Source organism: Stegostoma tigrinum, chromosome 17, assembly GCF_030684315.1.
Source record: "Stegostoma tigrinum isolate sSteTig4 chromosome 17, sSteTig4.hap1, whole genome shotgun sequence".
Taxonomy (NCBI): domain Eukaryota; kingdom Metazoa; phylum Chordata; class Chondrichthyes; order Orectolobiformes; family Stegostomatidae; genus Stegostoma; species Stegostoma tigrinum.
This window is the reverse complement of record NC_081370.1, coordinates 14,985,688-15,224,216: the sequence shown is the minus strand read 5'-3', so window position 1 is coordinate 15,224,216 and position 238,529 is coordinate 14,985,688. Positions and strand designations below refer to the sequence as shown.

The window sequence follows — 238,529 nt, the reverse complement described above, 5'->3', positions numbered from 1 at the left end:
GAAAAAGCACAAACTTCTAAAGGGACTACGCATTGCTTCTTCTTCCTCGCATTTTACAAACACCAATACTTTATAAATATCAAATTCTAACAATTTGCCTCCCAATCTACAAATACTCCATCCAATTTCGCAACAACATACATGTTCCCTCTGCAGTGAGCCTATCCTGAGGTAGGACAAAACCGTTACAACATGAGGACCTCCTAGGCCATGAGGAGGGAATTACCATTCCAGCGATTCTTTGCCTAGCTATCCTTTAGGTAGGCAGCAGGGGTTAGGATGTGCCAGCACTGGGTAGAGGGAAGCATTCTGTTATACAATGGTCAGGCACCTCTCATTTCGTCATGGAGCTGGTGACTACACACATCCTGGCATCAGTCTGTTTGAATCCTGTCAGGTGGCCTGTTTCGTTCTGGGCAGTGATTATTTTAGGAAGTCCGGAGGCTGTGGTCATCTCTTTGAAAACCATGTTTCCCACGCAGGTATTCCCAGTGACCGAGACAAGGCAAGGCCAGACAGTACAGTGAGAGTGTGAAACAGAAAATGTAGGGATGCTAGATTACGTGAGCAATCCACAGATATTCAATGGGGTGGGGTAAGGATTTGTTTGACATAAAGGGCTAATTAAAACTTTATTGTAGGAAAGACAACTTGGGCAAGTGTACAAAAGTATTGTGTCATCAGTACATGGAATGGGGGACTACAACAAAAGCCTGCAATTATATATCACCTTTCACAAAGGAAAGTGTCCCAAGGTGGTTTGCAGAACCTTTTCTCAGACAAAATTGGACCCCTGAGCCACAAATAGAGACATTTGGAAGGGAAAGAAAAGCTAGGTTAAAAAAAGAAGTCTTGAAGGAGAAGGAAAGGCAAGGGAGAAGAGAGGAAGGAAGTCTTCAGGTGTCAGTAGCTTGGAATAGTTCCTCTCTGCATGGCAGAGTGTCTACCACAGGATTGGCTATGGGCTGCAAACAGGCCATTAGGAAAGGCGATGAGAAAGAAAGGGACAAAACACAGGGAATAAAACAAACAAGAGCCTGCCCATTGTTTAAAACAAGGTGAGTGCTTAGAATTGTCGAAATGTAAAACATCACCTCTGGTGTGGTTTACTGAAAGACTGAGCAAAGACAGACTGGCTCCTTTCCAACAGGATCTCTCTTTCCATTGGCAGGGGACAAGGTTAATCAGTGATAAATAGTTCCATGCGGATTGGAAACTGTCAGCAAAGTAGTTAAAAAAACTGCAGCTTGGAGCAAAACTGGAACATTGGCATAGAGTATGGAAAAACACAGGCCTCTTTGTTTGAGGGAACTGGAGCCTGGAACAGGCCCGAGCACTGGATACATCTGGACATATTGGTTCCTGAAACACTATCACAGAATTGTTATGGTAGATGGTGGCTATTCAGACCAATGTGCCTACGCTGGTTTTTTAAATGAGCATCACTACCCAGTGATAATCTCCTGTCTTTTCCTGATACCCTCGTACATTATTTTCAACCAAATAATTATCTAAGCCCCTCTTGAAGGCCTCATTTGAACCTGCCTCAATCCCAGGAAGTACATTCCACACTCTAACTACTTACTGTGTGAAAGTTTTTACAACTCCTTTGATTTTTTTGCATATACTTTAAATTTAATCCCTCTCATTGTTTCTTTTTACATATGGGAACAGATTCACCCCTTCCTTGGATCTAATACTATCCCTAATTTCCTTTGTAAGTCACTTTTCCCATTTTACTGTTGCCCAAGACAAGAATGTGCAATTGTTGTAGTTTCACCCATGTATTCTATAAATGTTTGTCGTTTTCACCATCATCCCTTAATGTAATGTTGTCCAAATCTATCAGAGCCAATCTGTGTCTTCAACCATCATAGTTCCCTCCATATAGATTCAGGACTCTAGCCTCCAAAACAATTATGTCATTCACCATCTTAATGAAGAATTCCATCATAAGACCATAAGACATAGGAGTGGAAGTAAGGCCATTCGGCCCATCAAGTCCACTCCGCCATTTAAATCATGGCTGATGGGCATTTCAACACCACTTTCCTGCACTCTCCCCCTAGCCCTTGATTCCTTTTGAGATCAAGAATTTGTCGATCTCTGCCTTGAAGGCATCCAACGTCCCGGCCTCCACCGCACTCTGCAGCAATGAATTCCACAAGCCTCTCTGGCTGAAGAAATGTTGTCTCATTTCAGTTTTAAATTTATCCCCTCTAATTTTAAGGCTGTGCCCACGGGTCCTAGTCTCCCCACTTAATGGAAACAACTTCCTAGCGTCCACCCCTTCTAAACCATACATTATCTTGTAAGTTTCTATTAGATCTCCCCTCAACCTTCTAAACTCTAATGAGCATAATCCCAGGATCCTTAGCCGTTCATCATACGTTAAACCTACCATTCCAGAGATCATCCGTGTGAATCTCCGCTGGACACTCTCCAGGGCTAGTATGTCCTTCCTGAGGTGTGGTCCCAAAATTGGACACCGTATTTTAAATGGGGCCTAACTAGAGCCTTATAAAGCCTCAGAATCACATCGCTGCTTTTATATTCCAACCCTCTTGAGATAAATGACAACATTACATTCGCTTTCTTAATTACGGACTCTACCTGCAAGTTAACCTTTAGAGAATCCTGGACCAACACTCCCAGATCCCTTTGCACTTCTGACTGGCGAATTTTCTCACCGTTTAGAAAATAGTCCATGCCGGTATTCTTTTTTCCAAAGTGCAAAACCTCACATTTACTCACATTGAATTTCATCAGCCATTTCATGGACCACTCTCCTAAACTGTCTAAATCTTTCTGCAGCTTCCCTACCTCCTCAGTACTACCTGCCTGTCCACCTATCTTCGTATCATCGGCAAGAATGCCCCCAGTCCCTTCATCCAGATCATTAATATATAAGGTGAACAGCTGTGGCCCCAACACTGAACCCTGCGGGACACCACTCGTCACCGGGTGCCATTCTGAGAAAGAGCCTTTTATCCCAACTGTCAGACAGCCAATCCTCAATCCAAGCCAGTAGCTCACCTCAAACACCATGGGCCCTCACCTTGCTCAGCAGCCTCCTGTGAGGCACTGTATCAAAGGCCTTTTAGAAGTCTAGATAGATAACATCCACTGGGTTTCCCTAGTCTAACATACTTGTTACCTCTTCAAAGAATTCTAACAGGTTTGTCAGGCACGACCCCCCCCTTACTAAAACCATGTTGACTTGTTTTAATCTGACCCTGCACTTCCAGGAATTTAGAAATCTTGTCCTTGACAATGGATTCTAGAATTTTACCAACTACTGAGGTTAGGCTAATCGGCCTATAATTTTCCATCTTTTGCCGTCATCCTTTTTTAAACAAGGGAGTTACAACAGCAATTTTCCAATCATCTGGGACTTTCCCTGACTCCAGTGACTTTTGAAAGGTCACAACCAAAGCCTCTGCTATTTCCTCAGCCACCTCCCTCTGAACTCTAGGATGTAGTCCATCGGGGCTGGGAGATTTATCAATTTTTAGACCCTTTAGCTTTTCTAGCACTTTCTCTTTTGTAATGCCTGCCGTACTCAACTGCCCCCGGCTCTCCCTAATTGTTGGCATACTACTCATGTCTTCCACTGTGAAGACTGACGCAAAGTACTTATTAAGTTCTTCAGCTATTTCCTTATCTCCCATCACTAGCCTTCCAGCATCAGTTTGGAGCGGCCCAATATCTACTTGTGCCTCTCGTTTGTTTCTTATGTATTGAAAGAAGCTTTTACTATCATTTCTAATATTACTAGCTAGCCTACCTTCATATTTGATCTTCTCCTTCCTTCTTGCTCTCTTTGTTATCCTCTGTCTGTTTTTGAGGCCTTCCCAATCTTCTGATTTCCCAGTGCTCTTGGCCACTTCATAAGCTGTCTCTTTTTCTTTGATATATTTCCTGACTTCCTTTGTCAGCCATGGCAGTCTAATCCCACCCCGGAGAATCTTTCTTTTCTTTGGGATGAACCTCTGTACTGTGTCCTCAATTACACCCAGAAACTCCTGCCATTGTTGCTCTACTGTCTTCACCGCTAGGCTCTCCTTCCAGTCAATTTTCATCAATTCCTCTCTCATGCCCCTGTAATTACCTTTATTTAACTGTAACACCATTACATCCGATTTTGCCTTCTCTCTTTCAAACTGCAGACTGAACTCTACCATATTATGATCGCTGCATCCTAAGTGTTCCCTTACTTGAAGGTCTTTTATAAAGTCTGGCTCATTACGAGGGGAGAGGCCATTCTAGACTTGGTGCTCGGAAACGAGCCGGGGCAGGTATCAGATCTTGTGGTGGGAGAGCATTTTGGTGATAGTGACCATAACACTCTCTCATTCTACATAGCTATGGAGAAGGAGAGGATTAGGCAGAATGGGAGGATATTTAATTGGGGAAGAGGAAACTATGATGCGATTAGACACGAGTTAGGAAGCATGGACTGGGAGCAGTTGTTCCATGGTAAGGGAACTATAGACATGTGGAGATGGTTTAAGGAACAGTTGTTGGGAGTGATGAGTAAATATGTCCCTCTGAGACAGGCAAGACGGGGTAAGATAAAGGAACCTTGGATGACGAGAGCGGTGGAGCTTCTAGTGAAAAGGAAGAAGGTAGCTTACATAAGGTGGAGGAAGCTAGGGTCAAGTTCAGCTAGAGAGGATTACATGCAGGCAAGGAAGGAGCTCAAAAATGGTCTGAGGAGAGCCAGGAGGGGGCACGAGAAAGGCTTGGCAGAAGGAATCCGGGAAAACACAAAGGCATTTTACACTTACGTGAGGAATAAGAGAATGGTCAAAGAAAGAGTAGGGCCGATCAGGGATAGCATAGGGAACTTGTGTGTGGAGCCTGAGGAGGTAGGGGAAGCCCTAAATGAGTTTTTTGCTTCTGTCTTTACGAAAGAAACGACCTGTGTAGTGAATGAAACCTTTGAAGAGCAGGTGTGCATGCTGGAATGGATAGAGATAGAGGAAGCTGATGTACTGAAAATTTTGTCAAACATTAAGATTGACAAGTCGCCAGGCCCGGATCAGATTTGTCCTCGGCTGCTTTGGGAAGCGAGAAATGCAATTGCTTCGCCACTTGCGAAGATCTTTGCATCCTCGCTCTCCACTGGAGTCGTACCTGAGGACTGGAGAGAGGCAAATGTAATTCCTCTCTTCAAGAAAGGAAATAGGGAAATCCCCGGCAATTATAGACCGGTAAGTCTCACGTCTGTCGTCTGCAAGGTGTTAGAAAGGATTCTGAGGGATAAGATTTATGACCATCTGGAAGAGCATGGCTTGATCAAATACAGTCAACACGGCTTTGTGAGGGGTAGGTCATGCCTTACAAACCTTATCGAGTTTTTTGAGGATGTGACTAGTAAGGTTGATGAGGGTCAAGCTGTGGATGTGGTGTATATGGACTTCAGTAAGGCATTTGATAAGGTTCCCCATGGAAGGCTCATTCAGAAGGTCAGGAGGAATGGGATACAGGGGAACTTAGCTGCTTGGATACAGAATTGGCTGGCCAACAGAAGACAGCGAGTGGTAGTAGAAGGAAAATATTCTGCCTGGAAGTCAGTGGTGAGTGGGGTTCCACAGGGCTCTGTCCTTGGGCCTCTACTGTTTGTAATTTTTATTAATGACTTGGACGAGGGAATTGAAGGATGGGTCAGCAAGTTTGCAGACGACACAAAGGTCGGAGGTGTCGTTGACAGTGTAGAGGGCTGTTGTAGGCTGCAGCGGGACATTGACAGGATGCAGAGATGGGCTGAGAGGTGGCAGATGGAGTTCAACCTGGATAAATGCGAGGTGATGCATTTTGGAAGGTCGAATTTGAAAGCTGAGTACAGGATTAAGGATAGGATTCTTGGCAGCGTGGAGGAACAGAGGGATCTTGGTGTGCAGATACATAGATCCCTTAAAATGGCCACCCAAGTGGACAGGGTTGTTAAGAAAGCATATGGTGTTTTGGCTTTCATTAACAGGGGGATTGAGTTTAAGAGTCGTGAGATCTTGTTGCAGCTCTATAAAACTTTGGTTAGACCGCACTTGGAATACTGCGTCCAGTTCTGGGCGCCCTATTATAGGAAAGATGTGGATGCTTTGGAGAGGGTTCAGAGGAGGTTTACCAGGATGCTGCCTGGACTGGAGGGCTTATCTTATGAAGAGAGGTTGACTGAGCTCGGTCTCTTTTCATTGGAGAAAAGGAGGAGGAGAGGGGACCTAATTGAGGTATACAAGATAATGAGAGGCATAGATAGAGTCGATAGCCAGAGACTATTTCCCAGGGCAGAAATGGCTAGCACGAGGGGTCATAGTTTTAAGCTGGTTGGTGGAAAGTATAGAGGGGATGTCAGAGGCAGGTTCTTTACGCAGAGAGTTGTGAGAACATGGAATGCGTTGCCAGCAGCAGTTGTGGAAGCAAGGTCATTGGGGTCATTTAAGAGACTGCTGGACATGCATATGGTCACAGAAATTTGAGGGTGCATCCATGAGGATCAATGGTCGGCACAACATTGTGGGCTGAAGGGCCTGTTCTGTGCTGTACTGTTCTATGTTCTATGTTCTATTACATAGCATGAAGTCCAGAATAGCCTGCTCCCTTATGGGCTCCATCACAAGCTGTTCCAAAAAGCCATCCTGCAAACATTCCATGAATTCTTTTTCTTTGGATCCACCATCAACATTATTCACCCAATCCACCTGCATATTGAAGTCCCCCATGATCACCGTGACCTTGCCTTTCTGACATGCCCTATTTATTTCATGGTGCATCTTGCGCCCCTGGTCCTGATCACTGTTAGAAGGTCTGTACATAACTCCCATTATAGTTTTTTTGCCTTTGTGGTTCCTCAATTCCACCCACACAGACTCCACATCTTCTGACCCTATGTCATTTAGTGCCGTAGATTTAATTCCATTCTTAACTAACCCCACCCCCTCTGCCCACCTCCCTGTCTTTTCGATATGTTGTGAATCCTTGGATGTTTAACTGCTAGTCCTGAGCTCCCTGCAACCATGTCTCTGTGATGCCTACCACATCATAATCATTCAAGAGGATTTGTGTTGTTAATTCATCTACTTTGTTGCGACTACTACGAGCATTTAGATAAAGTGTCTTTATGCTAGCTTTCTTATCATTATTAGAGAGGTTGGAAATCCCAAGATGTCTTAAGCTATCCTTCCTTTTTGCTGTATTCCTAGTCTGCCTCGAGCTTAAATCCACCTGTACACAAGCAATCCTGTTGCTTATCTTTCCATTTAACTCCATATTCCCGGTCTCTTTCACTTTCCCTTCCCCCCAACTCACTAGTTTAAAGTCCTGCTGACCACCCTATTTATCCTTTTCGCTAGAACACTGGTTCCAGATTGGTTCAGGTGGAGGCCGTCCCAACGGTACAGATCCCCCCGGTTCCAAAACTGATGCCGATGCCCCATGAAATGGAATCCCTCTTTCCCACACCAATCCCTTAGCCACGTGTTTAATTCCCTAACTTTCTTTTCCCTATGCCAATTGGCACGTGGCTCGGGCAGTAATCCAGAGATTATGACCCTTGAGGACCTGTACTTCAATTTCTTTCCTTGTGCTTCATAATCTCTGAACAGGTCCTCTACCCTAGCTTTGCCTATGTTGTTAGTCCCCACATGGACCACAACAACTGGATCGTCCCCCTCCCGCTCCAATATCCTTTCAACCCGGTCGGAGATGTCCCGCACCCTGGCACCAGGCAGGCAACACACCATGCGGGACTCCCGATCCGGCTTGCATAGGATACTATCTGTCCCTCTAAATATAGAATCCCCTATAACAACTACCTGTCTTTTTGCTCCCCCTTCTTGAATGACCTTCTGCGCCACGGTGCCGTGGTCAGCTGGCTCATCCTGTCCACAGTCCTTTTCCTCAACCATACAGGGAGCAAGAATCTCATACCTGTTGCTCAAGGTCAAGGGCTGAGGCTCCTGCACTCCTGAACTCTGAATCCCCCTACCTGCCTCACTTACAGTCACCCCTTGTCCCTGAACACTTTCTGAATTTGAGTTATTTAATCTACCGGGTGTGACTGCCTCCTGAAACAAAGTGTCCAGGTAACACTCCCCCTCCCAGATGTGCCGCAGAGTTTGAAGCTCAGATTCCACATCATTTACTCTAATCCGGAGTTCTTCCAGCAACCAACACTTGCTGTAGATGTGGTTGCTGCCATTCACAATGGGATCAGCCAGCTCCCACATCATACAGCTACAGCACATCACCTGTCCAGCCATTACTACTTATTTAGTTAACTTTTACAACTTATGTATTAAATGCTTTCTAGTACTTCTCTGCTACACTCTTTTTCAATTAAGCAATTAAACTTTTCATAAAAAACACAATACACAAGGATATAAATTGAAAAGCCTTACCATAACAACACACGAGAGTCCTTCTCGGTTAGAGCTCCCGCTCTTTCTGCTGCTGGAACAGGAATGGAGGGCTCCGACGGTCAAGGTAGGTATTTGCTAATCTTTAAAGCAGAGACTCACCCACCTGTAGGCCTCTGATCGACGCTCCCGCTCTTCCTGCTGCGAGTCTGTGGACTTTTAATTAGATTAGAGGAGGAGGGAGGGAGGGAGGCCCTATTGTGTAGGACCTGGGGCTTCGAGGTAAGTGCTTTTATGGTCACTCATCCCCAGGTGGCTTCACAACTAGATAATCCTTAAGTTTTGTGGTCTATGTACAACTCCCCCACTAATGTCTTTTGTCCCAGATTCAACATTGTCAGAGCTAATATCCTTCCTCATTAGTGCAATAATTTCTTCTTTAACTAGCGATGCAACTCCACCACCTTTTCCTTTTTGTTTGTCCCTTCTCAATGCTGAATGTTCATTTCCTATTCCTGGTCACACTGCAGCCATATCTCTACGATCCTGACCCTATCATACCTGTTTTCGTCTATTTGTGTGATTAATTCATCCACTTTATTGTGAATGCTCCACGCGTGAAGGCACAAAGCCTTTATGCTTGTCTTTTTAACATTACTTGTCATGTTCCCATTAATTTTCACTGTAGCCCTGATTGATCCTGTCCCTTGATTTTTGTCTATCACTTTTCTCATTCTGCTTTCTGTGGTTTTACCAATGTGCACCACATCTCTGGCTGTTCACTCACCTCTTCTGTAACACCTGTGGCTGCTTTAAGACATCCTTGAACCCAGGACTAGAGACAGCCAGTCTGAAAATGTTAATAAAATGTGAGGCTGGATGAACACAGCAGGCCCAGCAGCATCTCGGGAGCACAAAAGCTGACATTTCGGGCCTACACCCTTCATCAGAGAGGGGGATGGGGTGAGGGTTCTGGAATAAATAGGGAGAGGGGGGAGGCGGACCGAAGATGGAGAGAAAAGAAGATAGGTGGAGAGGAGAGTATAGGTGGGGAGGTAGGGAGGGGATAGGTCAGTTCAGGGAAGACGGACAGGTCAAGGAGGTGGGATGAGGTTAGTAGGTAGGAGGTGGAGGTGCGGCTTGGGGTGGGAGGAAGGGATGGATGAGAGGAAGAACAGGTTAGGGAGGCAGAGACAGGTTGGACTGGTTTTGGGATGCAGTGGGTGGAGGGGAAGAGCTGGGCTGGTTGTGTGGTACAGTGGGGGGAGGGGATGAACTGGGCTGGTTTTGGGATGCGGATTTTGAAGCTGGTGAAGTCCACATTGATACCATTGGGCTGCAGGGTTCCCAAGTGGAATATGAGTTGCTGTTCCTGCAACCTTCGGGTGGCATCATTGTGGCACTGCAGGAGGCCCATGATGGACATGTCATCTAAAGAATGGGAGGGGGAGTGGAAATGGTTTGCGACTGGGAGGTGCAGTTGTTTATTGCGAACCAAGCGGAGGTGTTCTGCAAAGCGGTCCCCAAGCCTCCGCTTGGTTTCCCCAATGTAGAGGAAGCCACTCCCCCTCCCATTCTTTAGAAAAACATCACCAACCATGGTGCAACAAACATGGCATTTGCAGCTTTCTGTGAGAGTCTGTTCCCCTTGCCTGTATCCAAAACACTATACCAGTTTTGCAGGAGAACAGCCACAGAAGACTCCTGCATTGCCTGTCTATACCTCTCATTCTGCATGGTGATCACCAATGCTCTTCCTGTCTGTGGAATCTCACCCTGTAGAATAACCACCTCTCTTTTTGTGCTGTTCATGATATTCTCCACCTCACAGATGCTCTACAGCACCTCCCAGCTGCTGCTCCAGCTCCAAAATCTGGTCTTCCAAGAGCTCCAGCTGGAGACACTTGCTCCACAAACGCAGACCCTGGACTCTGGAAATCTTCCCTGCTTTCCACAGAGAACAGAAAGAGCACACCGTGGGTTTGAACTCTTCTGCAATGACTTATCTCTTTAAATTGAATCTTTTGGAAGAAGTGTAAGATCAAATTATCAGTTATTCTAGGGCCCTCATTCCCTGCACCTTGTTACAACACAAAATAGTCTTTACAAACTGTAAACTACAAAGTTGAACTATAAACCAAAACGTACCTCTTCCTGCCTGCACCAACTTCCCACTGCATTCCAAAATCCCAGATTCACATATTCTCAGTCTAACTGTCTCTCACTCAGCACCTACCTAGGCTACATTCAGCTGTCACCCAGTCATCTGAGTCAGCTATAGTATTACCCTTGGAACTAGGGTGCTGAACTTTTGGTTTCTTTTAAAAAATATACTTACCAGTTCATTTCCCATTGCCTTAAAATTTCCAGAAATGCTCACATACTGATTTTGTCTCACTCAGCTTCTGAGATTCAGGGCTCATCTAAAAGGACAAAACCAAAGCAGAAAACTTTAGCCAGGGAATTCCAAATTTTAGCTCCTTGGACAAATGAAGACAAAGTATCAGTGGTGAAACGATTAAAATTTGTGATGCTTTACAGGCCAGAATTGGAGGGACACAGATATATGATGCCTTTAAATGATGTTAATGAGTAGTCCTTCAGCTGGTTAGCACCACTTAATGCAAGTAAAACTCTGCGCCTAAACAGACATGTATTTGATTTGATATGCTCAACTAGAAAATGTGTCCTAGAACAGGCACAGGTCTATTAAGTTAAATTTATAATTTCAATATTTAGTTTAACCTTTTGGGCACTTCTTGTGCCGTGAAAGTTGCTTACATTTTCTGGCAGATAACCTACTTTTCAGCTTACAATGGGCATTCTCTTGCTATCTGCCATAGTTAAGACTTAGGAGGCTGATTAGTGCTGCCTGGTCTAATTTCTTGGCCAAAATGTGGTGAGATCACTAATTGGTTAAGGTTAAACAAATAGAGTAATGCTATTATGTCATCCCAATGCTAAATAATTACAAATTAAAATAATCAGAGGGTTAGATAGTTTGGATAGGGAGAGCCTTTTTCCTAGGATGATGACAGCGAGCACGAGGGGGCATAGCTTTAAATTGAGGGGTGAAAGATATAGGACAGATGTCAGAGGTAGTTTCTTTACTCAGAGAGTAGTAAGGGAATGGAACACTTTGCCTGCAACGGTAGTAGAATCGTCAACTTTAAGTACACTTAAGTCGTCATTGAACAAGCATATGGACGTACATGGAATAGTGTAGGTTAGATGGGCTTCAGATTGGTATGACAGGTCGGCACAGCATCGAGGGCCAAAGGGCCAGTACTGTGCTGTACTGTGCTCTGATGAAGGGTCTAGGCCCGAAATGTCAGCTTTTGTGCTCCTGAGATGCTGCTGGGCCTGCTGTGTTCATCCAGCCTCACATTTTATTATCTGTGCTGTAATGTTCTATGTTCTAAACCTTAAGCTTTGAGTTGTATCTTGAATGGTGTTACTGTATGTGTTGCTTACAGAGTCTCACCACAAGCTATCTGCATTATAACTATGGCTGACAGTTATAAAAGGCAGTAGGATGACAGGAAACGATAGAAGAATACAGTAAAACTAACAACTAGATTTTTTTAGGTGTTGGGGGGTGTTGCATAGGAGAAAGGATGTGACCGTTCAGTGAAATAATGTTAAAAACTGTATGAAGGGAAAGGAAAGTTATAGTAAGATGTATAGTATTATTCATAGTATCATAGTATCTTAGAATCCATACACTGTGGAACCAGGCCATTTGGCCCATTGAGTCCACACCGATCCTCCGAAGAGCATCCCATCCAGACCCACCCTCCTACCCTTTACCTCTAACTCTACATTGCCTATGGCTAACCCACCAAACTCGCACATCCCTGGACAGATTGGGCAATTTAGCATGGCCAATCCATCTAACCTGCACATCTTTGGATTACTGTTAAATAAACAGATTTGTGGTAGATCATTTCATGATAAAGATACATTAATAGAATGGTAATGATTGTTCTTAAAGCTGTTTTCAAAGTAGATGCAATGGCATGTGAATACATGGAGAAATAGAAGCCTTTCAAAAGTAAATGCAATCTTATTGGAGGCAAAGGGATACAGAAAATAGATGACAGATTTAGAGAGAGGATCTCGATCGGCGCAGGCTTGGAGGGCCGAAGGGCCTGTTCCTGTGCTGTAATTTTCTTTGTTCCTTGTTCTTTGAATGTGCTCTGTACCCCTTATAATAATATGACATCCTTGCTGCAGTGAATTGACCAGAACTGCACAGAGTACTCCTGCTGCAGCCTAACTATTGCGCTGTACAACTCCAACATTACCTCCTTGCACTTACTCTCTCTGCCACGAGTGATAAAAGCAAGTATCTCATGTCTTCTTAACTATCCTTTTCATGTGCTCTGCCGACTTTACGGATCTGTGAAGATCCCTATTTTCCTCTAAGCTACTCAGTATCCTGCCATTCATTAAATACTTCTTCAACTTGTTTCTTCTTCCAAAGTGCATCACGTCACACTTATCAGGCTTATGTAACATCTTACCACTGGTCTGTCCATCTGACCGATCCATCTATATCTTCCTGTAGCTTACTTCCATCTTCTTCATTATTAATCACTCTACCAATCTTGGTGTCATCTGGAAATTTACTTGACAGTCCTCCCCATATTTTCATCTGTACATTTATGCGTATAACAAACAACAAAGGTCCCAGTACTGATCCTTATGGGACACTGATGGGCACCAACCTCCAGTCACTCAAACAGTCTTCTACTTCTACCCTTTGTGTGTTTTAATGAAGCCAGTTTCTGATACAACTTGTCAAGCTTCCCTCCAGTCCATGTACCTTCTCAATCAATCTCTTATGTGGGACCTTAAAGCTTCGCTAAAATCCATGTACACTACAATAACCGAACTTTCCTCATTCACGCACATGTTCAAATTTTCAAAAAGTTCTAACATTTGTTAGGCACGATCACCAAAACCATTACCTACACCAATACCATCACCCACACCAAACTTTACCTAAACCAGCACCATACCCACACTAATACTGTATCCATACCAATAGTGTACCTATACAAATACCGTATCTACACCAATACCGTATCTAAATCAATGCCATAACTACACCAATACTGTATCCACACCAATACCATACCGGGACCAATACTGGCATCCACACCAATACCGTACTTACATCAATACCGTACCTACACCAATACTGTATCCACGCCAGTACCGTACCAACACCAATGCTGTATCCACACCAATACCATACCTACACTAATACTGTATCCACACCAATACCGCACCTACACCAATACTGTATCCACACCAATACCATACTGACACCAATACTGTATCCACACCAATACCGTACCTACACCAATACCATACACACACCAATACCATACCCATACCAATACTGTCACCCATATCAAATGAGACGAGATTGAGGACTCTGTTTCTGTTTGAAGTTTAGTAGGAGGGTATCATAGAATCCCATACTATAGAAGTGGACCATTCAGTCCATTGGGTCTGCATCAACCCTCTAAAGGGCATCCCATCCAAACCCCCACACCTACCCTATTCCTGTAGACCTGCATTTTCCTATGGCTAATACACCAAGTCTGCATATCCTTGGAAACTATGGGTTATTTAGCATGGCCAATCCACCTAACCTGCCATCTTTGGACAATGGAAGGAAACCTGAGCACCCACAGCAAACCCACGCAGACATGGGGAGAATGTATAAATGCCACATAAACAGTCAACCATGGAAGGAATTGAAACGCTCTGAGGCAGCAATGCTAACCACAAAGTCACTGTATTGCCATAGCTAATTAAAGCTTACAAAATACTAAGATGTCTGGGTAGAGTAGACATGAAGATGTTTCCACTAGTCGGAGAGACTAGGACCTGTGAGCACAAGTTCAGAGTGCAGTGATGGTCCTTTAGAACTGAGTTGAGGAGGAAATTCTTCAGCCAGAGGATGGCGAATTTGTGGAACTCTTTGCTGCAGAGGGCTGTGGAGACCATGTTATTGAGCGTAATTAAGACAGTGACAATTAGGTTATTGATTAGTAAAAGGGTCAAGTTTTACAGGGAGAAGACTGGAGAATGGGTTTAATTAATTGCTGAATTTTTCCAGCAACTTGTTTTTGTCCCTTTGGGGTGCTTCAATTGCCCCTGCCTCCAGCACACTCTTAGGCACTGCATTTCAGACTGGAACTATGTCTCTCCCTCACCCTCTCCGTACATTATTTCTGTTCTGTATTCCCCTTGCACTATCTCTCTGTTTACAGGCTCTGATAGGACTGACTGTGAATATGATCTTTCACCATCTCTTTAATTCTCTGTCCTTGTTACTTCCCCTTTTTGGTTAACTCCCATCTCCATCTTTCTCAATTCTCTCAGTCTGTTGGTTAGATCGGTTCCTGCCTTCTCTGTGTCTCTCAGACTCCAGATCTGCGTTTTTCTCACGTTTAGTTCACAGAGGTCTGCTCAATTTTTTACTTTTTCTGTCTGCTCATCTGAACACCATCGTCAATGCTTCATCTTGTCTTTCTGTCTTGCATACCTCTGGTTCGCTTCACTCTTTCTCTTTAAATATATATTTTCCTGTTTCGCTTTTCTCTCCCCCTGTTGGTTAGACCTTTTCAGGCCCTCCACCTCTTTCGTTCTCTCCTCCCTTTCTCCTCCCCCTATCAGTTTACTCCCCGTTGCTCTCCTCCCCCTATTAGCTCTCTCCCTCTCTCTTTGGAGGGTGTGAGTTTTCTTCCTCTGCTGCTAACTCGGTTCTCTCCTTCCGGCTTTGGAACATACATCGCTCCGCTCTTGGGACCGGGTAAGTGACTGAATGCGGGCTCCGGGCGCAGAGGGAGCGGGATTAGTTACGGAGTGAGCTGGGTTCGGTGTGGAACCTCTTCACGATTGCTCTCCGGCCCCAAGGAGGGACAACACTGTCTGGGATCAGTTTTGGATCTGTCTGGGGGATTAGCCTGAGATTAGACAGTACAGTGTCAGTGTGATAATCCCACACCGTGATTTGTGTATGGAGCTGTATAGACTTTATTCGCCACACATTGTGTACGTACCTTCATTGTAATCCTGGTTTTGCTTTCCTGATCCTCTGAATCCACTCTTTCAAGGCGGCGCTGCATCCTCTAGTCTATCGAGCAGGCTGCTGTTACCCAGTTTATTCCTCATTTTACTGGTGCACACCTTTCAGTTCCACACTGAATAACCCTCTGAAATCTCTGTCCCAGACCCAAACTTGTTGAGCTATAATCCATTCTGCTGCCTTTCCTTGATCCCTATGCTGTCCACTGATCACCACTGTCCCCCCACCCCCGAAAATCAGACCGTAGCTCCTGGATACCTGTCCTCTTTGTGCCGCTGGTGCTGAGGAGGACAAAGGGATTGCTGTAGAAAGGGAAAATAGAGTACGTCTAAACTAACTAATGTAAAGAGAAAAAGATTGATGAAGACATATGTAGGCTCCTTACTGTCAGAGACAGGAATTTATAATGGGAACATACAACTGGCTGACAAAATACATACTTTCATTCTATGTTCAGGAAGAAGGATGCAAAGATATAGCAGAAATGTTGGGGAGCACAAGGTTTAGGGAGAGCAGAGAACTGAAAGAAATTAGTATCAATAAGGAAATGACGTTGGTGAAATTGGTGGAATTAAAGACCAGTAAACCCCAAAAGTACCTCAGGAAGTGGCCTGAGAAACAGTGGATGCATTAGTAATCATCTTCCAAGATTCTACGGACTCTGTAGTGTTGGAGGGTAGCTGATGTAACCCCTTTATTTAGAAAGGGAGCTAGAAAGAAAACTGGAATTATATATCAGCTAGCTTGGTGTTGGTAGTGGGGAAGGTGCTAGAGTCCATTTTAGAAGAATCAATAGCTGAGCATTTGGAAAACAGCTACAGAATCTGACAGAGTCAAACGGATTTACACGTGGGAAACATACTTGATAAATCTACTGGAAATCTTCAAGGATGAAACTCTTAGAGTTGATGGGGGCAAGCTGTGGATGTGGTTTATTTGGAATTTCAGAAGACTTTTGACAAAGTCCTACATAAGGGGTGTAAAATTAAAGCACATGGGATTGAGGCTGAGCTATTGAGATCATAAAATCAGAATATGTAGGAGCAGAATTAGGCCATTTACTTCTGCTATTTGATCATGGCTGCTAAGTTTCTCAACCCCATTCTCCTGCCTCCTCCACATAACCCTTGATCTCCTTACCAATGAAGAATCTATCTATTTCTGTCTTAAAGACACACAATGACTTGACCTCCACAGCCTTCTGTGGCAATGAGTTCCACAGATTCATTATTGCCTGGTGAAGAAATTCCTCCTCATCTCAGTTCTAAAGGATCGTCCCTTCACTCTGAGGCCGTGTCCTTGTGTCCTGGTCTCTCCTATAAGTAGAAACATCTTCTCCATGTCCACTGTGTCCAGGCCTCGGAATATTCTGTAAGTTTCAATCAGATCCTCCCCCTCATCCTTCTAAATTCCATCAAATACAGATGCAGAGTCCTCAAATGCTCCTCACATGACAAGCCCTTCATCCCTTGGATCATTCTTGTGAACCTCCCCGGACCTCCTGCAACACCAGTACATCCTGATATGGGACCCAGAGTTGCTTACAATTTTCCAAGTGCAGTCTGATCAGTGCCTTATACAGCCTCAGTAGCACAACCCTGCTGTTCTATTCTAGCCATCTCCAAGTGAATGCTAACATTGTTTTTGCCTCCCTAACTTCCAACTGAACCTGTATGTTATCCTTAAGAGATAGATGGAAAACTGGAGGCAGACAAGAAACAAACAGTAGGAATAAACAGGCATTTTTCCAAATGGCAGGCATTGACTAGTGGGGTTTGGCAGGGCACAGTGCTAAGACCCCAGCCAGTCACAAAATATATTAAGGATTTTGGTGAGGGAACTAAATGTAATATCTCCACATTTGCAGATGACATAAAGCTGGGTGGGCAAGTAAACTGTGAGGAGGAGGAAGAGATGGTTCAGTGTGATTTGGACAAGTTGAGCAAGTGAGTAAATGTGCATAAATGTGAGGTTCTCTATTTTGATAACTAAAACAGGAAGGCAGATTCTTTTTCTGAACGGCTAAAAGTTCAGAGAAGGAATGTACAAAGAGACCAGACACTGAAGGAGAGGATGTAGGTGCATCAGGCAGTAAAGAAGGCAAATTGGCCTTCATTGCGAGAGGATTCGGGTACACTTATACAGTGCCTTGTGAGACCATACCTAGAAAACTGTGGGCAGCTTTAGTCTCCTTACCTGAGGAAGGATGTTCCTGCCATCAAAGGGAGCACAGTGCAGGTTTACCAGGTTGATTGCTGGCTCACTGACTGGACTGACGTATGAAGAGAGGTTGAATCAATCAGGATTATATTCACTGGGGTTCAGAAACATGTTGTGGGGGTATCTCATAGAAACTGATAAAAGTCTAACAGGGCTAGTCAGGATAGATGCAGGAGGGATGACAGGACCATCCAGAATTAGTGGTCGCAGTCTAACGATATGGGGTAAATAGTTGGACACAATTGAACAGAGACTTCTTCACCCAGAAAGTGCTGAGCCTGTGGAATTTACTACCACAGAAAGCAGGTGAGGCCAAAACTTGATATTTGTAGAAGGGAGTGGTTGTGGCACTCGGGGGCTAAAGTGATCAAAAAATATGGGGAGAAAGCAGGACCTGTTAAACAGGTTACTCAGTTGGATGAACAGCCACGATGAATGGGGAAGTAGGCTTGAAGGGGCTGAATGGCCTACTCCTGCTCCTACGTTCGATATTTTGATGTACTACACCCTCTGGCATTTGCTTTTCCTTGCTCTTGCTTCATGATGCCCTGTTCCTGGCACTAAGGAGGCAGTATGCCATTGCAGAATTCATGGTACTGGTTGTGTCCATCTTCCTGCCTACTGGAATCTCCTGGCACTGTGGGCCTGCAGTCCCACCGCTCCCACACTCCACCCTAGGGCCAGGGCCTCTGTGAGCCCTATTCAGCTTTAGGACAGTCAGGTTCCTCTGTGCCTGGTAATTGCTCTTTGGGCTACCACGTGCCTGGGTGACATGATCCTTCATCTGTCCGTCCAATTGCCTGTTGATTGTGACCCTCAGAATCCATCAGATCTGAGAAAGCTATGCATGTGAGTGCAGGACCAGTATTAGAACCAAAGCCCCCTGCAAAATGGAAAGAATTTTAAGATCAGAGGTTGGTTGAGTAGGTTTACGATTGACCAGAGGTGTGGTCCCTGAGAATTATTGCAAGTACTCAGTTGGTTGGAAGCAGTATTAAAGCTGAGCTGAGCTGTGAGATGAATGAAGGTTTGTTGTGCCCACACTGTGTTGGAGGAGGGTTGTATGACTGAGCTGCCTGGCCCAAGGCAGGCTCTCTCAACATCCGCCCTGTTCATGACAGATATGTTTTAGACACTGCTTATGGGAATTCCTCTCCACCCCTTTGTGATGTTCTTTCCAGCCCTGTGACAGGAGCAGCCTAGTGGAAGTTCCCGGAATCCCAAACCTTGGAAGGCCCATCCCAGATGTTTAAGTGGAGAAGAGAAACAGAGTGGGGAAATTCAGGGCAGGCACAAAGAGATCTGATAATTTGCAGGACGGGTGTGTTAATGGAGAAGCTACCAAACATTGCAACTGCCTTCCCAGACGGCTGTCCCTCAGCCCAGGTCAGCTCAGCCAAACTCATCCCTGCTCAATACAGTGTGGAGCTGGAAGAACACAGCAGGACTCCCCCAACCAAAACATCAAGTTTCCTGCTCCTCTGATGCTGCTTGGCCTATTCCTCAGCTCCACACTGTGTTATCTCTGACTCCAGCATCTGCAGTTGTTAATATCTCCTCAACCCAGCTTAGCTGAGTCCAGCCCAGCTCTGCTGGGTGAGGTTGAGCTGTTGGAACAGTGGTGTAATTTCTACAGCCTTGTTGTGCTGCAGCAGAATTGACCGAGATCAGTAAGAAGTGAGTCAGTGTCACTGAAGGTTGAGTTTTGATGAACCTCTGACTCGATGAGGAAGGAAAAGTGAACGGAGTGAGGTATTCCACTTTTCAGTGTGCCCTTGTTGAATTAATTCGATTGGGCTATTTTTAATTCAGAATCACTGAGAAAGTGACAATAAAATAGAAAATTTGCTGCAGCAAAAGTTAGAGATGACCTAAAGTTACTGAGCAGGAATGATGGGTTAGAGTGGGACCCTGTGTGAGAGTGGCACTGTGCAATGTTTCCAGATATCCAGTCTGTGATAGAGAGAAGATTTATTGAGTAAATGAATGACAGTTTTCGCTGTACCATATTGATCTGTCAGAACCCAATCCCACAAGGTATTTACATGAAACCCTGGACATCCTGAGCCCAGGGTCAGTGTTATTGGGAGAGCAGCTGTTCAGTGTGGTTAGCAGGTTCTGATTGGCAGATGTATGTGATTCTGTCAATTAAACCCTCTCACCAAAGTCAACAAACTTTTATCAAACACCTCTTCACCCACATTGATCTATCCTCTATTTGCAGTATCAGACAGACTCCACTCCTGTGTTTGAACTGACAGACAGAATACGCAGTATCTGAATGGACAAGCAGGCCACCCTGCAACTGAAATATCAGGCAGACCTTGCATGCTACTGATTCTGGATGTGAGTTTGCTTGCTGAGCAGGAAGGTTCGTTTTCAGACATTTCGCTACTTTTTTTTATTTGAAAAAATATACTTTATTCACAGAATGTACAAAAAAAAACATTTATACATCTACCCAGTCATGCAAGCTGCTCCGGGTTACCCAGGGGGTACGTACACCAACTAAAGGAAAAAAACAAAGCAAAGAAGCAAAAAAAACAAAGCAAACAAAATACCCCGGCAGTCGTCTCCCCGCACAGTCCCCGTTGGCCCCCTGACCAGTTGGGGAAGGCGCCAGCTGGACCCAGTTACCAGATAGGGCCCTTGTTTCTATTCTGGATGAGGGGTTTCATATGGTGGTCTTTCCCCACCATACCTTGGCAGTGGCTGCCCCAAGCTTTAGCGCGTCCCTCAGCACGTAGTCCTGGACCTTGGAGTGCGCCAGTCTGCAACACTCGGTCGGGGTCTGTTCTTTCAGCTGGCAGACCAGCAAGTTGCGGGAAGACCAAAGAGCATCTTTCACCGCATTGATGGTCCTCCAGGCGCAGTTGATGTTGGTCTCGGTGTGTGTACCGGGAAACAGCCCGTAGAGCACGGAGTCCCGTGTCACAGAGCTGCTCAGGACGAACCTCAACAAATACCACTGCATCCCCCTCCAGACCTCCTGCGCATAGGCACACTCCAGAAGGAGGTGATAGACAGTCTCGTCCCCCCGATGACCGCCTCGAGGGCAGCGTGCGGTGGCGCAGAGATTCTGGGCGTGCATAAAGGATCTCACTGGCAGATCCCCTCACACCGCCAGCCAAGCAATGTCCTTGTGCTTGTTTAAAAGTTCTGGCGATGAGGCATTCTGCCAAACGACTTTGGCAGTTTGCATGGGGAACCACACGATGGGATCCACCCTCTCCATTTCCCGAAGGGTCTCGAGGATACTACGTGCTGACCACTGCCTGACAGCCTTATTGTCAAAGCTGTTTCCTTTCAAAAATTTCTCCACGAAGGACAGGTGGTACGGGACAGTCCAACTACTCGGAGCGTTCTGCGACAACAAGGCCAGGCCCATCCTTCGCAACACCGGGGACAGGTAGAGCCTCAGTAAGTAGTGACAATTGGTGTTTGCATACTGAGGATCTACGCACAGCTTGATGCAGCCACACACAAAGGTAGCCATCAGCGCAAGGGTGGCGTTCGGTACGTCCTTTCCCCCATTTTCCAGGTCTTTGTACATGGTGTCCCTGCAGACCCGGTCCATCCTCGACCCCCAAATGAAGTGGAAGATGGCTCGGGTGACCACAGCAGCGCAGGTCCAGGGAACAGGCCAGGCCTGCGCCACATACAACAGTACCGAAAGCCGCTCGCATCTGACAACCAGGTTCTTACCCACGATGGAGGGGGACTGGAGCGTCCACCTGCCCAGCTTCTGCTTCAGTTTGGTGATACACTCCTCCCAAGTCTTAGTGCACGCCCCAGCTCCACCGAACCAAACACTCAGCACCTTCAGATAGTCTGTCCTGACGGTGAAGGGGATGAAGGAGCGGTCGCCACAGTTCCTGAAGAACATGGCCTCGCTCTTACCCCTATTGACTTTGGCACCCGAGGCCAGTTCAAACTGGCTGCAGATGTCCAACAGCCTACTCACTGACCGACGATCGGTGCAGAAGACGGCGACATCGTCCATGTACAGGGAGGTCTTGACCCGAAGGCCTCCGCTGCCTGGGATAGTCACGCCCTTCAGGCTCACATCCTTCCTGATGGATGCAGCGAAGGGCTCCATACAGCACATGAACAAGGCAGGAGAGAGCAGGCAGCCCTACCTGACTCCTGATTTGACGGGAAAACTGTCCGATTCCCACCCGTTGATCGAGACGACGCTAACGATGTTGGTGTACAGCAGCTGGATCCAATTGCGGAACCCCAATTTGGAGAGGACGTCCCTCATGAAAGCATGAGAGACCCTGTCGAAGGCCTTCCCCTGGTCCAGGCTGACGAGGCAGGTGTCCACCCTCCTGTCCTGCACGTAGGCGATCGTATCCTTGATGAGCGCGAAGCTTTCAGCAATCTTCCTGCCCGACACAGCACAGATTTGGTCACGGTGAATCACCAACTCCAGGACAAACCTGACCTGGTTGGCTATGACCTTGGCCAGGATTTTGTAGTCCACGTTCAATAATGAAATGAGACGCCAATTCTTAATTTCTTCCCTCTCCCCCTTCCTCTTGTAAATGAGGGTGATGATGCCCTTCCTCATGGACTTGAACATTTCCCCTGCCCGAAGCGCGCTATCGTACACCTCCAGCAGGTCCTGGCCGACCAGGTCCCACAGAGCGGAATACAGCTCGACCGGTAAGCCGTCGCTTCCGGGAGTCTTATTCCTCTCCAAGGACTTGAGGGCTCTGGTCAGCTCGTCCAGGGATATCGGCCAGTCCAGCCACTCCTTCGTGCCATCGTCCAAGACCTCCGTGATAGACGACAGGAACGACTTGGAGGCCGTGCTGTCCGTGGGCTTCGTGTCGTATAGTCCGGCATAGCAGGATCTTCTGATCCTCAAAATGTCGGGCCGAGACGACGTCACTGAGCCATCGTCCTCGTTCAGCCGCTAAGCACAGAGCTCTCTGTGCACCTTCTGAAAGAAGAAACTTGAGCACGTCTCATCCTGCTCCACAGAGCGGACCCTGGACTGGACGATTATCCTGGAGGCCTCCGCGGCGAAGAGCAAGGATTGCTGGCCCCTCACCTTGCAGAGGTCCTCCGTGACATCGACCCCCATCGACTGCAGACGGAACAGGTTCTGCATCCTTTTCTGGAGGCTCGACAGCTTTCCCCGACACTCTCTCGCCTTCCGAACACCCTTGGGGACAAAGAACCTCTTGATGTTCTCCTTCACTGTCTCCCACCAGATGCCCGGAGACTCAAAGAGGGGTTTCATGGTTCTCCAACTGGCGTATTCCCTCTTAAGCTCCTCGACGTTCTCTGGGGTCAACAGAGTCATGTTGAGCTTCCACGTCCCCTTGCCGGCCAGCTGGTCGTCCTGTAAGTGACAGTCAGCCAGCAGGAGGCAACGGTCAGAGAAGAACACTGGCTCGACGCCGGTGGACCTGACCGAGAACACCCGTGACACAAACAGGAAGTCTATCCTTGAGCGGATAGACCCGTCTGGCCGCGACCAGGTGTATCTCCGCTGCGCTCCGTCTGCAGGGGTGCTGCAGCTTGGCGTCCTTCACCATGCCCATCAGGAATCTGGACGTGATGTCCAGTTGACTCCCCCCACCGGCTGACCCCACGCCGGATCTTCCATCTGTATCGATGATGCAGTTGAAGTCTCCGCCTGGGATGACCAGCCTGGATGTAGCCAGCAGGGGCAGAAGCCGCTGCAGGACGGCCAACCGCTCACTCCGTACCGCTGGGTCATACACATTGATCAGCCTCAGGGGAGCATTCCTGTAGGTAACATCAGCCATTAGGAGGCACCCCCCCCACCTCCTCCTGAACTTGAGAGATGGTGAAGTTGCGCCCCCACAGCAGAATAGCCAGGCCCGAGGAGCAACAGTCATTACCCCTCGACCAGATCGAAGGCCCACAGGTCCAGGCGCCCGACCATTTCCCGTACCTGCAGAGGTGCGGTATCCTGCACTCCTGCAGAAACAGGAAGTCTGCCTTGACGGTGGTCAGGTAGGCCAACGTGGACTTGACACTGCGCACATTAATGCTCGCAACTCGTACCCCCATTGTAGGCAGTGACCGCAGTACCCTCCAAGTCCCAGGTCCAGCCTGTCCATCTGTCCCTTCATTCCCATTGCCCGGGCGAACTGCTGGATGCTCTCCAGGCTCAGGAAACCATCCGTGCTGCCTTCCGGGTGGCATCCCCCCGTCGGGGGTACGGAGGCAGGAGGGTCCGGCTCTGGGTCAGGCTGGGGACACGCTGTTTGCCCTCCTGCATGACCTGACCCTCCTGCACATTAGGGGGGTCCTTGCAGGGGCTTCGTGCCTTCCTCTCCTCCGGGAGGGGTGGGGTGGGGGGGGCTTGCCCCGCATTGCCCCTGCCGGCGACCTGAGCGTAGGTGGTCCCCCGCCATGTGCATGCCCTATAGAGGTGGCCCGCTTCCCCGCAAAGGTTGCAGCTTTTTTCCTTTGGGCAATCCTTTGCAAGGTGTCCCTCCTCCCTGCAGTTCCTGCAGATCGTGGCTTTGCAGTCGGCCGCCACGTGCTCTGACCTACCACAGACATGGCAGACTTTAGGTTGCCCTGCATAGGTCAGGTAGCCCTTGCTCCCGCCAATCGTGAAGCTGCACGTTGGGTGTACGATGTGACCGTCCGCGCCTGTCCTCAGCATCACCCTGACCTGCCTCTTACTGGTCCAGATCCTGAAGGGGCACTTTCACCTTCACGTACCATCCGAGGAAGGTTAGGACATCAGCTGCTGGCACATGCGGGTTGTACATGTGTACAGTCACCATATAGCTCCTCTGCACCAGCATCACGAACAGCGGGACGACGGTCAGTACAGAGAGGGGGCCCTCACCTCCTTTCTCCTTGAAAACCTCCAGGAAGCGCTTGCAAAGTTTCACACTCCTGAAGGTTACATGGTAGAAGCCTCCTCCAGGAAAATCCTGCAGGCAGTAAATATCCACAGCAGTGAACCCACAACAGTCCAATAGGACCCTCTTCACGAAGAAGGTGTGGTCCACAGGTGCACCTTCTTCACAGAAACGCAGATGGTGTTCCGGACCCCCTGACCCAGGGCACGAGCACTCGCCGCAGCCATCATTGCAGGTTGGCTGCTCCCCTGAACCAGCGTTAGGCCGAAGCCAGCATTAAGATCCACTGGTTGCAAGGGTGCACAGCCAACCCGACGTCTTCCTTCCACCTCCAACACAGTCGCGCTCTCCTCTTCTCGGTCCACAAAAGAATGGGTCTTTATTTTGTTCCGGATGTAAGCTGGTTCACTGAGCTGGAAGGTTAGTTTTCAGACAATCCGTCACCATTCTAGGTAACATCAACAGTGAGCCTCCGATGAAGCGCTAGTGTTATGTCCCGCTTTCTATTTGGATTGATTTGGAGCCTATCTACCATCCTCTGAGAAAAAGAACAGGAAATGATATCACCAACCCAAGGAAACCTAAACAGATAAATAGAAAGCGGGACATAACACCAGCGCTTCACTGGAGGCTCACTGTTGATGTTACCTAGAATTGGTGATGGATTGTCAGGGAACGAACTTTCCAACTCAGTGAACCAGCATTTACTGCCTGCAAGATTTCCCTGGAGGAGGTTTCTATGATGTAACCTTCAGGACCACTAAGCTTTGCGAGCACTTCCTGGAGGTTGTCAAGGAGAAAGGAGGTGAGGGCCCCTTCTCTGTACTGACTGCCATCCCACTGTTCGTGATGCCGGTGCAGAGGAGCCGCATGTTGACTGTACACATGTACAACCTGCATATGCCAGCAGCTGATGTCCTGACCTTCCTTGGAAGGTATGTGAAGGTGGAAGGGGACCTAACCAATGTAAAGGACCAGTAAGAGGCAGGTCAGGGTGACGCTGAGGACGGGCGCATACGGGAACATCATACACCCACCGTACAGCTTCATGATCGGCGGGAGCAAGGGCTACCTCATCTACGCAGGGAAACCCAAAGTCTGCCATGCCTGTGGTAGGCCAGGTCACGTGGTGGCCGACTGCAAAGTCACCATCTGCAGGAACTGCAGGGAGGAGGGACACCTTGCAAAGGATTGCCCAAAGGAAAAAAGCTGCAACCTTTGCAGGGAAGCAGGCCACATCTACAGGGCATGACCGAGGCGGGGGCAAGCCCCCCCCCCCGGAGGAGAGGAAGGCACGCAGCCCCTGCAAGGACTCCCCTAATGTGCTGGAGGGCCAGGTCATGCAGGAGGGACCAGCCCTGCAGGATGGACCCGAGGCCAGCAAAGCCCGAGCCCCTGCAGGCTCCGCTCCCTCCCGACAACCCAGAATCAATGGAGGAGGCAACAGGTGACCCATGGGAGTGGACGACGGCCCGGAAGGCGAGGAGGAAGGCACGCCGGAGGGCCCCAGCTCCGCAACCATCAGGCGGGAAGAGGCAGCTACAGGGGGGCTATAAGAGCTCCTCTGACGGTCCTCAGCATCACCCTGACCTGCCTCTTACTTGTCCAGATGAGGCCCGCCCAAAGCAGAAGCTGAAGACTTCCACTGAGAAGGAAAGCAGCACCCCACTTCCAGGGGACGGGAGGTGTCCTGAGGTTCCCTCCGACACCCAGCCACGCGCCGCTGGGGCCCCTGAAACCTGCAGGTGGAAAGCAAGAAACAATGTGCCCCAACCTGACCCAAAGCCGGAGTCTCCTGCCTCCATACCCCCGACGGGGGGATGCCACCCGGAAGGCAGCACGAACAGCTTCCTGAGCCTGGAGAGTGTCCAGCAGTTCGCCCGGGCAATGGGATTGAAGGGACAGATGGAAGGGCTGGACCTGGAACTTGGGGAGGGTACTGCGGTCACTGCCCACAATGGGGGTACGGGTTGCAAGCGTTAATGTGCGCAGCATCAAGTCCACCACAAGATGCTTGTCCACGTTGGCCTACCTGACCACCGTCAAGGCAGACCTCCTGTTTCTGCAGGAGTGCGGGATACCACACCTCTGCAGGTACGGGAAATGGTCGGGCGCCTGGACCTGGTGGGCCTTCGATCTGGTCGGGGGGGCAACGACTGTCGCTCCTCAGGCCTGGCTATTCTGCTGCGGGGGCACAACTTCACCATCTCTCAAGTTCAGGAGGAAGTGGGGGGGGGGGGGGCACCTCCTAGTGGCTGATGTCACCTACAGGAACGCTCCCCAGAGGCTGATCAGCATGTACGCCCCAGTGGTACAGAGTGAGCGGTTGGCCGTCCTGCAGCGGCTTCCACCCCTGCTGGCTATGTCCAGGCCGGTCATCCTAGGCGGAGACTTCAACTGCATCATTGATGCAGATGGAAGATCCGGCGTGGGGACAGTGGGTGGGGGGAGTCAACTGGACATTCTGGTGGATTCCTGATGGGCACGGTGTAAGATGCCAAGCTGCTCCCTGCAGAGGGAGCGCAGCGGAGATACACCTGGTTGCGGCCAGACGGGTCTATCCACTCAAGGACAGACTTCCTGTTTGTGTCACGGGCGTTCTCGGTCAGGTCCACCGGCGTTGAGCTGGTGTTCTTCTCTGACCACTGCCTCCTGCTGGCTTACTGTCACTTACAGGACTACCAGCAGGCCGGAAGGGGACCTGGAAGCTCAACACGACTCTGTTGACCCCAGGGAACGTCGAGGAGCTTAAGAGGGAGTCCACCGGTTGGAGAACCGTGAAACCCCTCTTTGAGTCTCCGTGTGACTGGTGGGAGATGGTGAAGGAGAACATCAAGAGGTTCTTTGTCCTCAAGGGTATTCGGAAGGCGAGAGAGAGGCTGGGAAAGCTGTCGTGACGCCAGAAAAGGATGCAGAACCTGCTCCTTCTGCAGTCGATGGGGGTTGATGTCACGAAGGACCCCTGCGAGGTGAGGGGCCAGCAAGCCTTGCTCTTCGCCGCGGAGGCCTCCAGGATAATCATCTGGTCCAGGGTCCGCTCTGTGGAGCAGGACGAGATGTGCTCGCGTTTCTTCTTTCAGAAGGCGCACAAAGAGAGCTCTGTGCTTAGCCAGCTGAAGGAGGACAATGGCATGGTGACGTCGTCTCAGCTCAACATTTTGAGGATCAGCAGATCCTGCTATGCCAGACTGTACGACACGAAGCCCACTGACAGCACGGCCTCTAAGTCATTCCTGTCATCTATCACGGAGGTCTTAGACGATGGCACGAGGGAGTGGCTGGACCGGCCGATATCCCTGGACGAGCTGACCAGAGCCCTCGAGTTCTTGGAGAGGAATAAGACTCCCGGGAGCGACAGCTTAGCGGTCAAGCTGTATTCCACTCTGTGGGACCTGGTCGGCCAGGACCTGCTGGAGGTGTACGATAGTGTGCTTCGGACAGGGGAATTGTGCAAGTCCATGAGGAAGGGCATCATCACCCTAATTTACAAGAGGAAGGGGGAGAGGGAAGAAATTAAGAATTGGCGTCCCATTTCACTGTTGAACGTGGACTACAAAATCCTGTCCAAGGTCATAGCCAACCGGGTCAGGTCTGTCCTGGAGTCGGTGATTCACCCTGACCAAACCTGTGCTGTGCCGGGCAGGAAGCCCACTGAGAGACTCGCGCTCATCAGGGATACGATTGCCTACGTGCAGGACAGGCGGGTGGACACCTGCCTTGTCAGCCTAAATCAGGAGAAGGCCTTCGACAGGGTCTCTCATGCTTACATGAGGGACGTCCTCTCCAAATTGGGGTTTGGGGAGGGCATCCGCAATTGGATCCGGCTGCTCTACACCAACATCGTTAGTGCAGGCTCGATCAACGGGTGGGAATCGGACAGTTTTCCCGTCAGATCAGGAGTCAGGCAGGGCTGCCCGCTCTGTCCTGCCTTGCTCGTGTGCTGTGTGGAGCCCTTCGCCGCATCCATCAGGAAGGACGTGAGCCAGAAGAGCGTGACTATCCCAGGCAGCGGAGGCCTTCGGGTCAAGACCTCCCTGTACATGGACAATGTCGCTGTCTTCTGCACCGATCGTCGGTCGGTGAGTAGGCTGTTGGACATCTGCGGCCAGTTTGCACTGGCCTTGGGTGCCAAAGTCAATAGGGATAAGAGCGAGGTCATGTTCTTCGGGAACTGGGACGACCGCTCCTTCATCCCCTTCACTGTCAGGACAGACTATCTGAAGGTGCTGAGTTTTGGTTCGGTGGAGCTGGGGCGTGCACTAAGACTTGGGAGGAGTGTATCACCAAACTGAAGCAGAAGCTGGGTAGGTGGACACTCCGGTCCCTCTCCGCAGGTAAGAACCTGGTTGTCAGGTGCAAGGGGCTTTCGGTACTGTTGTATGTGGCGCAGGCCTGACCTATTCCCTGGACCTGCGCTGCTGTGGTCACCCGGGCCATCTTCCACTTCATTTGAGGGTCGAGGATGGACCGGTTCCGCAGGGACACCATGTACAAAGACCTGGTAAATGGGAAAAAGGACGTACTGAACGCCACCCTCGCGCTGATGGCTACCTTTTTGTGTGGCTGCATCAAGCTGTGCGTAGATCCTTAGTACGCAAACACCATGTGTCACTACTTACTGACGTTCTACCTGTCCCCGGTGTTGCGAAGGATGGGCGTGGCCTCGTTGCCGCGGTACGCTCCGAGTATTTGGACTGTCCCGTACCACCTGTCCTTCGTGGAGAAATTTTTGAGAGAAATTTTTGAAAGGAAACACCTTTGACCACAAGGCCGTCAGGCCGTGGCCAGCACGTAGTATTCTCGAGAGCCTTCAGGAAAAGGAGAGGGTGGATCCCGTCGTGTGGTTCCCCATGCAGACTGCCAAAGTCGTTTGGCAGAATGCCTCATCGCCTGAACTTTCAAACGAGCACAAGGACATTGCTTGGCTGGTGGTGAGAGGGGCTCTGCCAGTGAGATCCTTTATGCACGCCCGGAATGTCTGCGCCACCGCACGCTGCCCTCGAGGCAGCTGCAGGGGTGACGAGACTGTCTATCACCTCTTTCTGGAGTGTGCCTATGCGCAGGAGGCCTGGAGGGGGATGCAGTGGTATTTGTTGAGGTTCGTCCTGAGCAGCTCCGTGACACGGAACTCCGTGCTCTACGGGCTGTTTCCCGGTACGCACACCGAGACCAACATCAACTGCGCCTGGAGGACCATCAATGTGGTGAAAGATGCTCTTTGGTCTGCCCGCAACTTGCCGGTCTGCCAGCTGAAAGAACTGATCCCAACCGAGTGTTGCAGACTGGCGCACTCCAAGGTCCAGGACTACGTGCTGAGGGATGCGCTAAAGCTTGGGGCAGCCGCCGCCAAGGCACGGTGGGGAAAGACCACCGTATGAAACCCCTCATCCAGAATAGAAACAAGGGCCCTATCTGGTAAATGGGTCCAGCTGGCGCCTTCCTCAACTGCTCAGGGGGCCAAAGGGGACTGTGCGGGGAGACAACTGCCGGTGTATTTTCTTTGCTTTGTTTTTTTTTCTTTGTTTTGTTTTTTCCTTTAGTTGGTGTACGTACCCCCTCGGTAACCCGGAGCAGCTTGCATGACTGGGTAGATGTATAAATGTTTTATTTTTTGTGCATTCTATGAATAAAGTATATTTTTTCAAATAAAAAAAAAGTGACGAAATGTCTGGGGATGAACCTTCCAGTTCAGCGAGTAAACTCACACCCAGAACCTCAACCTGAGCTACAAATCTTCTCAAAACTCGCTAGCATGCTCCTGATTATTGAATGGACCACATAATCTCCTGTGACTGATCAGAGATGAAACTGCAACGATGTTCTTTCTCTCAATGCGATTATGGTGTGTAGCGACTCTTTTTTCCAATGAGATAATTCCCTTTTATCATTTTCTCATGGATACACAGTGCAGCTAAACTGATAAATCAGCCTCAAACCTCATTGTTAGATTGTAGAGAATAGTCTTTCAACAATCTCAGTGTCTATCATCCCGCTTCCTATCTAATTGACATCAGCCACACTGCTATTTATGTCCAGTGAGAAGCAGCTTCATGACAACATCACAACCTTGCTCCAGGAAGCTGACAGCTTTACACAGCGTCTCCCAGTGTTTTAACCTCTACAGGACCTTGTCCTACTCATGCAACCACCACCAAAATTTCTCACTTTCTCTTCCTCGGAGCTCTTGCCTCCATCCCCAAGCTACCTCCCCCGCAACCTCCTGCTCCCCCCATCCCACCCCCGGCACAACCCAGGCCTATATTGCCAGTCCTTCCCAGTGCAGAGTATGTAGCAGACTAGGAAATTCCCTGCCTCACCCCATTTCTTTGACCAACCATTTGGTTTTGTGCCCAGTACTCCTGAGATGGCAGGAGAGAGATAGAATTGGTTAGAATTGTATTCACTGGCATTTAGAAGACTGAGGGGAGGCTCATAGAACCCTGTAAAAGTCTAGCAGGACTATTCAGGGTAAACACAGCAAGGATGTTCCTGATGACCGGATTAAAGCTAAGCTGAGCTGTGAGATGAGTGAAGGTTTGTTGTCGTGCCCACACTGGGATGGACGAAAGTTGTATTACCAAGTTGCCTGGCCCATGGCAGGTTCTCCTAATATCAGCCCTGCTCATCATAGGTATGTTTTAGACACTGCTTCTGGGGCGTCCAGAACAACTGGTCACAGTCTAATGATATGGAGGAAATATTTAGGACTGAGCTGGGGAGAAATGCCTTTAGTCAGAGGGGGCACCTGTGGAATCCATAGCCACAGAAAGCGGTTGAGGCCAAAACATTGAACATTTTCACAAATGAGTTAGATCTTTGGGCTAAAGGAATCAAAGGGAATGTGGAGAAAGTGGGCACAGGGAACAGAGTTGGATGATCAGTAATGATCATACTAAATGGAAGAGTAGGCTTAAGGGCTGAAAGGCCTACTCCTGATCCTATTCTCAATGCTTCTGTGTTTAACTTCACTCCACTGTCCATTTTTATCTTATTTCCTTAATGAGCAATTTGGAATGCTTTCTTGTGTCCAACGGTGCTATGCAAATACAGTGGTTATGAGGCCACCTTATTTGAATCCAAGCTGACTAGTCGGGGCTACATTGACATTTTGAGTTGTGTGCACAGGACCCTGAGATATTCCAGCCACACTGCACAGCAGCTTGTCCTGCCCATGGGAATCCCTGGAGGAACATTATCCAGGCCCACTACTCCCCTGACTCTGGGCACAGTCAGGCCTCACACTGTCCTGTCTGACAGGGCCTGAAATTGTAGGCGCCTTGTCCATAGCACTGTTCGTGGGACCACTGGCTGTCTTGGAGTGTGCAGAGACTGGTGAGAGAGTGGGTAACAGCAAAGGGGAAGGCTAGACGTCTCATCTGAGGAATGGGCATTGAGTGCTGCAGGATCCCATTTGAGGGTACATTAGGGGTATGGCTTGTACCTAGTGTTATCGCAAGGCTGCTAGTGTGACCAGGGCAGATCACTTCCCTTGCACTCAGTGACCACCGGTCGGTCCATGGCTTGTATCTGGAAAATGACTCCTATTAAGGTATTGGGAAGTAATAATGAAGGGTCTAGGCCCGAAACGTCAGCTTTTGTGCTCCTAAGATGCTGCTTGGCCTGCTGTGTTCATCCAGCCTCATACTTTGTTATCAAGGTATTGGGAAGTGGTGGCTTGCTGGCATATCTCGGCTTTAATGGCCCTGCTCAAATTGCTTTTGCTGACAATGGCTCAGCTGTTTAGACTGGAGAAGCATCCAGCCCTGACGCTAACCGAGCTCAGCAAGGCAACAGACCTGAGGTATTCCATTTTCATCTCTGTTAAACTCACTGACTTCAGAGCCACTCCTATTAGGACTCCACAGTTTGTGTGTCAATTGGAATAGCCTCTAAGGAGCAGTTATGTTATCGAGACTCTGGGACAATCCCAGTGAAAGGGCTGGAATGGAAATGTCCTCACTCAATCAGAGGTATAACTGCCTGACTCTCTGGGACATTGTTATCACAGGTCGCAGATATAAACCATCCAAATTGACTCAACAATGTGCTAACCATGGGGAAGTGATCAAGTCAGGGTGGCTTTTATAAAATAGGTGGCCTCTGGTATTTAGAGTCTGAGTATTATAAAGGAGGTCTGAGTTCAATACAGTGTGTCTCCTCCAGGTAATACTGAGGAGCATTGAGAGGGGTCATTGAAAGGGGGGATGTTGAAGAGGAACAAGGTGGTTAAGGCCCCAGGGACAGATCAATGTGTTTGCTGTGAGATGGGATGGTGAGAGACACCGAGTACGGTGATTGGTGGATTAATCAATGATAAAACTGTAAGACTGGCCTGGAGGGAATTTCCATTCCTGATGGCTCTGGTGATCTTCCATGCTCCTGGGCAGTCAGAGTGCTGAGGATCTTGTACTGTACTGACAGATCACACTCGATATTGATCCCTGGTGGAACAAGGCCACTAATACATAGATATCAGCTGTGAAGAGAGACTGGACAAACTTGGTTTTAGTAGAACATAGAACATAGAACACTACAGCGCAGTACAGGCCCTTCGGCCCTCGATGTTGTGCCGACCTGTCATACCGATCTCAAGCCCATCTAACCTACACTATTCCATGTACGTCCATATGCTTGTCCAATGACGACTTAAATGTACCTAAAGTTGGCGAATCTACTACCGTTGCAGGCAAAGCGTTCCATTCCCTTACTACTCTCCGAGTAGTAGTTTGTTTTCACTTGAACATTGAAGGATGAGAGGTGATCTGATAGAAGTTTATAAACTGATGAGGAGAGAATAGATAATTGGAGTCTTTCTCCCAGGGTAGAAATGTCACTGTCTTGGGGACATAGTTTTTAAGGTTAAAACAGCTAAGTTTAAAGAAGATGAGAGAGGCAGGTTTTGTACACAGAGGGTGCTCAGTGCCTGGTATGCACTGCCACAGTAGGCGCTGGAGGTGGATACAGTAATAATGTTTAAGAGGTATAACAGATATATGAATAAGCAGGGAATAGAGAGATATGGACTGCATAGAGAGAAGAGATTTTTAGTTTTGCAAGGCATCATTTGTCAGTGTAGTCTTCATGGGCCAAAGGGCCAGTTCCTGCACTGTACTGTCCTTTGTTCAGTTCTTCTTTGCTCTAGCATGCAACAGACTGATCCCCGCTCACTGTCTAGAGATCCCTGATAGAGCAAAGCCTGTCATAACCCCATATTGAACCTCAATCACTGAATATACACTGACCTGGAATGAGTCTCTGGTTATGTAGGTTTGGATACAAGAATTAATGGGGTGATAGATAGTGAGGAGGATAGCTTTAGATTAGAGGAGGATAGAGATAGGCAGGTCAGTTGGGCTGGTCAGTGATAGAAGGAATTCAATCTGGATAAGTGAGAGGTGAGACACCTGGTCAGGACTAACAAGGCAATGGAATACATAAACAGTAGGATCTTGGTGTGCTTGTTCACCAGTCCCTCAAGGTAGAGAGACAGTTAGATAAAATGTTTAAGAAGGCACATGGATACTTGCCTTTATTAGCCGAGGCACAGAGTTTAAGAGCAGGGATGTAATGCTGTGACTGTATAAAACATTGGTCAGGCCTTAGCTAGAGTATTATATGAAGTTCTGGAACTCACATTACGGGAGGGTTCTGATGACATGAGAGAAGGCGCAGAGATTTACCGGTAGTTACCTGGGCTGATGAGTTTCTGTTATTTGAGAGATTGGACATATAGGGGTTGTTTTCCTTAGAGCAGAGGAGATTGAGAAGGGGCATGACAAGGATGTAAATAATCATGAGGCACAAATACAGGATAGACGGGAAGAAACATTTCCCCATGATGAAGGGACCAATGACTGGGTTAGTCGGGGGGTGCAGGATTAAAGTGGGGCAGAAGGTGAGGGGAACTCACTGTATATAGATTCCTGATGGAACAAGGCCTATGATAACCCCAGGCATATTGCCAATCACTGTGTTTGGGTCCCTGATGGAACAAGACCTCTGGTAGCCCCAGGCATATCCCTGATCACTGTGTTTGGATCCCTAATGGATAAAGGGCTGTAGGGAGGGGAATGCTGGTTAAATAAGCAGCCGGGAAGTAAGGCAGTGTGTGTAATCAGGGTACTCGGTGTGGCACAGTGACAGGCAGTGGGCAGCACGGCAAGGTTCCCCTGAGAGCAGCAGGGGGAGAGTACCCCTCAGTTACACACTGTCACAGCAAAGGAGCAGGAAGCACACACCAGTGTATGGTCAAAGCTGAGAACTCTGTGAAGCACGTGCTGCTCCAGCTGAGGAACATTAAATCCTGGCACAGCTCTAATCAAACTTTGTCAAATCAGTCCAGAGTGATACACAGTCTGCGCAGTGCAAAAAGCCTGCCATCTCAAACTGTTGTCCACTGTGATGTCCTTTTTATTCAGCCTGGTTGACTGGGTCATTGAACGTGTCCTACAGGTTCACTTGCAGGCCGTCACCTCCCTCCCCAGAACCATCACATGAGCCCCTCCCCCCACCACCGTCTCAAAGACAGTCTGCTGTTGTAATAAAAACAGGAAGTGGTTAGCAACTACTGAGAATTAAAGCTGTGCTGCTACAAGAACCATCTGTGCCAGTGTATGTTAGAGTATGAGCGTGTGTCTGTGTGTGTGTGTTGGAGGCCTCTATGTAACACTCATCAAGGTCTTTTTCCCTTTGCAGTTCCCCAAATCTGCCCACGCTTCTTGCTATCTATTTAGTTTCATTTCTTACTAACAAGATAATCCCGTCCACTCTGCCCCTCTGCCTGTCCTTTCAAAAGTACGTGTATCCTTAGAGATTTACTTCCCAACCCTGATCCCCTTGCAGCCAGTTCTGTGATACCCACAACATTGTACCTGCCAATTTCAATCTGTGCTTCAAGCTGATTTCCCTTGATTTGTACACTGCCTGCAGTTCAGTACAACACCCTCAATCCTGCAATGACTGCACCCTTTTTGTCCCCTTATCTGCTTTGCCTGATAGTTGTATTCCTGACCCTTTCCATCTGTCTGTTGTCTTACTTGTTCTGAAGAATTTAATAGCCTCTGCTCAGGCTTCTCCAGCTGTAAATTCTTCCATAATTTTTCATGCAACTGAACACCCCTCTTCCCCACTATTTAGTTGAAAGCCCATTCCACAGTTCCAGTTATGTAATTCTCCAGGACTCTGGTCCCAGAATGTTCCAGGTGGAGCCCATCCTATTTGATCCTGGTCCATGTTCTGGTCTCACCTCAACCCTGATCCCGGTCCCAACTTGGGAAGTGTTGCTTGCTTATGGGAATGTTGGCCTATCCTGCTCTCAGTCAGTGTAGAAGAAGTCACTGGGAGAGTGTGATTCCCAGTCAGAATGATGCCTGTGTCTCAGTGAGACACCGAGTGGTTCCAGACCTCAGTCATATACACAGTGCTGTCTTATTAATGATTAAATCTCTCGGGTGAATTTATTGCAGAGATTACATTACACGCTCTATGGCTTTTGGCTGCTTGTCCTAGTCCTTGCTGTTTTGATGATTTGGTTGCTGGGTTTCATTGCAATAAACACGATGACAGTGAGGTCATGCCCCCATGAGAGTGTGGATCTCACTGTATAATTCTCTTCACGGCATGTGCCTTGCCTTGCGTTTGCCACAAGAACAGGCCTTGACTGGTCTCCTCAAAGAGGTGCCCTGTGATTAGCTGGTGCCATGTGATCTGTTTGCCCTGTGATGGGTAATGTGTCTGTTGTGTGTGGCCCACTGACTGTGGAGACTGTACCCTGGAGAATCTGTGTGTTTTACAACTCACCCGGCATTGACCCTGTCCAACAAATCAACCCATCCTCTATCATATACCCTAGGTTACAGCCCTGAGTGATTCCTATTTCATTGATCTCTATCAAATGAGAATCCATCATGCAGTGTTGCCTTCCTCGAGATGGTGAAGGTGACCTTGTGCATTTCAACAATCGGCTTTTATTTTCTGGAGTTGTGTTGGCTTATTGAGTCGATCAAGGCCTAGACAGCACCTTGTTTGTTTTGGTTGGGCAGCTTGCATGTAGTTGAAACTGGTTGTATTTTAAGAAGGTGGGATGATGGACCTATGTGACACATCATGTGAGTGTGATGCAGTATATCAGCTACAGATGCTCAGAGATGGAGAGCTCACTGACAAGGTGGGCTTTTTCTACTGCACAGAGTATTTTCATGCTGCGTTGGCCAAGGAGAAAAGGACAAATTGTTGCCCAGCAGGAATACACATTGCACCAATTACCCCGAGCCTCAAACTGCACAGCAAGTTCACTCATCAGATTGTCAGGGATATTCTTCGAGTTGGGAGGAAGGCTGGGTCTCTATTCTCCCCTTTCAAGAATTCCCCTAGCCTCGCAGTCCCTGAAAGGACTCCGTTATCACTGTGTCTTTCCACACTGTGTCCCTCCCACTCCTCTTATTTTAGTGGCGACAGGTCTCCTGATTTTGAGAGTGGGTGTATTTTAACAACTAGTCATAGACCACAGGTTTGAAGGCACACATGTGTATTTCCTGTCTGCTGCTGCTCTTTGAGTACAGTGGTCATGTTTGGAACTTTGATTAGATTTGGCTTTGACTTTCTGCATTTCCCTGGCACCAACAGTTCTCCTCCATTGGACTGCAGTGTTTCCCTTTGTTGCTGGAGCTCCAATCTGATTGTCTGTTGCATTCCATAGCATCCAGCCCATTCCCCCTCACACTGCTGCAACCAGTCATGGCTTAAAGTTTCATTTTGAGGGTCGCTGCTGTTGGTGTGTATGTCCTCACCACAAGCCAGCCACTGTCCCACTAATGTTCTCCACCTCACTGGTGTGTGTTTCCATGGCAATCAATCTCAACCTTTCAAAGACACAGATCCTGAGCATGCTCAGAACACTGGGTTTTCCAATTTTGTAAACTGACTCCTCCATCAATGGGATTTCTCTCTGCTGGATCTCTACTTCTGACTGTCTCCCCTCTTGTCTATGTCTGCTTGCCCTGTGTTTCCCCATTCATATGTAATTGATGTTTTACTCTGCCAATTCACACATTCCCCTCCTCCCACCACCACCCCACCCCACCCCATGGGCACATCCCTTCAATAATACCATGTTTTTTCCTTTCCCCGACCCCACCCTGACCCGTCGTGCTTTTTATCAGCACGGCCCCAGTTTAGTATGGATTGTGTATAGATGATTGCATCAATATCTTGCTGGAGCCTGGTTCTCTCTCACGTAGAGGTGACAAATTTGCTTTAGTGAATCCTCAGTACCTGACTTGACCTTACAGTATCCATTTTCCCCACCCATACTGTGGGTCACTGTGACTATTCCTAACAAATCCCACCTTGGTCCATCCACCCACTGCTCTGATAGCTCATCTTCAAAGCATCTCTCGGCTTTTTGCTGCTCTCAATTTTCCTTTCTCATCCTGATTCTCAACTGACAACTCAATGACACAGGCTGACGGTCAGGCCAGGACCCACGGATGAAGCCAAGCAGCTCTTGCACAGAAAATCCAAAGCTGTTTAATTGTGAAGTTAAAAAGCTTGTGCTCGATCTGGTTGCTTTATTTTTTAATGAGCTGCCTGCTGATTTTAAGAAACAGGTTGTTTTTCACACTGCCACAAGCTGCCTCTTTAATTGACTACCTGTTTGCTGTATTCTGGAATGTTTTAAAGGATGAAGATGAATATTAAACTCAGTTAAGTTTCTTTTTCTGTCCAATCTCACAGGCCATTGGAAAACCATGGGAAAAGGCTGCATTAAAGCCACCAAGTACTTTCTGTTCCTCTTCAATCTGCTGTTCTTTGTAAGTATAGGATTTCTTCATCTTGCTGAAGAGAATCAATAATCTCATTAACATTCATGGTGTGAAAAGCAAGGTTTTCAGTTTCTGCGTGTGTTGTGAGATTCCATCGGCATCTCTTCATAAATAACCTCTGCCTGGCTTGGATTTAGCCTCAGTTCCTCGGTACATTTGCTGAGGGGAAGGGGGTGAAGATGCTGGGTACCCATGTTTAATAAAGGAGGAGTTGACAATGATCTTCCCTATTAGTTCCTATTATCTATTCTGTTAACCTCCATATTCATTGCAGGAACATTTTGCGTTTACTTTTTGCCATTCCTAGTATATCTTTAATGCCTGTTTTTCATATTGTTCCAAGGCCATTGGGTTAATGTGTTCTTAGAACTTTTGATCCTATTTTTACAAGATGTTACAGCTCATGAACTAACCATCAATATTCCCCGATGATGGAAGAGCCCAGCACATCAGTTCAAAAGATAAAGCTGAAGCATTCACTGCAATCTTCAGTCAGAAGTGCTGAATGGTTGATTCATCTCAGTCTCCTCCAGTGTTCTCCAATATTACAGACATCAGTCTTCAGCCAAAATTCAACTCAATCCACATGATATCAATAACTGGTTGGAGACACTGGATACTGCAAAGGCTATGGGCCCTGGCAACATTCTGACAATAGTACTGAAAGCAAGAGGCAGTCATAACCATTAGATTAATTAACACTAATAGGATCAATGGTTAGGGACAGGTTGAGGGATGCAGGAGACAGTGCTGAAGGAACTTCAGTCCTTGAGCTTGTCCAACAGTTTTGAGAGTCTTGCTTACTGCATGGATGAGAGTGGGGGCCATAGGGAAGATGAGCAAACTGACCGTAGAGCTGTGGTGTAGGGAGCCATTCAAGATGGGGAGAAAAATGTACTTGTGATTGGGGATATTATTGTCAGGGCAATAAACAATGTTTTCTTTGGCCAAGGTTGAAAGCCCTGAAAGCTGTGTTGCCTGCCTGGTGTCCAGATTTAAGGTCTCTCATCTGGACTGTAGAGGAACTTGGAGTGGGAGGGGAAAGATCCAGTTGTCGTGGTCCATGTAGGTACCAAATATAGGTAGAAAGAGGAAAGAGGTTCTATTGAGAGAATATAAGCAGCTAGGGGATAAGTTAAAAAGCAGAACCACAAAGATAATAATCTCCAAATTTCTACCTGAGCCATGAGCAAATTGACACAGGGTCAATAAGATTAAAGAGGTAAACATGTGATTCAATGATTGGCATGGGAGAAATAGATTCAAATTCCTGGGACTTGGGCACCAGGACTGGGGAAGGAGGAAGCTATTTCGATGGGATGGGTTCAGCTTGACTCATGCGTGACCAGAGTTCTTATTTTTCACCAGAGCAGACACCCTCAAAATATTTTAAGAAGGTAGCCTAAGACCATAACTTTTTCTTGTTTTTTAAAGGCAAATATGAAGTGCCTGCTGCAGATGCAAAGCAATTGATTGAGCTACTCGACATTAAGCAAATCACAATTTGTTTAAGCACTGTAGTTTAAAAATAGAACCAAAGAAAGAAGAATTTAGAATAACTTGACTCTAGTGGAAAACTTAGTGTAATAGATGCAATGACCATTACTAATTAATTAACTGTTCCAGTGTAGGAACATCCCATGAACCCCTTGATTAAAAAGGAAAATTCAGATATAGATTCTCTCATGCAATTTTCCAATCCAGGAGGGGAAAAAATATCAAGAGAAAATTCAGAGAATACCAGCCAAGAGAAGTTCACTGAAGCTTCCAACTCTGTTGAGACCCTAATAGCTTTTGATGTTGCTGAAAAAAAACCCCACAAATCTGCATCTGTGAGAGCTGGCCAGATCCATTCAGGTTGTTAAACAAACCCAAGGTCTCCCAAGTCGTTTACTTTACTCCAGACTGCTTGTCTACTCTGCCTTACAACCACTCTTCAAAAAATAAACTGGCATATCATCACAGTCCTGAGAATCACACAGCTAGGGCTTTAAACCAAATACTGAGTGGACATGGGTTTAATTGCATGGAAAATTATGAGACCATTTAGAAGGAGAAAGGGCTCAGCAGGGACTATTAAAGTTTCCAGAACAAGTAATAGAACAGAGGGTATGAAATGGGTCAGGAACCCAACTTCAGGCACAGCAGATCAGGGGATTACTATGAGCAGGGAGCTAGTCAATGCAGGGCAGAGGGTGTTGTATTTAAATCCATGCCATAAACAAAGCAAGGTAAATGAGCCTAGAGCACAGATTGAAATTGGCAGATACGATTTTTGCATATCACAGAGACGTGGCTGCAGGTGGGTCAGGGCTGGGAACTAAATGTCCAAGGATACACGTCCAATTGAAAGAACAGGCAGATGGGCAGAGGGGGCGATGCTGCCTTGTTAGTAAACAATGAAATTAAATTGATAACAGGAAATGATATACAGTCAGAAGGTATAGAATATAGTGGGTGAAGTTGAAGAAACACAAAGAAAACAGTGGGAGTTAGGTACAGGCCTCCTAGCAGTAGTCAGGATGTGGGGAAGAACGTCAATCAGGAGATAGAAAATATATGTAAGAAATGCAATATTACAATAAACATAGAACATAGAATGTAGAACAGTACAGCACAGGACAGGCCCTTCAGCCCACGACGTTGTGCTGACCTATTATCCTACTAAGATCAAACTACCCTGCATACCCTACATTTTACTATCTTCCATGTGCCTACCCAAGAGTCAATTAAAAGCCTCTAAAGTATCTGACTCCACTACCACTGCTGCCAGCGCATTCCACATGCCCACCACCCTTCCTCCAATCACCTTAAAATTATGCCCCCTCGTAATAGTCATTTCTGCCCTTAGAAAAAGTCTCTGACTATCCACTCTATCTATGCCTCTCATCATGGGGGACTTCAGTTTACGGGTGGACTGGGAAGATCAGGGTGGAAGTGGATCTGAAGAAAAGGAATTTGTGGAGAATCTACAAGATGGGTTTTTGCTTGGAGCAGTTTGTATTAGAGCCTACTAGGGACGGGCAATTCTGGATTTGGTAATGTGTAATGAGGCAGACTTGATTAGGGAGCTTAAGGTTAAGGAACCCCTGGAGGGCAATGACCCTAATATGGTAGAATTCACCCTGCAGTTTGAGGGAGAAGCTGGAATCAGATGTGATGGTATTATAATTGAGTAAAGGTAACTACAAAGACATGAGGGTGGAGCTGGCCACAATTAATTGGAAAGAAAGATGGTGGAGCAGCAACAGTGAGAGTTTCTGGGTGTAATTCAGGAGGCACAGCAGAAATTCACCCCAAAGAAGAAACATGCCTAAGGGAGGATGAAGCAACCATTGCTGATGAACGAAGTGAGGGACATCATAAAAGCAAATGAAAAATCATGCAATGTAGGGAAGATCAGTGGGAAGCCAGAAGATTGGGAAGTCTTTCAAAACCAACAGGTGATAGCTAAGAAAACAGTAAGTGGGGGAGAAAATGAAATATGAGGACAAGCTTGCTAGTAATATGAAGGAAGATTGAAAGAGTTTTTCTAAGATATATAAAAGACACAAGAGAGGCAAAAATGGATTTTGGACCACTGGAAAATGAGATTGGAGAAATAGTAATGGGAACAAAGAAATGGTGGAGGAACTAAATCAGTACTTTGCATCAGTTTTCACAGTGGACGACATCAGCAGCGTATCAAAACTTCAAGAGAATCAGGGAGAGAGGTGAGTGTAATGGCCATCACTAAGGAGAAGGTGCTGGGGAAGCTGGAATGTCTGAAGGTGGATCAATCGCCCAGAAGGAGATTGGACCGCACCCCAGGAGGAAGTGAAGGAGATAACGGTGGAGATTATAAAGATTTTGGAGATCTTTCAGGAATCGCTGGAGTCAGGGAGTGTTCCAGACGGCTGGAAAATGGTGAATGTAATATCCCTGGTAGGGAGGCAGGCAGGATACAGGAGATTGGATCGGTCGCTTAGTCTGACCTTACCCAGGACAAAGCAGCTGGCTTAATTGCCACTACATCCATAAGCATCCACACGCTCCTCCACCGCTGCTCAGTAGCAACAGTGTTGTACTACCTACAAGATGCACTGCAGAAATTCACGAAACACCCTCAGACAGCACCTTCTAAACCTATGACCGTTTCCATCTAGAAGGATAAGAGCAGCAGATACTTGGAACACCACCCCCTGCAAATTCCCTCCACAGCATTATTATGGTCTACCCACGCTGATATGGACTGTGATGGTTCAAGAAGGCAGCTCACTACCACCTTCTCAAGGGCAACTAGTGATGGGCAAGAAATATTGGCCCAGCCAGCGACTCTCACATCCACAAGTGAATAAAGAAATCTCATCAAGCTATTGACTACCATTGACTAGGTATATAAAGCTTTTGACAAATTTAGAAAGACTGAGAATAATAGTATGGAAGAGTTCATAATGGAATTCAGTGGGTTGTACGAAGATTGCAGAAATGTGGCAAATCTCTGCTGGCATCTATATTCTTCAACTGTGCCAAAGTATCAAATATTGCCAAATATTTTGGCAGGAAAAGAATTGCAGCATCAGAAGCACTTAACAGAATGCTAAGAAAGCATTCCCCTCTGTTCCCTTTGTGCTACAAATGTTGCTATCAGCAAATGAAGGGAAACTGGAGAACAAGATGTTAACAAATTGGCAAGTCTGTGTGGATACATGTTGCAGGCAATGGTACAAAAGGAGAACAGCAACGAACAGAAATGAGAACATGAATGTCCTTGATAATTTCAGGAACCAAAGAGGATTTGGGACTTACAACAAGTGATTGAACCCTAGAATTGCTCAGTGTTTCAGTTGAGATTTAAGGTAACATTGTGTCATGAACTGTCCCAGAAACGGTTTGAAACTAAACATGTATTTGAGGATCTGAGGAACAGTGTGGAAATCCAAGAGAAGGTATTGTCGTGGTCACAGGAAGATTCAGCCCAGTGATGAATGCATTGGTGGCAGAATCATTCAGTTGTATGATATTGGACAGTGGATGCGTACCTACCATACATATTACTTCCTCCTGGGGTGCGGTCCAATCTCCTTCTGGGCGATTGATCCACCTTCAGACATTCCAGCTTCCCCAGCACCTTCTCCTTAGTGATGGCCATTACACTCACCTCTCTCCCTGATTCTCTTGAAGTTCTGATACGCTGCTGATGTCGTCCACTGCTTTGTCCTGGGTAAGGTCAGACTAAGCGACCGATCCAATCTCTTGTATCCTGCCTGCCTCCCTACCAGGGATATTACAGTCACCATTTTCCAGTTTGGAACAGTTTGGCTTAAATGCCATCAAGGTGCTCTGTATAGAAGATTTTTTTGAGTTCCACCAGTTTCAGATTGCAGATGGTCTTTTGAAAACAGTGATTATTCCAATTTAAGTAGTCAGTATTGACCAGTTTTTCAGCACAGATGTAGTGCCCAGTGAAATAGCTTTGTTACTAAGTAGACTGTTGATGTAAAAAAGCACAGATGAAACTGGATATAAAAATGCTGAAGTTATTGTATTTAGAAAATCCATGAATTTGCAACTTACACAATTGGGACACTGTGGTATTCATTGAATGGAACATAAAGTCTAAAGAAATTAAAAAAACTGCTATTCATGTCAGTGTAGAAGTTTAGAAGATATGGGGCAGCAAGGTAGCTCAGTGGTTAGCACTGCTGCCTCACAGCGCCAGGCACCCGGGCTCGATTCCCGCCTTGTGCAACGGTGTGGAGTTTGCACATTCTCCCCGTGACTGCATGGGTTTCCTCCGGGTGCTTGGTTTCCTCCCACTTTCCAAAGATGTGCAGGTGATTTGGATTGGCCATGCTAAATTGTCCATACTGTTCAGGGATGTGTAGATTAGGGGGGTGGAATGCTCTCAGGGTCAGTGTGCACTTGTTGGGCTGAAGGGCCTGTTTCCACACTGTCAGGATTCTATGACAGAAAGTCAACTGTGTTAAAATTGGATTAAAATGTGCTCACCTGCTTTCTAAACAATGAAAACTTTTACCGAAGAATGTAGGAATAAGGCATGAGGAGTACAGTAAGCTTATCGAAGAGATAAGTTGTTAAGATTTGTAAGAAATATTGAAGCATGCCGTAATGGCCTATATTAAGTCTGTCCTGAGCAAGAGATTTTAACAAGGTATTGGTGATGGATTTAAGGGAATGGACTGAGAAACAAAGATTTACTTTCTATATTTTGTAAATCTGGTGACCAAATTTTGTTAGTCAATGATTATGCCAAGTAAAGATATGAAAAAGATTGTGGATAAAGTATTGGGAAAGCGGATAGGAACTGGACTTGTGATCAACAGCAAGATTTCTCACTGATAATGGGGATAGGGGTTGAGGGGAGGGGAATGATATGTGAAACTGTGACCTTAATAGTTACACATAGGGCAGCAGAAGCCCTTATAGCAATGGGGCAAGTGAAAGGATGCATACTGTAAAAGATTAAATGGTTCATAAAATTTTGACAGTTCAGTCAAATTGCAAATAATGCTCTGCGCAATACTGTGCATACTTAGGATTTGGTGCACATGCTGGGAAGATACCATCCATATCAATTAGTTTTTTGATAGAAATCATAAAGTCCTATCAGGGCTAGGTGACCAGCACAGTCTTGGGAAGAGGCTGTAATTAGTTTCACCTTTATATTAGAACGTTTGAATGAACTGCATGTGGGCGGAAAGACATTCACTCAAACCCAAAGTGTCAGAATTTGGCGAACCTTAAGATACAAGGTAAGTTTGTTGGAAACTACTTTCAGTCTGGAAAAATAGAATTAAAAATAGAAGGTTATTGGTAAAGAGAGAAGATGTCTTTGTGATCATGAACAAACTGATAGACCGGCTCGTAAAAGATGCCAAACAACAAGGACTGTTGAGAATTTGACGGGTACGAAGAGGTGCCAGATATGGGATAAGACATCCCCTGAAGGAATTTATCAGGCTAAAACAAGGTTAATGGCATGAAGTTTTGGAGAAAAACTGCAAAGTCAGCCTCTAAGGGTAGATTCACAGAAGACAGCAGCAACTCTTAAGTTTTTTTTGTTTTGTAAACAGTAAAGCATGGGAGCATTGATCAATTGATATTAAAGCTGCATTTTCACGGCAAAAGCAATTTAAGAGGAGGTTGTTTCTTTGTCCTCCAGATGAGGCACCAAATTCATTGGAGCCACTCTGGACGGTCAATAAATGCATAGAAAGCTTAAATTAAGTATCTAGGTTTGGTACTTTTCAATAAGCTCTGTCTCTTATTTAAATTGGTTTGTCTTCATTTAAAATCCAACCCTGTCATGTTTTACTGGCATCATTAGCAGCAGCCTATACAATGCACGTAGAAATTTCTTGTGGAGTGAGAACAGTGAATTTGAAAACATTGTCACAAAGGCACTTAAAAGAGAATCAGAAATTGGAAGTCACACTTCTGGGGCTTTTACGTGCACTGGATTAGAAATGAGTCAGAATGGATCATGTGTCACTTTCTATTAGCAATCTAGGATGTCACAAAAAGACGCAACAACTTCCAAATCTGAAACGAGGGGATTGTGAAGCAGAATTAGATTGTGGAATTGGCTGGCAATTCACACAAGGCCAGATGTCTGTTCTAAAGTGTTAGAGTTGAGTGCTTCTGTAGCGTCATAGAAACAGACCCTTTGGTCCAACTTGTCCATGCTAACCAGATATTCAAAATTAATCTAGTCCCATTTGTCAGCATTTGGCTCTTATCCCTCTAAACCTTTCCTATTCTTGTACAGATCCAAATGCCTTTTACATATTGTAATTGTACCAGCCACCACCACTTCCTGTGGCAGCTCAGTCCATACACGCACCACCTTCTGCGTGGAAAAAGTTGCACCTTCGGTCTTTTTTCATATTTTTCTCTCTGACCTTAAATCTATGCCCTCGAATTTTGGACTCCCCTAACTCTGCGAAAAGACCTTGGCTGTTCATCCTAACCATGCCCCTCATGATTTTATAAACTTCTATAAGGTCACGCCTAGCCTTTGACACTCCAGGAAAAATAGCTCCAGCCCATTCAGCCTTTCCTCCGACTCAAACCCTCCAACCCTGGCAACTTCCTTATAAATCTTTTCTGTATCCTTTCAGTTTAGCAGCATCTTCCTTATAGCAGGGAGACCTGAATTGACCACAGTATTGCTAAAGTGGCCTCACCAATGTCCTGTACAGCCAAAAACATGACCTCCCAAATCCTATACTCAATGCACTGACCAATAAAGGCAAGCATACCAAATGCTGCCTTCATTATCCTGTTTACCTGTGACTTTCAAGGAGCTGTGAGCCTGCACTCCAAGGTCTCTTTGTGCAGCAACACTCCTCAGGACCTTATCATTAAGCGTACAAATTGTATCCTGATTTGCCTTTCTAAATTAAAGCTCCTCACATTTATCTAAATTAAACTCCATCTGTCACTCCTCTGCCCATCTGATCAAGGTCTTGTTGTATTCTGAGGTAACCTTCTCCACTGTCCTCTACACCACACCTACTAACCATTCCTTCTATTTTCATATCCAGATCCTTTATATAAATGACAAAAAGCAGTGGACTCAGCACCGATCCTTGCAGCACACCAATGGTCACAGGCCTCCAGTCCAGCAACCTTCCCCTACCACCCACTGCCTCCTACCTTCAAGGCAATTTTGTATCCAAATGGCTAGCTCTTCCTGGATCCAAGTGCTTTTACCTTGCTAACCAGTCTACTATGTAGAATGTTGTCAAACATCTTGCTGAAGTCCACACAGACAATGTTCACTGCTCTGCCTTCATCAACCTTCTTTGTTGCTTCTTCAAAAGACTCAATCAAGTAGTATGACACAATTTCCCATGTACAAATCTGGGTTGACTATTCCTAATCAATCCTTGCCTTTCCAAAAACATGTAAATCCTGTCCCTCAGAATCCTTAATGTGGAGGTGCTAGTATTGGACTGGGGTGGACAAAGTCAGAAGTCACACGACACCAGATTATGATCTAACAGGTTTATTTGAAATTACAAGCTTTCAAAGCACTGCTCCTTCACCTGATTAGGAACAATGCTCCGAAAGCTTGTAATTTCAAATAAAACTGTTAGATTATAATCTGGTGTCATGTGACTTCTGACTTTGTCCTCAGAATCCCCTTCCACAACATACCCACCACTGATGTCTGTCAGGCTCACCGGTCTGTAGTTCCCTGGCTTTTCCATACCTTTAGCCAACCTCAGTCTTCTGACGCCTCATCTGTGGCTATCGATGATACAAGCATCTCAGCAAAGGGCCCAGCAATCACTTCTGTAGCTTCCCACACAGTTCTGGGGTACACTGGATCAGGTCCTCGGGATTTATCCATCTTTTGTGTTTTAAGACATCCAGCACCACCTCCTCTGTAACATAGACACTTTTCAAGATGTCGCTATTTATTTCCCCATGTTCTCTATGCTCCAAATTCTTCTCCATAGTAAATACTCCATAGTACCACATGCATCTCCTGCAGTTCCACACATAGGCAACCTTGTTGATCTTTAAGGTGCTCTATTTGCTCCATAGTTACTGTTTTGCCCTTAATGTATTTATAGAATCCCTGTGGATTCTCCTTAACCCTGTTTACCAAAACTATCTTATATTCCTTTTTGCCATCAAGACATCCCTTTTGAGTATATTCCTACTGCTCTTATACTTCACAAGGAATTCACTCGATCCCAGCTCTCTGTACCTGCCATATGCCACCCATATCTTGACCATAGCCTCAATCGCTCTAATCATCCAGCATTCTCTACGTCTGCTAGACTTGCCCTTTATGCTAACAAAAAAACATCTCTGGACTCTCGGTATCTCATTTTTGAAGGCCTCCCACTTTCCAGCCATTCCTTTCCCTGCAAATAGCTGCCCCCAATCAACTTTCGAAAGTTCTTGCCTAATGCTGTCAAAATTGGACTTTCTCCCATTTCGGACTTTATCCTTTTCCATCACTATTTTAAAACCAATAGAATTATGATAACTGGCCACAAAGTGCTCCCCCACTGGCACCTCCATCACCTGCCCTGCCTTATTTCCCAAGAGTAGATCAAGCTTTGCACTTTCAGAAAAGTTTTGCGTGCACACTTAACAAATTCCTCTCCATCCAAGCCCTTAACCCTATGGCAGTTCCAGTCCATGTTTGGAAAGTTAAAATCCCCTACCATAACTACTCTGCCATTCTTACAGATAACTGAGATCACCTTACAAATTTGTTTCTCAATTTGCCACTGACTATTCAGGGGTGGGGTCTATAGTACAGTCCCAATAAGGTGATCATACCTTTCTTATTTTTCACTTCTACCCAACTAACTTCCCTGGATGTATTCCCAGGAGTATCTTCCCAAAGTACAGCTGTAATGTTATCCCTAACCAAAGACTCCACACCCTGTCCATCTTGCCCACGCTCCCTTCTATCTTTCCAATAACATCTGCACCCCAGAACATTAAGCTGCCAGTTGTGTTCATCCTTGAGCCATGTCTCTGTAATTGCTATGATACCCCAGTCCCATGTATCCAACATCCTGAGTTCATCAGCCTTATCTGTTGGGCCTCTTGTATTGAAATAAATGCAATTTAATTCACCTGTCTTACCTTGTTTTCTGCCTTGCTCTTGTCTGTGTTGACTATTTGACTTACTCCTCTTCCCAACTGCACCAGTCTCAGACTCTTTTCTCACTATCTCCTTGGGAACACCTCCACCCTGCTAGTTCAAATCCTCCCAAGCAGCCCTAGCAAATTGCCCCGCAAGTATTTTAGTCTCCTGCCAATGCGGGTACAATCCGTCCTTCTTATACAGGCCAGTTCTGCACCAGTAGAGATTCTAATGATCCAAAAAAGTGAATACTTCTCCCCTGCACCAGCTCCTCAGCCATGCATTCATCTGCTCTGTCCTCCTATTCCTACTCTCACTAGCTCATGGCTTGGGGAGTAATCCAGATATTATTACACTTGAGGACATACTTTTTGTCCTCCGGCCTAATTTTGTATATTCTCTCCTCGGAACCTTGTCCTTTTCTTTTCCTATGTCATTGGTACCAGTGTCTACTATGACCTCCTGCTGGTCCCTCTCCCTTTTGAGAAGATTCTGCACCTTCTCTGAGATATCCTTGAAACTGGCACCATTCTGATGTCTCGCTATTGGCCACAGAAACACCTGTTTGTGCCTCTGACTAGAAACAGACCACTAATCCAATCGATCACTTGGAACCTGACATACCCCTTGTTACATTAGAGCCAGTCTCAGTACCAGAAACCTAGCTGTCAGTGCTACATTTCCCTGAGAGTTCATCACTCCCTACATTTTCCAAAACAGCATTCTTGTTAGAGATGGGGATAGCCACAGGAGACTCCTGCACTACCTGCCTCCATCTCCTGCCTTTCCTGGTGGAAACCAATCTACCTGACTGTATCTTCAGGTAATCTCCTTCCCTGCCACTGCCATCGATCATACCCCCTAGCTCCTGTAAATTTCTCATTGCCTCCAACTGCTGCTTCAACCAATCCATGTGATCCAACAGGATTCACAACCAAGCACACTTCCTGTAGACATAATTATCAGTAACATGGAACCTCTCCCTAATCTCTCACATCAGACAGGAAGAGCACATCACTCTATTACAGGTCGTCTCAGCACCTTAATCTGCAGACCCAGAAATTAACAGTCTTACTGCTTTAAAAACACTACACTTGGATAACTTCATATCTGTGTTTTATTTTCTAAAAAGTTTAATCAAGATACAGATCTCAGTAAAACATAAAAGAACGCACTACTCTATAATAGATTTACAAAAAACATTTATGATTTTCATAAATCCTAAGAACAGCTACTTATTTGCTTCAGGCTCATGTACAAAACTCCACAGTGGAAGATATTATTCCAACAAATAAAACAGTGGAAACATTAAAAATGGAGCATTGTGTTTTGAAAATTGCATCACTGGGCGATGCCAGGAAAATGGCACTTGTTTTTACCAATACTTCTTCGTGATCAGTTCACTGACTCTCCCTGTAGATAAATATGGGAAACCCCTTGCTGACTGTTACTTTGGAAAGGTAAAGGAAACCCCTCGCTGGCTGTTCCTGTAGAAATGAGGATCAATGGTCGGCACAACATCGTGGGCTGAAGGGCCTGTTCTGTGCTGTACTGTTCTATGTTCTGTGTTCTATGTTCTAAAGGTATGGGAAACGCCTCACTGACCGTCCCGGTAGAGAGGTACGGGAAACCCCTCAGTTCAGTCTCCCTGGCTGCTCATATCAGGGGACTGTATGCATTTCTGAGCAGTTTGACTGGCCCAGCTTGGGCATGCTCCTGCATCTGTTACTCACATGGAGTTAGTTCAGCAAGACCTTCTCTATCCTCACCCTCCCTTTCCTGTGGATTGTGTGTGTTCTGTTTTTCTCTCTCTCCCTGATGTATGGATTGTTCTACAGATTCTCGGAGCTGTTATCCTCGGTTTCGGTCTATGGATTCTCCTGGATAAAACCAGCTTCATCGCTGTTGTACGTAAGTGTCTGCAGAGTACACTTCCTTCTCCTGCTTGACCTGTGCTGTGGTTTAATACATGAGCATACAAGAATTCTAGTATGCCATTCCAATTTCTCTTTGGAAAGATTATCCATCACAGATTTAAAACTAACAACTAATCCAGCATTCCATGCTGTTTGTGGAAGACAGTTCCAAATCTCTGCCACCCACTGTGTGTAGAAGTGCTTCCTAACATTTCTCCTGAATGGTCTGACCATAATTCTCAGACTACGCCCTCTAGTTCTGGAATCCCCAACCAGTGGAAAGAGTTTATCTTTATTTACCCTGCCTTTTCTTTGGACAGCCACCATATTTAACTTCATATCTTCTAAAAATTATCCTGATCTATCCTTTTGCGGTCTAAAGTGGATACTCTCACACTTGCTTATACTGAACTCCATCTACCACTGTTTTGCCCATTCACCTCGCCTGTCAATATCCCTTTGTAATTGTGTGCTATCATCTACACTGTCCACAATGTCACCTCATTTTGTATCATCAGCAAATTTAGATATATGAATTTCTATGCCATTATTCAAGTCATGAATAAATAATGTGATTAATTGAGGCCATAAAGCAGATCCTTGTGGGACACCACTGGTCAGATCCTGCCAATCTGAGTACCTAGCCATTATCCCCACTTTCTGTCACTTGTCACTCAAACAATTTCCCAGTTATTGGAGCTCTGCGTCTGTTGAAGTGGAGCTCTGTTCTCCTATTGCACTGCACTCCTGTTTAAATGGAGTATTATGGAGTCTTTTGAAGTATTTGTTTTTCAACTCACTGGAAGATGAAGATGAATAAAATTCAGGAAGAAGTAATCTTTGACATTTCATGCATGAAGGACTTGTTAAAATTGAGCAGTGACCTCATAGCTTCTCCCAGGTTTCCAGTTAGATGGAGCTGGGCTCAGTGCAATGTACATCACTGATTGATGTAAGTGAATATTGACTCAATATTGATTTGCTCTCTGCAGAGTCCTCATCGTCTGCTTTGAAAGTTGGATCATACATCTTGCTGGGAGTTGGCTCTGTGACCATGTTGATGGGATTCCTCGGGTGCCTTGGAGCAGTGAATGAAATCAAATGCCTTTTAGGATTGGTGAGTCGGAGCAGTGCAGCTGTTGCAGAGTAACAAGACACTGGTCCACATTGTTTCCATTGGAAATCTGGAGCACTGGGGTCTTTGGGTCAACTGACATCATGGAAGCTTGGGAGATACTTTCAAATTTCTCTGCTTTACAGATTCAGTATCACTGCACACTGCAAAAACAACAGGCGCTGAGCAAAACTGGGGAAAAGCCTAAGGGTGAACACAGACAGAAACATACACATCGAGTGCATGCAGATGTAAGCACACATTGTAATGTGCTCACACATACATACACATTCTCTTATACACTCACTCGCACACGCCCCCCCCAACTCACACACAAGCACACACAATCAATATCTCACACGCACACTCTGCCTCACACAGGCGGGCGCATACTGCACTTTCTCCCATACACACAGTCCCTCACACATGCACACACATGCTCTCTCTCTCATGCACGAAGTACGTACACACAGTGTCACATGTGCTGTCTCTCTCACGTGCAGACACACATCGTACATTTTATTTTTGCAATTTGGTTACACTGTTTTCCAATTCAAAGTTCTTGTGATTTCTCACAGAATCTGAGTTAATTCTAACAGTGACCTAACAATGTCAGGCTCCCTCCTTTTCACTCAATAAACTGAGTAACCACTTTACACACCTCGTCATTATAAGATCCTGCTTTTATTGGACTTTCAATGTAGCCAGTAACTCTCTCACTGTAGCCATAGTCAAAGATTTCATACTATCCATGGATACATTTTGTCCTACAACTGTTTCAGCCGCAATCCAGCCCATTTTGAGATTCCAGTTCGTGTCACGTACTTCCCGACAATTCTCCTGTTGTTATGACGAACACCTCCACATACTTATTCCTTTAAAGATCCCACAGATCCCTCATCTGTTTATCAGCTTGCCATTGATTCCAGCTGATGGTGATCCTGGACAAATCTGATTCCAGAGTGATTTCCCTTGGATACATCTCAAGCTTTATTTTTGTAGTTTGTTTCCATAGTAACAAGTTACTCAACAGATTCACATGAAGCTGCCAAAGTACTTTTAACAAAAGGACATCAACAGTTATTACACACCAGAAGACATGTAAAAAGAAGCTATATATGCACGAGATAATTTGGGAAAGACCTTACCATGAACAGAGAAATTAAAGATTCAACCCTTTTCCCCAGAAACAACCTTTACAGATTTTCAAGCCCACTTCTGTTTTCACTCTTTAATATCTTTCACAGCTGACAAGGTCAAAAGCATATTCATCAATGTGTGTACATTTACCAGATGTATTCTCTCGAACAGCCTCTCCTTGAGACACGGAGACACAGATTCACTGACTTTAGAACATAGAACATAGAACAGTACAGCACAGAACAGGCCCTTCAGCCCACGATGTTGTGCCGACCATTGATCGTCATAGAACATAGAACATAGAACATAGAACAGTACAGCACAGAACAGGCCCTTCAGCCCACAATGTTGTGCCGACCATTGATCCTCATGGATGCACCCTCAAATTTCTGTGACCATATGCATGTCCAGCAGTCTCTTAAATGACCCCAATGACCTTGCTTCCACAACTGCTGCTGGCAACGCATTCCATGCTCTCACAACTCTCTGCGTAAAGAACCTGCCTCTGACATCCCCTCTATACTTTCCACCAACCAGCTTAAAACTATGACCCCTCGTGCTAGCCATTTCTGCCCTGGGAAATAGTCTCTGGCTATCGACTCTATCTATGCCTCTCATTATCTTGTATACCTCAATTAGGTCCCCTCTCCTCCTCCTTTTCTCCAATGAAAAGAGACCGAGCTCAGTCAACCTCTCTTCATAAGATAAGCCCTCCAGTCCAGGCAGCATCCTGGTAAACCTCCTCTGAACCCTCTCCAAAGCATCCACATCTTTCCTATAATAGGGCGCCCAGAACTGGACGCAGTATTCCAAGTGCGGTCTAACCAAAGTTTTATAGAGCTGCAACAAGATCTCACGACTCTTAAACTCAATCCCCCTGTTAATGAAAGCCAAAACACCATATGCTTTCTTAACAACCCTGTCCACTTGGGTGGCCATTTTAAGGGATCTATGTATCTGCACACCAAGATCCCTCTGTTCCTCCACACTGCCAAGAATCCTATCCTTAATCCTGTACTCAGCTTTCAAATTTGACCTTCCAAAATGCATCACCTCGCATTTATCCAGGTTGAACTCCATCTGCCACCTCTCAGCCCAACTCTGCATCCTGTCAATGTCCCGCTGCAGCCTACAACAGCCCTCTATACTGTCAACGACACCTCCAACCTTTGTGTCGTCTGCAAACTTGCTGACCCATCCTTCAATCCCCTCATCCAAGTCATTAATAAAAATTACAAACAGTAGAGGCCCAAGAACAGAGCCCTGTGGAACACCACTCACCACTGACTTCCAGGCAGAATATTTTCCTTCTACTACCACTCGCTGTCTTCTGTTGGCCAGCCAATTCTGTATCCAGACAGCTAAGTTCCCCTGTATCCCATTCCTCCTGACCTTCTGAATGAGCCTACCATGGGGAACCTTATCAAATGCCTTGCTGAAGTCCATATACACCACATCCACAGCTCGACCCTCATCAACTTTTCTAGTCACATCCTCAAAGAACTTGATAAGGTTTGTGAGGCATGACCTGCCCCTCACAAAGCCGTGTTGACTGCATTTAATCAAGCCATGCTCTTCCAGATGGTCATAAATCCTATCCCTCAGAATCCTTTCTAACACCTTGCAGACGACAGACGTGAGACTTACTGGTCTGTAATTGCCGGGGATTTCCCTATTTCCTTTCTTGAAGAGAGGAATTACATTTGCCTCTCTCCAGTCCTCAGGTATGACTCCAGTGGAGAGCGAGGATGCAAAGATCTTCTCAAGTGGCGAAGCAATTGCATTTCTCGTTTCCCAAAGCAGCCGAGGACAAATCTGGTCCGGGCCTGGTGACTTGTCAATCTTAATGTTTGACAAAATTTTCAGCACATCAGCTTCCTCTATCTCTATCCATTCCAGCATGCACACCTGCTCTTCAAAGGTTTCATTCACTACAAAGTTGGTTTCTTTCGTAAAGACAGAAGCAAAAAACTCATTTAGGGCTTCCCCTACCTCCTCAGACTACACACACAAGTTCCCTATGCTATCCCTGATCGGCCCTACTCTTTCTTTGACCATTCTCTTATTCCTCACATAAGTGTAAAATGCCTTTGTGGTTCGCCCTAATCTGTTCTGCCCAAGCCTTTCTCGTGCCCCCTCTTGGCTCTCCTCAGACCATTTTTGAGCTCATTCCTCGCCTGCCTGTAATCCTCTAGAGCTGAGCTTGACCCTAGCTTCCTCCACCTTATGTAAGCTACCTTCTTCCTTTTGACGAGAAGCTCCACCGCTCTCGTCATTCAAGGTTCCTTTATCTTACCCCTTCTTGCCTATCTCAGAGTGACATATTTATTCATCACTCGCAACAACTGTTCCTTAAACATTCTCCACATGTCTATAGTGCCTTTACCATGGAACAATTGCTTCCAGTCCATGCTTCCTATCTCATGTCTAATCGCATCATACTTTCCTCTTCCCCAATTAAATATCCTCCCATTTTGCCTAATCCTCTCCTTCTCCACAGCTATGTAGAATGTGAGGCAGTTATGGTCACTATCACCAAAATGCTCTCCCACGACAAGATCTGATACCTGCCCCGGCTCGTTTCCGAGCACCAAGTCTAGAATGGCTTCTCCTCTCGTCGGCCTGTCAACGTACTGAGTTAGGAAACCCTGCTGAACACACCTTACAAAAACAACTCCATTCAAGTCTTCGGCTCAAAGGAGGTTCCAATCAATATTGGGAAATTTAAAGTCACCCATTAAACAACCCTACTACGTCCACACTTTTCCAAAATCTGCCGACCTATGCTTTCTTCAATCTCCCTGCTGCTATTGGGGGGGGGGGGGGGGGCCTGTAGTAAGCCCCTAACGAGGTGACTACTCCCTTGCTGTTCCTAATTTCCACCCATACTGACTAGGTAGGCAGATCTTCCTCGAGAATGGAAGCTTCTGTAGCTGTGATACCCTCTCTGATTAGTAGTGCTACACCCCCTCCTCTTTTTCCCCCCTCCCTGTTCTTTTTAAATGCTCTAAACCCTGGAACATCCAGCAACCATTCCTGCCCCTGAGAAACCCATGTCTCTGTTATGGCCACAACATCATAGCACCAGGTACTGATCCATGGTCTAAGTTCATCACTTTTATTCCTGATACTCCTTGCGTTAAAGCAAACACACTTTAACTGATCCCTTGGTTCCTTCCCAGGAAAATCCTTCCCACTAGCTGGTCTACCTCTTGCTATTGCCTCACCTGCATCAACTCTCACCTCCGGTATACAGCTCAGGTTCCCACCCCCCTGCCATACTAGTTTAAACCCTCTCGAACTACTCGAGCAAACCTTCCACCCAGGACATTGGTCCCCTTCCAGTTCAGATGCAACCCGTCCTTCTTGTACAGGTCCCACCTTCCCCAGAAGGCATCCCAATTATCTACATATCTGAAGCCCTCCCTCCTACACCAGCTGCGCAGCCACGTGTTAAGCTGTGCCTGCTCCCTGTTCCTCACCTCGCTATCTCGTGGCACCAGTAGTAAACTAGAGAACACTACTCTGTTCGTCCTGCTTTGCAGCTTCCATCCTAACTCCCTGAAATCACCTTTTATATCCTCAATCCTTTTTCTGGCTATATCATTAGTGCCAATATGTAACACGATTTCTGGCTGTTCGCCCTCCCCTTTTAGAACCTTATACACCTGATCGGAGACGTCTCGGACCCTGGCACCATGGAGGCAACATACATTCCGGGAATACCGATCCTGACCACAAAATCTCCTGTCGATTCCCCTAACTATCGAGTCCCTACCACGAGTACTTTTCTATTCTGCCCCCTTCCCTTCTTTGCCACAGTGCCAGGCTCAGTGCCAGAGAACTGACTACTATGGCTTTCCTCTGGTAGGTCATCCCCCCCAGCAGTATCCAAAACGGTATACTTATTGCTGAGGGGAATACCCACAGGGGATCTCTGCATTGTCTGTCTGTCCCCTTTCCTCCCGCTAACTGTAACCCATCTATCCTTGTCCTGAGCCTTAGGAGTGACCAACTCCTGGTAACTCCTCTCAGTTACCCCCTCTGCCTCCCGAATGATCTGTAGTTCATCCAGCTCCAGCTCCATTTCCCTAACACGGTTTTCAAGGAGCTGGAGTTGGGTGCACTTCCCGCAGATGTAGCCAGCGGAGACGTGTGCCATGTCTCCCACCTGCCACATTCTGCAGGAGGAGCAAGCAACCGCCCTAGCATCCATACCCCACTTATCTGAACACCCACTCAGTACTAAAGTAGAAAGCTTAATTCAAGTTGCTATAAAATTAACAACAAACTTATATTCAATAGAAAAAGTTTAGAATGAACCTTACCTTATTAACTAGGTTAGAGGAGGAGGGCGGCTGGGAGACACTACAGTTGTAGAGTCTCGGGTTTAGCTGCCTTGCTGATATATATGGTCACTGCTTTCCTTCCTGGCTGCCCCTCTGGTCCTCGTCACTTCCTCCGCTGCTCCCGCTCCTTCTGTGAAAGAGAAAACATCGCTGCCCGCTACCGGTAAGTAATTTTAAAAAACTGCCTTACCTTAGCTGCAGTCTTCCGGGTTCACCTTACCTCCGCTGCTGCTCGCACACCAGCGAGTTCTAAGATAAAGCATAGGATCTTTTCCAGTTACTTTGCTGCTAAGCAGAACATGTACTGGGGTGGATTGTTTAGCCTAAACTCAGCCTGCTCCTGGCTTCTGGCCATTCTGTCTATGGATCACAAAATCTCAACTTAATAAGTATCTCAGCAATCATTTCACCAACTCGATTCTCAGATCATATAGTTTACCTGCCATGATGAGCAAGAAATTTGTGATAATAATGAGTTTCTAAACCTTAAAAAGACAATTTCACACATTGAAAACCATAAACCCATTGAATTCAGCTTTACTTTTTGAGTTCTAAAATAATAACAATATTGTACACTTTCAGCAAAGAACATGCATACATGTACATTCATACTTTGTACGCACACAAGCAGGCACTCCTGCAGATACAAAGACATACATACACAATACACATATGTACGTGCACATATCCAAGCACACTTGCAAGTGCACACACCTCACACAAACACGCATGCATGTGCATACATGTATACATGTGCACTCACTGACACATACATGTGCCTGCGCCCACTCTCACGTATATGGAAACATACACACTCCAGTGGACACCGCCCACATGGACACATGCGCACGCATACTCCCATGTACACAGGCACACATGCACTCGTGCATGTGTTTGTCGGCACAACATTGTGGGCTGAAGGGCCTGCTCTGTGCTGTACTGTTCTATGTTCTATACACACCCAAATACATCTACATGGAGGCGCGCGCACTCTGACAGACATGTGCTCACGTGAATATGCTGACACACATACGCATGCACACGCCCACATATGCAGACGTGCACACCCGCAGGTATATATAGACTCAAACACGCGCACTCATGGACATGTGCTCACGCAGATACACACACACAAGAAAACCCCTCCTGACTAGCCCATAGGCCCATGAGTGTGTGGAGAAACTGCTCTTCCACAGTGTGCTGAGGGATTGGATTGGAATGAATGTGCTTTGTTTTTCAGTATTTCACCTGCTTACTGCTGATCCTGATCGCTCAGATTACGGCTGGGATTCTGATCTACTTCCAGAGGGACGCGGTGAGTCAGACTTTCAGCTGCACTTGCAGCTCTCTGCTGCTGGCAACAATGTGAATAACAATGTGAATAACAGGCTGATGGTGCAGAGAGGGAGGGAGTGCACAGCTGGGAACGAGAGTGTGTTTCAAAGAGAGAGAGAACCTCAAAAGTCATAGGGCTTTGATAGAGTGGGAGTGAATAAAGGCACTGTACAATGGGAGAGATATTGTGGCTGGGGTGATTGGGGGTATGTGGGGAATGGGTTCTATAGACCCCCCATACCCTTTAACTTCTTTACCTCTTCCTTAAAACCATTCAGTGGTTTTGCCTCGACTGCTCTGATCTCTGTCTTAAAGCGTCTGCCCGATATCCTTAGACTGACCCTTTATTCTAGACAGTCTGGCCATTAAGAATATCCTTCCTGCATCTCCTCTATCCAGTTCTGTGAGAATTTTAAAGGTTTCTCTGAGAATCCCCCCCCAGCATTTTTTTGAAGCCCAGCGAATATAATCCTGATCAATCAATCTGTCCTCATGGCCCTCTATAATTGTACCTGAATCCTCTTACTATGAAGGCCAGTGCACCATTTGCTGCCTTTACTGCCTACTGCACCTGCATGCTCTCCTTCAGCGACTGGTTTTGGTCCATTTTCATATCTATCACCATTTAGATATTAATCTACCTTCCTGTTTTTGGATAACTTCACATTTATCTACATTAAACTGCATCTGTCATGTATCTGCCCACTCACTCATCGTGCTGAAACCACACTATGTCATCTCTGCTTCCTCCTCACAAATCACCCTCCATCTGACTTTGTAGTGGGTCATCAACCAGTTTCTTAAACATCTGCCATGGTTCCTCAACTACCTTTGCAGCAAACTCTTTTCACAGGCCACTCCAGCCATTGGCTATTCTGCTGTCATTCTTTTGTGGCCTATATGCTCAGTGTATACCAAGAGGCCTGTACACCGCGAGAAGCCTGTGGTGAGAGTGGGGCCTCTCCCTGATCTGTACCTGCATGTTAACATTTTATGATTCATAGACCAAGAGACCCACATCCGTCTATATCACTGGGTTCTGTAATCTCTCTCCATCTTTGCCAACGCTTTTGTTGGATCCACCTGACAGATCTTTTGCCTATCCTTTAACCCGTCAGTATCCATTTACAGGCTGTTTACCCCCTCATGACTCTCTTACCCCCTAACTTGATATCATTGCTAAACAGAGCTCCCATATGCTCATTCCTGTCACTGAAATCATTAATAAAGATCGTAAATAGCTAAGGGCCGGGCGCTGATCCCTCTTGGTAGTGCACTAGTTACCAATCACAAACCTGAAACCAACACAGTTATCCCTGCTATGTGCTTCATGTGAACAAACCAGGCCTTTCTCAATATGGTTGGATCAGCCCCACGCCAGGAATACTTACCTTGTGTGGGAACCTTTGACCGGTTGCATTTTGAAAATCCAAATTCATCCCATCTCTAGGTTCCCCTGTATCCACAGTGAATGTTACTTTCTTAAAGAAATCTCAAATAAATAAGTTAACCATGATTTCCCTTTCATACAGCTTTGTTGACCTGACCCAATGACATTGTGGTTTTATAAATTTCTGGTAGAATTTCCACAACAGTGTACTCTAGGTTTTTCTATCAGACAACTCCTCTGCGACAGGCCTGTAGCTTTTTGCTTTTTGCTCACCCCCTCCTTGTCTTTTAAATAAAGGGGTTACATTTGCAATTTTCCAAGCTGCTGATGTACTGCAGAATGTAAGGAATTTTGGAAGCATCTAACCATTGCATCTAGTCTCTGTAATGCCATTTACCATGAGACTCTCAGTTGCAGTTCACCTGGTTCTGGGGATTGTCAACCTTTAGGCCCCATGTTTACCATGTGCCTTCACCCCAGTGATGATGACTGTTGTAAATTTGTCCTCCCTATCACCTCTTGACTGATAATTAAACGGAAGTTTCATAAGTTGTCCTCCGACTCCAAGTCACTCTTTTTCCATTCAGAAGCTTTTATGGCCTGATTTCATGTTGCTAGCTGACTTTCTGTCATGCTGTGCTCTGTGTCTTTATTATCTTTATAGTCATTCTTTACTGGTTCTCAAGTCGAGGACTGGACAGACTGTGTCACCAATCTTTGCAAATTTGTACAGTGTCTCTGTTAACTTGCTTATTTAGCTGCAGATGATGATGCTTCCTTTTCTAAAATCCCATCTTCTTCACCAAGATAAATTGTTGGTGCAAATTATTAACTATTTTGTTAAACGTCTTCCATTGTGACTCTATTGAACTGCCTCCAAATCTTGTTAAAAAACTACAATATCAAAACTCTACTATTATGGATACTATTTATTACTGCTATGAAACTCCACTGATACTATAAAAACTTAAATTATTAATCGCTCTTAAAGCCCAGGAACATTGTGAGCAAAATGCTCACCAATCAATCACTAAGGCTAGACCTTGAGCTGCCACCTTTTTCTTTCTCTCAGAATATATGCCGTGCGGGCTGTCTGTCCCCTCTCATGCTACTTGACGTGGAAGTGGAAAGGAGCATCTTCCTCTGCTATTCACGAGACTTCCTTACACCCAAACCCCAAGCAGTACACTGTGTCACAATCTGCGCTCCATCATGGGATTCAAAACTGTAACCAGCATGTGGACCGGGACCAGCGTATGGACTGATGTCTGAGGTGGAACTGATGCCTTTGTTGGAAATGATAGCTATGCAGGCAGTACAACCACTTCAGGTGTATCAGGCCTGGTAGGGACTGAGACTAAGCGATGGCAACAGAATGGTGTCCCTGCAGGCTCATATACAGAATGTGGGGCCTGTGAGGAACATGAGGCCTGTGTGGTATGTGAGACCTGCATAGGGAATGAGCAATCACAAATGGCCCATTTATGATGTTGTCCCTCCGAGTTGTGTCAGGTTTCAATGAAGTGTCATGTTTATTTTACAGCTAAAATCAGAGATATCTGACATCATCCATCATGTGATTGTTACCTATGACCCAAACATGGAGAATACAGAGGAATCCTCAAATGAGAATTTTGGGAAAACATGGGACTACATCCAGGAGAAAGTGAGTGTGCTGCGAGAAACCGGTGGGAGGGTGGCACATTGCAAACTGAGACTGAGAGCATCTTTGCAGGGAGGTGTGCAATTACTGTGTTCACCTCTGTGTGTTGTTACTCCGACTGGCTACCTGTTAGTTAACAAGGTGTAGAGCTGGATGAACACAGCAGGCCAAGCAGCATCAGAGGAGCAGGAAGGCCGATGTTTTGGGCCTAGACCATTCTTCAGAAAATCCTGTTAGTTACCTGCTAACTGTGATAATGGGAACTGCAGATGCTGGAGAATCCAAGATAATAAAATGTGAGGCTGGATGAACACAGCAGGCCCAGCAGCATCTCAGGAGCACAAAAGCTGACTTTTCGGGCCTAGACCCTTCATCAGAGAGGGGGATGGGGTGAGGGTTCTGGAATAAATAGGGAGAGAGGGGGAGGCGGACCGAAGATGGAGAGAAAAGAAGATAGGTGGAGAGGAGAGTATAGGTGGGGAGGTAGGGAGGGGATAGGTCAGTCCAGGGAAGACGGACAGGTCAAGGAGGTGGGATGAGGTTAGTAGGTAGGAGATGGAGGTGCGGCTTGGGGTGGGAGGAAGGGACGGGTGAGAGGAAGAACAGGTTAGGGAAGCAGAGACAGGTTGGACTGGTTTTGGGATGCAGTGGGTGGAGGGGAAGAGCTGGGCTGGTTGTGTGGTGCAGTGGGGGGAGGGGACGAACTGGGCTGGTTTTGGGATGCGGTGGGGGAAGGGGAGATTTTGAAGCTGGTGAAGTCCACATTGATACCATTGGGCTGCAGGGTTCCCAAGCGGAATATGACTTGCTGTTCCTGCAACCTTCGGGTGGCATCATTGTGGCACTGCAGGAGGCCCATGATGGACATGTCATCTAAAGAATGGGAGGGGGAGTTGAAATGGTTTGCGACTGGGAGGTGCAGTTGTTTATTGCGAACCGAACGGAGGTGTTCTGCAAAGTGGTCCCCAAGCCTCCGCTTGGTTTCCCCAATGTAGAGGAAGCCACACCGGGTACAGTGGATGCAGTATACCACATTGGCAGATGTGCAGGTGAACCTCTGCTTAATGTGGAAAGTCATCTTGGGGCCTGGGATAGGGGTGAGGGAGGAGGTGTGGGGGCAAGTGTAGCATTTCCTGCGGTTGCAGGGGAAGGTGCCGGGTGTGGTGGGGTTGGAGGGCAGTGTGGAGCGAACAAGGGAGTCACGGTGAGAGTGGTCTCTCCAGAAAGCAGACAGGGGTGGGGATGGAAAAATGTCTTGGGTGGTGGGGTCGGATTGTAGATGGTGGAAGTTTCGGAGGATGATGCGTTGTATCCGGAGGTTGGTGGGGTGGTGTGTGAGAACGAGGGGATCCTCTTTGGGCGGTTGTGGCGGGGCGGGGTGTGAAGGATGTGTTGCGGGAAATGCAGGAGACGTGGTCAAGGGCATTCTCGACCACTGTGGGGGGAAAGCTGCGGTCCTTGAAGAACTTGGACATGTGGGATGTGTGGGAGTGGAATGCCTCATCGTGGGAGCAGATGCGGCGGAGGCGGAGGAATTGGGAATAGGGGATGGAATTTTTGCAGGAGGGTGGGTGGGAGGAGGTGTATTCTAGGTAGCTGTGGGAGTCGGTGGGCTTGAAATGGACATCAGTTACAAGCTGGTTGCCCTAGATGGAGACTGAGAGATCCAGGAAGGTGAGGGATGTGCTGGAGATGGCCCAGGTGAACTGAAGGTTGGGGTAGAAGGTGTTGGTGAAGTGGATGAACTGTTCGAGCTCCTCTGGGGAGCAAGAGGCGGCGCCGATACAGTCATCAATGTAACGGAGGAAGAGGTGGGGTTTGGGGCCTGTGTAGGTGCGGAAGAGAGACTGTTCCACGTAACCTACAAAGAGGCAGGCATAGCTGGGGCCCATGCAGGTGCCCATGGCCACCCCCTTAGTCTGTAGGAAGTGGGAGGAATTGAAAGAGAAGTTGTTGAGGGTGAGGACGAGTTCGGCTAGGCGGATGAGGGTGTCGGTGGAGGGGGACTGGTCGGGCCTGCGGGACAGGAAGAAGCGGAGGGCCTTGAGGCCATCTGCATGCGGAATGCAGGTGTATAGGGTTACCTGTTAACTGTTAGTTTGCCTGTTGCCTATGCTTAGTGTAATGCTCGATTTGTCTGCGGAGTTTTCAGAATTTTCTGAGAAATATTTTCACTGTTCCAGCTGAATTGTTGTGGTTGGATGAGTCCTTCAAACTGGACGGAAAATAGAATCATCCGGAACATCTCAGTGACACTGTTTCCATGTTCCTGTTACCAAAACAGAACAAGACATGAGACCGGATTCTGTCAGGGAGACAACTTTCTGCACCAAAAGGTGAGTATGCTGACGGCTTCAATATCAGAATTCCACAAAAGCGCAGGCCTCTTGTGATTGGGGTTAATTACCTGGTTTGGTGGGGGGGGTGGGGGCAGTGATTTTTCTGTCCATGTGTGATCGAGATAATAATGGGGTGTATCTGTGGGAGAGCAGTGTGCTTTTTTAATTGCAAAATATGCTTTATTCATAAAAAATCTTCATGTACAAATGCATTTACTGAAGCAGTTCTGTACAGTCTTTACACAGGAAGAACAAACAAACATTGAAATTTGGCATTTCGTGCAGTTGTAAAACAAAACCAAAAACCTCTCTTACATATACAATACTAATATTAATGTATCTTTGAGGCACTGAGAGGGTCGATAACTGAATGGACCTCAATTTCCATTCAGCGGGAAGACCTCAGACAATGGTCTTTCCCTACTGTGTCTTGGCAGCAACTGCCCAAGCTTTAGTGCATCCCTCAGCATGTAGTCCTGGATCTTGGGTGTGCCAGTCTACACCACTCAGTTGGGGTCAACTCTTTGTTCTGGAAGACCAATAAGTTTCACACGGATCAAAGGATGTCTTTCACCGAGTTGATGTGTCTCCAGGCACAGCCGATGTTTATCTCGGTGTGCGTCCCAGGGAACAGATTGTACGACACAAAGCCATGCAAGGAGCTGCTTAGGATGAATCTTGACACAAATCACAGCATTTTCCTCCAGATTTCCTTTGCAAAGGCACATTCCAGAAGAAGATGTGTGACAGTCTCATCACCCCTACAAATGCTTTGAGGGCAATGTTCGGTGGTGCAGACTGACTAGGCATACATTAAGGATCTCACAGGTGGTGCCTTTCTCACCACCAGCAAAACAATGGTGCTAGTTAGAAAGTTCTGGTGATAAGGCGTTCTACCAAATGACTTTTGACAGTTTGCTCAGGGAACCATGTGACAAGATCTACCCTCCTCTTTCCTCAGGGTCTCGAGGATGGTGTGTGCTGACCATTTCCTGATGGACTAGTGGTCAATGGTGTTTTTCTTTGCAAAATTCTCGATGAACGACAGGTGATATGGAACAGGCCAACTACTTGGAGCATTCAGCGGCAGTGAGGGCAGTCCCATCCTTCACAACACCTGAGACAGTTAGAACCTCAGTACATAGTGACACTTAGCGTTTGTGTACCAAAGGTCGACGCGCAGCTTGATGCAGCTGCACACAAAGATGGCTAGCAGGTTGAGGATGGCGCTAGGTACATTCCTTCCTAATCCAGAGCTTTCCACATGGTTTCCCGTGGACACAGTCCGTCTTAGAGTTCCTGATAAAGTGGAAGATGTTTCGGGTCACTGCAACGGAGCAGGTTTGGGAAGTGGGCCAGATCTGTACCACATACAACAACAGAGAGAGTACCTCGTACAAGGTTTTTACAGCTAATGGAGATGGAGTGATGCTTCGAAAAGCCAAGTTTCCACCTCACCTTTGCAATATGCGCTTTCCAAGTTTTTGTGGACACCCTGGCCACTCCGAACCATATTCCTGGCACTATCATGTAATCTGTTCGTGTTATATTGTGTTGGAAATAGTGGATGTCATTGTGACAGAGTACTCACATCAGTGAGGTTTATGTACTGGGCAGTGAGAGGGTTTTGATAAATATTGTGTGACTATTTCTTGTTTTGTTTAATGAAGGGCTGCATGTCTAATGTTGAGGATTGGCTTCATCAGAATATTGGCATTATCCTAGGCGTGTGCATTGGAGTAGCTGTGACGGAGGTAGGTCCACATTCGGTACTGCTACTTGTAAACCTCTCCAAATAATCCCTCCCTTTTCCCCACCACCTACCCCTCCCTTCCTCCCACACCTTTTACCCTACCCCCATCCTCTCTGCCTCTCTCACACACACACACACACTCACTCTCTCTGTCTCTGTCTGTCTCTTCCCCCACCTCTCTCCCCTCTGTCCCACTCCATCTCTCCCTCCTTCAGCCCCATCCCATTCCCTCTTCCTCCTCACCACCTCCCCACTCCATCCTGCCCTTCCTTCCTTCCTTCTGTCTACACATCTGTTTGCCCGCTCCCTTCGGCCTTCCCCCCTCTCTTACTGCCCCACTTCTCTCTTCCCCCCTTAACTTGCCTCTCTCTTTGCCCCCACCCCCCGCCTCTCCCACATCTGGTTAAATGGATGTTAAGACAGAAGCTGCCGATTTTATTTTTTGTGATTGTAGTCAGCTCTTTCAGCAGAGAATTAATTCCTGATGCTTGTCCCCGGCCTCGCTCGTCCTGATTTACAGCCATCTGCTTTTTATAACTGTGTCACTTTGAAGTGCTGCCAATCACACAGCTTCCAGCTTTCAAACAGTGTCCTCGATTTTGTTTTACAATGATTCATGGAACAGGGACATTGCTGGCTGGGTCAGCATTTATTGCCCATCCTGAGCTAGCCATGAGAAGGTGGTGGTGAGCTGCCTTGTTGAACCTGCTGTCCATGTCACTGTAGGTAGACCCACGATGTTGCCAGGGAGGGAATGCCAGGATTTTGTTGATGGACGAAATGCAAGGAATGTTTTAACCATCCCTCAGGGCTTGTGCTGGTTAAGTCTGTAGTGAGTAATGTCTGTCTATGAGAGTAGTTCTGACACAGAGAGTCAGGCTCAACTTCCTGTTTCAGGATTTGTTTCCCTCATCCACTGGGAATGAAAGGCTCATCCTGCAGTAATTCCTGGTGAACTCCGGTATTATGGAACAGCTTTTCCACCTGGGATACAGTACAGCCACCTTCCTCCCTTGCCTGATACCTGTTTCAGTGTCACTGAGAGTACAGTCACTGTTCTGAGCCCCTAGTTTAGCCTGTTAGCTCCCTCCCCAACTCCCAATAAACTAGAGATGTTCCTCACTTTTATCCTGTGACTTTTTTTTTGTTCCCAGTAGTTGGTTTGCTTATGAATTTGTTTTAGTTTGTGCTGCGATTTTAATTTATAATGTACTGTCCAAGATCAGCCTGTTTGGCAGGATCTACAAGTTCATACATCCCAAATATACTGTATCTGCCTGCTGTCTTTTCCACTGCCAGTTTTTTCTGAACTATTCAACTCATCTTATTACCTCACCTTTCCAAATAGCCCTCCAGCAATTTGTCCTTTAGATAGTTGCCCAATTTTGTTCTATAATTGTCATTAATGCTGCCTTCACCACTCCCTCAGGCAGTAGTTTCAATCTAATCATTGTCATAGAGATATGTTTGCAAGATGATCAAGGTTGGGTTATACATATTCCAGGATACACAACTTTAAAACAAAGAGAACAGGAGACAAGGGGTAACCCTAATGGTAAAGGATTAGCTAGGAAACTAGAGAGGAAGGCTTCTGCCTCAGAAAATAGAATCAACTTGGGTAGAGATAAGGATTAGCAATTGTCAGAAAACATGGATGAGTTGTTTTGGAACCTGCCCTTGTAAAAGTTGGACACTCTCCAATAATTTCATGTTCAATCTCAATGGAGAAGAGGCAGGATTTTAAGCTTCATATCGGCTAGACCTATCAACAGTGACCTGGAGGAGAAGTTTGTAAAATTTTTTTGAGACTGTTTGGTTGAAGTGATATGTTCCAGAACCAAGTAGGGATAAAGGTATGTTAGATCTTGTATTGTGTAATGGGGTAGGATTCATGAGCAATCTCAAAATAAAAGTTCAGCTGGGAAATAGTGATCATAATACAGCTAAGATCCATGTTCAATGTGAATGTGACATACTTCAACCGTAGCTGAGAATCTTAAACTTAAACAAAGCCAATAGCATAGTACGAATTGAGAATTCGCTAAAATTTTTATACACTTGAATCTATAACCCAGATCAGGCACTCTAGATATCTTTTACTGGTCTCATTCATTCAAACATATGCAGGAGAGCCAAAAGACAGAATGCCATCTCTCCTCAGTAACTCCTTGGATACTGAAACAGTCAGTGTTCAAATACAAAAAGATCTGGGCAACATTCAGGCTTGGGCTAACATTAGGCAGTAACATTTGTGCCACACAAATGCCAAACAGTGATCATCTCCAATAAGAGACAATCTAACTACTGCCCCTTAACATTCAGTGAGGTTACCTTCATTCAATCCCCCACTATCAACATCCTGGGGGCTACCTTTTGACCATAAACTCAACTGGATTTGCCACATAAATGCAGTGGCTACAAGAGCAGGGTCTGAAGCTAGGAATACTGGAGTCTGTCCACCATCTACAAGGCACAAGTCAGGAGTGTGATGCAATACTCCCCACTTGCCTGGATGGGTGCAGCTTCAACAACACTCAAGAAGCTTGACACCATCCAGGATAAAATAGTGTGCTCGATTGGCACTACATCCACAAGCATCCACACCCTCCAACACTGACACTCAGTAGCAGCAGTGTGTACTATCTATAAGATACACTTCATAAATTCACCAAAGATCCTCAGACAGCACCTTCCAAACCCATGACTACTTCTACCTTGAAGAACGAGGGCAGCAGATATATGGTAACTCCATCACCTTCATGTCTCCCTCTAAGCCACTCACCATCCTCACTAGGAAATATATCACTGTTCCTTCACTGTCGCTGGGTCAAAATCCTGGAATTCCCTCGCTAACAGCATTATGGGTATTCTTAAACTCCAAGAACTTCAGTGGTTCAAGGCAGTAGCTCACCACCATCTTTTCTAGGACAGTTAAGAATGGGTAATAAATACTGGCCCAGCCAGTCACCTTCCCACCCCATAAAATAAGTTAAAATGTAGGAAACTTAATAATGTTGCAAAGAATAGTAGCAAGTCTGAACATTGGGAGGTTTTTTTTAGGAAACTAGCAATGGGCATTCAAAAAGTTGATGCAATGATATACGAAGAACAAATTAGCCAAGACTATAGAGCAGACTATGAGATCTTTAACCTGTATCCTAAAAAGAGGAGAGTAGCTAAAGTAAATATTGGTTTCATCGAAGCCAAGCCGCTTGGAGAAATTGTTTTGGTGAATGAGGGAATATTAAATGCACTGTTCAAACATTGTTTGTTCACCTTCACAATCAAAGGCACAAGTTTCATGCCAGGAATACAGGGCAATGAAAGTGACAGTACAAAGAACAGTACTACACAGGAACAGGCACTTTAGCCCACCAAGACTGCACTGACGCATGATGCCTTTCTAAACTTAAAAAGTTTTTGCTGTCTATATATCTGTGTTCCCTGTCTATTCATATATAGAACATAGAACATAGAACAGTACAGCACAGAACAGGCCCTTCAGCCCACAATGTTGTGCCGACCATTGATCCTCATGTATGCACCCTCAAATTTCTGTGACCATATACATGTCCAGCAGTCTCTTAAATGACCCCAATGACCTTGCTTCCACAACTGCTGCTGGCAACGCATTCCATGCTCTCACAACTCTCTGCGTAAAGAACCTGCCTCTGACATCCCCTCGATACTTTCCACCAACCAGCTTAAAACTATGACCCCTCGTGCTAGCCATTTCTGCCCTGGGAAATAGTCTCTGGCTATCAACTCTATCTATGCCTCTCATTATCTTGTATACCTCAATTAGGTCTCCTCTCCTCCTCCTTTTCTCCAATGAAAAGAGACCGAGCTCAGTCAACCTCTCTTCATAAGATAAGCCCTCCAGTCCAGGCAGCATCCTGGTAAACCTCCTCTGAACCCTCTCCAAAGCATCCACATCTTTCCTATAATAGGGCGCCCAGAACTGGACGCAGTATTCCAAGTGCGGTCTAACCAAAGTTTTATAGAGCTGCAACAAGATCTCACGACTCTTAAACTCAATCCCCCTGTTAATGAAAGCCAAAACACCATACGCTTTCTTAACAACCCTGTCCACTTGGGTGGCCATTTTAAGGGATCTATGTATCTGCACACCAAGATCCCTCTGTTCCTCCACGCTGCCAAGAATCCTATCCTTAATCCTTATGTCAAGATGCTTCTTAAACAATCAACAATCTCCCTGCACCTGGACCCTCCCTCTGGCCTTTTACGTGCACATGATTTCTTCATTGAGAATTCTCCCATGTGTAGTCTCTTACCCCATACACCATGCTTTGTTATCACATAGCCAGCCATTACCCACTACCTATTGTTAGCCACTGACAGTCGCCACTAACAGCTATTCACCCTCCTAACCAGATTGTTATCAACTCCTTTGTCCAACTGTTCTTCTTTGTCTTCGGATTCTATCCACACCTACCATTTACTCCTTACCGCCACACCCCTCCCTATATTCTGCATATAAACTGGCATTTTCCTAGCTGCCATCAGTTCTGAGGAAGAGTCACTGGACCTGAAATATTAACTCTGATTTCTCTTCACAGCTGCTGCCAGATCTGCTGAGCTTTTCCAGCAACTTCTGTTTTTGTTGCCTCTTAAACATTATGTTGTAGCTACCTCCACCACCTCATCTGGCAGCGTGTTCCATGTACTTTCCACCCTCTATGTAAAAAAAAACAAATGTCTCTCACATCTTTTAAACTTAGCCCATTTTACCGTCCATCCACGTCCCTTATAATTGACATTTTCACCCTGGGTAAAAAGACTGAATTATCCTTTCTATCCATGCCTGTCATAACTTTATAAAATTCCGTCAGGTCGCCCCTCATCCTTCAACATTCAAGTGAAAACAGAACAAGTTTGTTCAATCTCTCTTCATAGCTAATACCTTCTAAAACATGCAACATTTGGTAATCCTCCTCACTGTCCACACCTCTCCCAATATTTGTGTTTTCCACAAATTTAGTAATTAAATAGTAAACTATATTGTCCTCCAAATTACTTATACATATTACAGGCAACAAGGGTCCCAACACTGAACACTGTGAAACACTACTGATCATAGAACATCCTTCCATCACTACTCTCTGTATTTTTTGGCTAGAAAAGTTATGCATCCACTTTACTAGCTAATGGGTGTTCCCATATGACTTCTGCCTTTTGTATCAGCCTGCCATGTCAAAGGCCTTCCTAAAGTCCCTGTAGACAACATCTATTGCCCTGCCTTCATCAATCATCTTTGTCACTTCCTCAAGAAACTCAAACATGTTTGAGAGACTCAACCTTTCTTGCACAGAACGATGTGGCCTATCACTAATAAGCCCATACTTTTCCAACTGTAAGTATATCCTATCTCTGAGAATCTTGTCCAATAATTTCCAGCCACTGACATAGGGCTCACTGGGCTGTAATTTCCCAGATTATTCCCATTGCCCTTCCTAAACAAAGAAACAACATTAGCTACTTGGCAGTCCTCTGGGATCTTTCCTATAACTAAACAGGATACAAATATTTTGTACAAGGCCCAGCAATTTCCTCACCTACCTCCCTCAGCATTCTGGGATAGATCCCATCAGGTCTTGAAAACTTGGATAACAAAGTGCGGGGCTGGATGAACACAACAGGCCAAGCAGCATCTTAGGAGCACAAAAGCTGACATTTTGGGCCTAGACCCTTCATCAGAAAAGGGGGATGGGGAGCAGATTCTGAAATAAATAAGGGAGAGAGGGGGAGGCGGACTGAAGATAGAGGAGAAGATAGGTGCAGAGGAGAGTATGGGTGGGGAGGTAGGGACTGCGATAGGGCAGCCCAGGGAGGACAGACAGGTCAAGGGGGTAGGATGAGATTAGTAGGTAGAAGATAGAGGTGTGGCTTGAGATGGGAGGAGGGGATAGGTGAGAGGAAGAACAGGTTAGGCAGGCGGGGATGAGCTGGGCTGGTTTTGGGATGCAGTGGGGGTAAGGGAGATTTTGAAGCTGGTGAAATCCACATTGATTCCATTGGGCCGCAGGTTTCTCAAGCGGAATATGAGTTGCTGTTCCTGCAACCTACTTGTTGACCTTATGCTTTTTAAAACATCCCCTGTTTTTATGTTGACATGACTTAGAATATTAACATAGCCCATCTCAAGCCTCTCCATCCACCATGTCCTTTGCCTGTGTGCATATCGATGCAAAGTATTCATTAACCACCTCTCCCACTTCCTCTGGCTCCACTCATAAATTGCCTTCTTTGTCCTTGAGTGGACCTACCCTTACCCTGACTACCCTCTTGCTCATTATTTATGTATAAAATCTCTTGGATTTTCCTTAATACTGTTTGTCAAAAACATTCCATGGCCTCTCTTAGCCTCCTAATACCTTGTCTGAGTCCTTTTCTACTATCTTTGTAATCTTTGAGGGCTATTGTCTGTCTACAGTTTCCTAAACCATACGTATGTCTGCTTTCTCTTTTTGATTTAAGCTGTCAATTTCTCTTGTCATCTAAGGTTCCCAAATCTTGTCATCCTTGTCCTTTTCACAGGACCAAGCTGGTCCTGAAGTCTCATAAACTGGCCTTTAAAAGATGCCCACAATATCAAATATGGATTTACCCTTAACCAGCTGTCTCATCTACGTAGTCCAAATCCTGCCTAGAATTGTTGTAGTTAGCCTTCCCCAATTTAGTAGTTACACCTGACAACTACTCTTATCCTTAGCCATAAGAATTATGGTCACCGTTCCTGAACGGCACCCCTACTAAAACGGTGATCACATGGCCAGGCTTCTTCCCCAATACCTGCTCTAGTGCGGCCCTTCCTGGTTGAACTATTGTTTCAAATAACCATCCTGAACCCACTGCCCCGATTAAGCCTCTGGTACTAAACATGCCCCTATTAATATGGAGGAAGTTAAAATCTCCCACCATAACAAACTTTTTGTTTTCACATTTTTCCATAATCTATTCACATACCTGTTACTCTATCACCCGCTAGCTAATGGAAAGCCTCTAGTACAATCCCATCAAAATGATTGCACCTTTCCTGTTCCTGAGCTCTACCCATATGACCTCAGTGCATGTGCCCTCCGTGGTGTCCACCCTCAGTATAGCTGGGATATTCTCTCTAATCAGTGTATCCCTCTCTATCTCACCTGAAACATCCAAATCCTGGAATAAGAGTTAGAAAACTACAAACGTTCAAAATCAGCAGAGAAAAGAACTGGAGAAGCAACAGGCTATAAAAGCCAACAAACCCTCAGGACTTATGACCTCCATCCTCAGGCACATCTACTCTCTGTGCAGACACAGGTTTCAACATTGTCCAGAATCTGGAGCTGGCCCATCAGGTTACAAATGGGCAAAGTGATTGCACTATTCCTGAGCAGAGGGAAAGAGGGTCCCACAGGCCAGGGAATCTGACATTAGTCAGTGGACAATGCTGCAATCTGTTACTAGATACAAGATATTCCAAAAGGCACATATCATGTTTCACACAGACTGTGCAAGCTCCAATGTGGCCATCATCAAAGTGTGTGTCTGTGTGCGTCAGTGTGTGTTCACAGACAACTGTCTCAACTTGAATTGCCATTAATGAATTTTCATTGTAGCATTAAGGAGCCAATGACAAGATTTTCTAGAGTTTGGAAAAATATCAAGTTGTTACCATTTAACACTGAGAAAAATCCTCAAAGTGTGGTGTCCAGTTTGTAGCATTTAGGCTGCCCCATGTCTCACTGAGGATCAACCCTCTCGAATCCCAGAGTTACCACAAAAGTGACAGTTCAATAACTCTCCTGAAAACATGATTTTCCCCTGACTGGTTGATATCCAGGATAAAGTGCAAGCCCTCAATTTAAAATAAAAATCTGTTTATTGTAAACCCAGCTGAACTTTAACAAGAACAGGATTTTGTTCAGTTTCTGAGTGAAGTAAAAAGTGTGATGTTGGCCCAGCTGAAGGCAGCCAGTCAACCAGCTGAGACTGACCTTTAGAAATACTTGCTGTCCTGGCCCTCACTCTGAGCACAGGTCTCCCACAGTCACTTACAATCCTCTACTCCTCAGCAACCTGGCCTTCCTTCAGGGAATTGAACACTCTGACACTGGCCCTTGTTAGTTTCTGGATGCCATCACCATTCAGGTACATGAAGTATCTGTCATTTTGCCCTTGCCGTGGCTTCAGTATCAAACCCAATCCAGTAGAAACTGTATGCCTGTCTTTCCCTCCCTGCCTTATTGCCATTAAGCAGCCGCTCTCACTTGCAGTGAAAAACCACCTCCATCCATATTACAACTGCAGGTCAGGCTCAGTAAGTTGTAACCTTTGCTTATCTCTGTCCTCCCTCACCAAAACAGACACTGTGTTGCTGTGCTATACGCATCCTGGTGCCTGCGTGAGCTAGCAGACTGAACCGACACTGCATCAGATGTCACTTCATCTGTCTGACGATCCTGTCTCTGGCTTGGTGCAGTGTTCCTTGCTACATTTCTTGTTTCAGCTTTGATGCCAGAAGCCTGGAGCTGACAGCCCAGCTCATAAGAAAATACTTGGTCAGGTTTCCAAATCCCCGCAAGGTCAGTCATCTTTCTGAGAGACATCCTGGTGAGAGCACATATGCACTGGATGAGTCAACTTCTGCTTGACTCTAATAAACAAAGAAACAAAGAAACCTACAGCACAGGAACAGGCCCTTCGGCCCTCCAAGCCTGCGCCGATCAAGATCCTCTGTCTAATGTTGTACAACAGCTTGGTGTCAGGCTGAATGTTGCTGTATCCATTCTGGGGCACTGTTACTACCTGCAGACCTTGATTAGTCTAAGCCTATCCCTATTTCACTCAGATAATGGTAGGCAGTAAATCATATAGAGACAGTTTACAGTGCACTGGGATTGCATGAACAGCATATTGAGGTTGTCTCCACATTCAGGCTGTCCAGATCATTGAGACCATGCAGTGTTGTCATCAGTGCTATTGCCTGAAAGCCCCGTGTTTCTTTTCATATATTGACTGGTATAACCCACTCATCTTCAATGCTGTCATCTCCTCCATAGTTACTAGATTATCAGATTGCTTATCCCACGTCGGACTCTGGACAAGCTGAAATTGCCTCCAGGTAAACATTGGGAAGACTGAAGCCACTGTACACAGGTCCAGCTCCAAGCTCTGCTCCCTAACTACTGTACCCATCAGACTCCTTGGCAACTACCTGACATGCAACCAGTCTGTTCACCACCTCAGTTTCACATCTGAACTGTACAGCACCTCCTGACTTCACCCATAGTGCATCCACTAAATCCTGCTTCGCTAACACCATTCCACTTTTCCCCATCTCTGCTCACCTCTTGCTAAAAGTCTAATCTGTTTTTTTTATTTTAAGACTGGGTGATTTCACTGTCTTCCTTATTGGTTTTCCACACTGCAAACTGAGCTGTTGTATCTTAGCTTGGCAAGTCCCCATTCCCCGAAAACCTCATGGTTATTGCTGTCCATTAACTTCATTCATTATTTGTTTATGGGATGAGAGCATTACCAGCTGTGCTAGGTATTCCTTACCTAACCCTAGTTATCCTTGAGAAGGTGACAGTGAGTGGCCTTCTTCAAACACCACAGTTCTGGGCAGTAGAGACACCCACAACACCCTTAGGGAGGGAATTCCAAGATTTTGACATGGTGACAGTGAAGGAATGGGGATATATTTCTTGTCAGGATGGTGACTGGCTTGGAGGGGAACTAGCAAGTGGTGGTGTTCCCGTGTATCTGCTGCCGTTGTCCTTCCAGATGGAAGTGGTTGTGGGTTTGGAAGGTGCTGTCTGAGGATCTTTGGTGAATTTCTGCTGTGCACCTTGCAGATAGTACACACTGCCAATACTGAGGGTCTGTGCTAGAGGGAGTGGATGCTCATAGATATGGCACCAATCAAGTGGGCTGCTTTGTCCTGGATGGTGTGAAGCTTCTTGAGTGTTGCTGGGGGCTGCACTCATCCAGGCAAAGCGGGGGGGGGGGGGGGGTATTCCATCATATTCCTAATTTGTGCATTGTAGATGGTGGATAGGCTTTGGGGAGTCAGGAGGTGAATTATTTGTTGCAGTATTCCTAGCTTCTGACTAGCTCTTTTATAGCCACTGTGTTTATATGGGGTGAGTCCAGTTGAGTTTCTGGTCAATGGTAACCCCCAGAAGGTTGAGAGTGGGGGATTCAGTGATGATAATGCCATTGAATGTGCAAAGGGAGATGGTTAGAATCTCTCTTGTTGGAGATGTGTAGGGCAAATGTTACTTGTCACTTATCAACCCTGATTGTTGAACAGGTCTTGCTGCATACGGAAGGGGACTGTTTCAGTATCTGAAGGATCTATTTTCTATATTTACAGTTGCTTGGATTGATCCTGTCAATGTATCTGTGCAAGAATGTGGAGCAAGAAGATTATCGCAAAGTCCCTAGGTACTGACATATCTGAGCTGCTCTCTGTCCTCACGCCAATGGCACATCCTGATGTGTGTTGGATGCATCAGTGACCAGTCATAATCCAATGGATTTGCTGAACTCATGTATTTGCTTTACTGCTTGCCAACTTTGCCTTATAAACCTCAGCACTTTAGTTCTAAACTGTTGATCAGTATATATTCTGTCAAGATACATTTTCTATTTTGCAGAACTTTTTAGCATGGCATCTTCTTCAGGAGCTATTGTCATCATGATGTGAGCATGCAAATGATTATTATCCCAGGGTTTTGTTAAGAGTCTGTATGAGAAAGCTGGGGCTAGGTAATGGAACGTACGTTTGGAATATATCTAGTGTGATATAAAACTGCTTCAGTCTCCATTCAGAGAGAAAATGTGTTGAAAAAAAAGTATTTTGTATTGTTACGTTGAAACTATACCAAAACTGTAGGTCAGTTCTGATCTTCCAACCTTAGTAAATATTTTTCAAAAGTGAAAGTGCTATGTTTTGCTCTTTTTGATGAATAATGGATAAATTAGAATTCAATGTTGCTGCTTTATTGTCTAGGAGAATACTTATTTATTTTATAAACCAGTAATTCCTAACATGGTTGTGAACTTCATTATGTAGAGCAGAGTGTTCAAAATATTCAATGGCGACAATGAAAGGCAAGCTGCATGGAGCATTGGTAAGTCTCCAGCTCCAGGTAAGATGAACCAAGGAGGGAAGGGAAATTGGAAATTATGGCTGCATTTACCATAATCATACAACAGACAGGATCAATTTTAAACCCTTTTTCAAAAAGATGGGCAAAGATAAACCTAGAAATGATAGACCAGTCAGATTAATCTAGGTGGTAACTAATCTGCATTAATGCCTCTAAGAGATTTCTTAAGAGAAAACAACACAATTTTGTTAAGAACATTTACACTAACTAACTTGTTTGAGTATTTGAGTGAGGATTATTGAGGATAATATGCTTGATAAAATGTACATGGACTTCCAAAAGACATTTGGTTAGGTGTCATAGTCATTGATTAAAGTTGTTATGGAATAAGACGGACAGTGTGGATTTATAGCTGACTGAAGGACAAAAGCAGACCATTGTCGTCGAATAGTTGTTTATGAAACTGTAGAAAGATGTTCAATGGGGTTCTCCGGGGGCTGGACCACTGTTTTGCTTTAAATATATTCATAGAATAGACAAGGGTATGCATGACAAAATTTGCACATGATACAATAACTTGAAAATATTGTAAACTGTGAGGAAATAGTGATGGAAAAGTGGTCAATTTAAAGAGAAACATCCCCCAACTCCAGTTCCCCCCTCAGGAGAAACACCGTCTCAGTATTAACCCTATCCAGTCCTTCCAGGATCTTGGATGAGTCAACAAGATTGATTCTCATTCTCCAAGGTATTGGTAGGTATGTTGTCTGCCCTGTCAAATTTAAGGGACAGAATTCTGATGGGGGTGGGTTTGGAGCAGGTACAGGGGCAACGACCTACACAAATTGTTGAAGGTGGCAGAGAAAACTAAGAAAAGGGTTTTAAAAAAAAAGGATTCCGGACCTGGGGTTTATAAGTAGAGGCCTAGAGTAGAAAAGTAAGAAAGTCATAACATTCAGTTATGAAACACTAGTTTGGCCTCAAATAGAGAATTGTGTTCAGTTCTGGATCCCCACATAAGGAATATTACGAAGGCTTTGAGAGAGTGCAGATACGATTTGCGAGTATGGTTCCAGGGATGAAGGACTTCAGTTTTGAATAATTTGAGAAGGAAAAGGGTAAGTGATAGGAAGTAGAGTGCTCTTGTAGAGAGTTGCACCAAACACAAGATACAGTTTACAACATGCAATCAAACCAGTCTCTAAGAGTCTATGAAACCTACATTATATTGATTCCCTTTGCCAAACATGTCTTTGGTTTGCCTCCTGTTTCACTTGGATCCACACCTACAGTGGTTCAGTTATCTTGGACAGTCCAAGTTTCTAGGTTTCCATTCAAACACTAAGCTTCCATCCTAAGTTTCCATTCAAACACAAGATCATTGGCTCAGTTCCCAATTTCACATCAAATGTTCAGCTTGGTGCCAGTTTTTCAAATTTGCCCCTTTATATAGACCCATTTCTCCAACTGACTGCAGCTTTGGTGAATATCAAAATTGCCCAGCCTCTGTTGTGGTCTCCGATTCCATTCTCTCTCTACACAACAAACCCAGACAGTGATTGTAGGGGAAATCAGAAAATCTGACTCTCATCACTTGCTAATAACGATTGCTCATTTTTGGAATCTAGTACAAAGATGAGATGCATCTTCAGAAATATCACGGAGAGTAAACAAAAATGTTTTACTCTAGATGATTTACATCATCTTTTTATTCCAACTGTTGTGCATTAAAATCCTTCTGACTGCGATATTCTTGTTGGTTCTATAGGATTAAATTTTAAACCTAATTTCTGAATGGATCGTGAGTTTATTAACCAAGTAATGCCTGACTATTGCTCATGACATTACTCTCAAGACTCAAGCTGTTAGGGGTAAATTTTAGTCCATGTCTGATTTTAGTTCACTGCGCACAGCACAAAACAGTGACTCACCGGCTTCCCGACAGGCTCCTGCTCCAAGCTCCCGCTCATGCTGCTGCTCAACCAGAAATGGCTTTTTGTGGAATGTCTATGAAGTGACATTTTGGAGTAGCTTGTGGTGGAGCCCACAAGGGAACAGGCAATACCGGATTTAGTGTTATGCAATGAGGCAGTCTTGATAAGAGAGCTAAAGGCAAAGGAAACCTTAGGAGGCAGTGATCATAAGATGATAGAATTTACTCTGCGATTTGAGAGGGAGAAGATAGAATCAGAGGTAACGGTTTTACAGCTGAATAAAGGCAACCACAGAGGCATGAGGGAGAAGCCTAGCAGGAAAGACAGTGGAACAGCAATAACAGGAGTTACTATGAGTAATTCTGGAGCCAAAGGAAAAATTCATCCCTAGGAATAGAAAGCGTGCTACAGGGAGATAAAAGTTGTAGAGCTGGATGAACATAACAGGCCAAGCAGCATGAGAGGAGCAGGAAAGCTGACGTTTCGGGTCTAGACCCTTCTTCAGTAGACCTGTAATACTGCTGCCGAGCTACTCTTGGTGATGGACATTGAAGTCCCCTACCCAGAGCAACAGGAGTTGGGTGGGATGCTCTTCAGAGGGGCAATGTGAACCTGACGAGCTGAATGGCCTGCTTCCACACTGTAGGGATACTATGATTTTAAAAAGAAAGTCTTCAAACCTAAAGACTGATTGCTATTGGATAGGCTCTGTGCTGGGTGCAGTGAACTAAAATCAGACATGGACTAAAATTTACCCCTCACAGTCTTGAGTGTAATGTCATTTCTGAAGAAGGATCTAGACCCAAGACGTCAGCTTTCCTGTTCCTCTGATGCTGCTTGGCCTGCTTTGTTCATCCAGCTCCACACCTTGTTATCTCAGATTCTCCAGCATCTGCAGTTCCTACTATTTCATGCTACAGGGAAGAATAGGCAACCATGGCTGACGAGGGAAATCAGTGTTAGCATAAAATCAAAAGCGAAAGCATATGATGTGGTGAAGGGCAGTGGGAAACCAGAGGATTTGGAAGCCTACAATGATAAACAGGGCAACAAAAAAAGAAGATTAAATGTGAGGATAAACTAGCCAGTAATATAAAGGAGGATTGTAAGAGCTTGTTTACACATATAAAGGGCAAAAGTTGACATTGGAAAATGACGGTGGAGAGATAGTAGTGGGGAACAAGGAAATGATTGAGGAACTGAACTGTTACTTTGCTTCGTGGTGGAATACACAAGTAATATCCCAAAAATTCCAGAGAGTCAGGGGACAGTATGGTGGCCATCGCCAAGGAGAAGGTGCTAGAAAAACTGATTGGCCTGAAGGTGGACAAATAACCTGGACCAGATGGACGACATCCCAGAGTTCTAAAGGTGATTGCTGAAGAGATAATGGAGATGTCAGTGGTGATCTTTCAGGAATCGCCAGAGTCAGGGAGGGTCCCAGAGGAAAATCGCTAACGTGACACCCCTGTTTAAAAAGGGAGTAAGGCAAAAGAGGTAAGAAGAATAGAGGTATGGCCTCTTTTCTAAATGGGGAGAAAATTCAGAAATCTGATGTGCAAAGAGACTTGGGAGTTTTAGTCCAGATTTGCTCAAGGTAAACATGCAGGTTGTGTCAGTAGTTAGAAAGGCCAGGTCATTGAGTATACTTAAGACAGAGACATAAGGTTCTTGATTGTCAAAGTTACGGGGAGAAAGCTGGAGAATGGGGTTGAGAAACTTATCAGCCATGATTAAATGGTGGACTAAAATCGATGGGCTGAATGGCCTAACCACTGTTCCTATGTCTTATGGTCTTTCTGTTCTTAAAAGGGAAAAACATGCTTGACCTGATCCTTACCAATTTGCCAGCTGCAGATGCATCTGTCCATAACAATATTGGTAAGAACGATCACCGCACAGTCCCGCCTCCAGACTGTGACTAACTCCATTGTGTTATGTGGCACTACCACCGTTCTAACTGGGACAGACTTTGCACAGATCGAGCAACTCAAGACTGGACATTTATGAGGCACTGTGGGCCATCAACAGCAACAGAATTGTACTCCAGCACAGGACTGCCATCAAGCAAGGGGATCAACCTTAGTTCAATGGAGAGTGCAGGATGGCATGCCCGGAGCAGCACTAGGCATACCTGAAGATGAAATGTCAACCTGGTGAAGCCACCAAACAGGACTACTTGCACGCTAAACAGCATAGGCAGCAAGTGAAAGACAGAGCTAAGTGATCCCACAACTAATAGATCTGATCTAAGCTCTGTGTCCTGCCACATTCAGTTATGAATGGTGGTAGACAATTAAACAACTCATTGGAGGAGGAGCGTCCTCAAATATCCGGATCCTCAATGATGGAAGAGCCCAGCATATCAATGCAAAAGATAAGGCTGGACCATTTGCAGCAATCTTCAGCCAGAAGAACCAAGTGGATGATCCATCTTGGCCTCCTCCAGTAGTTCCCAGCATTACAGATACCAGTCTTCAGCCAATTCGATTCACTCCACGTGATATCAAGAAATTGTTGGCGGCACTGGACACTGCAAATGCTATGGGCCCCTTCAAAATTCTGGCAATAATACTTAAGACTTGTGCTCCAAAACTTGCTACTCCCTTAGCCAAGCTGTTCCAGGACAGTTACAACACTGGTATCTGCCCAAAAATGTGAAAAGTTTCCCTCAGATGTCTCATACATAAATGGCAGGACAAATCCAACCTCACCAGTTACTGCCCCATCAGTCTCCTCTCAATCATCAGTAAAGTGATGGAAGGTGTCATCAACAGTGCTATCAAACAGCACCTGCCTAGCAATAACCTGCTCAGTGATGGCCAGTTTGGGTTCCGCCAGGGCCACTCAGCTCCTGACCTCATTACAGCCTTGGTTCAAACATGGACAAAAGAGCTGAATTCCAGAGGGTAGGTGAGAATTAAAGCCCTTTACATCAAGGCAGCAATTGACTGAGTGTATCAAGGAGCACTGGCAAAACTGGAATCAATGGATATCAGTGGGAAAACTCTCCATTGGTTAGAGTAATACCTGACACTTAGGAAAATGGTTATGGCTGTTGGAGGTCAGTTATTTCAACTCTAGGACACCCCCACAGGAATTCCTCAGGGTAATGTCCAAGGCCCAACCATCTTCAGCAGCTTCATCAATGACCTTCCCTCCATCATAAGGACAGAAATGTGGATGTTCGCCAATGATTGTACAATATTCTGCACTATTCTTGACTCCTCAGACACTGAAACAGTCCATGGCTAAATGCAACAAGAGCTGGACAATATTCATGCTTGGGGCTGACAAGTGGCAAGTAACATTTGCACCACACAAATGTCAGCATATGACCACCACCAATAAAAGACAATCTAACCACTACCCCTTGGCATTCAATGGTGTTACCATCATGTAATTCCCCACTGTCAACATCCTAGGAGTTATTAATGATCAGAAACTCACCACATAAATGCAGTGGCTAATATATAGGATGGGTTGAAGGGCTAAAAGTTTAATGATGTTCGACAGCTGCATGAGAAAATAGAATGTATAGGATGGGAAAGTTAATGATGATTCCCAATAAGCTGCATGACCTTGAATGAGTCCTGAAAACATTTCTTTGTAGGCTGAAGACGATATCTGCAACTTCTTTTTTCATAGCTGTGTTTTCTGCAATAGCCAGCAGTTTGGTCTCTACATCTGCTCTTCTCTGTGCTGGCTGTTTGTTACACTGTATAAGAGAGAGACACTCATTCCAAGACACTGGACTTAACCTCGGACCTGGATCGCAAAACAGTGCCAGGAACAATCTCAGCCTCCGGGCCGTCAATCGAGGGGTCTCTGATGGGCAGAAGGGCGTGACCCTTATTTCATTTCCCTCAGCTTTTCATTATTTTTCATTTACTTAATAAATGTTCCTTTCTTTTCTTTGTCTTTTATTATTACTCAATAAATGTTCATATTCAAACAAATTGTTGTTGTTGAGCCTTCACTTAATTATATTTAACAAAATCCACAAAGAACTGTTTGGGTATAGTCTGTGATCCAAGATAGCTGTAACAGCAGCTCAGAGGCTGGGAAAACTGCAATGAGTAACTCACCTCCTGACTCCTCAAAACATGTCCACCATCTACAAGGCACAGGTCAGGAGTGTGATGGAACACTCCCCACTTCCTTGGTTGAGTGCAGCCCCAACAACACTCAAAAAGCTTGACGCCATCCAGAACAAAGCAGCCCACTTGATTGGCTCTACGTCCACAAGCATCCAATCCCTTCACCACCAATGCTCAGTAGCAGCACTATCTACAAGATGTGCTGCAGAAATTCATCAAAGATCCTCAGACAGCACCTTCCAAACCCACAACCACTTCCATCTAGAAGGACAAGGACAGCAGATACATGGGAATACCACCACCTTCAAGTTCCTCTCCAAGCCACTCACCATCCTGACTTGGAAATATATCATGTTCCTTCACTTTTGGTGAGTCCAAATGCTGGAATTCACTCCCTAATGACATTGTGGGTCAATCAATACCAGGTGGACTGCAGCATTTCAAGAAGGCAGCTCACCCCCATCTTCTTAAGTGCAACTGGAGATGGGCAATAAAAATGCTGGCCAGATGGCAATGCCCGCATCCCAGAAAATGAATTTAAAGAAAAACTGCATTTCCCATTGCTAACTTACCTCATCTGTCCACCCCTGGACACTATGGGCAATTTAACATAGTCAGTTCACCTAACCTGGACATCTTTGGACGGTGTAGGAAACTCACACAGACAGCTGCCCAAGGGTGAAACTGAACCTGCTAAAGCAATTACTGCAATGCACCTTACTGAAATTAAACACTTCAGTGGTGGTGCAATGCAGTGGAGGGATTTAGGTTTTAAGTTTATTATTGGGATGATCAAACTTTGTCCAGCGTCGAGCTTCCTGAGTGTTGCTGAAGACACACCTATTAAGTCAAATCAATTGATAGTGTTGCTTCACACTCCTGACTTACTACTTAAGATGCACAAGCTTGGAGAAGTTAAGACCTGAGCCGTCAGTAAATAACCTCCAGCTTCAGATCTGCTATAGCAGCTATGGAATTGATGAGGAGAGAATTGGGAGCTGGAGCAGTAAGAAATCAGGAAACCTGGGGAGAAATGAAATTGAAATCCAAGCCTAGGGCCCATCACTCATCCGAGAAAAAAAATGTTGGGAACTACAGTGTGCCTGGGTGGGTCAGGGTTTGAAAAAGTATAGTAGAAGTCAAACTGTGACTTCACAGAAAGACTGAGTTGGTTGACTAGTGAGCATCACTAATGTATTTCTTTACTCCACGGTTAGGGGTTAGTCTCAACTGGGGAATTAGAAATTCCAATTAAGTTAAAATAAGGAATGAGTAAAACTTTGTTTCCTGGCTTTAATGATGGTGTACAGAGTACAAAAGCAAGGAATTTATGTTAAATCTGTATAAAACTAAAGGATACAGATTTAAGTTAACTAGCAAACGAAGCAGTGGATACATGGAGCAAGCAGCAAGTGGTTAGGGGCTGGAATGCATTGACCAAGACTTTTAAAATGGAATTGGATTGTTGAATTGAAAAGGAAGAACATACAGGGTAACAGGGAGAAGCTTGGGTTGATGTGTGTGTGTTTATATGTTTGTGGAGGTGAATGGGGTGAGACGTAATCTGCTCCTTTAGAGAACCAGTACAAAAATTTTGATCAAATGTCCTCATTCTATCCTATAACCATTCTGAGATGTGCCTAGTTTGGTTATATTCCTGGTCAGTGGTCACCTTAAGACATTGACACGGCATTGGTCAGGCAGGCACAGACGGAAACTTTAATGACACCATTCCATGGAGGTCAGTGGTTGCTCCTGTTGGATAGTTATTTCCCTTCTCCTCCATTATGGAGGTAATGTTTATGGTTCTGTGCAGTGGGGAAACTTTCACTCCTGTCATTTGTTGTGACATCTATCTTTGCACATTAAGCACTGTCAGCTTGTCAACTTCGGTCTACCAGTGTGGTTCAAATGTGTGGTTTTATTACCTATCTCCCTAACTGTTCTCAAACTGAGTGGCTTGATCAAGCCATTTCAGAGGGCAGTTTAGAGTCATTACTGTGGGCCTGGAGTCAAATATAGGCCAAGTCGAGAAAGGATGGCAGATATTCTTTCCTGACAGACAGTAATGAACCAGACAGGTTTTTACAACAATCAATATTGTTTGACATGGCCATCATTACTGAGGCCAACTTTATATTCCAGATTTATTAATTAATTAGACCACCTACCAGCTATCAGGATGAGATTTGAACATATGTCGCCAACACATTCACCCTCCAGATTACAAGTGTTGCTACACCACCCTCTTATGGTGGTATGATTATGCCACTCGTTAGCCAACTGGTATGGAGACAATGTGAACCATCATCCCATAAAAGAATGTGATTCCTGATCCTGTGCTTATTATTCTTAGGTGTTATGACATCTGAAAAGAGAATTGAAGACATTCAAAGAATACCCGTATTTAAATAAACTTATTAATACACCATAAAAAGTTTATTTGTCACAAGAATAAAAAGAGAATACATGGGCACACGGCTGTCAATGAAATGGAACTAGTCCTAACTCAGTGAAATTTTTCTTTTATTCTGACATCACAGTTCCGTGTAAATCATAAAGATAACACACAAAGTGTCAAAAACAAATATTACAACACAACTAGAACACAGAAAAAGGCAAGCCAATAATTGTATAAATCAATTTTAAGTGTCATTTTGTAATCCCAGGAGGATTTCTAATCATCTATGCCAACCCTAATCCCTGACGGAGCAGCATAACCAGGAACTCTGTCTACTATGTCAGCGCAATGGAACAGCACAGTTGGCACAACTATCAATGATCCAGACTTCCTCAGGCATATCAAGAGACTTGAACATGCTTTATGGAAAACATTTTCATCTTGCCTTCAAATATATTTTTTGGCCGCAAGCTGCTGCTTTTAAGGTCAAAATATAACAAAAATAACAACTTAAAGCTTAACATTTTCACAAAAGTCCTTCATGACTTTAGCTGATTACTGTACAACAAATGTTGGATGCTAGCATTAGAAAAGTATTAATGGCAATGAAAAATAGTTTGGGTTGTCCTCTAGAAATTATAGTGCTCATGAGGTAATCAACATTAGGCACGATATCAACATACACATATTGCATTGGCTCCAGTGAAAAAAATCTTCACCTGTGAAAACACAAAACAAAATGAGGAAATTACTATTGAATATCACTGAACCAGAGTTGTCTTCATATCGAAGGTTTTTGGAAGAAGTCAATGAGCCCTCTGATGTAAGCTGCTACCACAGGCTGATTTCATATGATCCTATCTTTCAGCTGCTTTTTCTACAACATTCAAGTAATTATCTGGTACCTTTTTAAGTGCTTGGTCTGTACTTGTGTAAGTACATTGAACCATCTCTTGAAAAATCTAATCACATGATGTCATGATGACATCACTGGCCATTTTGGAAGGAAACAGTTTAGTTTAACTTTGCTGCCTTTGGAGTAAACATCACCTTAAAAAAGCTTCTTCATTTGTCAAACACCTTGGCCTCCTGGTGCTTCTTGAAATATAACACTAGTGGTAAAATTAGTTTTCCAGCTAACAACAGACAAGCCACAGTGGATCAGAAACCTCCTTTGATTCCTGCCTGAGCTGCTGATTCATTATCACCATATTTGTGCAGCTGCCTGGGAACAAGAACCACGCCATCCACATTTAACACAGATATATTCTAACATTTTCAATCATGCGAAACTTTCACAAGAAAATATTTCTATTAATCTGATGCCATCTAGTGCTTAGCTGCATTTCATGAGATAGAGTTTTAACCTGCCAGCCAAGAGTAATATTGACCTGACGGATGAAACACAAACTTCTCCATTTTCACTTCTACTTAATTCAGACCAGTGGGTGAAAAGCCAAAATCTTTAGAATTCAATTTAAATTGATAAACAATCTATCCAAGATAACCACGTTATTCTTTCCAGAAACACAGATGAATCCATCAAATCCTCTTATTAATTCAAATCTTTCTTTTATAACTCACAGAATTCCCTCCATGTAGAAAGAGGCCATTTGGCCCAGCGCATCTGCAGTGACCCTCCAAAGAGCATCCCACTTCACCTTTTACCATGGCTAATCCACCTAGCCTGCACATTCTGGACTGTGGGAGGAAACCAGAGCACACAAAGGAGACACGGGGAGAATGGGCAAACTCCACACAAAGAGCCACCTATTGGTGGAATCAAACCTGGGTTCTTGGTGCTGTGAGAGAGCAGTGCTAACCACTAAGCCACTGTGCCACCCATTGGGCTTATTCTTGGTGTTTACCTTTTGCTGGGTAATTATTTACCAAGACCCCTAAAACAACACATAGAACTTCAGCTGTAGAGTTATCATTACCATTGACTTTCTCAAACATTTTACTTTATCTTCCCAGTAATCATATTTACGTAGTGTGCGCATATACAGCAGACATTAACTTTAACAAATTAACTTAATACTGCACTCCCAATGAAAGAAGACACCAAAGCACTTCTCAGAGCCATCAGCCGAAAGAAGGTGACATTGGCTTAATTTTAGCCTGAAGACCAGTTCCGTGCAGTGTTGTAGGGGACAGTATGTCTGTTAGGAAAGACAGCAAAAAAGTTGGCCAGACATGTAGAGTTTAAAAAACATCTTCAAGAACAAGAGGGAGGTAGAGAGGATTTATCATTGGTGCCTCTTGTCTACATGCTATCTCAGGTGATTACCAATTTTCTAAAGGTAAATATTAGGAAGAGTAAAGTTATTGTAATTGGCTCACACCACCATCTCCATGTGCCTATTGTGAGACTGGGAAGAATGAGTTTCCTGAATATCCAACAGAGTTTGAATGCAGGGCTATCTTTACCTTTTCTGAGGTCCAAGGAAACGGCAGGTAACTATTAACATGAGAACAGCAAGAATCCATTAAACTGCTGTAGGGCAGTGGAAACAGTCCATTAAATAGGAAGAGGGCAATACAGAGATTCCATTCCATTGTCCATTACGCAGTGAGCAGGCTGTGGTGAGACCATTGAACAGTGTAAAGGTGACAACAGTCCACTAAACAGTGCAAGAATTTAATAAGCAGTATGAGACCATATTGAATAGCGTAAGAGTCTATTAAATGGTATGAGAGTCTATTAAACAGTGCAGGCATGGTGGAGTGGGGTTATGAAAAAGTGTACATAAGCCTCACTGGGTGAGCATGCTGGGAATCAAGCTCACTATTCCCAGACTCATCATAAAAGTTAAAGATATTTTAATAAATGCACAAAATTCCTCAGATACTTGTCTTTTTGACATAGGTTGACAGGTAACACGAACCAAGTTTCTGTACTTAACAGGGATTACTACATTAATAGATTTTCATTAAAGGTAAACAATTATAAACCATTGCCATTTACCTTGGCTGATTAAAACCCTCTCTTATAAAACACTCTCTACCCACACAGATAGACACAAGGCAGTCATAGGTGTTAAGGGTGGAGACAAAGGCTGAGAAGGTCATTCAATGGTCCTTGTCCACAGGGATCACTGAGATGATTCTTTTAGCTTGTCTGCTCCTTGATCTTCCTTCTCCACATTCCTTTATGCTGCAGAAGGCACAGGCTGGAACTAAAGGTAAGCCCTTCTGATTGTAAGCAATTTAAGACTATATGCATTTTGTAATCACGCTCTTCAACTGTTTCCCAACATATCAGGTAATTCTAGAGCTTATGTCTCTGTGAAGTCCTTGTCAAATATTGCACATATTCTGTGGCAAAATATTTGGGACCAAGGTATACAAGATGGTAATCTGTTGAAATAAAATCTCCCAGATGGAGTTATGAAGGTACTAATCCAATGGCAGCTGCCAGGATCCATTGAAAATTTGGCTTTTTGATAGGTTATCTAAATACTGGTTACTTGTGGGTATACAGTGGGTTTCTCTCACCACTGCCTTTTTGAATGATGTAATGTCAACAGAAATTGAAGCAGTGTGTTTATGGTTAGGTACCAACACCATGCCTGAGCACTATTTTGTTGGTTTCACAACTAGGGAAATTACTCAGCAAATTACTTTTCAATTGCTTCATTAAGAGGTTTAGAATCTTCCTGGGTGAATAGAACCCTTATGTCTTTGGATTAGATTTAATATCTTTCTTCAAGCTAATGCTGTATTCAATGTTACATTATTCAATGTAATTAAATAATTTAAGGTATTTCATTTTAAAACGGATCTTTAGCTTCTACTGTTCAACCTTGTGAATAAGATTGAGGCCAAGACATGTCTTCCTACTCAATTGTGAAGTACATATAGGTTATTTGCTATTTTGTTTTGGCCATGTTGGAGAGTTGCTTAAAACACACAGTTCTTGCCTATTAGACAAAGTGCTTGCCCTATTGTCAGCTGTAAACAGTGTTTTGTTAATCAGCTCACTATCTGATAATAAAGTGATGCCTGTCCTGGTGTCTAATGTGAAATTCATGGCATGACCGTTGATATAAAGCTCAGCTTTCCAAAATATAAGCCCTGGATCACTTGGTTCCTTGAGGAAAACTTTAGATTGATTCTTCTGTTGCAGGCTGTGTTCTGACTCAATTGGGAAAAGTACACCAAAAATCAAGCACTAGTATTCCACAAGCCATCATGAATGTGTAACTAACAAATTAAACACCACGTTGATGAATTTGCCTGACAGACTGCTATTCAGGACAAAAACAAAACAAAATACCAGGTTTCAGTATTAAGCAGTTAGCCCTGCTGCCTCACAGCACCAGGACTCAGGCTTGATTCCAGCTTGGGTGACTGTATGGAGTTTGCACATACGGCCCATATGTCAAAGGGTCAGTGCAGGTCTGATGGGCCAAATGGCCTCCTTCAGCACAGCAGGGATTCTATGATCTATCATTATGGATTGCATTGCTGTCCTGTCAGTCATATTTGGAGCAAATGGTAACTGCCCAAACATCTATTGTCAAGCACTTCACTGGGATCATGTTGTTTCTTTTTGGTTATTGATGCTTAGACTATGGCAATAAACCTCCTCAATGCTTACAGTCACAGAGGTCGCTTGCATCAACAAGGAACTAGAAGCTACCTCTGCCCTGGAAGCTCACCATCTTTGCAGTGTGGCAGTGATGGTAAAGGAGAAAGATGGCAAGCGTTGCTTAGCAGAATTAAAGAAGATATCATTAGTGTCTTCAACAACAGCCAGTCTTTCCATCTTGTTTAAATAAGGGTGAGAATTTCTGAATATAGAGATCATACAAGCATAAGCTACCAGGAAACAGTTATTTACCTGCACCACTTTATAGTGATGCTTGCCTACAATTTGTGTAGTTTAGCTTTTCTATTGAAAAAGATTAAAGTTCCAGATCGGTGTCACCCAGGATTCAGCAAACCCAATGGAACCTCACAAATCTATAGACAAGCATTAATACTGGTATCCAGAAACAAGACCATAAACTGGTTGGCATGTGTGAAGAATGTACCTGCTAGTTGATACTGACCTTGAAACCATTGTTTTTAAATACTGTGTAATCTTCACTAGCGTAGAGTAAAGAGCTGACTTCAAGTAGGTTGTAAACTGTCTTTTTGGAGTAATGCAGTTTCCTAGCACTTCTGGCTTTCACAAGTATGGGTTGTATGGAGGTTCAAGACAATCCACTCTGACAGTAAACCTTCATGGCTGGCTATCTCCTAGTTGTATCTATCATCCTCTGGTGCTGTTTAGCAGCCATTGGAGTGACTTAATAACAACTACTTATGTAGTATGTCAAACATAGCAAACCATTCTAATCGATGTTGTCAAGCAAAATATGATGGCAAACCATGAAGAGACATTAAGGAAGATTACTAATTCATGGCTGAATGTAGTTTTTAAAGTGCATTTTAGGGCGGAGTCGATGGTCTAGTGATATTATCACTGGGCTATTAATCCAGAGACCTAGGTAATATTCTGGGGACCCTGGTTTGAATCCTGCCACAGCAGATGGTGGAATTTGAATTCTATACAAAAAAAATTGAATTAAGTGTCTAATGAGTTCATTGTCAGCAAAACCCATCTGGTTCATTAATGTCTTCTAAGGAAGAAAACTGTCATTCTTACCTGATCTGGCCTACATGTGACTTCAGACCAACAGCAATGTGGCTGACTCGTAGTTGTCTTCTGGGCAATTAGGGATGGGCAATAAATCCCCTGCTAGCCAGTGACACCCTCATCCTGTGATGAATAAAAAATCTTGAAGACTGAGGCCTTAGCAGTACAAGTGACAGCAATCACTGATATAGTGATTACAATTGGGATGTTAAAACATGAATGTGTACTTCAAAATTAAGGCATTGCATAACTGGGGGCCCATTGCATGTTAACAAATACATGGGGTGATGGATTAATAGGACTTGATGCAATTTAGACCACAGGAAGCAAAACTCAAGGTTGCACAAGAGTTGTGCTGATCCAAATAGTATCTGCAGTAAACAGCTAAAATACTCTTATAGTTGCTTGGGAAGGTGCCATTAGGGTATGGAGAGGTGTTGACAGTGGAGGAAGAATGGACCAAGGTGTCCCAGAGTGAACAATCTCTGTGGAAAGCTAACTAGGAAGGGGAGGGGAATACATCTGGTGGTAGCATCTTGGTGGAGATGACAGAAGTGATGGTTGATAATCCTCTGAATGAGGATGCTGGTGGGATGATCGGTGAGGACCATGAGAACCCTATCGCTGTTGCGAGAGGGAGGACAGGGGGTGAGGGCTGAAGTGCAGGAGATGGGTCGGACCCAGTTGAGGGCCCTGTCAACAATGGATGCCAGGGAGTTCTTAGTTGAGGAAGAAGCAGGACACTTTGGAGGCTCCCTTGTCAAAGTTGGCATCATCAGAACATGTGCAATGGAGACATAGGAACTGGGAGAATGGTACAGAGTCTGCAGGAAGTAGGGTGTATAGTCAAGGTAACTGTAGGAATTAGTTGGTTTGTAGTGATATTAGTGGCCAGTGAATCCCCAGAAATCGAAACAGAGGAGTCAAGGAAGGGAAGGGAGGTGTCAGAGATGGACCAGGAGAAGGACAGAGTGGGGTGGAAATTGGAAACAAAAAATATATTAATTTTTCCAGTTCCGGATGAGAGCTCCGATGATGTCACCAATGTACCGGAGAAAGGGTTGTCAGTGGGGACCAGAGTAGGACTTGAACAAAGAATATTCCATGTACACCACAAAGAGACAAGCATAACTGGCCCATAGTTACCCCTCCGAACTGAAGGAAGTGGGAGTAGTTAAAGGAGAAGTTGTTCAAAGTAAGGACAAGATTGACCAGGCAGACGGAGGCTGGTGGTGGATGAGGTTCAGGCCTTTTTTGCAGGAATATGTGGAGAGCCCTGAGATGAACCAGATGGTGGAGAGGTAAGGTAAAGAGGAGGTGGCAGGAGCCTGCAAATATAAAGTGTCAGAAGAATTGCAGGTGTAAGTGAGAAGGGACTGAACAAGGGGAGGAAAAATATGACAAGGTAAGAAGAAATGAGTTCTGTGAGGCAGGAGCAGGCGGAAACAACAGGTCTTCCCAGGCAGTCCTGTTTGTGGATTTTGGGAAAGAGGTAAAAGTGGGCTCTGCAGAGTTGGGGGTCTGTGAGCTTAGTAGTAATGATGGATGGAGATTCCCAGATGAAACGAGATTAGCGATTTAATTGGTGACCTTGGTAACAAGTGGAAGTATGTTTAATTTATGCTAGAGAGTAGTGGGATGCGCACTTGTAGCACAGTGTTGCTGTCTTTACCTCTGAGTTGGAGGCATGGATTCAAGTCCTACCTGCTACAGAGATGTGGGATATAGGGTGATGGTTTATTCCTCTTGCCTTGTTTGTGTCAGATTGCACTCTTTAATTCTGCAGAAGAATCATGGTTGATCCAAAACATTAGTTCCACTTCTCTCTTCACAGATGGTGCCAGTTTCTCCAGCAATGCCTGCTGTTCTTTCACAAAATGTGACTGGTGTTGTGACAAGTGTGGTTGTTGTGACATGGAAACACAACAGAAGAGATGGTACTTATTCACTGACGTCAGTTGGTGGTGCTGTACCATGATGAAGACGTTCAGGAACTTTTGTCCACATTTCCAGTAAATGAACTTCACTGAAATGAGATAAATCAGCTCAAATATTGGAAACAGTTCATGACAGTTAGCATAGTGTTTTATTATAGGAATACAGGTAAATGTCCTACTACATTAATAGGGTAGAAGAATCACATAAAATGGAGTTTTGAAGGCCATCAAGAATTTTAAAGATGGTATTTTAAGAGGGTGTTATCAGCTCTGTTTGGGTGTCTCTGGATACCAAGGTTGTAAATCTGTAGTTGACCTCCTGACATAACCTTTAATGAAAAGCCATTGCCCTGAAACTTTAACTCTCTCTTTATAGTTGTTGCTTGATTTATATTTTTGAATTTTGTTTTCGCTTTATATTTTCAGCATTGACTTAATTTTGCCTTTTAGAAATCCATATTTGATCACTTGATTAAATCAGAGTTGTTCTCCATGTTTTCTACTTGTGACAACAATATGATCGTCTTGATATTCAAGTCAGTGTGTTTCTGAGAGCTTTATTTTACCTGTGCTATAAACAGCAGCATACTGAGCTGTAAATCCAGGACGGTCTGGTGTCCCAGGATGATAGAACTCAACCATAAGTGCCTTTCCATCTACTATAAATGCTGGTGTTGTTTTACAAATCTTTGCTTTGAAGATGGGAGGTCCTTCAGCAACATCACGAATAAGCAAATATGCTTTTGCACATTGGTCAGATTCTTCAAGGTTGTGAGCAGTAACTCTCAAAAGAATCTATTAAAGAACATCAACAATAGTAACATCTTTATATCTTTTCATAAAAATATGCAACTAAAATGACCTTCTAATTCTTAGTTCCTGATTTGCCAAGAATACAAAATACAATGGATTTCACACTGTCAGTTGTGACTGACTCAGTTGGTAGAACTTTTGCCTCTGAATTGAAAGAGTTTGTGTTCAAATCCCATTCATGATTTGAAAATGAAAAATCAAGATTGACATTGCAGTGCTGAGGGATTGCTACACCGCTGAAGGTGTCCTTTTGCAGATGTTACTTTAAACTGTATGGTCTCTCAGGTGGCTGGAACAAAAATACTGTGGCAATGTTTCAGAGAAAGTAGGGAAGTTATTCCCCAGCGTCCTGGCCAATACTTATCCATCAATCAATATCAAAAACTGATTATCTGACCATTATCCCATCGCTGTGGCAGTTTGCTGTGCACAATTGATGCCTATGTTTCCAATATTAGAACAACAGCTACACTTCAAAAGAAGTGAATTGGCTCTAAAGCACTCTGATACATCAGGGGTCTGTGAAATGCTCTAAATAAATCAATCTTTCCTTTTGTTTTAGTCCTTTGATGTTGGCCTGCATTGTCGAAGGACGATGGAAGATTGTGACCAGTGTCTGCAATTTCTACCAATACATATCTTAGCAACCTTGGCAGCATTTCATTCAAATCAGGCAATACACTGAATTTAAGTCATGCCAAGCTTTCTACTACTATCTCTACATTGCTTTTCTAAAACCATTGATCCAGCATCTCATACCTTGGGTAAAGTACTCCAAAACATGTACATGGAATAGTGTAGGTTAGATGGGTTTCAGATTGGTATGACAGGTCGGCACAACATCGAGGGCCGAAGGGCCTGTACTGTGCTGTAATGTTCTATGTATTCCTTTAGTGCATCAGTTATTTTAAAATCTCCATTTCTACCTTTAATTGTTCTCACCTTTCCTCTGACCATCCTTTTTCTGTTAATATAGAAACACAGCAGCAGCAAGATGCCATTTAGACCCTTGAGTCCGTTCCACTTTAATGTGATCATTGCTGATCTATGGCAAAACTTATAAACTATCCTCCACCCCAAATCATTCAGCACCATCTCAGAGTATAAATTAATAACTGACCTAACAATAACTGCTATTTAACAACAGTATTCCAATTTTCTACCAATTTTAAATACTGGAAATCTATCTATTTTAGTACAATACCTTTTCTTACCTTTTTCAGTTTTTTTCTCTTTTTTTTACAGTCTACGTTGTATTATCAAGCTGACATCTACCATACATATTTTTCCTGCTTCATCCCACTCTCTAACTTCTTTCTCGTCTAGGCTATAGCTTTTGTTGTCCCTTCCTTGCACCTTGGAATATTCCTAGAATCACCTCCTCCACAGCTCCATCTTATAACTGCCAACTTACTCATGCCAATTCCCTCAACTGACTGAAATGATCCTTTTTCTAGGTAAATATTTTTACTCTTGGTTGCTCCTTGTTCTTATTGTTATTTAACTTAAATCTTCTCAGTAACTTGCCTCAAATTTACTACTCTATCTTCTTCAAAAGATTTTCTAACCTAAAAGATACAACAAAGCATATGGTGTTTTGGCTTTCATTAACAGGGGGATCGAGTTTAAGAGCCGCTAGGTTATGCTGCAGCTCTACAAACCCTGGTGAGACCACACTTGGAATATTGTGTCCAGTTCTGGTCGCCCTATTATAGGAAAGATGCGGAGGCTTTGGAGAGTGTGCAAAGGAGGTTTACCAGGATGCTGCCTGGACTGGTGGGCTTGTCTTACGAGGAGAGGTTGACTGAGCTCAGACTTTTCTCTCTGGAGAGAAGCAGGAAGAGAGGTGACCTGATCGAGGTGTACAAGGTAATGAGAGGCATGGATAGAGTTGATACCCAGAGACTTTTCCCCAGGGCAGGATTGACTGCCACAAGGGGTCATAGTTTTAAGGTGTTGGGAGGAAGGTACAGAGGAGACGTCAGAGGGAGGTTCTTCACCCAGAGAGTTGTGAGCGCATGGAATAGTTTACCAGTGGTAGTCGTGGAAGCGGAGTCATTAGTGACATTTAAGCGACTGCTGGTCATGCACATGGACAGCAGGGAATGTAGGTTAGGTTATTTTATTTTTGGATTAGGAATATTCCACGGCACAACATCGTGGGCTGAAGGGCCTGTACTGTGCTGTACTTTTCTATGTTTTATGTTCTATATAAAGCTCCATAACATATCAATCATTTCACCTTCTCTGGTAGTCAAGGCATTTATACAGCCGGTCTAGTTGAGTTTCTGGTCAATTGGTGTTGCCCAGAATGTTGATGCTGCAGAAATTGTACTGATAATACCACTGAATGCTAAGGTGGTATGGTTAGATTTTCTCTTTTTGGAGAAAATCATTGCCTGCTAATTGTGTGGTACAAAGGCTCAGTGGTTAGTACCGTTGCCTCACAGTCTCAGGGACCCAGGTTTGATTCCAATATCAGGTGACTGTGTGGAGTTTTCAATCTCTCCTCATATCTCCATGGGTTTCCTCCAGGTGATTCATCGACTGCTCCAAGTGGTCCATTGTGCTTGTGCCGGCTCTCTGAAAGAGGCTTTATATTAGCTTTTTTTTGTTTTATTCTTTGGGGAGTGTGGGTGACTCTGTGTTTTGTAGATGGTGGACAGGCTTTGGAGTTATGTTTGATATCCACTGCCTCCACCAACAATTCACATTGTGGGCAGGGTGTACCATTAACAGGAGTACACAGAAAATCAGAAAAGCTTCTTTGTCAGCAGCTCCCAAACCCAAAACCAATTCCATCCAGAAGAACAAGACAGCAGATCCATGCCAACACTGCTTGCAAGATCTCCCCAAAGCAACCACCCTGATGTGGAACTGTAACACTCTCTCCTCACTAAACACTGGAATGCCCTAACAGCACTGTATAGATCATGAGATGAGTTGCTTACTGCAGAATTCATAGCCTCTGACCTGCTCTTGTAACTACAGTGTTCACATAGCTAGTTTAGTTCAATTTCAGTTTAGTCTTGTCAATGGTAACCTCCAGGATGTTGGTAAGATCCATCCACAATTTCCCGATATACCTGCAACTTTCTCCCCTTCACGTATTTATTCAGTAAGTATTCAAAAATTATTTATGAAATTATGTTGCTTCAGATAATGAATGATGGACTATAAATTATAGAAGAACAACAAATGACAAAATATGAACTTAATTTAAAATTTCTTGAAGAATACATTGCCTTTTTTCTTCAATATTATATATGTTTACCTTATGTCCCCAATGAGCTTGGATGAGCCAAATACAATTTGACTGTTCAAAACTGGAGTCAGAGCCTCGATAATCAATTTTACCTTTGTAATTTCCAGCTGATGTGGTCAACATTTCTGCACAATGAACTTGAAAATGAAAGTACAGAGAAATTAAGCAACTGACAAAAGAATGAATTTAAACATTTTTCCATGTAATTCAGAACAACTTGCAATAATATTTGGAACAAAATATTTACTAAATCGATACTTAGTACTGAATCCCTTTGCTTGTTTTGATTCATCAGTAAAAAGTGCAAGTAGCATTTTAAATTCAGAAGAGATTGCCGCTGGAGCTAGCTTGCCACAACTTCGCCTTCTTATGACTCTGATATCAGAATCAGAGCCTTCATAAACTGATAGGTGATCACGAAGGCAGGCTACAAATGGTCGAATATTAAAGTAATCAAATTCCAAGACAATCTGTTAAAAAAAATTGAGTTGTCAAATATTATTTTGTAATCAAAGACATTATAATTCATAATGACTGTATGATCGTAAAAGTAATCTCTTCACAATGTATGAAATAATGACAGCATCTTCACAGAACTAAGTTATCTTCTCCTAGAAAGTGTCTTGTCAGTGAAGTTTGATTTTGGGCGATCTAATGCTGTAAATCCATATGATTCCAAATGTTTGGGAAATTGGGAGCAGTTGAGCACTGTGTAGTAGGCCGTGAGCATTGTGAAGCAGAGAGGAGTGCAAAGCCATTCAGGATAAGTGTGAAGTAGATGAGGAGGAGTGTGTAGCAGCAGAGGACTACTGTGAAGTAGTCCAGGAGGGTATGGAGTAGATGGGAAAGAATGTGACGCAGTTATTTGATTTAAAATAAAAATATTGTCTTAGCCTACCATAGATTGCACTGATCTAGAAATTCAGGCAGCTGGTATAAATGTTCTTATTGGCAAATACTGCAAACAGTTTCATTTCTCTGAGGTATGCCATCACACCTTAGTATTACTGTTCAGCACCATTGAAATGGAGCCATATATTTAAAAGCAGAACTGAACAGCAGGATGGGGAAGAGTACAGAAAATAAGTGATGAGAAAACTTGTCAAAATGGTATCGGTGCATCAGTTATGACTGGCTCAATATTTCAGGCCAGTAGTGTACAAACTCACCAATCACTAATCTTATTGATTAATATAACTAGGTATTTGTGTGAATCTCTAACTATAGAATGCCTATCAGTGACAATAAAAACTTATGTTCTTATGTTCTTCTTCTCAGTGCCTGTAGAATCCAAGATAACAAAGTGTGGCCTGCTGTGTTCATCAAGCTCCACACTTTGTTATCTTCCTTCTGGAGACCAGTTGGCTTGATGTGTGATTTAGCCTGACAGAAATTTGCTGGGTTTTGCTGTGGTATTTCCTGACTTCATTCAAAGTTTCTTTCTTGAATACAATTTAAATGTTTTGTGCTATTGGACTCTGATTGATTTTGCACCAAATACAGTGTGTTGTTCTGCCTGCCATCTGTTCCACTATGTCATGAAAACAGCCTGTAGTAGATTGAAAGAGATGTGTCAGCATAGCACCTTCCAATAGAAGGAATGTGCCACAATTCAGTGCATACCAAAATTATTTTAGTCCTTTCACATAAATATCAGCTCTACGACATACACCCTGTGTTTTCATTCAGAACAAACGTAGGCCCTATATGTTAGCAACCACTGTGGATTCACACTTTACTGCATAAGACCATAAGATATAGGAGCAGATGTAGGCCATTTGGCCCACTGATCTTGCTGTGCCATTCGTTGAAATGATGGCTGATCTGATAACTCTCAATACTGTCCTGCTCATTCCTATAACCCATGATTCACTTATAAATTAAAAATCTATCTCAAACGTGACCATAGTTAATGACTCAGCCTTTGCAGACTTAGATTTAAATTTAGATTTAGATTTTATTGTCATGTGTATTCAAATACAAAAGTACAGGAGGACAGTGAAAAGTGTATCATGTTGCGACAAATGGCACCATATTAGGTACAAAGATACAAGGTACAAAAAAACTTAGGTATAAATAGTAAGAGACACAAGAGTGAAAAAGTTATTCACTACTTCATAGAATAATAGAAAAATAAGGAAATAGGGTAATAGTTACATTGAAATCTTTCATAGTTTAAACTAGGAAAATAAAGGAATAAGTTAAAAATTCAACAGTCTTTCATGAGCCCTCCACTCATCTTTCTCTCCAGGAGGCCTCAGCTGCCTGTTCTTGATATGCCACCACAGATACCATCGCTGCTGCTGAAACTGCTGCCTCTCCAAATTCCCTTGGTGCCTTGGGAGCATGCCCCAGCAGGATGCACTTGCACATCAAACCAAGATACCATTATGAATCACCAAGAGACTGGCCAATATATTGCCAAGAGACCAAGCGAAGTTTTACCACAGGGGAGGTGAGCACCAAGAGAAGGAAAACACCAAAAAAAAAGAAAAAAAAGTTGGAAAATGAGAAATAAACAGAAGGAGTGAAGGAAAACTGATTGGAACGCCCTAGTCTTGCTGCCATCTTGATGAGAGAGATAAATTTACTATCACCAAGTTTGCAGATGACACAAAAATAGGTGAAGGTCAAGTGGTGAGGATTACACAAACATCTGTAGAGTGATATAGACAGGTTAAGTGAGCGAGGAAGATCTTGGCAGTGGGAATATAATATAAGAAAAAATGAAAGTATGGACTTTGGTAGTAAGAATGGAAGAGCTGAATACTATTTAAATGAGGAAAGACTGCAAGAGACTACAGCATAGAGGTATTTTAGAGTCCTTGTGTATTAATCACAAAATGCTAGCATATGTGTTCCCAACTCTTCTATATTACTTGATATTTACCTTCAAGGTCTATTTTCTCCCTCTTTATTTGCTATTAGGCTAGGCGAAGTTTTACCACAGGGGAGGTGAACACCAAGAGAAGGAAAACACCAAAAAAAAGAAAAAAAGGTAGAAAAAGAGAAAGAAATGTGAAATAAACAGAAGGAGTGAAGGAAAACTGATTGGAACGTCCTAGTCTGCTGCCATCTTGATGAGAGAGATAAATTTACTATCACCAAGTTTGCAGATGACATAAAAATAGGTGAAGGTCAAGTGGTGAGGATTACACGGACATCTGTAGAGTGATATAGACAGGTTAAGTGAGCGAGGAAGATCTTGGCAGCGGGAATATAATATAAGAAAACATGAAATTATGGACTTTGGTAGTAAGAATGGAAGAGCTGAATATTATTTAAATGAGAAAGACTGCAAGAAACTATAGCACAGAGGTATTTTAGAGTCCTTGTTAATTAATCACAAAATGCTAGCATATGTGTTTCCAACTCTTCTATATTACTTGATATTTACCTTCAAGGTCTATTTTCTCCCTCTTTATTTGTTATTAGGCTATTTTTTTACTTGTTTTTTAAAATCTTTTCCGATCCTCTGGCTTACCATTAATCGTTGGTATTCTGCATATTTTTCTTCCAATTTGATACTACTCTTAACTTTCTTGGCTGACCATGATTGGTTTATCCCCTTTGTGAATCCTTCCTCACTACTATGATGAATCCTTCTTCCTCACTATCATGCAATAGTGTAAGGCAAGAAATGCAATAACGTTTGAGAGTTCCATCAGTAATTACAGTAATTTATTTTTTGTCACAAGCAGTTGGACATTTAACTTCCACACCTAAAGAAGAGAATTACTATGGGCCAAAAAGGGAACCTTCAATTCAATATTAAACAATATAAAGAACAAAGCTTAAGTATTAATAAATGTCAGACATACACAGCTTCTCCTATATCATAGGATATCTTTAGCTAGGCGTCAATATTCCTTCTGTTTATCAATTCACAGTACAGTTTTAAGCACAGTGTTACATAACCTTGTAGCCATATTTGGACACTGATTTCTCCTGAACTGCAAGCAGCAGAAACACAGGAATGGTCATCAGAAGTCATTGTCCCTGACTGCATTAATAGGGCCATAGCATCCGGATCAGCAACAATGATTTGCATTTACCTCATGCCTTTTGTGTAGGAAAAAAAACCCAAAGGTACTTCAAAAAATTGTACTCAGGCCAGAATGAGGAAATGAAACCGAAAAACAACATTAGATATGACGATTGCTGAACAAAATCGTAAGCAGAAGTGGGTTTTAGGGAGAAGGAATTGGAGAAGCCAAGAGGTTTAGTGAAGACATTAGGACTACCCATCTGAACTGGTCAATGGAGCAAAAGGATAGGTACATCCTTGCCATAATCACAGGGTACAATGGATGCCATGTGTGACCAATAGTGGATTGATGGAAAACTGTGTGCTTATGGCAGATGTTAATTAATATAACTGAAAATCAGGCTCAATGTAAAAATGTTCAAAGGGAATTGCAAGAAGGAATTAAGAGAAACATCAAGAGTGGGAGAAAAGACCTATAGCTAACAAAAAAAAATAAGTTTTCAATAATTATTAACAATTCCGTGATTCTATGTCTAAATTATAAAATGGTAACAAGAAAGATAAATGAAGCTAACAGGGACAAAAACTGGATTTACATATGAATACAGGGTGCATGGCTGAGGTAACAGTAATGCTTTGGAAAATAAAAACTGAAAGAACTGCGGATGCTGTAAATCAGGAACAAAAACACAAGTTGTTGGAAAAGCTGTGTGAAGAAAAAAATCAGAATTAACGTTTTGGGTGCGGTGACCCTTCCTCAGAACTGGATGTTTCTTCACAGATGCTGCCAGACCTGCTGAGCTTTTCCAGTAACTTTTGTTTTTGTTGTTGTTAATACTTTGGATGTATTTACTGAATAAGAAGATGCTATTTAAGTTTTAGTGAAAGAGGAAATAGTTCAGACACAATATGCATTTAAAATTGACAATGAGGAGGTATTGGGTAGACTGTCTGTACTTAAAGTTGTTAGAACACCAGGTTCAAATGATATGCACACAAGATGCAGAGGAATGTTAAGGTAGGTTGAGGAGGCATCATCTATAATTTTCCAATCCTCCTTTGATTCACGGATGGTGCTAGAGGACTGAAGAATTGGAAACGTTACACCCTTATTCAAAAATAAGTGTAAAAATGAGCCCCATATCCATAGGCCAGTTATTAATAGCCACTTGAACAAGTGCAGATTAATGAAAGAAGCCCGCACAGAGTTATTACAGGCAAATCATGTTGAACTAGCCATCTGCAGATTTTTTAAAGAGGTAATAGAGAAGATATATGAAGCAAAATGAACAATGGCATGTGCATGAACTTCAAAAAGGCATTTGACAAACTGTCACTCACAACAAATTTATAAGCAATGTCTCTCAACTCTCCAAATGGCTGACAGACCATGTCCAAATGCCTGGGCTGGTTTCAGAGGCTGCCTTTGAGGTACTGTGCCATGACTTTCTGACTAATGGTGATCTGCCTTGGCTTAATTGAGGACTGCTGACAACTTTGACAGGCTTCCTGAGTTTACATCCACAAGGCAAACTAAATGTAGTCTAGTATCTCTGGCTGAAGGTGCAAAATGCAAAAAAAGACAAGGTAAGGAGGTGAACAACTGCACCTGCCAATTCAACTCCCCCTCGCATTCCTTAGACCACATGTCCATCCTGGGTCTCCTGCAGTGCCACAAAGATGCCACTCGAAGGTTGCAGGAACAGCAACTCATATTCCGCTTGGGAACCTTGCAGCCCAATGGTATCAACGTGGACTTCACAAGCTTCAAACTCTCCCCTCCCCCCACTGCATCCCAAAACCAGCCCAGCTCGTCCCCGCCTCCCTAACCTGTTCTTCCTCTCATCTATCCCCTCCTCCCACCTCAAGCCGCACCTCCATTTCCTACCTATTAATCTCATCCCGCCCCTTTGACCTGTCCATCCTCCCCTCCCTACTCCCTACCTATACTCTCGTCTCCACCTATCTTCTCCTCTATCCATCTTCGATCCACATCCCCCTCTCTCCCTATTTATTTCAGAACCCTCTCCCCATCCCGCTTTTCTGATGAAGGGTCTAGACCCGAAACATCAGCTTTTATGCTCCTAAGATGCTGCTTGGCCTGCTGTGTTCATCCAGCTCCACACTTTGTTATCTCGGATGTGGAATGGATGTGCATTGGAAGAATAAGCTGGCAGCCCTCAGATGTAGCCTGGTCCACTCCATGACCTGGGTGCCCTGTCCAAACACACAAAGTATCCTTGTAACAATATTCCAATGATAGAAACACAGAACATAGAAGCAGGAGTAAGCCATTCATCCCTTCAAGGCTGCTGTACCACCCAATACAATCAAGGCTGATCATCCAACTCAGTACACTGTTCCTGCTTTGTCCCATATTCTTTGATCCCTTGAGCCATAAGAATTGTATCTAACTCATTCTTGAAAACATTCAAAGTTCTGACCACAAGTGCTCCCTGTGGCAGAGAATTCCATAGGCTCACCACTCTCTGGGTGAAGAAATCTCTCCTCACCTCAGTCCTAAATGATCTACACTCAAGGGAGGCAATGACCTAGAGTTATTATGGCTAGGCTATTAATTCAGAAACTTGGCTAATGTTCCAGGGACCCAGGTTCAAACTTCATTTCAATAAAAATGTCTGGAATTAAAAATCTACTGATGACCATCACTAATGGCCTTCAGGAAGAGAAATCAGCCATCGTTATCTAGTTTGGCATAGATGTAACTCCAGACTCACAGCAATGTGGTTGATTTTGAGCTGCCCTCTGAAATGGCCTAGCAAGCCAGAGTTATATTAATCACTATCAAGTGATTTTTTAACAAAGAAGAAATGAAACAAAATGGGCCATCTGGGATCGACTTAGGCACCATAAACAACAACAGCCCTGTGGACCTCCAAAGTCCTCTTTTCTAACATCTGAGGGCAAGTGTCAAAGTTGGGAGAGCTGTCTCACAGACTAGTTAAGCAACAGCCTGACATAGCCATACTCACAGAATCATATATCACAGACAGTGTCCCAGATATCACTATCAACAGCTTTGAATATGTCCTAACCACTGGCAGGATAGACGCAGCAGGGTTGGCAGCACAATGGTATAGAGTCAGGAGACAGTTATGTGGGGAGTCCTCAACATCAACTTGAGACCGCTTGACATTAGGTAAAACATGGGCTGGGGAATATCCTGCTGGTTACCATGTACCGGCCTACCTCAGCCGATGAATCAGTCTTTCTCTATGTCGAACACTTGGAGGAAACACTAAGGGTGGAAAGGGCACAAAATGTACTCTAGGTGTGGCACTTCAATAATTATCACAAAGAGTAAATTGGCAGAAGCTCGACTGATCAAGCTGGTTGGATTCTAAAGGAGTGAATTACTGCAGATACTGAAATCCGTATCGAAAACAATGGTGGAGATCACAGTGTGCCAGGCAGTATCCATAGACAGAGAGCAAGCTAACATTTCAAGTCTCTGAAGAAGAGTCATCTAGACTGAAAATGTTAGCTTGCTCTTTCATCACGGATGCTGTCTGATCTGCTGTGCTCTTTAGCACTGGTTGTTTTCAGTCGGGTCCTTTAGGACTGAGTCTGCAACAATTAATGAGGGAACCAACAAGAGGGAAAAATATACTTGACCTCATCCTTAGCAATCTGCTGGCCACAAACATGTCTGTCCACTACAGTATTGGTAAGAGTGACCCCTGCGCAGTCCCCGTGGAGACAAAGTCAATCCTTCACATTGAGAATACTCTCCATTGTGTTGTGGCACTATCACTGTGCTAAATGGGACAGACTTTGAACAGAGCTTGCAACTCAAGACTGGGCATCCACAAAGCATTGTGGGCTATCAAGAGCAGCAGAATTGTACTCAGCAAAATCTGTAACCTCATAGCCCCACATATGCCACAGTAATGAATCCTTGATCAACAGTTGCATGCAGGAGGGAAAGCCAGGAGCAGCACCAGGCATACCTAAAATTGAGGTTTCAACCTGGTGAAGCTACCAAATTGGACTACTTGCATGCCAAACAGTATAAGCAACAAGTGAATGACGGCTAAGCAATCCACAACCAGTGGATCAGATCCAAGCTCTGCAGTCCTACTACATCCAGTCATGAATGGTGCTGGGCAATTAAATAACTCATTGGAACAACAGGCTCCATAAATATCTACATCCTTAATAATGGAAGGACAGAACATTAGCCCAAAAGGTAAGATTGAAGCATTAGCAGCAATCTTCAGCCACTGTACAAAACACTAGTGCAGTCTCATTTGGAATACTGCATGCAGTTCTGGTCGCCCCATTACAGGAAGGATGTGGAAGCATTGAAAAAGGTGCAGAGGAGATTTACCAGGATGTTGCCTGGTCCGGAGCGAAGGCCTTATGAAGAAAGGTTGAGAGACTTGGGTCTGTTCTCATTGGAGAGAAGAAGGCTAAGAGGGGATTTAATAGAGAGATACAAGATGATTAAAGGATTAGGTAGGGTGGGCAGTGAGAGTCTTTTTCTGAGGATGATGACGTCAGCTTGTACGAGGGGGCATAGCTACAAATTGAGGGGTAATAGATTTAAGACAGATATCAGAGGCAGGTTCTTTACTCAGAGAGTGGTAAGGGCATGGAACGACCTGCCTGCCAATGTAGTGAAGTCAGCCACATTAGGGGCATTTAAGCAGTCCTTGGATAAGCATATGGATGATGATGGGATAGTGTAGGGGGATGGTCTTAGATTAGTCCACAGGTTGGCGCAACACCGAGGGCCAAAGGGGCTGTTCTGCGCTGTATTGTTCTATGTTCTAAGCGCCAAGTGGATGATCTCAGCCTTTTCCAATGGTCCCCAGCATCACAGATACCAATTTTCAGCCAATTGGATTCACTCAATATGATGTCAAAAATGTTTGAAGGCACTGGATACTGCAAAGGCAATGGACCCTGATAGCATCCTGACAATAGTACTGAGGTCTTGTGCTCCGGAACTTGCCATACCCCTAGACAAGCTTTTCGGTACAGTTACGACACTGTGGCCTACCCGAAGATGTGGAAAATTGCCAAATTATGTCCTGTTCATAAAAAGCAGGACAAATCCAACCCAGCCAATTATCACCCGATCAATCTACTCTTGATTGTCATTAAAATGATGGAATGTGTCATCATTAGTGCTACGAAGGAATACCTACTTAGCAATAACCTAGTCAGTGACAACCAGTTTGGGTCCCACCAAGGCCACTCAGCTCCAGATTTCATTATAGCCTTAGTTCAAACATGGACAGAAGAGCTGAATTCCAGTGGTAAGTTAAGAGTAACAGCCCATGACATCAAGGCTGCATTTGACGGAGCGTGGCATCAGTCCAAGGAGCCTTAGCAGGAATCAGGGCAAAACCTCTCCAGGGGATGGAGTCAAACTTGGCTCATAGGAGGATGACTGTGGTTGTTGGAGGTCAGTCATCTCAGCTCTAGGATATGTCTGTAAGAGTTCCTCAGGATAGTGTCCTCCGCCCAGGTGTCTTCAGCTGCTTCATCAATGATCTTTCGTCCATCATTAGGTCAGAAATGTGGGTGTTTGCCGATGATTGCACAATATTCAGCACCATTCACGACAACTCAGATACTGAAGCAGTCCATGTTCAAATGCATCAAAGAGCAAAGAAATTACAGTACAGGAACAGGCCATTTGGCCCTCCAAGCCTGCACCGACATGCTGCCCGTGACAACTAAAACCCTCTACCCTTCTGGGGACTATATCCCTCTATTCCCATCCTTTTCATATATTTGTCGAGACTCCCTTTAGAAGTCACTATCGTATCTCCTTCCACTACTTCCGCCAGCGGCGAGTTCCAGGCTCCCATCACCCTCTGTGTAAAAGACCTTGCCTCGTACATCATCTTTAAACCTTGCCCCTCATAACTTAAACCTATGGTCCTTAGTAACTGATTCTTCCACCCTGGAAAAAAGTTTCTGACTGTCCACTTTATCCATGCCCTTCATAATCTTGTAGACCTCTATCAGATTGTCCCTCGACCTCCGTTATTCCAGTGAGAACAACCCAAGTTTCTCCAACACCTCCACATAGCTAATGCCCTCCATACCAGGCACCATCCTGGCAAATCTTTTCTGTACCCTCTCCAAATCAACACATCCTTCTGGTAGGTTGTAATCTTGGGATTACTCCCTGTGCCACGTGCCAGGGAGGCTTGAAATAAGAGGATAGTGCAGCTCAGCACATGGCTAAACAGATGGTGTGGGCGGAGGGTTTCAGATATCTGGGCCATTGGGATCTCTTCTGGGGCAGGTGGTACCTTTACAGGAAGGATGGGTTGCATCTAAACTGGAGGGGCACAAATATTCTGGCTGGGGGGTTTGCTGATGTCATTCGGGAGGATTTAAACTAGCTTGGCGGGGGGTGAGGGGTGGGAACCAAGGCAATGGTGAATTGACTGAATGGGAACTAGAGAGTAGATCCAGTAAGACTCAGAGGAAGAGCACGCAGTGCGTGGTTGTTGATCAAAGCAGATCTGGTGGACTGTATTGCATTTGTTTCAACGCAAGAAGTGTAAAGGGTAAGACAGATAAGCTTCGAGTTCGGATTAATACTTGGAACTATAATGTTGTTGCTATTACAGAGACTTAGTTAAGGGAGGAAAAGGATTGACAGCTTTACATTCCAGGATACAGATGTTTCAATTGTGATAGAGGGGGACATAAAAGGGCTGAGGGAGTTGCACTACTTCTTAAGGAGCATATCACCGCTGTACTGCGGGATGACATCTTGAATGGCTCATACAACGAGGCCATATGGGTAGAGTTCAGGAACAGGAAGGGTGCAATCACAATGTTTGGGCTTTACTATAGGCCTCCCAACAGCCAGTGGGAGATAGAAGAACAGATTTTGGCAAGATTTCAGCAGCGGGAGAGGTGACAGCACAAGCCAGGGGGCAGCCAGGAAGAGAAGGTACAAAAAACTTCCGATAAAAAACTCGTCTCATAAACAGGCGGAATGAAGGCTGAGCAGAAGCAAATGTGGACATGGGGACTGCTGGGTAAGTGAACTAATATTCCAGCAGTGGCTTAACCCAAAACACTATACTTGTAATGTCTCCCACCCAACCTCCTTCTCTAACCAAAATAAAGACTCTGTGTGGAGAGTTGGGAAGGTAAGCTTTGTTTTACTTTCTCTTTATCACTTTTGGCAATCTAGAGCACAGAAGATGGAAGCTCGGGCAGTTGCATGCTCCTCTTGTGGGATGTGGGAGGTAAGGGTCACCACTAGTGTCCCTACTGACTTCACCTGCAAGAAATTCACCCAATTCCAGCTTCCCACAGACCGCATTAGGGAACTAGAGCTGGAGCTGGATGAACTCCGGATCATTCGGGAGGCTGAGGGTGTAATAGACAGGAGTTATAGGGAGGTAGTCACACCCAAGTTACATGATAAAGTAGCTGGGTGACCTTCAGGAGAGGGAAAATGAACAGGCAGATAGTGCAGGGATCCCCTGTGGCTGTTTCCCTCAATAAGAAGTATACTGCTTTGGATACTGTTGGGGGGAGATGACTTACCAGGGGAAAACCACAGTTGCCAGGAACTGGAGGGGCACTAACAGAGCTCTTCAGGAGGGTTTAAACGAGTTGGACAGGGGGATGGAAACCAGAGCTATGGATCAGAGGATGGGGTGGCTGGTGTACAGGCAGATGAAGAGAGTTTGTGAGGAAGGACAGACAGTTGATAGGGCAAAGTTGCACTCAGTGCAACAGGTTAAAGTATGTCTATTTTAACACAAGAAATGTCAGGAGTAAGGATGATGAACTTAGAACACAGATCAGTACTTGGAGTTACAATGTTGTGGCTATTACGAAGATTTGGATAAAACAGGCGCAGGAATGGTTATTGGATGTTCCGGTGTTCAGATGTTTCAAAAGAAACAGAGAGGGAGGTAAAAGACGTGCAGTAGGGGCATTGCTAATCAAGGATAGTATCACAGCTGCAGAAAGGGAGGTTGTGCAGAAGGGTTTGTCCAGAGTCAGTATGGGTAGAAGTCAGAAACAGGACAGGAGCAGTCACTTTATTGAAAGGCTTCTATAGACCCCTCAGTAGCAACAGAGACATTGAGGAACAGATTGGGAGGCAGATTTTGGAAAGGTGCAGAAGTAATAGGGTTGTTGTCATGGGTGACTTTAACTTCCTTAATATCGACTGGAAACTCCTAAGTTCAAATAGTTTGGACGGAGTGGATCTTGTCAGGTGTTCCAGAAAGGATTTCTGGCTCAATATGTCAATAGGCCAACTAGAGGGGAGGCAATATTGGATTTAGTGCTAGGCAGTGAACCAGGCCAGGTGTTAGATCTTTCAGTGGGACAGCATTTTGATGATAGTGATCACAACTCTCTGACCTTTACTACAGTCATGGAGAGGGGTAGGAGCAGATGGTATGGGAAAGTATTTAATGAGGGGGCGGAATTACAATGCTATTAGGCAAGAACTGCGGAGCATCAAACTGGGAACAGATATTCTCACGGAAATGCACAACAGAATTGTGGAGGCTGTTTAGGGAGCACTTGCTATGAGTGCTGGATAGGTTTGTCCCACTTAGGCAAGGCAAGGATGGTAATGTGAGGGAACTTTGGATGACAAGACATGTCAAACATTTAGTCAAGAGGAGGAAGGAAGGTCACTTATGGTTTAGGTAGCAAGGATCAGACAGGACTCTAAAGGGTTACAAGGTAGCCAGCAAGGAACTGAAAAATGGACTTAGGGGATCTAGAAGGAGGCATGAAAAAACCCTGGTGGATAGGATTAAGGAAAACCCCAATGCGTTCCATACTTATGTGAAGTACAAGAGGATAGCCAGGGTGAGGGTAGGGCTGATCAGGGATAGTGGGGGGAACTTGTGCGTGGAGTTGGAGGACGTCCTGAATGAATACTTTGCTTTCGTATTCACCAGTGAAAGGGAACTTATAGTTTGTGAGGAGAGCGTGAAACAGGCTGATATGCTCGAACAGGTTGATGTTAGGAGGGAGGATGTGCTAGAAATTTTGAAAAACATGAGGATTGATACATCTCCTGAGCCAGATGGGATATACCTAAGGTTACTACAGGACATGAGGAAAGAGATTGCTGCGTCTTTGGCAATGATCTTTGCATCCTTACTGTCCACTGGAGTAGTAGCAGATGATTGGGGGGGTAGCAAATATTATTCCTTTGTTCAAGAAAGGGAATGGGGATAATTCTGAGAATTACAGACCAGTCAGTCTTACTTCTGTGGTGGGCAAATTATTGGAGAGGATTCTGAAAGATAGTATTGATGATTATTTGGAAAAGCACAGTTTGATTAGAAATAGTCAGCATGGCTTTGTGAGGCATAGGTCATGCCTCACAAATCTTACTGAAATCTCTGAGGATGTGACAAAGCAAATTGATGAAAGTACAGCAATGGATGTGGTGTTTATAGATTTTAGCAAGGCATTTGATAAGGTTCCCCATGGTAGGCTCATTCAGAAAGTAAGGAGGCATGGGATCCAGGGAAATTTGGATGTCTGGATATAGAATTGGCATTCTAATAGAAGACAGAGGGTAGTTGTAGATGGAAAGTATTCAGCCTGGAGCTCAGTGACCAGTGATGATCTACAGGGATCTGTTCTGGGACCTCTGCTTTTTGTGATCTTTATTAATGACTTGGATGAGGAAGTAGAAGGATGGGCTCGTAAGTTTGTTGATGACACAACGTTGGTGGAGCTGTGGATAGTGTGGAGGTCAGTTGTAGGTTGCAACAGGACATTGACAGGATGCAGAGATGGGCAAAGAAGTGGCAGACAGAATTCAACTTGGAAAAGTGTGAAGTTATTCATTTTGGAAGGTCAAATTTGAATGCAGAATACAGGGTTAATGGTTGGATTCTCGGCGGTGTGGAGGAACAGAAGGATCTTGCGATCCATGTCCATACAGTCCTCAAAGATGCCACCCAAGTTGATAGAGTCGTTAAAATGGCACGTGGTGTGTTGGCTTTCGTTGGCAGGGGAATTGAGTTTAAGAACCGCGAGGTTATTTTGCAGCTCTACAAAACCATGGTTAGTTCACACTTGGAATATTGTGTTCAGTTCTAGAGTGCTAAAAGGAGTCATGAAAAGTCATTGACCACCAGGATTAAGGAAAATCCCAAGGCTTTTTATACATATATAAAGAGTAAGAGGGTAATCAGGTAGACGGTTGGCTCTCAAGGACTGGGAAGGGAATTTATGTGCAGAGCCAGAGGAAATGGGCAAGGTATTAAATAAGTACTTCGCGTCAGTATTCACCATAGAGAAGGATTTGGTGGATGATGAGTCTGAGGAAGGGTGTATAGACAGTTTGGGTCATGTTGAGATCAAAAGGGAGGAGGTATTGGGGGTCTTGCAAAACACTAAGGTAGACAACTCCCAAGGGCCTGATGGGATATACCCCAGAATACTGAGAGAGGCAAGGGAGGAAATTGCTGGGGCCTTGAGGGAAATCATCGATCATGCTACTCAACCTATCTATGCGGTCTATGAGGAGCTGCAATTGGGTGCACTTCATGCAGCTGTAGTCGTCTGTGATGCTGGAAGCGTCACGGACCTCCCACATCTCACAAGTGAAGCACTTAACCCCAAGGCTGGCATTTCTATCACCAATTTAAGATCTGGACAATATTCAGGTTTGGGCTGACAAGGGCAAGTAATAAAAATATTCAGTATTGACCATCTCCAATAAGAGAAGATCTAACAACTATCACTGGATAATCAATGGTGTTACCATCAATGAATACCCCATTATCAATATCTTGAGGATTTCCACTGACCAGAAACTCAACTGGATTCATCACGTAAACACATAAGCTACAAGAGCAGTTCAGAGGTAAGGAATACTACTGGGAGTAACTCACCTCCTGATTCCCCGAAGCCTGTCCACCATCTACAAGGCACCAATAAGTAGTATTATGGAATACTCTCCACTTACTTGGATGGATACAGCTCCAACAACACTTAAGAAGCTTGACACCACTCAGTGCTTGTTTGGCACCACATCCACAAACATCCATTCCCTCCACCATCTATGCACAGTAACAGCAACATGTACTATCTACAAGATGCATTGCCAAAATTTACCAAAGATCCTCCAACAGTACCTTCCAAACCCATGACCACTTCCATTTAGAAGGATAAGAACAGCAGATGCATCGGAATACCACTACCTGCAAGCTCCCCTCTGAGCCACTCAGCATCCTGACATGGAAATATATTGCTGTTCCTTCAGCGTCTCTCTCTAACAACATTGTGGGTCTAACTACATCATAGGAACTGCAGCAGTTCAAGAAGAGACCTGATGAGGGGCAACTAGAGATGGGTAATAAATGTTGGTCAGCCAGTGATGCCCATGTCCCATGAGTGAATAAATAAAATATAATTAAAAGATACATCAGCGACATAGAGGCAGAATTGGCTGAATGACAGAAAACAGAGAGTAGCAGTGAATGGTTGCTTCTCGGTCTGGAGGAAGATTTCCCCTGGTGTCAGTGTTAGGATCCCTGTTTTTTTCCTGAAATATTTTGATGACCTAGATTTTGATGTATAGGGGATAATTTCAAAATTAGAGGATCACACATAACTTGGAGGCATTGTCAACTGTGAGGAACACATTGTTACATTTCAAAATAACAGAGATTGGTGGAATGGATGAATAGGTTGCAGATTAATTTTATTACAGAGAATGTGAAGTGGTTTATTTTGGCAAAATGTGGAGAAACAATGTAAAATAAAGCCTAAAATTCAAAAGGGTATTCAGGAACAGAAAGGTTTTGGGGTTTATGTGCATTACTTATTGAAGTTGCCAGAACAGGTTGAGAGCATGGTTAATACAAGATCCTAGGTTTTATCAATAAGGAGGTAGCACAGAGAAAGATGGTGTAATTCCCCAGTGTGCAGTGCAGAAAATCACTGACCATCTTTCATCAAATCCTTAGCGTTCAGAAAGAGGTGATTTTGCCCATCGAGTCTGCACCAACGCTCCAAGTAGCATCCCATCCAGATCCAACCCTCAATCTTTCCCTGTAACCCTACATTTTTGCCATGGCTAAATCTACCTAGTCTGCACACTATGGGCAATTTGGTATGGACTGTGGGAAGGAACTGGAGCACCTAGCAGAAGCCCACACAGGCACGGTGAAAATGTGCAAACTCTACAATCACCCAAGCCTGGAAACAAACCTGGATCCCTGGCACTGTGAAGTTGCAGCACTGACCACTGAGATGCTATTCCCTTCTGCTTTGATCCTCACATGGCAAGGATGGTATTACAGCAATATGGTATTTCTTTTGGCAATTAAAGATTTTCACAAATAGAGTTTTCCAACTTGCATTCATTCATGGCACTTGGAACACCTAGGTCTAGAGCAGAATTTTTTCACACAATCTCAAGTCTTCGCTTCATGGATTTCATAACTAGGCTGGTGTGTATGTTTATAGCCTTATATACAGCCTGAGAGTGAAAGTGTTTGAAGACCATTGGCATATGCATGTCCAGTGTCATATTTAAAACCCAGCTGCACAATACTAAGAACAATCCCTCTGTGTTTCTCAAGCCTAGTCACCAAAGACATCGCCCTGAATAAGCTAGCTCCCGCTTCAGGGACAGGTATTTAATTATGTTCGTAGACAAAGCCATGGAGAGGAAGGCAAGCCCTTTCATGGCAGACAGCCACACCACCAAGCACAGGCAGCCAGAACATAGATTGCTCAGGTCAGTGCTGTGTTCTGGGTGAAAAGGAACACCCAGCAGTGCCAAGTGGCCAATCTTGCAAGGCACAAGTTTACTAAAACTCAATCACCTGTCCAGGGCACATACTGGGTGAAAGATATGTACTGTCCAGGGAAGCAAAGTGTTACCCCTCAGCGAAGTAGAATATTGGAAATCAATCTCCACTATTCCCAGAGTCATCCCAAAAGTTAAAGATATCATAAATATATGCAAAACTCCCAAATTTATCTTCCTTGTAGACCCAGGTTGACAGAAAACACAGACCAGGCTCTGTACTTAACAAGAACAACTATTTAATGCATATAAACAGATTCTAGCTACAGATATACAATTATGAACTACTGACATACAACTTATCAGCAAAAACTGTATAATGCACATTAACTATCAAGAGTCTCTTAGACAGATGCAGACAGAGAGAAAACAAAAGGGTGTGCTGGGTGGAGGGAAAGTCTGGTAAGGCAGTTCAGTGATCCCTATTCGTAGGATTCACAAGATGGTGCTTCTGCTCCTTGATCCCCCTCTCTTGATACTTTCATTTGCTGGAAAAGGTACAGAGTGGCTGGTTCACATTTATTAAGTATCTGTTTTACACATTTAGGCCTACATATTACAGCAATGGCTGATGGAAAATAAAATGTCTTCCTTCAGGCCTTCATCTGACTCAAGGTTTTTACTGTAGAGCAGAAACAAAATTCCCACTTTTTGGAGGTCTAATTATTTCTGCCAAACATTCACACTCCTAAGCATTTAGGAATTAATGGTATAGTTGCTGGCAGGCAGGAGGCCTCTGTCACTGATCAACGGTCATTAGTCAGCTCCTTGTTGCCCAAACCTCCATTCATAGACAGCACCCTGCACAAGAGCTTGAACAAGCAGCTATGTAAACACCACTTACAATGAGAGTCATGTTACTTGCTTTAAAAAAGTACAGCAATTCTTCAACTTTAACTTACAATCCTAAAGCTAGGGAAAATAATGAATTATGAGGATGACGCTGAACAACTTCAGAGGGGCGTTGATAAGCTGGCCAAACGGACAGACACCTGGCATATGAATTTCAATGCATTGGGATGTGAGGAAATGAGAGAAAATACAGGCTCAAATACAGCTGTGAGGGGAGTACAGGAGCAAAGGGGGCTTGCTGTTCAAGTGCATAATTCTCTGAAGGTGGCCAGAAGTTGAGACAGTTGTTGAGAAAGTTTATGGGATCCTTGGGTTAATAATATAATATAATATAATATAAAAGCAAAGAAGTGAGCCACATCTCTACAAATCATTATTCAGACCATATTTGGAGAATTGTGTTAAGTTCTGGGCACCTTATTTAAGGAAGGATGCTAAACCTCTGGAGAGAATGCAGATTTATTACAATGAAACCAGGAACAAGGAAAAATTAATGAAAATAAAATTTATTCTCCTCGGGAGCAGAGAAGATTAAGAGGTAACTTTACTGAGAAGTTTGTAATTATGAACAATTTCAACAGGGTAAAGACGATATTCTGTTTCCACTCGTTGGTACATCAGTAACAAGCGGGCACAATTTCAAGATCGCCAGAAGACAACTAGGAGTTAGATAAGCAGAAACTTTACTCAGTGAGTTGTTAGGATTTGGCGTGCGCTGCCTGAGAGAGTGGTGCAAGTGGATTCCACAGAAGATTTCAAAAGAGAGCTGATATTCATATGAATTATGATGAATTTAGAGTGCTATGGAGAAAGGGCTGCAGAATGAGGTTGGCTGGGTAGCTCTTTTGTGAGGTGGTACATACATGATGGGTGGAATGGCCTCCTTTTGTGTATTATAAAATTCTATGGTTCTATCCTTGGTTTTTAAAGCCAATTTTTTTCCCATTTCAGTCACAATTAGAAGTATCTGAAAATAAAAAGATATGGCCTTTACAAAGGGTAAAAGTAGCCCAATTCTCATTCCCACAACAAAATCGGTGATATGAAGGGATTCTTGGGAATGTGTAGGTTCTACTGGAAATTTTTCTCAACCTTCCATATTCCCAGCACCTGAATCTTTTTAAAATTCTAATTGAATTCACTACCAATCCTCTGCATTAATAAAGTTCTACTCTTCTCTCCCTTTGTATATCCAATCTCTTTTATGCTGTTCACCTTCTTTGTTCTCTATTTCCTTACTCATGTTTGATCAGCTACCTACCAAAACTCGTTTGCAAACGGGCACAGTTCATGGCCTCTCCACAGTGTTGTGAACTATAATCCGGATGAGGAAGCCTTTTTGATCATAAGTTCAAAATATCTTATAATTTCCCCATCACCTGCCCCCAATGGACCCTCACGTAAGCCAATAACCCTCATACCCTCCATATCTACTTATGGTCCTGCCATGCCTATGTACAGAATTACATGAATTCCATAACAATGATGCCATGTGTATAAAGGCTTTAAAAATCTAGTTATTCATCCACAAGTTTCTTAATATGAATCTTCTTTATTCTACTACCCTATAAAGTCAGTGACATCTTCAATTGCAGAAGTTACAAGTACTCGAAGCCTCTTTATTACATGTAAATAAATATTGTGCAACTGACAAGACAGATCTAAGACAAAGAGCTACCAAACTTCCAATATTTTTGCTTGGTGCAGCTGCTTCAATAGACATGAATGTCTGGGCTTCATTTAAGAATACATGATGAGTTTTGGCTCCCAATTTCCATCCTTCTGTCATTTTCACCTGTCCATCTCTACTGTTTTCTTTGTCCCTGATTTATAAGACTTCTTTGCTGGGATTTGTCCGGAGGGCTCTGCATTTTAGTCAGAATGACACTGCAGCCCAGGTTCCAGAAGTTCCATCCAGAACCTGGCTTTTTTTTTTCCAGGGTGGCAAAAGCGAGCAGAAGGTATTTCACACATGTTGACAATAATCTTCCGGCCTGATGTGAAAACATCCAGATGCCCTGGTGGGTCTTCCTGAGGATGCCCAACTGCTGGTTGTACAACAAGAAGTCACTGACAATGTTGATATGCCTATGTTATACAAAGTATTTCCGCAGGATTGGGTTATTGGTTATTGTATCATGGTTGACCTCCAAGCAAAACATTCTGATCTCAGTACATTCTTCATCACATAACTAAACCTCCAACCATGATTTCAGCTTCTTTCTGTTGGTTTGAAAATAGTGATACAGTCTGATCCCATTACATTGGATCTGAAGTAAGTTTGTTCATTGACCTGTGAATGAGGTGGGTCAACCACTATTACATTTCAAAATGTGAAATAAGCATCACTTCAATTTGAAAGAATAAGCGCAAGTAATATTTATTCAAATATTATTCTGATCCTGCCTCAGAAGTTGTCCAAGAGGTTCATTCAATTCAGCAAAGTAAAGAATTATCATAGAACCTCTATAGTGTGGAAACAGGCCCTTCAGCCCAACAAGTCCATACGGACCCTTGGAGCATTCCACTCAGGCCCATCATCCTATACCCTACCTAAGGTACACACCCCTGAACACTATGGGAAGTTTAGCATGGTCAATTGACCTAACCTACACATCTTTGGATTGTGGGAGGAAACCGGAGCACCCAGAGGAAACCCACACAGGGAGAATGTGCAAACTCCACACAGACAGTAAGCCGAGGGTGGGGTTGAACTCAGGTCCATGGCACTGTGAGGTAGCAGTGCTAACCACTGAGCCACAATGCTGCCTATCTGATTTAGTGTTCCTTTGAACCAATGATGTTCTGTAGCATCCTTGGATGGTTTTTGTCTACTGGCTTAATGGCTTTTGTCGACTATGGGCTTGCCATTATATCTGTTGCCCTATATGGCTCAAGAAATTAATCAAAGGCTTAAAGAACTCATACTTGTTATCTCGCATCTAACTAGCATCCTATAACTTCTACCAGACTCTGTGTACCCCATTATCACATGCCATCTTGCTTCAACTTGGGAATCTAGCTACTGATGGTCACCTTTGATCAAAATTTTCATGTCATTGAAAGATGCCACTCCATTATTCAGATTTAAAGGTTTGTTCAGTTTTTACCACTATTGCCAAGTTGCTAAGCCAGTTAACAAATTTCTGACTATGGATTTCATCCTAACTGCGCCTGTATAGTATACATATATAGCATCTGCATGTCGTTCTGTCAGACTCATGTCTCTTAGTTACTATGAACCTGCAATACATTTACTGCTTTTCTGTCACTTGATAACTCGTTGTATTGATTGTTGAATGGTTTGAGGCTTCAGTTCCTCATCCGTACACTAATCAAGTTGTCAAACTGTTCACATTCCATTTGTGGGCTCTTTCTAAAATTAAACCTTTCTGAGTTATAGTGATTGGAAAGTCCTCATACACAATATCTATTGTGAAGATTATATCTTCACAGTCTACTTTTATATCTTCATCGAGCAAATGTAATAGTCTGCTGTAGCATTCAATTTTGAGCTAGGATATTCAACACCGTAGTCATTCTAAGAATGAAATCCAACCCAGCACTGCATCTTTGATGGCACTATTGCCAGTGTTGCAGATTCTGATTCCAGCATAACAGCTAAAGGTTAATAATCTGTAACTATCTGATTAAACAGAAGAAACACTCTGATTCTGAAAATGAACCTGACCTCGGTTGTTGGCAAGGTTTGAGAATCTATTATTAAAGATGAGATTACAGAATACTTTGAGACGGATGGTAAATTAGAGCTGATTCAGCATGGCTTCATTAAGGGAAGGCGATACCTGACAAATCTGTTAACATTCTTTGGTGAGGTAATGGGCAAGTTAGACAAAGGACAGCCAGTGAACATCATTTACTTAGATTTCCAGAAGCTCTTTTTCAAGATGCCACACAGAAAGCTGCTAAATAAGGTAAGAGCCACAGATGTTAGGGGCAAGGCACTGGCAGGGACAAAGCACTGGTTGATTGTCAGACGGAAGAGAGTTGGATAATGAATATTTTTCAGGATGGCAGCCAGTAACTAGTAGAGTTCCACAGGGATCATTGTTGGAACCACAATTATTAACATTATACATTAACTAACAGGATGAAGGAACAGGGGGTGTTGCTAAGTTTGCAAATGACACAAAGATAGGTGGAGGGACAAGTAATGTTGAGGAGGCAGGCAGGTTGCGGAAGGATTTCAGGAGTCAGAAGGATTTCAGGCTAGGAGAGTGGGCAAGGAAGTGACAGATGGAATACAATTTGGGCAACTTTGAGGTTTTGCATTTTGGAAGGAAGAATATACGAATGGGGAAAGGCTTCAGAAATCTGAATCGAAGTTCAGGATTCTCTTACGGTTAACATGCAGGTTCAGCTGGAAGTTAGAAAGGTAAATGCAGTGTTAGCATTCGTTTCAAGTGGGCTAGAATACCAGAGCAGATATGTACTGCTGAGCCTGTATAAGGCTCTAGTCAGTTCACATGTGGAATGTTGTGAGCAGTTTTAAGCTCCTATCTAAGGAAGGATGTGCTGGCTTTGGAGGGAGTCCAGAGGAATGTCACAAGAATGACCACAAGATGGATGATGAGTTTGACATGTGAGGAGTGGTTCAGGATTCTGGACTTAATGGAGTTTAGAAGGATGAGTGAGGATCTTACTGAAACTTACAGAATACAGAGACGCCTGGATAGAACAGACATGGAGAAGATTGTTCCACGACTAAGAGAGACTAGGACTTGAGGGCACAGCCTCAGAGTGAAGGTATGTGCCTTTAGGACTGAGACGAAAAGTTTCTCTTCAGCCAGAGGGTGGTAAATCTGCAGAATGCATTGCCATGAAAGGCTGTGGATGCCATGTGATTGTGGAGGTCGAGTCAAACATATCTGCCAAGATCGAATGAAAAGGTAGATGGCCAAAAGGCAAAATTGCGTTCCTGTATCTTATAATTCAAAGGTGTTCCTTTTCTATCTATGCACAATTAGATTTTTCATTCATTGTTGTATACAAATTAGATGATATGGGCTTCTCTTGAACATTACTAATGACATGACTGCCTCAACACTATCATTTAAAGCATGATGCATCAGCTTTAGGTCATGATTTATGTCACAATGCATGAGTACAGCATCACTGCTCATGTTTTCCTTACATACATCATATGCAGCTTGATGTGTTTGAGACCAATGACATTTCAAATTTTTGCAACATCTCATATAGTATGAATTCAGGTAGGTATTGTGAGAAAAGATTTAAGCTGAGACATATCTTTTGGTTTTAAAGCCATAACTACATCTCTATGTTCTCTTTCACTGGCTATAGCCCTTTTAGTTAATTTTCAGGCCAAGATACACAGACTCTGGCTCCTCACAAGTGCTCTTACAACTTCACACCATGATCATGGAGCATTTTTAACACTTTGTCTAACACTTGAAGATTCTGTTCATATGCTCCAGTCCAAATCAATAAATGTCCCTGTGCATGCAGCATTCCTTGCAAAATCTTAACTATTGTAACTTAAGAAATGTTTGCTGACAACATCACACCATAAGGCAGTTTCATGTAGAGGTAAAATCCCATGCGTGTGCTTATCATGTTATAGTGGCTTTCCATTTAACAATTTTTTTATGGAGTTGAGTTGAACGATTGTGGAGATACATGAAATGTATGTTTATAGAGGTCAATGAAAGGACTTTAGACCTTTTTTGTAAAACATGGCATTGCTGAAAGTCACATGTCTTATGATAGCTGCTTGTTTCCTACAGGCCCTTGCCTGTAAGGTTGCAGATTCTACTTTGCACATTGTTGGATTGTTCAATTGGTGGTCTGCCTTGGGAAAGAAATGAGCATCCCATCTCAGCTTTCCTATTTCTGAAAAAGCTCCTGTTGTGAATGCAACTTGGTACCTGGAGTTCTGGTCCGGTCTAGACCCTGATTCTTGTTCAGAAGAGCATTCAGAGGAATCATCAATACTATGATTCCTAAGCCAAAGACCCCAGAGACAATATAAGGCATACCTGTCTGCACATGCCAGAATGTCAGAACAACAGCCAGCTGAACATCTCAAATCTTATGCTTCTTGCTTTCAAGAACTAAGACTTATTGAATAAAAGTGTCTTCTTCCCCAGAACTGGATCTTTGCACAGAAAAATCTGTTTATTTCCCTTTACCTGATATGTTCTTGTGTTTGTTTGTGTGTGTTATAGATTTTGTGAACATTTACATTTTTTATCGCAAATATTTATCTTTATTGAATAGATTTTGTTTCATGATGAATCAGTAATTTGTGTTTATTAAAGAATTTGGTTCATGGATATTTTTATTTGAAGCCTAATATAAGATAAAGCATATGACTGGCGAAATTGGGAACTTTGTAAACAAATTAAATTTGTGCTGGGACCTGTACAGAATTGGAATTAGAGAAAGAAAGTACATTTCTCCCATCTTGATCATAACAATCCTGAGATGCTACTGACTGTCTCATTCTACACTGAGCATAAATAAGGGCCAAAACCCTTCATGATACATGTTAGATTTCTCACTTTTAGTTCAAACTTTGAGAGATTAGTAATGGATGCTGCTCATCATCCACTGTCTCATTGATGATGATGTTATGGACCTCAAATATTGTTTTGTCTATCTTATGCACTACTATGATTGGAGTTACCCAATCACTATAATCCATTCTCACCAGCATACCACTTCTCTGTTGCTTCTTTAATTCCTCTTCAATTTGGTTTTGAGAAGAATCACCTTGAAATAGCTTGGCCTTGCACAGGCCTGATTCATTTGTATATCTTCATCTGAATCAGGCCTGCTTTCAACTTTGCAGATAATACGAATTTGGGTGGGAGGATGAACTGTGACAAGGATGCAGAGATCCTTCAGCAAGGTCTTGGCAGGTTGGGTGAGTGGGAAAATCAGTGGCAAATGCAGTATAATTTGGAGACGGTAGGTTATTCACTTCGGAAGCAAAACAAGAAGGCAGATTACTATCTGACTGGCTGTAAATTGGGAGAGGGCAGTATGCAGTGGGACCTGGGCATCCTTGTGCACCAGTTGCTGAAGTTAAGCATGCAGGTACAGCAGGTGGTAAGGGTAGCAAATGGTATGTTGACCTTCATTTAGAGTTCAGACACATGAGGGTGGATCTCATAAAGATTTATAAAATTCTAACAGGACTGGACAGGGTAGATACAGGGAGGATGATCCCAATGGTGGGGGTGTCCAGAACCAGGGGTCACAGCATGAGGGTCTGGGGTAGATCACTTAGGACGGAGATGAGGAGGCATTTCTTCACCCAAAGAGTAGTGAGCCTGTGGAATTCATTACCACAGGAAGTAGTTGATGTCAAAACAATGAATATATTCAAAAGGCGACTGGATATAGTTCTTGGCATGAATGGAATCAAAGGGTATGGTGAGAGGAGGCAGAGCAGGCTGGAAGGGCTGAATGGGCTCCTCTTGCCCCTATCATCTACATTTCTATGTTCATGCCTTTATATCTGTCAGAAAATACTAATATTCATTAGCTGATTAAGCTGCTTAGTCATCTCAACTTGAAAAATATGCTCTATATCTTACTACAGCTTGTGAAGCAAGCTTTTGCCCATTAGTCTTGGTTTGTTGATATATCTTGCTACAATAAAGGAAAATTGAGAAACTTTCTCTTATGTTGACCTTGCAATCCACTTGTCCACGTTTTCCTAATACCACTTTAGTGTAGGTATTTATTGAATGGTGCTTTCAGTGAGAATTTCAGCACTAAATTCAGTCTTGTACATATCCCACCTTACATGTTCTGACCGAACAATTTGTTCTGGTTCCACATCCAAGATTCCAGGTGAGAAGGGATGAACTAGCTCCTTCTGATTATTCATCCATCTCTTTGGTTGGTCGCAACAAGGGCAATTTACATAGATCCCTTAAATTGTTGATGCCTTTCTCTCAGACTCAAATTAACTCTCAAGTTTTAATAAGAGCTAATTTAACCAGGCTTTCTTAAATTAGCAAAAAGAATGAATTTATTAATTACTAAACACAGAAAGAAATACTAACACAGATACAGATAGAGTAAAAATCAGAGGCAAGGCCAAAAAGATCAAAGTAAAAAATGGATCAGCGCTGAATTGCTCCTGAAGACCAGATAAGAAGAGCAGTTTTGTGACTGCTACTAGATGGAATTGATAGCACTGATGTAGGCATTCAGTAGTTGATTTTAAGATTTTTTAAATTTGCAGGTTGGCATAAATACCGTTGTTCTGATAACTGTGATGGTGACTGAATGCCTGTATTCATGGTGAGATAGAATCTTTTCCTCTATTTACCTGAAGTGCAGGGTATTTTAAATGACTGACCAAAGATGTGGCCTTCAAAGAACTCTCATCCATACATTAGGACATCAGGCAGTAACACCCATTGACAAGTGTTGCAGTCAGTTTTTAACCCCTTCTTTGTATATTGCTGAAGGGTAAAACACACATACTTTTAAAAGGTGGGTTTCTACTTCCTAGACCCACCTGCCCTCACAGGTGTCTTACCCTAGTCAGGCCCCTTGTTATCTCTTCTTGTTAAATCTCTCCCTGTTTGAAGTCTCACCCATTAAGTCTTGAGGGAAACATTCTGTGGGTCTCATTCACTGCCAGACAGACACTGTATTTAAATTCTTAGTTATTTCTTCTTTTTCAGCAGCAGTCTTTGTGTTTAAAAAAGGAGACACATATTGGAATGAAAAATAAAAACAATCTGCAAGTTCTTCAAAGTTCTCACCTATTGTTGTAGCATTCTCTCTGTAGTACAAATGAAATGATACTCGCTCTCATTTCATTACAAAGGAGGAAAAATATTTTTAAAAAGAATGAAACAGGAGGTACTCACACACACATTCATTCCTCTAGCCTTGGTCAATTAGCTTTTCAATTCTAACTGAGACAATTTAAGTACTGGATGAGACTAGGACCCAAGGGTACATCCTTACAGCAAAAGGAAAGCCTTTTAGAACAGAGATAAGGAGAAGCTTCTTCAGCCAAAGAATGGTGAATCTATGGAATTTACTGCCACAGAAGACAGTGGAGGCCAGGTCATTGAGTATATTTAAGATGGGAATCAATAGGTTCTTGATTGTCAAGGGGATCGAGGGTTACAGGGAGGAACTGGAAGAATGGGGTTGAGAAACTTATCAGCCATGATTGAATGGCAGAGCAGACTCGATGGGCTGACTGGCCTAATTTCTGCTTCCATGTCTTATGGTCTTATGGGTCTGCAATCATTTGATTTCCTCAGCACTATGAATGATTGTAAGTGTAATGGTTCAAGGAACATGCTCCAATGGAACACCTGGTATTTTTGGTCTTAAACCTTTTCACAAAAGGTAGTTGAAACGTGTCTACACAGGGAGGCGATAGCCTAGAGGTATTATCACTGGGCGGTTAATCTAGAGACCTAGGTAATGTTCTGGGGACTGGCATTTGCATTCTGTCATGGCAGATGGTCAAATGTGAATTCAATAAAATCTGGATTATAGTGCCTAATGATGGCCATGACTCCATTGTGGATTGTCAGGAAAAACCTGTCTGGTTCACTAAAGTCTTTTAGGGAAGGAAACTGCCAGCCTTACCTGGTCTGGCCTATATGTGACTCAAGACCCTTAGCAATGTGGTTGACTCTTAACTGTGCTCTAGGCAATAACAGATGGACAATAAATGCTGGTGTACCCCTGTGACACTCTCACCCTGTGAATGAATAAACTAAATACAATGGTATATCTGTACCCATTTCAGACTAACATGTCAAAATGTTTTAGAACCAGTGATTAACTGAGTTTCCTTCTCTACTGTGGGCCACTGATTCTAATGTTTGTTTACATTATTTGGACAAGTAGCTGATTGGTCTCTCTATTCCTGATGCATGTACCTGAAGGAGAACATTCCCTATCCTGATGTCTCTATTATCAAAAGCTATTTTAAATGCTTAGTTAAAGTTTGGATGTGAAAGCTTCTTTGTTAAAATGGCATTCAGCTTTTCAAAATTCTGAAATTCAAAGTCCATACTATCCTTGTTTCTTCAGTAGTATGCCTCGGAGTGGTATGGCCTCTTTTTTTCCATCTCCTTTCTATTATATTTCTTTCTTATGCCTTGTATTTCAACCATCTCCTTTTCGTTTGCTTAAAAGTTATTGCACCTCTAACTTTTCCCACTTCTGATGAAAGGTGAGCCACCTGAAGTGTTACCTTTGTTTCCCTTTCCTTGGATGCTGCTTGCTTCAAATTTCCAGAATTTTGTTTGCATTTTAAAATTCTAGCTTTGCAGTATTTTGTTTATAATGAAAAACTGTGCTTGGTTTTCTGTCCACCTTAGCTGCTCTTGCTGAAATCCAAGGGAAGCCAGAAATGACATCCTCACTCTGGCCACCAATTAATATTATTGCTGGGCCCAATGATCTCACTGCATCCTTATTTGGCCCGGTTTGAAAGAACAAATTAAAATCCTAGTCAAGAGCACTAGCTTGTCAGTTGATAAGCCCTCTTGACCAATTTTAATCACCGGCCAACATGGCTTTGGCTGGACAGACAGGGTTATAACTATACCTCAAATCAAATGGAAGTGAAAATTGGGTGAAGTATAATTGGCAGTCATACTAATAATGTCCATTTACTACTTCAGTACAACTTAAAATTACTCCTCACAGTGCTGTACTACAAGAAATTAACTACTGTTTCAAAATCCTCTATATAGCCTACCTTCATTGCTGCAGGTGCTCGAATCATCCACCTGCACTGAACATTATTTGGATACACAGCCGGAAAATTTGGAGAGGTGAAACTTCTATCATTCTGAGTTAAGAGGTTACCACATACTTCTTTAAAATAAAACAGATCAAAGCACAAGGGTATTAAATAAATTGGACAAAATGATGAATAACCACAAAATTAAAATTAAAAAAATCAAAATGATATTCTGCAATATGATAATTTCCTACTGTCATTTATTTCATCCTTTCTGACGAATGGCTATTCTTATAAGTAATTTATAAAAGGTGGCAGTTCTGAATCATTTATACTACTCTGGCCTCTGTGCCAGAAAGATATGGGCTCAAGCCTGACTCAAGACTCTGAATACATTTTTGACACATTGATGCACTGCTGAGGGAATAACGAGCTTTTGGAGGTGCTAATTTCTAGTCGAGATTGACCTGATGGTCTTCTCTAAAGATGACTGTACATTACCTAATGAAGAACAGGGTTTTGCCTCATGTCCTGAGCAACATTTATTCCTCACATAACTTGTACCATTTGTCATTCATTTCAGATTGTTGTTGAATTGAGCTATATGCAAATTTCCAAAACTTCTGTAATAAGTAATCTCTATTCAATGAAAACTTACGATGGAAAAGTAAATGATGTGATGGGAAGTGCAAGAGCAAGATTTGTTGAAATTATACAAGACGACTGGAGTGTCAAAGCAAAGAGAGACACATGGGCGTAGTTCTGTAGTTGTGAAGGTTGTCAACAAGAGAGAGGTCTTGTTTCCACTGAGATTCCCGAGTCAACCAAAGAATGTTAAAGAGGAAGGGAGCAGGTGAGGACACAGAATGAGCTTTGAATGGGGGATCTTCAGTGTCCATTACCAACAGCAGTAAGAAGCATCACTAATGACGAAATTGGCTCAATCTCGAATGATTCCTCCACAAATAATGGCTCTGCAGCAAATGATAAGAAACTCAACAAAAGGGAAACATCTGCCACATACTTATCAATATTCCTGTCGTAGATTCATCTGTCTACACTATCTCAGTCTATCCAGATCAGTGAGTACCATCTCAATGTACACAGACCACAGTGTAGTATCTCAATGTATTGTAACTAGAATGCATCATCATAGCCACATTCAGAATACATTCCCATGGTAACTACAGTAATAACCAGAATTTATATACTGCCCTTTATATAAGAAAATGCTCCTTTGCAAATCACAGGAGCATTATCAAAACAATTTACCAGTGAATCAAATACATTTACAATACTTGCATATATTAGCAATCAAATGCTTGAACCAAAAAGTGGAAAAGAGAAGGGAGGGAGATTTTTAAGGAAGGTTTTTTAGATCAAAGGCATTTTAAGCTGATGTGAATACCGCGTGGATGTCAGCATTCTCCATCTGTGTTTATACTCTTTCTACTTCTAGATAAAAGCAAGCAGGTGAGCAAGTCTGAAGTTATTATCTGCTCAGTTTTGAATCTGATTGAATCAAAATATCTTAAACCAGTGGTTGAGCAGCAATACATTGAGTTGCCTCAATTAGTATTTGAGTTTTGTTCTGTGCTCCAGCTTTTAAGAAAACTTTTGTCTAAACTATGAATGGCCGAGAAAATGAGATGCAAGGAAAAAGAGTGCCTCAATTGAAACCTACTGACTTTTTATGTTGTGGTATACTACTACAATAAAATGTTATGTTAATGCACCCATCAAGACCCATTATAATGAAAATCTTATATGACCATAATCCACCTCCAGCAAAATAAATAGATATATACTTACGGCACTGATACAATTTATTTATTTTCAAAACATCTATCTCACTGAGCCCAGGGGCAAATCCAATAGGTATGTTTGGATTTCGTTTGGGCACTATAGTAGGCTGCTGAGATTTGGCAAGATAGTATCTGCAATCAAAAATAAGTTGCAGTTTAAAACAAAATCAACATTCTCATCTGTATTCAATACTTAAAACCATTCTCCTATTAGCTCTGTTGCTGTCATTATTTCTGTATGGTTTGCATCATCTATTCATTGTAAAAAAAACTACGAGAGACATATTAAACTCAATCTCAAAAAGTGATGCCTGTTATCAATTTAAGATTAGTAAACTATTTTCAATGTAGTATGCGCTCTTAATTGGATTGTATTTTTATCTTGTCAAAGTCCTTTCGTGTATGCTTAAATGAAGTATATTTTCTTTCAATGTAACTTTTACTGTCAAGAGTGAATGTCAGTAGTAGGCAGCAGCAGCTCATGTCTTGGGAGAAACATTAAAACTGTAAAGATTGGAAACTGATGCATTTGTGAGGGGTGGAGAGTGTGGTTTCAGGCTTTGGGTGCAAATAGGACACAAAGGGAATCTGACTTAAATGGGAGAAATGGTTGGATTGCAGTAATGTTATTAGACCAGTTATCTAGTAGCCCAGGTTAATGTTCTGGAGACGTAAGTTCAAATTACATTATGCTATCTTATGGAATCTGGCAATGAAGATTTGTTGTAAAAACCTGTCTACCTTATTAATGCCGTTTGGAAAAAGAAATCTGCCATCCTTACCTGGTCTGGCCTGCATGTGACTCCAAACTGATAAAAATGTGACTATATATTAACTGCCCCCTGAAATGCTCTTAAAAATTTCTTGTACCAAACTGCTGGATACAGTTTATGAAGGTGGCTCACCACCACGTTCTCAAGAAAAATTTGGAATGGGTAATAAATGCTGGCACAGCCAGCAACAGGCACATCCAAGACTGAATAATCAGTAAATAAATCCACTAATTTCTGAGTTGAATGGAGATATATCTGGATGGCAGCAAGAAATATACATGTTAGCGTCATGGATTAATGATTTGTATTTGTGTATTTACTGTTGCAATGTAATGTTGTTTGGAAGCATTAATATGCATTTTGACAGTGTTTATTATTTGGTTTGAGCTTTACTTGAACAGCATGGGTTTCCCAGGGTTCGGAAAACAAATTAGAGAAATAGAGGTGATTTTAAGCAGCAGATCAAGTGGCTATTTAAACACATCTTCAATTGAGGATGACACAGAGGAGAAAGATCAAGAGGCTACAGTTGGGAGTACCTCACAGGACTAGCTGCTTAGAATGCTACTGGGATGGCAGGGCCACACAGATATCATAGAACTTACCTAGGAAGTAGGTCATAGGAAATAAAATTTCACAGTATTCTTCAACCACCAGCACCAACCCACATCCAACCCTGCACCACCAGCCTCTGCACCTCACCCTTTGCTCTAAACACCCATTACACATCCTGCCAATGGATCCTGGCACCGATGCACTATCTTTGTGTGATATGTAAGGAGGTGAGTTGGCTAGTGGAATGCACACATGGGATAGGTGTGAGAGTGGAAAAATGAATAAACATTTTGCACCAGTACCAACAGCACATTAGTCTGTTGAATACCCTTGAGCACACCTTGGGAGAATTTTCTTCACCTTATATATTGTACCACTTCAACATGATGGATCCTATGTGGTTTCAGCAGAGGTAGAGTCAGACTGCTCATTTCTCTGCTCTGACTGTGGAGACACTTTGCTAATGACCTCTTCATTTTGAAGCCTTCAAGAGCCCTGTCAAAGGCCACTCCACTTGTATTTGTCTGGGAGTTGACTGTGCAGTATACATTGTCATGAAAGAATGCTTCATTCCGAATCCAGGCTATTGTTCTTGACTTCTCTAAGGGCCATAAATCAAAGATTATACAGAAGCTGGCCTGAGATTTGTCTGAAGTGGGAGTGGTGGGTGAAGAGTGGCTACTACATGATAGACACCATTAAACATAGGTGCAGAGGGAGGCCATTCAGCCCTTTGAGTCCTTTTCTCCATTCGGTGCCAGACCTGATAATGCTCGACTCCACTTTCTTGTATTATCCCCATAAACTGATTGAAAATCTATTTATTTCAGCCTTGAAAACTTGTAATAATACAACCTCTACAACCCTTTGTCATAGAGAATTCCATGGTTTCGCTATCTTCTAAGGGAGAAATTCTTCCTCATCTTTGATCTGACTGGGCAATCCCTTAGGCTGAGATTATGCCCTCTGATCCTAGACTTTCCCACGAAGGGAAACACTCTCTCAGCATCTACCCTAAACAGGATACAAATATTTTGTACAAGGCCCCAGCAATTTCCTCACCTGCCTCCCTAAGCATTCTGGGATGGATCCCATCAGGTCTTGAGAATTTGTTTACCTTATGCTTTTTAAAACATCCAACACCTCCCCTGTTTTTACACTGATTTACCCTGGAACATTAACATATCCCCCTCTTAAGCATCTCATCCACCATGTCCTTTGCCTGTGTGAATATCAATGCAAAGAGTTCAATAACCACTTCTCCCACATCCTCTTGCTCCATTCATAAATTGCCTTCTTTGTCCTTGAATGGGCCTACCCTTTCCCTAGAAACTCTCTTGCTCGTTATATGTGTACAAAATGTTTTAGGATTTTCCTTAATCCTGTCTGCAAAAGACATTCCATGGCCCCTTTTAGCCTTCTACAGAATACTAGAGGACTGGGTACACTGGATGTGGAGAAGATGCTTCCACTAGTAGGGAAGACTAGGACCTGAGGGCGCAGCTTCCGAGTGAATGGATGATCATTCAGAACTGAGATGAGGAGGAATTTCTTCAGCTAGAGGGTGGTTAATTTGTGGAACTCATTGCCATAAAGGGCTGTGGAGGCCAAGTCATTCAGTGTATTTAAGACAGAGATAATAGTATCTTGACTGATAAAGGGGCCAAGGGTTATGGGTAGAAGGCAGGAGAATGAGGTTAATAAATATATCAGCCATGATCAAATAGTGGAGGAGACTTGATGAGCCAAATATCCTAATTCTGGTTTTATATCTTACAGAAATGGTCAGTATTTCTATCTGTCAGAAAAAAACAAAAGATGCAGGAACTCTAGAAGGTACTGGGTGACCTAGCTAAAAAAGTCTTAATACCTGGAAAGTAGCATGAATAGCTCAGAAATGTAAAGGAGCTGGGTGCTTCCCCAGAAGAGAACAAACATTTAATTGAACAGTTTATTTTTACTGATAGGTTGAAAAGTAACACTAGAAATCCAAATGATCAAGACTATGGGAAAGAGGCTTCTTGCAGATAATGACCTGTATGGTTGAAAGCAGTGGTCAGATAGGACTCCTGATCTAATCTGCATGAATAAAGAATGGTATGCTGTGGAAATGTATAGTTACATAATGCCATTCATGCTGAAGGGATTGCTTGTGGTTGTGCAAGATGCACCCTTTTTTGTCAACTAGTTAAAATGAAATTTACCTTTTTTTGATTTAAACTACTATTTGTTTAGTAATTCATGTTTGATTTTTGTTGATTCCATTCATTTAAAGATTTTCTTTAAAAAAATTCATTGGTAATTTATTTATTTGGAAGTCATTCAATAGATTTGGATATTTCAGTTTATGATCCCCCTCTGGGGATTGCAACATAAATTTCATAAAGAAGCTATTATAGTAATTTAAATAAGTATTGTTTATGACTACAATATAATCAGTTAATGTGCCACTTACTTTCCAAAATGCATAACAGAACCATAATCATATGATGTACCCAGATTATTTGAGTCCTTTTTCTCAAATTGTCCTGCCATACCTTTAAAAATAACAGATATTAAAATTAATTTGGATAAGCAACTTTTCACTTAGGCATTGCAACACTTCTGACACCTAATGAACACAATGGCTGTTTCCTGATTTGAGACTGCAGATGATGTCATCATCATCAAACACTTCATGAATCTTCAAGAGAACAGATGACGTGACGATATTGTGCCATTAAGAGATGTGCTCGCTCTTCTTATCTTGGAGATGGGTATTGTCACAATAGTGCAAAAATGTCTCCTGCAGACAGCTAGTTGATAACCAGTATTGAGTTCTCCCTGGATGTTGTTTTTTTAACAGTAAGACAAAAGAATCATAAATGCACACGATCAGGCTCAAACAGATCCAAAGAGGATTTCAGTTTTGCTTTCAGTTGGTTACTGGGTTTTGCTGGCTGTTGGAGCTGCAAACTTGAGTTCACTGCTCCTCCAGTGAAGTCTTAGACAGAGGGGCTTCCTCTTCAAAATCAAAAGGGGCAGATTGTTTCTTTTAGTTTTCTTCTGAAGAGTGACAGCACTTGAGACTAATAATTGTGTTGCTGAATTGTCCTTACCAAGGCTGTGTTCATGGGATGCTGTCTATATTGGAATAGATGATGATTAGTGATTAAATAATAGATCATCTTGTTAAATATTTCAATAGAGAAAAGTTATGCCAATTCTTCTTTTTGCTGTATATTAACTGTGTTGTAAGAATAAAATATGTTTTAATTGAAGACTAGTGGTGGACGAAGCAAGTCATATCTGGAAAACAGTACCTTACACTTGCCTTTTAAAACGAATATAATAGTTAGTGTCTAGGCTATCTCCATAATATACTTTGGGGAGTCTGGTCTGGTCCATAACAATGACAATATTGAGAGACAGGAAAAGCTCTTACATTTGTATCACTGGGATTTAAAATTTAAAGCTGCAAAAGATGAGACAATGAACCATCAGAAATACAAGGTCACAAATAATATGACATTTAAGTCTGTGAGGATGGACTTTTCCAAACAACTTTCATTAATAAAACACCAGTCAAGAGAACCAGTATCAAAAAAGACCAAGATACCAATGACATGTGTAAGGATCCTGCTCGATTCCAACTGAGGTAGGTTCAGTAGGTTTCTGGGAAGATTTCCAGTGAGTGTATAGAGCACTTCCACCAGCTCTGCAACGAGATTTTAAAATTCAAGGAAGGCGAATGCCAAGTATTTGTTGTATTTGTAAAATGAAATACCTTTGATTGGAATGTATAATTTAAAAGGTAGTCCCTCTTAATAATTGGATTATAGACTAGTAATGTGCTGAATCTGGAAAATTACAGTTAACAGTTGAGAATGCGTCTGTCATCTCAGGTTATCTTAAACACTATAATAACTAAGAAATGTTTCTTAACAAAATCATCATAATCTACAACACTTGAATAACTTGGAAAAGAGTATTAGGACATAAATTGTACACTACCATTAATTCCCAGGAGATGAAAGGCTCACTGTATTTCCTGTTTCCTTTCCTACAATCTTTGAGGAGAATTTGGGTATGTTGTTGTCATTGTAATTAGTCTCTCCGTGATTAAGGCACACTGTCACAAATACTCACAGCATTGGGATAAAGGGGTAGGTTTCTTAATTGAGGCCAGAGATGCTCCAAATGAATCTATGGATTTAGCTCATTCAAACTGTCTTATGGTCATGAGACAGAGGTTCATTAAAGTCGATTAGGGAGAAGTTCCTCAATGAGAAAGCTGAATTCTCAATGTTGGATGGAGATTATGTTTTCCGCCGCCTTCACCTCCATGCTTACTTCTTTAACCGGGAGCCTAACCCTCCCTCCACTGACCCCCTTCACCTGCCTGCAACACAAGTCCTCCTCCTGGACACCACCCCCAGGCCTCCTACCCTCGCTCGACCTCTTCATCTCAAACTGCCGTCGAGGCATCAACTGCCTCAACCTCTCCACCCCTCTCACCCACTCCAACCTCTCCCTCGCAGGACGGGCAGCCCGCTGTTCCAACCCAACCTCACCATCAAACCCGCAGACAAGGGAGGCACAGTGGTAGTATGGCGCACTGATCTCTACATCACTGAGGCCAAACGCCAACTCACCGACACCTCCTCCTACCGCCCCCTTGATCATGACCCCACTCCCGAGCACCAAATCATCTCCAATACCATCCATGACCTCATCATCTCAGGTGACCTCTCACCCACAGCCTCCAACCTCATTGTTCCCCAACTCCGCACCGCCCACTTCTATCTCCTTCCCAAAATCCACAAACCCGCCTGCCCTGGCCGACCTATTGTCTCTGCCTGCTCCTGCCCCGCCGAACTCATCTCCACCTATCTGGACTCCATTTTCTCCCCCTTGGTCCAGGAACTCCCCACGTACATCCGTGACACCACCCACGCCCTTCACCTTCTCCAGAACGTCCAATTCCCTGGCCCCCAACACCTCATTTTCATCATGGACGTCCACTCCCTATACACCTGCATTCCTCATGCAGATGGCCTTAAGTCTCTCCGCTTCTTCCTGTCTCGCAGGCCCGACCAGTCCCCCTCCACCGACACCCTCATCCGCCTAGCCGAACTCGTCCTCACCCTCAACAACTTCTCCTTCGATACTCCCACTTCCTACAGACAAAGGGGGAACAGTCCCTCTTCCGCACCTACACTAGCCCCAAACCCCACCTCTTCCTCCATTACATTGATGACTGTATCGGCGCTGCCTCTTGCTCCCAAGAGGAGCTCGAACAGTTCATCCACTTTACCAACATCTTCCAACCTAACCTCAAGTTCACCTGGGCCATCTCAACACATCCCTCACCTTCCTGGACCTCTTTGTCTCCATCTCAGGCAACCAGCTAGACACTGATGTCCACTTTAAGCCCACCAACTCCCACAGCTACCGAGAATACACCTCCTCCCACCCAACCTCCTGCAAAAATTCCATCCCCTATTCCCAATTCCTTCGCCTCCGCGACATCTGCTCCCAGGATGAGGCATTCCACACCTGCACATCCCAGATGTCCATATTCTTCAAGGAACGCAACGTCCCCCCCGCAGTGGTCAAGAACGCCCTCGACCGTGTCTCCCGCAACATATCCCTCACACCCCGCCCCCGCGATAGCCCCTAAGAGAATCCCCCTCGTCCTCACATACCACCCCGCCAACCTCCGGATACAACGCATCATCTTCCGACACTTCCGCCATCTACAATCCGACCCCACCACCCAAGACATTTTTCCATCCCCACCCTTGTCTGCCTTCCAGAGAGACCACTCCCTCCGTGACTCCCTTGTCCGCTCCACACTCCCCTCCAACCCCACCACACCCGGCACCTTCCCCTGAAACCGCAGGAAGTGCTACACTTGCCCCCACACCTCCTCCCTCACCCCCAAGATGACTGTCCATATTAAGCAGATGTTCACCTGCACATCTGTCAATGTAGTATACTGTATCCACTGTACCCAGTGTGGCTTCCTCTACATTGGGGGCACCAAGCGGAGGCTTGGGGACCACTTTGCGAACCGAGCAGAAGTGTTCTGCTATAAACATCTGCACCTCCCAGTCGCGAACCATTTTAACTCCTCCTCCCATTCCTCAGACGACATGTCCATCATGGGCCTCCTGCAGTGCCACAATGATGCTACCCGAAGGTTGCAGGAACAGCAACTCATATTCTGCTTGGGAACCCTGCAGCCCAATGTTATCAATGTGGACTTCACAAGCTTCAAAATCTCCCCCTCCCCCACTGCATCCCAAAACCAGCCCAGCTCATCCCCTCCCCCCACTGCATCAGAAAACCAGCCCAGTTCATCCCCGCCTCCCTAATCTGTTCTTCCTCTCACCTATCCCGTCCTCCCACCTCAAGGCGCACCTCCATTTCCCACCTACCAACCTTATCCCGCCTCCTTGACCTGTCTGTCCTCCTCGGACTGACCTATCCCTCCCTACCTCCCCACCTATACTCTCCTCTCCACCTACCTTCTCCTCTGTCCAGCTTCGGTCCACCACCCCCCTCTCCCTATTTATTTCAGAACCCTTTCCCCATCCCCCTCTCTGATGAAGGGTCCAGGCCTGAAACGTCAGCTTATGTGCACCTGAGATGGTGCTTGGCCTGCTGTATTCATCCAGCTTCACACTTTATTCTCAATGTTGGATATCTGAATCCATTTTTGGAGGACTGTGCTGAGCAATTACAAGCATTGTCTGTTACAAAAAATGTCTTGATAAAAAGGATATTGGCAAGCTCTCATGATTGATATAGTCAAAGAAATACCAGTTTTTGTAACTCTGAATGGACTTCTTCAATGCAAAGTCATGCTATTTGAAATGAAAAATGCACCAGCCACAATAAAAATCTTCTTTTAACTAGCAAGGTCATTGAAGGTCTGTGCAACTGTATCGTAGCTCTTGATGATAAGGGTAATTTGAAATTTTTTAAGACCTAAGACACTATGCAAAATATAGTGGCAAAATTATATGCAAAACATATGCAAACTATATTGGCACAGATGAATATTATTGGAGGTTAGTTCTGAAATTGAACACTATAGTGGCTTCTTTGACAAAGTTGATGTGGAAAGACAAGAAATTTGAAAAGTCAAAAGAATTTTCACATAAATGCACTGTATTTCAACAGAAATGTTCAACTCTGCAGAGAGAAATACTGAGATTTTAGTGACTACAACATTTTGAAGTCACAACATTTTTAAAGACCAGAAGTCACCTGAACAGTGAGTTCAAAACAGCATTTCCAAGAAATTAAATGACAAGTCAAGCTACCTGATGAGATAACTGCTTAAACTGTTTACTAACATAAACTTTTACTTGACACATAATTGGATAGGCCAGAGCAGACTATAATTTAGAAGATGATCTATATCATCAAAAGGGCAGAGTTTAGTTTTGGCAATCAGAGTTTAAATCATGAGATAGCAAGAACTGCAGATGCTGGAGTCAGAGGTAATGAAGTGTGGTGCTGAAGGAACACAGCAGGCCAGGCAGCATCAGAGGAACAGGAAAGCTGACATTTCAGGTCGGGACCCTTCTTCAGAAATAAATCTTTCTGTTTTATCAGCCTTTTGTTTTTATCTTAGAATTGAAATAACTCCACGGAGGCCGGGTATCCCATCACCCTTTATACATATAAGTGCACAGTACGTGCACTCTGACCAGCTAGCTGAGAGATATTCCCTGGAGTGAGTGGAATCCCTGAGACAGTGATAATGGGAACTGCAGATGCTGGAGAATCCAAGATAATGAAATGTGAGGCTGGATGAACACAGCAGGCCCAGCAGCATCTCAGGAGCACAAAAGCTGCCATTTCAGGCCTAGACCTCTCTGATGAAGGGTGTAGGCCCGAAACGTCAGCTTTTGTGCTCCTGAGCCTGCTGTGTTCATCCAGCCTCACATTTCATTATCTTGGAATCCCTGAGACCCCTGTTTGTGCCTGTCAGCATGTACTACCTGATTGGCCCAGGTTAATAGCCCCAATCACGGAACACATATCAATGAAATCTACCTGGCCAACCTCAGTCCAACCACTACATCCTTGACCCACTGAGTCTGGGGATGTAGGCCTGTTCATTTTCTGTAGCTTAACCTGGGGTGTTTACACCTGAGGTCCAGTTCCTCCAACTCTGATCCAGGCATGGGTGGCGTGTACTAGACCGTGCCCATCTCTTGTAGCTAGAGCATCTTGGAAGAAATCCCTCCTCTTCTTCAGGTGTTAATGGTATCAAGGGTGTGCCATTGGCTACATCCATCTCGGACTCCAAGGTTTCATCAACAGTAGATGGTGGGGGAGAACCCCATGGGTTCCTACATTGTTTCTGGCTGTAATGAGGGGCTGGGTATGTTTCGCTCCTGCCCCATTCGTGGGTTTGCAGCCTTCTTATCATCCACACGTTTGTTCAGGACCCAATCTCCTAAGTGAGCTTTGTATGTCACAGGACCTGAGCTTGCCTCAGACCTATGTAGGGCCATTTCTGTGGTTTTCACACCAAACTTTGTCCCCTGAAGTAAACTGTCTCTCTCACTTAGTGGAGGCATGTGGCCAGCATTCGCATTCCTGTTGCCGTTTCACACTGCCCCCACCCTCCCCCCAAGTCTGGGAATATCAGATTTAACCTGGTGTGGAATCTTGTCCCTATCAGCAAATCTGCTGGAGCTATCCCTGTTGTTGCGTAAGAGATCATGTAATCAACAGGAACTGGAGCAGTTTGGTTGGAGTGAAGTTGTTGGCTGTTTCTTTAAGCCTGTCTTCAATGTTTGGACTGCTCTTTCCACCAGACTACTGGATAATGGATGTTATGCAGCTGTCCATTCATGCAGAATGCCATTCGACTTTAGGAAATACTCAAAATCACTGCTGGTAAATGCTGTCCCATTGTCCATGAACAATACTTCTGGGAGTCATGCACTGTCAGTGATGCTCACAGCTTTTCAATCTTCATCTCTGAGTTTGACGAATGAACTCTATGCACAGCTAACCACTTTGAATGAGCATCCGCAATGACCAAGAACATTGAGCCCATGAAAGAACTGACATAGTCGACATATAACCGAGCACAGAGTTTACCCAGCCATTCCCACAAATGTGGGGGAACTGCTGCGGGTAATTTTTATCCTGTTGGAATGCTGGGCACTGCTCCACCAATGCGGTTATGTCAGCATTCATACCTAGCCAGCATACATAAATTCTTGCCAACATATTCATTTTGGAAACTCCTGGATGACTCTGGTGGAATTCAGTCAGAATCTGAGAGCGCCCTTTACTTGGGATAATCACTTTTGCTCCCCATAATATGCTGTCCTCGACAGTGATCTGCTCTTGCCAGGTTCAGTAAGATTTCAGTTCTGGATGTGAGAGCCGTTTTGTTTCCCCCATCACCACCAGCTACTTTAGTTCTGCCAGGATGGGATTTTTTTGTGACCATAGTCTGATATTGACAGCAGTGACCGGAAAGATGTTCATAAACTTTGAAACCAGAATGGACTCTTCCAGGGAAGCTGCCATCAGTAGTGTATTTGCCAGTGGGAGGTGGTTCAAGGCATCCACATTTGCCACTTGACCTCCCAGATGGGGTTCCAAATTGTAATGCTTCACACTGAGAATGAGGGCCTACCACTGAATTTGACCTGAAGCTATAGGCAGCACAGCCTTGTCTTCTTTTTAAGTAGCCCTAGTCGTGGTTTGTACTTTGTTACTATTACAAATTTGCATAAAGGTATTGGTTGAACCTCCAAATGTTCCTTCTCCATCCGGGCATATTTGCGTACAGCACCTGTCAAAGTCCAGGAAGCATATGTTGTCAGGTGTCCCTCTTCTCTGGGCCACCAATGAGCTAACACTACGCCAATGCCATACCGGGAGGCATCACATGTAAGCACTACATCTCACTTGGGGTCATAATTGGCCAACAACTTAGACAACGATAGTTGCTTTTTCACTTCCCTAAAGGCTACATCTTGGCTAATGTACATTTTCAAAGCTGGACCTTTTTCAATAGCAAGTGTAAAGGTTCCAGGGTGGAAGCCAGGCTACATATGAATTTTCCATAATAATTCACCAACCCAAGGAAAGACCTAAGCTCCGGTACAGACGTAAGAGTTGGGTCACCTTTATTTGTTCTCACTTTATCTTCTAAAAGGTATAACCCGGTCTTGTCTACTCTGTAGCTGAAGTCAGTCACTTGGGGTGCCTGGAACACATGTATTTCCCTTCTAAGATGTACCCCCACCTTGCAGAAGCATTTAAACACTTCAGCCAAGTTCTCCAAGTGCTCTTTATCAGGCTTCCTGGTTGTTATCACATGGTGGCTAAGCGGTTAGGACTGCTACCTCACAGAGCAAGGAACCAGGTTCAATTCCACCCTTGGTTGACTGTCTGTGTGTAGGTTGCATGTGCTCCCTGTGTCTGCATGGTTTCCTCCGTGCACTCTAGTTTCATCTCACAATCCAAAGATGTGTAGGTTAGGTGGATTGGTAATGCTAAATTGCCCTATAGTGCCCAGAGATGTGCAGGTGAGGTGGGTTTGTCGTGGGGGATGTAGGATTATAGGGATGGAGTGTGTCTCGGTGGGATGCACTTTGGAGGGTCATTGCGGGCTTTATGGGCTCAATGGCCTGCTCCCATACTGTACTGAATCAATGAAATGGCAACCTTGGATAGACTGCTGGAAAAGGGTGCAGGCTAATGATACCCCAAATGACAGGCTTGTGTATTGGTACAAATCCTGTTGGGTATTAATTGTGGCAGACCTCTTGGAATTCTCACCACAACTGCAGGTATGCAAGGCTCATGTCCAGCTTTGTGAAGGACAGCTCACCCATCGGTTTTGTGTACAAGTCCTCTAAGCGAGGAATTGCGTATTTATCCAGCTTTGAGAAGCACTTTACCGTTTGCTTAAAATCTGCACAAGGCAAACTGACCCCTCAGGTTTCACAATCAATATGATTGGTGCTGCCTATTCTGAAAACTGTTCTAGTATGATGATTCCTTCCCTTTCCAGCCTCCTGATTTCTGCCTCAACTTTTGCATATAAGGCAAATGGCACTGGGCAGGCCCTGCAGAATTGTGGAATCGTGTCTGGGTCAGCATGTACAATGGCCTTGGCTCCTTTCATATTCCCTAGACCTTCCTGTAAAATTCTGAGTATTTAATTAGGACTGAAGCAGTCATTTTCTTTTCAGAAAATGTTGAGCTAATCAAGGTGAATGTTTCTCAGCCAGTTATGCCCCATCAAGCTTGTGCCTAAACCTTTTTCTACAATTAGTGGTAACAGCACCAACTGCTCCTCAGTCTGGCCAAGGTCATATGCAAACTTAAGGATTAGAGTCCTGAGTGAATCTTGTTACAGATTGTTTCGACAATCACTGATACAACTGTGCTGGTGTTGACCGCCATGAGAACCAGGTGACCATTTAAGCAGACATTTATTTTGATTGATTGCCATTTGGAGACTGCTAAGCAATTTAACGGTTCCAAAGCAGCTGTAGGTGGTCTTTCCAGTGCACAGGGTGTGCACTCTCCTGGATACCAGCCTATGAGTTCTCTTACTCAAGTCAGACCTCGTAGGATTCTTTTGCTGCCTCAACTCTGCATTCAGGCAGCAACTCAAATGGTGTGCTGGACCAGATCCTGAAAGCCTTTTTAGATACTTGGCTGGGCTCAGCTTTGTTGTGGGGTTCTGGTGTGGGCTGGCTTTGGGACCCTCTGCTCAGGATATGTTCTGCATGAGGCTATATAATTGCCTGCACTCAAGTGGTGTTCTCCAAGTTTAGTTGGACAGGTGAGGGTGTCCACTTCCATTAGGTTACCCTACAGTTTGCATGCTTTATTCGTCACAATTACTAATGACAAGGTCAGTTTCAGTGCCTGTTTGAAGTCTGATTGGGCATCAGCTAGTAGACACTTTTGCATGGTTACAGCATTAATTCCACGTACCAAATGTTCTCTCAGCATCCATCACATGACTGTCAGTCATCTTATCCTCAAAAATCCCAATATTAATTTCGCTGGCTCTCAAACTGCTGAATAAAACCGATTATGACTCAGAATTAGAGGCAGCTTGGTGTCATAAAATTCCTTAACTAAATCCGTCAACTCTTGAAAGATTTCAGTGTCTAGTACCTCAGGGAAAATTAGGCTCCTGATAACTGAAAATGTTGCAGGTCTGCAAGCAGTCGTAAAAATTGTGTGTTGGTTTTGATCTCTCCCAATGTCATTGGCTCAGAAAAAAATAATGCATTCTTTCTACGTTCTGGGCCCTGTCTTTAATGGCAGGATCAAACAAGTCAAGCTTCCCAAATAAAGGCATGACAAAGACGGCTGTTGCGAATGAATTTTCTTCATAAGCATACAGTCTTTTCTCGTCACCATTAAAATAGCTCCAAGGAGGCCGATATCCCGTTGTCAAGTCACCCTTTATTTACACATGGACTCTGACCAGCTAGCTCAAAGCCAATCCCCAGAGTGAGGAGAATCCTTGAGACTCCTGTTTATATCTGTCAGCCAGGAATCTCTGATTGGTCCAGGTTGACAGTCTCATTCAGTGGTCTCATACTCAATGAGACTTAAATGGGAACAGTCAGTGAGCCGGTTTGTGTTTCTGTGTCTCAGGGTGAGATAGTAATGGAGCAAATAATATCTGTTGAATATGCAGATATTTGCTGAAAGGAAACACTTGCAACCTCATCAACTGAAAAAGAAATTAAACGGTGAAATTGGGTGTGAGACTTCACTTGGGTTAAGATTCACTAAGGGATATCTCTGTGGAGAAGGGTAGAACCTTTGGTTTTGCTGCTCGTGATGATCTTTCCAAATTGTTATATTCATAAAGTTGTTTTTCTTTTATGGAAAATAACTTACGCCCTTTTGATAAAAAATATATTGGCATATTCACGTGTTCATTAAATGACCACCATGGTAAGCAAACTGCAAAAACAAACTTATGTCTATCAGATTCTCTCTTGAATCTGTCTTGTTCAGTATCACCATTTGATGGGATCATAATGCCAACTAACATAGTGAATGAGATGAGGCATACAGACCTCCAAATAATACATGCTAATAAAGTCTTGGCCAAGCAATGGGTTTAAACAGCCACGGGATTGCACTACCTTACTGAGAGACACACTTGCAATGTTGCTTCAGATTTCTGCCCTGTGCCCGTACCGTGAATCAACACTCCAAACTCCAAGATGATTGCAACTTAAATATATCCAGAACAATGAGGTTTGCAATACTCATTCATGACCTGGACTACTGTTGTTTGGCCAGTAATGTATAGTTAAGACAGAGGAGGACTGCAAAAATGCAGCAAGCTATAAATAAATTATGAAACAAGCATATAATTTGCAAAATAATTGCCAATTTAACTGTACTAAGAACAAAGAAAATTACAGCACAGGAACAGGCCCTTCAGCCCTCCAAGCCTGCACTGACATGCTGGCCATCACAACTAAAACTCCCTACCCTTCCAGGAACTGTATCCCTCTATTCCCATCCTATTCATATTTGTCAAGATGCCCTTTAAAAGTCACTATAGTATCTACTTCCACTCCCCCCCCCCCCCCCCCGCCCCAGTAGAGAGTTCCAGGCACCCACCACCTTCTGTGTAAACAACTTGCATCGTGTGAATACATTGGTTTGAAGAATAAAGGGGCCTAATTTTGGAGGAAAGTAATTGTCTAAATAGGTTGAAAAACAGAAAAATCTGGGATATCAATGCATAAATCACTAAAAGCAGCAATGCATGTTAAAAAGGGACATAATAAAACAACTAAAACTCTGGGGCCCATTTAATAAATGATCTATGTTTGATATTGATTAATTACATTAATACATATATAAAAATCACAAAGTATCAGACAACTGAACAGGAAGTGGTCTTTGTACCACTGCAAAGCTGTAGTGCATTTCCAGATTTTCACAATTCATGTAGTGTAAGAAAACAACGGTTCACCTATGTGAGAAATCGGGATTCACAGATGCTATCAGAGGTTACAATAGAATGAAACCAAACAAAATACATTTATTGATGTGTTTCAAATTCCATATTCCCACCTACCCACAACATTTTTTCTTCTAACAAGAATTTAACCGCTGCTTTAAAATAACTAAGAACCCTTCTTTCACCACTTTCTGAGGCAAAAGTTCAAAAGTTGCACAATCCTCTGAGAGAAAAAAAAATCTCCTATCTCTCTTTCAAAAGGGTAACAACTAGATTTTAAACAGCGCCCCTAGTTCTGGACTCAAATTGATTTATTTGATTTAACCGACTTTAAAAGAGCTTGCTAAGACTACTCATTGAACACTGGCTCCTTGTCTTCACATCCCTAAGTTGCAGGGGTTCCGGTGGGAGGTTGACCATGTGAAAGTATTCCCTTTGCATCAGTGATGAAACATGGATGGTGCTGCACACAGTAGTCCCATGCAATAAAAGATGGTGGTTCACAGTCTGTGTATTTTGCAGTCTTGAAGAATGGATATTCCACGTGAACATTTGATGTTATATACTGCAGCTCCTTTTTTACTTTCTGAGGGGGCTTTTCCCCAAATTTTAATTTACACATGGGATGTGGGCAATCATGGCTTGGCTAGCATTAATGCCTATCCCTAATTGTTAAAGATCATCAATATTGCTGTGGGTTTGCAGTCACACACAGGCCAGACCAGGTAAGGTCAGCAGAGATCTTCCCCATTAATGATCCAGACAGGATTTGTTGACAATCGACAATGGTTAGGCTCTTAATTCCAAATTTCTATTGATTTCAAATTCCCCATCTGCCACAGTGGAGTCTGAATGTGCAAACATTGCCTGGGTCCCTGGATTAATAGTCTCGTGATAGTAGCATTTGGCCATTACTGCCTCTTGGAGAAGGAGCATGCTGTGATGGGATTGTCTTTAATTATATTGTCTCTTTAAAGGTTGACAATTTGGTTTAATCAATTTACAATTGCTTAGAAGAATAGCACACATCAACCAATGTCTAGTTAGTTCAATTGGTAGGACATGAGACTTTCAGTTGTGCAGTCATGCGATTGACTTCCGCATTGGGTAAAGTTTCTTTAACAAGGTCTTCTAGCACTGTAGCATTGTCCCAAACTCTAGGTCAGAAGGTTTAAATGCAAATCAATTTTTCTTTATTCACTCATGGGACATTGGTGTTGCTCGCAGACCAGCATTTATTGCCCCTACCTGCCCTTGAGAAGTTAGTGGTGAGTTGCCTTCTTGAACCACTGCAGTTCACGTGCTGTAGGTTAAGTAGTAATGTTCTTAAGGAAGAAATACCAGCAGTGTGACCCAGCAACAGTGAAGGAACACTGGTATATTTCCAAATCAGGATGGTGAGTGGCTTGGAGGGGAGCTTAACAAGTTATAATATTCATGGCATTGACAGTTGTTGTGGACTACATTCTTTGCAGGACGGGGTGAAATGTGCAGAAGATGTTTGATGTTTTACTTATTGCATGAACTGGGTTCCAAATTTTTTTTTGAGTCAAACCTTAACTGAAAGGAAAGCTGAAACTTTAGATCATCTGGTAGTACAGTGCACTACTTTTGTGAGAAAATCACGGCCGAGTCCAGGAGCTGGAAATCAGCAAATACAAAAGTTGCTGCACCCATCTCTGTGACTTAAAGAAAGGAACTGGCCAGATTTGCCATACAATGCACAGAACTGTCACTGAGGGCTTGGACAAATGTAATATAGTTTATCCATGTCATCAAGACTTGTGATGTAAGGTGAGGAGATTTTTGAAAATTATGCCATTTTGTTGAAGATTGTACCATGGAACCTTGAATGATTGGGGGCAGCTGTCAGTTGCGAATCAGGATCATAGGAAATAGGAACGTGTACAGGCTATCTGGCCTCTCAAGTCTGCTCAACATTCAAGTAGATCACAGCTGCTCTTCAACCCAAATGCTGTTTTTAGTAGCCATTTCCATACGATCCCTACAAGATGGAAACAGGCCTTATGGCCCAACAGTCCACACAGACCCATTCCCCAAACCCACCTAATCTACACATCCCTGAATACTATGGGCAATTTAGCATGGCCAATCCACCTAACCAACACACCTTTGGACAGTAGGAGGAAACTGGAGCATCTGGAAGAAACCCATGCTGACACAGGGAGAACATGCAAACTCCACACAGACAGTTGTCTAAGGGGGAATTGAACGCAGGCCCCTGGCACTGTGAGGCAGTCCTAGCCACTGAGCCATCATGCCATCCCACATCTTTGAAAAAAAGGAGCTGGAATTCTACCTGAGCAAGTTCAGAGCTCTGAAGGATTTTGTGGCTGAAATTGGTGCCAAGTACGCTGAATGGATTGCCTTGGCATCTTTTTCTATCTATTATTTAGTTTTAATATGCAATGCGTAACATACATTGATTGTGGAATGTCTGATAATTCATATTTAGTTGATCTTGATTTTGGTTCTATTTTATAGTAATTAAGTTATTTAAAGTAAAACCTTGTCCTTTACTTTTGGCGGTCCTTTTGGCTTAGCTTACAGATCTCTACAGAAATCATGACGGATGTAAATTAATGAATGTGTCATCACTTTGATTCTCACCATATAGGCTTCATATATTTATGTGTGCAAATATTCTCCTATACTTTGGATTCTTTTATAGAGTTTAGTCTTTCCAATTCTGATCTCAATGTATCTTCTTGCACATGTAGGAACCATTTGTCTGCTGTACCACATATTTAAATTTCAAATGTAAAATGCAATACCAAATGTACAAGAAACAGCTTACACAGAATGTTTTGAATTTTCTTACCACTACGAATATTTTCATATTTGATATCTACATATTTATCACGATCACTCCTGGTATGCTCATGATAAAAACCAATTGTATGCATCAAGTGATGTTGTATTGTTGGAAATTTCACACAGCCAGGTTTCTCTAGTGATATTTTCTGTGGTCCCCCTACTGGTCCTAAAGTCGATGTGCAACTACAAGATAAAAATCAATACATAAATGTTTCTACTTTTCAAAATATGAGATGTGAAATTCAATAAAATAATCTGAGGTAACGATTGGTGATAACATTTTTCTCTTGATCCGATATGCTATACAATTCTAAATGTATCTGTGACTATTTCCATGTTTCACCACTTGTAGTGGAAAATTCTTCACAAGTGCATTTATACTGCCAAAATGCATTATAGCTGAGGCTTTTTTAGCCATTCCTTTTACAAATGTTGATTTTTCAATGAAGTGAATACTTGTAAATCAAATAATATTCCATTTTGTGATTTGAGCTCTGACTTCATTATTAGACTTTCTAAGTAATAAATCTCAAATTCCTATATCATCATCATCACCCCTGAAGTGCACTGCCCCCCAGCTGATATACCGTTGGTGGGAAGAAAATGGCATATAGTTGAGTGAACTTATTTTGTGGAACCTCAGCACTAACACTTGATGGATGCTGTGAGGTTTGATGGCTTCCTCTGCAACAAGGTTAAGGATACTTGATGTTGAATGTCTTGTGTGCGTGTGCGTGTGCATGTGTGTGGGGTGGGAGGGGGGAGTGGTCTTCAATGTCATATACTGAGTGTGGCCAATTGTTTCAACATTGATTGAGTTGGCTACATGTGGAAGTGCATAATCAAAGGACTCCACTGACTGATCAGAGTCCTAATATAAAGGAGAAATCAATGTGACTTTATACTTATCAATCACTTGTCACAGATAGCGATGTTAAGGCTAGCAATCCACATACCTATACACAAAACTGGCAGACAGGAAAATACTATTCTGTCAATTGCTGCATCACAGTAAACACAATCCTGATCTACTGGAAACTGTGATATCTCTCAAGACAGGCACAAATAAAACCAGGGCACTGAACAGAAATGACCACTAGAAGTCGGTAGTGGGGCTGGGCTGACCATGGCTGGTCAGATAAGAAGCATAGGAACTTGCATTTCATGTGGTTTCAAATAGTCAATGAGTTTGCAACCTTTTATGTGAAAGGTCTATGTATCGGTTCCATAAGGTTATGCCGTGCCCTATTGATAAAATCTTCACAAAAGTAAAGCGAGGGTGATTTGGAGATACAGGAATGTTGCAGTGGCAATTTTTGGAACTCTCAGGTCCATCTTGGGATTCAGAACCACTTGAGGCATAAGCCTAAGACTCATGAAGAAAATTTCAGGACAGGTAGGACTAGGAGTAATTTTCAGATTAAGGAGCACTAGGAATATGGTTTTGGGCTTTATAAATATCAAGAAGTATTTTATTCTGAGATAAGGCATGGAAATCAGGACATACATTGAGAAAGTAACAATAGCAGTTTCTATGGTTCAGCAGGTCTGGGGAGAGATTATCAAGTAATGGTGACAAATTATGCTAGCATTGGGAGTAGCTGAGATACTACTGACTGAAGAGTGAAACAACAACTGCATTTATTTAGAGCCATAGAAAAATATCTCAAACAACTGCAGTTTGGATGGAGAGAAACTAAAATCAAGTCAGAGAAACTAATAAGAGCAGGTTAGAAATCTTTTTGGGAAGGTGGACATATAAAACTTGATTTTTACTTTTCAATTCATTCCTGGAACTGTGTGAAGCTTCTTTTGTTTCTTCACGTGCCCCATTTTCTGTGATCAAATTGTTCTTTTTGTTATGTTTCTAAATCATTTAGAGTACTTGCAAGTTTACCACTTTAAATGGATTTTAACTAGCATTAATTTCCTCAAGCAAACAATTATCTCTAAAGTTAATAATATGTACAGTTTCCAAAGTTTGAATCTGAAAGTTATTTCAGTTGAAGTAGGGGAAACAGCTTGTTGTGATTGAGGAGAATTTAATAATTTAAATCCAGCTGAGTTTAAATTGCTTAGTAAAATGAGACTCAGAAATATCAATACATTCGTGTTTAACAATTTTCTTAGGTTGTTCGTCAAACATCAATTACTAAATCACTGCTGGCCAAACACTGCATAATCTATGATCAGTTCCTAATTGAAATTGGATATTGTAAATGCAAAAATCCCTCAAGTTTTATCTGAGATGGGTACCTTGAAATTTTGTTTTCTGTATTAAAGGTGCAATGCAAGTTGTTGCTGAACCAAGATATTGGGAATTTATTTTCCAGTTCCTTCATTATAGCTTTCAATAGCATAAAGAAATTCTTCAGTCCTCACAGGATGAGAAAGTGTTTGACATAAAAGTTATATTGATCAGCATGCATTTAAGATTTTCACTGAAGTAGACTTTTTAAGTGCACAGTTTCGCTAATATTTTTCCACAGCTGTATATGTGGGGAAATTTAAAGGGGTTGACATGTGTGTGACCTGAAAGGAAATTTAGGACTATTGTCAGGAGGCTTTGCAACTTAGATGTAAGAATGATTTGTGCAGATGTGTTTTAAGTATTCAACTTTTCCTTTGATGTAAATATAATGGAGATAAACTACTGCTAGGAATGTTCTTATTTTCCTCAAAAGCACTGTTTCCGCTTTTCATCCCCAGAAGTGCTGCACCCCCTCTGAAGTTATGACATGGATGATCGAGAAAACTCAAAAGATTCATGTCCAATATCTAGTGGAGGCCAGACTTTGAACATTAATTAAAATTTCAACCAAATTATTAAAACCTATTGAAAATAATGCAACAGATCATAGTAATCAACCTGGCGTGAAATAATTAGTGTCTTGATTAAAATTACAGTTACTGAAAAAAGTTACAAAAATAATTTTGGATGGTTTGATGATTTCACCAGCTAAACATCACAGCAAAGTAACAGAACCCATGCTCAGCAGATGTGGAAACGATGGGATGGAACAAAGTACAACACCAGAATTCCCAGAGAAATATAAAGGAGTACCCAGCAAGTAGTGGTGAAGAGATGTGATGTAAGATAGATGAGATAGAAACTTAACTGTACAAATCCAAGATATTTGTGGTTGGGATTTTAATGTTATATTGTTGACATATTGCTAATTGCTATTAGGATTTCAGAAACACAGATGTTTATTCACAAAGATTGAGTCAATTAAACCCTTTATTCATGTCTCTGTCACTTACCCTGACTGTGAAACAATTTGAATGTAGTTACTCTCAAATACTCTTTGTTTAAACTTGACACATGTCAAAAATCCAAACTCATCCAAGGCAACACGCATTAACAATTGCTCATTTTTATCTATAAAAGGTGTCAAACAGTTGGTAACAATTATTTTCTCAATGATCGCAACTAAAATTTAAAACCATTTTGTTCATATTTAGTGCTGTTTGTGTTGCTAGCACAATGAAACAAAGGTAGATATCCTTAATATTCTTCAGACTGAAGTCTACATTGCATTTTCAATTATACAACTTTGCCTTTTTAAGTTTGTTTATTTGCTGAAGTTAAACACACAAATGATCTATAAATTTATATGTCATAAAAGAGACAGAGCACAATAGCAAGGAAATTATGTTAAAAATAGGGTTATTATTGAATGTTATAAATCACTGGTTAAGCTCTGGCTGGTGCTCAATTCTGGGTGTTGGACCTTAGGGAGGATAGCAACGTCTTTAAGAAGGTGCAGTGGAGATGTACTAGAATGTTACAAGGATGACGAAGATCAATTATGTGGGCATTTAGAGAACCAAGGATTATTTCCTGAATAAAAAGGTACAGGAAACCGAATAGAAGTATTCAAAATTCTATGAGGTTTTGATGGAGTAACAGCAAGTTCTAGCACTTCCATTGGCAGGAGATTTAGTTACTACAGAACAAGGTAATTATCAAAGGACTCAGAAGAATTCCAAAATACCCACTGTATCCTTAACACAGTGAGATGTTATGCTCTGGAAAATGTTTCCTGAAACTGTAGAGGGAAAACCAGTAGGTTATAGTACCAAGATAATAATATGTGAGGCTGGATGAACACAGCAGGCCCAGCAACATCTCAGGAGCACAAAAGCTGACGTTTCGGGCCTAGACCCTTCATCGCCGCAACGTCAGCTTTTGTGCTCCTGAGATGCTGCTGGGCCTGCTGTGTTCATCCAGCCTCACATTTTATTATCTTGGATTCTCCAGCATCTGCAGTTCCTGTTATCACAGGTTATAGTACCAATATGATTACAGAACTGGCGTTCCATCTTCCAGTACAAAAGACGATTCAGATCAGTTCCATAATTTCCAGGTTTTATTGCTTCTTCCTGCAAATTTCAAAAGTGATTTGAATAAATACTTAAAGAGGAAATAGTCTTGCAAGGTTATGGGCAAAATGAAAGTGAGTGGGACTAAATGGATAATTCAAAGAGCCAGTACAGCCACAAGGGGCTGAATGAGTGCCATTGATGGTGCATTATTCCAGAGAATCTTATCCCTTTGTTTCTACATCAGTTACATCAGTTTGGGCTACAATAAATGTTTTGTTATATTTAGCAAATCTTCTAAAGAGCATCCTTTTTCCAGGGTCTTGCTTTTAATTTGCCCACCTGCAGTGAAATTACTGTTTGGGACAAAATGCAATATTGTACCAATGGTCCTCCTGGTTTGCTGTGCTTATAATTTTTTAGGCCATGAGCACTTACTGGAGACATCCACCTTGTAATGTAAAGACAATATGTTTTAATTTATTTTTAATTGTGGGCCAAAGTAGGAAAATAACTGCTTTAAACAAATAACTATGGAAGGAGTGCATGCATTTTCAAAGAAAAGTCACTGAAATTTGGAAGACTTTTCACATCAAACAGACGTTCACCTGCACATCTGTCAATGTTATATACTGTATCTGCTGTTCCCATTGTGGCCTCCTCTATATCGGGGAAACCAAACGGAGGCTTGAGGGCCGCTTTGCAGAACACCTATGCTCTGTTTACAACAAACAACTACATCTCCCAGTCGTGAACCATTTCAATTTCCCCCCCAACTCCTCGGACGACATGTCCATCCTGGGCCTCCTGTATTGCCATAATGACTCCACCCGAAAGATGCAGGAACAGCATCTCATATTTCGCTTGGGAACTCTGCAGCCCAAGGGTATCAATGTGGATTTCACAAGCTTCAAAATCTCCCCTCCCCCGACCACATGCCAAAATCAGCCCAGCTAGTCCCTGCCTCGCTAACCATTCCTCCCACCTCAAGCCCCACCCCCATCCCCTACCCATTAACCTCATCCCACCCCCCCCAACCTGTCTGTCCTCCCTGGGCTGACCTATCCCCCCTAACTCCCCACCTACATTCACCTTCACTGGCTCTAACCCCACCTCTTTGACCTGTCTGTCTCCTCTCACCCTATCTTCTTCTTTATCCATCTTCTATCCGCCTCCCCTGTCTCCCTATTTATTTCAGAATCCTCTTCTCCTCCCCCATTTCTGAAGAAGAGTCCTGACCCGAAACGTCAAGCTTTCCTACTCCTCTGATGCTGCTTGGCCCGCTGTGTTCATCCAGCTTCACACCGTGTGATGTGAAATTCATTGTGAGTTGTGTTTACATTTGCTTTGATCAAGCAATGTTGGGGAACTTAAAATCACCCACTTTAACAACCCTGATGTTTTTACATCTTTCCATGATCTGCATATATATCGGTTCATCTGTCTCCTGCTGGCTAGTGGGAGACCTGTAGTAAAACCCCACTATAGGAATAAAAAAAATGCAATCACTAAGTTCCACCCATATGGCCTAGCTGGATGAGCTCTGCAGTATGTCCTCTCTTAGTACAGCTCTGACTTTCTCCTTAATCAGTAATGCAACTCCCCCAATTCTTTTAAATCTCTAATATAAAAGATAACAAAATGTAGAGCTGGATGAACACAGCAGGCCAGCCAGCATCACAGGAACAGGAAAGCTGATACTTCGGGCCTAGACCCTTCTTCACAAATCTCTTTTAAATCTTTATCTCACTTAAAACATCTAAACCATGGAACACTGATCTCCCAGGCCTGCCCTGCTCTCAACCAAGTTTCCGTAGTAGCTACCACATTGTAGTTTTGTGTACTAATCCAGGCTCTAAGCTCATCTGCTTCACATTTCTACTACTTGCATTAAAATAAATAGACTTTAGACTACTAGTCCTGCTAAGGGAATGAAGTATAAAAGTGTTCATTAGCCTGGCTCTGCCTGTTGTACCTTTTGGATTTACTTAAATAGATCTTCCCCACTCCACTGATAGAAAGTCAGAAAGTTAGTCAGATTGTGTCAATAAAAGATGATGGTTTTATAATGGCAGTCTCCCTTTTCATTTTGATCAGCTGTATAGAAAATGGGGCGAGGTAGTCTTATATTTTAGCCATGTATGTTACTTTCGACACAAAGTTTATACATTTTTTAACCAGGCTGTCCACTCGCCTGCAGTATTGACAATAAACACCATGAATGTCTGTCCTCTTTAGCTAAAATATATTGTAAAAGTTATATAATTCTTGAACTGATGTGTGTTAGTTTTTGGAAAATTACTTGTTTTAGCTTTCAATATTTAGTTAGTAAACCAGAAAAGCAAATCGTTCTAAAAGGACATCAACCCAATTAACTTACCAAAATTTGATTTCAAAATATATGGTACATAAACAATCCCATCACTAGAATGAGACCATAAGCAATTTGATAAACCATGAGGACATTTTTTGGCACTTCTGTACATGTCAACTTTAACATCTCCACCCACAATGTGCTTCCAGGCACTAGTATTTTCTGCAAAAAAAGGTTCACACATCAAGTACAATACAAATTCTACAAATGTAGGAAATATTGACAATTTTGTATAAATTGGATTTGTGTACAGTCAATGAATCAATAAATACACATATATATTTATCCATTTATATGTTTATAATTTCAACGGAAGTTGTTGTCCTAAATAGGCTTCGCAGAGAACGCAAAAGTAGGATGAGCTATCTGGCTATAATTTTCCATTCTTAAGCACAGAGGAACACCATCTAGAACACAAGTGAACCATTTAGGCTGTACGAATATTTAATGAGGTCTTAGCCAATGTGACCAAACTCTATGTATCTGCTTTTGTCCAAAAACAGTTGAATAGAGTACAGTTAGCCGGGATAACAAATTACCTGGTATTTTGGAGATTATAAGCACCATATTCTGGCCATCTGATTTAACTAGCCTGCAAGTCTGAATGAACCAGCCTGTATACTGGAGATAATTAGCCCAAATATTCAAGTTAACTAGCCCATGTATCTCCTTAACTTCCAAAATTATTTTCAAAAGACATCTGACCAAGTGCTATACAGACGAGCCCGTGAACAAAGTTATAGTTCAAACAATAAAGAAGACAGCAGCAATACAGATACAAAATTGGCTGAATGGCAGGAAATAGAGACAGGCGGTTAATGAATATTCATTGCGCTGGAAAAAGGTTAGTAGTGGAATTCAACAAGGGTCAGTGTTGAGATCCTTGATCTTGATATATACAAATTACATAAACCTTGTTTGAAAGTTATTAGTTCATACAAAATTTGGAAGGGTTGTGAAATATAGGGATCAGAGTGCAGATCTTTAAAAGGGCATAGACAAGTCGATGGAGTGAGTGAACACGTAGCTAATGAAGTTCAATGAGAATGCGTTAAGTGATTCAGTTTCGTAGGAAGAACTTCGAGAGATAATACAAAAAGGTGCAGTTCAAAAAAGGGTATAAATGCAGAGGGACCTAGATGCATAGGCTTTATTAATAGGAACACTGAGTAGGAGAGGAGGAAACATCTTGAATTTGTATAACAACTAGTCTGCCTCAGCTGGATGTTTATGTCCATTTCTGGGTGACACACTTTAGAAAATAAGCAAAGTGATTGGAAAGTGTGCAGAAAGGATTCTCAAAAATGTTTCCAGGAATTAAAAATGTCAGTCGGAAAGAAAGATTCAAGAAGTTGGCACTGTTCCCCCGGGAGACTGACAGGAGATTTGATGGAGGCATTCAAAACCATGAATGTTCCATACAAACAGAAGGAGAAATTGTTTCCATTCTTGAGAAGATCAAGTGCGAGCGGGCGCAGATTTAAAGTAATGGGCAAAATAACTAAAGGTCATCTAAAGGAAAATATTTCATGCAGTAATTGATTATAGCCTGGAATGCACTGCTTGAGAGTGTGGAGAACTCAGGTTAACTTAAAGCATTTAAAAGAGGATTAAATTGCTATCTGGAATGGAACAATGAGAAGGATTACGTGGACAAGGTGGGAGAATGGCATGAGGTTAATTGGTCATTTGCACAGCTCCACTGCAGACATGATAGGTGAGATTGCCTGTTATGGACTTTCAATAATTTTGTAATTTGTTTCCTTTTCATTATTCACTGTGGAGTGTAAACATTGCTGGCTGGCCAGCATTTATTGCTTGTACTTAGGTGCCCTTGGTGGTGAACTGCTTTCTTGAGCCACTGCAGTCCATGCACTGCAGGTTGACCTACAATACCATCAGGGGAACATTTCAGGATTTTGACCTAATAACACAGAAGGAATGGTGATATATTTCCAAGACAGAATGGTGAATGGTTTAAAGGGGAACTTGAAAGTGGTGGCTGTTACATTTCAAAAGGACCAGGAGGCTGTAGTGTTAAACAGAAGATGGTGTTCACTCTGCAGGCAGCAAGGCTAGATTAAGCTGTTTCCTGTGCAAAACGGTCAATATTATCATGTCATTACAGAATCAGACTCTTAAATTGGCAGTCCACCATACTTAAACAAATATATAAAATGTTTAAGCATGGTGGACTGCCAATTTAAGAGTTTGATTCTGTAATGACATGATAATATTGACTATTTTGCACGAGAATTAATCATTAACAATATTTACAATCATATGTGCAACATTCAGTAAGTAGGGCATTTCAGAGGATTTCAATTCCTGTGTGTTTACTGACCGCATCAGGCATCTATTTATTTTTCTCATTGGCATTAACCTCTGATGTTTTTGATATAATTGAGCTATAGGTGGTAGGTTGCAGAAGTTGCACATTTTCCCACTTTCTCCTTAATTTCAGGATTGAGTCCTGGCCATCAAAAATAGCTTATGGCCATCTCCTTCATTCAGGCAATGCTAACATGACTTTTGTGTAGTTGATTTAGCACATACATCCTTAGATATGATGGAATAATGATCCTCACTCCTCACTGGGGACATACTGTTAGTACACATAGCTGTAGCTTCAGTGTGTCACATGACTTCAGTTCTGTGGTTGTTCTTGAGACCTTGCCATGGCGTACCATGTCCATCATTTATTGATTGTAATAATTTCTAGTGTATTTCTTCATGTGTGTCACCACTACTAGTAAACGTCTACACAGGACTGGTCATAGTTGACTCATTTGGCAAATGTTATTTAGAGTGCCATCAACATTTCCATGTAAGTTAAAGTGCTGATACTTAATTCTGTAAGTGTCAGCTGACCGTAACAACACATGGCTTATACCTTTGAAGTAATTTGTGCAGTCCCTTAGCAAAAATGGCACTGTCTAAATATTCAATGAAAGATTTTTTGAAAATCGCATTTGTATTTTCTCACTTTTAGGCCATAATCTTCAAGTCTTTGCAGAGTAACATCCAAATTGAGGAGATGCTCTTTTTCATTTCTCCCGGTGACTAAAATATCATCTAGGTAGTAGTGGGCTCCTTCCCATCCCCATTTAAATTTTGATCCATGGCACATTGGAATATGTCTGAAGATGGATCACTGGACTTGAAATGTTAACTCTGCTTTGTCTGCACAGAAGCTGCGAGGCCTGTTGCGTTTCTCCAGCAAATTCTGATTTTGTTTCCAAATGGAAGTCTCTTGTATTTGAATAGCTCTTTGTGTGTCACAATTGTGAATCAGGATCTACATTAATCTGGAAATTGGTTTGACTAAGGTCAATTTTACTGAAATTAGAGTCATTAGATTCCCTACAGTGTGGAAACAGGCCCTTTGGCCCAACAAGTCCACACCGCCCCCCCACTTGGAGCATCCCACCCAGACCCATCCCCCGACACTACAGGCAATGTAGCATGGCCAATCCACCTAGCCTACACATCTTTGGACTGTGGGAGGAAACCGGCGCACCCGGAGAAAACCCAAGCAGACATGGGGAGAATGTGCAAACTCTGCAGAGACAGTTGCCCGAGGCTGGAATTGAACCCGGGTCGCTGGTGCTGTGAGGCTGCAGTGCTCACTACCGAGCTGCCCTAAACTAGGTCAAAAAATAGGTCATTGATTAAAAGTAAAGGGCGCTGATCAAAACACAGTACTGGACCAATAGTGACCTTAAAATCACTACACATGTGCCAATCCATCTTTGTTCATCACTGGCACAATAAGCGTGGTCCACTCACTCACATTTACCAGTTCAAGAATTCCTGTCTTGACCGGCCTTTCTAAATTTATCGCAACTTTTGGTCTGATTGTATAAGGTACTGACATAGCCTTGCAGCATGTCTCTTGATTCTCATCCTTGACTTTCAATTTGACAAAGATCTTTTCAATGTTTCCCAGATCCCAACTGAAAATAATGACGTTTCTTTGGAATTTATGGCAGATTAGTCTCAGAATTTGACAAGGGATTTACTTCAATCCAGTTGAGTTTGACTTTCTTCTCACCACATGCTTCCTGATAAAGCTGGAAAATATCCTTTGACAATGGGTAAGGACAAACTTTTGGATGGACTGTATAACTGAAACCCAAATTATTACACTCCTAAAAAATTGCCTATGATATACACTTTCAATGAAACCACCATTCCAGTATCTACTTCCATTCCTACCAGTTTGCCACTCAGTCAGGGAGTGGCCTACTATCATTTGCTGTTTAAGAACAGCTCCTTTTCAGACTGAGAGCTTGGGCCTTTCTCATGTCCTTTCTGTACAGTGCAGATTTTCTTCCCTACTCCTTAGTTTCTGTACTTTTGCTTTAAGGCGTTCATGGTTCTGCCTCAAACATGATCATTCAAGGTGCCGTCTTTTCCCACAATTTTTGCATAAAGCTTCTTTATACCAGCAATTTGCTGCTGCATGATCTGTTCCTCCTTACTGATAGCAGTTTTGACTTTGTGTTGGTGCTTGTCTCTCAGCTGTCATTTCTGTGAGCTGTTGAACTTTATTGGCTGCTAGTTCCATCGAGACTGATATTTCCAGTGCTTTCCTTAAGCCTAGATTCCTCTATATCAGTGATCATTTCTGGACTTCTTCACATCTTAAACCACACACAAATGATAGTATCATTTAAGTTGTCCCTGAATTCACAGCATTCTGCTTACTCCTTTAAAATTGTGACAAACTGGGAAATACATTCGCCCTCATACTGGTTGTTTTTTGAAATCTGAACCTTTCAGCAATCATCAATGGTATTAATGAAAAGTAATTCTGTAGGATTCTTACTATTTCTTCATAAGTTTTGGAACCCAGCTTCTCCAGCTGTACCAGACTCCTCAGGAGGCAAGAAGTATTTCCTCCCATAATACTCAAGGACACAGGGACAACTGTTTCTGCCTCAATTTTAGTTTGAACAAAGTAATGGAATCTAGGTAAGAGTTTCAGCTCTGTATTTTTACCATACAGTCCAACAGCACCAAATTCCCTGCCTTTTTTAAATATAAAGTGCCTGTGTCACAACATATGTCACAAACATTTTAGCACTACCTTTCCATGTAAGACAAAGTATTCCTGAGGCTATTTCTTACCCTAGATTAAGACTTTCCCCTCTGCTTCGGGCCTGCATTACGCAGCGTTCCTTCAGGGAAGAGCATGTGATGAGTTTCTTCTACATTGTTTACCTCTTCCCTGGGATGAATTCTTTATTTCTGCTGACTGTACTTGTTTCAGTACAGCAATATGCTGATTTCTCTGTTTATCAAAGGACCTTTGAGATCTGCTGTAAGGATCACAATTCTCTTGTTTTGGTGAATCAGTGGTTTGAGGTGGTGAATCTTGGAGCAGTTTTGATCCTCATTGTGAGCAATTTTTTTCCTTGTGTTATGCTTCAAGAAGGGCCAGGAAGCCCAAGTATTAAACAGTGGGAGCTTTATTCAGGAGGTGTTCAGTCTGTAGGCAGCTGTTTCCCTCCAAAAATGGCTCATATAATCATGATATTGTGGTGTGATCAGACTGTTAAAGTGACAGCCCATCAGATTTACCAAATACTCAACAGTGGTGTTCCCATTTATCTGCTGCCCTGCCCTTCCAGACAGTAGTGGTCATGGATTGAAAACAGCTGGCTCAGGATTTCTGGTAAATTTCTGCAGGGGACCTATTATCTTTATTATTTTATACATCGTACACTCTACTGTGACTGACTGGTGGTTGTGGATGTGGTGGCATTCAAGTAGGCTGATTTGTTCTCAGTGGTGTCAAGCTTTTTCAGTGCTACTGGAGCTGCACTCATCCAGGCAAGAGGGGAGCGTTCCATTAACTCCCTGACATGTGCCTTGTAGAAGATGCTCAGGCTTTAGGGAGTGAGGTGGTGAGTGGCTGTTGCATTCCATCACACTAATTGCAAGCCTTTGTCCACCTGGCTGCTTTTGCATTTGCACATGGTCATTTACCTTCTGCCATCTTTAATTCACTGACAATGTTGAGTACCGTTTTCATAGCAAGCAGATCCTTTTCACATACCTTTACTGAAGTTGATGTGAAATGAGGGGCCAGATTTATTATTCTCTCAAAGTTCTGTATTGCAGTCTCTGCAATTATCTCAACATTTAATAATAAAATGGTTAATAGTTTACATGAGGTATTGTCTGTAGGCCACCAATTCAACTTGACAGATTGTAAGGGTGCCCTTAAGTTTTAATTGATCCTTCAGTGTTGCCCATAGTTTAAGTGGCCATTTCTGGTTTGCTTCTGACAGTTCAGGAGTATTAATGCAATTAAGACCATTATCGCAAATCAGATCTTTATCTTTCTGGTGTGCTGGTTTCTAAAACTGATGGATCTAGAAACACAACTCCGGACAGTGTTTAAATACTTTTGAGGATACCCGATGAGAGCCTTCCAATTCATAACCAGATATTTTAGTGCCAACATGTTAAAATTTCTTGCTTTTTTAAAAATTCTCATTCCCAAGACTTTCACCTTAAACTGCTTCTCTTTAATGGAGAGATGATGAGAGGGCAGGGCACAGTAGCAATGGTTTAGCCTCATCTAAGCCCTCTTTGCAGTGTAGTTTCAGTCTATGTAAGGGAGATTTTGGCCACTCGCTCTTTTCAATAGGAAAAAACTCTCAGTGCTCAATGTCTCAATAGCTACATAGACACAGATCAAAGTAGTTTTTGCAGCATGATTCCATCAGAACATTGCTTTTCTGGTTGTCTACTGTTCTTCACATCTGATTCTAGACCCACTTTACCAATGTCATCCATGGACCCCATGGTAGGCTATTGCATAAAATACAGAGTCATGGGATTGAGGGTGATTTAGCAGTTTGGATCAAAAATTGCCTAGTTGGAAGAAGACACAAGGTGGTGGTTGATGGGAAATGTTTATCCTTGAGTTCAGTTACTTGTGGTGTACCGCAAGATTTTTGGGATCACTGCTGTTTGTTATTTTTATAAATGACTTGGACGCAGGCATAGGTGGATGGGTTAGTAAGTTTGCAGACGACATTAAAGTCGGTGAAGTTATGGATAGTGCGTAAGGATGTCGCAGGTTACAGAGGGGCATAGATAAGCTGCAGAAATGGGTTGAGAGGTGGCAAATGGACTTCAATGCAGATAAGTGTGAGGTGATTCATTTTGGAAGGAGTAACAGGAATACAAAGTACTGTGCTAATGGTAAGATTCTTGGTAGTGTGGATGTGCAGAGAGATCTCAGTGTCAATGTACACAGATCCCTGAAAGTTGCCACCCAGGTTGGTAGGACTGTTAAGGCGGCATACGGTGTGTTAGGTTTTATTGGTAGAGGGATTGAGTTTCGTAGCCATGAGGTAATGTTGCAACTGTACAAGACTCTGGTGCAGCCGCACTTGAAGTACTGCAAACAGTTCTGGTCGCCGCATTATAGGAAGGATGTGGAAGCAATGTAAAGGGTGCAGACGAGATTTACCAGGATGTTGCCTGGTATGGAGGGAAGGTCTTATGGAGGAAAGGCTGAGGGACTGAGGCTGTTTTTGTTAGAGAGAAGGTTAAGAGGTGACCTAATAGAGACATACAAGATGACCAGAGGATTAGATAGGGTGGGCAGCGACAACCTTTTTCCCCGGATGGAGATGGCTAGCCCAAGGGGATATAGTTTTAAATTGAGGAGTGATAGATATAGGACAGATGTCAGGCTAGGTTCCTTACTCAGAGAGTAGTAAGGGCATGGAATGCCCTGCCTGCAACAGTAGCAGACTCGCCAAGTTTAAGGGCATTTAAATGGTCATTGGATAAACACACAGATAATAATGGAATAGTGTGGGTTACATGGGCTTCAGTTTGTTTTCACAGGTCAGCACAACATCGAGGGCCGAAGGGCCTGTACTGCGCTGTAGTGTTCTATGTTCTAACTCACCATTCACTAGATATCAAACCAAAGCCTGGCAATCTTACGCCCATGCCATCTTTAAAAGGCTGCTGCAGACCCAGACAAGCATCAGAAATCTGGCATTCGCCCCTCCACCAGCAACAGCACAGGGCCACATTGCTCGTTGATTAACATCCATGCTACAGCTTACCTGTCCTCAGCTTCATTCTGTCTTAACATCCTTTCTACGTCACTGCTACTCTATCCCCAGTACCCAGTGTAAACTCTCAGATTGTCACTGACCAGAAAGGGAACAGCACACAGAGACAAGCAATTGGATAAATTCAAAATGAGCTTTTATTGACTAACATCAAAAACAAACACAAACAAAACCAAAAGAGTCTGCAGTTCACCCCCATAATGCCAACCAATGCTGGCATTACGACCATAACTATTTTATTGTTCATGATGGTCTGCTGTACTCCCATGATATACGGAACTAGCACAGACAAACAGAATTTAAATTCAATTATATTTTAGTTGCTGCTATTACAAGACATCTTCACTACAAGGTTATTAATTAATCTCACCTTGTTGCACAGTACCAGGTCCAGTATAGCCAGCTCTCTGGTAGGCTCCAGAACATGCTGTTCTACGAAACTATCCTGAAAACATTCCATGAACTCCTCATCTAGGCTACTTTTCCTTACTTGTTTTTTCCAGCTTGTATGTACATTAAAAGCCACATGATTATGATCATATCTTTATGATTAGCTCCGATTATTTCTTCTTTATACTCCATTCTACTATATAGTTATTCACAGGGGGCCAGTACGCCACTGCAACAAGGTATTCTTACCTTTACCCAAACCACTTCGGCATTCACCGCTGGTTTCCTAAACTTAGGTCATCCCTCTCTATTGCGCTAATACAATCATTAATTAACAATATCAACCTTTTTTTCGTAGCTTCCTGCCTTTCTTTTATGAAAAAGTTTATTTTGCTTGTTTAACAACTGTGGAATCTTGCAGATTTATTTTTTTTTAAAAGGTACCTCGAATTTCAAACATAATCAACTTTAAATGAAAAAATTACTGGTATTGTAACATAAATTATCACTCTCAATTGGAACTGTAACACAAGTAATACAAAAAAATGATTATGAATGGCCTACTTCTGTTCCTATTTGCTATGATGTTATGAGTGGGCTATAATAAATGAAGAAAATGCATTGGCAGACAACTACAGCCTCTAGCTGTGGAGTACTGCTGAAAACTATTCCACTTATCTTTGTGCAATGACACACTAAGCCATATTAAGTCATATTGAAGGACTGGAGCAACAGGGAAAACTTGCAAACATCCAGCTCCATTTTCCCTACTTAATATTTCTGGTGCGGTTTGATGTGAATATCTTGTTTATAATTCATATGTATTAAAATATAACTTCTAGTTTAGGTGGTTAAAGTGTTAAATGCTAGGTAAGTGGAAATGATTTATTTCTAGACATCTGATTAGAGCCGAAATGTTTACTGTCAACTTTATAAAAGAAACTAAAGGCTAATAATTCCAGAAAAGAGCATCATAAAACTCCATGAGAGATAGAAATTATTCATATGGTTTTCCAGAACTATGAGAGGCCTTGGAATCAAAATGTTGTTAATTTGCATTTCTATCAAAAATGGATTATATGAACTGCATTTCAAACTGTTTGGATTTCATTCAGGAAAATTTACAATGTATCTCATACAGACCTGTTGTGGAAAGCAGTCAGCAGAGTTAGCTTGTAAAGCAGTGGGTAGCTTATTGGATAATAAAATGTGAGGCTGGATGAACACAGCAGGCCAAGCAGCATCTCAGGAGCACAAAAGCTGACGTTTCGGGCCTAGACCCTTCATCAGAGAGGGGGATGGGGAGAGAGAACTGGAATAAATAGGGAGAGAGGGGGAGGCGGACCGAAGATGGAGAGAGTATAGGTGGGGAGGTAGGGAGGGGAAAGGTCAGTCCAGGGAAGACGGACAGGTCAAGGAGGTGGGATGAGGTTAGTAGGTAGATGGGGGTGCGGCTTGGGGTGGGAGGAAGGGATGGGTGAGAGGAAGAACCGGTTAGGGAGGCAGAGACAGGTTGGACTGGTTTTGGGATGCAGTGGGTGGGGGGGGAAGAGCTGGGCTGGTTGTGTGGTGCAGTGGGGGGAGGGGACGAACTGGGCTGGTTTAGGGATGCAGTAGGGGAAGGGGAGATTTTGAAACTGGTGAAGTCCACATTGATACCATATGGCTGCAGGGTTCCCAGGCGGAATATGAGTTGCTGTTCCTGCAACCTTCGGGTGGCATCATTGTGGCACTGCAGGAGGCCCATGATGGACATGTCATCGAGAGAATGGGAGGGGGAGTGGAAATGGTTTGCAACTGGGAGGTGCAGTTGTTTGTTGCGAACTGAGCGGAGGCGTTCTGCAAAGCGGTCCCCAAGCCTCCGCTTGGTTTCCCCAATGTAGAGGAAGCCGCACCGGGTACAGTGGATGCAGTATACCACATTGGCAGATGTGCAGGTGAACCTCTGCTTAATGTGGAATGTCATCTTGGGGCCTGGGATAGGGGTGAGGGAGGAGATGTGGGGACAAGTGTAGCATTTCCTGCGGTTGCAGGGGAAGGTGCCGGGTGTGGTGGGGTTGGAGGGCAGTGTGGAGCGAACAAGGGAGTCACGGAGAGAGTGGTCTCTCCGGAAAGCAGACAGGGGTGGGGATGGAAAAACGTCTTGGGTGGTGGGGTCGGATTGTAAATGGTGGAAGTGTCGGAGGATGATGCGTTGTATCCGGAGGTTGGTAGGGTGGTGTGTGAGAACGAGGGGGATCCTCTTTGGGCGGTTGTGGCGGGGGCGGGGTGTGAGGGATGTGTTGTGGGAAATACAGGAGATGCGGTCAAGGGCGTTCTCGATCACTGTGGGGGAAATGTTGCGGTCCTTAAAGAACTTGGACATCTGGGATGTGCGGGAGTGGAATGTCTTATCGTGGGAGCAGATGCGGCAGAGGCGGAGGAATTGGGAAAAGGGGATGGAATTTTTGCAGGAGGGTGGGTGGGAGGAGGTGTATTCTAGGTAGCTGTGGGAGTCGGTGGGCTTGAAATGGACATCAGTTACAAGCTGGTTGCCTGAGATGGAGACTGAGAGATCCAGGAAGGTGAGGGATGTGCTGGAGATGGCCCAGGTGAACTGAAGGTTGGGGTGGAAGGTGTTGGTGAAGTGGATGAACTGTTCGAGCTCCTCTGGGGAGCAAGAGGCGGCGCCGATACAGTCATCAATGTACCGGAGGAAGAGGTGGGGTTTGGGGCCTGTGTAGGTGCGGAAGAGGGACTGTTCCACGTAACCTACAAAGAGGCAGGCATAGTTGGGGCCCATGCGGGTGCCTATGGCCACCCCCTTAGTCTGTAGGAAGTGGGAGGAGTCAAAAGAGAAGTTGTTGAGTGTGAGGACGAGTTCAGCTAGGCGGATGAGAGTGTCGGTGGAGGGGGACTGGTCGGGCCTGTGGGACAGGAAGAAGCGGAGGGCCTTGAGGCCATCTCCATGCGGAATGCAGGTGTACAGGGACTGGACGTCCATGGTGAATATGAGGTGTTGGGGGCCAGGGAATTGGAAGTCCTGGAGGAGGTGGAGGGCGTGGGTGGTGTCACGGACGTAGGTGGGGAGTTCCTGGACCAAAGGGGAGAAAATGGAGTCCAGATAGGTGGAGATGAGTTCGGTGGGGCAGGAGCAGGCTGAGACGATGGGTCGACCAGGGCAGGCAGCTTTGTGGATTTTGGGAAGGAGATAGAAATGGGCCGTGCGGGGTTGGGGAACAATGAGGTTGGAGGCTGTGGGTGGGAGGTCCCCTGAGGTGATGAGGTCGTGAATGGTGTTGGAGATGATGGTTTGGTGCTCGGGTGTGGGGTCATGATCGAGGAGGCGGTAGGAGGTGGTGTCGGAGAGTTGGCGTCTGGCCTCGGCGATGTAGAGGTCAGTGCGCCATACTACCACTGCGCCACCCTTGTCTGCGGGTTTGATGGTGAGGTTGGAGTTGGAGCAGAGGGAGCGGAGGGCTGCCCGTTCTGCGGGGGAGAGGTTGGAGTGGGTGAGAGGGGTGGAGAGTCTTATTGGATATCTGCCAGGAACCTGAACAAGGAGCTGAGGTATGCACAGCTGTGAGGTCAGCAAAAAGAAAAGAATGTGAATGGATTGTTTGAGCAGCAGAAAATTTAATTTTTGATCTGAAAGACACCACCACCAACAGCTCCCACAATGTTATACCACAGTTCAGCCTTGATTTTTTTTGTGTTTTCAAGGAACATGCAGAACAAGCATGTGAGGTAATGGTTATGTGTGTCAGATCAAGTGATGGGACCTTTTCATCTGTACTTTGCTGTTGCTCTCTCATGTCTTGCACTGCAGCGGTAGGCAGGTGGCAGGTGTTAAATATCAGAAAGCTGCCAATCAAAAGGGAAAGGCTGGGGTGATGGAAATGAGGTCATATGTACAGCTAGATATCACCTGCAGCTTACTCATTAATCAGCAGGTTGGCAGTATGCTGGGACTTGGAAAGTGGTATAAGGCAGGAACTCAATCTCAATGTTCTCAGTAATAGCAGATGCCAGGAGCCAGGTCACAGCTAACTTTATGACAGCATTTTTTTTTCTGAGAGATTCAGGGATTGCAAGTCTTTATCTCCCACTGGCTTTACTCTGCTGCATTCTATTGCCCTGAAAGACTGAGGACTGGAAGTCAGTGACTTCATGGTGCTTTACTTGTCTTAACTGATCAGCTGGAGTGAAGTGAGAGGTGGGTAAGCAAGTGTGACAGGATAATCTGTAGGCTTAGGTAGAGCCCTGAGTGCTTGAGAGCGCTGTTAATTATGTTGAATGGAGCAATTAAAGAGATCAGTGATGGGTTAGTGAAGTGATGTGGAAATGCATTGTTTGATATTGACCACTCATGAGCTTATCAGAGAAGCACTATTTATTTTCAGGCCAAAAGGTCTAGGCACTTGAAATTGATCTGTCTAGCCACATGTTTATTCTTCCTTCTGAGGGTGATTCTTGAGGGGCACCTGACCATTTCCTTTACTCCTTACTCCCATAGAAGACTGACAAATATCAAAGATTCTCAGCCAAAAGGAGCACTAGGAAGAAGGCATTCAAAAATCAACGACAGTTCTGCCAAAAGAGTGTAGGTAACTTGCATGTGCCATAACCACCAAATTATGGAGGAACAAGAAACCTTCTCTTTCCCTCCTAAATCCTGCTGAATCTACATATATAAGCTGTTATGATATATGAAATTGGCATAAATTATAATATAATCTGGTTAGGGAAGAATATTACTTCTTCTGTTTACTGTAGTTGAGGGTTTAAATCTTGGGTACTGATTACCAGACTAAAACCAAAGATTCCACATTTTTGTGCAAACAAAATAAAATTTACTGTACTAAGTTAGAACAGTTAAATGGTCTATAAACAAGTTATATTTAACATCCTGAATTAACATATGGTGAATATGATTTATAGACACACTTGCCAAACACCCAACAGATCACATAAAATAGCAAATGTAATCGACAGATCCCACAGATTTCAGAACAACACCCACCCAGCATCCAAGCAGTAGTGACACTGTGATCACCAAATCTCACTAAAACCTTGTCTCCTTAACAAGGAAATCTAATTCTTCACTTGTGAAGATCTAACCATGAAACTTCCTCAAAAGCTGTTCTATCATTGATTGCCTCAATGACTGCACACATCCTAGTCACTTAATCTCATCACTAGAGATTGTGTCCAACTGACTTCCTGTGGCTGCGCTCTGGTGTCTGCATGGGTACAATTAGAGCTCTTTTACAAACAGCTAGTTCTACCAAGTTCCACCTTGGAGTGGGGAGAGAGATAATAAAGTGTGAAGCTGGATGTACACAGCAGGCCAAGCAGCATCTCAGGAGCACAAAGGCTGACATTTCGGGCCTAGACCCTTCATTAGAGAGGGGGATGGGGTGAGGGTTCTGGAATAAATAGGGAGAGAGGGGGAGATGGACCGAAGATGGAGAGAAAAGGTGGCAGGTGGAGAGGCGATAGGTCAGTCCAGGGAAGACGGACAGGTCAAGGAGGTGGGATGAGGTTAATAGGTAGGAGATGGAGGTGCGGCTTGGGGTGGGAGGAAGGGATGGGTGAGAGGAAGAACAGGTTAGGGAGGCAGAGACAGGCTGGACTGGTTTTGTGATGCAGTGGGGGGGAGGGGACGAGCTGGGCTGGTTTTGTGATGCAGTGGGGGGAGGGGAAGAACTGGGCTGGTTTTGGGATGCGGTGGGGGAAGGGGAGATTTTGAAGCTGGTGAAGTCCACATTGATACCATTGGGCTGCAGGGTTCCCAAGCGGAATAGGAGTTGCTGTTCCTGCAACCTTCGGGTGGCATCATTGTGGCACTGCAGGAGGCCCACGATGGACATGTTCTCTGCATTTCAATATTTCTCAGCTGCACAATGCATATAATATTTGTAGGCTTCTTTTACACACACTCACTGCTATATTGAATGATCAATTACGTCCAGGCTCTTTTCAAACCCCCAACTGTTACAGACAGCTTCCCAGGGAATTTAGGTCCTACCGTTTGGCAGATTGCTCCAGCAGCACATTTTTGATAAAAGAGATGCCTCCCCTGCTCTGAAACAAGTGAGTGACCAGCAGCCTACAGGCAGCAAACATTTGCACCGGTTGCCTTCAACCAACTTGACTAAAAACTGTTAGTGGTACTGAACTATTTTGAGAAATCTTTTGAAAACCTTGCAACACATGCTACCCTTGTCCTGGACAGGATTCAATGTAACAACAATTAAAAAAATCCTATTGAAAACAGAAACCACTGGAACATCCAGTGCTGGGTACAACTTGACACTCTGCCAGCCCACAGATCACGAGAAAGTGGATCACATCACAAGGCAAACATATGACCACCAGGCGCCATCACAGCTGCTGAATCTGACAAAGTTTTAACCCATTCACTTTGGAAACAAAAACATGAAGAGATAACAGGATTGCAAGAATCTTAGAGCCTGGTTTTATGTTCATTTTGAAGATTCTTTCATCCCCTTCCACATGTAGTTTATATATATTCTTTTAACTTCATTGCTCTTGAACACTCATTTAGTAGAACAGAATTTGAGCATCGCTGACAAAAAACATTTCGTTAAAGCTTTCCATTGTACACTTAGGAGGAAAATTCACAAGCATACCAATTCAAAGGGGAAACTGACATTGATAGTGACAGGAGAGTGCTAGTCGGTTGGCAAATAGAAGCATTTATATTGAGAATTGATACAGTTAACAGCAGAGTTTGTTTATATTTTTAAACAGGCAGATTGATTCTAATTGGTCAGGCCTTTGCAACTGAAAAATAAACCAGTAAATGTTTGTCACCATTCACAGTGGCACAAGTGGCTTAATGGTTAGCACTGCTGCATCACAGCACCAAGGACCCGGGCTTCATTCCAGTCTTGGGTTACTGTGTGGAGTTTGCACATTCTCCTGCATCTGCATGGGTTTGCTCTGGTTTCCTCCCATGGTCCACTGATGTGCAGGTTAGGTGGATAAACCATGGGAAATACAGGGTTACAGGGATAAGGGGTGAGTCTAGGTGGCATGCTCTTTAGAGGATTGATGTGGACTTGATGGACCGAAACGAGTTCAAGTTCAATGGCACTATATATGCCCAAATAGATTGTGCTGCCATGAGATCTATACCATGCCCAGCTTATACAAATAATTTTGCTGGGTTCCATGAGAAGCAGGTTGTCAATCAAATGACACTTAACTCTATCTCTTGAATACTGCCAATATGTAAATGACACCTTTGCCATATTTAAATCCACAGCTGCAGGGTTTCTTTACATACCATAATGGGTCCATTCTGTGGTTAAATTCACATTTGAAATGGAACAGTCAATCGACCTCCCTTTCTCTGATGTCATCATTAAGAAATCGGCCATGGGTTGACACCACTGTCTAACATAATCCAACCTTCACTGTCATTATATATATTGGATTTTGTCCAGTTATGTGTGCTATTAGATTGGCCTTATCAGCAGGAATGGTGGCCAGAACCTGGAGTGGAGCAGGGGCAGCCAGTGGCCCGGAACGGAGCATGGAATGGCAGCCTGCAGCTTGGAGCCGAAATGGCAGCCCACAGGCCTGGAGAGAAAGGGGGACAGCCAGCAGCCTGGAGCCAAGATGGCTATTGGTTGAGAACCGGTGCAGCCTGGGCAGACCATCTAGAAACCCTGACAGAAAGACTGTACTATCTATTTTTTTTAAAGCTTTATTTCTTATTTTCTTAACTTATACAATGCATATCAGTAATGTTGTGTAACTTTTTTTTCTTCATTGTTCTCTTTTTTTAAAAACTGAGGTACTTGGTACCTAAAATGGTACCCCTTGCTGGTGGCATTACACACTTTTTAACTGTACTCCTGTTCTTTTGTCTCTTGAGTACACATGACAATAAACATAACTCTTTGTAAAAAAAAGGCTGGAGCCAGTTGTTGACTGTGCACTCATGAGGCTAAAATAGGGCACATCAAAGCCATCATGCAGCATAATGGACAACAAAGTGTGGAGCTAGATGAACACAGCAGGCCAAGCAGCATCTCAGGAGCACAAAAGCTGACGTTTTGGGCCTAGACCCTTCATCAGAGAGGATGATCCTCTCTGAAGAAGGGTCTAGGCCCGAAACGTCAGCTTTTGTGCTCCTGACATGCTGCTTGGCCTGCTGTGTTCATCCAGCTCCACACTTTGTTATCTTGGATTCTCCAGCATCTGCAGTTCCCATTATCACTGATGCAGTATAATGGCTCCTCTGATCAGATAGTTTTTCACTGCATATTGTGCAAACTCACGAAAGGCCTTGAGGCTCCTCTTGGTCCTGAAAAGACCCCAGTCTAGCTCAATTTCCCTAGGAAGGTAATTTATATGAAAAGTTTGAGTAACAGCTGAAGCTAGCTATTTCACACTCCTAGATAACACAGTGTGGAGCTGGGGGAACACAGCAGGGCAGACAACATTAGAGGTGCAGGAAAGCTGATGTCTCAGGTCGGGACCCTTCTTCAGACATCCGATTTCTAAAGAAGGACCCTGACCCGAAACGTCAGAGTTCCTGCTCCTTTGATGCTGCCTGGCTTGCTGTGGTCCTCGAGCTTCCACACTGCATATTCTCTGACTCTAGCATCAGCAGTTTTATTGTCTCTATTTCACAGTACTACCTTGCAATAGCAACCCGAGTTGTCTTTGCTACTAACAGGATGCTGCCATCAAGCCAAAAAGACATGCCTTCTATACCATAAAGTAATAATACAGCATGTAAATTTAAGTGCCCATGTGATGGCTGGTATATTGGTGTTAAGTCCCAAAGACTGGCTGATCATATCAAACAGCATGTCCCCTTGGATGCTCGTAACACTCAAGATACTATCCATTCCAATCAGGCCGCTTGCAAAGCTCACAAAACATTAGAGGTGATCCTGCACCTGGACAATACTTGAATAATGTTGAATGTGCAAGGTATTACTTTTCCAAACGTGGAGGCCTGGAATATTTATTTACAAATCTTGGCTCCCTGGTCATCATGTCACAAATGTGTAAGGTAGGTGAAATCAGAATAAAAAGCAGATTTGCTGCTAAAAGGAGTTTCATCTGTTCTATATTCCAGAACTTCATACTTTTAATCCTGTGGAGTGCAGAATATTAACATGGATCACAACACTGGATCGCCTGTGAGCATTCTGACAGAAACTCTGAGGGGGGGGGGGGGGGGGGGGAGAGGAAAAAAGACGGGGGGGGAAATTATGATCTCTGGGAAGTGTCTCAGATTGTGAAAACGGTGGGATAAAAGACAGCAGGCTGGGCAAGAGACGTGTTTTATGTATTCCCCTTTCAAGAATGTATGAGAACAAGAGTTAAAAGCCAATTCATGGTCTGCATGTGCTCATGGAAGAGGTTGTGCAGTGAGCTGTGTTACTCACGAGTCCTAACCTGGGTTTGAATACTACTGAACTGTGAAGGTCACAGTCAAAAAACTATCCAGTAGTCACTCCTATATTGGAGGTAGACTGTTGCCTCTACCCTAAGTGCTACAAGCCAACTAGCCATCACGCCAGTCAAAAGGATTTAAGCCAAGAAGAATTCTCTCACTCTGAGTACTGCCAGCCAACCACTATCAAAAAGAAACTGAATAAATGGATTTCAAATAACCTGCGCAACAAAGAATTCCAAATCAACTGCTCAACTACCAATGTTCCACTATCCACTCTTCATGATCAGTGCATGCAGACTGATCGGATAGCAATTATTTTTTGGACAAAAGTCTCATTTCTAATCTGTGTGTTGCACAATTAGTATCTGATAAGCTCACTCTTTCAAGACAGCCTGATTAAATTTGCTCATTTTAAAAACATAAATCCGTTTGGTTTGGGACAAAGGTTTACACTGGGGTGGAGGGATTCTTTGCAAATGAATTTTGTTGTAACCAATGGAGGGTGTGGATGAATAGAGAAGGGAAGCCCCCTTACTCTGGAGCTTGAAAACATTAGAGTACCCAGTCTGAAGCTATAATACCATGGTGTATCTTCCCTGGTATCTGGTGACAGCAATATGACACATCAGTATGGCATGATGCAAGTTCTGAACTCTGTCAAGCATACAAGTAGATTATTTGAATTCAAAAGTAATTAGTCAATTATTAGAGGATTTATTTTTAATATGGCTCATTTTTTCACAACATCAGTTTCTGATCACTGGCATAATTAATGCTCAGCACTCTGAGCTGATTTCTAGCAAAATGCTGAACTGTCTTTACTCCATATTTTGTTAGGTACTTCAGTTAATTACAAATGCTATGCAAATTACAAATAATTGATTGCAGTGAAGCATGTGTATTAAGTACTCAGCTTCAACTGTAAGTTGTGACTTGTAGCTAAAAGATAATGTTGAATGTGTTACTCTTGGTCATGCTTCTTCCTTAATAATTTGGTGGGCCAGAGTTAAATCACCCACTTAGCATTCTTAGAGCAACTTGACTTGAGAGTTTGTCAACTAAATTAATTTTGATCCAAACTGCTCAAATAATACATAATTAAAAAGCTGTTTTATGCATCCATTAGCCTCTTAAATTACAAAGAGGTAAAATCCCAGATAATATTTGGGGATAAAAGAGAATAACGACTTTTCTGATTTCTCTACATATTGAATCATATAAACATATAGTGCAGAAGAGGCCCTACAGCTCATAGAGTATACTGCCAAAGATCACTAAACCTACACTAGTCCCCTTTCCAGCAATAGGCCCATAGTTTTGAAACAGATTCAAACCTAGGATTCTTCATGTCAAAAAGATTAAAACTGTCACATTTCCAACATTTTTTCAATGAAAATTGTAATACTTCAGCTAATATCTTCTTTCCCTAAAAATATTTCATGGAATTTTGATTTTTTCTGAAATTGATATTTATTTTCCTGTTCATGAAACATGTTTCTAGACATCAAAAAACAAAACAGCTCAAATGAATTCATAAACTCTTTATTCCAACTGACTCCTTACCAAAATGTTTGTTAATTTCCATAATACTGCTACTTATATCCAATTCACTGTCGTCTGTTCCTTTCTCTTTCAGCATATCTGAAAAGAAAACAAAAAGTTTGTTTATTCACTCATTAAAAAAATTGCTTCTATTCAGTATTCATGCGTGTAATCTGATTGGTGGTTTTTGCTCAGGATTTTCCTATCTTACCAGTGTCACTTACTTCACGGATAGACCTAGGGACTAATGAGATAAACACAGCCCCAGTGAACAAAGATGGAAACTTAGGAAATAGGCCAGGGGAGCACTAGTTTCACTGTTTGCTTCAATGATGATAGTGGTACACTTGTGCTAGAACATTCTGTAGCATCCACTTTGTAATCACAACTTGAACCACAGCTTAAAAAAAAATCCACTGACCTAAACAAATCTCGCATTTATATATCACCTTTAACATAGGAAAGCATCCGATAATGCTTCACATAGGTTTTCACAGACAAAATGTGAGACAAAGCCAGAGGAGGGAATATTAGGAAAAGTGACCAAAAGCCTGGAGATAGAATCAGAGATAATGGGAACTGCAGATGCTGGAGAATTCCAAGATAAAATGTGAGGCTGGATGAACACAGCAGGCCAAGCAGCATCTCAGGAGCACAAAAGCTGACGTTTCGGGCCTAGACCCTTCAGAGAGGGGGATGGGAAGAGGGAACTGGAATAAATAGGGAGAGAGGGGGAGGCGGACCGAAGATGGAGAGTAAAGAAGATAGGTGGAGAGAGTATAGGTGGGGAGGTAGGGAGGGGATAGGTCAGTCCAGGGAAGACGGACAGGTCAAGGAGGTGGGATGAGGTTAGTAGGTAGATGGGGGTGCGGCTTGGGTGGGAGGAAGGGATGGGTGAGAGGAAGAACCGGTTAGGGAGGCAGAGACAGGTTGGACTGGTTTTGGGATGCAGTGGGTGGGGGGGGGGGGAAGAGCTGGGCTGGTTGTGTGGTGCAGTGGGGGGAGGGGACGAACTGGGCTGGTTTAGGGATGCAGTAGGGGAAGGGGAGATTTTGAAACTGGTGAAGTCCACATTGATACCATTAGGCTGCAGGGTTCCCAGGCGGAATATGAGTTGCTGTTCCTGCAACCTTCGGGTGGCATCATTGTGGCACTGCAGGAGGCCCATGATGGACATGTCATCTAGAGAATGGGAGGGGGAGTGGAAATGGTTTGCGACTGGGAGGTGCAGTTGTTTGTTGCGAACTGAGCGGAGGTGTTCTGCAAAGCGGTCTCCAAGCAGCCGCTTGGTTTCCCCAATGTAGAGGTAGCCGCACCGGGTACAGTGGATGCAGTATACCACATTGGCAGATGTGCAGGTGAACCTCTGCTTAATGTGGAATGTCATCTTGGGGCCTGGGATAGGGGTGAGGGAGGAGGTCTGGGGGCAAGTGTAGCATTTCCTGCGGTTGCAGGGGAAGGTGCCGGGTGTGGTGGGGTTGGAGGACAGTGTGGAGCGAACAAGGGAGTCACGGAGAGAGTGGTCTCTCCGGAAAGCAGACAGGGGTGGGAATGGAAAAACGTCTTGGGTGGTGGGGTCGGATTGTAAATGGTGGAAGTGTCGGAGGATGATGCGTTGTATCCGGAGGTTGATAGGGTGGTGTGTGAGAACGAGGGGGATCCTCTTTGGGCGGTTGTGGCGGGGTGTGAGGGATGTGTTGCGGGAAATACGGGAGACGTGGTCAAGGGCGTTCTCGATCACTGTGGGGGAAAAGTTGCGGTCCTTGAAGAACTTGGACATCTGGGATGTGCGGGAGTGGAATGTCTTATCGTGGGAGCAGATGCGGCGGAGGCGGAGGAATTGGGAATAGGGGATGGAATTTTTGCAGGAGGGTGGGTGGGAGGAGGTGTATTCTAGGTAGCTGTGGGAGTCGGTGGGCTTGAAATGGACATCAGTTACAAGCTGGTTGCCTGAGATGGAGACTGAGAGGTCCAGGAAGGTGAGGGATGTGCTGGAGATTGTCCAGGTGAACTGAAGGTTGGGGTGGAAGGTGTTGGTGAAGTGGATGAACTGTTCGAGCTCCTCTGGGGAGCAAGAGGCGGCACCGATACAGTCAATGTACCGGAGGAAGAGGTGGGGTTTGGGGCCTGTGTAGGTGTGGAAGAGGGACTGTTCCACGTAACCTACAAAGAGGCAGGCATAGCTGGGGCCCATGCGGGTGCCCATGGCCACCCCCTTAGTCTGTAGGAAGTGGGAGGAGTCAAAAGAGAAGTTGTTGAGGGTGAGGACGAGTTCAGCTAGGCGGATGAGAGTGTCGGTGGAGGGGGACTGGTCGGGCCTGTGGGACAGGAAGAAGCGGAGGGCCTTGAGGCCATCTGCATGCGGAATGCAGGTGTATAGGGACTAGACGTCCATGGTGAATATGAGGTGTTGGGGGCCAGGGAATTCGAAGTCCTGGAGGAAGTGGAGGGCGTGGGTAGTGTCATGGACATAGGTGGGGAGTTCCTGGACCAAAGGGCTCCCACCCCAAGCCGCACCCCCATCTACCTACTAACCTCATCCCACCTCCTTGACCTGTCCGTCTTCCCTGGACTGACCTATCCCCTCCCTACCTCCCCACCTATACTCTCTCCACCTACCTTCTTTACTCTCCATCTTCGGTCCGCCTCCCCCTCTCTCCCTATTTATTCCAGTTCCCTCTTCCCATCCCCCTCTCTGATGAAGGGTCTAGGCCCGAAACGTCAGCTTTTGTGCTCCTGAGATGCTGCTTGGCCTGCTGTGTTCATCCAGCCTCACATTTTAGCCTGGAGATAGAATTAGGTTTTAAGGAACAACTTACAGGAGCAAAACATACGAAAGATTAGAGCAGAAATTTAAAACTTTGAAACCAAATAACTTAAGGCAAAGTCACCAGCGATGCTGCAGACAAAACTTTCCATGTAAAAGGCTAGAGCTCACGGACGATAGCTAGGCTTCTGGTTACAGAAATAGGAAGGGATAGGCTATGGAGGAATCTGACCATATAAGTGAAAATTTTGAATTAGAGGTGTTACTGGAATGGGAGCTGGAATACAGGGTGATGGGTGTTTGATATAGGTTAAAATGGAAGCAGAGTTTTGAAATGAGATTTGAGGATGGAAATTGGGATATTCACTAAAGAGCTTTCAAATAATCAATTCAGGAGATTATAAAAAGGATGAGCAGAAGCTGATGCAGAGATGAAAGACTGTTCAGAGGTTGACACAGGTACTCTACTTAATGATGGACAAGATGTTTGTTGTAATTTCAATTCAGGTTGAATATGATGCCCTGGTTAGTAACCTTCTGGTTTAGCCTTGCTTGAAGGAGGAATGGAGTTAGTGGCTGAGGATCAGAGCTGGTGACAAAGGCTCAACTCAAGGCTTCAGACATGCCAATGCTTAATTGGAGGAAGTTTCTCATATCAATGTTTGGATGCCTGACTATCAGCATGACAAATCAGAGGGTCTGGAATTATCGAGTGAGGTGGAGTGTAGTAGTACTAGAGATAATGGGAACTGCAGATGCTGGAGATTCCAAGATAATAAAATGTGAGGCTGGATGAACACAGCAGGCCAAGCAGCATCTCAGGAGCACAAAAGCTGACGTTTCGGGCCTAGACCCTTCATCAGAGAGGGGGATGGGGGGAGGGAACTGGAATAAATAGGGAGAGAGGGGGAGGCGGACCGAAGATGGAGAGTAAAGAAGATAGGTGGAGAAGGTGTGGGTGGGGAGGTAGAGAGGGGATAGGTCAGTCCAGGGAAGACGGACAGGTCAAGGAGGTGGGATGAGGTTAGTAGGTAGCTGGGGGTGCGGCTTGGGGTGGGAGGAAGGGATGGGTGAGAGGAAGAACCGGTTAGGGAGGCAGAGACAGGTTGGACTGGTTTTGGGATGCAGTGGGTGGGGGGGGAAGAGCTGGGCTGGTTGTGTGGTGCAGTGGGGGGAGGGGATGAACTGGGCTGGTTTAGGGATGCAGTGGGGGAAGGGGAGATTTTGAAACTGGTGAAGTCCACATTGATACCATATGGCTGCAGGGTTCCCAGGCGGAATATGAGTTGCTGTTCCTGCAACCTTCGGGTGGCATCATTGTGGCAGTGCAGGAGGCCCATGATGGACATGTCATCAAGAGAATGGGAGGGGGAGTGGAAATGGTTTGCGACTGGGAGGTGCAGTTGTTTGTTGCGAACTGAGCGGAGGTGTTCTGCAAAGCGGTCCCCAAGCCTCCGCTTGGTTTCCCCAATGTAGAGAAAGCCGCACCGGGTACAGTGGATGCAGTATACCACATTGGCAGATGTGCAGGTGAACCTCTGCTTAATGTGGAATGTCATCTTGGGGCCTGGGATGGGGGTGAGGGAGGAGGTGTGGGGACAAGTGTAGCATTTCCTGCGGTTGCAGGGGAAGGTGCCGGGTGTGGTGGGGTTGGAGGGCAGTGTGGAGCGAACAAGGGAGTCACGGAGAGAGTGGTCTCTCCGGAAAGCAGACAGGGGAGGGGATGGAAAAATGTCTTTGGTGGTGGGGTCGGATTGTAAATGGCGGAAGTGTCGGAGGATAATGCGTTGTATCCGGAGGTTGGTAGGGTGGTGTGTGAGAACGAGGGGGATCCTCTTGGGGCGGTTGTGGCGGGGGCGGGGTGTGAGGGATGTGTCGCGGGAAATGCGGGAGACGCGGTCAAGGGCGTTCTCAATCACCGTGGGTGGGAAGTTGCGGTCCTTAAAGAACTTGGACATCTGGGATGTGCGGGAGTGGAATGTCTTATCGTGGGAGCAGATGCGGCGGAGGCGGAGGAATTGGGAATAGGGGATGGAATTTTTGCAGGAGGGTGGGTGGGAGGAGGTGTATTCTAGGTAGCTGTGGGAGTCGGTGGGCTTGAAATGGACATCAGTTACAAGCTGGTTGCCTGAGATGGAGACTGAGAGGTCCAGGAAGGTGAGGGATGTGCTGGAGATGGCCCAGGTGAACTGAAGGTTGGGGTGGAAGGTGTTGGTGAAGTGGATGAACTGTTCGAGCTCCTCTGGGGAGCAAGAGGCGGCGCCGATACAGTCATCAATGTACCGGAGGAAGAGGTGGGGTTTGGGGCCTGTGTAGGTGCGGAAGAGGGACTGTTCCACGTAACCTACAAAGAGGCAGGCATAGCTGGGGCCCATACATTCCACTCCCGCACATCCCAGATGTCCAAGTTCTTTAAGGACCGCAACTTCCCCCCCACGGTGATTGAGAACGCCCTTGACCGCGTCTCCCGCATTTCCCGCGACACATCCCTCACACCCCGCCCCCGCCACAACCGCCCCAAGAGGATCCCCCTCGTTCTCACACACCACCCTACCAACCTCCGGATACAACGCATTATCCTCCGACACTTCCGCCATTTACAATCCGACCCCACCACCCAAGACATTTTTCCATCCCCACCCCTGTCTGCTTTCCGGAGAGACCACTCTCTCCGTGACTCCCTTGTTCGCTCCACACTGCCCTCCAACCCCACCACACCCGGCACCTTCCCCTGCAACCGCAGGAAATGCTACACTTGTCCCCACACCTCCTCCCTCACCCCCATCCCAGGCCCCAAGATGACATTCCACATTAAGCAGAGGTTCACCTGCACATCTGCCAATGTGGTATACTGCATCCACTGTACCCGGTGCGGCTTTCTCTACATTGGGGAAACCAAGCGGAGGCTTGGGGACCGCTTTGCAGAACACCTCCGCTCAGTTCGCAACAAACAACTGCACCTCCCAGTCGCAAACCATTTCCACTCCCCCTCCCATTCTCTTGATGACATGTCCATCATGGGCCTCCTGCACTGCCACAATGATGCCACCCGAAGGTTGCAGGAACAGCAACTCATATTCCGCCTGGGAACCCTGCAGCCATATGGTATCAATGTGGACTTCACCAGTTTCAAAATCTCCCCTTCCCCCACTGCATCCCTAAACCAGCCCAGTTCATCCCCTCCCCCCACTGCACCACACAACCAGCCCAGCTCTTCCCCCCCACCCACTGCATCCCAAAACCAGTCCAACCTGTCTCTGCCTCCCTAACCGGTTCTTCCTCTCACCCATCCCTTCCTCCCACCCCAAGCCGCACCCCCAGCTACCTACTAACCTCATCCCACCTCCTTGACCTGTCCGTCTTCCCTGGACTGACCTATCCCCTCCCTACCTCCCCACCCACACCTTCTCCACCTATCTTCTTTACTCTCCATCTTCGGTCCGCCTCCCCCTCTCTCCCTATTTATTCCAGTTCCCTCCCCCCATCCCCCTCTCTGATGAAGGGTCTAGGCCCGAAACGTCAGCTTTTGTGCTCCTGAGATGCTGCTTGGCCTGCTGTGTTCATCCAGCCTCACATTTTATTATCATGTAGTAGTACTGAGACAGCTGCATACAGTTGAAGTCTGTAGCTGCGTTTTATCATTTTGTTAACTAGGGACAGGATGTGAATGAGAAATATTGCAACTGTTCACTGTCACCAGGTCAAAATCCCTCTTGCAGTAATCTTCCAGAAATCATCAGATTCTGCAACAGTCCCCAAAGATTAGAAAGCTGCCAAGCTAACACATTTATTTAAAAATGAAAGGAGACAAAAAGCAGGTAACTATCGGCCAGTTAGCTCAATGTCTGTTATTGGGAAAATGTTTGAATCGATAAGAATAAATACCAGAGCACTTAGAAATGCATAATATGATTTAGCAGACTCAGCATGGGTTCATGAAGGGGAAATCATGCCTGATGAATTTACTAGCATTTGTTTAGTAGGCTACATAAAGGGGAAGAAGTGGATGTAATATATTTGGGTTTTCAGAAGGCATTTGAGAAGGTATAACATATTAGGCTACTGAATAACAGCTAATGGTGTTGCAGGTAGAATATCAGCATGGACAAAGGGGTGGCTAACCACTAGAAGACAATAAGTTGGAAAACTGGCGGAATGTCACAGGGATTGCTGCCAGAGTCACAATCATTTACAATGCACATTAATGACTTGGATGAGGAAAGTGAATGTTCTATCGTCAAGTTTGGGAATGACAAAAATAGTTGAGAAAGTGACTGGTGAGATGATTGATTGATTGTCACATGTACCAAAATACAGTGAAAAGCTTTGTTTACGAGCAGTACAGGCAGATCACAGCAAGCAAAGGAGGTACAGATCAAAAAGACTTGGAGGCATACAGGTTACATTATTTGACGTTAGAGTCCATTCAAAAGTCTGATATCAGCCGGGAAGAAGCTGTTCCTGAACTTGCTTGTGCCTGTGTTCAGATTTCTGTATTTTCTGCCTGACAGAAGAGGTTGTAAGAGTTCATTACAAGGGTGCAATGGGTCTTTGGTGAAGTCGGCAGTGAGCTGCGTAAATACAGACCATGGATGGAAGGTTGGCTTCCACGATGGTCTGGGATGTGCACATCACCCTCTATAGTATCTTATGGTCCTGGGCAGAGCTGTTGCCACAGCAGGCCATACAACTAGAACATAAGTACAGCTAATTGCAGTCCTTTCCAAAGCTAGTGTCTGATCACTTATTACTGACAGAAGCTTCGGATTTCTGCTAAAATCTAATTGATACAAAGAATACCCGCTAACCTTCTACAGCAGGTTTTTCACATGGATTACCCAAGGTAGTTCAGGTGATAATTTAGAGTTTGGCTGATTTGTCAATATTTGAAACATTTTATCTATTACTGTGCGGTTTCTTTCCCTCACTCTGCTGTTTTCATAACTATTATGTTTGTATTGGCACACATACCTCTAAATCTATTGTTGGCAAACTCCTCCACAATATCAGTGTCGAATTTTGCGAATGGAGCAAGTCAAATCCCTATCCACTTCTTAATTTATCTACTTTTTAAAAAATCTTTGTTATGTATCACCGTTGACTGGTAAAATCTGGTTGTCAAATTTTTCTCAATCCCATACTTTCAAATCCATCGCCACTACCTCATTAAAATCTTTTTGCTAAGAGCAGACTTCTATAAGCTGTTAATCGCGTGTTTCTTACAAATATCACATTTGTCACATCTCTATCAGCTTATCAGGCTCCAAAATCCCTTACTCTGCATCATTTACTAAAATTGTTAACCTTCTGGAGGATGGACGGTTAATGTAAGTAAATTCTTGTCTTCTAAATTTCTATCCCCTGATGCCAATAACACTTTGTAAATTTTTGGAGGTTATATACCATTAAACAAATACAGTGTTCCAAATGGGTAAACTGCAAATTCACAGACTTTACAAACACAGTAGATTCACATATGTTCTAAATCTTAATTCATCTGTGTTTTCTTCATCAATGGCTTACTTGATAACACTTTTATTTCACAGGATACTACATGCTAGTAAAATGATTTGATTCCCAGAAACTTTACGAAGGAGGAGCAGCTTTTTCAAGATTTTGGTATGTTATCATCCCAAATCTGAATCTGGTGGAACTCTCAAATGCTTTAACTTTTGATTTAATCCTTCTTCCTCAGCCAATCTATTCCATACAGATATGCTTCCACTGTCTAATACTATACAGTTGAAAGGTTCTGCCCACAAAGTATTCATCACTCGGTTAAGATAATGCCCTCTCTTTGATCCATGTCTCTATTGCATTCCTTTGAATACATGTTCAGTATGCAAAACTCTATTACATCATTATATCATGAAGTAATGGTTCTTTGTTTCAGATGCAATTCATCGATTGACCAAATCCTGGACATTCCTATGGCTCATGTCTTATTGTACATCCCAAATTATCTTCAATTCTTAAAATTCTCAAAAGCATTCATGTTCTTATTTGTCTTAGTTACAGATCTACTTTCATTCCGTCACTTGCAACTTGTACCATGACAGCCTTGCCAGGCTGTTAATATTGCGTCCTCGATTTTCTATTGCACCACCAATTACCCTCTCTAAGCCATTAATGCTGCTGGATAGAAATGCTTTCCAAGGATTTTTTGTGTTTCTGATATTGGTTCTAGCAGCATATATTTACCCCCAAATTTAATTCCAGTTGAAACTAAAAATCCAGCCATACTCGATGCCTGGCACAGACTGGAAAATTTCCAAGTGATATTTTTGTAGTCTCACATTCAATCTGTTGAATTCAATTATATACTCCTTTGTGGAACTGTCTGTACTATTCCTACATCTGGCCATGCTTCATAAGCAGTCAGTAAATCATCTTTATGATAAATTTTAACCATGCATTTAACACTCCAGTTCAGAAGAAACTTTACTTATCGTGCTTCTGCATGGTAAGTGAAGCGTGCAGGCCATTTTTTTTTCACTTTAGCGGAGAAATAATCCTGGGTTGCATGGTTACTTAATTCTTTCATGGGTCATAGTGCACATTCTGAAAATAGAGGTGGGCAAACACCCCCAAAAATTTACATTTTGATTCAACCATCCTCTGCAACCAATATCACTCATCAGAAGTTAAATACTCTGAGATAAAAGGCCAAGCATTCATTTTCTAATTACGTGTTTTATTTTGGCCAGCCACATACCACAAAGCTCAGTCATACCTGGGACAGCACAGTGGCTCAGTGGTTAGCACTGCTGCCTCACAGCACCAGGGACCGATCTGGAGTTTGTCTATGTGGAGTTTGCACATTCTCCCTGCGTCTGCGTGGGTTTCCTCCGGGTGTTCCGACTTGCTCCCACAGTCCAAAGATGTGCAGGCTAGGTGGACTGGCCATGCTAAATTGCCTTAGTGTTCACGGATGTATAGATTAGGGGGATGAGTCTGGAGGGATGCTCTGATGGTTAGTGTGGGCTTGTTGAGCCAAAGGGCCTGCTTCCACACAGTAAGAATACTATGATGCTAACTCTCCTTTACATAGATTTGAACAGATATTTTCTAATCAACCTGTTTAGAGATGATACTTCATTTAGTGATTGAACTCAGGTCTCCTGGCTCAGAGGTAGAATCACTACCACTACAGCACTAGAGTCATCATGCAGATGTGAATATAATTAATTAGTTCCCAACACCTATTTGCATTGTAACCTTAAACTCCTAAGAATTTAGCAACCTATTAACAGGTTTAGATACTAACCTATGCAGTATTAAAATATTTACAACAGAAAGGACTCACATTTAAATGATGTGTGAGTTCTCCAAATCAACTAAATTGCCAACACTGAGGGAATACTGCAACACCTCCAGAAGGCCAAAGCAAATCACTTCCCCAAAATCAGTCCTGGACTTTCAAAGATCCTTAGATATTGCAAACCAGTCGGCAAATGTTTTGCCTAATCTAGCAACCATGAAACAGTCCTTGAAACAGCTGTCCAAGAGGGGCAAATAAGGTATTAGAATCCTCACTAAGAGAAAGCATTTCATGAGATTAAAGAAATTTTGACATCTACAGATTTTAGTACATTATGTTCCTTCATTTCCTACAATAATATCTGTTGATGTTTCAGCTACAGGCTTTAGAACAGTACACCCATCCAGCTGCTTGTGGAAGTATCACGAACCACAGTACCTCTAATTTTTGTTGACTATGTATGAACGAAGGTTCTCGGAGCTCCTGCATGGGCAAGGAATATTGATCACAAACTAACCTATAATGCATCAAGAGCATTGTCTGATGAAGAAACGTAATGTGCCGAGTTCCTTCCAGTTGTGCTTGTGAAAAATGTGCAGACTACATCATTCAAATACAAGGGATCATTGAAATGGATCATGAATATTTATTCTCAACTGGACAATAAGGAACTTACATAATGTCTCCAAGAATACAAAGATTTTAATTTCATCTCAAATTGTGTCTACAAAACAATGTCTAATGAAAACCGCAGGCAATGACAGATGTGCTCTGCAGAGCAATGGGTGAGGCCTTAACAGCCATGAAATAGACTTCATGCAAAATTTATGCTGGTAGATGGCTAGTTAGTACTATAACAAGTAAACGAGGTCTCACACTACAGAGAAAATACTAAATTTGATCGAGCAAGAGAACACAATTTTACAGGCAGCCCTAATTTCCAAAGATCTGCTTTAGTTAGTGCTGTGTGAGGAATAATATTAGGCAGAACCCAAAAAGACAGATAGGATATGAAGATCCTATCCGAAATATGGCATTTCTGATAAATTCAGCACTACCTTCAGTTGTGAAGAAGGGTCACTGAACTCAAAATGGTAACACTGCTTTCTCTCTGCAGATGCTGCCAGACCTGCTGAGTTTCTCAGCAATTTTTGTTGTTATTTATCTCAAATCCACGTAGTTTGCCTAAGAGGGGACTGTGCTCCAGTTGTAGCGATTTGAACCTGTAGGTATTAAAAACTCTCTCATTTTAACCATGTTATCGTGAAACTTTTTTTATTAAATATTTGGAGTTTGTTCAAAACCTCATCTTAGATCTTAAAATTTTCAACTATTAAAGAATTACTGGCAGGTTCTCTTAACTGGAAGCTTGTCATTTAGTGAATTCTCACTGGTTATTTTCTATCTGCTCAGTTTGATTTTGATTTGCTCACTGGTCTCTAAATATTGTCTAGCAACACACGTCATTTCCCATTTCATTCAGAGTTGAAGAGTCATTTAGACTCCAAACATTAGCTTGCTTTCTTTCCACAATGCTTCCTGGCCAACTGATTTTCTGCATGTGTTGTTTTCACAATGCATGAGCCAACCCGCAGGTGTGAATATATAGCTGAGGGCTTTCTTTTGAACAGCTCATGTTATCTAGTTTTGAATCTGCAATCTATAGGCGAAACCAATTAAGCACGATAAGACTATGCATTCAGTGCTCAAGTACTCACTAGTCCCCTACCCTTCATATTTTCTTGCTGCTCCTCCAGAGGCAATGTCTAAGATTGAGGAGTTGTTCAAGCAGTCATCCCGATTGTTCCTACAGCTATCTATGCAGGAAATTTTCAGAATATTTGTGGCAACATTTTCTGGGAGATCAAGAAACAGAAGATGAAAGAACTTCACTTTTAATGGCCAAATATACAAACAGATCAACGGGACACCCATGGGATCACCTATCTCCAAGCTAATAGCCAAAGCAGTGATGCAGTGACTTGAAAGTATGGGCCTTCCACTGATCCAACCAAAACTATGGTTACGCGACATAGACGACATCTTTGTCATCATTAAACAGACCAAACTGGAGGAGACACACAAACTAATAAACACCCTCCTCACTGGAATCAGATTCACCAAAGAAAAGAACCAACAGCTCCCATCCCTGGACGTCATGGTAGATCGCAGGACAAATGGGGAGTTCCTAACAAAGGTACACAGGAAAGTCATACGGACTGACCAAGTACTGAACTTCAACAGCAACCACCCAAATACACACCTACAAAGTTGTGTGGCAACAATATTTAAAGTGGCAACAACATAGTGCAGCAGCACAGAGCTATGCCAGGAAGAAGTATATTTCTTACAGGAATTCAAGGACAATGGATACCCGAAAAACTGGGTCAGAAGATGCCTATTACACAAACTACACCGGGAAGATACTACATGCCCTGACACACTCATCACGCTACCTTACATCAGGAACACATCTGAACTGACTATGAGACTCCTACGACCACTGGGCATCAGAGTAGCACATAAACCCACATCAACCCTATGACAACTGCTCACCCGAACCAAAGACCGACTACCCACTATGGACAGGACCAATGTCATAAACAAGATTCCCTGCAGAGACTGTGACAAACACTACATTGGACAAGCAGGAAGGAAATTAACAATTGGCTACAAAAAAAACAACTAATACTCACTCATCTCTATCCACGTGGATAAGGAGAACTACCAATTCAATTGGGACAACACCAAGGTCCTGGAACAAGCAAAGCAGAGACAAGTATGGGAATTCCTAGAAGCCTAATACTCCATGAAGAAAGCCATCAACAAATATATAGAACTGGACCCCATATACAATCCACTCCGAAGGGAAACCAGAAGTGAGATAATCCAGCTTGATGGACTCCAGAGTTCAAATAACAGGCAAGAAAACGCAATGGTGCTTCACTGGAGGCTGCACTGATGATGTTACCCAGCAGGGTAAGGTGACGTCTGCAGAAAAACAACAAACCAGCTTGGTGAGCCAACCAACCACAACATCCACAACCCAAGCTACAAATCTACTCTAAAACCTTAGAGATGAAAGAACAGTAGAGAATTGTTATGTTCATTGCTTTCTCTCCAAACCAGGTGACAGAAGGGAAACTGTGAACAGGAACACTACCTTAGTTCCTCATCCCTCTTCAGCTGGTACTATACTAAGCTCCCAGTTCTGGGTCTTGTGAGCCACCCGACCAGTTCTCTTAAAGCGGCAGCACCCCAAATGCATATATAACACCTCCCCTCCCGCCCGTTTGTTTTGCACAAACCCCATTAACCAACATACAATCATTAAAAAGACTATAAAGGTATTGTAGCCAGCATGCGTACAAGTCAGGAATATTTGCAAGAGCATGGAAAAGGCCACTCCCCTTATTTAAGACTACACTGACATGATCAGTCTGTTAGGGGGAAATGGCAATTCCTCCTCTCAGGAACCTTTTCTCCTGTTGTACATCCCTTCCCAATTACTTGTCGCCCTGCAATGCTGCTATGGTCTCCTCCTGCGGTATCAAGACGGTTGGAATACAAAAGCAGCGATGTGCTTCCGAGGCTTTATAAAGCTTTTGTTAGGCCCCATTTAGAATACTGGTGTCCAATTTTGGGCCCCACACCTCAGAATGGACATACTAGCCCTGGAGCGTGTCCAGCAGAGATTCACACGGATGATCCCTGGAATGGTAGGTTTAGCGTATGATGAATGGCTAAGGATCCTGGGATTGTACTCATTAGAGTTTAGAAGGTTGAGGGGAGATCTAATAGAAACTTACAAGATAATGTATGACTTAGAAGTGGTGGACGCTAGGAAGTTGTTTTTGTTAGGCAGAGAGACTAGGACCCGTGGGCACAGCCTGAAAATTAGAGGGGGTAAATTTAAAACTGAAATGAGACACCATTTCTTCAGCCAGAGAGTGGTGGGCTTTTGGAATTCATTGCCACGGAGTGCAGTGGAGGCCAAGACGTTGGACGCCTTCAAGGCAGAGATTGACAAATTCTTGATCTCACAAGGAATCAAGGGCTACCGGGAGAGTGCAGGGAAGTGGAGCTGAATACAGCTACCTATACAGCGTATTCAAAAAGAATGGGTACCCAATGAACACAGTCCGCCAATTTCTCAGCAACAAACCCAAACAAACAGACAAAATGAGCCCAGAAACCATAACCACTCTCCCCTACATCAAAGATATTTCCAAAATGACTGCCAGACTACTCAGATCTCTTGGCATCAGGGTAGCCCACAAACCCACCAACACACAAACAGCAACTAATGAACTGAAAAAACCCTATACAGATAACAAGCAAAACGAACGTCATCTACAAAATACCTTGCAAGAACTGTGACAAAACACTACATTGGACAAACAGGCAGAAAGCTAGCCACCAGGATACATGAACATCAACTAGCCACAAAACGACATGACCCACTATCACTAGTATCCTTACATACAGATGAGGAAGGACACCACTTGGATTGGGACAACACATCCATCCTAGGACAAGCCAAACAGAGACATGCACGAGAATTCCTAGAAACATGGCATTCCAACCGGAACTCCATCAACAAACACAGATTGGCTCCAAATCATCCATCCTCTGAGAAAAAGAACAGGAAATGACATCACCAATGCAGAAAATGGCATCACCAACCCAAGGAAATCTAACCAGATAAATAGAAAGCGGGACATAACACCAGCGCTTCGGAGGCTCACTGATGATGTTACCTAGAATAGTGACGAAACATCTGAAAACTAACCTTCCAGCTCAGCGAGCAAACTCACATCCAGTGGAGCTGAAATGCCCATCAGCCATGATTTAAGTGGTGGAGTGGACTAGATGGGCCGAATGGCCTCACTTCCACTCCTATGTCTTATGGTCTTATGATCCACACTGGCCCAAAGTCACAGGCTCAGTTGAGATACAATCATCAGTCGACACCCCTGGTTCCATATGGATTACCCAGTATTCTGAAGGACTGCCGCCCCCACCCCCACACCCCCACCAATGGTGAGGCGCAGCGACCAGTTAGTCCACGTGTTTTCTCCAGACCAGTTCACCCGCAGTCTGCACCATACATAACAACAGTCCTGTTTGAGTGATTAACACTAGTATTTATTTTCCCCAGATTTATAATTCTGGGTCAAAGTGGTCTCTCGTCCTTGGAATGCGCTTCAAATTGAGGTTCCCTTCCTTCTGACCATCTATCTGTCTCAATTTCACTCTACCACCTCTCTGGTCTCTACCAGCCGCAGTAAACACAACTCTCCACTGGTGGTTGAACATTAAGGACACCGGGTCATTGTGTGTGGTGTGTTCCTGTACATAACGAGGAACTTGCTGATTCACCGCGCTACTGACCCCTCCCGTTGAAAAGCATTTAAGGCCTGCTTCAAAGTTTGGACAAATTGCTCTGCCTGGGTGATACAGAGCTGATCTCATATGTCTGACACTGTGATTTTCCAGGTAGCCCTCAAATTCTTGCACCACAACTACGGGCCACTGTCACTAACTTGTCCGGGGTTCCCAATCCTAGAAAATATTTCATCCAGTCAATCGCTAATTCCAACTTAATGACTGCCATCTTGGAGGCGGGCTCTACGTCCACTAGCAGCATCTGATCCTCTACCAGTCCCACAGAATTGACATGAATTCATGGCCACTGTCTTAAGGCCATCTGGAGTGGTGAAGGAGACAACGGCAGTGCCTTTCTTTAGGATTCGCATGATCATTTTTTTCTCCTCACTCAAAGTTCACATTCAGCGATCAAAAGTAACTCATGGCTATTTCTTTCATTTGCACCACACAGGGGTACCCTTGGTGCACTTGTTCCAGCACCTTTCCTCTTAATGGGGGAAGAATAACAACTCTCATTTCCCACATTAAATACCCATCTAATACAGTCAATTCCCATCTTCTAGACAGGTAAGACCATAATTCCGAGTGTTTTTTTTTTAACTAGTCCTTCTTCTCAGGACTGGATCCACTACTCAGCTCAAAACCAGATCATTCCAAGTAGTATTCAGCACTGATTTGCTGACACCAGTACCTTGTCATCTTGGGAAAAGTGCACAAATTTTCAAGTTCCAGTTGGAAATATATTTAGTCCCCAGTAAGGGTAGCTTTAACAGCATGTGCATTGCTGTGTTTCTCTGCCTGTTGGTTTTTCATCTTATATGAGCAGGCTGACAGAGCCAGTACCTCTCTCTGCTGGTATGCTTCCGCTACTGACAGAATCCAGGTTTATGGCCCAGAAAGGGAGATTAGATTTTTAAACCAAACATGATGCTCAATCCTTCTTTTTTGAATTGAGCACAAATTTTCCTCCATCTTCATTAGCGACCTCAATGCAAATATGACGGGCCTTTCCTCTCCATTTGGTAAGATGTGTGATAGTACAACGCCAAGCCTATACGGCAAGGCATCACATGCTAACTGTAGGGGAAACATTGGGTTGAAATACATTAACATCCTGACTTTTCCAAGGCTTGCTTCAAAGGTAAGCCACCTCACAATTCCTGGGTCCCTTTCCATGGCCAGCTTTTTCCCCAGCAACTGCTGTAGGGCCTTAACACAGGTGCCACATCTGAGATGAATTTGCCATAACAACTGACAAGTCCCAAGAGCAATATCAGTTAAGACACATTCCTGGGCCTAGGGCCCTCCATTGTTTTGAGTGCCTTGTATAGTCCATCGGCACCAACGGCATGGCCCAGGTACTCGAAAGAGCTTCTCCCTTGGCATTTCCTCCTTCCTAAGTGTAGGCCATGTCCTTGCAATCTTTTTAGGGTTCCTTCTAGATTTTTTAAATGCTTCTCTTTGGAGGATCCAGTAAACAAAATATTGTCCAGACAACTCTGGATTCCTGTAACCCATTTAATATTTGATCCATGGCCCTCTGAAATGGAGCAAGTGCTGACACAATGTCAAAAGGAAGTCACCTGTAGTGAAAATGTACCCTGTGGGTCATTACTGACAGCAGCTGAGAGTCTTTCACAATCCCCATCTGTAAGTAGGTCTGTGACAGATCCATTTTTGAACATTTCCTTCTCCCTGCCAAACCAGTGAATAGGTCTTTGATGAGTGGAACGGGTTATTAGTCAGCACTCAGGTCTGGGTTGACTGTGAGCTTAAAGTCACTACAAATCCTCACCGTACCAAAACGATTAGCGTGATCCATTCAGTGGCAGTTACTGGTTCCAATGCTCTCAGATTGACCAGCCATTCCAGTTCCACTTTAGGCCGGTTGGGAAATGATACCAAGTGTACTTTTGGACCACCAGGATGAGCCTCTATCTTCATCTATAACTTAATTTTGACATCTTTCACTTCCCTGCAGGTTCGTTAGAAGATTCTTCATATTTGTTTAGAATCTCTTGCAGATTCATATTTTGCATCTGTCATCCTATTAACCACGCCCCAATTTAACATTATTTGTCTACTCCTGTTATCAAAAATTAATGTCAGGTATTCACTTTTTTAAAAATAAAAAAAGTGGCAATTCCGCATACTGGTTCCCTAACTGTACTTTCAGCAGTGCACAGCCCTTCAGTGGCACCACTTGTTCCATGTAAGTCCATAGTAAAACTTCTGCTGGCTTCAGTGGTAATGCCCTTAACTTCTCCCTGTATAATGATTTGAGAATTAGGGACACTACTCTGCCGGTATCCACTTCCATTTTTATAGTCTTTCCTTCTATTTTGGGAAGAAATCAGAAACACACTTCAGCATGTATTGACAGTAGTCTAACTGAAACACTGCTAACTCTGGGCTTTTGGCTTCTCCTGTAGACCTGGCTGACTCCTGCTCTACTCCCTGGCTGGCAGCATGTACCTTATACCTTGCCGTGTGACTTGTCTTCTTCAGACAGCACAATGGCACAGCACAGTTAGCAGTGCTGCCTCACAGCGCCAGGGTCCCATATTCAATTTTAGCATCACACGGCTGCCTGTATGGAGTTCGCACATGCTCCCTGCGTCAGCATGGGTTTCCTCCAGGTGTTCCAGGTTCCTTGCACTGTTGACTCAAAAACTTCCGGACCCCACAAGAGTTCCATTAACTTCTTTATTTCAGCTTAGCCAGCGAGGGGTCTGGAGTCAACACCACAGTAACAGTCAAGCTCTCACGTGGTGGACTCTCATCGAACTTGTGCGTATAGCATAAAAGCAGTACAGTTTACAGCCCTTGTTATCACATCCCGTACTTTTCACATGCATCATAAGCAGATAAGCAGTGCAGTTAACAATGTTCCATTGATTAGAGAAAGCAGCCCCAGCCGCGGGAAGAACAGCTGCAACCTTCAGCTTGTTACAAACACAGGGACACATTCCAAAATTTATGGTACATCATTATTTCAGCAAAACTTAAAGTATTGAGGAAGCAATAGTTATATCAGGACAGTCCAAAAGGTGTACAGGTTAGGCGGATTGGCCAAGCTAAATTGCTCATAGTGTCCGGAGATGTACAGGCTAGGTGGAGTAACCAAGGGAAATGCAGAGTATTGCGAAATTGGGTACAGTACTGGTGGGCTGGAAGGCAGGACATTAGAATTTGTTTATAAAATAATAGGGGAAAGTGTGTGTGGTGCATTTAAAAGATGTGTTTTTTTCAGTCTTGGAGATTAAAAGAAAGTGTGCAAGTGCACAGAGAAATGTGAAATTGAAACACTATCAAAAGACTGCGGTTAACAACACAGGCAGTAGTTTGTTTAGGCAATCAGTTAGAATATCAGCCAATTAATCTAAACCAGGTACTTAGAGACTTAAAAAAATCAATTAAATTAAAATTTGATAGTTTTGACAAGCTAGCACCAATCCTACTGTAAGAAATTGATAGGCCATCAGGGTATAAAAGAAAAGGGTATTTGAAAATCAGTGAAGGCAACCGCCAGTTACAACTTATCAGCTCTGAAGAGAAAATCACTGCCTCTCACACAATTCTGTAAGATCTCAGAATAACTATAATCTAACTAAAGGTATAATGGCACTCTTAGCTCATATTCCTGACACAAGAAATTGACAGAGAAAGGCATTCCTGCCTAAGAATAAGCAAAGGGGATGCAGTGCATTCCTGAAAATGTATCCTGGCTGTAACATCAAGAGATTAAGTTTTAATTCATTTTATTATTATTATTCTGGTTTATATAAGTGGGACTAGTATTTATTGGAATGGTATACCATTAGAATTTTGCTTTATTTGGGAATAGTTAGTAGTTCAGGGGAAAATTGTTTGTTCTGTTAGTAGTGCTGTTAATTTGTTCACTGTCAGATTTAATAAATAAGTTGTTATTTTTGATTATAGTGATTGAAAGGATTTCATTTTACTTGACCACTTCCTTAATACAGATTAAGAGGTGAGAGGCAGGTTATACCACTTTTCACACTTCTTTCAACAGATTATGAGGTGAGGCGAGCCTCTTTGGGTATTTCAGTTTTAGTTATCAGAGAAAGTCGATCTCCACATTATAACACAGGGTTACTGGGAGAGTTAGGTGGTGGGTCTGGGTGGCATGCTCTTTGGAGGTTCAGTGTGGACTTGATGGGCCAAGTGGCCTGCTTCCACACTGTGGGGAGTCTATGTCTATGATTCTAGATACCTCTTCTATTGGTTGAGTTGTACCCGGCAATTTCAGACAGTATGATCTCCTCGCTTACCACCTGCAGAACTGGGGTTCTCAAGTCCAACACTTCGACTCCTTGTGACCACTTTTGTCACATCAGTGGCATTTTAAAGTTGATACCATTTTCCACTACTTTATATATCTGGGTGTCATCAGCCAACTGAATTGCTTCACTGGAGGCCAAATGCACTGAGGTAGCAATTTTGAAAATGTCTTGAAATCCAGCTATTTGTCAGTAGTTTCTGTTGAAGGTCACAAATCAAATGGTCCCACAAGATATCTTGGAGGATCCCTCAAAATTTGCAATGTTCTGCTGAACTCTTTGAGGTGTCCACAAATCATGCTGTACCGGTCTGTGAAACAGGGACCTCTGCAACTGTCAGCGACTTGGGTGCAAATTAATTTCCTAACACTTCACACAGCACTTGGAATGTCTTCTCCCTGGGTTTCTCCCCTGCACCAGACTCCTCAGAATTACAAAATCTTGTTTCTGATGGTACTTAGAAAAACTAATGCCATGATGTCCTCAGCCACATTGTTTGTCTTTAAAAATGATTTAAAATATTCCATGCACAAAGTTCAATTTTCTGACTCTTCATTAAACAGTCCCATCACTCTAAACCGGTCTACCATTTTGTTTACCCACCGGTGCGAATTTTTCTCGCAACACACAGCCTGAGTCCCCTCGGTCAATCCTCCCTAATTGGCTGCTCTTTCACCAACTGTGTTAGTGTACTGTTCGTTCCTAGCATTGCCCACAGCCAGTGTCGTTCCCCCGCCCCCTGTGACTGCTCCCCACGACTTCAGTAACTCCCGGGTGCGTACTCTTCTTCAGCCATTGGGCCAATTCCCCTTACGACTGTTGTTCTCAGCCCGCTCTCCAGTAAGTACCTTCTTTCCTGGCGTTGACTGCAGCCCAACTCCCTTTGCGACTGCTTCCATCGATGTTACCTCCTTAATCCCATGCCGAATTTTATGAAGTCTTGGCGACATCTCTTCCAGTCAAAAAAACAATGTTTACAGATAGTTTATGGGTCGGATCCACACTCGTCAGTTACGTTCGTTGTTTTCTCTCCAAATAGGAATTATAAACCAGGCAGGCACAGGGAAACTGTAAACAGGAACACTTTACTTCAAGATAACAAAGTGTGAAGCTGGATGAACACAGCAGACCAAGCAGCGTTTCGGGCCTAGACCCTTCATCTTTACTTCATATGCTCATTCTTCCGCAGCCAATACTAAACATAACCCGCGCCTCCTGGCCTGACGAGTCACCTGACCGGTTCTCTTAAAGGACCAGCACCCAACTACATATATTACAGAAATGCCTGCTAATAATGAGGCTGGAGCAGGCTTGTGAAGCTGTTACTCAGCTTCACACCAACGTTGACCTGATCACCACACCAGTCACTCACTGGTAACTGCAACTTTGCTTTGAGTGATAACGAGTTATCTTGAGCAAGGTCAGTGAGCGTTATTGCACTGCTACAGAGGAGTTTAGAAAGTAGTAAATGAATGGGATCAACAACTATTCTCCCCTCCCATTTTCCTTTCTACAACTCTCCAACGATGCAGACAGAAAATGTATATCTGGGATACAAATACTCACAAAGTACGAATTGACTGCAACTGCCCACACATAATGGAATGTACAGAACATGTCAATGAAGCCAAAATAAGTGTTATCATTGTGCCCACAACAATACTAATAGAAGCAGGATCCATACCAACACCAATAACAAGAGCAGCTAGATACACAACAACACCAATTGCAGCAGGATCCACATCAACACCAATAACAACAGCAACAACACCAATAACAACAGCAAAAGGAAAACATTAACACCAAGAGCAGCAGGATCCACACCAAGAGGTTGATTAGCGTGCAGGAGAGACATGTTTCTGTGAAAATGAGGAATAGAAAAGGCAAGATTAGGGAACCATGGATGACAGGTGAAATTGTGAGACTAACCAAGAGAAAAAAGGAAGCACACATGAGGTCTAGGCGACTGAAGACAGACAAAGCTTTGGAAGAATACGGGGACTGTAGAGCGAATCTGAAACGAGGGATTAGAAGAGCGAAGAGAGGACATGAGATATTGCTGGCAAACAGGGTTAAGGAAAATCCCAAAGCTTTTTATTTATATATAAAGAGCAAGAGGGTAACTAGAGAAAGGATTGGCCCACTTAAGGACAAAGAAGGAAAGTTATGCGCTGAGCCAGAGAAATGGGTGACATTCTTAATGAGTACTTTGCATCGGTATTCACCAAGGAGAGGGACATGACAGATGTTGAGGTTAGGGATAGATGTTTGCTTACTCTAGGTCAAGTTGACATAAGGAAGGAGGAAGTGTTGGGTATCCTAAAAGACATTAAGGTGGACAAGTCCCCTGGTGCAGATGGGATCTATTCCAGGTTATTGAGGGAAGCGAGAGAGGAAATAGCCGGGGCCTTAACAGATATCTTTGCAGCATCCTTAGACACAGGGGGTGAGGTCCAGGAGGACTGGAGACTTGCTAATGTTGTCCCCTTGTTTAAGAAGGGTAGCAAGGATAATCCAGGTCATTATTGACCGGTGAGCCTGACATCAGTGGTTGGAAAACTACTGGAGCAGATACTGAGGGACAGGATCTATTCCCATTTGGAAGAAAATGGGCTTATCAGTGATAGGCAACATGGTTTTGTGCAGAGAAGGTCATGTCTTACCAACTTAATAGAATTCTTTGAGGGAAAGGCTGTAGATGTCATATACATGGACTTCAGTAAGGCGTTTGATAAGGTTCCCCATGGCAGGCTGATGGAGAAAGTGAAGTCACATGGGGTCCAGGGTGTGCTAGCGAGATGGATTAAAAAACTGGCTCGGCAACAGGAGACAGAGAGTAGTAGTAGAAGGGAGTTTCTCAAATTGGAGACCTGTTCCACAGGGATCTGTGCTGGGACCACTGTTGTTTGTGATATATGTAAATGATTTGGAGGAAGGTGTAGGTGGTCTGATCAGCAAGTTTGCAGATGACACTAAGATTGGTGGAGTAGCAGAGAGTGAAGGGGACTGTCAGAGATAACAACAGAATATAGATAGACTGGAGAGCTGGGCAGATAAATGGCAGATGGAGTTCAATCCGGACAAATGCAAGGTGATGCATTTTGGAAGATCTAATTCAAGGGCGAACTATACAGTAAATGGAAAAGTCCTAGGGAAAATTGAGGAACAGAGAGATTTGGGTGTTCAGGTCCATTGTTCCCTGAAGGTGGCAAAGCAGGTCAATAGAGTGGTCAAGAAGGCATACGGCATGCTTTCCTTCATCGGACAGGGTATTGAGTACAAGAGTTGGCAGGTCATGTTACAGTTGTATAAGACTTTGGTTCAGCCACATTTGGAGTACTGTGTACAGTTCTGGTCGCCACATTACCAAAAGGATGTGGATGCTTTGGAGAGGGTGCAGAGGAGGTTCACCAGGATGTTGCTTGTTAATGGAGGGTGCTAGCTATGAAGAGAGGTTGAGTAGATTAGAATTATTTTCATTAGAAAGACGGAGATTGAGGGGGGGACCTGATTGAGGTCTACAAAATCATGAGGGGTATAGACAGGGTGGATAGCAAGAAGCTTTTTCCCAGAGTGGGGGACTCAATTACTGGGGGTCATGAGTTCAAAGTGAGAGGAGGAAAGTTTAAGGGAGATACGCGTGGAAAGTTCTTTACGCAGAGGGTGGTGGGTGACTGGAATGCGTTGCCAGCGGAGGTGGTAGACGCAGACATGTTAGCGTCTTTTAAGATATATCTGGAAAGGTACATGGATGGGTGGGGAGCAAACGGACACAGAACCTTAGAAAATAGATGACAGGTTAGACAGAGGATCTTGATCGGCGCAGGCTTGGAAGGCTGAAGGGCCTGTTCCTGTGCTGTAATTTTTTTTGTTCTTCGTGTAACACCAATAACAAGAGCAGCAGGATCCACCCCAACACCAATAACAACAGCAAAATAAAAACTGAAGGAACTGCGGATGCTGTAAATCAGGAGCAAAATTAAAGTTGCTGGAGAAGCTCAGCAGGTCTGTCGGCATTTGTGAAGCGAAAAGCAGAGTTAACATTTCGGGTCCGGTGACCCTTCGTCAGAACTGGCAGAACAGAGATAACAAGGTGTAGAGCTAGATGAACACAGCAGGCCAGGCAGCATCAGAGGAGCAGGAAAGCTGACGTTTCAGGCCTAGACCAGTTCCTACTTTCTCTGACAGAACAGACCTCAGTTCTGAGGAAGGGTCACTGTTTTTTTCCTTCACAGAAGCTGCCAGACCTATTGAGCTTCTCCAACAATTCTGTTTATGCTTCCAATAACATTAGCAGGATCCACACCAACACTAATAACAACAACAGTAGGATAAACTCCAACACCAATACTTCAGCAGCTGGATTCACACCAGCACCAATAACAACAGTAACAGGGTCCACACCAAGACCAACAGCAGCAGGATCCACACGACACCAACAGCAGCAGGATCCACACCAACACCAACAGCAGCGGGATCCACACTGACACCAATAACAACGGTAGCAGGATCCACACCAAGACCAACACCAGCAGGATCAACACCAACACCAATAACAGCTGGATCCACACCAACACCAATAACAACAGTAACAGGATCCACACCAAGACCTACACCAGCAGGATCTACACCAATACCAACAGCAGCAGGATCCACACAACACCAACAGCAGCAGGATCCACACAACATCAACAGCAGCAGGACCCACACCAACCTCAACAGCAGCAGGATTGACACCATCACCAATGACAAAAGCAGCAGGATCCACACCAACACCAATAACAACAGCAGCTGCATCACCTCACATTTGTCCAGATTAAAATCCATCTGCCATTTTTCTGCCCATACTTCCAATTGATCTACATCCTGCTGTATTCTCTGACAAACTTCCACACTATGCACAACTCCACCAATATTGGTATTGTCCGCAAACTTACTAATTAAGCCAACTACATTTTCATCCAAATCATGTACGTAGAATATAAGAAATAAAAGAACACTAGACTCTCTCAAGACTTATAATCTTACTGGTAATATTACTATCTCAGGTTGAGAAACATCACTGTTGCTGAGCTCTGGTTTTTCAACAATAAATTCAATAAGTATACTTCTAGGAAACTGAATAGGTGACCTAATTACAAGGAACACCCTCTTACCTAATTCTAAGCAATAATTAGGGATGATCCATTATTGAACAAATGACATCTTCCACATTTCTGTTTCATTTCACAACAAAAAAAAATATAAATTTTAACATAACTTAAACTATTAGATTTGTTCAGGGCAATCGTTGACATTGGGCACGTTATTTTCAGATTCGCTCTGAAGCCTAGTAGGTCTCATTCTCAAGGTCATATTAGTTCGATGTTTAATGCACATCCTTGCTTTTCTTGTTTGCATTATATACAGTTTGATGTTTAGACCCTCTTCTAGACATATGAATTGGTTATCTTTTCTGTCCACAATATTATTTGGCTTGGCAATTTGCACTTAGTCTAATTACCAAAATTGCATGCTTTCTTATAACAGTATTTTATGAGGATTTAAAATTTAAGTTCTCATCTAATCTTCAAAAGCTCAGCAAACCCAACTCCTATTTTCTTGGTGGTGAGTATTTTCTGAGATATTCCACACTGATATTCACAATATACAGGAAAATTACAATATGGCTAATTAAAATGCTTCGGACTATCGGAAGAAGATAACATCCTTGACTGACTCTCTTCCTTTTGGGTGGGGTCTCATTGTGATCCCTGGATCCAGGTTACATATACTCAATTCCAGTTTCCTCTGGCCAAAATTGAGGAAGGGAAATTTGCAGGTATTCCTGATCCAAACGGCTCTAATAGAGAAGTTACGGCTCTAATAGAGAAGTTACGGCTCTAATAGAAAAGTAGGCGGCTCGATGGCTCAGCGGTTAGCACTGCAGCCTCACAGCACCAGGGACCGAGGTTCAATTCCAGCCTCAGGCAACTGTCTGTGCGGAGCTTGCACATTCTCCCCGTGTCTGGGTGGGTTTCCTCCCGGTGCTCCGGTTTCCTCCCGCAATCCAAAGATGTGCAGGCTAGGTGGATTGGCCATGCTAAATTGCCCATAGTATTCAGGGGTGTGTGGGTTATAGGGGGATGGATCTGAGTGGGATATATCAAGGGGCGGTGTGGACTTGTTGGGCCGAAGGGCCTGTTTCCACACTGTAGGGAATCTAATCTAATCTAATTGTAATGAATACCATTGTAGGACCATTGCCGTACAGTTTAGTAGGTAGACATCTGCTGAAAGCTATAATTCTTCCACATCTTGTCATTAGCATGAAACAGTCAGTTGGAAAGAAAAGTAAACTCATCCACTGCTGATAAGTTCTGGTCATAGACTGAAAATTTTGGTGCAGGTTTGGTCTTTCCTGAAGCAAGCTTATACATTGCTTCAGTACTTTTTTTCTGATTATAAGGCTGAAGTTGTTGCCTGCATTGGAGAACAGGCAACACTGAAGAACAGTGGAAAACAATCAACAAGTACACAAAACAGAAAACTCAAACAAATGGGAAAATAAAGTTAATTGTGTGTCCTGTTAATTAAGTCATAAAGTCTGACAACCTACAAGCCTAATGGCAAAATTACTAGAGAGGTGAAGAGAAAGCCAAGGTTGAAACAACCCTCGGATGTTGTTTTATTTCTCCATCTTTCTATCCATTTAGGATCTTAATATCAATAAAATCTTCTTGATCATTGTAGTTGCAATGCCTCATAGTTCTTGTGCAGACTTCACAGCTTGTATTTTTACCTATGTCCCCATTTTATGTGCATAACTAATATATTACCTATGAACAGTGCCAGAAGAAAAATCAATACATTCAAAACACCCTTTTGATTCAATACTTCATTTTCTTTTGATGCAGCATTGCTAAACCATGCAGTCCCAAGAAATCATTTCTGCACCAAATGCGAATGGAATATGAATGGGTGCATTTCCTGATCAGTAAAAATCCATACAGGTTAGGGCAGCAACATAAACAGGGACAGCAAGGTAAGAAAAGAAACAAATATTTTATACTCTTTAGTGTATAGCATTTACTATAACAGGAGCTAGCCGAAGTATTTCACTAGATTCGTCTCTTCTTCAGTGTTAGCACTCTTGCTTTTTGAGTGAGACGTCTCAATATCATCTTAAAGACTAGTCCATAATCTAGACTAATATCCCCATGCAGTGGTAATAGCCCCTTCTGGCCTCTCAGGTGGATATAAAAGATCTCACACCAGTACTTTAAGGAGTCAGGATTGTCTTGACTCTATTGCTCAAACAACTTTGCCAAATTGCATTATCTGTTCAAAACCACAGAACAGTGTACGAGACTTTACCATACACAAATTGCTGACTATGGTTATAACAGAAATTACTTATTCGCTTTTAAAACATGTGTTTGTGAAAAATGCTATATAAATAAATGCAAGATAACAAAGTGTGGAGCTGGATGAACACAGCAGGCCAAGCAGCATCTTAGGAGCACAAAAGCTGACGTTTCGGGCCTAGATCCTTCATCAGAAAATGGGGATGGGGAGAGGGTTCTGAAATAAATAGGGAGAGAGGGAGAGGCGGATCGAAGGTGGATAGAGGAGAAGATAGGTGGAGAGGAGACAGACAAGTTAAAGGGGCGGGGATGGAGCCTGTAGAGGTGAGTATAAGTGGGGTGGTAGCGAGGGGATTGGTCAGTCTGGGGAGGACGGACAGGTCAAGGAGGCCGGATGAGGTTAGGAGATAGGGAATGGAAGTGCAGCTTGAGGTGGGAGGAGGAGATAGGTGAGAGGAAGAATAGGTTAGGGAGGCAGGGACGAGCTGAGCTGATTTTGGGACACAGTGATGGATGGAGAGATTTTGCAGCTTGTGAAATCCACAGTGATACCATTGGGCTGCAGGGTTCCTTAGTGGAATATGAGTTGCTGTTCCCGCAACCTACGGGTGGCATCATTGTGGCACTGCAGGAAGCCCAGGATGGACATGTTGTCTAAGGAATGCGAGGGGGAGTTGAAATGGTTCGTGACTGGGAGGTGCAATTGTTTGTTGCGAACCAAGCGTAGGTGTTCGCAAAGTGGTTCCCAAGCCTCCGCTTGGTTTCTCCAATGTAGAGGCAGCCACAACGGGTGCAGAGGATGCAATATACCACATTGACAGATGTGCTGGTGAACATCTGTTTGATGTGGAAAGTCATCTTGGGGCCTGGGATGTGGGTGAGGGAGGAGGTGTGGGTGCAAGTGTAGCACTTTCTGCAGTTGCAGGGGAAAGTGCCGGGTGTGGTGGAGTTGGATGGGAGTGTGGAGGGACAAGGGAGTCCCAGAGAGAGTGGTCTTTCCGGAAGGCAGACAAGGGTGGGGATGGAAAAAATGCCTTTGGTGGTGGGGTCGGATTGGAGATGGTGAAAGTGTCGGAGGATGATGCGTTGTATCCGGAGGTTGGTGGGGTGGTATGCGAGGACGAGGGGGATTCTCTTTGCCAGTTATTGCGGGGACTGGGTGTGAGGAATGAGTTACAGGAAATGCGGGAGACACGGTCGAGGGTGTTCTCGATCACTGTGGGGGAGGGGGAAGTTGTGGTCCTCAAAGAATGAGGACATCTGGGACGTATGGGAGTGGAATGCCTCATCCTGGGAGCAGATGCGGCAGAGGCGAAGCAATTGGGAATAGGGGATGGAAGTTTTGCAGGACGGTGGGTGGGAGGAGGTGTATTCCAGATAGCTGTGGGAGTCGGGGGGCTTGAAATGGATATTGGTTGCTAGGTGGTTGCCTGAGATGGAGACAAGAATTCCAGGAAGGGGATGGATGTGTTGGACATTGTCCAGGTGAACTTTAGGTTGGCTTGGAAGGTTTTGGTGAAGTGGATGAATTATTCACAAGCTTCAAAATCTCCCCTCCCTCTACTGCATCCCAAAACCAGCCCAGCTCGTCCCTGCCTCCCTAACCTGTTCTTCCTCTCACCTATCCCCTCCTCCCACTGCAAGCCGCACCTCCATTCCCTATCTCCTAACCTCATCCCACCGCCTTGACCTGTCCGTCCTCCCCAGACTGAGCTATCCCCTCACTACCTCCCCACTTATACTCACCTCTACAGGCTCCATCCCCGCCTCTTTAACTTGTCTGTCTCCTCTCCAGCTATCTTCTCCTCTATCCACCTTCGATCCGCATCCCCCTCTCTCCCTATTTATTTCAGAACCCTCTCCCCATCCCCCTTTTCTGATGAAGGGTCTAGGCCCGAAACGTCAGCTTTTGTGCTCCTAAGATGCTGCTTGGCCTGCTATGTTCATCCAGCTCCACACTTTGTTATGTCACATTCTCCAGCATCTGCAGTTCCCATTATCTCTGCATAAATAAATACAAGTTCATTCTTCATACATTTTGTAAATGGATCAAGGATTCAAGGAAAGGAAGATACTTATAAATGACGGTCACCAACAAATATCAAATCTAAAACATAAACCCATAGGATGTAAAATTTATCCTAAGGCTGTTCAAATGAATTACAATTATATTCACATTCCTGTCCTTTTCATCCAGTTATTCTTGAATGTCTGATTACTTGCTACCAGTATCAACTTAGAGGATTATCCCCAATTCCCTACAGACCAACAAAGCAAAACAATAAAGCTTTGATAATAGGTTTATCATTTTCATTAATGAATACTGTCACTTGTTCCTTGATTAGACAATTCACTACTCAAAACATATTAATCTAGTATAAGCTAAACAATTCATGTTTTTGGTTTGTTATTATTTGGTTTAAATGTGCATGATGTGATGTAACCAATTCATCTTTGATTCTGAAAATACTTAGAAACTAATATCTATAGAGGAAACAAACCTTGAATTATGGGTGACATCGAATTGTCCACCTGCATTAAAATAATAATGCATTACAAAAATAATTAAAAACACATCAATAAACAGTACTCTTGTTACACATATTGCTTACCACTACAAGACTGACGCATGAGATGCTCATCACAGAAAAAATCAATAAAAAACTGATACAATTCATCTTCAGCTGTTACAGCCTTATTGAAACATCAACCTTATATGAATGAAGGAAAGAAAAATATTAGAAAAGGATTCAAGAAAATTGATTCCTAAATATCATTTTTTAAAAATTATAAGACAATTATCATATCTAGTAATTGAAAACAGAATGTGTTAATGCACAAGTGGTCTATATTTATGACTGAAATTGCATTTTTATATATTTTGTCATTAAGATGTTGATAGTAATCCCTAAAGTACTGTGCCAAAAATTATGTTGATTTGGTTTTAATGATCTACACATTAGAATACAAGAGGTTAAATGATGCACTGCAGCAACTCACCTAGGGCTACTGCAATAGCATCTTCCAAACCTGTAAACTCTACCACCTGGAAGGACAAATTGGAGGGACAAGGGCAGCAGAAAGATGGGACCCCATCGCCTGCAGGTGCCTCCAAGTTACACATATCCTGACTTGGAATCTGTATGGAGATTCCTTCTCTGTCACTGAAGTAGTAAATTCTGCACCACTCAGTGATCCTAATATCCATGAATGACAAAAGGAAAAAAAACATGTCTGCTGCAGAAGTAAGGTGTTTGTCCCTCAAAGTAGTAGAAGGTCTACCAAGCATCTTTGTAAAATATCATGACCAGACACCATGACCCCAGATCACATGTTGAAGACATATAGAACTTTTAATTCCAAAATGTGCTTTTTAAAAGTTAGTCAAAAACTCAGCAGGTCTGGCAATATCTATGGAGATAAAACAGAGTTAATGTTTCAAGTCCAGTGACCCTTCATCAGAACTGATCTCTGTTTCAGGCCTGTTACATGCACCAGTGAAGCTCAGCATAACCTGGAAGAACATTTTATTTAACACTTGGAGAACCTGCAGCCTTCAGGACACAACACTGAGTTCAACAGTTTTAGGGTCTGAACACGTTCTTCTATGTCCTTGAGCTACCACCACACCCCAGACCTTGTCACCACACAGATTGCTTTCAGCACAACCAACCAATTTTCACCTACTTATAGTTGACCTTTTAGCAGCTGTTCTCTTTTCTAGCTGACCAGTATTCATACCTTTGTCTTTCTTCCCAATTGCTTCCATCTCCACCTATCGCCTACTCCTTTATCCGCCTTCTAAATCCCTGCTTTCATCATATTTACCTCCTTTTCCTAGCTACCATCAGTTCTGGAGAAGAGTCACTGACCTGACATGCTAACTCTGCCAAGTCATGAATAATGCTTGATAATGAGAAAACTAACCGAATATTGAGGTTCCATAATATCCCCATCTTCAAAGATGCTGGAGCCCAGCATATCAGTGCAAAATGCAAGACTGAAGCATTTAGAATCATCTCGGCCTCCTCTTGAGATCCTCAGCAGGGCTTAAAACACAGAGGCAGGTGGGTGAATTTACTCTCATGGCCTTGAAATGTCAGAAAAATCCATGGTGGGGGGAAGTGATCAGTCAGAGGAATCTCAACCCCCTAAATTGTATGTATATAATTAGTGCTTCTCCAATCATAGTTTGGTTCTCTCCCATGCTTCTGTTGAGAAGCTCATAGTGAAGCTATCTACAACAAATTCAGACAGGAAGCAGCTTGTGATTGAAGGATCAGAAAGAAAGGTAAGTTAGAAAGTAAAGGATAAAAAAGTAGGTGAACTTGGGCTCTATCCATCAGGTGTTCCATCTGCCAGGGGAGGATGGCGGAAACAAACAGCCTGCAAGATGAGGGGTTGGATAAATAGGCTGTAAAGATGGAGGGGGCAAACACTGAGACTGTGGGTGGGGAAGAACCCGCAACGTGAATTAAGACTTTGGCAATATACTCACTTTTTTTTAAACACTAAGATGGAATTCATCTGGTCCTGAGGACTTGTCACAATCTATACCAATATTTTCTTTGCTACTGTTATTTTGCCAGTATTAACTTTGCTGAGTCCCTGATTCAATATTGCTTTTCTTCAGATGTCCAGGATGTTATCTTCTTCTTCAACTGAAAATACTGACACAAAGTAATTGTTCAATGTCTGCTCATCATTATATTGATTCACTGATTTCAGTTTTTGAGGGGATTCACATTACTCACAAGCAATTTCTTTTCACTGCATTTATTTAATAACGCCTATACATTTCTTTTCACATCTTTTTGTGATTCTTGTAGTTTAGCTTTTGACCTATTGTTATTATTTCTCTCATTGTCAGAATGCTATATTTTTGTCCACTTTTTCCTTTTAACTTTATTGTGTCCGGTACTTCATACACCATTTCTTCTTGTGATCAAGTAACTGCCATGCCATACATAGTGACATATGCAACCAGAAAGCCTAACGGAAGGAATTGGCCATGAATCCAACTGAATTTGCTCTGCCATTCACCAAAAACATTGCTGATCTGATTGTAACTATAACTCCATTTTGTCTCCCACCAGCCAGCCCCTCACAACCTTTGACACAGTTGACATTGTGCTTAATGCTTTGACCGATTCTTGCGCGTCCTGATTTTACTACTGCTCTTGAAACTGTTCCACAAAGAATCACAGATTATCAACACAGCTTGTAGACAAAAAAGTACATATTGAATTTCTGCTCAGAAAGGAAAGCTTTAAAATCATTCACCCCAAGTTGCCATGACACTGGCAATGGTACTGGTAACATGTTCACGCTATTGTGCTCTGTCAATTATCCACTGCCCCTCACTCCCTGTACAGTCACTCAAATTACTTGCCCTGTGCCATCACTATATGCTTCATCCTCCAACTCATCATTCCCCAACCTCCAATATCACACATGCCCTCTCCTCTCTCAGACTCTCAATTTCTTTCTCTCACACACACTCTGTAAATTCCCATCTCCCTCCCTCTTCCCCATTTTACTCCCACACTTCCTCTTCAATTCCCCCATCCCCCACCTTGCTCACACACACACACATCTCCGCCACTCCCCGACTGCTCTCCCCTCCTTACCCCGGCCCCACTCTCCAGGCTCTCTCCTCACCCTCAACTCCCCTCCCTGCCCCACCTTTCCCACTCCCGCCCCCAGATCCCCTCACCGGTCTCTCTGTCTCCCTGCCCCCTCAGGCGAGCGGTGACGGTTACTCTGCCCACCCCGCACCCCTACCTCCGTCGTCTAACTGCCCCCGCGGCTCGAGCCTGAGGAACCGCCTCTTCCAGACCCGGCCCGAGCGGTGCCGCGAGAGTGTTGCGGACGGTGGGGCGGGGGTTCACCGGGGTTTGGAGATCCAAGGATGGGAGAGGGATCGGGGCTTCTGGAGATTCCACGGTGGGATAGGGATGGGGGAGGGGAGAGAGGAGGGTGAACTGGAGATCCACTTGGCGAAGGAATCAGGGATGTCTGTTTATACTAGAGTGGTGGAGGAATCAGAGACAATGGGAACTGCAGATGATGGAGAATCCGAGATCCCAGGGTGGAAGAGGGATGAGAGGGTCTGGCGATCCCAAAGGTGGGGGAGAGATCGGGGGTCTGACGATGCCAGGGTTGGGGAAGGATCAGGGATCCCGGGGTGGGCTAGGGATTGGGGGGTCTGAAGATCCCAGGGTGCAGTAGGGATTGAGGCACCTGGAGATCCCAGGTGAAGGAGGGATCACGGATGTGTGGGGATCCTGTAGTGGTGGAGGGATCAGCAGGGTTAGCCATGGGAAATATGGGGTTACAGGCATAGGGTGGGATGCTTCCTCAGCATGTTGGTGTGGACTCGATTGGTCAAATGACCTGCTTCCACATTGTAGGGATTCTATGAATTATTGACACTCAATCATTTGATGGATATGGTTTGAGTATGTTTGAGATTCATCCAATGAGAACCTCAAGGATAACAGTGCAGTCTCAAACAGCAAGGTGACAAAATCCTTCACAACTTTGTCATTGTTGTCTACCTTGGCCTAACTTTCTCAGGGTGTGCACAATTGAGTGGTCAAGGTTGATCTCCAGGGGCGTCTTGGCCATCATATAACCCACCGTCGAATTGTCTCTCAGAAGCTGAACCTTCATGAAGCTCTCCATGTTTGTAGTCTGGCCATAGTTGCGGTCACAACACAGCATGGGGATACAAGCCGGTTGGAAACAGTCAGTCGCCTTCTCCACTTTCTTGTCCTTCATAAGCTTGCACAAATTGTCATACTTTGTTTGGTCTTCATGTTTCCTATCTTCTTCATCCTTGGGCAGTTCAAAGCATTCCTTCGAGACAGAGATGAGCTGCTTATCAACAAACTGCTTCAACTGCTTCATACAATATTCATCATTAGACACTGTCATGCAAACCACCTCTATACACTTTTGGTTTGCCTTCACGCTGAGACATAGTCTGTCGATAGTGTGAGTTCATCTTCACATTCTGAGGTGTAGCAATGCAGCAGTTCAGACAGCTACTTGCAATTCTGAAAGTCGTCTTGGATACTAGGTTTGAGATTCTTTGAGAACTGCTTGTGAAGTTTCCAGTAGCTCTGAAATATTCAAGAGCAGGTCTTCGGAGGCCACCATACCATGGACAAAGCTGAGGTAGCTTGGAATCAGCACTTCACAGCTGTCCATGATGAAGACTCTGTGAGCAATTTTTGAAGTTCTTCTTCTTGTTCTCAAAGTGCATCTGGGAATGAACAAAAGGGCACAGAAATCCAACTGGCCCTCAGCAGAGAAAAGCAAATATTTCATGACTGCTGCCATTTGTCATTTCTGACTCTAGACAAAGTTAAACCCAGCTCCATTTCTGTCTATGGCATGAATAAATGTACAGCAAGTGTGTGCTAATAACAAATCATTTAGTATAGATTGGTGACTTTAGACAGGCCAGATACATATGGATACAAAACCTAAATGATGAGAATAATCTGAAAGATGTAAACACAAAATGTGGAAACAAGGACTATGATAAGCAGCATTTGTGGAGCGTGAAGCGTTGGCTTGAACCATCTGAACAGTGTCAACGACAAGCAGTTTGCTGCTGCGCTTTGTAAATTTTACCACCTCATGCCTCTGTGCATTTCTTCCAGATTCTTCTGATCCTGGTTTACACAGAAATATAATGTGGTCAAGCAACAACAGGCCCAAAATTGGACATTCCAAATTGATACATAGAGAAATTGGGCCTGACGGAAAAGTGGCCCAAACAATTGAACAGCGGCTATTGGCTGCAGAAGGTTCAGGGAAACCAGTTAGAACCAACACAAGGGTTGTGTATTGGAAAAATATTGAGAAAATTTCCTGCACCTTAATCTCCAGCCAGTGCCTGAGGATGTGCATTTTACATCTCCCCAGCATGGCAACAGTGAAGAGTGTTTAAGTGTGTTGACAGGTGAACTGTTTAAGCGTGTGGGTGGCTAGTTGGTGAGGACAGTCAAGCTGGGAGAGTCAGTGGGTTTGGAGAGTTGTCAGGAGGAGGGGAAGTCAGATTAGGAAGGATAGTCAGTGTGGAGCTGCAGGAACACAGCAGGCCAGGCAGCATCAGAGGAGCAGGAAAGCTGAATTTTCAGGTCGGGACCCTTCTTCAGAAATGGGGGATGGAAAAGGGAGATCTGAAATAAATACAGGAGGGGTGGGACTAGGGAAGGTAGGTGGGATGGTGATAGGTGAGTGCAGGTAGACGGTGTTCCTCCAGCTCCAGACTGTGTTATCTCTGACTCCAGCATCGGCAGTTCTTACTATCACTGAGGAAGGATAGTCAAGTCAAGTTGTGGGAGTAGTCAGGCAGGTTGGGGGCGGAGCGGGTGTGGGGGAAGGAGTGGTGAGACTTGGTTGGGCTGAACACTTGTGTTCACAAGCAACTGAAAGAACTGAACTTGACATTGACTTACTGGATTCAAATTTATGTGAACTGATTCTGACATCACTGATTTTAAGTAAATTGTTTATGTTTTAACTTCTCTCCCTTCTCCTTTTTTGGCTGCACGTTTGTGTGAATGTGCTTTACAAATCAATCCCCCTGAGTTTTCGATGTGATAATGAACCGTATGTTGTTTTAATCCTAAAGAATTGCTGTGAATCATTGTAAATTGGACTTCACAAACAGGGAAACATGCAGCTGCCTGATTTTAAAATAGAAAAGAGAATAAGATTAGAAAAACAATTATATTAACAGATAGAGGAGGAGGGCAGTAGGAACAATTCAATTCAGCTTTCCCTCTTGTCCATGATAATAGTCATAACAGCTGGTTTCTGATGATTTGGAGACTGGAAGATTTGGCCTGTTGCTTCAGATTTACGGTCAAACAGTTCTAATGAAAGAACATTACTTGATCAGTTTCATTCTTCTACATTGTTAGTTAGTGCAACATAAATCAATTTATAATTTTAAAAAAACATTATCTCACTCAGCTTTAATTCAGTATGTAATTGATAAAATTGACCTTTAAATATAGCTAAGGTAGATCACTAAACAATGAAACAACGCTAGTTTGTAAATAGCCTATAGTAAGTCCCAATATAAAGTCTACTCAGTTAACACTGGTTCTCTTTGATATAATTTGTAAAATGGTGAAAGCACATTGTTTTCTGCAGAGTTCCTTTACTGAGGTTCACCTTCTCTTAAGACTTTTCCCATGCTTCTGCTGCCACTCAGCCCTGAAGTTCCTGTTTTCCTAATTCTTCTCCTGACTTCGGTCCCTGTACCCCTGTCCATTAACAAACCAGCTCCTGTTCCCAACCTTTGTTCTAACATTTAAACTCTCCAGTACCCACATCTCTCCTGGCTCCTATTCTGAATTCGCAGATATTTTGGGCCCTGCCTGGTATCAGAAATTGATCAGTGCCAGCAGTTCTGCCTGTACTAACCAACTTCTGCAACTAGGTGGAGCCTGCTAGTTTAAAGCCTCATCCGTCAAGCATAATTTTAAAGTATTTACAATATTTACATTTTGATTGTATTTCTTCAGTATTTTCTATTTTACTTTATTTTAAAGACCACTTTATCTATGTATTTATGCATTTAGGAATGTACATCACTTAGCCTTAATATTTTAAATGTATTTTCTGCTGGGAAAGGTGCCGAAGTACCTCAGCGTACAGTGATATTTTATATTACATTAATTTTTATATTAATGATATTTAGGGGAGATGATGACATAATGGTACTGGGCTATTAATCCAGGGACCCAGGTAAATCTCTGAGAACATGGATTTGAATCCAACCACAGCAAGTGGTAGAATTTGGATTTTAGAAAAAAAATCTAGAATTAAAAGTTGAATGATGCCCGCGAAAGTATTGTTGGTTGTTGTAAAAACTCATGTTGGTTCACTAATATTCTTCAGGGAAAGAGGTTTGCCATCTGGCCTTCACGCAATTGAAGATCCACAGTAATGTACCTGACCTCTTAAATAGTGTAGCAAGCCATTCATTAGATCAAACCACTAAAAATTCTAAATAAATGAATGAATACCTGATACCAACTGAGGCACTGCAAATGATGAATGCAAACGCAGCCCACTTAACTCTGTGCAGTATTCCCTACCAGCACGTGGTGGGGGGGGGTCTCGTGTCAATATTGGGAGGGCTGTTGTATAGACTAGTAAATCTACAGCCTGACAGTCATATTCACAGAATCAAACCTTACAGACCATGACATCATTGCTATCCCTCGGTAAGTCCTGTTCCACCGGCAGGACAAACACAGCAGAAGTCGCAGCACAGTAGTAAACAGTCAGATGAGAGTTGTCCAGGGATTCCTCAAAATCAACTCCAAACCCCATGAACTCTTACTGGCATCAAGGAAACCTCCTGCTGAATACCAAATACCACACCCCTCAACCCCTGTTCTCGTCCAATGAATCAGTACTCCTCCAAGTTGAACACGACTTGAAGGGAGGAGCGAGCGTCTCAAAAGCACGTATGTTCTCTGGTGGGGGATTCCCATGTCCACCTCCAGGAGTGGTTCAGCAGCTCTTTTGATCGAGCTGGTTGGACATAACTGCTAGTCTAACAGACATTACATAGTGAGGGAATCAACAAGAGGGAAAAACATACTCCTCATCCATCTATCTGCTGCAGATGCATCTATCCATTACAATATCAGTAAGACTGACTACTACATGGTCCTTGTGGAGACAAAGTGAGGCTTTCACATTGAAAATAATCTCTATCATATTGAGTGGAACTATTATGGTGCTAAATGGGAAAAACTTTGTCCAGATCTAGTAACTTAAGCCTAGGTGTCGATTAGGAACTGTGTGCCATCAACAGCAGCTGAATCATACTCCAACACAATCTATCCCCCACTGAACCATTATCATTAAGTTAGGGGATCTCCAATTCAAAAAAGAGTGCAGGAGGGCATGACAGGAACAGCCCAGGCATACTTAAAAAATGAGGTGTCAACCTGGTGAAGCTACCAAACAGGTCGACTTGTGTGTTAAACAGCATAAGCAGCAAGTGATAGAGCTAAGCGATCCCAAAAACGTTGGGCCAGATCTAGGCTCTGCAGTGCAGCCGCAACAGTCATGAATTTTTATCATTATTTTTAATTGCTCGTGAAACATGGGACGTGGACATCGCTAGCTGTTCAGCATTTATGGCCCGTCCCTAGTGGTGGACAATTAAATAATTCACTGGAGGAGGAGACTCCACAAATATCCCCACCCCAATGATGGAGAAGCCCAGCGCATCAGTCCAAAAGATAAGGTTGAAGCATTCACAGCAATCTTCAGCTTGAGGTGGCAGATGGAATATCCAGGGGTCCTCAGTATCGCAGATGCTGGTCTTCAGCTAAAGTGATTCACCCCATGTGATATCAAGAAACAGTTGGAGCCTAGGATACTGCAAAGGCTATGGAGCCTGACAACATTCCGGAAATAACACTGAAGGCTTGTGCACCAGAACATGCTGTACGCCTAACCGAGCTGTTCCAGTACAGTTACAACACTGACATCTACCTGACAATGTGGAAAATTGCCCGGGTAAGTCCTGTTCACAAAAAGCAGGTCAAATCCAACATGGGCAATTACCATCCCATCTCAATCATTAGTAATGCGATGAAATGTGCCATAAACAGAGGTATCAAGCAGCACTTGTTTAGCAATAACCTGTTGTGATAATCAGCTCAGGCTCTGCCTGGGCCACTCAGCTCTTGACTTCAGTACAGCCTCAGTTTAAACATGGGCAAAAGAGCTTAATTCCAGAGATAAGGTGAGAGTGATTGCCCTTGACATCAAGGCTGCATTTGACTGAATATGACATCAAAGAGCAGCAAATAGCTCACCTCCTGATTCCCCAAAGCCTATCCACCATCTATAAGGCACAAATCAGAATTGTAATGGAATACTTCCCACTTGCCTGTATGAGCACAGCTCCAATAATACTCAACAAGCTCGACACTATCCAGGACAAAGCAGCCTCCTTAACTGGCACCATGTTGGCACTGTAAGTCCACATACACCAAATGGGCTGCAATGGTTTGAGACAGCTCACCACCTTGAGAAGGACAATTAGCAATGGGCAATGATTTCTGGCCTAGTCAGTGATACCCACATCTCCTAAATGAACAAAAAAAATCTTTCCTCATAAGCCAATACCAACATCCAGGAATAATCCAATGACCATCCATAGTACTCCCTCTACCTTTCCTTAGAGAAGATGACCAAAACTGTATGCAACACCCCAGTGCTACCTCATCAAGGCTCCACATAAATACAGCAACAGATTTAAATTCAAGTGGTGATGAAGGACAACATATCATTTGTCAATCTAATTGATTGCTATAAGTGCATTTTAGCTCTTAGTAGATCTTGAATAAGGACATGCAGCTCCCTTTCAGATGGAGCCTATCTATCCTCTCACTCCTTTCCCACCCAACTGGTTAACGGCATAAATACATCCGTTTCCTCACCACTATCAGATCTGAATAAGAGTCACTGGATTTGAAGCATTAACTGCTTACTCTCCCAGTTTCTCCAGCAATTTGTCTTTTGGAGCTATAGACCTCAGTTTTTTTTATCCAACTAAATATCCTGTTCCCACTTTCCCCCATCTTCTTTGATCCCTTTCGCCTCCAAGTGCTATTTCCATTCCTTCTTGAAATCATACAATATTTTTGCACCAACTGCTTTTTGTGGTGGTGAATTCAAGAGGCTCATCACTATCTTGTTAAGAAATTTCTCCACATCTTGGTCCTAAATAGTTTATCCCATGTATTCATATTGTGACCACTGGTTATATACTCCAACTGGGAATATCCTTTCTGCATTCAACCTGTCTGGTCCTGTTAGGATTGTACAAGTTTCTATGAGATCCCCCTCAGTCTTCTGAATTCCAAAAAATATAATCCTAATCAATTCAACTTCTCCTCCTGCATCAGTCCGACCATCACAAAGTTCAATTTTGTAAATCTTTTCTGCACTCCCTCTGGAGCAACAACATACTTCCACAGATAAAAAAAAAATCAAAACTGTACACAGCATTCTAAGTGTGGTCTCACCAAGGTCTTGTATCATTCCTGTTTCTGTTCTTAAATCCTCTCATAATGAAGGGCAACATATTGTTTGCCTTCTTTACCACCTGCTGAATCTGAAGCCTACCTTCAGCAACTGGTGTATAAAGATATCCAGGTCTCGTTGCACAATCCTTTTATAATGGACTGTGGCGTATTGTCCACTAATGATGTCAGAGTCACTAGTTTGCAATTCCCTGCTTTCTATCTACTTTGTATTTTTTTAAGTAGAGGTGTTACATTAGCTACCCTTCAATCTGTAGGGATTGTTCCAGAATCTAAAGAATCTTGAAAGATGACCAGTGATGCAACCACTATTTCTAGGGCCACTTCCTTAAGTACTCTAGGATGTAGATTATCAGGCCCTTGGGATTTATCAGCCTTCAATCTCATCAATTTCTCCAACATCATTTCCCTACTAATTCTGATTTCCTTCAGTTTCTCCCTTGCACTAAGCCACATCCACTGGTCATCATTTATATATGTTACAAATAATATTCCCAGAAAACTCCAACAAGATTGTCAAACATGATTTCATTTTCATACACTTACATTGACTCTGCCCAATTTTACCAAATTGTCCAGATATTACATGCTTTCTAATATTTTCTGTCCTACTGATGTCAAAAAACAAGTCTATAGTTTTCCAGTCATCTTCTTCCTTCTTAAACAGTAGAGTGAAACTTGTCCTGATGATTTTTCAACCTTCAAATCAGTTAATTTTTCAAGTCTATACTTGAGTCAAGTCCAACTCTTTATTACTTATCATTTTTATCACTTAGTTCATAAGTCTCTTGATTTTCTAGTATTTCTTGGAGGTTTTCTGTACTTCCTTTTGTGAAGACAAAGAAGTAATTCTGTAGTTTATCCACCATTTCCCTTTTCGCTATCTGTAAATGGCCCACATTTGTTCTAGCTGATTTTTCTCTTTTCGCATTCTTATGGAGCATTTACGGTCCACCACTAGCTTAAATTCATATTCTGTTTCCATTTTCTGCACTAGTTTCCCAGTTCTCTTTGGCTAGGTTCTAAATTGCTCACAATCCTCAGGTTTGCCTTTTTTTCCTGCCATTCTTATAAGTCACTTCTTATGATCCAATGTAATATTTCTTTTGTTAGGCATGAGTGGTTCATCTTTTCTTTTAGGTGTTTGTGCCTTTGAGAAATGTATATCTGTTGTCAAGTAATTGATTCCAAATAATAACAATATGCAGTGAACATATATCACACCATCCCTGAAATGAAATCTTCGTGGCAATATCATTTCTGTTGCCCTGGCTTAATGCATTTAAATATTTATCTTCTTCAAAGATTTTCCTTTTGTGTTCAGAATCTCTGGAGCTGTTTTGTTGTTCTAGAGGCTTTTCCCACTCTAAGTTTAATGCAGGATTCCTGCATTTTTCCAGCTGTAATAGATGACCTCAACATCTCACTAAACATTTTGGTATGAGACCTGAGTCATTCATTTTTTAAAATTGATCAATGATAATCTGTTTTAAATGATCATTATAACTTTTAAATTACAATTTTCCTGGCCCTTCACTTTCCTACAGGCCTTGTTAATACTGTTTTTTTCCTCTATGTGTGCCACATCATATCTTCACACTATGGCGGCAAAACCCAATCTGAGCAGGAACTTATTTTAAGTTCTCACACTTTCAGCTTGAATTACTGTATTGTTTACAATTTCTTCTTTTATCAGGGTTGTGTCGTTTTGGCAGTTTCAAGTTCCAACATCTGTTCACTCAATAACTTAAGGATTTGGTCCCACAGACTACTGTGTCACGACTCAGCCTGGACATCTGCCTTGGAGCTGCAGTTTCTTTCATTCCAGTGTGCTCTTATCAGGTCTGAAATACTTTTTGCTGTTCTTTGATATATTCTTCAGTGTTGTGTATTGCCACAAGCAATTTGTGTTCATTACCCTCAGTAATTAGCATGTCTGTTTTCCTTGAAGTATTCTCATTTACCTGCACGTTTGCCTCATTGGGACTGGTACTGCTAAATTAAATCTTCAGATTCTGCCCTATTCACCATGTTATCTGTGTTACCAGCTGCATCTTTGAAATGCATGGGTTCTTTAGTGGCTTACATGATCTATATTGTGAGTGTGAAACCAATTTCCGGTGAAATCAGAAGTCTTACAGAGTAATCACAAAGACTTCAGGAAGATTTAATTTTCAATTGGTCTCCCACAAGATCCCATTTGCTTTCTGACTATGTTTGAGAAGAATTGTAGTTTGGGTTGGGTAGTGTGGACGAAGTTATAGTCAAGCTCGCCAAGCCAATGGGTTTGATTGCAAATGCTTTGACACCCTGCTAGTTAACATCGTCCATGCGAATTGTGGGAATTGTCCAACCTCACCATAACACCCACAGACAAGGGAGGTGCAGTTGTAGTATGGCACACTGACCTCTACACTGCTGAGGCCAGAAGCCAACTTTCCAACACCTCCTCCTACCGCTCCCTGGATCATGACCCCACCCACGAGCACCAAGCCATCCACAAACTCATCACCTCAGGTGACCTCCCACCTACAGCCTCCAACCTCATTGTTCCCCAACCCTGCACCGCCCACTTCTATCTCCTTCCCAAAATCCACAAACCCGCCTGCCCTGGTTGACCCATTGGCTCTGCCTGCTCCTGCCCCAACAAACTCATCTCCACCTATCTGGACTTCATTTTCTCCCCCTTGGTCCAGGAAGTCCCTACCTACATCCATGACACCACCCACGCCCTCCACCTCCTCCAGAACTTCAAATTCGCCAGTCCCCAACACCTCATATTCACCATGGACGTCCAGTCCTTATATACCTGCATTCCCCATGCAGATCGCCTAAAGGCACTCCGCTTCTTCCTGTCCCGCAGGCCTGACCAGTCCCCCTCCACCAACACCCTCATCCGCCTACCAGAACTCGTCCTCAGCCTCAACAATCTGTTTTGATTCCTCCCACTTCCTACAAAGGGGGTAGCCATGGGTACCCGCATGGGCTCAAGCTATGCCTGCCTCTTTGTAGGTTACCTGGAACAGTCCCTCTTCCGTACCTACACCGGCCCTAAACCTGACCTGTTCCTCCGTTACATCGATGACTGTTTCGGCGCTGCCTCATGCTCCCAAAAGGAGCTCGAACAGTTCTTCCACTTCACCAACACTTTCCACCCCAACCTCAAGTTCACCTGGACCATCTCCAACACATGCCTCATCTTCCCAGACCTCTCTGTCTCCATCTCAGGCAACCACCTAGAAACCGATATCCATTTCAAGCCCACCAACTCCCACAGCTACCTGGAATACACCTTGTCCCACCCACCTTCCTGCAAAAATTCCATCCCCTATTCCCAATTCCTTTGCCTCCGCCGCATCTGCTTCCAGGATGAGGCATTCCACTCCCATACATCTCAGATGTCCTCGTTTTTCAAGGACCGCAACGTCCCCCCAACAGTGGTCCAGAACACCCTCAACCATATCTCCCGCATTTCCCACAACTCGTCCCTCATATCCCGTACCCACGATAACCACCAAAAGAGAATCCTCCTCGTCCTCACATACCACCCCACCAACCTCTGGATACAACGCATCATCCTCCAACACTTCCATCATCTACAATCCGACCCCACCACCAAAGACATTTTTCCATCCCCACCCTTGTCTGCCTTCCAGAGAGACCACTCTCTCTGGGAGTTCCTTGTCCGCTCCACACTCCCCTCCAACCCCACCACACCCGGCACTTTCCCCTGCTACTGCATGAAGTGCTACACTTACCACCACACCTCCTCCCTCACCCACATCCCAGGCCCCAAAATAACTTTCTGCATCAAGCAGATGTTCACCTGCACATCTGCCAATGTGGTATACTGCATCCACTGTACCCATTGGGGTTTCCTCTACATCAGGGAAACTACGCGGAAACTTGGGGACCACTTTGCAGAACACCTACGCTCAGTTCGCAATAAACAACTGCACTTCCCAGTCGCGAACCATTTCAAACCCCCCTCACATTCCTTAGACGACATGTCCATCCTAGGCCTCCTGCAGTGCCACAACAATGCACTCGAAGGTTGCAGGAACAACAACTCATATTCCGCTTGGGAATCCTGCAGCCCAATGGTATCAATGTGGATTTCACAAGCTTCAAAATCTCCCCTACCCCCACTGCATCCCAAAACCAGCCCAGCTCGTCCCCACCTCCCTAACCTGTTCTTCCTCTCACCTATCCCCTCCTCCCACCTCAAGCCACACCTGCATTTCCTACCTACTAACCTCATCCTGCCTCCTTGACCTGTCCGTTCTCCCCGGACTGACCTATCCCCTCTCCACCTATACTCACCTCTACAGGCTCCATCCCCGCCCCTTTAACTTGTCTGTCTCCTCTCCGACTATCTTCTCCTCTATCCATCTTTGATCCTCCTCCCCCTCTCTCCCGATTTATTTCAGAACTCTCTCCCCATCCCCCTTTTCTGATGAAGTGTCTAGGCCCGAGACAACAGCTTTTGTGCTTCTAAGATGCTGCTTGGCCTGCTGTGTTCATCCAGCTCCACACTTTGTTATCTCGGACCCGATATCGATCCTTGCAGCACACTGCTGGTCACAGGCCTCCAGTCTGAAAAACAATCCTTCTCCACCACCACCCTCTGTCTCATGCCTTCCAGACAATTATGCATCAAAATGGCTACTTTACCCTGCATTCCTCGTGGCTTATTAACCAGTCTACCACGCAGAATCTTGTCAAATGCTTTACTGAACTCCAAATAGATCACTTCCACTGCTCTGTCTTCATCAATCCACTTCGTCACTTCTTCAAAAAACTCAAATCAAGTTAGCGATACACGAATTCCCACACACAAAGCCATGCTAACTATCCCTAATCGATCCTTTCCAAATACATGTAAATCCTGTCTCTCGGAATCGCCTCCAACAAACAGCCCATCACTGACGTCAGGCTCACCAGACTGTAGTTCCCTGGCTTTTCCTTACCACCTTTCTAAAATAATGGCAACATGTCAGCCAACCTTCAGTTTTCCGAAACCTCACCTCCGGCTATCAATGTTACAGATATCTCAGCAAGGCACCCAGCAATCACTTCCCTAGCTTTTTATGTAGTTAAGGATTTTCTGTAGAGGTAGTTGACACATGTGAAGCTGTGTTTTATGGATGCTTGTGGGAAAGTCCTGGAGGCCTAATTCAACAATCTTCATACCTGGGGAAAAATAATTGATGGCGCAGGAAAATAGTGACCTCAGTCGGACCAGGGCCTCACTCGGTGCCTGGGAAACCACGATGATTTGTGGTGACGGCATATCTGCATAAAACAAAGCTATTCATTCCCAATGGGGTTTGCAGCGTGTTTATCAACATGTTTTGACAATAAGACATTGAATAAGGCTAATTTAAGCTGCTTTTCCCCATTCTTTCTACCAAAATATATCACACCACACTTCTCCATTCTAAATCATTTGCCATGGATTCACCGTTGAAGTACCTGAGCCTTCTGCCCTCTGCCAATGAAAGTATAGCCAAGAAACATCGGATTATCAGAACAGGCCATAATAATGAGTAAACCTGGATAAGATTAGGGTTGATGTTAATAGATAAATCTGAAGACCCAGCCAGTGACTCTAAAAATGGTTATCCCTGGTTGAAGATGCAGAATAAATCAGGAAAGCAGTATTTAAGTGGTTCATGTCTGATGTATGTTTCAAGGTATCAAAATATGGGCTAAGACATTAATATTTACGGTAATTTTATTATACTGGTATAACAATGATCTAATGAGCTGTTTATACAAATAATAATAGCATAACCAACTGGTGTGAACAAAGTAGCCAATGAACCAGCAGAATCTTTGTATTTTTCAAACATCAAACATCACTGAATAAATATACAATTCAAGAGAAAATGATGGAACTAAGTATCTAAGTATCTTAAGCCAAAAGCCAGCTCTTTTTTTAGCTTTTATTTACACTACAAGCAAAGCCTCAACAGAGCTTTTACTGCTGTATTTTAAATGAAGTTGAGGCACATTGAAACATTTTCCTTTTTAAAGAATTGCTCCATAAATATATAAAAATATATTAGATGAAGAATAATCAGATCTTGTAGGATGCCTGAAGCTAAAATATTTTTCAAAACTGGATTTGTATAAGATGGCCACGTGTTTAGTACAAATAAATCTGCTTTTATCCTGAAAAATACTGTCATCCTTATTTAAATACAGTGTTCTTCAATTCTATAAGTCTGTTCCATGTCTTAGCTCCAAGGCTGTCCTTAAAATTATTATTAATTAAACATGGGATTCGAATATTAAGTCACTCATTTAATTATACTTGTAAAAAGGCAGGAAATCTGTCTAACAATTTTAACCTAACTACTATACAACAATTCTGTTGAAATCATTTTGGATTCTCAGAGGAGTATAGATGATTGTGAGAAAATGAAAGCAACTTCTGGTAGTGCTGCAAAAATTACATAGTCCATGAAGAAATTAGTAACACGCATAATACCAACATACATGCACTGCATTGACTCTGCTGAATACACCCTTTACCTGAAAAATAGAAAACAACATTTAGGGATTACTGAGAAAGATCTGATAACTGAATTATCCAAGATAAATCAGTCATTTCTCAATTTAAAATATCAAGTTTGAATGCCTCTTATTTCCTGCAAATGTAACATTAAAGCTGAATATTAACTCAAATGCTGAGTTTGGAGAAAGTCAGTAGAGGAATGTGGTGTGGGAGGGCACTGTTGTCAGATCAGGAAATGCTGAAGAATAGGTTTTGGTGGATCCTGATTAACATTTCATTCTCTTCATTTCCTAGCTGCATCACACTTAGAGATTTACGGGCTTGGTGTATATTAAGTGGCTCTCTGGCATGTTGTATTCCTCAGCCAGACTTCCAAATTTATGCAACAATCTGCCTAGAGACTAGCAAATATTTCTAAAGTAGTCAAAATATGAGGTCCACGGGATTTATTGAGGTAATAAAACCACAAAATTCAATAGTTTCAGACAAACAACAATTAACTACATAACATTAGAACAGTAATACAAACTACAAGACAAGTAAAAAATAGTTCAAACCTCCAGAATTAACATGGTTCATTTGAGTAATGTACTGTGATTCAACACCCCACCTTGTACATCAAATAGCAAATGCAATCAAGATAGTTCCCATGGATTTTTCAGGAATTTCCCCTAGATGTTAATGGTGGGTCATCAAATCTTATCCACCTTCACAAGGGATTATAATCTTTTTTTAATCTCTGCCAAGCTGCTCGAGACACTCCCAATCAAGAGCCACTCCATCATGGATTTCCTTAACAACTGTTCATGTTCTGGTTGATAACCCTTCTTTCCTGAGTCCATGCTTCCTTAGACCCCTAAACTGTGCCCCAGTGCTCAAATCTCTACTGACAGCTAGCTTCACCAGGCTAGCCCTACTCCTTGGTATTTTTCCCAAGCTCTAATCTTGTAACAAACAAATAATACTTGTGGGCTTTTTACCCCCTATCTCACAGCATCACTGAATTATTGATGGCATCTGGATTTTTCCGAGCAGCCATGGCCTCCTAGACTTCTCTAGAGTCTTGGCTCCAAGACTTGGGCTGTACTGATTTCATAGAATCCCTAAAGTGCAGAAAAAGGCAATTCAGCCCACTGAATTGGCATCAACCCTCTGAAGAGTATTCCACCCAGACCCAGTCATCCACCCATGTAACCACGCATTTACATCACTAGCCCACCTTGTCTGTTCATCCCTAGATACTACTGAGCAATTTACCATTACTAACCCACCTAACCTGCACATTTTTGGTGGAGACCACAGCTCAGTTAGAAACCCAAGCAGAGATAAGGAGTATGCGTGAACTCCACACAGACAGTCATCCAAGGCTGGAATCAAATCTAGGTCCCCAGCACTGTGAAGCAGCCACGCTAAAAACTGAGCCATTGTGCTGCCCATTTCCTAGAGCTTCTTTCTAAGTGACAACAACAGCAAGCCATCCAACTGTTCTTTGCTTCTCATTGTGTCCCTGCGTTATTTTTCGCTAGCAGCACAGCTAAAAGCAGTATTAGCTAACATGGAGCCTACATCTCTCTCACCTTGCCAGATCCTCACTCACGGCGTGAAACTTTGAACTTCACTTTAGTGATCATCAATCTGTCCTGACTGACCTAACAATAACTCTGCAATAAGTTGTGGCTGAGATCACAGTGATTGGGTAACCAGAAATGAATCAGAAAAAAGTTTAATCTGTTCAAAGAATGGACTATATCTTCTGTATCAGGCTAAGTTAACCAGTGGAATGTTGTCCACCATGACCACAGATTAATTAAGGGCTGTTAAAGTTAGGGGAATCACAAGTGTAGCTACACGGCAATATAATTTGGAGTTAAATCCTTAAAGTACTGCTGAAAATCTAGGACTGAGTCTACAATTAGGACAGGTATACGAGGAGTTAGAACCAGAAACTGATCATCATGCCATCACCCAACGAGAATTGGAAAAAGTTTCAGCTCCAAAAATTTGAAATGGAGTTACAGGCTCAGGAAGAGCATAGACAGATGAAAGCTGTTAGGGAAAACTCCTCCCCATCTGGTTCCTGATTTTGAAGAGGGTCATGCGAATGCCATCTTCACTAGTTTTGTAACAGTAGCAGGATAGTCACAATGGCCACAAAAAATGCAGACTGTCATGATTCAGAGTAAATTAACAGGTAGGGAGGGCTCAAGGAGTCTATTCCATGCTGACCTTTGAAATCTTCCTTGCTCAATGAACAGACAAAAGCTGCCATTCCTCACATTGTATGAGTTGGCACTGGAGACATATCAGCTACAATTCAAAAAAGCCTTGCAGAACCATCTGGAGTTCGAAAGGTGAAAGCAAATCACTTTTGACTGGTGGTCACTGTAATAATATAAAGAGCACCAATGATGAATTATGAATTATGGTTGTAGAATTTTTAAAAATTCCTAATCCCTCAGTGAGAATGCACTTAGAGCAGCAGTCCTCAGTTACAGAATCCATAATCATGGCAGGTGGCTCTATTCTTCTCAGACCTCACCTGTAAGTCTAACCACTTGGGCTCCGATCCACCACTAAAATCAGTTGGGTGATAAGAGGAGACAGATGGATAAATGGGGACCCACAGTCTTGAAGCACACATATTGGTACGTTTCCACTATATTAAATTGCTGTTCCAGGTCTGCATATTGGAGGTTAAGAAAAGAAACCAGTTAAGATTATGATTGTCTACCAAATGAGTCTTGGGAAAGACATTTGAGCAGAGGATATACGGGAACCACAGGAACCCTTGATGCAGTATCTAGCAACTTTGGAATGTTTGCCAATTGTCTCCACCCAACCCCAGACAGTTGTCGGAGTCTTGCCTTGGGAACAGAGTCATTGCATTGCCGCTCCAAAAGTGAGCAAGTGTATTTGCCACACTCAGAGATACTGGAAAACCCAATCCAGTTGCCGAATGTCAAGGAGTGTTCTACACCTCAACCACCGACACCCCACCCCGACCTCAAGCCTAAATTGAAAGCCAAGGCCCTAAGCAAGGAACTGGGTCAAAGGGTGCCTCTACATTGCCCCCCAGAAGGATTCTACTTTCTTTTAACTCACTCATGGGGCACTGGCATTGCTGGCTAGACAGTATTTATTGCCACCTGCGGTTGCCCTTGAGAAGGTACAGGTGATCTGCCTTCTTGAAGCACGGTAATCCATAGTGCAAGTTGACCCACAATGTTATCAAGAAGGGACTTCCAGGATTTTGATCCAGAGACAGTCAAAGAATGGCGGTGTAGAATTATAGAACCTACAGTACATAAAGAGGTTATTCAAACCATCATGTCTGAACTGGCTCCTGAAAAAGTTATCCAGCTAGTCCCACTCTCCAGCCCTTTCTCTGTAGTCCTCAAAATTCATCACTTTCAAATATATATGCAGTGCTTTTTCGAAATCTCCAACAGAATGTGCCTCCGCTAATGCACTGCAAATCCTAACAACTCTCTGAATAAAGAAGTTTCTCCTCATCTCACTCTTTGCTGTCTTGGTGACAGTCTTGAAACTGTGACTACTTTATTATCAAGTCAAAATGGTAAGCAGCTTGGAAGGGAACTTACAGGTAGTGGTTTAATCTTAGGCCAAGTGATCATATGATTTATCCCTTAGCTACCAATAGCAAGGACAGACTCACTACTAAGGTATGACCTGGCAGAAAATTAAGTTACACTAATTGTATAAGGGCTCGGCAGGCACCACAAGGGAGACAGTCAGAGAAGTCACTTTCTGTCAAAGTAAATAGGATCAAAATAGGACCCATAAAAAAATGAACGGAGCAAAAATGCAACTATTGAGCAAAAGGGTCCGCCGTCACTCTCAGGATAAGAAAGGGGTTGCCACAAAATGAACAGTTTCAACAAAATTCTGCAGATGTGCAGAAAGATAGACAAAGATCAGTGTGGGGCAGTAAAATCCAAAAGGGTTCGGACAGCAAAACTAAATCCCCAGAAATTGAAAGGTCTGCACTAAGACTGAAAAAAGTAACTGAGATTAATAGAGACTAGCCAAAATGTGCCAGCAGAACTCTTCTCTCAGAATTAACTAAGACAAATTAATTAAATCAGACATATTAATGTGGATGAGAAGTTCATGTCTCAAAAGGCTGAACAAGAAATTGGGCAAACCAGGACGTCCTCCCACATGGACAAAATGATCATGAAGGCAATGCTTTACCCAGTTGGAATGCAGCTCTGAAGCTGCCCGTACAAGTTCATGTGTAACTGCTTCCAACTTAAGCACAAACCTGCCTAAGGCTCTGATCTCCAACATGTCAGCTTGAGCTCAGTTTCCCAAGAAACAGAAGGGACTCAGTGATCTCCACAGAATCCTGAAACTAGGCCAGACTGGAAGAAAATTGACTATATGGACACATGAACACCAACTAGCCACGAAGAAAAATGACCAATTCACAGTTGTGTCACTACACATGGACAATGAGGGACATGAATTTGGCTGGGACAACACATCGATAATTGCACAAGCCAAACAGAGACACATAGAACATAGAACATAGAACATAGAACAGTACAGCACAGAACAGGCCCTTCAGCCCACAATGTTGTGCCGACCATTGATCCTCATGGATGCACCCTCAAATTTCTGTGACCATATGCATGTCCAGCAGTCTCTTAAATGACCCCAATGACCTTGCTTCCACAACTGCTGCTGGCAACGCATTCCATGCTCTCACAACTCTCTGCGTAAAGAACCTGCCTCTGACATCCCCTCTATACTTTCCACCAACCAGCTTAAAACTATGACCCCTCGTGCTAGCCATTTCTGCCCTGGGAAATAGTCTCTGGCTATTGACTCTATCTATGCCTCTCATTATCTTGTATACCTCAATTAGGTCCCCTCTCCTCCTCCTTTTCTCCAATGAAAAGAGACCGAGCTCAGTCAACCTCTCTTCATAAGATAAGCCCTCCAGTCCAGGCAGCATCCTGGTAAACCTCCTCTGAACCCTCTCCAAAGCATCCACATCTTTCCTATAATAGGGCGCCCAGAACTGGACGCAGTATTCCAAGTGCGGTCTAACCAAAGTTTTATAGAGCTGCAACAAGATCTCACGACTCTTAAACTCAATCCCCCTGTTAATGAAAGCCAAAACACCATATGCTTTCTTAACAACCCTGTCCACTTGGGTGGCCATTTTAAGGGATCTATGTATCTGCACACCAAGATCCCTCTGTTCCTCCACGCTGCCAAGAATCCTATCCTTAATCCTGTACTCAGCTTTCAAATTCGACCTTCCAAAATGCATCACCTCGCATTTATCCAGGTTGAACTCCATCTGACACGCCACGGAATTCCTGGAGGGCTGGTCTTCCAACCAGAATTCCATCAACAAATGTATTGAATTAGATCCTGTGTACAAACCACTGAGAAACAAAACCAGAAGTAATACCAACCACCCCAGCAAACCCAGGCATAAAAATAACAAGCGGGACACAACACCGACGCTTCACTGGAGGTGCACTGACAACGTTACCTAGCAGGGTGACAAAACGTTTACAACCAAGCCCACCAGCTCTGCAAACATGTCTACAACCTCATCCATAACCTGAGCTAAAAATCTTCTTGAAAATTTTAATCCTGAAACTCATACACCACCCTCCAACACACTCCAGAAATAAGCCCTTCCAGGAAACCTAGCATTCGACTGTCTCAAATAACAAATTAAGTTTGTTTGATTTTCTGCTAACTTCACCCTTGGTCCTTTCACCTCCATCCTAAAAACAGGAACTTAATTAGTCAATATCCCTCGTTTGCTTTGTATTTATAGAGTGCTCAATCTTATGTTTCTTTGACTAAATCCGAGTTGCATTGAGTTTTCTGGAGGCATCCTCTCCACGAGTCCTAGTGAGTTTTCTCACGATGTTAACACATGCAGCTCATTAACTACCTACTGCGTCCCAATGGCATCCTAGGCCCCTTTTACCATATGCTGCTCCTGTAAGAACTCACCACTTAGCTGATATCCCAGAATTTACTGGTAGCCCTTGTACCTACATCATCTTTAAAAGGTCTCTGTACACCAATCAAGCACTGGCAGCCTGGTGCTACCCTGCTTGATTCCTGCCATTTACCCCAGACATAGCACACAGAGGGAAATTGGTGGCTTACTGTGTGGACAACGATAGGGAGGCCCTGTTGGTCAGGATGGTGCAGAGGTATGACTCAATCTTCCTCCAGGACCAGTGGTATAGACCATGAAATCAGACCATGCCATGGTTTGAGGTTACCACCTATGTCAGTGCCATGCAATGTGTAGTCCTGTATGAAGTAGGTTAATTGTATTCTAGACTCCACTAGAGTATCAACTTCCCCTCTTCGGTATCTCATACTCACTCCATCTATAATCTCACCAATACTTATTCTCCGTCACTCTCACTATTGTCTGGAATATCTTACCTCAATTGCTTACGCACCATCAACCCTTGATACCACTAATCCTGTATGCTTTCTGCACTGTTACAGTGGGTATCTGGCAACTTTTGCTCGTCAACTTCTCCTTGTCCAGGCTGCCATCTTGGATAGCAATCACCAGCATCTCAGGGTATGCTCCATGCACAGCGAGCCTCAAAACCAGTACATTAATATCCACTGCAATTGCAGTGAGCAATTTGGGTTTCTGTTTCCACGTATCAACTTGTAGTCATATAAAAAGTAGGCTGCTTGAGTACCCGACATGGTCATATACTGGACAAATGTTAAATTGTGAACTATGATCAGACAGATGGCTTCATGAGGTATATCCACTGTGAGCACACTTGCATAATAAACCCTTTCCTTTGGACTATCAACCACCTCTGTCCCTCATACCATTTGAACGCAACAATGATTACAATGAAAACAGTTCTAAACACAGGAAAATAAAATATGAATTTTTAATTTATAATGATGCCAGCTTAAGTTCTATCCCATTCCTAAACCTCTGCACATATCTACAGGCAGACACAGATAATATATAAACATAGATGTTATGAGTATAGGGAAAAATGTTAGTGAAACACAGTCCAATAGCACAGCTCAAAGGATTTGAAAAGGTGTTGCTTTTGGTTGTTCCAGGACTAGGTGATTTCCATTTTCATTGCCAAATCCTTTCGGTTCTTTGCTGAAGACATGGGAGAGTTGACACATCAATTATTCAGTTTCTCAGACATTGGTTAGAGTAACAGCTTAGAACAAATGGTGGGAGGAAATAGCTATCTTTCAGCTCTCAGTTACACAGGAACATAGGAGCATAGGAATTAGCAGTGGCAGTAAACAAGCCTTCCATCATTTAACATGATCATGGCTGATCTTATCCTGGTCTCAACTCCACTTTGCTGCCTGCTCCCCATAGCCCTTTATCATGCGTTTCATCAAAAACATATCTATTACTTTCTTGATCTGTTGATTGATTCTGCCTCCATGACACTCTGGGGCAGTGAGTTCCACAGATTCAGAACCCTCTGAGAGAAAGTAAGAACTGCCGATGCTGGAGTCTAAGATAATATAGCGTGGAGCTGGAGGAACACAGCAGGTCAGTCAACATCAGAAGAGCAAGGATGCTGATGTTTCAGGTCAGGAACCTTCTTCAGAAATAGGGGAGGGGAAGGGGGCTCTGAAGTAAACAGTGGGGGAGGGGGGGTGATAGAAGGCAGGTAATGATGGTGATTGGTCAGTGAGGTGGGAGGAGCAGATAGGTGGGAGTGAAGTCAGACAGGTCCATGAGGTGGGGATGAGAGGGGGCAGGGGCTGATCTTGGGATGAGGTTGCAGTAGGATATGTCCTAGTTTTTGCCTTTATGTTATCCTTGACTTTCTTGTTAAGCCATGGATAGTTTTTCACCTTCTTATAATTCCTCTTTCGCTCATTAATATATTTTAATTGAGAACTATTTAGCATCTTCCTAAGCATTTGCTACTGTTCTTCAACAATCCTACCCTTTAATATTTCTGCCCATTCGTCTGGGGCTAATTCAATCCTCAGCCCTGTATAATGAAATTGCCCAATATTAAAACTATGCAACTGTCTTGACTCTTTCGATGTGAATTTGAATCTCTAGCATGTCGCGGTCACTCGTTCCCAGAGGATCCTTAACTATATGACCACTTATCAATCTTTCCTTGTTACATAATACCAAACCGAAGGTAACTAACTCTCTGGTTGGTTCCATGACATATTGCTCTAAGAAACAATCCCAGATATACTCTATGAATCTTTCCTCAAGGCTACCCTTGCCAAGTTCATTAATCCAGTCAATATGCATGTGAAAATCACCTGTAATTAGCATTGAGCCTTCTCACAAGGCTCATTATTTCCTGATTTATACTATGCCCTACTTCGGAACTAGGGGCATGTAAATTACTCTTATCAATGGGTTTCTTCCCTTACTTTTTACTTCCAGCCAGACTGATTCAATATTTTGCTCTTTAGTGCCAAAATCGTTTCTTAACCTAAAAAGCATCTCCACCTCCAGCTCATCTATCTGTTCTGAATACTGAGTACCAACAGACATTTAAGTCTTAGCCCTGACTCTTCTGAAATTATGCTTCAGTAATCCCCACCAGGTCATATTATTTGTTGCTATTTGTGCCGTCATGTCATCAAATTTTATCCGAATACTGCATGCATTTAGGGTACAAAGATTTTAAGTTATACTGATTTGTCTTTCTCTTTTAATATTTTCTTGTACACTACACTTTCCACAATCTCTACCCGTATTTATTAATCCAAGATAACACTGAGCCTCACCTCTATCATCTAATCCATCTTCTGAATCACATTTTGATCTTTATGATTTCTTCCCTCACTATGGTTGTTAGACTGGCCCTGCCTGTTTGTCCCATTAACCTGTACCTCCTACTCACATTCTGACTTGTCACTTCAGCTCTCAGCTCCCTATGTTGTTCGGTTAAATGCACCTAAGTTGCACCAGCAAACATTCCCACTTGGATGTTGGTGCTTTTCCACTTAAAATGCAACTCGTCCGTTTTGTATAGGTCCCACCTGCCTTGGAAGAGGTCCCAAAGACCCAAAAATCTGAAACCTTCCCAGTTCACTGCACCAGTTCTTTAGCTATGTATTAAGCTGTACTATCTTCCTATTCCTTCCTCACTTCACAGCAGACAGAATGTAAAAGAGATGCTGCCTCTTGCCACTTAGAGACTTCTTCGTCTACTATTCACATAATCTCTTCGCCTGTCCAGGAGACAGAAGGCTGTTGTCATGCTAATGATTCCTGACCTCATCCACTGGACTATGCAATGATCACTCTTCATGCTAGCATCATGGTCAGGCACATATATGATGGTTAGACTGGTGAGGACAAGGGTGGTGAATGTGAAGGAATCATAAGCCATCGTGAGATACCAACGAGAGTGTGGAAGGGACTCAGGTGGAATAGCCTATAGCACAGCCAAGCACACAAACCACAGGTCTTCTAAAGTATAGTGCAGAGTCAATGCACTTAAATCTACCTCACTTTTCAGTCCAAAAGACTCTAACCAGCTCCAACTTAACAGCCCAAATCCTCACAAGAAGGTAAAAAGGCCTGCAGAATGTGGTGCATTCTATTTTGCCAATTCTGAAGAGTGGTCATTATTGGCTACAAACTGAGATACTGACTGTCTAGATTTACAGGGCACTCAGTAAATGTCTCCTGACCCCTGTAAAGAATGCACAGGCTTTGGTAATCAGCATCATTCACACCATCTTTTCCAGACCTGCACCAATCAAAACATTCTTGCAATGCTCTGCTCTTTTACCATCAGTCAATTTTACTTAACATTCTTCACCTGCTCCTTATACAGACTGTTACAAAACAGTCATGACTGTTCCCTTCCCCTGAGCTAGAAGGTATGGGTTCAAGTCCCACTTGCTCCAGTAGCATGTAATAACATCTCTAAATAGTATAGTAAGAAAATATCTCTGTCAGAAATGAAAACAACAAATGCTGGAGATCACAGTGGGTCAGACAGTATCCATGGAGAAAGAGCAAGCTAATGTTTTGAGTTTACATGGCTCTTCAAACAGCTTCAGCTCTGATGAAGAGTCACCCAGACTTGAAACGTTAGCTTACTCTCTCTCTATGGATGCTGCCTGACTAGCTGTGATCTCCAGTGCTTTGTTGTTTTCATTACAGATTTCAGCATCTACAGTAATTTGCTCCAACATTCTGGCAGCAATATGGTAATGTCCCCACCTCTAGACCTGAAGGGCTGAATGTAAGTCTCACCTACCTGAAAGTGTGTAATAATATGTCTTAGTAAGTTAATAATTAAAGAAGAACAAATGACAGCTCTAGTCTGTTAGAGTCAAACAGACCATTCATACTTATACCTAATTTGTTCAGACAACAACAACAGCTAGACCTTAATGATGGGAGACAGCCTGGGAATACCATGTGCAGCAAGAAGCGGAATCTTGGTGGTGGTGGAGTTATAGTGCTCCTACCTCTAAGTTAGGAGGCCTGGGTACAAGTCCCACTTTCTCCAGTAGAGTCTGATAACATCTCCAAACAGTCTGATTTAAAATATCTGCAGACAAAGTGAACTTTGAAGACTGCAGAGCTGAAAAGAAAATGTCTAGAAGCCAAACGGTATAAAAAATGAGTAAATAATCTGTAAGAACTGCTTTATTCCTTTGAATACTATTGCTCAGGGACCCTACTTGCCAGGTAATTGTACCTTAGTTTACAATATAACAGGTAAAACACAGAAAACGTGTCATGTATGAATACAGACTCTAAATGTGAATTTATTTTCACTTTAAATGTTGCTGGTGCATTCTCCTGACACAAATTACATTTTCCTACTGAAATAGAAAGTGGTATATTTCCAGTATGTATGCATGTGCTTCTGGTGCTCTGCCTTGGAGCCTTAGTATACCAGGTTGTGCCTGAAGCAGTCAATTATCAACGCAAAAATCAAAGTTAAGAAAAATGATAAATGCTTGCTTAACTTCAGCCATACCACTTCATACAATCCTTTACTAAGAAAGGTGGCCATTCGGCCCATCAGGTCTGCACTGGCCCTTAAAGAACATCCCATCCACTCTAGGACTCCTACCCTATCCGTGCAACCCCACATTTACCATGCCCAATTCACCTAACCTGCACATCTTTGGACTGTGGGAGTAAACCAGAGCACCCAGAGGAAACCCACTCAAGACATTTGGAGAATGTGTGAAGTTTGCACAGTCACTCAAAGCTGAAATCGAATCAGAGTCCCTGATGCTCTGAAACAGCAGTGCTCACCACTGAGCCATCATGCCACAATTATAATTGAGATCTCATTCTACCATTTGACTTTGAGAGAAGCAAAATTCCTTGAAAAATTCATTTTGATACACTGATTATCTTACCTCTTCTTTCACTTGGACTAGCAACACACTTATAGTCAATTCTGAGTCCTGCTTGTATCTTTGATCCAGGATGACTGAATTCTATCAAAAAGGCAATGCCCTCAATCACAGGTATTGGTGTTATTCCACAGAATATTCCTCTATTGATAGGGGGCGCTACAGAGACATCATAAATTTCAAGGTAGGCATCTTTACATTTGTCAGATCTTCGAAAATTGTATGTTGTAATTTCAAGAACAACCTGTTCAGCAACAAGAATGGTAGGAAGACATTTAAAATTTTTAAGAGTTTTTGAAAATCAATGTAAATGGAAAATACTTCAGAGACTCAGACAACTTAGTACTCTACTGAGCAACTATTGTTCAAAAATGATATTTTGCCCAGTGCATTAGATTTGTAACCAACTTTCTTGCCCCAGTTGTACTTTCCTGACATGTAATAGCACTGTCAAAGAAATATGGTCCCTGTCTAAGATCATTATTCATATATAGCTAAATCAAAATACTGCAAATGATGGAAATTTGAAATAAAGACTTGTAAGCGCTAGAGAATTGAAACGTTAATGGCTTCTTGCTTCACAGATGCTGTCACACCCTCCTGAGTTTCTCTAGCATTTTGTTTTTATTCCAGATTATAGAACATAGAACATAGAACAGTACAGCACAGAACAGGCCCTTCAGCCCACAATGTTGTGCTGACCATTGATCCTCATGTATGCACCCTCAAATTTCTGTGACCATATGCATGTCCAGCAGTCTCTTAAATGACCCCAATGACCTTGCTTCCACAACTGCTGCTGGCAACGCATTCCATGCTCTCACAACTCTCTGCGTAAAGAACCTGCCTCTGATATCCCCTCGATACTTTCCACCAACCAGCTTAAAACTATGACCCCTCGTGCTAGCCATTTCTGCCCTGGGAAATAGTCTCTGGCTATCGACTCTATCTATGCCTCTCATTATCTTGTATACCTCAATTAGGTCCCCTCTCCTCCTCCTTTTCTCCAATGAAAAGAGACCGAGCTCAGTCAACCTCTCTTCATAAGATAAGCCCTCCAGTCCAGGCAGCATCCTGGTAAACCTCCTCTGAACCCTCTCCAAAGCATCCACATCTTTCCTATAATAGGGCGCCCAGAACTGGACGCAGTATTCCAAGTGCGGTCTAACCAAAGTTTTATAGAGCTGCAACAAGATCTCACGACTCTTAAACTCAATACCCCTGTTAATGAAAGCCAAAACACCATATGCTTTCTTAACAACCCTGTCCACTTGGGTGGCCATTTTAAGGGATCTATGTATCTGCACACCAAGATCCCTCTGTTCCTCCACGCTGCCAAGAATCCTATCCTTAATCCTGTACTCAACTTTCAAATTCGACCTTCCAAAATGCATCACCTCGCATTTATCCAGGTTGAACTCCATCTGCCACCTCTCAGCCCATCTCTGCATCCTGTCAATGTCCCGCTGCAGCCTACAACAGTCCTCTACACTGTCAACGACACCTCCGACCTTTGTGTCGTCTGCAAACTTGCTGACCCATCCTTCAATCCCCTCATCCAAGTCATTAATAAAAATTACAAACAGTAGAGGCCCAAGGACAGAGCCCTGTGGAACTCCACTCACCACTGACTTCCAGGCAGAATATTTTCCTTCTACTACCACTCGCTGTCTTCTGTTGGCCAGCCAATTCTGTATCCAAGCAGCTAAGTTCCCCTGTATCCCATTCCTCCTGACCTTCTGAATGAGCCTACCATGGGGAACCTTATCAAATGCCTTACTGAAGTCCATATACACCACATCCACAGCTCGACCCTCATCAACTTTTCTAGTCACATCCTCAAAAAACTCGATAAGGTTTGTAAGGCATGACCTACCCCTCACAAAGCCGTGTTAATTTCGCTGATGCTTTTCTTTCACAGTCCATTATCAGGCACGGAGAAAGCCCAATGAGATCACCTTGTGCAAGTTTTTATTTACCTTTCAATGGGTTTGGCTCAGTTTGCATCATGACTCAAAACTCTGAACTAAATATGAAAACTAACAACTTATGGTGTCTTAAAACGTTTCAAAAGGTTATTTCATGACCCATGATCATATTTCTGAATTTAAAGTACTGTTTTTATTCATGAAAACCACTTTGGATTGAGATTCAGATTGGCACCAGTCTCCTACATGACACAAAGCATGAAACTGGAAATGTAGATTCTTAATTAAACAAATGAGTCATTGGCAATTCAAATAATCAGGCAATAAAATGTGAGGCTGGATGAACACAGCTGGCCAAGCAGCATCTCAGGAGCACAAAAGCTGACGTTTCGGGCCTAGACCCTTCATCAGAGAGGGGGATGGGGGGAGGGAACTGGAATAAATAGGGAGAGAGGGGGAGGCGGACCGAAGATGGAGAGTAAAGAAGATAGGTGGAGAGTATAGGTGGGGAGGTAGGGAGGGGATAGATCAGTCCAGGGAAGATGGACAGGTCAAGGAGGTGGGATGAGGTTAGTAGGTAGGAAATGGAGGTGCGGCTTGAGGTGGGAGGAAGGGATGGGTGAGAGGAAGAACAGGTTAGGGAGGCAGAGACAGGCTGGGCTGGTTTTGGGATGCAGTGGGAGAAGGGGAGATTTTGAAGCTTGTGAAGTCCACATTGATACCATTGGGCTGCAGTTACTCCAAAAGCCATGTATCCAACAGGGCCATCATTAAGCAGCCTGCTCAAAATGAGATTCTGATGCCTGGACTGAGTGGACCATTACCGGTTTCCTTTTTTCTTGAAAATGGCTGTCATGGTGTGCACAGTCATTAATTATGCATTCTAACATGGTTTTGGAGCCCACTAACAGGCCTATAGCCTTCCAAGATGCAGTAATATTAAGTTGTCAGAATTATTGGAATTGTTTGATCTCTTTAACTTGCCTTTTGTCTTGAGCTACATGTATTCTTTTCCATTTGGAGGAAGCAACACCACTTCTTGAGATGATTCCCCAATTGTTCTTTCCTGTGAATTTTTCTCCAAGCCTATGGTGGACATGCCACATTTCCTGAGATTTGCTTACAAGATAGATCTGGAACCTAAATCTTGCATACCTTGCAAGTGCTTTCCAAGATTAAGTTCTGATTATATGTTTATCCTAGAGAATTTATTGTTGGTCATATTTATTGCATACTCACTCCACTTGAGGTGAGCTCTGCTGATGAATGCTTCAATTCCAGATATTTCTACTCTTTGAATTTCATGCCTTAGTGTTGGGACTTTGTCCTTCCATTTCATACCTATGATACTCTATTTGCATCTCATGTAGAAAAAGTCCAATGGCTTCATATGTCTTCAGGACGTGATGCATTTCTCACAGGCATACAGAAGAGTAGGTACTGCCACAACTTTGAAAGTTTTATATGTCATTTTCTCCACAGTCTCTTGCATATGTTGTGAAATGCTGCACTTTCTCTGACATATTCATTTGCTGATTCCCTGTCAATGTAAACATTTCTGGAGACTGTGCCTTTGAGAAAGTTATGCACAGTCTTCAGAGTCTTACCATTCACAGTTAGAGTGAGTGGAGTAAAATCAGACTGTGATGGTGGTCTTTGTAGTACCTTTGTCTTCCTGAGCTGATGGTTGAGTCACAGTCATAACTATCAGCGGCTTTTAAAAAACAGTCAATGATTTGTTGCTCAAGTGGGACATGAGTCTTTGGCAAACTATAGCTTTTGCACTATCATGCGTGATGACTGTAAGGGCCACATCTTTTCACTTCCTCTAATTGTGGACTGTGGAAATACAGCTTTAAACCAAAGAACTGTAGGAGCATAGGAACAGGAGTATGCCATTCAGCCTATCAACCTTACTCTGCCATTTAATATGATTATGGCTGATTTTATGTTTCAATACCTGTTATTGATACAATCTTCATAGCCTTGTATGCCACTGAAAATCAAAAGTTTAATCTAAATATACTCAGCAACAGCATTTTCCACAGCCCTCTGTGGTAAAGAAATCTAAAGGTTCCCAATCATCTGAGAAAAAAAAGATTCTAATCATCTTAGTTCTAAATAGCATCTCCCTCATACCTGTGTCCCCTGGTTCTAGACTTTCCAATCGGGGAAACAATTTACCTGCACATACTCTGTGCGTCCCCTTAAGAATTTGGTAGATTTCAATGGGATCACTTCAATTGGAATCTCTGGAGAATACAGACCCAGATTGTTGAATCTCTCTCCTAGCATCCCAGAAACAACTCACTGATAATGGCAAGCACCAAGGATTGGCCTGTGGAGAATAGAATAAGATTTGCATCATTCCAGTCTTTATATGAGTAAGAGAACGTTTCATCTCAAACACATATCTTTGTCATGACATGGAGTGACCATGCAAACACATGAATTCAAGGGAGTAGGATACTCGGTCCCTCAAGCCTGCTCTGTCTTTCATGGCTGATCTGATTACTCCACAATCCTGCCTATCCTGATAATCCTTCACCACTTGAATCTATCTATATGTTCCATAAAATATTCAACTCTGCTCCTATCCCATTTAAGGAAAAGTGTTCCAAAGCCTCACTACCCTCAGTGATTAAATACTACTTCTTATCTCTGTTTTAAATGGACGACCCCTTATTTTGAAACAATGAGCACTAGTTCTAGATTCTCCTGTAACAGGAAACATCCTGTGCAAACATCCCATCGTTTACAGAAGACACACACATTTCTTCCACCTCTGCTGAACATCTAAACCTGTTTTCCTACTCCAAATTTCCCTACACTGAACAAATTCTTCTAAGTTTCTCACCACCCATTTCCTAGAAGAAAGCCCAGCCTCACCACAGCCAACTGATCTGCACATCTCGTGCTAGCCAGATGCAGGATCTTATCCTTTATAGTCATCGTTAAGTATCAGTTTGAACATACCTTCTCAATAACCTCTTACTGGGGGCATTGGAGGGATTCTTCTAAAAAGAGAATGGAGGAATGAGTGGACTCATTTTCAGAAAGATCAGCAATGGCAGGGAGTGTTAGGGCTCCTGAGTTTGTATGCTTCATGCCAGCCACGTCTTTCTCTTTCTCTCTCCTTCTCTGTATTTTTCATTCCCTTTTCTTTCACCTTCTGACATCGTGGAGAAGCCAAAGCAGTGATAGAGGACCATCGGAAGTAATGGTGGCAGGATTGAGGACTTCTGTGTCTGAACTTGGACATTGGTGGGCCATTGGCTGCAGTGGAGCTTTCTGCCCAGAGTGGGGCTGCAGTAGACCCACAGTAGGGACTCGATGGGAAATGGAGGCCAGGTCCTGGCATGAACTGAGGGCTGGTGCGGTCCGGAGGCGAGGTCGTGGCACAGTCTGGAGGTCCTCGTATGGTCTGGAGGCAAGGTCCCAGGCAGTCTGGAGGGAAGGCTGGACGCAATTAGCAAATATAATGTGGGAAAATGTGAAGTTGTTCACTTTGGATGGGACAAAAACAGAGTACTATTTAAATGCAGGAAGGCCTCAGAAAGCTGTCATACTTGGGGGTACTTGTGCACAAACCACAGACAGCTAGCACACAGCTATAGCAGGTAATCAGGAAGAGTAATGGAATGTCGGCTTTTATTTCAAGGGGATTGGTGTATAACAGTAGGGAAGTCTTGCTGAAACTGTATAAGGTGCTGGTGAGACTACATCTGGAGTACTGGAAGTAGTTTTGGTCTCCTTATTTAAGAAACTATTTCATTGGAGGCAACTCAGAGAACATTCACTGGAATAATCCCTGGTATTGAGGAATTGTCTTATGAGTAAAGACTGAACAGGTTGGGACTCTACTCACTGGGGTTTAGAAGAATGAGAGGTAATCTCGTTGAAACATAATGGATTCTTAAAGGCTTGACAGGCTATATACTGAAGATACACAAAACCAAATTATAATCTAACAGGTTTATTTGAATTCAAAAGCTTTCGGAGCACTGCTCCTATGTCAGGTGAAGTCCCTACACCCCTTTGCCTGATGCAACAGCAGTGCTTTGAAAGCTTGTGATTTCAAATAAACTTGTTGGACTATAACCTGGTTTCATGTGACTTCTGACTTTGTCCACCCCATTACAACAATGGCACTTCCACATCAGGATAAACCCGAGAGGGTGTTTCCCCTCATGGAAGAGTTTAGAACTAGAGGGTATCATCTTACAGTCATCAAGTAATAGAGCACAAAAACTGACCTTTGGTCCACTTGTCCATGCCAACCAGATATCAGAAAGTGATTTTGACCCATTGGGTAGCATTTTGTCCATATCCCTCTAAACCCTTCCTATTCACATTCTCATCCACATGCCTTTTAAATATGTAACTATATCTGCGTCTACCATCTCCTCTGGCAACTCATTCCATACATGCACCAACATCAGCATGAAAAAGTTGCCCCTCAGGTTCCTTTAGAATTTTCCCCCCTCACATTAAACCTTTTCGACTCCCGTACCCTTAGAAAAAAGCCCTTGTCTATTCACCCTGTCCATGCCCTTATGATTTTATAAACCTCTATACGGTCACCCCTCAGCCTCCGACGCTCTGAGAAAAATAGCTCCAGCCTCTTCAGACTCTCCCTACAGCTCAAACCCCGGACCCCACAAATCCTGGCAACGTACTTGTAGACCTTTTCTGAACTTGTTCAAATTTACAACATCTTACCTATACAAAGGAGACTGGAATTGAATGCACATTTCCAAAAGTGGCTTCACCAATATTCTGTACAGTTGCAACATGACCTCCCAACTTCTACACTCAATGTACTGATCGATGAACTCAAGCATGCCAAACACCTTCTTCACCACCTGTCTATCTGTGACTCCACTTTAAAGGAACTATGCACCTGCATCCCTGGGTCTCTTTGTTCAGCAACACACCCCACAACCCTACTATTAACTGTATTAGTCCTGCGAAGTTTGCCTTACCAAAATGCAACACTTCACATTTATCTAAATTAAACTCCATCTGCCACTCCTCAGCTCATTAGTCTTTTTTGATCATGGTCCCATTGTACTCTGAGATAACCTTCTTTACTTCCACTACACCACTAACTTTGATGTTATTTGCAAATTTACTAACCATACATTCTATATTCACTTCCAAATTATTTATACAAATAACAAAAAGCAGCACACCCAGCAATGATTTTTGTGGCACTTCGCACTTGGAATACTGCGTCCAGTTCTGGGCGCTCTATTATAGGAAAGATGTGGATGCTTTGGAGAGGGTTCAGAGGAGGTTTACCAGGATACTGCCTGGACTGGAGGGCTTATCTTATGAAGAGAGGTTGACTGAGCTCGGTCTCTTTTCATTGGAGAAAAGGAGGAGGAGAGGAGACCTAATTGAGGTATACAAGATAATGAGAGGCATAGATAGAGTTGATAGCCAGAGACTATTTCCCAGGGCAGAAATGGCTAGCACGAGGGGTCATAGTTTTAAGCTGGTTGGTGGAAAGTATCGAGGGGATGTCAGAGGCAGGTTCTTTACGCAGAGAGTTGTGAGAGCATGGAATGCGTTGCCAGCAGCAGTTGTGGAAGCAAGGTCATTGGGGTCATTTAAGAGACTGCTGGACATGTATATGGTCACAGAAATTTGAGGGTGCATACATGAGGATCAATGGTCGGCACAACATTGTGGGCTGAAGGGCCTGTTCTGTGCTGTACTGTTCTATGTTCTATGTTCTATGTTCTAACACTGGTCTCGGGCCTCCAGCCCAAAGAACACTCAAGCACCACCCTCTGTCTCCTACCTTCAAACCAATTTTGTATCCAATTGGCTAACTCCCCCGGACTTCATGTGAAGGAATTTCTTCTCTTACAGCGTGGCAGCAGTGGCTCAGTGGTTAGTGCTGCTGCCCTCACAACACCAGGGACCTGTGTTTGAGTCCAGCTGCAGGTGACTGTGTGGAGTTTGCACATTCTCCCCATGTTTGCAGAATTTCCTTGGGGTGCTCCAGTATCCTCCCATAGTCCAAAGATATGAAGCCTAGGTAGATTTGCCATTCTAAATTGCCCAACGAGTCCAGGGATGGGTAGGTTAGGCAGATAAGCCATGGGGTATACAGGGTTACAGGGATTGGGTGGGATGCTCTTCGGAGGGTCAGTGTGAATTGACGGGTTGAATAGCCTGCTTAGACACTACACGATTCTGTGAAATACAGGGTTGTGGGTTTTTGGAACTCCTTGCCACAAAGAGTTATGGGGAAACAGTCCCTGTGCATACTTAAGATTGAGATAGAACATAGAACGTAGAACATAGAACAGTACAGCACAGAACAGGCCCTTCAGCCCACAATGTTGTGCTGACCATTGATCCTCATGTATGCACCCTCAAATTTCTGTGACCATATGCATGTCCAGCAGTCTCTTAAATGACCCCAATGACCTTGCTTCCACAACTGCTGCTGGCAACGCATTCCATGCTCTCACAACTCTCTGCGTAAAGAACCTGCCTCTGACATCCCCTCTATACTTTCCACCAACCAGCTTAAAACTATGACCCCTCGTGCTAGCCATTTCTGCCCTGGGAAATAGTCTCTGGCTATCAACTCTATCTATGCCTCTCATTATCTTGTATACCTCAATTAGGTCCCCTCTCCTCCTCCTTTTCTCCAATGAAAAGAGACCGAGCTCAGTCAACCTCTCTTCATAAGATAAGCCCTCCAGTCCAGGCAGCATCCTGGTAAACCTCCTCTGAACCCTCTCCAAAGCATCCACATCTTTCCTATAATAGGGCGCCC

General features: G+C 43.5%; 2 protein-coding genes and 1 pseudogene across 3 annotated transcripts; 1 reads left to right on the top strand and 2 right to left on the bottom strand.

Annotated features, from left to right (window-relative positions):
• Positions 1–14,756: 14,756 nt before the first annotated feature.
• On the top strand, positions 14,757–76,944 carry cd82b (CD82 molecule b). 2 transcript variants are annotated; one of them, XM_048545604.2, is made up of 9 exons: positions 14,757–15,192; positions 38,283–38,359; positions 50,831–50,903; positions 51,901–52,025; positions 58,752–58,826; positions 61,780–61,902; positions 64,083–64,235; positions 65,909–65,992; positions 76,376–76,944. In XM_048545604.2, exons 2-9 carry the CDS (start codon positions 38,297–38,299, stop codon positions 76,451–76,453), a joined length of 774 nt encoding a protein of 257 aa, XP_048401561.1. In that variant the 5' UTR covers positions 14,757–15,192; positions 38,283–38,296; the 3' UTR covers positions 76,454–76,944. The 2 variants fall into 2 exon arrangements, with proteins under 2 accessions (XP_048401561.1, XP_048401562.1); XM_048545605.2 differs by lacking the exons at positions 65,909–65,992; positions 76,376–76,944 and adding an exon at positions 65,200–65,902.
• An 8,635-nt stretch (positions 76,945–85,579) lies between these two features.
• LOC125459228 (uncharacterized) lies at positions 85,580–204,609 on the bottom strand. The gene is made up of 10 exons (XM_059651987.1): positions 204,573–204,609; positions 171,741–171,818; positions 152,256–152,411; positions 131,180–131,261; positions 127,404–127,528; positions 97,221–97,348; positions 93,700–93,928; positions 92,901–93,222; positions 91,206–91,319; positions 85,580–86,268 (listed from the first exon to the last, which is right to left on the bottom strand). The coding sequence occupies exons 2-8, from the start codon at positions 171,814–171,816 to the stop codon at positions 92,957–92,959; spliced, it is 1,062 nt and encodes a 353-aa protein (XP_059507970.1). The 5' UTR covers positions 171,817–171,818; positions 204,573–204,609; the 3' UTR covers positions 85,580–86,268; positions 91,206–91,319; positions 92,901–92,956.
• A 604-nt stretch (positions 204,610–205,213) lies between these two features.
• On the bottom strand, positions 205,214–206,135 carry LOC125459485 (heat shock protein HSP 90-beta-like; annotated as a pseudogene).
• Positions 206,136–238,529: the final 32,394 nt, after the last annotated feature.

Excerpts from the sequence above, each read along its gene's own strand:
- LOC125459228 (XM_059651987.1), bottom strand. The coding sequence starts at position 171,816 with ATGCTGAAAGAGAAAGGAACAGACGACAGTGAATTGGATATAAGTAGC. Across the intron at positions 131,262-152,255 it reads TATTTTGAAATCAAATTTTG|GTATGGCAGGACAATTTGAG; the intron begins GTAAGTTAATTG and ends TTATTTTTAAAG. Across the intron at positions 93,223-93,699 it reads TGCTGCTGTTTATAGCACAG|TGAAGTTCATTTACTGGAAA; the intron begins GTAAAATAAAGC and ends ATCTCATTTCAG.
- cd82b (XM_048545604.2), top strand. The coding sequence starts at position 38,297 with ATGGGAAAAGGCTGCATTAAAGCCACCAAGTACTTTCTGTTCCTCTTC. Across the intron at positions 50,904-51,900 it reads CAGCTTCATCGCTGTTGTAC|AGTCCTCATCGTCTGCTTTG; the intron begins GTAAGTGTCTGC and ends TGCTCTCTGCAG. Across the intron at positions 52,026-58,751 it reads TCAAATGCCTTTTAGGATTG|TATTTCACCTGCTTACTGCT; the intron begins GTGAGTCGGAGC and ends TTTGTTTTTCAG.